This window comes from Chelon labrosus (genome assembly GCF_963514085.1).
Source record: "Chelon labrosus genome assembly, chromosome: 7".
NCBI classification, from domain to species: Eukaryota; Metazoa; Chordata; class Actinopteri; order Mugiliformes; family Mugilidae; genus Chelon; species Chelon labrosus.
In genome coordinates this window covers 17023855-17312212 of record NC_140343.1, presented here as the reverse complement: position 1 = coordinate 17312212, position 288358 = coordinate 17023855, and the positions used below count along the sequence as shown (strand labels likewise).

The window sequence follows — 288358 nt, the reverse complement described above, 5'->3', positions numbered from 1 at the left end:
CAGATTTGTGTTTGCCAGTGTGTAATATTATAGATGTGTAACTTGTAACGGCTCCAGAGAGATCCCAGAACTCTCCACTTTCACAAAAAGAGCTTATGACAATCAGTAACTGCAGTACTTAGGTGCTAATTTGGGGCCGTGACAGAGGCAAGGACAAATATCGTCTCCCTGTTGGTTTTCATGTGTGACCTTTGACACCGTCATGTCCCGGTGTCAGGTCAGGTCTCTTTGAAGAGCGGTCATTACAATTCCCAGAAGTGGCCACTTGAATTGGTCAGTTATTGGCAATTGAACCCAACAGGGCCCAGTGTGGCCACGCATGACGACTTAACAGCCATACAAATTAGACGCAAATAAATGTTTTAATGCAAGGCAACTGCAATTTGACTGAAGATGACGGCTCTCATGGATTTGAATTTTTCTGGATGTTTTCAGTAGTCTATTAACCTGCTGTATTTATTTAATAAAAAGACAAAAAGATGTAAACTATGTGTGAGAAGAAAAACAGATTGCACGTGGAAGCAAAACTCATTTAAAAATATTTTGTCACATTAATGGAAATGAAGTACTGTCCAACTATTGCTTTAGGAGTCTTTTAAGAAGCTATTATTTATGTATTTAAAAGTATATTTTTTTCACATTTTGTAAGACAAACAAAAGTAAAAGTCAAACAGTAGAAATCTAATTTAAAAACACAGTTAATGATGCTCTGTGTTCACTATAGCTAAACAATAGTTTGAAATGACGCCATTTACAGTATTTTACTGAAGTGTACATTTTACTGTGTTCAAAGACGAAACAAAGGCAGTCTTTTATATTTTTTTGTTTAACTGTAATATATTTTCTTTTTTTAACAATCTGTTCATTGAAAACTTGAATGTATTTTCGATGTAACAGTGTATTAATGTCACATTCACGTACGCAGAAGTGTTAAAGTTTTAACTTAAACGTGAAGAACATATATTTGTAGACACCACAAAAAAAAACAATTTGTTAATTTACCTTTCATTTAGAAATATGAATTCTCATATTAAAAGGCCAAACAAACGGCAAACTATGTTCAGATAAGGACGCAAAAACAGTCTTAATCCCGATTATTGTTATTATTATTAATTTGGGCGAATTGAGAATCCAACAAAAAAAAAAAAAGAAAAAAAAGGAAGTTTTACATTCACAAACATAACATAACAATACAGTTTAAGAGTTGTTTTTGGAGGAATGGCTTCAGCATCCATCCCTGCTTCCCTGTGACAGTATTTCTTATAAATAAAAACGCTCCTCTGCTGCAGACATAATAACTGTAGAGATACAACCAAATAAAAGGCACAACAGCTTCTATAAAACCTGACCGTTACGTAAAATTAGTAGACATTTTAGATTCGACTTTACAGCTTCGTTAAATACTGTAAACACAGATCTGGTATCTCACACAGTTTCGTGCTCTCTTGTTTTAGTGTGCAGTCTGTTTGTCAGTAGGTGTTTATAGATGGATATTTAACAGGGCCAGTCACGTTTTATTTCTGCAACGCTGGAAAGAATTAAAGGAAGAACATGTCTTTCATTCTGCACCATCATTTAGGCCTTTACCGTGGTTGTGGTTTAATTAAAGAATTGGACAAATAGGATTTGGACAATTTATTTTTTTATACACCTCCATTAGAGTGTGTCTCATAACCTTCATAAATGTGCCAGCTTCATCTGCATCTCCTACAGTTAGAATGCATTTAGAAAACATCAGGCCTGACACTTCCTCCATCAGATACAGATACGGTCACGTTATCTGCATCGCTGAAGAGTTTTAACACAGTCTGCTGCGCGCACTTAAAGGTTATATTTCCATCCCATTATTTTTGTGTGGTCACATGCCGTTTTACGCAGTTTGCAGTGTGCTGTGGATTGAGGCCACAGACGTTACGCACGCAGGCCCGAGCCCGAGTGCTGCTGTTCGGCCGATAGGTGTCGTTGTTTAGCTCCAGTGGTCTGAGCTCCTCCTTAAGGTGGACGTGCAGGCCTCACTCAGGCCCGCAGTTATGAGGCTGCGATTTGATTTGAATGAGCCCAGCTATATAATGTATACGGAAGTTCAAGATGAACCTCAGGAGTCTGACAATGTATTCAGAGCTCAACGAATTAGCACTGGATTGCTCACTGGAGTTTATTTAGATTAGATTCAACCTCATTGTCATTGTGCGGAGTGCAGGTACGGAGGCAAGGAAATACAGTTAGCATCTAACCAGAAGTGCAGTGGAGGTATTATTTATAGATGCAGATGTGCGGTGCATTTATATAAAGAGGTGACAGTACTAGATAAATAGACATTCTTGTGGGCTAGGAAAGAAAATATAAATGTTGGTCTGATCAGTACTCTGCTTTCTGAGCTCTATTTAATAGGAAAAGAGGGAAGAAACTGTTTTATGTTGTATATATCATCTTGAATTCGATAAATATGTAAATGTTGCCTAATTCTATATGTCTGATGTTGGACAGTAAAATCAGCCTACTGCTTTTTCTGCTGTTACTCCTACACTAATGGCGGTGGCGTGAGTAGTACGTCTACTACCGCTAATGAGTGACTTCTCTTGTTTTCTTGGTCTTAAAATTTGTTACCTATCTAGTCACTGATAGTCTCGTTTTGCAGTCATCATTTACACCAAACGGCTTTTTGGGCTTCCAGAGACTATCGTTCCATAGTCACGAAATTCTGAATTTTGCTCATTCGTACTGTGGAGAACATTTAATTGAGCATTTCAGTGTGAGAAATTAACTCATGATTTCCCCAGAATAATGTTGTAAAATGAAGATGCGCCTAAAGAAATGGTGTGACCTCGTGAACGAGCCCCTCCGTGTTATAAACCGGGGATAACACGCAGGCGTATTGGATAACACATTTGGAATAATCTATCCCGGCGCCTGACGTCAGCACGCAAACATTCGTTCCACTGCTCGGTTTGCCTTCACCCAGACCTGGCTCTCCTCTGTGCACTTGCAGAGTGAAGGTGTGATTTTGCAAACCAAGTGTCCGGTATATTTTGTTTCTGGCTCTAAGGTCGACATTTGAGTGTCCATCGTGCGCTCTGTTACGCACGGAGAGGAAGAGGACGCATCACCACGTAAAGCAACGTGACCCACGGGAGCTCTGGGGAAGCGTCAGCTTCTCCTGGTGCTGCTGGAGCTGCGGCAGCAGTACTGATCATACCGGTGCTGCTTCTGTGTGCTCTGCTTCGACCGTCTCTTACAGATCGTTCCTCTAAACGCACTTCCCCTGCAGTCGGTTTATAAACGCGTGGAAACTACAGCATTTGAATTTGCAGCCAGTGCTGATGCTTCGTGGCTCGGTCTTTCCGCAAGATGTTGTCACAGGTGCCTCAGTCGTGCAAAGTGCAGATTTGGAGATCACTGCTCATTCGAGGTACCTCTCCTCCCGGCTTCACTGCCAGAAACAGATGTTTCTGCCCAGGACGTCTTTGTGCGGCTGACTGCGAGGAGGCAGGAGGAGGATGGAGCAGGCATCTTCTCCACGCCACAAAAAGCAACCCATGCCAAGCAGGAGACCTCCTTCATTTGTCTCAACCCCCCGTGTAAATCTTTTTGATGCATTTCGTCCCCGCCCGGGGAACCCGGGTTTTTGGCAGTGCTGCATCTGTCTCCCAGAGGTCTTCTCTGGTTCCTTACTCCACCCCTTTCTGCGCTCTCCCACCACGCAGCCACGGAGGCTGGACGTGGCTCACCTCGTATCAAATGCTTAACTAGACTAAAGAGAGAGGGACTCGTCATTCAGACAGAACAATGGAGTTCACAATGGTCACTGACTAATGTTTGGGTTTCTGTACACGTCGTTCACAGCAGCCGGTTTGGATGGATGAGAGAGAGGAAGAGAGAGAGGGGATTGACAGAGAGAGAGAGAGGGAGGTGTGTGTGTGAGAGAGAGAGAGAAAGAGAGAGAGAGAGAGAGAGAGAGAGAGAGAGAGAGGGGACAGGACTGGCGACGCAGCAGTGCATACTATCCTCCGAGGCTGGTGAGGAGATGTTTGGAAGCAGGATGCTGACAGCAGTGTCTATCTCAGGAGGTCGCTGAAGCAAAAGTGGTACCGGTATTTTATTAAAAATACTTAAGCTCATCACTCGTCTCGCTTGGCCTTCTCCCTGGACTTTGGGCTCTTATAGTTCGGTAACACTTGAGAGAGATGACTTGGTAGAAACCTCCCTTAAAATACTGAATGGACCTGAACCGGAGAAGCAGGATTTACTCAAAGTTTTATGGCTCGTAAGTACAATGTTTTTATATTTAAGGTCAGTTGTTTTTAACCTTGAGACTGTGGAGAATGTGTCAATGAGCTCGGATATAATAGCAATAATAATAATAAAAATGATAATGATAATGATAATGATAAAACAGTATTAGTGGTTAAAGTGAAACAGAAATTGTCAATTACGGTGAAGCCTAAACTGATGAGTGGCAGCCGGCTGTTCCATCCCATATTAGCGGGAGCATCCATTGAGCGGTGATGAGGCGGGCTGAGTGGCCCCAGAGCTGGCGTTTATAAAGCAAACAGTTGTGTGATTGTTAGCAGAGCCTGGGAAAATGTCCCCTTGGCTGGGAGGTGGAGGGACTTGACGCCAGAGCCTCTTGTTAAGAAGACTTGTGTGCTCCCAGACAGCATTGTGATGCTAATGAGCACCAGCACGTTGTTGAACTTGATGTTGACTTTTTTTCTTTCTTTCTTTGGACGATCCCCCCACCTCCTCCCCTCCTTTTCTTTTCTCTTCTTTTTTTTTTTTTCCTCTCTCCTCGGTCACTTGTTTGTGGGAAAATCTTCTCTGGAGCTACAGTGTGAAATTAATTAATCAGGCCAATGCAGCTGACTACAATAGAGCCACCAAATTCTTAGGAACATACAAAGTCACTTTTATTCGTTTTCTTTTCTTTTCTTTTTTTTGGTTAAAACTTTGTTTTGCAAAACCCCTAACACACTAATTCACAGGATTTATTCTTTAAGAGAAATCCCCAAATAAATAGTAAATATGTTAAATGACTGCACATTTGAAAACAATTTATATATATGTATAAAGTACAATTTAAATATTAAATAACTTTAGCTATTTTTTTATAGTTGTTATTAATAATCAAAATAAATCACAAGAAGAATTTGAAAAAAATATTGCTATGTGCAATGACTTCCTTTCTTTCTTTCTTTCTTTCTTTCTTTCTTTCTTTCTTTCTTTCTTACACCATGCAACAGGTGTAGGCCTAATATAATTTGTCTCCTGCTTTCTTATCACCTACATATATTTCTATAAAAACAATACATTTTCTTATGTAACATAAAATCAAATAACCAATAAGCAACATATTTTTTATCCCATTTGATTTAAATGAACCTGAGTGTACACTTATTTACTCAATAAAAAAAAAATATATATATATATATATATATCTAATCTCGAGATTATATTATTATTTTAAAATGGAAAATTCAGCTGACAAATCTAGTGTATAAATATAATGTCAGAGTCAAAACATGCTTTTTTTTTTCTCTGCTCCATGTACACTTCAGAGCAAAAAGAAAAATAAATAAATTAGAGTTGCCTCTTGGAGTTTATCTGCAGATTTATTTTTATTGCTCACACTGAAATCTATTTCATTCTTCTTTTATGAAACACTTAAATCAGAGTACTAGAAGCGGTTAGGTTGTGAGACTTATTCAAGAATAAATTTAGATGAAAGATATTTTTGAACACATTTATACATATTTTAGCTTTAAATTCAAAATGCACATCTTCAAATTAGACAAGCGCTCACTGTGCTAAGGGTCTCCGGAACAAAACTAAACTATTCCAACATCGCTCGGAATACATTTTTTTTTTTTCTTTTCGTTTCAGCACCAAGGACAGAGACTGTACTCTTTACTAGCAGAGCTGGACATTGAGTCACCACAGATTAAAACTATTTATCTGATCGCTTCCTGGCACATGTTTAGTCACTGTACCCAGATTTGTTCTTTTAGATTTTTCTATATGGGAGACCTTTATTATTTCTCCTCTCGTTGATGTCGTCTGAGCCCGGTGTGAATTTAGCCAACAGCAACAAAACCCTGACACAGCAGCAGGAGTCACTGTGTTGTGAGGTTTGATATTTAAAATGTTTTAATTGTAAGATTTTAGGCGCAAAAAAAAAAAAAAAAAAAAAAGCTACGGAGAACAGAAATTGAACGTTTTCAACCTACGCACAGACTATAATAGAATCGAGTAGAATAGACCGGTAGCCGCCTCAGCTGGTCGCCTGAGCATCTTACTGTACTTTATGTCTGACAGGATGTGACGCAGTAAGGGGGCGTGCCCAGATGAATGCACGTGAGGCTGATGAAAGGGAGAATTGAGAGTCAATCAGTGTTAATGTACAGTACACACACACGGTACACACACACACACATAAACACACACCTGAACACACAATGAAGGTGTGACCTTACAGAAAGGCGGTTAAATCTAAATCACTGGCAAACTAGCATTAGCCTTTAATTGTATATTTAGGCATAAATGACGTGGTCTGTTGTTGAATGTAAATCTTTAGCAAGTCATTATTTTTTTAGAAACAAAAGCAATTACTTTTACATTCTCTATGGAATTAAATTAACGTTGTGTTAATGTGAAGTAAAGTGAGAATAAAATGTTCTATATTGTAGTTTCTTAAAAACAAAAAAAATTGCTCCAATTACGAATTTGTGGCGATTTTTTTTCTTAAATAAATGCACATTGAACTACTGTGCTTCATGACACCAGCTGTTAATTTTCATCACCCTGCTCTACCTAAAATCTTCGTCCATCACAGCCTTCCATGCACACCAACACACACACACAAAAATGATGATTTATTCATACAGACATGTATTTATTGTAGATGCATTCAAGGTAAAACTCTAAAAACAAAGAGGCTCGTTATTTTTTTGTGTAATTTTAAATAACATTTTAGCTTACAAGGTGAATTTTATAACCACAATTTAGCATGTGCAGCTAAACGTGACGCAGAGATAAAATATTCCCAAATGATGCTTTGTAGTAATCCTCTTCGTTTTTTTTTAAAAATAAATCCTCCAGATTATCATCTCCCACATTCAAACGCAAATTTGGAGCCCTATATATCAAACTGGTAAATTAAAATAGATATATACAAAATAAAAGAACAGATGTAGGGGGAAAAAATCTAGGATGATTTTGATCTTTAGTAAAAATCTGTATATCTGTGTATCTTAACGATTTGCCTCTGTAATCCTCCGACCTGTGACCCGTGTGGTTTGCCGCCTTCATAATTACACGTGACTCACCGCCTGTTCAGCGTTTCTTTATTAGAACTAACTTTCAGTCGCTGTGTGGCCCAGACTGGGTGTGGCTGAGAGATGGATGGTTTATTGTCAAGAAATCCTTAAACACGGCCAGTTGTGAGATATACTGTCCAAGGTCTTAGCCAGGTGCTTGTGCTGGCCTTACGCACTGTTGCACTCTGCTCCTCCATGTGGGACATATCTGTTCTGGTTATTTTTTAATTTGAACATTGCTAGTAGTGTCTGGAGTACAGTGCTGGGTACTGTAAGTGGATGTTCTAGAGAAATGATTCCTCATTTGCTGGTGGAGCTCTGGAGATCCCTCTGTGGATTTTGTTTTTGGGATGAGGGTGGGTACTCGAATCCTCGAATTTCACATTGAGATCCACCAACCACATCCGCAGCTTGTAGCTACCTATGACAGGTGATTATGGTGGCATTACGCGTGTCCATTCTGTCTCGACCTTGTGTTTACTCCTTGTGTCCGCTTTGTCCACTCCACATCTCCGACGCTCGCCCGTGTGTGTGTGCCAACTAGCATGCCTAATTCTGTGGACACCGCGCGTCTCCCTTGGCAGTCTGACCCCGAGGCCCCCTGGGCGGCCCTCCACCTCCTTTGCCCCCCACCCCACATCTGACTCTCTGATGCGCTTTCTCCTCGCTCTCATTCTCTCTTCTTCGGGGCCTTGTTGCAGTATCTTTTTTTTGTTTTTTGTTTTTTTGCCAACCGAGGCTGCGTGTTACTCCTCGTCTCTACCTCAAAGATACACAGGCTGGTGTAAACTGGGCTTTGTCTTCGCCATGTGCCGGTATCCCACATGGTGGAGGAAGGAGGAGGAGGAGGAGGAGGAGGTGGAGGACACGCAGCATCACGGCTGGAGAGAGCCGGATAGGGAGGCTTCAATTCCGGACTGAGGCTAAACGAATCTCGGCTCCAGACAGCCTGGTGGATTTTAATGATGGTGTTTTATTTAACAGCGGAGCACGTCATCGCTGTCCGATTATGGAACCTGCTCTGTCAGACAGACCGAATCTGTGAGTATGCTGCAGGTTCATTCTCAATGGAAGTCACAGAGGCTATTTTGTAAAACATTTATTTATTTATTTATTGGAAAAAAATATATATTGAAGGAAGAAATAATCTGCCTTAATTAAATATAGTTTGCTTGTAATATCAGCTTGGTTACACACTAGTAGCCTATTAGTCCACATAGATGAGAGAATGATGTCCTATTACCGTTTTTATCCTGACATTAATCCGGATGTTTATTTCACCTACATTTATTTCCTGCAGTGATATTCGGATTTCAAAGCCTATCATTAGACTCGTCCTTAAAATGCACATTTACGCACAATGGCCGTGTTTTGGGGTGACCATAGAGGCTTATGAAGGCTCGTTTGTCCTGCTTCCACTTGTCAGCATGTCACTAACTAATCCAAAGTGTGCAACAGCATCCGGTCAGGCAGGGCTTGTTCCACTAGATCATGCTGTTGACATTTAGCCGGCAGCCCTTCCACTGTAGGTTATATGGGCGTTTGGTAGTTTGTCATGCTTTCAGACAATTCATGGATTAATTCACTCTACGCGGAAACTATGGTGTATGGTCTGAAATGGGTCGATGTGAGCTGGCATTTAAAAACAACAATAAGCTGGTGGTTTGAGAGGGCCTGTAGCTGTTCTGTTGGGGGGGGAACAGCGGAAGTAACATTGTCTCTTAAATCGGCTTATGAGTTGTGTTATCTCTGCGGAAGCCCCAGCTGGGCATTTTTTTTTTTTTTTTTGTGGCGCTATTAACAGGTAAATTCGCGTTGTATTAAAGTGACAAAGGGGCATGGAGCCTATAGTTTGTGTCCTGCGGATGGATGACAGGTGGATGTGTCATCATGCTCCTGCAGCTGGATGACTTCACCCTGCAGATCCTCGTCAGGGCTCGTGTGGGAGGAAGTTCTGAAGAATGGAGGTGATAAATGTCACCACTATAATTGAAGGGGGTGAGCTTGGTTGGAAATAATAGCCCAGCCTGTATTGTAATACTGCTGCCTTCCTTGTGTTTCCCTCATGCTGATGGAGGCTACGGTTTACACATGTTTTTTTATTTTGATCCTCCCTCTGCCTCATTCCCCATGTATTGTTCTGGGCTGTGTCAAAGCAGTCTGAGGGCATGCTCGGTGTAAAGGACGCGGGGTTTGTGCTGTCGCTGACACCCTGTGCGTAAAGGAAGAAATGAAACAGGGCATTACCTTGACTGTAACCTGCTCCGTGCGTGTGCGCAGTTATGTGTGCACATTAGAGATAGTGAGTGAGAGAGAGAGAGAGAGAGAGAGAGAGAGAGAGAGAGAGAGAGAGAGAGAGGCGTGTGCAGGCAGGCTGAATGCAATGGCTCCATGTGACCACAACACAAGCAGCTCCGGCGGCGGTCCCTTTAAGAGACGTGGGTTAGTTTTTCTCTTTGGTTATCTAGCTGTATGAGTTTATGTAATATCATAAAGCTAGAGAACCGAATGTATAAACTAATTCTGCAGTCGTCACGGCGAAGCGAGCCGGAACCGGACCGACGAGGAGGAGGGGGTGCTGCCGGAGCGGATGGATGGATGCAGCCCGCACGGAGGACCTGGAGCCCGCGGCGGCGTTCGTGCATCGCGCCGAGAAACGCCTCCCGCTTCTCTGGACGTACGCCACCGGTGCGGAGGGGAACGGATTCGTGGCGCTAGATTTCTTTCACGAGGGATGCGTGGAGTGACAATAGTTAGCAGCCGGAGGCAGGCTCCATTCATAGAGTGAAGGTTGATGATGATGAGGAGGAGGAGGAGAAGGAGGAGGAGGAGGAGGAGGAAGGCGACTCGGCAGTGGTGCTGGTGCTGGTTCTCTTAACAGAACATGCTTGCTTGTTAGTCACTGCATAGCACCTTAAACAGATGCTTTAGATGCTTTTCTGTTCATTATGTAGTTACTTGATTAACCAGGAGAGAGGAGGTGAGGTGAAGGCTCAGAGGCACCTGATTGGAGGACTCCTGGGAGTCACGTGTTCAACCATACCCCCTTGCTGCTGCTGCCCTGTCTATGTAGTGATATGTAAAATGTTTTTTTAACTACCAAAGCTAATGCATCTATCCAGCTGGCTCTTGCTTGTGTAAGAAAGCTTCTGTGCTTCTACAAATGCATGTTGCTGTGTTTTTTTTTTTTTGTCTTTAAGAAGTTGATTGCAGGAGTTTCACTGTGTCACAGCATGCAGAGTTTGTGTTCCTAGCAGAGGAGGTATGAATTAATCCCACTCTTAGGTGTATCCTTGGTGCTTAATCTACGTGATGCAGAATCAGGAGAATGTCTGGCTGGTCGTCAAAGTCATGTTTAACGGGTTATGAAGAGGACAAGAAGACAATATTGTGGTTGGGTAGCTGTTTGTCAAAGGGATCATCTTATATCCCTGGATTTAGCTTGATTGATGCCCTTATTAACTGCACCTTCAGGCCTCATGCACAAGGAAGGCAGAAAGAAACAACAGCATGGTCTGCAGAAGAGGCTCATGGGATATCAGTGAGGCACTACACTGTATTTTTGTGTCATTTTAAAACAAAGGCATTTCCTGCTTTTGCTGATGAGCACTTTCCACAGATGCGGCGTATTCTTATAGCTCAGGATGAAAACGGCTTTGCCCTGACTAAACAGTATTTTGTCCAGTGCGAGATAATTTAAGATCAGGTGCTCTGCCTTGTCGACACACATGCATGTCAGAAATGACGGACAGCCTAAGCCGCGTTGGCACCGGCAGAGATTTTGGAGGCAGCATCGCAGGGAAGGCAGGGTCAGACGGGTCGTCCAGAGAGAGATCCAGCCGCTTTTAAGGCCTGTTTTATAATGCTGTTTGGGCTGCACATCATCTGTTCTTTCTCCACTCCATCCGAGTCAGAGAGGAGCAGCCTGAGTGATAGGATGTACTCTGTAGCAGAGCCTGTTGAATTTTAAACAGGCCAGTCCTGGCTGTGTGTTAGCTGCTAAAGCTGTTGCTGCTGGTGGCCGTGCACTGTGGAGAGCGTTTGAGTGTGTGGCAGCACGGAGCTACTGTTAGTGGGCCTCGGCTTATACTGCGTCACAGAGCAGAGCAGGTGCTAGCCGTGGAGCTAGCTAGAAAATAATGTGCGCTTTCTTCTGTGAGCTGTGTGTCGCTTGTGGTGCCATGCTGCTGTCTATGTGTGTGTGTGTATATGACTGTATGCGCATTCACTCTTTGGCTTGTCTGCAAATATAATTACAAAATTATTAATGATCATTTTAGACCATCAGTATGTGCTGTGCAGTTATACTTTTGTTAGTTTAATAGAGCGTTGCACAAATGAATGCTTTCATTAGGGAAAACACTATGAGTGCCAGGATACTCGTACCTCAAATTTAATGGAGCAATAAATGCTAATTTCCCAGTGAAACATTTTTTTTTTTAATACACAGACATAATGCAGCTGTTATTGAATTAATAAAACCTGAAAAACCTTGAAAAGATTTCACGACTACGTTTGCAGGCATTTTCAAATTTTTGCACCTGTCCTCTGTCCTTTTAATGGATAACGGCAATATTCAGCTATGGCATTTATAATACAGCGTGATCTGTGAACTGCGTTCTCTAGCTGCACCTCCCGCCCAGCTTTGGGTCAGTTGCAGCAGAAATAAATGCATTGCTGAGGGGGTAATAAAAAGAAGATATGGGGAGAGCCCTTTGAGATTGAAATGCAGTCTGGCGAGTGACTGAGAGGCAGGCTAGACGTCGGTTTTTCCCACATTAATATGTGTCTGTCTGGGCCCTCTCAGTCATCAGGAGGAGGCCCTCAGCACCAGATGGAGCCCAGTCTAGTCAAGGTCTAGCTTGCGAGCACCTGCCATAAGGCTGCATTAAACTGTCCCATTGTCTCAGTGGTTTTGCCATTTGTGTTTAGTCTGTTTGAATTTAGTGCGTCATTTCACCTGCTCGGGTTAATTCTGCGTGTGTTTTGGTGCTGAATTTAACACAGAAAAGAAAGACATTAAGTAGCAGTGAGACTGAGGAGGTGAGGAGACAGTAAGAGAGGAGGTGTTTTTATGCATCATGCATGCCGTGCATTTCTAACCAATCTGTCATGTGTTCTCTGCTGGAGCGTGAATAAGTCAGTGTGTCCCCCCCCCCATCTCTTCCTCTTTCTCTCTGCACTGTACTGGTAATATTTTCATACATTAGTACGGGATATTGCATGAAGCCGGGTCGCCTCTTGACGAAGATGTTTGGACGGTGCAGACATCCCATGCGTTGCCCTGTACACACCAGAGCCATTGTTTTAGGTTTACAACCCAGCTGCATTTCCAAGCCACCATCCTATAGATGTTATCTGGTTTGTGTCACACTTGGCCACTAGATTGCAGAGCAGCGGGTGTGTGAGTGTGCACACGCGCATGTTTCTGTACGATTTGTACATGCGCCTTCCACGTATGTGTTTATGAGCATGTTGCTGCACATTGCTACTCCACCCTCATTTTTCGTCTCTACAGAGTACAATAAACATGACAGGCTACTGTGGATTATAGAATAGGTCTTTTTACGATGTGGAATCGGGCCACACAGCTCTATTTTCTTTCTTCTTTTTTTTTACTGTGAGACTTTGTTTAATATCAGGCCATGTGGCTTGTATTTTGGGAAAAAAAGCAGCTCCTGTTTTTATGAGGAAAATTACTAAAGTATTTCCGAGAAAGCATTTTCCTACTTCTTGAAGAGCTTTCTCCTTTTAGCGTCGTTTCAAGTAACTATCAGGCTTTTACAAAAACAAATTCATTTTATTTATTATTATTATAGCAGATTTTTTTTTGGATTGTGAAATAAGTCACCATTTGTAGTCTATTTGCTTCCATATCATCTCAATCCATATTCCATTGTTATCGCTTCTCTATTATCGTTTTACCTTGAATTGCAGTGGCCTATATAAACCTTTTCTCTGAACTTATGAATTCTGGGTTTGGTAGCCTAGCAACAGCCTCTGACCCATGCAAGGGAGAGAGGAAAAAAAAAAAAATTGAAAGGCTGACATGCAGGCTTTAAACTCGCAAAGGACGTCAGATTTCAGTGGATGTAATCTTTGAGTATTTTGTGTAATCGCTTGTGAAGTGTGTTTGTTAGTGCGGGTGAGTGTGTGTGTGTGTGTGTGCACATGCGTGTGTGTGTGTGTGCGTTGAAGAGATTGGCATTGTCAAGGATTTACCACTGACAGCCGCAGTAGGAAATGTAAGAAACCGCATAAATCTAAAGTTAAAACTGCAGATTAAAAAACAAAAATAGTGTGTATTATGCTGCTTTATCCTTACTGTATTCATTGTTATTAATTACAGATAATTATTGAGGATTTATTCATTCCTCTTTTGCTTATTCCTCTTCCAGTACAATTTCAAAATTAAAATTTTTGTAACAAAGTTTGTGTTTAATATATATAATAGGAGGTCATATAATTGTAAAACATGTGTTTTGCCCTTCTTGATGAAGCTAATTCCGAATGATTTTTAATTTAATATTTTATCTATATCTTTCAGATAAAATAACTAAAATGTGTTAACTATTTTATTAATATACCAGAATTTAAAACTTAAATGTGAAGTCAGTGTAACATACCTCAATCATTTCCTATAATAACGCGAAAAGTCTCTGAAATGAACTGGTGCACCGCGTGTGTGGATTATGAATGTGTCCGACAGCAGGACTGGACCCTCTCTCAACTTAACTTTATTTTTTGCAGGAATCAGTGCGGTCGTACAGAAACACACACGCACACACACCCCGTCAGCAGGCCTGCGTCTGGACCTGCAGTGTAGCAAGGTCAGAAGAGAGTTGGCACCGAGGAGCAGAGGTCAGCCGCCGGGTCAAAACGAGGCTCGGTCTCTCCAGAATCACAGGTGAGACGCCCTCACAGTGCTATGCTAACCATCTGTTCTCTGCAAACACACTTGAACTTGAACATGCTGTGCGCCACTACTCTCAAATAATTACACTTGTTTGTTTTGAGGCTTGAAAGGGTTCCGGTGTAAAATTAAGACCGTGCGTTAAGTGTTCATTCCGTCGCACTCCACATTCGTCGCTTCTCATTCTTTACATGCACACTTTTTTGTTTGCTTTCCCGCCCCCCCAGCTCTACAACGTCTGATCCAATTTGTTAGATTCTTCGGTTTTGGCAGATAAGAGGTGGAGGCCACTTGTATAAGCTATATTTTAATTCATTTGTCCATGCTTTTTATCCTTTTAAAGATACCTAGGTGGGGGGGGGGGGGCTTGGCCTGCTGTGTGCACAAGGTGTACTCATGTGGAAAGACTGCCATGGTGGCTAAGTCCTTCACTTCACTAATTCCCTCTTTCCTCCCCTCTGTACTCCCCCCTTCATATAGCCCCTGTCCATGACTTGCACTTCAACGCTCACACTCAGAAAACGTCTGCTATTTTTTTCTATTTTAGCTACTTTCGTTTTTTTTTTTTTCAGCTCTTGAAAATAGAGGTGAATCACTCAGGAAAAAGTTTCAAGAAGCTCCTCAACTGTTCTCTGCAGTTTTCCAGGAACACTTGACAGACTTTAAAAGTCCATGCCCCCCACCCCCGACCCCAACTCGCAGAATTTTTCACTTCATCCTATTTCTCTCTCCGCAAAAGAGCACCATTAATTATTCATCCAGTGTCCTGCCTGATTATTTTGAAGGAAAATTGGTGTTTTTATATTTGGAATGTAGCAAATCTTCGGTCGTTGCTGCATGAGATGCTAGCCGACTTACCTCATGTGCTGCTTCAAACTTATATCCACAGACACTTCTGGCTTTAGCTGTCTGGTTGGCACAGCCTTGCAAGCTGTGTGATTTTTTATAACAGCGTATAATGTTGAAGATGATGGAAGGCTGAAACCAGAAGTAGGTGACTCACTCACTTTCCTCCCAGCTTCCTTCGCAGTGTTGAGTGACACGACTAAAGATTACCTTCGCTATCCTAACAGCTGCTGTAGCGGGCCATCAAGGCCGAGAACGCTGCTCAGCTCGTGCATGTTCAACCTCCTGCGCGGAACAAAGTAGACGGAGTGATGGAGGCGGTGCTGGAGAGAGGAGGAGAGGGTGATGGAGCCCCGTCCGCAGAGATTGAGGGCCGTCATCAGGGAGAAAGAGAAGAAGAGATTTTTTATTTCCCTTCAGGGTTAGATGAGCGTTCTGTGACATTGGCCTAGTTCTATATTGGTGTGCCCCCCCCCACCCCCCACCCCCCCGCCCCAGAGAAGAGGTTGCATTTGAGAATCAGACAAGAGAAGATCAGAGGAGATTTCACAGCCTGTGGCTATCCTCCTCCATAGCGTTCGACCACCTCTTAAACCTCCATCGCTTTGCTTCAACTCAATGAGGGCTGTCGGTCTACTTAGTCAATATCATATCCACAAACTACATGAATCAATGCAAACAAGCTTTGGTTGGACATGGGCTTTAGAAGTAGAGGCATAGCTACGGGCTAAATTTGCTTCGGAGATGCATCAATCCAGAAGTGACACCCTTTACATTCTCTTTGTATTCATAATGGCAATTAAGGTCTAGCATGTGCAGGTCTGCATTCATGCTGCGCTTCACGCTTCCAGGAGCCATGCTCAGTTTGTGCGTTTGTTACAGTTGTTCCTATAGTAAGCGTGGGCGGGAGGATGTGTGATTTCACACATAGCAGTGTTACTTCCACAGCTGAGCACTCTCATGTATATGGGAAGGCTTGAAGAGAGGGAGGCAGTAATCCGCTCATTTACAGTACCTCAGATCCGGTCTGCCATCTCGCTGGCTCTCGCTTTCTCTCTCAAACGCACAAACACACATACCTCAGTGTACCATATCTCCCTCCCTCCCCCAGACCACCTCCACCCCCTCCTCCATCCCCATTCGGGCTCATCTTGCCATCACCTCTCCAGCTCCGCCACCCAGAGAAACCAATTCAGACCGCTGCTCCACACCGTCATGGCATGTTGGCCAAGGGAGATGGAGTCCTTTCAGGTTCTCGGCTACAACCTCCCTCCCTCCTCCCCCCGCCGCTGCCCCCTCGCTGCTTCTCAACATTTCCTCAACACGCCTGGTGTATCAGCAGGGTAGCTAGACAGCACGACAGGACTGCTCCTGAGAGTCTGTTGGAGTTATTCGGCACATTATGTGACCTTTTAAAGTTTCTACAAAATTGCATGTGTGTGTGTGTGTGTGTGTGTGTGTGCGTTTCATGATTCCACCCTGAGCCTGCAGCGGCGTGGTTATACTGTCAGATTAGTGAGAGTGTCTGAAACAAATGAAGCCTGCATTATGCGTTTAAACAGACTGATTGTGAGGTTTACCAGTAATAGGTTATCTTTAATGGCAAAACCAAACACCCACCGCCCACCCATGGCTTCTTAAAGTTGCCAATCTGCTTTTAACAGCCTGCTGTTTGCCGGGATTTTTTTTTTTTCCCAGGCTTTTCTAGATTTGTATGCATAAACTGCGCTGCTCGGCTGTTCTTAAAAGTTGATTTAAATTATACCCTCTGCATTATGCGGCTTGATAGGAAATAAATCTCTTCAAATGAATACACTAGATGGAGGGAGGTGGTGAAAAGGGGCCCGATGTGTGTGTGTGAGTAGACGCACGGGTGCAGAGTGGCGGCGTATGTTAACATAAATTAAAGTCTATGTGGAGAAGGGCTCGGAGGAGAAAAGAGAGAGGAGAATGTGAGAGTGAGAAAAATACAATCGAGTCTGAAGAACAGAAAAAGAAATATTTTTAAAGTAGACTGGAAGATGAAGCATGAGGGAGATTAATGGGTTATGTTAGGTGTTGGGATACTATGGTAAATAGTTTGGCGTATTTAACGAATGATGTACACAGTTACCTATTTTGCACTGGTATTTGTTTCTTTATTTGTTTGTCTTTACCTCCTTGGAGCACAGGGGCCTCTGGCATCTCAATGCACACTGGCTGAATGGTGGCAGTATTAAAGATTGTTGGTGGCTGCGACGGTGGGGTGCAGCAGGGTGACGAACAGAGAGCAGGAGGGAGGGACAGGGGTCCGCTGAAAGGCAGCAGGCTGCAGACTGAATGGGAAAAGGGGAAGGGGCGGGTGGGGGCATTAGCGGCTGAGGCAAGTTGGGGGCGGTGGGGGTGAGGCGGGGGCCTCCATTGGTTCAATGCAACGGCCGAAGCAGCTGTGAAAAGAGGTCTCCCCTTTTTCCCACGCCCAGCGCGACGCAGAAACCCTGCTTCAGCCTGCCAGGGTCAAGTCACATTTCTAATATATACACCGGGCCTGCGGACCCTCACAATGCATACACACAGCTCATTTATTTTATGTATGCACACAGACAGACACACACTTGTATGCACACAGCGAGCCGGCAGCCTCTCAGACAGAGACGGAGGTGGGGGCCACCGCACGGCGTACTATGACACTGATTTCAGTCGCCATTGTTTCATCTTGGACGCCGCAAATTAACAGGTGCATTCACAGACGCACACATGCACCGCTACACTCGCCAACCCTGCAGTTTGAATTTTAATTTATTACTCGACATGACTTTACGTGACAGTAAAAAATTAAGAAGAAATTTTTTTTAATATCCCATAAATGCTGTTGCGGTTATTTCCTTACTTCAGAGTTGCTAAACTTCCATGAGCATCTCATACTCCTCCTCATACACTAACACATCTGTTTGTGCAGTCACTGTGTACACCCGCAAAGTGTCATGCGCACAGCAGCCACCATATTGCAGCCCCTTTCTTCTCACACGTTTATGTCTAGGCTGCCATTTACAAACTATAATCATATTCCAGGGAGGGGGATGTAAATGCTTTGTCCTGGCAGTTCACACCCCCCACCCACTCTTGCACCCCAATGCCAGATGCCCTGCTGCATTGTGAGGGTGCTGAGGGCAGACAGACAGGCAGCCTTCCTCTGTCTCTCTCTCTCTCGCTCTCTCTCGCTGCACCATGATGTCACCCTCCTTGTCTGTCTGTCTGTCTATCTGTCTGTCAGGGCCTGGACAGGAACTTGAGTGTGGGAAGGAACAACAAAGGGGTGGTGGTGGTGGTGGTGGTGGGGGAGAGGTTCAAGGAGGGGTTTGGGGTTGTGAGGGGATATTTTTTTTAAGGGGGACATTTTGGGGGTTTGATTTGTTGGGAAGACAGTGTCTGGCCTGAGAGGTCAGCGAGTGGACTTGAGCATGGAGCAAGTGTGTGTGTCTTTTGGGGGGGTCTCTCCTAGCAACACTAAAGCAAAGTGGAATTTAGATGAGTCTGTCGGTCTGTGTCGTCCAGTAATTCAGTCTGGAGTCCAAACACTTTGCTTAGTCTCACAAATGGCCTAAACAGAGAGGATATAAAAAAAGAAGAAAATTAAAGAAAGGAAAAGCAGCAGTTTTATTTAATATGAATTCTGTCCATTTCATCTAGATGTGGTGAAGTCTAGGCAGCGTGACCACTTAATGTTGCTCTCATTAAATGAATTTGATGAAAGTGCTTGGGATTTTATTTATTTTTTAATCCAGGATTACTTCTTGTTTTATTATATAAATATAATATATTATAGAACTGTTCTGTTACTGTTCTTTGAAGTCATACTTTTGTGCCTGATATGGTTTATCTAGAAAACAAAAAGCTAAATATTCTAATGGAAAATTTTCTAAAATAACATTTACCCCTCATTCTTCGCTGCAAAATTCAGAGTCCAGACTGTACAAATATTTAAAGACATTTATTAAGATGTCCGTTTGGTCTTTCAGGCCTTAAGGTGTCCTCATCACATATCATGCTGGAAACAAAATGTCTTACATTTTCTTCAGTGAATAAATACTGCTTTCCAGCATCACACGCTGCATACACACCATTCTGCAAGCTCCAAGTGAAGTAACATTTCAGAGTGGATGGGGGACTTTACACATTTCTAGGGCGCTCTGGTGTGAGTTTCTTCACTGCCTCTTTTTATAGCTCTGTCACAGTTATCAGGTGTACCTTTGATATTTCTTACGGTAACGTCTTAACATTTGTGAAATAGTTTAAATAAGGCCTATTTAAAACTTATAGTATGGTTTTGCATTACTGTCAATTTACACAATGAGTCCGTTCTCTTCCTGATTCCTAAAATGACTCTTGTGGAGAAAGAAGATCTTCATGTGACAGCAGTAATGTTCTCTTTACGGCCCACCAGCAAACCCAGACAACAAGCACCTTTTTCAGCTGGTAAACATTTACAAGGACACAGACACATGCCTTTGTCATTTATCCCCTCTCTGTTTGGACTCCTGCTTTTGTAGTTCTTCCACCTCTTTGCTCTTTCCGTACCTTACTTTTAATACACTCTCCCTCTGTGTCTTTCTCCTTCTGTCTGTCTCTCTCTCTCTCTCTCTCGCTCTCTCTCTGCCTCTCTGGCTGTGTGAAGAGGTGATAGCATTGGGAGACAATGGGGAAGACTCACTTAATTAGCCGGACGAGAAGATGCATTGTGGCAATTACAGAGCACAAAGGGAGGGGAAGGTATGGCTCTGTAATGTGCTGCTGTGTGTATTTGCCTGGCTGTTGTAGCCTGGAGTGCAGGCAGGCCTTTATAGGCAAGAGTGAAGGCAGCAACAATGGAAGACAGGATGTACTCCACATGTAGAGCCATTTCCAGTCCATTTACAAACCGGGACAGTAGCAGCTACGGTCTCTTAAAGGCTGGAAAAGTAGAGACTTTAAGCTCTTCACAGATGAATTATGAGGCCCAAAATGTACAGGACTAGTGCCTTTTAGAGAAATTGCTTTCCAGGCATACTTCTTTATTCAGTTCTGTTGTGCATGCTTTGGTAAAAATGATTACTATTATGTTATATATTTTTTTTCAATTAATTTATTAATCATTATTAGTGTGTCACTCTTTTAAAATTAGTCAGCTGCAAACATTGAAATACAGGGTAGGCTACAGCGTTATCAGCTAACTCATGAGCTAACACTAGCTTAATTAGCCATAATTATTTAGCTAACTACAGCTGTGTCAGACATATATATATATATTTTTTTAAAATCATTTTAGCCTATCAGAAATCCTCATTTCACTGACTGCAGGCTAAAATGCAGCCACTGACTGCATTGTCCTCCATCATAGTTTCGAAGAAGTGTCGAAGAACTGTAAGTTTGCTGCTTTAGGGTTAGCTAACAGCGGTAGCTTAAACACGCATAGCAACAGTAACTAGGGGGAGGTGGAACATAGCAAATACGCTGCTGCAGAAGACAGGAAGTGAAACAGGAAATATTCACGTTTGTCATTCATGCTGAAGAACTTATTTATTCAAATTTACTTCATGACAGTTTATTTAAGCTCCTGTTGCTTTAGCTCCAGAAACAACTTTTGTGTTCGTATGTGTTGACTGGTGTTTTAACTCCTCAAGCAGGACTTGGTTTTGTCATTAAAGTTGGACCACTTAAACTCTATAGGCAAGAACTGACTAATTTGCAAATTATTTATAAACCATTAAACTGTAAACATTAGTTACAGCTTGTAAGCTCTTTCAAGAAAGTGCATTTGTAGTTGGCCTCGCTGGGTAACTCAACATTGACTGACATTTTCAATTCCTCCTTTCCATCCCATCCATCTTCTTCATTTCTATTCCTGATTGTCCTGTTGCTGTGTACCAAACTGGACATGCTACTTTCTATTTCTGACTGCCTGTGAGTGGGCCGCTGCTTGGTGCCAGTGTGTGGTTTGTGTGTTTCTGCGCGTGTGTGCAGAGTTGGGTCTGGCGAAGAGCATCCTCCTTCTAGTGGAGTGGCCTAGGGGGATTTCTTTCATGAAGTCAGATAACATCCAGGCGACCCCCTCTTCCCTTTTTTATAAGAGTTCTTTAACCTTGATAAATGAAGTATGGGCGGGAAGGGAGTGAGGGAGGAAAAAGTTGCGGACTGTGTTGGGGGATGAGGCTGTGATGGAGAGAGGAGAGATGGAGCGAGGGAGAGGGAGAGACACCAACTCCCCGACCGGCTTGCTCTCAGGATCAATAACGTTCGGAGAGCTGCTGAGCGCTCTTGTCTGGCAGCTCTACCATAGGGGATGGAAGGAATGGGGGTGAACGGGGGAGGTTGTGAGGGAGGGAAAGCAAGAAAAGGAGAGTTGAGAAAGCCTCCCTATCTCCTTCTTGTCACCCATTTTTGCAAAGAGGTGGGATTGAGGTGGACGGCCATGTGAAGATGGAAGGATGGAGAGAAACATAGATGTAGGGCGGAGGGGAGCTAAGACCAACACACTTATGAAGCATCCCACCCACCTGCCTGCCTGCTTACCTGCCAGGAAAACACACACTCACGCACACACACTCACACACACACAAGGTCTCCTTTTGCGAAGCCACAAGGTTACAGAGTGTCGATACAAACGCACACAGCCCTCCGACAAATGGGATTTGGCATGTTCAATCAACAGTGCTGCCAAATCCCCGTTGTTAAGTGTTGCAGAGCCATATCTGTCTGCAGTGGACCTGAGCTATGCTACCTGAGCCCGCTAACTGTCCCCTAAATATCCTCTATTAAAGTCTTCACTAATAGAATCATCTGCTGTATTTGTCATTGCATTTGAATAGGTGTGTGTGCACTGGCATAAATAGCCAACACGGAGGGAGTTGTCACATTGTGCAGCTGTTATAGAAAAGCCTTAAGCGACTCCTCTACCAGTGCCTCGAGGTCATGGACACATGAGCTCCCGTCCTCTTTTCTTTCACCCTCTTCTACTTGATTTCCGTGCTCTGAGTTTAAGTCGCCGGTCTCCCTCCTCTGGCCATCTCTCCTGGACTTTTTCCTGTCCTCTGTTAGACCTGATCCTTTCATCTTCTCTGCCCTAATCCTGTGCTAGAGAAGCCCTTTCTTCACCCCTCCTCTGCTTCCCATTGCTCTCTTTTTAACACGGTGCCTCTTCTTATTTTAGCGTGTCCCTGTGCTCCTTGTGCTTCTTTCTTCTCCTCTGTTTTTCCTTCTCTGTGTCCCCCTTTCATCACCCCTGCCTCTACCTCTCCTCAGCTTCTTTCGATGCCTTCCGCATCACCCTTCTCTTACTTTCTCCTGCCCTTAATTAAGTTACTGATCACTTGACTGCCCCTATCATTGGTAGAGAGCAGGTTGGTCCTCCCATCCCAGGAGGGGGGTACATTGTATGTGCTGGTTGACCAGTGTAATCCCCCCACCAGGGACAAAGGCCTGTACCCTCGCTATCTCAGCCACCCCTGAAGGGCATTAGCCCCCTGACGAGAGCCATGCCCTGGCCTGCTCTAGCCTGACAGCCCAGCTGGCTCTCTGCTTATCTGAGGAAGCCAGTTTGACTTCACACTGCAGAGAGTGTAGATGAGACTAAGAACATATATGTGTGATAATATCTACAGTTTTGCGTGTTTAAAGCTCATTGCTTTAGCCGTCTCTGGATCAAGAATTCGTTCATCAAATCATTGCACGAGTGTTTATTCAGGTACGCATTGAGATGATCCCTTATTTTCCACACCTCCATCACTTACACACATATAGTACACTGGCACATCTGTTGTATTAAGATCATGGAGTCCTATTCTGAACCTCTACATTACCCCACATACCTCTCTCTCTCTTTTCGCTTCCACACACACACACACACACACTGGGAAACGAGTAGGTAAGGTTGCTATGGGAACGGTTGGTCAGAGTTTACCAGAGGGGAAACAAACAAAGTACTGTTCATGAGAGCAGGTTGTTGTGCGCTGGAACAGGAGTATGTGTGTGTGTGTGTGTGTGTGTGTGTGTGTGGGCAAATGCGGGTTGTGTGTCGTTTCTAGAGTGTGAGTGATTAGACATGTGAAACCATTCGTACTGCATCCTTTCACATCTTTGTCCTTTTCGCAACATTATACCTTCTCTGGTGGTATTGGTAAAATGGGAGGCAGATGAATTGGATGAAATGAGCCCACATGAGCATGCTGTAGTTTTTTAAAGTTCATTTAAATGAGGCTGATGCTCTTGTACAGAAAAGCAGAGCGTGATCGCGTTGCTTGTTTGTTTTTAAGGCTAAATTTAATCATTTTAAGATCATAAAACTCCTCTAGGAGTTTGAACAAATTAATGCTTGGATTTAAAAATGATAATTGATTAGCGAAAACATTATTTTGCTGTTCAGCTGGTGAACTAATTGACTGAAGGATTACAGGACGAAAATGTGCATCAGTTTGTGTCTTCTTGTCCAGTTTCTTTTTTAATTCAGTAAATATTTTCATTACATTTGAATGAAAAACCTGACTAGCGTCTGAGATACAGCACTGAATTGCTCTCTTTGCTGATGTAACTCTCAGTTTCCTTCCTCTTAGAATGATTTTTTACCTCTCCCCTCCTCTCCTCTCCCATCTGAGTCACAAACATATTTTTGCCCATCTCTCTCGGTGTCCCTCTATTAAAGCATGTGAACAAAATGCATCTAAACTCTGAAGCAGCATACGATCCCACTCCTGTAAAAAAAAGCCACCATGCCTTCCTCGCCCCATCTGTGTCTCCACCCTCTTTAACGCCTCTTTAGCCCAGCACTTGGCCATTTGAGTAATATTTATTGCACGCTCTTTTTTCCATCTCCTTTTATATATTTTTTTTCTCCTCGCGAAACAAACAGGTCCGATGCCGTGGGGCGAAAACACCCCTCAACGCCACCACCTCCACCTTCTCCGCCCCCTGTTCCCTCTGCCCTCTCTCCTTCAGCACTGACAGATAGACAGACGTACTGTTCTCTCTTTCTTTGCCTTTCACCTCTCAAACCTCCCTCCATCCATCCTGCCTTGACGGGCACAATGCAAGCGCTCTATCCTGCGGCAGGGAGAATGCAGCCCTGAACTAACAATATCACCAAGGCTGCCTGAATGCCGCCGAGTCCCATTGTGCTCTGTCAGAGGGGAGTTAACACCCATGTCTGAGCCCAATGAATAGTATTATTGTGTCTGAGACATACACCGCACCCCGGGTCCCCATCCATGTCCCCCCTAACTCAACTCGCCCTCCCCTCTCAAACTTGCTTCTCTTGTCCCAACTGTGTAACCCCCCTCACACAACGCTTAGCTCTTTCCTTAACAGACAGCTCTAACTTCCAAAGCCTTTGCCGGGCCACCAACTCTAAACCTCCGCACTTTACTTCTCTATTCCCCTGACAGTCGGCCCAAGGGTTTTAGTCTTGTCTTGAGGCCTGCGGAGGGGTGGAGGGAGGTGGACAGAAGGTGCTGTCGCAGTTCTGTAGTGACTGTGGCGAGGATATTTTGTGTGGCTGGTGCGGCGTGGTGCAGTGCGAGGGTGGTGGGGGTTGAATTTGGCCATGGCTCTTTCTCTGTTCAAGTGCACAATAGGACTCCTGAATCCTCAAAGAAATGTCCCCCCCAGCTGCTATTATCATAAGAAGAGGGCTGCTGAACCCATTTGAATAATTCTAGATGATACAAAAGCTGAGATGTTTTCTTTGACAAAGTTTCTATAGAGCACCACTGGTCTGGCCAAAACATTTCCATTCCTTCACACTCACTATGCCGCAAACAGAGAAGGGCGAGCGAAGTGCAGTTTGAAATACCCTGTCGGTTTTAAATGCTGTTTTTGTTATTTATAACCATCAAGGGAAAATAAATATAAAACTCGGCAGGCTTGTGCAATATAAGGGAGAGCATAAGAGGGTGGCTGTTGAAGAAAAACTTTTCCTGTAAATAATTTTAATGTATTCTATTGACGCAGTGGTGATTTTTATAATGGGCCCACTCTCGCTATATTTTGCTATCTGCAGCACATCACAATCTAATAGCTGAGAGTACCTTTGGCAGGCAGTATCGCACTGCCTGACACACTTAACTCTCAGGCCTCCAATCCCTGCAGTTTCTGCTCTCTAAGGTTAGCAGGTTCATATTACCAGCTGAGAGAGGATGCCAGAATCCTCACCCCGGCTTCTTGCTGATCAAAGACCAGGACTGACATTCAGAGTGGGTAAAATGCTAAAAGTTAAGATTAACTTGTTATTTTCTCTGTCTCTGTCTCTGTCTCTGGTTGTTTGTGTACAGCAGGAATAGGAGGAGGAGGAGGAGGAGGCAGTGGAGGAGGAAAAAGAGAAGCAGAGTGGGTGGAAGAATGGAACGGGAGATAGATAGAAGCAGTTCGAGGAGGTGGTTCGAAGCGGGTGAACCCAGAGCACGTGAACACAGCTGTGGATCGCCATGGGCTCTCTGGATCCTTCCTCCTGTGGCCCCGGTGCTGCGTACAGGGGTCCCGGGGAGCCAGCCGGGGCCAGCCAAAGCTGCGGCAGAGTGGGCAGGCTAGGCCAGCCAAGCCAGGAGAGAGGCAGGTGAAGCGGGTGAGCCGAGCTCCCGTTCCCGCTGGCTAGGAGCCTCCTCGGCAGAGTGCAGCAGCGCGGAGCAGCAGAAATCAATACAGAGGAGAGAGGCTAGCAGAGGTTGCCCAGCACCGCCTGCAGGCCTCGGAGCCCAGGGACCAACCACCACCAATGCTCCCAGCTCCTCTCTCCATCTCTCTTTCTATCTTTCTCCAGCAGTCCCAGCACCAGCGAGGGCCAGGGCCCTAACCTCGAAAGCGCCCCACACGCACTGTGTGTGTGTGTGTCAGTATATGCACATGTTTGTGTGGAACTGAGAAAAATGAGAAGGAAAAGTCTTTCTGTGTGGTTCAGCCAGAGGGTTTTTTTCTCGTCCAACACCACTTGATAAAACTTTGTCAGAGACATGGAGACAGCAAGGGAGGGAGAGAGAAAATTGACACAGGACGTCGAAGGTCTCTTTTCTTCCACCTCCCTCCCTCTTGTTATTCATTCCACCTTAACAGTTTGAATAAGGCTCCATCTGAAATGGTGCACAGGGCGTTTCTGCTCATCCCCTACTTTCATGCATGTAGCTCACAATATTCCTGAAATCTCATGAGCGGGGATGAAAGGACAGTTTGAACTTTTTCTCACATCCACTCTATCAGACACAACCTGTCTTTTCGCCTTAGATTTTCTTAGCCTCACTACAGCTGCTCCCATCAGAGGATATGGCAGCATAGTATTGATCTAGAAGGTGGAAAGGAGGAAGGCGGGCCTGGGCTTTCATACGTCTCTCTCAGTATGTGTGGGGAAATAGCACCTGAAGTCCACTTACTGCTGTGCAGCAGGGATCCCACGGCAGCGCTACTGAATGGTTACTAATTGAATGAGAGATGAAATGAAACGGACTGTAGTTCTACCTGTGCGGTGTTTCCTCCTCCCATCAGATTGCTACTTAGCTCTTCATCTGACTTTTTACTCTCCACCCATACAAAAGTCCTCCACGCACAAACAGGCTCACTCTTTTGATGTTCTTGCAAGACACTTTGGGGCCAAACCTAACTTCAGGTCTGAGAGCTCACGCCACAAAAGACACTGTACATACCTGACATCTGGAATGACACTGAAGAACAGACGGAGAGCTTCCCAAGAATGAAAACTCAGAGATTACGACAGGATTCCCTCTTGCCGGTAAGTACGTTGTCGTAATTTAATTGTTCATTCTTTAATCAGTGTAAACAGTGATTCTGAGAGCCGTACTGAACTAAGGAAGTAAAGTTCCTCTTCTTCTAACAGTGTCATGATAAGCTACCATCTCTGCTTAGAGGACCATGCGTGTTCTTAGAGTGAACACAGACACGTCGTGTTGTAGTTGATCTCCTCAGTCAGCCCTGAGCTGTGATCATACTGTCACTGACTGCTGGAGCTCGTTGTTGTTGCCTGTACGAGGGAGGGTATTAAAGCACAATTCCCCCTCGCCTGCCAATCTCCTGGCACACAGAGAGAGACTGGCGCCTCTCTACGCCTCCGCCTGGCAGCGACCCGTGCTTACAAAATGGCCGATTCCTGTCTGCCAGCTGTCTCCCTCAGCCAAGATGGCGCTCGGTCGCTTTTTAATGCCCGCTGTTTGCCATCTGCCCTTTAATTGTTAACGGCTATGCAAATATCTTATAATTGCCTTTGCATGTGCTTGATGCTTAACCCCTCCCCCTCGATTGTAAATAATGGTGCCAGCGTACGCGGCATAAAAGGAAACACAACCCTACGCGGTTGCTGATTGAATACACAGCAGGAACAATTAGCAAATGAATGTTGCCCGTTGTCGCTCTGCTCCTTCCCTCTCCTTAAGCTCACCTTATTCTGTATGCAAATCACTGATGCTGTTTTCTTGCTTTTGATGCTAGCTGGAAAATGGAGCGGCACATCTTATTTCTCTCAGCGGCTCACTCGGAGACGCTCATGTGTCTTCTCATTGTGCCATATGTGACATCTGTGGTTGGCTGCATTACCAGGGTTGCCTGCCTCCTCTGACAGGCAAAGCCCACACTGTAAAGGAGAGCAGGAGCGAGGGAGAGGCATAACATAATGACCTCATTAGCATGCTCAGCACTCCCTGCTATAGGCCCTGGTGCGCTGCTGCGCCGTGGGACCCACCGGTGTACGCCCTTCTCACAGCACTCAGCATGCAACATTGTGTTCTCCCCACACAATGCGGCGCTTCATACAGGCTTTATTACGCCTTGTCAAAGCGCTGGGGGATCAGGGGTATCAGTGCAGAAGCAGCAGGATACGCGCTGTGTACGTGGAACAGGAGATGTATTGGTGCTTTATGGTCTTAATGTGGTATTAGCTGTGCTGATAGATCCTCTGTTGCTGCTGTTGTGCAACGACATGTGCGTGTTTACGTTTGCGTGTGTGTGTGTCTCTTGCGCGCTGTAGTCGCGCGAGTTTGCGCAATTGTCCGTTTCATTGTCAGCTCCCGTGGCATTCGTGGCTGTTTTCACCTGCCACTGCTAATTACTGGAGAGAGTGATTTGGTGAATTGTCTATGTCCTGAAAATAGGCCGTCATCCACTCTGAGGATAGTGTAGCCTTAAACTTTGCAACAGGGACACAGCTTTTAAATCAGGGGTTTTTCTTGCTATTGTCATTATGTGCTTGTAATGATAATCGCCAAGTGTCGGTGAATGAGCATGTGTGAGGAGACAGAACTGTAAGACACACAGAGTAGGTTTGAAATAGTAACTAGCCTTGAAACACAGACTCAACCTAACCCTGACGGCAATAGTAAGGACTGTGATACCTTCTCTGCATAATGTTGTTGTTCACAGTAGGGTGAAACATACAGGTTATATTTTCTCATTTTTTCATGTCGTCCACAAAAGGCTGGTTCACCCCCGTTATCACCTCTTCTATCAGACTCAGGAGGTTTTAATCAGGCCTCTCTGTCTAATCAGCTCTGAGTGACACTGATGGGGCTGAGGTGGAAGCTGCTGAAGCAGGTTAGTATGAAGGGCCCACTGTAGTTAGCCTGGAGTGGCTGCAGGCTACTGTATCCCTTTGTGGGGGGGAAATGTCAGTCAAGAACACAGGTGGGCTCAAATCAGCTCTCACTGTGTGACTGGCAGTGAGGCAACAGCATCCACAGTAAGATAGATTAATCATGCTTAATTTATCCATTTATTTGCTGATATTAATCTTCCCAGATTAATGAAGCGGTACGGAAATGAGTGGAAACAGTGACTATATACCATACCATCTCTATATAATCATGTTGATGTGCATGACGTGAGTGCTAAGTCTTTTAAAGGAGAGCGTCATATGTTTGGATCAGGACGGAGCCATTAGAGTACGCGCATCTTCAAAATTAAAAGCGAGACCGTACATTATACAGTTCAGCGGATGAACACAACAATAGGCTAATCAGCTGCCAAAGCCGTAACATGCATGTCCTCATTGTATGAAGGCACACACTTGCATGTAGCCATTTGTGCTGCTTACTCAAAGGGAGAAAAAAAAAAGACACCATCTCCTGCAGAAAGCTTTTATGCTAATGACAGTTCTGGCCATGTGTGTTACTGCACAGCTGCAATTATGCATAATTCAATATCCAGACAACAAGCAGGATGGTATAGCAGCCCTGAGTTTAGGTGGACGCGCTGCATTTTATTTATTATTTTATTTTGTTTTGAACTGAGTAGTTTTTGAGTGAGTACATGTGAGTTTGAGGCAGAAGTCAAGTTATTCTTGCAAGATCCTTTACTAATAATTTGAAGGTTTTTTCTTTCTTACATAATCTGTGCATATTTGCATCATTTTAACTTTACAGTGTTGTCTAAATCATGAATATCACTAAAAGAATTACACTCCTGCTCTGGATTGAATTTTGTGGAAGTCATTCTCATTAAATGATGTGTGATTTTTGATCTTTTCAAATACATGAACCATGGGCACTAGAAAATAAAAACATAAAAAGTACCTGCACCGTTTTATTAAACCGAGGAATGTGGAGGTGTTTTTTTTCTTCATGGAGTGCCTTAAATGCGGTCTGTTCATTTGTGTGTGTGATCTACTCCACTGCAGCTTTTCTCATTCTGACTGCCCATTGCTTTTTATTTGCTTAGGTATTGATTGAATGTGGTCCACCCTCTGAAGTAATAGTTGCTGAAAGCATTTACAGCCATCGCTCAATTCATCCTGGCCTGTTTCGCATGTCTTTCTTTTCTGGTGTGGCCAAATGAATCAGCTTCTGTTTCGTGCCAGCGTATCATTCAAAATGTGGGATGTAAAAAAATAGGACGCGCTTTGATAGCACCACACAAGGTGAATTGGTCACCTTTTATTTACCCTTTTTGCTAATGAACACGCTATTAAAATCTAGTGGTATTTTATTTTGAAGAGATTGTTTACCTCAAATTATCACAAATGCCTCTAGTCATATTTTAATCCACATTTAAGCATTACAGTTACAGCAATTATTTTCTAAAAAACTGAACCTTTTGAAATGTTTTCAGTAATCATGATTTATTTTTATTTTTTTGTTGTTGTTGGACAGGACACATCTTTTTGTCAAAATTCAAACGTTAGACCAAACCAGATTCATTTCATTGACAGTCAGAAACTACACGTCTCTGCGAGTAATTCCTGAGTCAAGTGTTGCTGCTGTGGTTTCCTCAGAGCAGCAACTCTGAGCCCCAAGTCTGATTATAGACTCAAGGAAAAACAGTCAGGCATTTATCCAAGTCACTGATTATGTCATTTCAACAGGCTGCAAACACTCAGACGGGCTAGACAGCTCTGAGGGGAGAATTATGAAGCCGGAGTGGAATGGAGGCTGTATGAAAAGGAAATGAAAATGGAGTAGTGCCGTATGTGTGATTAAACTGCCTGCTCGCTGGCAAAAGGCCACGCTGGTGTAACACAGGCCTGAGATTTGGCCGTAATGAAAATGTGAGGGTGGTGGGGTTTGAACCCCCCGAATGACGCGTATGAGCACAAGCACACACATTTGCACCGCTGCACATACATTATGTGGTGTACGAGGGTGCTCGGGCTGAATGGTTTATTGGAGGGGCCATTGAGAGAGGCTGCAGACGGCAATTTGAGGCATGAAAGCAGCGAGGAAATAATATTCTGGAGTAAAACTGAGTGAATTAAAAATAAAACCTCATTAATGTTTGTGTAATTGATACGAGACAGGCCGTCCTGGAAATGCTGTTGCCCTTAGAAACAAGCAGACAAGACCGCGGCGGTTGCGTAAATGTTAAATTGAACCATTCAGATGCGGAGACAGCATCCCAGTCATCAGGCATGGGAACAGGCTAAATGATTAGGGGATGAGGGTCTGTGTCGCGGAGGGGGTTGCGGTTAGTTCATGGCCAGACACCCCAGCTGCACTGACTTCCATTCAGAAACCGGTTTAGAAGGACCTCAAGGGTCAAGGTTAGAAGGGGTGGGGGGAAGGATGGAGCAACGTGGGTGTGTGTGTGTGTGTGTGTGTGTGTGTGCGCCATTCGTCTGCTGTTCATCCCCGGCTGGCTGACTGGCTGGCTGGCTGGCTGGCTGGCTGGCTGACTGACTTGTCTGTAAGCTGGCTCTGTGTTTGCTTATTTTATAAGCTGCTTCTTATTGCCTCGCTCCAGGGACAACTTGAGCTGAGAAGCAGGGGAACCCAACCCCCTTCAGTCAGCCTCTGGCCAGTCTCCAGCCGGCCCTGAGCCAAATCGAGCCAGAAAACAGTCCCGCAGCCTCGTCAACCCCCTGGTCAAACAACCCCCAACCAAACACAGTCAAACCCAGTCAGACACTTTGACAGCCCTCCCTTGTCTGTCTCAGTCTGCTGCCTCCTGTAATTTAACATGTCGGCTCGAGGTTCATCGAATGTGCACGCCTCAATCAGACGTGCATGTCTTCCATCACATGACTTTTGAATGTTTCGTCTGGCTCCGTACAGGAATCCTTCTAAATCACCACGTTTTAATATTCAAATCTAATTCCTATTCTGACACGGCGAGTTTGCGCGACCTCAAGCTGAGCCATCTGTTAATTTCATACGCCGCGCCTCTCACATCTTCTTGATGGAGCCGGCCATCAATAGCAATCCTCCTTAGTGGTGAAATGCAGCGGGTCACTGTATCATTGCCATTTCATCAAATCACCCGAGAGGCGAGTCAGTGAGCTTGCGGCACATTACGCACGTTACGTTGGAAATAAACAGTGTAAGCCCTTTAAGAGGAGGGACTGCAGCAGTGCATGAGGAGAGGAGAAGGATGGCATGTGGAGGGAGATGAAAAAGAGAGGACAGAGGGAGAGAGGGCAGGAACGGAGAGGAGCGGAGGCGCAAGCGAAACCCACCCTGCGGTTGCCTGCCTCCATTCTTCTTTTGGGACTTATGCTTCATTAGACCGTCTGAAAGAAAGACCCGCTTTCCCTCATCACCTCAATAGACTAGTCCCCCTTCTCTTCCATCGCCTGGAGGGTTCTCCTACAAAAACCCGCCTCCTTTACCCCTGTTCTTCTCCTCATTTTTGCCTCCGTCTCCTAATCGTCTCAACTCGCGCTGAAATCAAGCTTAGTAACAGCAGTTTTGTTAGCCCCTCTAGTCTGGTCCGACACCCCCTCCCGCCTTCCACCTCCTATCATCCTACGATCCCCACCAGCTCCCCTTCTCTGCTCATTCACTCACCTTGGTCAGACACACCACCCACCCACTGCTTAAATCCCTATCAGCATGTCAAGTAAATGTCTGCCCAGCTGGGGTTGACACATACACATACACATACACACACACACACACACACACACACACACACACACACACACATGCATGCTGAAATATAAATGCGCTACACACACAATCTTTTGCTTGCTTCTGGGGTTTAGCTTTCCTCCCTGCTGACCCTTTTCACCCCTGTTTTGCTCTCTTCCCCTTCTCGCAGCTTCTCTTTCCCCCTCTGCCTCTCCTCAGGCACTGATCTGACAGGATGGTTTGGCTAGCTGACTATATCTGCAAGAGGTTTATCACTGAGCTCCGTCGCACTCCTTCAGTTACCGGGCTGTTTTTGTTTCCTGAATTAAAGCTCTTACTCCAAAAAGCCGCTCCGTACCATATAGGCTCACCTTTACATCCCGTTTATTTGATTAGAAGACCACGGGACTCCTGCACTTTCCGTATTTGTTGCGGTAAAATCTGCCCAGTTTATCTTCTAATACAATCTGCAGCTGAAATATCTAGTCCGTGTGCTTAGAAATAAGGTCCCATATCTGTCTTGAAATCGCTCTCCTACTTTTTATTCCCCACAAGTGGACGAAAAAAATAAATAAAAAATACCATGCAACATTTATAAAACAAGTTTTTCAAATTGTCCATGAAAGATTTTTTTAGACAAATTGTGTTTAATATATCATTGCATTATTTTGCACCATATCTATTGCAGTTCCAGTAATTTTTAACAAAAACAACCTTTCTCCAACGTGCTATTACTTTGAGATTACAAAGGAATAAATTGTACTTCTAGCTGAGGTCTCAATCTGTCTGCATTTGTTTCCGGTTCATATAAACCGCTGATACGTTGACAGAATAAAGCGATCATTTCCCATTTTAAGCCATACCCCCCCCCTTCGTAGCACATTTCAATCATTACTCAGATTTTTGGGGACAGTGACGAGCACAGTGCATTCTCAGCAGTGCCTCTGTCAACACACGCCAGCCTTTATGTAAATGTATTCAGATGCATTCCCAGCCAGACCATCATCCTGGCTGGGTGTTGGTGGTGGTGGTGGTGGTGGTGGAGGCTGTGCAGTCACATTCTGTCCTGTAGCAGGCTGAAAAACGTGCGGCACGGCTGGTGAAGCACATGGCGAGGTGGACCCCTGCCAACGCGCCCGAGAAACCCCTATTAAACCTTGTGTTTATATTGCTGCTGTGATTTACAAATGTGCGTTTTCTTGCCTTTAGGCATGTGCACCCCCTATGTCGCTTTGCTTTTTCATCAGGCGCACAGCAGACAGCGATGGAATAGCGAGGACGGGGTCCTCGCTGCGTGTGCATGGCGAGATGGGAAGGGGAGGGGGATGAGAGACGGAGAGAGAGAGAGAGAGTGGAGGAGAGGTGTGCATGTGTGCATTTTCATCTTAGTGGGTGCTCCTCTCTGGAGCCCAGGACTCGGCTCGTATTGAGATATTTCCTGAGCATTTTGACACAATTATGCACATGGCTGAGTACGGCTGTGCTCCTCAGCTCTGCTTCATCTCTAATGTTCTGAACTTGACTCTCAGCAAGTTCATTGTTATTCATTTCACTGTCATCCTGGGTGCCCTGTGAGACTGACTAAGCCCAGGTTTCCCAGGCAGGACTGTGTTTGTGATACACACACACACACACACACACAAACCTATTGTTTCGGGTGCAGGATGGCTGTCGTCTGCTGGCTGAGTGTGCATGCTGGCTGTATCAGAGGACACAGTGAGACGGTGCAGTTAGTCAATGACCCGGGATCGCTGCGTTCAACTGCAGCAAAGTTCAGTTCTCTGGTGGTTAGATGCAACCAGAGCAGATTATATTGTCTTTATTTCTGCAGAGTTTGGTGTTGAACTATTAAAATCTGATTCTAGCTCTGGCTATAAATATTTCTCAAATAAACCCAAATAAAAAACTGTTTTCTTCTATGATTGTTTTAAAGTTACTTACAATAAGCATCTTTTTTTTTTTATCTTTTCCTTTTTTCTTTTTTTTTTTTACTTGTCACTGTCACAAGAAAACCAGGCTCTGCAGTTTGCTTAGCTGAGTCCATAAAGAGGCTTTTTAAAAAGCTGTGTTAACAGACCAACAAAGCTTTAAATGTGCCCCCTTCTGTGAAGGGGTGGTTCCCATAGGGATGTGGCGTGGCGCTCCATTGGTAGGCCTCTATCCGGCCTCTCATTCAGCCCAACGCTCAGTCACGGTCACTTATGGTAGGAGGGAAAATCACACAATTCAGCCCGGGCCTGATCCAATGACATGTTTTTTTAATGAGGCGGCTCTATGTCTTTGTTTGGGCACCAAATTCAAGTCCAGACCTGAGCAAGTCCCACTGAATAAGATGCAAGGCCATGACCAGGCACAACTTGGCACACACAAAAAAAAAAGCACAAAGAGCCCAGCTTCTGTTGAACCAGTGAATAGCTAATAGCTTTCTATTTTTACGCTGCTTCTCTGTGCAGCCACGGCGACATTGACAATTAGTTTTAATATTTTGCCGCTAATGACATTTGTATGCAGCATTTGTTGTCATCTGTGCTGAAGGACAAGCTCAATTTATTTTTAACAGAATAAAGTGGCGTACAAAAGAAGTGCGTGGAAGCCATTTCCAAGCCCTCCGGTTATTTTTTCCAGGGTCATACACAGAGTCATTTCTTTCTCTTTCATTTTCGCCAGCCCTGGTGTCTTTTTCAGAAAAACGTCACGCCATATATCACACATATGTGTGCATGTGTCATACGCCGCGTGTACATCTGCGAGCGCACGCTGGTTTGTATGTTCAGAGGTGAGGACTGTCATTAAACTGTCCGCCTGCATCACCAGACTCAACCATCACCCGGCCTGGCTGTCCGTTCTGCTTCCCGCTTGGCCCTCGAACAACACACACACACAAACACACACGCACTGATTCACTTGGCTATCAGCCAGGATTCACATACACAAAGCATACAGTCCTCACACTCAATATAAAACTGATGCAAGATTTTAAAGACTGACATTAGCTGATATTGATATTTTTAGTCATATATATTTTTTGTTTCTTGAAAAAATTCTGCAAAATAAATCATAAATGCACACAATTTGTTCGGCTTGTAGACTCTCAAAATGAAAATTTAGCTGATAAGGCACTTTTGTTTTGTTATTGTCACCACTGAATGATTTTACAGCGGTAAAGACGCAAAACTTGTCAGTATATCTACATAATCTGTCTATAATATGTCATTCAGGCAGTGCGACCCCTGAGTGCATTCAAAGTCAGAAGGCAAGGTGGCTTCGCTTTCAGTTGCTGATGTTTTCAAAATAATAACAATAAAAGTCCGTTCGAGATATTAAACCTGAGTACAATATGCTGAAAATGTTAAGTATCGGGCCGCTGTACGGCAAACCACAGTGTGCCCACTGGACCCGTGTGTCTGACTGCTAAAGCGCTCTTACACCTACTCATACAGACAGCCCATCAGCTGCGGTACTTGTCTCTGATTTAATCCCACTCCGTTCTTTGCTCACGTTCAAGTCTGTGGTGATGGGGAATTAGTATGCAGAGACGGCCCTGTGGATCTAATAGGTAGCCAGACTGGAGAAGTAGACTGGAGTGGGTGGAGGGGGGCATCTCGTTCACTTCTCCTCCTCCTATCCTCCCGCTTCCCTTTATCGCCTCGTTCCCCATGCCTTGTCCCAAACCTTAATGGGAAGTCAGACGGACAGCCTCTCCTGAATTGAGCAGGGAGAGCAGCCTCCAACCCCCTTGTTGTCTCTCCAAAAAAAAAAAAAAAAAAAAAAAATGGCTCCCCCCCATCCCCCTTCTTTTCCCCCGTGCCCCACTTGCTCTCACACGGCTAGCACCCATAGCTGCTCCCCTCGGTTCTCAGGGCTATTGAAGGGGGTCCCAGACACCCTCCCACTCCGCAGCCTCTCAGTCTAACTCTGCATAAATTAGGCACGTCTCCCTGGTGTCTCGTCAGCCGGTCGGGGCACGCCTGGCCCCAGGTCTGCCATCTCCCAATCTGCTCCCCTAATTCTGTCACCTTCTGTCTCCCTCCACCTCCCCCATCTACTGTATTTTTATCAATCTCATCTCCTGCCTTGTGTTTCCAACTTCTCCCCAAATCACAGTCGCTACCCCTTATGCTTCTGCTTTTGTCAATCTTACACTTCCGTTTCTTCTTTCTTCCCTTAAATCCCTTGACACACTCCTTCCCACCTCTCTCGCTTTATATTCTCCACGTTCACTCTCTCTATCTGCTTTTCTTATCCTACCAGCAGTTTCTTACCCATATCTCTCCTCTCCTCTCCTCTCCTCTCCTCTCCTCTCCGCTCCTCTCCTCTCCTCTCCTCTTTTCAGCCAGGATATTGTTTACATCTGTCTTGGTAATCACTGGCAGAGCCTCTCTAGACCTCACAGATGTTGCAATAATACAGGGGATTAGCAGGCTTAACACTCGGGCTTATTTGGGGAGTTTTCCCGATGGCCTAGCAGTGAAGCCCGTCAGCTCCTCTGAATTTGACCTTTTTTTCAGTTTCACCCTGTGCTTAGATCCTGCAGCCCCACTCCTCTTTGATTTGTGATTTTTTTATTTATTTTTTTTCTTGCAAGCGCCTGGCACGCTGATGTTGTTTTATCCAGATTGGTGCTCTGGGCTCTCCCTTCCTGCAGCTACATCAGAGCTGAAATATTTGACATTTAACAGGGACTACATGGCTTTAACGGCATACTACGCTTGTTCACCTGGTGTAACATCCTTCACATTTTTAAATTATCATGGCTTCCTTACGGATTCTCCGGCCTCCTCTGCGCTCGCAAGAATAGCAAGCTAGCTAGCACCGTGTTAGCCTCGTCCTCTGCTTGCTGTGATGACGCTGCTCTCCTCTTTAGCTCTAAGATAATTAGATGGCCCTGTCAGACTCGGCATGTCTGCTGCTCCTCTCTGCATCACGTCGTACGGGAGAGTTCGTTTTATGACCAAGCAGATCCAGCGTCTGAGTGTGTGTGTGTATGTGTGTGTGTGCGTGCCTTTGGGGTCAATGTATTTCTGTCTGGATCCTAATCCCAGAGGTGATATTAGTCTGATAGGGGGCAGCCCATCCCCCCCTCTGAGTTTGTGTGTGTGTGTGTATGTGTTTGTGCTGCAGGCGTTGGGGTCAGCCAGGAAGCCCAGACAGGCTCTACCTTGACCTTTGACCCATGACTGTCTGCTAGCTCAGGGGTCATGCACACCATTGATGCAGACAGCTGATAGACGCACAAACAAACGCACAGGCACACACGCACATGCACATTAACCGCAGCTTCCCCCCTGTAGTAAACAGTAACAGTTTAGTGCGTCTGGGGGGGGGGGACAGTAACACAAGCAGCGTCATGCTTGCTAGACATATGCAGATATCACGGTACATGTGACTCAAACATAGACATCTCCAACATCTCCACCTGCTTACTCCTGCGTCTCCACAGGAAATCCCTGTGTAGGGTTTAATTAACATTTACTTAATGACACTCAGAGCTGGATGAATAATATCACCGGACTAATCGCACAATTTGCAGGATCTTCTTTTCACTAATTGCTCTGTTTTTTTGTTTTTTTTCATGTCTTCACAGATGCAGTCAAAAAAATAAAAGCGACCACGGAGATGAAAAGCAGCAATGGAGCTTCCAACATCGGGCCTGAATAACAAAGCACACACTCTGTCTGTAGCCAATTTCTTTAAACATGTACAGCCTTGGCCACATATGGAAAGTTCCACCTCTGCACCTGCAAGAACAGTCAGTTAGACGCACATCATTAGACTCCGATTGCTGGCTGTCTGGTCTGCAGTCTTTGTGGATGTGAACAGGTGAGTCTGAGCCGCTTCTAAAGGTAAGTTTAGAGGTTGGATCAATTTTAAGAGCTGTCTAGAGTGTAAAATGGAACCGCCGAATAATATTTTTCCCAAAATTAGTTTCATTAGATACGAATTACCATGTTTGAGACCAATTTTAGGTCGGAGATTGGGTGAGACCCCAAGGGGTCCTCCCTTTCTCTCTGTAAGCTACATTCAACTATTTGACTGGAAAATGGTTCAACAGGAGTTTGCTGCAGTTGATTTACTTTCCTCTTTACTTGGAACTTTATATACACATATACATATTTATATAATCTTTTCCAGAGTGTAATGAAGTCATTTATCGTAAAACAGTCAATGAGGTTGCCAGTATTGTTTTGATGTGATAAATATTTTTGAATAAAGCTGAATTTGTAAAATGAAAAACTAACGTCTCTGTTTCATTGATGTTTCTTTATACTGTACACTATATGTGAGGAGTCTTTATTTTTAATTGCTGGGATTAAAGCTGAAGCTACGGATAAGTCTAACTAGGTTGGAAACCAAGGTTGTTTCTTTTTCTTTAATTTGTGTATCCTCTTTCCTGTTTTGTTGACTGCGCCCTGGTGACACGTTCCTACATATCAATCCCACACATCTGTCCTGGTGTCGTATATTCTTACTCCAAACGTGTTTTAATTTGAAGCTGAGAATATTCTCCAAGAAATGTGCTGATGACCTGTTCAAAACAAATTGTCTTTGGCAAAGACCTGTAGGCTCAGAGCTGAGAACCTCAAACAGGATTATGAATTTGGAAAGTGTTGAGAAACAGTTGACACATTGCTGTTTGGTGGGATACAATGATAGTAACACAAAAATGTGAGTCTGATCCTTCAATAGAGTGCTGACACAGCTTTGGTGCATCATATTTCACGTCTAAGATGCGCTAGAAGAAGCCGTAGGAGCCCGTTCACTTCGATTACTCAGATTATTCCAGTGTTGTCTGAAGCGTTGGAAGGGGAACAGTTAAATTTAGTGGCCTAAATCTGTAGTGTCAATTAGGTGCCTTTGTGTGTTAGCAGCAGGGGTGTTGAAGCGAGTTGCTGGAGCTGAAGGAAACTCTGAACAATGATACACATTCATAACCACACGCACATCATCGCTCCTGCTTTTTTATGTGGGATTCACACCTCCTTTTGTTTTCCCCCCAACAGCCAGTAGAGGCGATGCCCCAGTGCCCCCAGTGTGCTCCACTGCTCTGGCTGAAATGGGCTCCCTGCTCCCCTCTAGCCCCCCCGCTTTCTACCCAACAGCACTGTCCCTTTGCTCACTCTGGGCTCCCCGGCCCTCGGCCTCCCTCTGACGGGCCCTGACCTGAAATTAGGACCAGGCAAGCCTCTATGGCCACACCGGCATAAAAGGAGATCTGTGTGTGTGTGCGTGTGTGTGTGTGTGTTCTCCATGGCCCTGAAAGAAAGTAGGAGATTATCCCTTTCTGTGTGTCCAGTCACCAGTGCAGTATTGACCATGGTGGGCCACCCAGGGAGCGTCCAGTCAGCCGTGAGATGGCCTGATATACATGCTTACTGGCCCTGCTAGATTCCCCCACTCTCACCGGGGAGAAGGCCAAACCCTACAGGCCGGTGGCTTTCTGAAGACACTGTATACGGAGTGACCAGCCCCACAAACGCACACACACACATTTCAGCGTGCCCTCTGTGCAGCGAAAGACATTGCCAGCAGGTCGTTTTCTGTGTCCTGTGAGGCGAGGCGGAGGTCATTGGGAAGGTGGAAAACCTCTTTAATGGTGGGAATGATACCATAACACCTATAGATAGAGTTACGGATCATGTCACATAAAGTCTGTATACGGCGTACAACTCTTGACAGCGAGGCCTGTTCCCTCCCGGTGGCAAATGTGAAGACAAGCGTAAAATAAAAAATAAATAAATAAAAAAAAGAATACATGTGTCGAAACAAAACTGTTTGCTTTTATTTTCTGCTCGCGTTACATATTTATTCCGTACACTTTATTTTCAGGTGTTCCTTTTTGATCACTATAAAATATTCTGACTCAGGCTTTTGCTGTTCTGAACATCCAAAGAAATACAGTGAATAAAACACACACACACACACACACACACACACACACACATATATATATATATATATATATACACACTTGTCTTGGTAAAAATAAATGCAACACTGACAATAAATATAACAATCCTGCACTAAATCTCTTCTGCATGACGGTTATATTTTTCAGTTCATGTTAAAACCGCATCACAAAGGCGGTAATTCAAAGATTATTTTGGAGGATGTGGTTTGTGTTGAATTAAAGTTATTATTTGAGTTATTTAAATCCATTTCCACAAGTGTACCTAATGAACTGGCAGGCGAGTCTATGCATTTCCTGTTGCTATGAAGTAAACACACTGACGGGCGCCGTCCTTCTAACCTGTCAGCTGCAGTGATTTGCAACAGCTCTCTCTGAGCTGTAAAAGCAGCCCATCACTGACCTGAATAAGGCCTCGGGGGTTCGGCTAATTGTCTTTTAATTATCCTGCTGTTTGTTTGTTTGTCGACGGAGGGTCCCTAACATCCTCGCCCTTTTGGCGGCACAAAGGCCTCCAGCAGCAGGACAGGACAGGGCTGCTCAAAGCTTCAGTGACCTCAAAGGCCATTAAGGCAATTAAAGGGATCGTATCTGTGAGTGTTTTCTCTGCACGTAAACAAGACAAAACGAGTGTCAGAGGAAAACAATCGCACAGTTTCACTCATTCGTTGATATTTAAATGACCAATGTGGCTGCAGTAAATTGTGGATTTTATATGCAATAATTGTATTTTCGCCACACACATTTTAATTCGCACCATTAAGCTCTAATAAATTATTATCATTATTATTATTATTATGAGCTTCCATTAAAAACAAAATAAACTCAGATTTTTTTTACATTTATTCACAAGGCCAACTACACGAGCAACACAGGAAGACACAAACAGCAGTGGGGATGTGATTAGTTACACAGAGAGGAAGAAAATAACAAATCAGCCGACACATTAAATTATTTTACCGTAATAACACAAATCATAAAAAAAAACTATCCTCCCCAAATTGCATTTAGATTACTCACAACAATAAGAGGCGCGTTTTAATGGTTTATTTTTGTTTTTCATCAATTTCATTTTCAGAAGGGATGCTTTTATGATATTTTTAATTCCACCGCTGCTGAATATTACCGCTTCCTATGATGTCTGCTATTAATGTCCTCAGAAATAGAGCAGGATTTAATTTTCCCCCAAACTGGCCTCATTAAGTAGCATCTCAATCGTCCTTCGTCAGGGTGGAGTTTTTTTATTTTTTTTTTCAGGGCCCTCAGGAGTGATGTGTATTATTTTTTTTGTTTTTTTTTTTATTGAGGCCGTTTGCACAAACGCAGCAGGAAATAAAAGAGTAATTCTTATTAACAAGGGTGCATTAAACCCACCGTGATGCAAAGCTAACAGTCACACAACTCAGTCCACTGTTAGCTGTGTTCACTTGTTTTACGCTGATACCACGGTGCGGATTAGAAATCTACGAGCAGTGAGATCAAATCACTGATGGACATTTCGAACGAGCAACAGAGCGAGTGTGTTTGCATTGCACGCCGTGTGCACGTTAATGTTTTTTTTGCTTCCTGTCAGTGCAGTAGCAGCCCAAAGAATCTGAGCTGGAGGAGTTCAGCTGTGGCCCCCTCATGCTCCACCCCAGCATGCACACAGACAAAATTAAATTCTTATGTAAGCGTTCTAATTTCAGACCCCAGTGACTGTTCTCACATTCACGTGTGGTGATTGAAGTAATATTAGAATGAACATTAAAACTGAAAGGGGGGAAAAATAATAAAGATTTATTATGTGATTGAGAATGGAGTGGATTTTGTTTGCAAACTTATTTTGATTAAGGTAAACTGAAAAAATTAAAACCCGTGACGGTGGCGTGATTTGAAACTTTCTCTCACCCCTTACAGGTTTATGCATCTAATTTGCGAGTGTGTGTGTGTTCACGGGCCATCCCCCTGCCTCCCCCCCTGAACTTGGTAGCCCCCCAGACACCTCATAAAATGTGTAGGCTCAGCCCACAGTGCTCACAGAGGAGCAAGTTGAGGGTAAGGGGGATTGTTATGGTGGGGCCAGGACATGGATGGGTGGGGTTGATGGGTGGGTGGTGGGGGAGGCAGGACGCATTAAGAAGTCCGAGAACTTGGAGCCCAGTTTGTCATGCTAACTGCAGCGATGCCATTGAATGTGGACGCAGGGAGCAGAAGGTTCACAGGACCCCGGCCATTCACATGCAAAGTCCGTCCGAGCCTTCTCCTTCGTCCGTCCACCCACTACACACACACACACACACACACACACACTCCACCCAGGCAGAAATACATACATGTTTATAAATGGGCACAGGCCCACTAAAGGCAGGGCAGGGTGCCCCTCTCTTTGTACAGACTAAGAGTGCAGAAATGGTAAATTACATAAAGAGACAAGGGATTGTAAAACCTTCTCACCGTAAAATAAAGAAATAAATCATGAATTAAATAATCTTACTGCTTAATTTTTGCAAGATGTCTCATTTTAGACAATACAAGCTTTAAATATGAAGGCTGTTAACGGCATTTTGAATCAAACCATGCATCGTTACAGACACCAGGAAGACAGCAGGAAGAATGGAAAACGACCGCTTTCTATATCATCATAATTGCTATTTATGAGAAATAAAAGCACTCTGGTTCACACTCACACACTCATCTTTAACTTCCTGTGACCTTGACACTACCTTGACAGGCAGTGGCATAAAATTGACCTCATTTCCTGGCTGACTGTGGAGAATAATTCTTTTTTCTGCATGTTCCGAAAAGCAGCCGCTCTTATTTAAATTTCTATTTTGGCATCTCTATTAAATTGGCCGCACGCCCCGATTCTTATTCCCGCTCTCTGCTGTGGGCTCTACCTCTCATCTGTTTCACCTGATCCAGAGATTGGGAGGGGGCGGGGGGGGGGGGGGGGGGGGGGGCTTGACTCATTTGGTGCCGAATCTGTTTAAATGCCAAGTGGTGGAAATGTCAGCGTTGGTACGAGCACATGCACCTATATACATTTACTCTCTTTAAATGCTCGATGCAAATGAATGTGTTAACCGCCTCCGGGATTGTGAGCGGCGGTGACAAGTGCATACTTTGTGTGTGTGTGTGTGTTTGTGTAGGTGCCCAGATTTATGCGCTCAGATTTATGCGTACTACGGTTTTACAACCAGGGATTGAAGCAGTCTTGGTGTGTATGAGTGTGTGTGGGTGTGTGTGTGTGTGTGTGTGTGCCCCCTCATCTGCACCTTGAGCAGCCGTTTGGAGGCTGGATTTGATTGAGTGAAGGCCAGCACAACCTGAACACTCCCTCTAATGGAAGAGCGGAGCCCAGCAGCTCAGTAATGCACTGACCCCAGAGCTTTTACAACGCTGCCAGCCGATAAGTGGCAATATGCTGGATCTTATAAAATTAACAAGACTGAGCTATGAGGAGAAGGAGCAGTGGGAGAGGATGACGATCCTATAGCACTTGTAAATATCAGCATGGAAGTGCATGGAGAGGCTGCAGCTGAGTTTTACAGTCGTGGCGGCGTGATTAGCTATTTTTCTTCGCCCGCTTCTTGGCTTTTTTTGAGGGAAGTTTACGGGGAAGCGTTTACGGGCCCGTTTATGTTAGATAAAACATCCCTCAAGGCATTTTAATGCCGGTGAATTTATGAAAGCTGCCGTCGGGAGTCGGGAGCTTGAGAAGCTAACGCAGGACGGGGGCCTTCAAAGTGATGGGGGCTGGATCCCGGCCAGCGTGGCTTCTGTGCGGCGCCACACGGGGTGTGAGCTTGTGTGGAGGATGTGTTTTACCATGCATCCTCTGCTGAGCCTGTGCACTGACATCCGCGATAGAATCTCAGAGTCAAAGAGCCTTTTTGTCTGGTTACACACCTCGTCCACGTAGAGCTGTGTTTGAGATTGACACATGCAGAATGATTTCATACTTTGCACACGCTGGAGTCCAACTGGATAAAGGCCTCAGTCCTAGCCGCCTCCCAGTACAACCTCTTCACCTTTCTCACACCCTTTCTAGCTGGGTGTGTGTGTTTGCCGAAATGCTGCATTTTTTTCTGCGCATTTCTCACCCTACATCACACATGTATGTGTGTGTGAGCGGCTATTGTCTGCCATTGCTCCAGCAGTGGCTTTAAAGTGAATTATTCATGCGAGATTTGAATACATGCAAATGGTTCACTCCCCTCGCCTGGCACAGATCCAGGTTACCTATGGCAACGGCGCCTTCAAGAAGCATATTTCCTCCCCTCCTCCTCCTCCCCGTCCTCCTCCTGCATCTCTCAGGCACCCGCCCTTCGACCATGTTATCCATCCAGTCGTATTGTTTGGACTGTTGCAATACCAGGCTGGGTGGCTGCACACTGTAGGGTGGCAGGATATCCCATAATTCACAGTCAAGGTCATATGAGCAGGGAGGATGGAGGACGGAGGGTGGGCAGATGGAAGGAGGGCATGCGTCCCTTCATCCCGCTGCTCGGATGGAAAGTTCAGGAGACGACACTCGGTAGAGAAAAAGAAGCTGTTATCACCAATGCGACAGACTGGGCGTGCGCGCACACACACACACACACACACACACACACACACACACACACACACACACACACACACACAATTCAGATTTATTCTCATCTTATGCACACTAACCAGTGCAGGAAAACAGGACAGGGTTTGAACGCAGCACCATTACACAACCATCTTGTCTGTTTTGATGTGTTTGAATCGGAAATATTAATACATTAATAAATGAAAAATACATTTTAAGCCTTTTAAAATAACAATAAAAATAAATATATAAAATATAGCTCATGATTAATCTACAATAAATACATTTTGATGTGGCTATTAGTTTGATTTAAAGTGTCAGCAGTACTATTTATTTTCTGAATGCATACTCTTCTTCAGAAATGTGTTTTTATTTTTAAATCTTCCTCTAAAATTGCTTGTTTCTGGATATTTTCATTGTGTGACTGTGTGATATTTTTAGTGACTATTTTACAGTTGAGTCCATATATAATATTATATATAAAAAAGTTCTATAAATGTAATATAAAATTAAAGTGGTGTAATTCATCCGTCACTCGCACTTTCACCGTAATGTTGGCGTAACAAAATGTGAATGAAAAAATATAATATATAAATTATCTACACAGTGTTTTTTGTGTGATTAGCCTGTGAGACATTTTGTAATAATTTAAATTAATTTTGCTTTAGAACATTTTGCCTTGAGACCGAAATCCCCATCGCACCTGCGCCACTCAGAGTAACAGAACTTGCACACAAAAAAATGCTTTAAAAAATACTTTAAAAAATTAAAAAGTTTTAGTTAAGTGAGTTAAATAACAGAAAAAGCATCTCAGGGGGCAGAGGGCAGGTCAAGTTCAGGCCGTGAGGTGATCACTGCCTAAATAACCTCCATGATGGGCCGGGATACACGAGGAAGAGAAGCTGCTCAATGCTGCCATCTACTGGAGGTAACGGGACACGCAGCCTCTCAGACACGTGGGTGAGAAATGATTGACAGAAATGAAATAGACCATGTTGTCATTTTACATGATTATACATGAGATATTGGATATTATTATTATTTCTTTACAGTTTATGTGCAGTTAAAATATTAGCACAACCGAGTCAACAAATCTCAAGTATCATGAGACTTATAATAGCAATTTTAACCACTTTTTGAAATCAATATAAAACAGACCAGCTTAGTCATTGCACCACTGGCTACTGAAGATCTTTGGTCTGCAAGAAAATAACCGGTCGCAATCAACCCGGTCCATTTCTAATTTCAAACTGAGGACCGCTTGTCAGTGCTGCGCATGGGGCCGTTAGTTCTTCTTGTGACACGGCCCCCTCAAGTGGACAAAAGGACTCATCGCTCAGTCGTGGATGGACACTTTATTGCACAGTCAGTTATGTATGTACACTTTACATCTTTGGATATACTCGTCTTAAATGTACATGATCAGAGAGTGTTTGATTTCTCCTTAGTTCACATGGAATTTTGGCCTATTTGGACGATTCATTTTGTGCGTGCGTAAACTCTGCCTTATGAGCGCGTAGATGCATAACTGCACACGGCTTGAAAAGAGAGATTAAATTTCAATAAGGCGCAAAAAGTACCTGTGATATATATAGATTTATTTTTAAAATATTCAATTAGGGTCCACTTATTAGACATTATAAACACGTCAGTGGTGGATGGACAGTGAAAGTGTGCAGTCCTGCTGACATCATCACCCTCCTACAATCATTCAACCCGTCATCAAATTCAATGCACAATGGTGCCCACATAAAAAAAAACATACTGTTTAGCCACCCTTTAAAAGCAATTATCACACAATCACAAGGAAAAAAAACTATTAAAATAAAGATTTCTCTCCAAATTAAAAGAATTAAAACTCATCACAGCCAGAGTGTTGATGCAGGATTAAACTGAAAGAACATTGCAGGTCTAATAAAGTGCAAGCATTATCTTATGAACACAAAGTCCTCCATATAGATCCGTTCAAAACAACACCGTCTCTCTCCGCTCTTTTCCGACAGTAGCAGGATTGTTCTGATTGTGCGAACGACAAATAAAAAAAAAACAAACACTTTATTGTCTCCACGCTTTTTTCTCTGCGAGGAGACATTTCTGCGTGCACAACAGCCTCCTGTCCACTCATCCACCCCTCTCATGTCCTGTTTGCATGGAACAGGAGTGTGTGTAGCAGCGGGACGGCCTTGCAGAGAGCAGAGACTGACCGCCTCCCTCGCGCCAGTCTCGAGTGTGCTTTTCCTGACCACTCCGTCGCTCCAGCGCAATTCAGTGGATGAAGTAGCCCATCTGATGTAATTTGAGCAGGAGGCTGTGCGTGATGTCGAACGTGGTGAAGCTAATCCCCACCGCGACCGGCCCTTTGAGCCAGTTCATGCTCAGTCCCTTGTACAGTCCACGCACAACTCCCTCGTGTTTTATGATCTCTCGCATGGTCCCCATGATCGTGCTGTAGCACGAGCCGGTGACGCCGGCGGTCTGCATGCGCCGACGCACCACGTCCAGAGGGTACGAAGCGGACTGTCCGATCAGGCCTGCACAGGCACCGAAGGCCAAGCGCTCATAAGGGTATGGCTGAGCTCGCTTTGTCTTTTCTGCAGGTAGAAAAAGGACAATAATAAAAACAAAATCTTTGTTTCACTTATTGCACTGAATGCAGACATTTAAAAGAAGAATAATAAAAAAAAGGTTAGTACCTGTGTGTAGTTTTTTGAGGGTCTCATAAGTGAAGAATGTGATCCCTGCGTACGGGATGACACCGAGGATAGTGGGGGTGAAGCCTTTGTAAAGCGTCTTGATACCTTCCTCCTGGGAGATCCGCACAAAGACATGCATGATGTTGCTGTACCTGTTGGGAGGAAAACAAAATGTTGGAGGTAAGGCATTATTTACCAAACCATTCACCGTTAATGTGATATCGTATGAAATGTATTGACTACAATCCAGTCATTTCACAGTAAAGGCAAGACAACAGTCGGATCAGTCCCTCAGTCCACATTAGGTGCTTACATTTCTCTGGCGGTGACTGCCATCCTGGCTCGCACCATGTCCAGAGGGTAGGTAAGCATGGCAGCGGTCGTGCCGGCCAGAGACCCAGCGAGGAAACGTGGGAAAGGAGGCAGAGATCTGAAACAAACAAGGCAAGAATCAGCAAATCTGGTAAAGTGCATGAAACAATCTTTTTTACTGAGGTGGAAAGTAGTTTCAGATTTCAGTGTGTTCATGCATTTCTTGCTGCAAATGTTTAAACAACACTGATGGCCGTTTTCAGGATATGTGGCATCATAACACGTGATTAATTTCAAATAAATGCACGTTTACCACGAAGGTCTCTGTATTTGCACAAAAGAATGGCGTAATACGCACTAGAGAGAGGTGGACACACAGCTAGAGAGTGATGAAACTGCAGCATTTACCAAGTTTGTAGGTTAAAGATTATTATCTGTCATGTGTATAACGTAGACGTACAGCAGCAGTGACAGGAAATAACTATTTGGTAGAGGCTGCAGTGCTTACTCTAATTCTTCCCACTTGGGAACTAATCTTTCCAGTTATTCAAACATCACGTGAACGCGCTGTGAGAAACACACTTGCAGCTCTCCGAGGCCGTACTTTGACTCGGTGGTGCTTTGACTCAGATGCGAATATTAGCATGCTAGCTAGCTCACAGTAACTATGCAAACATATAGATGTTGAGCAGGTATAATGTTTACGGCGTTATCCACCAGCGTAGCATGCAAACACTCAACACTGAACAGGTGACTGATGGGAATGTCATCGGTCGATCAGGTCGCAGATCAAAGTATTGTGGTGAAATCTTTACCTGATGCCAAGTCAGACTTCACGTTAACCCATCCAATGTTTTTCAAAAGATTCCAGTAACAATAAAACCGACCGACACGCCCAGAATCAAGGCTTAAAACTTACATACAGACGCTTTACTCACTTGCCCTGGTAGCCGTAGTAGCTCCCCAGCAGGGTTTTGTACTGTTCATGTGAGCAGAACTGGATGGCAGCGTAGGGCATGACCCTCACCATGGTGGCAGAGTTCCCCCTCCACAGACTGAACAGCCCATCCTTCATGTACGTGCAGTAGATGAGCCTGAACGCCTCCTGGAGACAGGGCATGCTGGGTTAGGAACAGAGGTAGAGGCCTGTCCTGTTTTCTGTATGCTATTCATGTTCAGCAATGTTAAATGTACAATAAAGACTGAATGTGTGTGTATCTAAATGTGCAAATGAGGGCATTCAGTTTAATATAAGTTTAATATGAAAAAAACCTAATGAATAAACTTTATATCTTAATGTGCCTGAGCCTAGCATGATAAATATGAGGTCAAATTAATAGTTTCTTTCTGACAAAATAAAATATTAGGTTGTTGTTGTTTCACAATGAAGAAAATCAAGTAAATACTCAGATGTTTTTATGATGTAAATTCTCCCTCTTATCACTGCAGTCACATGACACAAATTGCGCAAATCAAGAGATTATCAGCTCCTGATCTGGTGTCAGGGCACCGGAACTCACCTTAGCCGAGAATCTTTTCGAAGACACTGTGAAACAAAACAAGGGACACCATGAACCTCGTGGTTTAACAACAACACACTCGCCCATGAAGGCTAAACATCTACTAAGAGGATTAGCAATTAGCCAGGAACAGTTACAACAGCCGGAAAACTCTGGTGCAAACAGAAAAACGGTTGTTGCATTTGCTGTGATGCAATACGCACAACAGTTTAGTCGCTTACGCGTGGCCCTTTTTTGTCTGCTTATTATTATGTGCAGAGAAAGGGTTATTCTTGCCTTGGAAAATGATCTTGGTCCGATCCAGAGGTGCGATGACCGTTTTGGCCACAGCTCCAGCGAACGCACCACACAGCAGGGAGTCCAGAGCGGTCAATCTGGGCCTCAGGTCCTGTGTGGAGACATTTTGTCACATTATACTGACAGCAACATAAATATTTTGTCATGGCTTTACACTGGCTAATTTTAAGCACGGATTAAAAAAAAAAAAAAAGTTTCATCATTTATCTTCATGTGGTTGTGTGAGCCTCGCACATGTGGCACAAACACGCTTATCAGTAGATATGTTAACACGTCCATCCGTCAGCGCCGAAGGGGCAAAAGTCAGCACGTGGGTTTCAGCCACAGCGACTCGAATACATGACTGAATCTCACGAGATAACACCTCCGTGTTTGCGCGTTGGCATTTATTCTGGGGGACAGTTGAACCCAATAAACACTCCCACTGACTGATAAAAAGAACGGCTGGAAATGGAAACAAACATGTTTCGCAATTCAGGTCAGAGGAGAAAGGACGTGGTTCTGGATTTCATTCATTTACATTTGTGTTGCCATTTACCATTTACCATTAAACGCAAAACATGTGTTCAGTACTACCCGCTGCATTGCTTTGTAAACTTAGACCAGCTTTGGATTAGCTGGAACCTCCCTTCTATTTACAGCAGCGTACCAGTAGAGGCATGTCCTTCGAATGCATGTCTAATACCAGGAAGGCTGTGCTGGATATCACAGTAACAACAACAACAACCACCACTTAACACTGAATAAAGTCACACTGTTTAGTTTGTTCTGCAGTGTATCATAAATTTATCACAAATCAGGTGAAAATAATGGGAAGATTTGATTAGTGGTGCTTTTTAAAATGGCTCTATTTTCTTTTTAAATAATGCACACTACCTAAAAGTGTAATAATAAGATAGTTTTTTTTGCTTTAAAGCTCTGATCTACAACCAGATTTTGTCACAATTAATAATTTCTTCCTCTGTAAACAAGGAGCTTTAACTTCGCCCTAAATGCTTTAACGTGCCCAAACAGGTTTCCGATAATGAATCATCTGCACATCTAGCAGAACCAGTGAGGAGTAATAATAATAATAATAATAATAGTAACAGTAATAATAGGAATTCACCTTTGTTTGGCTGGAAGGTGGCAGAGTCAGCACAGTGGCCTGGGCCACGGGCAGACCCCTCTGGTGGTCGTGCACACGGTGGGCCATAGGTGCCCTTCACAGGTTACCAAGGCTGTCAGTCACCCGGTCACTCATTCACAGTGGCGGGGTGGGAAGAGACCCACTGCAGGATGAGAAGAAATGGATTACAAAAACACTTCTATCACAACAACAGGCCCTCGTGTCGCAGTGCCTCCTTCCCATAGAGCGGCTACGTGATTGAACGCACGCTCGCCTCCTGCAAAATCCAGCCTGGCTTGTAAACAGAAGCCTCGCTTTGCAGAAGATCAATCCGCCCGTATTTACCAGCGCAGAAAACAATTTCACAGTCGATATTAATGCACTGACCCACATGTCGCTCACCTCAAACTGACCACACCTCATGTAAATAAACTGCGAGTCATACTTCCACAAACGGTGAATAAACACTCATCTGCATGGCTACTGCGCTTCAGTGTAGTTGGAGGTCAGCTGTTACCTTCAGTAGTGTTTTAATGGACCTCGTGTTTACAAGCCTTCGTCGTGTTGAATCAGTCTTCTCTGCAGCCCCTTTGCACTCATTAGTTGTTTGCTCGCTGGAGGCTCGTCTCTCACTCGCCTTATAACTTCCCACACCATACGAGGTTGCCCGTGCGTCTTCACACGTTGTTGACGTTTTGTGAAAAATGAAATGAAAAGACAGGTGTCAAGCGGCGGCAGAGCGTGAAGTCTATTTATAAACGACGTGGCTCGAGAGAAGGAAAGTCGGAGCTGCTCCCTGCTTCCACGCGCAAGGTTATTTGGGCTTTTCTGTGTCTTAAAGAAACTGGGGCAGAGTGTGTCACTGTTTTGGACTACAGTACCCAAGAGCTAATCCCGTTGTTGTTGCGAAATCCCGCGAGATGATAAACAACAGTGGGTTGCCATGTCAGTGGGAAGAACCGTTTTGTGTTCTGTGTCGTTGTTAAAAGCACCAGGTACAAATGAAAGTGTTATTGAGAATGAAGAAACTGAGTTGAATTGAGTCTTTGCGAGTCACTTTATTTCTAACCTAAGTGTGCTAACAAGCTGCTGGAGATCTTAAATTTTATTTTTTAATGTTTTCAGCTTCTTCTCCACTTTGTTTTGTAGTAACTGTGACTTTAACTCTGAGCTCTGGGAGACAGCTTTTCTCTCGATTTGCTGAACTTTTACAAACAATTCAGATTAGATTTATTTAAATTTATTAAATGTATTTATTTAGATTAATTCATTGTCATTGCATATTGTCCAGGTACATACACAACAAAATGCAGAGTGACATCTAACCAAAAGTGCAAATAGCAAAAAGTGTTAAATTAACTTAATAACAGGGAAGAAGCTCCAACTGTTTTATTAGGTTAGTAAGTATTTTACAATAATAGACTATAAGAAGATGTGATACTAATATATAGATTGGTATATGCAGTATGCACAGTCTAATTTATATGTTAGTATTACATACTTTTAATATAGTATTATTGTGAAATAATACTACAACAGTCATAGCCTGTAGCAATTTTCTCCACTGAGTAACTATATTTCCCTGATTCAACTGTTTTACTGAAGTAACGGTGCAGGATTTAAAGGGTGTGTGTTCATCTTCCGCCACATCAGAAAATACTGCTTTTAACTCTCTGTCTCTGCATGTCCTCGTCCAGGTGCCGTCTCACTGACTGGACTCTACCTGATGTATGGATATGGTGCCGCCCTCCTCTGCAACCAGGGCCCGTATTCCTAAAGATTCTGGGAATCCTCTCAGAGAGCTCCTAACTTAGCCTAAAAATTCCCAGCAAGGAGTCGTAGCTTAGGAGTGATTCCAGAACATTCTCAGAGAACTCTGAGCAAGGAATGGACAGAAGCTCTTATAGTAGTGAGGAGGTGTGGTTGACCCCGTTGCTAGGTATGAGTCATCATTTCAAAAGTGTGTTGTGATTGGCTGACCCTAAAAGCTCGATAAAAATACACTTTTGGTGATAATGGGCATAGAATGGACATTCAAACCAATAGACTTAATTGAAAATCTCTGTTAAATAAATAGTAAGCTATACTTTAAAATTATCCTACAACATGTGTGATTAAACTCAGGCCCACTTGCACAGTATTCACATGCTGATAGTTCTGTTTATTTGTTTCCATTCATTTACCATGCTGGTCATTTTTGCCCTTCATCCATTTGGTATTAATGAGGGTGAAATGGTTCAGCTTTCATCAGTTTCTGTGATAGCTAACCAGCCTAGAAGAATCAGTGTTGGCTGGTGTTCAAACCTTCCACAAACGGAACAGCAATGGAGAAGAAGAGAAGTAGGAAACCCAACTGGACAGAGGAACAGCGTTTGCTTCTGGCTCAATTGGTCAATGAGAATAAAAGTGTTTAAGAGGTAGATTTGGTTCCAGTGTCGCACCACAAGCCAATGGGCAGGCATGGGAAAACATAGTACAACAGATAAATGCCTCCTTTCTGCCATTTTCTCCTCTACTTAAGAAACTCTTAAGCCTCTTAAAAGTCCTCCTCCCTGCTCTTAACAGATCTCACCTTAGGAGTTCTCATAAGAGCTAAGATTCTTTAGGAATATCTTTTATCTTTACCACGATCTACTCTTAATTTTGAGGGGAAATTCTTAGAAAACATCATGATTCTACGAATTTTCTTAGAATTTGACAACAAGGAGCAACTCTTTGCTCTAAGAATCTTTAGGAATATGGCCCCTGGATTGTTATTGATGCTTTAGAAATAAATTGGACTTGAATAAGTTTTTCTTCCATGTCTCTCCATCTTGCTTGGTAACGGGAGTCGCACCAGAAAAACTAGTTTCTCAGGGAGAGCTAGTCCTCCCTTGTTCTTTGTCAGATGAAGTTTGTTGTTTTATTCTTGGATTTCTCTCTTTGCCAGATGGACCTTGATAATAATTGATCCCAATGTGTTCATCAGTAATATTAATCATAGTCTGAATATAGTGTAACACCCCAGGGCAGGACATTCATTTTAACTGACTCCTTTATTTTCTGACTCAGGGTTAAATATATAAGTTCTTGAAATGTAAAGTTTGGGTCTTTGGATGTTTAATTTCTTTCCTGAAACATAAGCTAAAGTTTGTAAAACAGTTTCTGGGTTTGACAGGTAAATTAAAACATCACCTGTGAACATGAACAGAGCTGGTCCCTCTCTCTAACTCCAAGGAGTTTGATCTGGTTGAGTTATTATTCAATCCTAGAAAGGCTTTAATTGTTGCTTCTGGTTTATAACTGTTGGTTGTCTCTGTCATTTGTCTGCACATCAGGATGAACTCAGAGTAGACTGACGTTAAGTTCCTCCTGCTGATGAATAAAGAAAGTCAGAGGCCTCTTATCTCTTAAAAACTAAATCATTTAGGATGAAGATGTGGAAACTCAGTCAACACATGGTTCTAGTTTCCTGATCTGGACGTTGGTTTTCCTGAATCTACAACAGAGAGCAAAGTTAGCGTGACCCACACATTGATGGGAAATCACACTGGACCAGAACTGTACTTCCTGTTATTTAGTTCATTTAGATTTTAAAAGGAGAATTGTTGAGGTTCTGGTCTGTAACAAAGACAAATTAAAACATTAAGTAAATAAACACAGTTGCTTTGAAATTTGTCCAGCAACAGCTTTCAGTGCTCGACAAGATTCATCGTCTTTACAGAGAAATAGAAATATTACGTGTTAAACACTGTTTGTGAAATAATTATTTGAAGTGTCTAATATATCAGTTGGTGTTGTTTGCAGGAGACTGAAATCATAACTCTCATCACCTTGTGTTTCTATTCTACAGTCTGTCCGATAGCACCAGAGGAAGAGGAGGAGACTCGGTGAGGAAGAGGAGAGAGTGAAGGTTTCCCTCTTCATCCTGGAGGATCCTGTCAAAGAGACTGTTTCTGTTTCTTTTCTATCAGATGTGTTTTATATCTGTCTTGATTTAAAAATCCACCCTTGATCTAGTAGCTGTCACATTTCTGTCATAACATTATGACCACCTTCCTGACTCCTCTAGACCTCTGAAGGTGTTCCAGATCCTTTAAGTCCTGCAGGTTGAGAGGTGGAATCTCCGTGGATTAGACAAGTTTGTCCAGGACGTCCCACAGATGCCGGACTGGAATGAGATCTGGTTGAATCTGGAGTCAACACCTTGAACTCATTCCTGAAGCAGGACTCTTTCAGCTGGACTCATCCAGCTGAAAGAGATCATCCAGGGAATCCTGTCTCCACGAAAGGGTGGACATGATCTGCAGGGATGCTGAGGTAGGAGCTACGAGTCAAAGGAACGTGACTGAAAGAACCCAAGGTCTCCCATGGACCACACTGTTTCCACCGGCTGGTCTTCTTCACGCCACACTGGCCAGCCTTAGCACCACACCTGCATCAATGATCCTTGGTCCATGACCCTGTCTCTGGTTCTTCTTCTTCCTTGGACCACTGCTGATTGGTTCTGACCCCTGCAGAACAGTAACCTGGAGATGTTCTGACCCAGTTGTCTAGTCATCACAGACTTGTTTTTTTAAATGAGATTACACACTAAAAACCACAGAGTTAAAAATGGACCCAGCACTGATTTACTTTACAAATACTTTATTTTAATTCATTCATTTTCTGTAACTGTTTATTCCTGTGAAGGGTTGCGAGCCTATTGGAGCCTATCCCAGCTGTCATTGGGCGAGAGGTGGGGAACACCCTGGACAGTCTATCACAGGGCTAACACAGAGAGAGAGAGTCAACCATTCACACTCACGTGCACACCTACGGCCAATTTAGAACCAATTAACCTAATGAGCATGTCTTTGGATGTACCCGGAGAGAACGCACGCGGACACAGGGAGAACATGCAAACGCACGGAAAGGCCCAGTCGGCCCATGGATTCGAACCTGGGACCTTCTCGCTGTGAGGCATCAGTGCTAACCACCTCCCCACTGTGCCGCCCCCTTATTTTAATTTTGACCCAGAATTATTTTTAGATTATTGTTGATGGTTTTTACTGCTAAAATATCTTTATTTATATATGTGTCGCCATGGCTACTCTCTACTCCCACTATATTCAACAATGAGTTGTGCTGAATGAGCTCAGACTGGACCGGATTTGACCTGATGAGTTTTAGTGGCTGTGACATTATTGATATTAGACCATTGATAAGAAATAAAACCTGTTAATAAATCTAAACGTCTCAGATCACATCCATTTACATCTGCTGATCTGTAGTTGAGCTGCAGTGGCAACAGCCAGTGAATTCTGGACTTAGAGGAGCTAGCTAATGCTATTTACTGAATACAGACTAGAAGTTATCTAATCTAATGACCAATCTTTAAAGGACAAAAGACTACAAAAGACAAATCTTTTGGCTCGGAGAGGCCGCCGGTATAAGATAAAATTCAGTTTGGAGCTATTAACCTTACTCCTCTGAGTCTGGCTCCTGACAACACATCAAGATGACATGTTGATAACAGTAGCCTCATATTCTGCTCTGTGGTTCTATAGTTCCTGCCTCCAGCTGACCGCCGTGACGTAGCTGTGACGTAGGACAGGTCTATTGTGTAATACAACTGAGCCATGCAATCATCTTTAGTGTCTGTGCAAAGGTTTTTAATTTGATAGAAAAACTAAACGCCCCAAACAACGCAGTCTTTTCTACCAGAAGAAACAGAAATTTAGTTGAACTGTTGATTTGACAAAAAAAAAGAAGAGATAAGGAGGAACTCGAATGTTGTTTTTTTTTAATGGAATTTAAAACAGAATAAAAGGAAGTAAAACGGAATAAAAGGAAATGAAGTGCAATAAAAGGAAATGAAACAAAATGAAAGGAAATAAAATGAAAAATTAGGGAACAAACCGGAGTACCCGGGGAAAACCCTCTGTACCAAAGTAGACAGTAGCACAAGCTGACAAAAGCTGAGGACAGGGAATCAAACCCTTGTCTTGTAGCTGTCAGGTTGTACTACTGTCCAGTAAGATGAGTCTTAGAACTCTAAAACTAACCTGCACACGGGACTGACCTTAAAGGCTGAAGAGATTCCTGGTGGGTTGGCATGTAGATTTCATCAGATGTTCTTTGAAAGAAGCCACAATCACTCTGTCAATCACTGGTCGGCCAAGATCCATGAAAATCACAGCATTGTCTGCAGATTTCCACTTTTCGCAGAGGTCCTTCAAGACAGCCTTGTGGAGGTCATTGAACCTTTCCGGATGTATGTTAACATTGTCTCGCTTGAATTCATCCCAGATTTTGATGAACAGCCTGGAGCGGATGTCCTCAAACTTGTCCTTATCGCATTTTACCTTTGCTTTACTGAAGGCCCGTAAAATTAGGTTCACAACAAAAGCGCTGACACACAGTTTGCACCTTTCTTGATCATCTCTTGAGGCCTCATCAAGTTTTTCTTCTTCTCCAGTTGTTGTCAGACTCAGATCTTCATCTTCCTCTTCTATAGTCTCCAGAGAGAACGCTCTCATCTTGCCTCGGGCTGGTTTGCCTTCGGGTGACTGGTGACGTTCAGTGACCTCTGCGGTGGTGGTCTCTGGTGAGATGCGGGCAGGGGTAACGTCTGGTGATTGAGTTGATGCCACTCCAACGTGTCGTCTCATAAACAAGCCTCTAAATGCGGCCCTCAATCTTTTCAGAAACGATCTCCTTTCTGGAGCAGGTGTCTCCTCCGGATCCTGGACTTCTTCAACCTCAGACTGAGCACTCCTGCCCTCAACTACTCTATCCATCTGCTCACACCAGCCCAAGTCTTGGGCTAGTGTGTCTTCTGGTAACTGGTGTTGAGGCACAAGGACCTCCACAATGGTGGTCTCTGGTGAGATGCGGGCAGGGGTAACGTCTGGTGATTGAGTTGATGCCACTCCAACGCGTCGTCTCATAAACAAGCCTCTAAATGCGGCCCTCAATCTTTTCAGAAACGATCTCCTTTCTGGAGCAGGTGTCTCCTCCGGATCCTGAACTTCTTCAACCTCAGACTGAGCACTCCTGCCCTCAACTACTCCGTCCATCTGCTCACACCACCTCAAGTCTATCATGCCCCCCATTCTCTTCAGGGACAGTTTGCATGTCCCGCATTCAGGACTCTTGTCCTCTTCATCTTCAGAGGTAGCAGCATCATCCTCAACTACTCTGTCCATCTGCTCAAAGTCTTGGGCTGGTATGTCTTCTGGTAACTGGTGTTGAGGCACAAGGACCTCCACAATGGTGGTCTCTGGTGAGATGCGGGCAGGGGTAACAGCGGGTGGTTTCACAAACAAGCCACTAAATGCAGTACTCGCTCCTTTCAGAGACATTTTCTTCTTAGACTTTGGACATCTGGCTGGAGCAGGTCTTTCTCTCAGACCCTGGACTTCTTCATCCTCAGACTGAGCAGTGCTTCCTTCAACTACTCTGTCCAGAGAGGAGGTTTCCAGTTGCTCAAAGTCTTGGGCTGGTTTGTCTTCAGGGTCTATGAGCACCACAGCGGTGGGCTCTGGAAATTGCTCATCAGGAACAGTGACCACCATAGTAGTGACCTTAGTAGTGCCCTGCTGCTGAGGCCCAATGCTCTCTGCAGCACCAATGTCTGGTGACTTTATTGATGCTGATCTGACTACTGCAGGTCGCACCTTGAAAATCGTTTTAGCTAAAAAGCCTATAGTCTTGATTTTCACAGACAGTTTCTTCTTGGACTTTGGGTGAACAATTGAAGCCTTGCTCTCTGCCAAGCTCTTGGTCTCTTTATCAGACTGAGTGCTTTCTTTGTTCTCTACTACAATCTCCAGAGAGGAGGCTTCCATCTGCTCAAAGTCTTGGGCTGGTTTGTCGCCTGGTAAGTGATGCTCAGGTACAACCACCTCCACAGTAGCGCCTGCCTGAAACTGCTGCTCAGGTACAATGAGCACCACACCAGCAACATTTGGAAACTGCTGCTCAGGTACAATGACCTCTACAGAGGTCACCCGTGGGACGTCTGTTGACTGTGTTGATGCCACTGTGAATAAAGGTTTCACAAAGAACCCTTTAATCATGCCCCCCATTCTCTTCAGGGACAGTTTGCATGTCCCGCATTCAGGACTCTTGTCCTCTTCATCTTCAGAGGTAGCAGCATCATCCTCAACTACTCTGTCCATCTGCTCAAAATCTTGGGCTGGTATGTCTTCAGGTAACTGGTGTTGAGGCACAAGGACCTCCACAATGGTGGTCTCTGGTGAGATGCGGGCAGGGGTAACAGCGGGTGGTTTCACAAACAAGCCACTTAATGCAGTACTCGCTCCTTTCAGAGACATTTTCTTCTTAGACTTTGGACATCTGGCTGGAGCAGGCCTTTCTTCCAGACCCTGGACTTCTTCATCCTCAGACTGAGCAGTGCTTCCCTCAACTACTCTGTCCAGAGAGGAGGTTTCCAGTTGCTCAAAGTCTTGGGCTGGTTTGTCTTCAGGGTCTATGAGCACCACAGCGGTGGGCTCTGGAAATTGCTCATCAGGAACAGTGACCACCATAGTAGTGACCTTAGTAGTGCCCTGCTGCTGAGGCCCAATGCTCTCTGCAGCACCAATGTCAGGTGACTTTATTGATGCTGATCTGACTACTGCAGGTCGCACCTTGAAAATCGTTTTAGCTAAAAAGCCTATAGTCTTGATTTTCACAGACAGTTTCTTCTTGGACTTTGGGTGAACAATTGAAGCCTTGCTCTCTGCCAAGCTCTTGGTCTCTTTATCAGACTGAGTGCTTTCTTTGTCCTCTACTACAATCTCCAGAGAGGAGGCTTCCATCTGCTCAAAGTCTTGGGCTGGTTTGTCGCCTGGTAAGTGATGTTCAGGTACAACCACCTCCACAGTAGCGCCTGCCTGAAACTGCTGCTCAGGTACAATGAGCACCACACCAGCAACATTTGGAAACTGCTGCTCAGGTACAATGACCTCTACAGAGGTCACCCGTGGGACGTCTGTTGACTGTGTTGATGCCACTGTGAATGAAGGTTTCACAAAGAACCCTTTAATCATGCCCCCCATTCTCTTCAGGGACAGTTTGCATGTCCCGCATTCAGGACTCTTGTCCTCTTCATCTTCAGAGGTAGCAGCATCATCCTCAACTACTCTGTCCATTTGCTCAAAGTCTTGGGCTGGTATGTCTTCAGGTAACTGGTGTTGAGGCACAAGGACCTCCACAATGGTGGTCTCTGGTGAGATGCGGGCAGGGTTAACAGCAGGTGGTTTCACAAACAAGCCACTAAATACAGTACTCGCTCCTTTCAGAGACATTTTCTTCTTAGACTTTGGACGTCTGGCTGGAGCAGGTCTTTCTTCCAGACCCTGGACTTCTTCATCCTCAGACTGAGCAGTGCTCCCCTCAACTACTCTGTCCAGAGAGGAGGTTTCCAGTTGCTCAAAGTCTTGGGCTGGTTTGTCTTCAGGGTCTATGAGCACCACAGCGGTGGGCTCTGAAAATTGCTCATCGGGCACAGTGACCACTATAGTACTGACCTTAGTAGCGACCTGCTGCTGAGGCCCAATGCTCTCTGCAGCACCAATGTCTGATGACTTTATTGATGCTGATCTGACTACTGCAGATCGCACCTTGAAAATCCTTTTAGCTAAAAAGCCTATAGTCTTGATTTTCACAGACAGTTTCTTCTTGGACTTTGGGTGAACAATTGAAGCCTTGCTCTCTGCCAAGCTCTTGGTCTCTTTATCAGACTGAGTGCTTTCTTTGTCCACTACTACAATCTCCAGAGAGGAGGCTTCCATTTGCTCAAAGTCTTGGGCTGGTTTGTCACCTGGTAAGTGATGCTCAGGTACAACCACCTCCACAGTAGCGCCTGCCTGAAACTGCTGCTCAGGTACAATGAGCACCACACCAGCAACATTTGGAAACTGCTGCTCAGGTACAATGACCTCTACAGAGGTCACCCGTGGGACGTCTGTTGACTGTGTTGATGCCACTGTGAATGAAGGTTTCACAAAGTACCCTTTAATCATGCCCCCAATTCTCTTCAGGGACAGTTTGCATGTCCTGCATTCAGGACTCTTGTCCTCTTTACCTTCAGACTTAGCAGCGTCATCCTCAACTACTTTATCCTTGAGAGAGGAGGAGTCTGGGGTTGCTTCTTCTTGGATTTCCTCTTTCTCTGTGTCAGCTGTTTTTTTAGTCTTACGGCTCTCCTTGACTCCTGGGGAGGCTGTCTCCTGGATGTCTGTGTCTAAAGACTGAATGCAGCTATCAGTTTTTCTAGACTCCACATCTTCTGACTTTTTGTCAGCGTCTAAGTCTTCCAGGGGGGTGACCACACGTTTTTTCTTCTTAGGTGGTTTCGTAGGTTGGCGCCTCGCCTTCCCAATGAATTCTTCCAACATCTTGCTGATATAATGAACCATAGCTTTAATTCTGTATTTGGGAGGGATGTGCTGTTTAGCTTCAGGCTCTGAAGCGTCCTTGCCAGCAGAGAGGACAGAGTTGACGCTCTCAGCCACGTCTTGGGCAATTAAGCTGGTCAACACCTCTGAGCTCTCAGAGCTGACCACTTCTTTAACCTCCAGGACTTGAACAAAGGTTTGAAGAAGTGTGTCGCCCACACTGGACATGACAACCTCCTCAGAGACAAGACGTCTCTGTTTCTCCAGGAAGGAGTTAGAAATGTGCACTATCAAGTCTGTGACCAGCTGTGCCAGCATATATTTGGTATTATCGTCTGGTTTACCGGATCTCAAACATGCCCACTGGCCTGGTGTGATCATGCTAAAAAAGGATTCGATCGGTGGACGAACCATGTCCACTGTGATCTGTGGCATCTCCTCTGTCTGGGAATGACTCCTTCTGTCCATTGGAACTGTTGTTGGTGTCGTGTTACGATACATTGCCTTGGATGCGTTGGTTTACGGGTTTTAAAATCTGTCAACTTACCTGAATGTCGAAGATCAAGAGAATCTCTGATGAATCTGGTCCTATTTAAACTATTCATGAGATCAAAAGCAAACTCCTTTGATGTTTGCTAATTGTGGGCGGGGCTTAGGAGATCAAAGGAATTTGACCTCACCAGCGAGGTCACATGCCTCTGACATCACCAGTGTTACCATGGTAACATGGACCTGTCCATCCAGTGGCCCTCAACAATCAATCAAACTGCAGACAGAGGTTCCATCTTGTATTTGGTAGAAAGTAAAGAATTTATTACTAAATCAACTGTTTTCAGTTAATTTACCACGTTTCCATCAGTGTATTGCAAAATTTTACAAAAATGTTTTTCCACATGATAACAATGGACTTTTGTGTTAACAGTGAATTCAAAGAACACTGCAAGCTGTAGTGACATTTGTGTGGAGGTTTATGTCAGGATACGCCGTAGAGCGGCCAAAGAATCATACATCATTCTTAAGTCTTGGCATGAGGAACTACGGTCAGTCTGTTACGAACTAAAGGAACAAGCAAACCCTGCTGCTTTTATTTTTAACACTGTGATGACTGACTGTCACACAGACGAGTTCACATTAGTTTTAGTCTTTGTACAGCATTGCTCCAACAACTGTGGCTCGTCTCAGTTCACCATGTCAACGCTGTGATTTGTATTCTGACTTCTGCTGAATGCTAAACCCAGAGATTTAAAGAAATCATTGGCTCTTCGGACGTTAGTGGTAATAAACTGGCGGGATTGGTACTGATTTAGCAGCAGATATAAAACCAGCTTTAAACTTTTATCAGAGTCACACTGACACCTGCTGGTCGACTCCGACCAACACAACCTGACTCAGATCTGATTCTGTTTTACCCAAAAGCTTTCAATGACCAGTACCTCCTACTCCGGCACAGCAGGAAATGAGGGGTGCAGGGTTAGGAGTTAGGGTTATTAAATGTCATTTTGTTTCTTTTCTTTGCACGTAGGTTTTAGTTTGTAGTTTGGGAACAAGGTAGCTGGTGTTTTGTTTGCTGTTTTGGCCTGGGTTCACCCTGAAGCAGCACTTCACTTTGGATAGATTTATAACTCACTTGTAGCTAGTTGTTTGCACGAGGCTAAATAAAAATTGGTCACATTTTCCGCTCATCTCGTTTCTCGCCTTCTTTTTATATTATGTCCTCGAACCCCTAGACCGGGATGTAACATCTCTTTAGACCAGTTTAATGTGAATGGAGGCGGCATCAGTATCAGAGAAACACATTACACATGACAATACAACACACTGAGAACATCTGGAATTGTTACTGAGACTTTTGGGTCTGTGGATTTGTTTGGTATTGCCATGTTTATTCAATATATTCAAGATGGAGACTATGTTTATTAAATGTATGTTTCCGTTTTTATTTTTTCACTTTTAAATACACTGTAGCTAGTTGTTCCTTTCAGTTATTTTCATTATCGACTTTCGTCTACATTCTTTCTAACTAACTCGAGAAGGTGAAACATGTCACTTACATGACACTAAAATCCAAATACATACATAATATGAAACGTTCAAAAGCATCATCACATTTCAGAAGCAGGAATGACACATGTTTTTTTTTATGAAATGACTCAAACAATTAAGGAGTTATCAAAATTGTCGTCGATCAATTCATTTATCAACTGGCCAGTTTATGTCTAGATGCAAGAAAACTGCCACTGTTGTACATATTTATATTTTATTTTTCTTGAATGTTTAATATTTTATATTTTAAGGTGAGAGAGAAACGGCTTTTCAGTTCTTCTCTATGTCCTGAAAGCATAGAGAATAGACAATAAAAATCTTTGAATCTTCCCTTTCAATAATTCGTAGTGTTTAAGAAATACTTTTGATGTTGACATTGTGGGTGACCTACAGTAGTTCATATGGCTAGTACATATTTTGGGTTTGTTGTAGCTCATTTTCACATATAAAATCTTTGAAAAGTGAAAACAAAATACTTTTGTTTGACACCAAGTGTAATTTGCCAACACAGCTCAAGTATTGCTGCACAAGCTGTGAAAATGTGTACTAATTGGAACCTGTATTCGCTTTAATGCACATTTTATGTAAAACTATTTTGATTTGTAAAAAAAGGCCATGTTTTACCCCCACCGTGCAGAATCAAATACGATGAAAGGTTTGAACCGAGAGGACAGGCCACAAGGCTTCGGACGCTTTGATTGTGGGTTATTTGTGAACGAACCTGGCAACCCGCGAGTCTGGCCATAGTGCTGAAAAACTTGTTGTTGTCTGGCAAAATGGCGTCAAACGTAGAGGCCCCGGAGCGCTGGTACCTCGCCCTTCTCGGCTTTGCGGAGCATTTCCGAACCTCCAGTCCGCCCAAAATACGACTCTGTGTGCACTGTCTACAGGCCGTGTTTCAGTTCAAGCCTCCGCAGAGGATCGAGGCTCGGACGCATCTTCAGCTGGGCTCCGTTCTCTACCACCACACCAAGAACAGCGAGCTGGCCCGCAGCCACTTGGAGAAAGCGGTGAGGGACGATTGATCTGGGAAAGACCGGGGATGCTGGGGAGAAGGGGACGGGTGTAGGCCGCGGGCTTTGAAAACAGCGAACGGCGGAAGTCTTTAAATAGCTGTGTATTTAGGATGCTTACATGTATGTAATAGGTTATAAGGTAACATTTATTAACGTATTATTTGGTCAGCCGTTTGTTAGATATTAGTCCGGAGTCGGCGGCTTTCGTTTTTTTTTTTTTTTCTCCCTGTGGTGCTAGCCAAACAAGCTACTGCTGTAATAAGGATTATTACTGGCAGCAAATGAGACGGCGCCAACATTTTGTCTGTTTTGTTTTGCAGTGGTACATATCTCAACAAGTTCCTCAGTTTGAAGATGTCAAATTTGAAGCCGCCAGCATTTTGTCAGAACTCTTCTGCCAGCAGGTAAACCAGTCTTAATTAATATATATGTGGCCATCACGTACTCATTTAACAATTTAAGCACACGTTTGTTTACATGCATGTAACTCCATCACATTTTCTAAAAAATTTTAGAGTATGTTTAAATTCTATAAAAAAATATGTGACTTGCATGGTGGTTTGTGCTTGTATTATTTATTATTTATTATTGACTATTAATTATTGATCCTGTTTTTCAGAATTTGGTGGACTCTGCTAAACCCCTCCTGCGCAAAGCCATCCAGATCTCACAACAAACACCATACTGGCACTGCAGATTGTTGTTCCAGTTGGCGGTATGTAGTGATGCACTGACATACAGGTGTCCCTGCAGGGCTGCCATTGTTTCGTCAAAGTTATTTTCATATGCAGCTCAGACGGTGGTTGCGCACACATGGAAACTAAGCATTTCACTGATGATTACACTGACCACATCGGAAGGAATTGTCAATCTGATTTTGAGGAGTGCCGTAAACTTTTGAAAATCTGTTTAATAGGAAAATATTAGTGGGCAGTAAGCATTTCAGCATTTGATGTATTTGTTTCTCTATGGTTAGAATAACATGCATGCATGTTTTCCCACATGGGATGAACATCGTGACAAGTTTTTGAGAGGGACAGTTCTGTTCTGTTGTTGACAACTTTTCTTTTGATTGTTGAATGCCTGGATTGAAAAGCATTAAATTTTCAAACAAGTGCTTCATAGAACTGCCAGCACATGGGTCTATTTTGCTCATCATCATCTCCTATTTGATGAAGGTCTTCTGTTGCATTTCTAGCAGATTGAATGCACCGCAGTTGGCAGAACGGCTTCACACATAACCAAAAAAAAAGTAATTTTCTGCTTAACGTCTAATGGCGTGCAAATACGTATAGTATCATTTTATTTAAACAGTTAGATTGGAGACTCTAATCAAAGTGATTTTAGCTTGGTTGAAGAAATGTTGTCAGGTGATTGAGAATAGGTTGGTAGCTTTTCGGAGTATTGTTTGCCCACATTTGAGCGTAGCTTGTATCTGTGGCCATGCAAAAGTTCAGAAGAGTCTCAACTGACAAATTTTTGTTGTGTTTTTTCAGCAACTTCATACACTGGAGAAAGACTTGGTGTCAGCATGTGACCTTCTGGGTGTTGGAGCCGAGTATGCCCGAGTGGTGGGCTCAGAATATACCAGGTAAATATCACTCAGTCCTCAGTGGGATGCATATTTAGGCCTTTTAGTTTATAACATCAGACACCTTAATTATTATCCAAAACTTTTCTGTTAATCTGGGGTGTGCAAAAATCGATATATCAGCCTCTGTCTCTCTTGGGGTTTAATCCGGAAAAGCAGGCTTAACAAACTCTGATTTTGAACTGAATTGATGAACCCTGAGATGGGAAATGTTTGCTGTCAGGACAGCTTGTCAGAGTTAATTCAATCAACTTTTGAACCCATATACTCTGAGTTAAGCATATATGGATTAAAAGCCTGTGTTGGTAATTTAAAAAAAAACAAAAACACAATGACTCACCGTGGCAACCGGTAAATAAAGGGCTAATTTTCAGTTTTGATCCAGTGTAGTTAGAAATACGATTGTGTGCCAATGAGGCCCGTGACATTTATCTTAAGAAGCGGGAGTGGAGAAAGGAGTTGATAAGTTGCTTTTTACTTGGATGATAAAGCTGGAATCCTCCTGTATATTACATTTGATTTTATGTTTATTTATTCAGCTGTAACCTAATGGGGACACAATGCAGGTGACAGCAATTGAAGATGAAACTATGGATCAAACAGATAAGACATTGTTTATTTAAGGACTCATGGGTGTAAAGTCATAGTCCGACCCTGTAATAATGATTTTGGTGATTTGCAGTTAAAAAGCTGGCTTGTATAAAATGGAGTAAGGTTTTAGACATCTGTTATACAGTTTAAAATCCTCCTAAACGGCATTTATTGACTAGTAGTATTTCAAAATGTGTTAAGTATTTCAACATGAAATGCTGTTGGAACATGTTAAACAGCTTATATTAAAAGAAAACAACAACTACCCTTTAAACGGCATTTAGTTCAGATTTAGAATCAAAGTATTTTTAGCTGCACCACACAGCCTCAGAAATATTCACATAATGATACAAATATTTGTTCAGTGCAAACAAATCGCTACATGGCAAATGATCGTTCATTGATCAGTGTTTTATGTGGCTGAAGCTTCGTGCAGATTTGTTTTTATTGGAGCAGTTATTAAAAGACTAGTGTGCAGTAAATGATTCAGCATATATTGACCTGATGGCTATCTTAAGTCTAGTTTCACACTGTTATAAAAAAGGACAATTAATAGATTTTATTCTGAGCCAGCCGTGTCCAGAGATCACGGCCTGTCTTTACTCTGATGACTGATGATCAGTGATGACGAAAGCCACGATGTTAAAGTTAGTCATGAGTGCTCTGATATCGACTCAGTAAATGAGGAAATTAAACGTCATTCGGGTTCTGCAGTACGGGATGCATGAGGAAGGACAGCCTTTTTAGGGAGTAGGGTTAGGATTTAGTTACCATGGTAACTTCCTCTGCAACGGAAAACCCAGAGTTCCCATCGTGTGAGGTTTAGTTTTCACTAAACTCGCTTTCTGCTACACGATTCCGATCCACTCAACTTAACATGAGTGTGCGTGTTTTCATGGGAGGTTGCCAGATAAATAACAGGAAGTGGACTGTGAAACTCTTGACAGCAAGTCAGTTTTGTTGCCAACTTCTCAACTCCATTGTCCCTCTACAGAATACTAAAAACTTAACTTAGCAAGTGAATAATCTTAATCAGCTGCTTTTGTGTATTTTCTTTCTAAATCATAAAAGACCAATCACATAATATGCAGTTGAAGTAATGATCAAATCAAAATGTTCCCATTGTATAGAAAATGAATTTGTAATTTTTCATTGCATGCTAATGTTGCTGTTTTAAAGGAATTATTCACTGTACAAACAGGGATTAACTGACATGGTGTTTTTGCTTTTCAGGGCATTGTTTCTTCTCAGTAAAGGAATGGTGAGTCTTCTATTACACGTCTCTTTGTTTGTGCTGTCTGTACACCTTTGTATAAACAGGATCTATGCAAAAGCATAATGCCTAGATGTACAACAGGAGCAGTATTATCATGTGAGTTAAAGGCTTGGTAATTTGACTGTAATTGGCTGCGATAATGTGTTCTCTCCTACTAGCTGCTGCTAATGGAAAGGAAGCTTGGGGAGGTTCATCCTCTTCTCACACTGTGCGGAACCATAGTGGAAAACTGGCAGGGAAACCCAATCCAGAAGGAGTCTCTGAGAGTCTTCTTCCTAGTACTACAGGTCACACACTACCTGGATGCTGGACAGGTACGAAATACACTTGGATTTTAAGCATGCAGGAGGGATGTCCGTGTGTTAAAAGCTGTCAGGGAGGCTGATTATCCTGCTCGTGTCTGCTCAGGTGAAGAGCGTGAAGCCGTGTCTAAAGCAGCTGCAGCAGTGCATCCAGACCATCTCTACACTCCACGACGACGAGATTCTGCCCACCAACCCAGCTGACCTCTTCCACTGGCTGCCCAAGGAGCACATGTGTGTCCTCGTATACTTGGTAATGCCACATTTCTTTATGTGTCACTTAAAAGCCCCTAAAATTTGTATTAAAGCAGTTAACGGCCTTTTTAGCCCGTTATATTTTTCATTAAAGCAATGTCCAGTATTACGATCAGCACTAGACTTGTGATTTTTGCTAATAATGGCTACCATTATTAGCGTTTTATAAAATTTTTTGTAAGATTAAATAAAGTATCAGCCAATAAATCTCATTTATAGTAAACAGTTGACTTACTAATTTAACTTAGCTCGCTCTTTTAAAGTTTAGCATGTTACGTCTGGAGACGTTTCCTTCTCTTAAAATAATTTTAAATTAAGTCTACAAAATCAAGAGCACCAGCATCAGATTTTAAACAGTGGCAGTAATGTGTTATTAGTGGACAACACAACCAGCTTCACATTATGCGAGTCCCGTACGGTTTTCTCCGTCAAGTTAAATTCTGTACATATTGGGAGAGGGGCTGAGTTTTGGAGGGGAGTCTGGTGGGAGACGGCTTTGGGAAGGGGAGAGAGTGAGAGACCATCTGACTTACAGCCGGTTACAGCGACAACGCAGACCCCTACACAGACCCTAGCACCGTAACTGACGTGCACCTTCCCAGAAATTTAACTACGCCCTGTGGCGCCAACAATCGCCATTGTTGAAAGTGAAGCAGGAAGTAGAAACAAAAATTAACCTGACTGACAAAAAAAAAAAACGCAGTGCTGACTAGTGTTTGGGTGGCGTTGCTACAGAACGAGTGTGCAAATATTAATGGCTCGCACCGGTGTTGGCAACTTGCCTAAGTTATGCCATCTATGTCCCACAGTACTATAAAAGCGCCTTAAATGGGGAGAGATGATTTCGGGAGCAATAATAAAAACACAACACAAGAGCAATGTTGTTTGAGATGTGCAAAAATATTTCCGAGAAATTGGACCAACATTAAAACCACTGACAGGTGAAATAAATAACATAATACAGTGTTCTGCTGGGAAACCTTTGGACCTGGCATTCATGTGGTTGTTATTTAGACATGTACCACCCACCTAGACCAGACCAGACACACCCATCCCATAGCAATGACACAATGAACAACTAAAAAAACATGAAAAACAGCACAAGGTGTTGACCTGGCCTCCAAATTCACTAGATCCCAAACTGATCAAGTATCTGTGGGATGATCCACAGAGACCCCTCCCCTCAAAGGCCCCCCGCTAACAACATTCTGTTACCAGACACCACAGGACACCCTGTCCTGAGTCACAACTGTTTTGGAGGCACAAGGGAGACCTACACAATATTAGGAAGGTGGTCATAATGTTATGCCTGAGTGAAGTATAGCTCTCTATTTGAGTTAAGGCAGCAACTACTAAAAATGGCTTATCATTTAGTCACTGCTGTGAAAGATGGACATATATAATATCCATAATATGGCCGAACTATAACTGCCAGTTCATAACAGCGCACAGTTTTGTTAGAAATGGGTTCATTGTTTTAACTGTGCTTTGTGATTTTACAGGTGACAGTCATGCACTCCATGCAAGCAGGATATCTGGAAAAAGCCCAGAAGTACACAGACAAGGCTCTTATGCAACTAGAGAAACTAAAAAGTGAGTTCAAATAAGACACTGTGGCTGACTTTATAGTTGCTATACTGTGGCGCCACTTACCGTTCTACATTTTTAAATGTTATCTGTCATGTCTTTCAGTGTTGGACTGCAGCCCCATCCTCTCTACCTTTCAAGTCATTCTACTGGAGCACATCATCATGTGCAGACTCGTCACGGGCCACAAAGCCACTGCATTACAAGAGGTACATTGTTAACGCTTGCCGTTTTTATGAGTTCTGACGTATTTAAAATGTCACGAAAAAGGTAAAGCCATGTTTAAAAAAAAATTGTGTTGCGTCTCACAAATCTGAATCTGTTCCGTGTGTCCAGATCTCACAGGTGTGTCAGCTGTGCCAACAGTCCCCCAGGTTATTCACCAACCACGCTGCTCAGCTTCATACACTATTAGTAAGTCTTTTCAACCACACCTCACTTTAATGTAAGCAGTTTTCTTGATAGTAACCATGGTTGCTAATACCTGCTAACACAACAAACGCAAGTAATGTTAAAGTATTTGTTCTCAGAGTCTTGAATCATCCATTTATATTCATGGATTTATTATTGCAAAATCAATTTCTTACTGAAAACACAGTTACCTAACTAAATGTCAATGTCAGTTTATATATAAAGCATTACATAAAAAAATTAATGAAATGTGTGGAAAACTAAAATGCCACCACCTGCTAGAAATATAAAGCAATATATTATATTAATATTTTATATATATTGTATATAACATACTTCCAAATTAAAAAGTAAACTCAGGCAAACTGAAGTAAACTAGCTTGTTGACTTGACTAATTGTTGCTCTCATGTCCCAGGGTCTGTACTGTATCTCAGTCAACTGTATGGACAATGCAGAAGCCCAGTTTACTACAGCCCTGCGGGTAAGTACCTTCTTGAATTCGCTTCCTCTTGTCGCAGGTGCATCATGTCTGTTTACACATTTGTTCTTATTCTGTTACTCTTTCCTCTCGTCTTAAAACACTTTCTCATGACTGTTCCAGCTCACCACACACCAGGAACTGTGGACGTACATCGTGACCAACCTGGCCAGCGTCTACATAAGGGAAGGAAACCGACACCAGGAGGTGAGTAGAGCATTAAAGGGTCCCGTATTGTTTAATCTTTGTGCTTCACTTTATATTGTGCCTGATTTAGTGGTAATAAATCAGCACAGACAATGACTTATCAGTGAAGATTAATACATTTTAACAGCCCAGCACGAGCTCTTAACTTCACGAAAGTTATGGTTTTCAGCATTTGTTTAAAATAACTGAGAGCGCTGATGATTCAGCTGTGTTTTCATTTTGGAGGCTGTCGACACATGTTTCTATTATTTTGACAACCCCATTTTAGTCAGCGTGCCAGGCTAAATAACAAACATTTATGTGTTTAATTCATTCCAGTTGAACAGCACCACAAACAGATGGCTGAATTAGCACCGTTGTTACGCTGTTTCAACATAAACTGAACATTGTAACGGTCATGACAGAGGATTTAGTGCAGAACATTTATATTAGTAGACATTTGCCGTCAGTAGTGTACCTAATGAACTGGCAAGTGACTGTTGTGGTCATGTCAAAATCAATGTTTGTTTGCCTAAAAACAAGGCTGCCATTACATATTGTGTCCACCAGAGAGCACTGACGACATCATGTCTCACTGTAAAGTGTCCTACTCAGTACAGTACTCTAATACCAAACTGACAGTATGTGATAATTATATTAGTTTTAAGATGGTATTTTGCTTGTTTCCAAATAAAAGAAACACATTTAAAAAAAAAAAAATAATAACTTGGTAATAGGTGTACATCTTAACTTACTTGTTTTATTAATTCTCCAGCTGTACAGCCTCCTCGAGAGAATAAACCCAGACCATAACTTCCCCGTAAGGTAAGAGGCATAAGGATTTTAGTTTGTATCGATAACCCTCGACAGTACATGAAAGGAAAGTGTTTCGTTCAGATCATAAAATACACAACTGTTGCTTCTGATTCAGCTCCCACTGCCTCCGCGCTGCAGCCTTCTACATCAGGGGACTCCTGTCCTTCTTTCAGGGACGCTACAACGAGGCAAAGTAAGGCAAATCCTGAATTGTTTCATGCTAACACCCCCCACACAGCCACCCAGCCACTGATTACTTCATTATCGTTCTTTGTGCCGCAGACGTTTCCTGAGGGAAACCCTGAAGATGTCCAATGCCGAGGATCTGAACAGACTGACTGCCTGCTCCCTGGTTCTGCTCGGTCACATTTTCTACGTACTGGGCAACCACAGAGTAAGACTGAGTGTTTAATAGGGCTCATACTGACACTAAAGCTAACTCGATTTTCACGTGAAAACAAATGAACTGTAAGATTGAAGAAGAACGAAGTCATTAGAACGTAATGTATTCTCTAATTTTCTTTGAAACAACAGTTTCATTAATCCTCATTATGCGTCATATGGAATAGAGACCCCATTTATAAACTGTGTGCACAGACAGCCAAAAATATTTAGATTCATCAAACTGCCCTTATAACCATCTTTTATAATAAACTCAGTTGACCAGACTTGCATCAGCCTAAGCATAATATCCTGTTAGACTAGCCCTTACAATTAAAGTAAGGTATACACTGTACTGTACTTGGCTGTCCCAGACAAAGGTAACTAGCGCAGTTAAGTTTTGTGAATGGTGCTGATGTCTTTGGTCGTGGCTTTAAAACAGCGATCCTACATCGCACAGTGAGAGAGCGTCAAAGATGTCTGTTGTAACGTTGCAGGCAGCCTGGGACAAAATTCTGATGCCGTCAGAAATGTAGCGTGGTCGTATCACAATATGTCTGTGACTAAAGGCTCCTTTAGAGTACTGCGGCACCTAGATGCCTTAAGCTATGCACGCAGCCTGCACCGTTGTGAGCCATTTATACTTGTGCGCGCGTCAGTCTGACTCGCTCTGTAACAACGCTACCCAAACGCTAGTCGGTGCAGTGTCTCTTTTGCCTATCAGGTTAATTTTTGCTTCCACTTCCTGCTTCACTTTCAATGATGGCGAAATTTCGCCGAACAAGAGTCACACAAACGTTTGTATCTCCGAACCTCCTCAGTTTCCTCGATGTGTTCCATCTTTATTGATCCGAAACAAGTAGAAGCAGCCAGAAATACTAAAGCGGAAACACGCTACTGCCAAGTGGACTAATCACAGCTCTTGTGCTCTGTTGTCGCCACAGCGCATAGTTACATTTCTGGGGAGGTGCACGTCAGTTACTGTGCTATGGTCTGCACACTGTCGCTGTAGCTTCTGCATCAATTTAACGCGGAAGTCTAAACCTATAGCGCCTATGAACAAACCAATAAGAATGAGGCATGAAAAGATGCGCTGATCAATGCAAGATCACAAATTTTTATTTATTTTCAGTGTGTCAGTTATAAATGAACCACTCTTTAGTCGCTACAATGCACAAACCTATGTTTGTGTACGCTAAAAGAGGACTTACCTCAAGCTGTCTCAAGTTTCCACATACTCTTCCTTCTCCTCCTCTTTGGATTTATTTTTTTTTATATACATGAATACCACTGTTTCAAAGGCTTAATTCTTGCTTAGCTCCATGGCTTGTTCCTGTTTACTTGTTCTGGCTTGCCTCTTGGCCATAAAGCTATTGTCATCGTATAGTCTGCCCACATCAAACTTTATGTCGTACCCTAGTTTATTAGATTCCTGTTGCAGAGCGTGGCTTCCAATAAACTGAAGGTTCACAGTCTGTAGGCGCCTTTACTCATATTTAATGAGGCAGATGTTGCTCAATACAAAAATGCGTGACGCACATTTTGATAGTTGAGGTTACTCCAAAGCAGAAAAAAAGGAAAGACTGTAAGATACATGTTAAAAGAATTTGTGTGGGCATCTTCACACTGAAACCTCAGCCTCCCACAACTTATGATTGTAGCAACAACTCTTTTAAACTTTGGAATCTTTGTAATTTGTCTTAATGGCTTGGTCATTTGTGTTGATTGAGACGTTGAATTATATCTACAAATTAATGCTATTTACTCTAATTCACCCTACTGATGCAAAAATAAAAACCTTTCAGTGTTTACAGGTGAGGATCTGTGTTTCTGATGATCTGCACACATTCACTGAAAAGTTTCACTGTTCTTTTTAGGAAAGCAACAACATGGTTGTACCTGCCATGCAGCTGGCCAGCAAGATCCCTGACATGTCGGTCCAGCTCTGGTCTTCCGCACTGTTGAAAGGTACTGACCTTCTCTCTCTCTAAAGAGCCATCTATGTCCTCTTACATCTATTTGTAAAAGTAAAACTTTTGCAAACAATGTGTGTTAAGATTATCTTGGTGTTTTGACCATGCGTTGCGTTGGCAGATTTGAACAAGGCCCTTGGGAACACCATGGATGCCCATGAAGCAGCTCAGATGCACCAGAACTTCTCCCAGCAGCTGCTGCAGGACCACATCGCTGCCTGCAGCCTCCCTGAACATAACCTCATCAGTGTATGTGAAACAGCTCACTGTGCTTCTCCCACTTTACATATCATTACTTTCCATTATCACTTTTCACTCCAGTGCCCGATAGTATAGCGTCGATTTGTAGTTTTGCTAATACAGTGCATCTCTGTCTGTTTTTCAGTGGACTGATGGCCCTCCTCCTGTTCAGATCCAGGCCCAGAATGGTCCAACCACCAGCCTCGCTAGCCTGCTATGAGGAACCTCCTGAATTTCCTGTCTCACATATGACTGTAGCTGATAAATGATCACAAGCAGCAAGTAGATGCCTAACAGCCTGCTATCCAGACCACTGTAGCTTGAAAGGATTTTTAACAGGTGACAGCTCGGGCGTTTGCTTTATTAGCCTCTCAAGATTTCTTCCTGATTGTCCTCTATTACATTTTAAACGTAAAACAATGACAACTGCTGTTGTACATGTACTTCACGCTATCTGATGGCACGGACGCTTACGGGGCACGAGGGCACGGCTGGACTCTTGATAAGAGCAGTGAAGGACACGTGGCAATGTACAAAAGGGCTTCCTTGCCTCAGATATAGAGAGCCCTTCTACTTTTGCCAGGATTCTTTTCCATTTGGAAAAAAACAAGGGGTTAGATGCAGGGAGGGGGAGCAGTAAAGAAATGTAGAAGAAATTAATTTATTCATGTTGCTATTTTTGTAACTGTTGGTAAATATTTTACATCTTGCCTTTTTTTGTATGGATGCAGTTTTTTTTTTTTTTCTTTTTTTGTTAAATGCATGGAAGTTACTGAGGTGGACTCCCTGTACAATAGTATCTGACCCAGGTTGCTAACAATACATTTTTGGTAGATGTTTTTTTTTTTTTTTTTTTTTTTTTTGCACAAAATCCCTAGTAGACAAAATAGAGACCTCTTGTAAATTATTTTCACAAAAGACTCATTTGAATGAGTGTCCGTAACTCAAATGTTATTTGACAGATTGGCAGTGAGCGCTGTCGAGGGACAGTGGGTCTGTCAGTGATGGGGGTGTAGCAGTACACAGACCGTGTGAACCTTGGATTTGGAGTCGTCGAGGATTGATTTTTGGTAGAGCAAAGAAAACAAACCAGGAGCAAAATTATATCCGTGTGTACAGCGAAACGCAGAGGTTTACTTGGCAGTGATGGCAAGGTCTTGAATGTTGACCGTTTATAAAGGTGTAATGGTCTTGCTGTCCAACTTCTTTCAACAATAAAGCCAGCAGTGCAATTTCTATTTTAAGGATTGCGTTAGGTAACACTGCCTTTCTGTCTTCTTGGTGTCGCTAAGGGCACAGCCATCTTGTTTAAAACTTTATTAGAATTGTCATAGGACAAATGTAAGAAGAGGCTGGGTGTTAACGTTCGCTGTGACCTCCATACGGTGGACGGTAGGGTGAGTTATACTAAGCAGAAAGGCCGGTTAGAAATCAAACTCAATGTGTAATGTGAGTTAATACAACGTACATGTTTATAAATTTGGCACTGGCTCCAACCAAATTAAAAAAAACTTAGCCCAGCTATCATCCTATAGCCAACAACATATTGGGTGCAGCCTCAAAGTAATTGTTTGGCTCACAGGGCGGACCAAAAAGAAGAATTTTTCACACCGAATTGAATATTGTGCCCCACTCGGCTTGGGACGACACCGCGTACCGCTACACCCCCGATTAACAAGCAGTGTTTAAATACTCCTGGCATCATTTGGTGGCTGTGAGAAGTTCCCACATACCCTTTTAAGAAAAAACCCATTTAACTGATCTATTTTTTGAAGTTCCATAATATATAAATCCTGTTGGTGAATTACTTCTGGATCTCTCAACTATCTTCAGAAATCTTTTAAAGAATTTATTTTTATTTTGTTATATTTTAATTTTGTCTTGATAGGTCTACTAAATGGTTTCTTCACATTATGTTTGTATAGATTTGCCACTCGTTGAACCTTTATTGTACAGTGACATTTTATAAAGTCAATTTAGTAAAGTGTGATATGTATTATTTTAGCTATCCATGTAGGTATCTCAACGCTTGGTATTTAAAGCACTCTGTAAGGACAGTTTAAGCTTGAGTACTAGCCATATTCTATCCAATGCCTATGTTTTTAATTCTTTTCGACAATTTTCCAATAAAAAATATGATTGAAATGTTGTAATTCATTGATTTACTTCTCAGTTTGTGTATTCGTACACACAGTTTTCAGTGGATTGTGTTGTATTTAGTTCCAAGTTGGACTGAGGCCTGTGTGCACTGGAGATATGCTCAGTTAATCATGTTGACTAGTCATGCCCTGTCTGTATGCAGTCTGGGATTTCAGGCTCTGGGTTCTTTAAAGCATCTTGTGACCAATTTGGTTGTAACTGAGGCTATATGAATGCAATTGGATTTAATTATGAGCCTGGAGGTACACACATATGTCGCTCATTCTACATACATAATCAATTCAACACAGTAACTACTGTGGTACTAAGTTAGTGTTGAGCAAGTTTTATGAGTAACCCTTAGGTGGTGTTATGTAAGATAAGAATAATACATTTAAAATCAAAATGTCTATTTAATTTACATTTCTACAAGATCATATCTTAAGAAGAAAAATGGAACAAAGGCAGCTGGACTTGGGGTTAAGGGGAAGTTTTCATGAAGATGTTTTGCCACTCATCTGAGCAGCTTCTGTTGTTCATCTTTGGTGGGGGTGGTGGTGGGGGGGTAGCTTTATATTAGGAACAAACATCTGTGGGTGGTGCCCACCTGAAACTCGCATGACTTAAATCTTTTATTTTTACATTTTTTTAAGATGGCGCCTGACATGCCGGCAGCAAGTTACAGAAGCACTGAGATTTAATTTATTTATTAGTTTTTTTTCAAATTTCTTTTTTTTTTGTAATATTCCTGTCAAATTCGTTAGTGTTTTTTGTATATATTTTTGCCAAATTCTGCACTACTGTGACAAAGGGGATAAATAATGTCTCATGTCTCCTGTTGATCACAGGGGTTTTAGACTTTTAGAAGTGCCTTTAATGGGATATTTGAGGTCTGTGTGAGTCTGTGTTTGAGTATCAAACCATGGACTTGTAGTATACTGAGAGCCAGTATCTATCCAAGCAGCGAGGACGTGTGGACCTACATCCATACTTGGATCTGTTCAAAAGATTTAATGGTAAAAGTTGAGAGATGACAACAAGGATGCTTATACCAAGTCCCGGAGAGCAGATCGGGATAAACTTTTGATCACTCCTCCAGAAGTGACAGATGGCTTGCACCATTATCTCCCTGGCTTGAATCTCTATGGGTGGTAAACTGACATGCAGAGGTGATCATTATCAAGTAAGCCCGAGCAAGTGCAGCAACAAAGGGATGCTCTCTGTTAATGATTCCCAAACCAGCATCATAAACAGCCAGAATAGTAGGCTGGGTAGGCTCAGTCACATGAATAGCTTGTGTCTCTGGGTTTATATGTCAAGGGCAAAATATAACTCCAAAATAGTAGGTACTCTCGGGGAAAGTGGCAGGGACTACCTGGTGCGGTCGGTACACAGGACACGCTTCAAGTTTGGCACTCCTGACTGCATTGATCGTAGAGCTGCCACAGGGTCCTCTGTGGTCAGGAAGGCCCTGAGGGGATGGCTGAACTCCACATCCACTGTGATGCTGTCAGTGAAAGACCCATATCTGTTCAGATTGAGCATGAAACTTGACGGCACCCTCTCCTGAGGGTGACAGAAGGTGGCAAAACAACCAGTTTGACGCTTTAATTTCGTTACAAATCATATTTGACATGTACAGTACCCAAGAGAGGGCACTTGCACGTTATACAACATTCTACAAAGATAAATATAATGTGAAATTTTTGACATTCGTGATGACACTTTGCTGTGTAATTTAACCATATGGACTGTAGGCAGGGACAAAGAGGCACGATTGCATGATTTCAAAGAGAAAGCAAAACATAAAATACATTGCATGTGTTTGCCTATATTTCTGCATTGTAAGTAGCAGTGTCTCAGTAATGATGTAAGATACATAAATGGTAAAACAAAATCATGTATCAAAAGTGGTTTGTTATTTTTGCATAAGGTCTAAAAAAACATCAACAGACCAACCTGGAAATGTCTGGCACAAGCAAAAAAAATGCCACATTTAAATACAGTTCAGTCCAAGTTCAATAAGCAGATATCAACAAATTATTATATGTCTTCTGGTTCGTGTGTACTCATTAAAATAATTTCATGCGGGGGTGTAGGTTACTATTCAGTTGCTGCTCTGTCTTTGTTTTTAGTCTCTCTCCTTCGAGAGCGCTTCCGTCGAATTGTTCCAAACGCATCATTTCTCTTTTCTCTCAGCACTCGGAATCGTAGCATTTCCGAGGTGTGTATGAACGCAGCATGACGCCGCCTGTGGTGGCTCATTACATTATCTGGCAACTGGAGTGGCAGCGGACAGAAGAGAGGGGATCCCCGGGATTTTTACACCGAAGCCAGCTAAATACTAACATCAAACTGCTGAAAATCGCGTGGGAACTCGATCAAGCTCCGCACAGACTCTGTAAGTCCACCCAGCGTTATTTCAATGTAATAAAATCCTATCCAGCAATTTAGATTTCAATTAAAATATGACGACGACGGAAGTTTCTCTATCGGCGTTAGCACGGCTAACGCAAGTTAAGCTAGTTAGCTTAGCTTGAGCTCAGCTAACGTGCAAGGTAACAGTTTGTGTGTCGCTCAGCTACACACACACACACCTATCGAGTACGGACTGCCAGAACAGTCCTCAAAAGTAGAGGAATATTTTCTAAGTCACCCGGCAAAACTTGTGTTAGGATGCACCAGTGTTAGAATATAACGTGAAATAGTTTTATTTAGCCGCGATGAAACTGCAAAACTCTGGCACAACACTGCCGTGGTCTGTGTGTAATTAACGCTCGATTATCTGTGAATAATTTTAGCGACTGTCTGCCTGTGCAGACGGGTGACCAGGGAGTTAGCGTTAGCAGGCTAAATTAGCTCGCTAAGCTAGCCTTGTAACACTAGCTGCTCCGTGAGACGGGGTCGGTTTCATTGTCTGTCGTGTATCGCTATTTGGACGTGTGCAGACATCCGAGCCACCACTCTTCTATCAATATATTTAAAAGTGAATAGATCCCCCCCCCTCCCGTCCATTGACTTACTTCCCTGTAATCCCTGTAACCGCTCATAATTACAATGGGCTGTTAGCTCGCGTTAGTTAGCCGCTGGTTTTGTAGCCGGACAGATGGACAGGTTGTTGTTGGCAAGCCAAGTTAACGTTAGCATGCGATAGCTTGTTGTTGATGATGGGTTACTTGAAAATAGGCAGGCTATTCTTTTGGGCAAAGTTGGGTCACTAAAGTTTATGAACATTATAACCGACATTGCTACTGGATATTGCCAAGCTCGGCGTTGCTTTTAACCGCGGATGGGTATTTTATGGCTTTATGAGCCATTGATCTCAGAACTTTGTCAGATTAGCTCAACCGTGAAAAGCCTTTTTATGGAGGCGTAATGGTGGACGGTTGAGCCTCCGTCGGGGTGTGTGTCTGTGTGTCTACGACAGCTTAGTAGCTTTCACCCACGTAAGACCACAGAAAGCCTACTTTGTGCGTGAATCACAGTGTTATTGTTACTCGGATCAAATTCACCACTTAATCTTTGTGATCAGATGTCTTTACTGTCAAATCTAAAGACGTGTCCTATATAGATTATACATTTGAAGTCAAGTGCTTCAGTGCACCTCCTTTGATTTTAACATTTTAATTTCTTAATGATTTACCATATAGTAATTCTTTTGGCCCTTGGCGTCTCAAGATTTCCAAGAGATCACGTTGCCCACAGCAGGCTGCGAACCATGGGGTCATGCTGTGTGATCGGACGACTCAGTTTTTGTGTTCACCTGACGTGAAGGTGTGTTTCGTAAGATGAACAGCAGTGTGTGTATATCCCTACCTCCCTTTTAGAACAAGCAGACAGTTGGCACCCTTGGCCAGCGATGGGGGACACGTGTCGCTTTGCATTTTATGATGGGCCTTGAGTTTGCCCGAGGAGGGGCGCCTCTTATGAATATCCCTTCTGAGAGTGATGTAACCGGACAGCCATGACTCGAGATCCTCTGTTGCTTTGCTGCATCAGGATTGAAACTTTTAAATGTACATCTGTATTTTCCACCCTACGAAATGTATTTTTTTTTTTTTGTCAGTCTCAAGGCTCAAGGACACCTTGCTCGTCATTGTTAAATTTATTGTTATGTTAGCCCTAGAGTCAGCGTCTGGAATTTAATCTAAATTAAACTCTTTGTTTACTTTCACTTTACAGTTTTGTCCCATTTTAAAGTGTCCACACTGAAAAAACTAAATTTACTAGTACCATTGTTTTGTATTTTATTCTATAGTGGAATCATGGCGGTCTGTTTCATAACGAAAACGACAGCAGTGAATTGTGAAACATTTTCTATTATTGGTAGCAGTATGTGACCTTACACTAGTGATATTTCTCTGCATTGTTACATGGCAAGAACAAATATTGTTTCCGTCCGTCCGTCCACATCTGGCTGAGGTGTTATCGTTCTGGTTTCTCGGTAGCTCAGTGTGGGACGAAGGTTAGCACAGCAGCCTTGAGCTTGAGACCGGTTGCTCTGAAAAGGTTAACAGGAAATGTTGGTGAAACAGTGAAGTCTTGGTAAAACCGACCGACCGGCTGGCTGATGCTAAGCTGAGTGGATAAGAGATGAGGAACTAGTTATTAAGATTGTCACATTGCGAGTGCAGGATTCTTAGCCTCTTCTACAAAATACTCACTTACTGCATATCGGGTGAGATGCAAAGGTGATAGATGTTGTTGCAAGTGACTATTGATTTCTTTGGCTGTAGGACTAGTTTACTTTGTAATCTTGCTTTCTTGTAACTTATGATGGTTGATTAATATTTTGTTTGCCACTATAAGATTGTTGCGCTCTGCTACATGTTGTTTTGCTGCGTTTGTGGGGACTTTTGAACTCAATAGTAGAAACACAAGATATCCTGTGTTTGAACTGTATTTGTATGATCAGAATGCCTTTTACTCTATGTGCCTTTATTGTCTGCCTTTTTGACAGTTTACCCACTTGTTGCTCCGGATGCCAAAAGACAGGAGAAAACATATTATATCAGGGGTCCCGCCCAAAGGCCTTGGGCAAATCTTACAAATGGAGGAGAGGAATCTGAAGTTTGACTGACGCTATTATTTCTTGTTTACCCTGTTGGACTTCATCATGCGTGTCTGTAGAATATAACCAACCTGTCTTACAGGGGATGAATATTTTAGTATTCCTTTTCATGAAACATTAGTTCAGCTGCTAAAAAAAAAAAAAAATGGACCCAAATACCGCCCTCTCGTTCAGACTGGACAAGCATCAGATATTCCTCAGGTTAAGTGGCTCGCAACGAATTGTGAATAATGGTAAGAAGTGGTGTTTGTTGTTGGGAGACTGATCTGCGTAGAACCTGTAGACACAGTTTTATTGCTGCGGTTAAGAAAAGTCACAAATTAGTTCTTGCTTAGTGAAATAGTTTTTAACGTTGGTTTCGCTGTGGTTATTTTAATGAAGTAAAACATATACCAGACACAAACAAAACCACCTGGCTCGGCTATTTTAACAGGTATTTTCACAGGCACCAGTATTGCCTCAAGGGGTACGTCATACAGTGCAACCAAGACGGTTATGGAATACACATTTCTTCAAGTTGTTTGTCTGCCTGTAACAGTTGCTTCCACTGTGTGGCCAGTGCTGACATGGCAACTCTCAAACTCTAAGTGCTGCAAACAAGCGGACCTGCAACTTGGATACATATACCATCATGGCGTATGTCCAAGAGGGGACACACTGTCCTGGCTGATTTGTCATGCCTGACAAAACAAGGGGCAACTATGTTGCTATTGGTCACCAATTTATGATTAGTGCATGTGTTATTTTCTATAGTAGAGAGTGAATGCTGGTAGGCACAGAACGTGTTGCCTACAGATGAGGCGTTTAACAAAAAAAAAAAAAAAAAAAAAAGGAATAGGATGAAGAATCTGGAAATTTGTATTTTCAGGATTACCTTGATGATTCCAGAAATAAATTCTGTACAAGCTAGTCCTGGGTATGATGGTCCAAATGGTTTGTTTAAGTTCTAATTAACTTGGGAACATATTCAGAGTAGATGCAGTGACTGAAAGTATGTTTTTGTTTTTGGCGACTACATTCGTAGTTTCATTATCTACTTCTGCTTGAACTCTGTGGATTCCATTGACAGCGATAGCAGAAAAATGTGAAAATGCGAAAGGAACTTATCAGTCCTCTCTCGCAACATGATCCGCTTCTCCTTTGTCACAGCTCTGGCGAGGGCAGTGTCAAGTACAGCAGCAGTACAAACTTGTACTGCAGATTAATCTATTAATCTATAATTAATGAATCTGTTAATTAGTTGATTAATCTGGTAATTCTTTTTTTTTCTCAAAATTTATTTTCTGATTATTTAATTATTTGGTTAATTTGCGAATACATTCATAAATGCGATTCATCTTACAACATTTATTCAAATATTTTCTCATAAAAATACCCGTTTGACGAAGAAGAAAGAAGCGTCTCGTCGTTTCGTGGTTGGAGACACTGGTTGTGATGCTGTGGATGGTCAGCATTACCAACGGCGTGGAGCACCAGGCCTGTTTTTCTTTATCCCCACACACTTTTGACCACTGGGACCTGGCATTTTTGGATCAGGAGCCCCCTTAACTGGGGATGAACCTAAATGGTCTGAAGTATGTCACACAGATCATCATAAAAAATTATGTCGCCGTCATTCCAGCCATTAACACCAGCAGATGTTATTAGAATCCTGTGGGTTACACTTGCTAACCCGTGATGAAACTGTAGAGTCGTCTTTTCTTTCAAGCTCTGCAAAAAATTGCTGTGCTGACAGTTTATAAATCATAAGATGAAGCGGAGAAGGCAGGGGACGTAAGTGAAACAGAAAGTGCTGCTCAAATGTTTCTCAATATGAGTGGCAGATGCATGTCTGTGCGATAGACATGACTGTGTAACTTGTGCAAAGTTGAACTGGTAACATAAGTGTGCAAAAGGAAGGCCGTCCGTTGCGTCACCTCAAGTTCCAGGAAAACCGGAAGAGCTGGGGAGCTAAGAAGAGCCGAATGGCGTCGTACACGCCTGCCCTCGTGAATCATGCAGATCAGCTGGTCTACAGTTTGATTCTAGATGATCATGGCGTTGTGAAAGTATTTGTGTGTTTGATTAGATAAAGATGTAAAACAAGAAAAGCACATAGTCGCTGTCAGCCCGACACCAGAAAACAACAGGCCACCGGCCTGGCGTGTCACGGCCCCAAGTCTGTCCCTGCTAATTTCAACGGTGACGGGCATTACTAAGAATTTTTACATGTCGTTTCTTTCTTCAGAATAGAGACGGTGCCTCTAACAGTGCTCCCGGTGAAACTCATGTTGAAGCATTACCTGTGGGTTTGTGAGGAACTTGAGGAATATGTGTAATTGAAAATGCAACCAAATGTGAAGGGTGATGAGGTTGATATTCTACTTGAAGTTTGCTTTTGAAACCTTGTCTCCGACACTCAGAAGTGATGAGATTCATTATTGGGTCACAACATCATAGACGGGTGTGGTGAAATACTGAAACAGGCAATACTTTACACTTTTTGGGTGTGGTTAGTGGGAAAAAGACTCGCCCGAAGTTCAGTTTAAATCCTTGTGTTATTGTTCACTGCCATTTCTTTAACAGGGCATAGGCATCCTCTGGGAGGTGTAGCCTATAGGTGTGTAACATTCAACCTTTTAAACAGGTTCAACCAAACGCTCAAATGGTTGTGAGACTGAGAAAAAGAGACGTTCTAATTTGTAAAACGACCATGAAAGTGAACTTAATCTAGCTGAATACACTAACCTCTCTCTGCTTTTAAATTTAGATTTTGTGAACATTTCCAGCATCTAATTACAGCAGCAACATCTAATTAGCTCCTCGTGTACTAAACAAGTTACAGGGGAATATTGGGGGGGGGGGGAACACCGGCTATGAATGCTGCATTCTTGTTGGCGAACTTCTCCTTTATTTATATCAATCTGCTAAATAAGGCCAACAAGTTACGGCACATCATCCAATTTGACCAGCCATTTGTTTGATGTTACGCTTGTTAGGGATGATGACGGTTCCTCAGTTTCCTTATTCCTGGACTCATGGCGTTAACAATGTAGAATAGCTAGTTTTTCTCCGTGCGTGATCGTACAAGAGTCTTGTTGTAGTGGCCTCAGCCATCAGATATTCCGTTTCAGTCGATTTCAGCTGCCTTTCTTTCTTGTCTGCCGTGCTTCAGAATGTACTGTGGTCTAACTTCTATTAACCACAGCTGATGAAGATCTCCTGAAAGTCGTTATTCGCAGTCTTAACTCAGAAATATGAGGCAGCTGACCCAATTAACCTGGCCGGTTTGTTAAGCTACTGCATGTGCACGAATAATGTGCTGAGCTTGTACATACCACGTCTGGTATGCTGTTTTTTCTTTCACCCTTTAAGTTCTTTCTTTCCCTCTGCTCTGGTCACTTCCTGCTACCATCCATTTCTGAGAAATGTAATCTGATAGCAGTCTGCGTGTGTCCTGGCCCTCCAGCCTGTATGTGGGTATGTACTTCTGGTTTTTACGGGATTATGGAGTAACCATTTGGAAGCAATTTGGCTGCAACTGGAGAGGATCCCTTTCTAGGATTTTTTTTGAAAACATTTAGCTTGTCCTTTTTATTATTGCTAGTGATCATATGCGGTTGAAAATGTATCTTGTGACTTGATGTTGTGGGGTTTTTTGGGCTTCACAATTTACATATTTCATATGTCAGTTGTCATTGTTATGTCAGCAATGACCCAGGATACAACAGAGGGAGTTTATGTATTCCACTTGTAATCCAGATGAGATGTGAGGCTTGAGAATTTGTGCACTTTTTGTTGAGAGTGAGGGAGAGAGGGAGAGAGGGAGGGAGGAGGCTGCACTAACAAGTATCACAGTAAGCGTTATAATAAGAAGCATGGCCATATATGTTGTACTTGTGGCTATAGGCGTCTGCATTCTTGTGTGATCATGAGCAAAAAGTCTGGTTTCCACTTCCTGGACTTGCTGCTGTTGTCGTCGTCGTCACGTTGCTGAGGGAGAATCCAGGTGGAGACATGCGCACACATACGTACGCCGCTTGTGTCTCCGGCTCTCGGCCGCACACACACAACGCGCACACACAGAAGCAGTCTGGCAGATTCAGGGTTAAAGGCTTCCATTTTGTTAGGTAACACCCTAATGGTCTGATCTGTCAGTGGCGTTAAAATGGCAGGGGCTTAACCCTTGGCGTTCGGGACACAACCAGTAGGGGCACACATACACACATATACACACACAAACACACACACACACACACTTCTGGGCTGACCGAGCCTGCCACAGAACAACTGAGGAGGTGGGGTGTGTGTGTGTGTGTGCGAGGCAGGGAGGGGTAGAGGGAAGGACAGAGAGTGAGCAAGTGAGAAAGAGAAGACAAGGAAGAGTATTTTTCATTTGGGTACAGTTAGATTATGGCTCGGCTAACCACATGCGCTCTGCACCCTTCTCCCTCCCCCAACCATGGCACCACCTCAGCTGGGTCCCTGCCCCCACTCCTAGCCTGGTGCACAGATTTGCATAGGTAGTCTGATCTTTCTTTTTATTGTTAAGATGGCATCCTGATGGAAATAAGCAATGCTGTTTGATGAGCTAAAAATAATTTTCTAAGTTTGACATGGCAGCAGTAGGAGTAATGCCCATGGTGGTGAGTAGTATGTTGGCATCTTGATCCTCAGCTTGTCATATTTTCCAGTAAGTAAAAGGGCATTTTGGATGATTTAATTGACATTATAGGGACCAGGGAACCTTGGCTACCCAAGGAAAAGAGTTGTTGCTCTACTGTGTTTTATTGGGCAATAATAACCCATACTTGTATTGCTTTTATTGGACAGTATAATTGTTGTTTTCCTTGTATTGAACCCTAAGGACACCGCTGAAAAGCCTCTTGTTTTTTTAAAATGGCTGTTAATGTGTTGACTGGCTGGGTCCGGTCCCAGCGGGGAGATCATTACAGTGCTGGAGATGAGAGGCTAGCACCTGAGGGGACGAGCCTTGGCCATTGATCTGGTCTCTGTGAACTGCTGGACACAATAGGAGACCGACTGCAAACAAAACCTGGAGTGTCAGTTCAGGTCACAAGATTTCCATTTTCTTTCAAGCAAGGACATCTTATCCTGCCGCGATATGCCCGTGCATACGAGATTTAATGATAGCCTATACAGGAGGAATGAAATACATTAAATGTATTGATCCGAGCTAGTCTGCTTTGAGGCGACTGAGAAGCAAACACCTTGGTACAAACATTTTCCTGCGCGTTCGCCTTTTAGATCATTTTGAATCGATGGCAGAGATGCCCTGCCGCGCTCACAGCCCCTAACTCCGTCATCCTTTGTTTTTTTTCTGTCTAAGATCTGCGCTGCCCCCAGGCCTTATTATTCTGGGGGAAAACAAGAGAGACATGCATCTACTCCTCCTCCACCGTCTCCCGAGAGAAACAGGCACAGATAACTAATCACTGGCTGGTCCTCTGCTACCCTCTTCCTCATCATCTCTTCTTTTCCCGTTGCTGTTTGTGGTAGCGCATTAGGGTTTAAAGAGATGAATCTTCATCAGATAGTTACATTGGCATGCGAAGGGACGGGCATTGTTAGGATTTTAATTATACCGTTATCAAGACCAGCACTCTGTTCTTGCTTAATTTAATGGTATTTAAATTGGTCTTTGCTGCTTTAGGCTTTCTTATTGTCCATCATTTTGACAGACGTGGTCAAAACAATCTTCATAATCCTGTCATATTAATTGGCAAACACCAATCAGCCACAACATTAAAACCACTGACAGGACAAGTGAATAACACTGACCATCTTATTACAATGCCAAAGCAAAGCAGCCATCCTCCGCAGGGTGCAGCCTGACACAGGCACACACACAAAACGGTTTAGGAACGACTCAAAAAAAAAAGATGGAAAAACAGCACAAGGTCCTGTAACAAGCCTGATCCACAGAGGCCCCTCCCCTCAACCCACAGGACCCAAGACCCCCACTAACAACATTTTGTGTTGTCAGACACCACAGGACACCCTCAGAAGACCCATGTCCATTCTCTGATGCGTCATAACTGTGTCGGAGGCACAAGGAAGACCTACACAATATTAGGAAGGTGGTCATAATGTTATGCCTGATCAGTGTATACATCTATACATCTGTGGAAGAATGTAGATTTCTGCATAACTTGAGCCCTCAGTGCCAAAGAACACATGGCCTGTGGAGTTTTTTAATCTTTGTTTGTTTTTTTTAATACAAAAATTGGTTAGTGTTAAGTGATAATTATTGTGCCTCTTTGTAGTGCATGAGATCTGCCATAGACTTGTCTATCAAAATTGCAGGAAAAACAACTTCCTGAGAGGCTCATGTGTTAGGAGCTGTAAGTCAGATAATACACACAGGTAGTTGAGATGCTGCAGAACAGGTGACACATGGCATTTAAGAAAGCGTCTCAGATACGTCAGGCGTCTCAGAGCAGAGCGCTATTGAATGTACACATTAACAGGTAGATGGTCGGACTGCCACAGATATCCATCTTAAGTTAATGCTGCAGTTTGAACTCAAGGTAGATCTGCAACTTTGTAAAGTTAATAATTGTGCGGTTGTTTCATCCTTTTAGAAATACTGCATCATTAGTGTTAGGTTGTCTAAATTAAGTTTGAAAGAAATGGTTGCATGAAGACAAAAATGAGAGCTAAAAGAAAAGAGTTTAACACAAACAGGGCAGGTTCATCAGACCAAAGTACCAACTGTGAGTCATACGATTGATGTTCATATTTTATCTTCTTATGAGGGTGTGCCCATCTTCAACAACAAATAATTTATGAACTTGATTTATGATCTGCTGTAATGTGACACGGTTGGCACACTTGATAATTTGGAATGGAAAGTGGAATTCTTCTGATCAAGGTTTGTAGACCGTGATGGGCAGAGCTCAACGCAGGCAACGAGGTTTAGGCTACCGGTCCCCCCCCCCCCCCCCCTCCAGGCATTTCCCAGTGGACTTGCTGATGGACAAGTCAGACCTGTTTGTGAGATTGTAGTGTCGGTTTCAGTTGGTTTTACATGCTGGCGAGATGGAGCTGGGGAAGCACTGAAACTAGCAGGAGTGCTACTAGCGGATTGATTCAGGATCTTTTTTGAAAAACAAACTCGGAGATCCAGCGATCTTTACATGATGTAAATTTGATTGGCTTCACCTGGCCGGAGAAAGAGGAGCTCTGTCTTCATCATAATATGTTGTCTCTGAGGCTTTTTAGTCTGTGCTTGTTTTCCCAATCATCTCTGGGGTAGCTGTGAAGGGAATAGGTAGACTGTTTCCAGGTCCTGGCGCTAGTGAGGAGGTCCTATTTAGAATGTTTGGTGGCACCTGGAATTTGCTTGATGTCCTCCCGACTTTACAATGTATGCACTTACACTGTAAATAAAACATGGCATGTTCATCTTATTATTATTTTTTCTGTTTGAGTCAGCTGATGCTTCACTGAAGGCTTCGTTGGCTCGAGTGTGAGGCAACAGTGAGAACTAGTACACACATCACTCTCAGTCAGTCTCAGGTGCATACATAACACATCACAACAATTGCACGGACAACAATTTTATTAGCCACCCCCCTGTTGCTTAGCAGCAAAGCGTCCAGTACATTAAACATTGGATTCACGATGCCGTCTATCTCTCCCGGGACAAAGGTACCCACGTGTCTCTCGCCCTGAAACTAGCAGCCATGGGCCGTCCTAGCGATGTGAAGATTTGCCTGCACGGTCCCACAGGGTTACAGTCATCTTCTACCTGACACGGTTCACCGCCGCACTTTCACGCCGAGAGCAATGTGCCATTTCTACAGTCTTAGCGGGTTGAAGTATGATTTCTGAAGCGCTGCGTGTGGTATACGCGCACACCCACACGCAAGCTGTCATCTCTGGCAGATAGATCGCCTTTGTGTCCAGGGATGGTACAGGAGGGCACATCTGTCCTTGCTGTGTACCAGCGCAGGGTGCATTTAAGGCTTCACACTCTTCATGTGAAAACAGACCCGAATGTTTAGCTGCACCGCACTTGCTTTATTTTAGACGTGTTCCCTGCATCACTTATTGTTGCCATCTGAGCTCAAAGTGACTGGGTGGACTTGGGCTAAATTAACAGATGTGCATTGTTAGAACACACTGCAGCCTTAGTGGACACGGCACTTGGCTGAATATGCTGAAAAGCAGTTTTATTTTCCCACCTTACATTGCAGTTCCTTCGGTGCTTTGTTTCATAGACGGCAGACTCATAGGAGGGTTTGTGTACATTAGTGTTTTTTTTGGGTAAATTATGACCTTTTAATCTTCAGGTTGCACAGCTTGCAAAACAAGCAAAACTGAAATAGTGTTTATCTAATTTTGAGTGAGTCAGACAGCATGGATGACCTGTTTTTCTGTTGCCCCCCCCCCCCCTCCGCCACCCTAGTCTGGTAGACGTGGTTTGGAATGTCCAAAGACGACATTATTTTCTCCTCCTCCCTCCTTCCTTTGTCCCAGTGTGGGACGTGTCGGTAGCCTCCCTATCGCTCTCCCATTCTGCCACATTCTCTCTCTCTCGCTTTCTCTCTCTCTGTAGGTTAAACGTGCATCTTCTCTCATTCGCAGACTAGTTTGAACCGGTTTTCAGGGCAGAGATTTATTTTTCTTTCACAGAATCTTAAGAATATGGTAATGACCTGTGGTTATGTCACAGATTAGAAACGTCCCACGAAATGATGCCATAACATTATAACCAACTGCCTAATACTGTGGAGGTCCCCTTTTGCTGTCGAAACAGCGATCACGTATCGAGGCTTGGGCTCCACTAGACCTCTGAAGGCGTGTTGTGGTATCTAGCACTAAGATGTTAGTTGCAGATCTTTTAAATCCTGCAAGTTGCGAGGTGAGGTCTCCGTGGACTAGACATGTTTGTCCAGCACATATTACAGATTATTGGTTGGATTGAGATTTGGGGTATTCGGAGGTCAAATCAACGCTTTGAGCTTGTTGTTGTGTTCTTCAAACTATTCCTGAACAAGTTTTGCTTTGTGGTGTGTTTGCATTATCCTTTTGAAAGAGGCCACGGCCGCGTAGGGAAGGTGGTATGTGTCCAAGTGAACTGCAAGACCCAAATCATCACACCGTCTTTGCTGGCTTGCCTTCTTCCCAAAGTGGCGCACACGCACCCGGCCATCCACATGATGTAAAAGAAAACATGATTCTCTGGATCACTGTTCTCCACGGTCCAGTTCTGATCCTCACCTGCCTCTAACCACTGGTCTCGCAGCCTCATACAAAACTATCAGTGATGCATTGTGTGTTCTGACACCTTTCTATCAGAACCAGCATGGACCTTTTTCAGCAATACGAGAGCCAGAAGAATCCCCCATCACTCCTCATGTGCATCAGTGAGCCTTGAGCGCCCATGACCCTGTCACCAGTTCAGTTTTTTCCTTCTTTGGGCCACTTTTCATAGATGCACATAGCTGCAGTAGCATAGCTGGAGATGTTGTCACCCATTCACCCAGCCACCACAAACATCGATCAGTTCGACTATCATTAGAATCTTCAACTCTGATGTTGTGCTTCCTTGTACGAAGTGTTTATTAGCCTCATGTATATTTCTACTATTATAGATTGTTCATCCAAGAGATGTGAGTGCCAGTTCAGTAATGAGTAGATGGCCTACATTGGCGTGCTTGGTGTGAATGTTGCACAGTGGTGGTGCAATTTTTTTTCTGCTGTGTAATAGGTTTTTGCCCGCAATTTAAGTAGGTCTCTCGTCCTGTGCCATTACTGAGCAAGATTTGGGTCAGCATCTGGGGTACTGGCAGTAGGACAGGAGACGATTGTACACCTCAGGGTTGCCCCTTTTCATACAGCTGGAAATATCGGCTAAATCCAACCAATTGGTTAGACATTACAGCCATTTTCCAACCAAAAAAAGGAAGACAGGAACCATTCAAATGTGACAATGTAACTTTAGACACATCAGAATATGAAAATTGAGGTAATTATTAATTGAGGTAATAATTAGCATATTCTTCAGTGATGAAAGTAACTGTTGTAAAATGTAACTCGGCTTCATTGGCCATGTATATAGGTACGCCTACATAAGAATCAGTTCTCTGCATTTAACTCATCCAAGTGAACACACAAGGGTCCTGGGGAGCAGTTTTGGAGGGTTTAGGTCCAGGGACTTGGTCAAGGGTTTCAACCAGTGACCTTACTGTCCCAAATCCACTTCACTAACCACTAGACCACTGCTCCCCCAACAACCCTAAATTTAACATAGTGCTTTTTATGTCAGCGGCTCATTGACAAAGTACATAATCAATGTGTTTCTAAGGAATCTGCGGTTGTATACAGTAGAATAGGGGTTAGGACAAGACAAACACGTTTCAGTAGAAATGTCCCAGTCTTTTTTGCCCCCTACCCTAAGTATTTAATATTGAATGTTGGACTATCAGTGTTCAAACCTTTATTTTTCTTTTGCATGTTTTTTTAAATAAGGGAATTTCCTCCCTTATTGTATCGTGAAGGCTATTCTTATCTTTCTTGATGTCTCCAGTATTATATTAGTGGCAACTGTAAGTAAAATAAACTTCTTACTCAATCCAGGCCTGTATTCGTGACAGTTGAACAGTTCCCCTATGCCCTAAGTAAAACATAAACTAGTAATTTTCATTTTATTTTACAACAGTAGAGCCTTCTTCGTTGTGCAAAATAAACTTCAGTAAAGGAATCCCTGATACAGTCTCACATTTCGAGCTTTCTTATTTTCATTTTATACTTGATACTTCTCTGCACAGTCACATGATTACAGCTGCACGATGTCTTCTCATCTCTGGTGTAACATAATTGCTGACAGTGGAATAAAATGTAATTAAAAGTACTTTAACTGTTCGCATAACAAAGATGTGATTGATTGAGAGCCATTCGATTTAAGCATTTCTCATTAAACTTAATAAATGACATCCTCATCTGAGTGTAGATTCATATTAGTAGACTGGGTTTAGCACCGTTGTCGTACAGTTTTATTGTCTAGAACTTGGGTCCCAGTTGTGCTTATGATAAGGCGACTTCACAAGCGTTTGGACTTGTTATTTAACTCAATACTAATTTAAGAAAATCTTTGCCAATAGAGTGATTTGTGTCAAAATTGGAACAGAATTCAAACATTATTATGTTGCTTTTTCAGCAATGTTAGCACTTATTATATACTCAAGACTCATGGAGAGCTGCATGATGGTGTAAAGCAGACCTTCAGAAGAAGGGTATAATACAATAATGATTGAACTGTGCAAGATAATATTCACTTTGACAGTTGCTCTGAGAATGTTTTCGTCATCTAAGTGAAACGGTCTACCCTGTAAACTGTTTCCTACTCCAAACTACAACCAAACCCTGTTTGTCTGTTTTCTTTCAATAAGTGTGTTGCGACTGTTGGTAACTGTTTGCTCCATCTCTCTCTGTCTCCAGGGTGAGAGTAGCCATGTCAGAGGAGGCAGTGCGCCAAACGCGCAGCCAGAAGCGGGCTCTGGAGAGGGACCATGCATCTCCTGCCGGGCCCCAGGGGGACATAGACAGCAAACGGGTTAAGCTGGAGAAGGGTGATGCAGCTGGGACCCCACTGGCCCTGGTGGGTTCCGGAGCCGAGGGCGTCAAGCTGAAGAGCGAGCAGGCTGCTAAGGTAGCAGCCAGCATCCTAAAGACTGGGGAAGTAAAGGCCACCATCAAGGTGGAGGTGCAGACCGGAGATGAGCCGGTCGACATGAGCACATCCAAAAGGTGAGAATAGTAAAAAGATCACAGAGTTCAGTTTAGTCATGGGTTGTTGTGCGTATTGAACTGCTGAAGTAATATTAGCAGTGGTCATGAGGATCATATTGTTCAGTTTACATGATGCTGTCCCAGTCATGAGACTGTGATCAACACTGAAAAGAGTAGGAGACGCTTTACCGTGGACGACATGTTCCTTGATATCGCATTGTCTGCAAACTTTGTCCACTATAAGCAATTTTTAAGTATTTCCAGGTGCACGAAATCCATCTGCCAACACACTGGTGTGTCTCTGTGAAAGTATGAGACAAAGAATAGTTAACCCTTGCATTTCTATTTGGTTGTGTTTAACTGATGTTGAATCTTATGGATTAAAAGGACCACTAAGGCACACTAATCTGCATATTTGTGCGTGTTAGTTTGAAAACGTCTTAAGGATTATTTATTTAGTTACCCGAGGCCTTGGATTTCATGCATGCATGCACAGCGCGTGGTTTTGCGCATAGATGCGTCTATTGGAGTTTCGGGTTTCTCTCTAACTTCGCACTAGCAGTGGTCTGACAGGAGTCATACAGGAAGTCGCTGTGCGGTTGTCGGCAGCCTGCCCCCATTTTGAAAACTTTGAGGCTCCTGAGGCCCGGGCTCCATTTTCTCCCACAGCAGCACCTGAACTCTGCCTCACACTTCACACAAAATGAAGGCTATGTGTCACAAACTGGTTCCAACTGGCCGTTGCCATGGTTTCCACATTGGAAGGAGCAGTTGGAGGAAGGAGGGGCCAGGAGGAGGAGGGGGGGGGGAGTGGTGGTGGTGGTGGTGGTGGTGGGTGTGTCACATGACCACGGAGAGAAATGCATGATGTCATGTGACGTGGGTTTGGTAGAGAGATAAATACACACACTGATGTGATGGCAGTTAAAGTGGAACAGAGAGGTGATTCAGCTGCCTGCTGCCTCTGTCTGCTGCACACAAGTGTCACCTTTGGCCCCAGTTTAACCCTCAACGTGTGTTTTGCGTGCTTAGTCACTTTAGAGGAATTGATACATTGATTGATGTGTAGGGGATATAGTCTGCTTAGATCAACTCTGGGAAACTGTCAGTGCTGCGGAACACAAGCCAAATTTTGCCCGTCCTCACGTCTCTTCTTAAGTAGGCTTCATTCTATTCAATGCTTTGTATACTTTTCAATAATATGTCAATATTTGAACACATCTTTGCTAGTCCTGTTTGCAGCCCGGCGAGCTCATTAACTTAAAGAGGCTTACGTGGTTTAAAGTGGCACTTGGCCGCGTCGCAGTGCGCTCTGAATGGAGAATCCCGCTGCACCTCATGGCGACTGATTCAGCAATCCGATAGTGGGGTCAGTGTGAAGCCATGATTGGGGAAGCCGAGGCATGCAGAAACACTGGGCCTTACATAACCAGGCTGGTGTGTGTGTGTGTGTTGTGATGCTTGTGTAAGCTGCTCTCAATAGTTTGGTAGCAACCACCACAATCTAGTCCGTGTCGTTTTGTCGGGGAGGCCGAGGCGCGGAGTTGCTGTTAAGCGAGAGATGATGAAGCTCCCAGCTCCTCTCTGACGCTAGTTTTTATCTCTGTAGTGCTAGTTTTCTCATATTTGTACATGGAATGTAAACAGAAGTGGGGAGAAAAGCTGCTGCCTCTCATGGCTTCAGCCTCGCTTTAGCAGATTAATCTTTCTCAGAATAGCAGTATTCGGTAAAAGTCCCGGGACGTCGGGCATCAATCTAGATTCTAAGGAAAGACGGGAAAGTACTTTCCAGGAGAAGCAAAATAGTGCATTAAAGGGGTTTGATTATTTCCTTAGCAGTAGCTAAACTTTTATGATGACTCCAGGGCCTGGGGTGTGATTGCCTAGTGTGAGGAAATTCTGATCTCATGTCGTTCGTATAAACAACATGGAGATTGTCGTATGGGTGACCTCGTTGAACTGAGCGTGCAGTGTCTGTTGAGGAGAGCTGTTGAGACAGCTGCTGTGAAGCAAGTATAGCAGAGAAGGTGTCTGGAGAAATGAGTGCGCTAAACGAAGAAAAAAAAAATGTGAAGAACTGACTCGGTGAGTTGGAGTATAACAGATGAAGAAGTAAGGAGGTATGGGGGAGGGGTGCGTAAAGTAGTGACTGACTGAGTGAGAGAGTGTACACAATAGGTTGGCTCCTGGCCATGTATTCCCCTCCCCCTCACTGTCACCCTCTCCAGTGTCTCCAGCGGACCTCCGCTCTGCTCAGCTTGTGACTCTGATGTCGGCAGCTGGGAGGGAGGGGAGACCAGAGGCCCAGGCTGTGCCGATCCGGCTAGGCCATAGGCCTCGCCGCGGAGGTAGGGGAGGGGTGAGGCCCTGTCTGGGTGGTAAACTGGGTCTGAGCTTGAAGCCCTGAAGCCCCGAAGCCTCTCGCTTGACAACAACTGAACAATTATATAACTTAACTGCATGTGTGCGTGTGTAACTCCACAGTATGACACATACATCTACCACTGACATATACCACAGCTGCTAGCATACCTCATCCTCCAGTAGTTGTGCAGTGACTTTCAGGATCTCGCAGGATCCCCACTGTGATGGAGGCAGATTTATTCTTCCGCCATGTTTCGTGCGCCGTAGTTTTACAAACACCCCCTACTTCTTATCTCCACCCCTCTCCAGATTGATGCCTATGTCGCTCGCCACTCTCTTTGTTCTCCTTAGTCCTCAGGAAAAGCCACTTAATGTTTTATCAAACGTCCACAGCCTTCTCTTCAATAATGCAGTTAATTTGGCCTTTGTTTGCATGTTGTTTGTGAGTGAGTTTGCTGTTGGAAGGGAGGGAGCGGGAGGTCTGTCGATGTTACCTTTCGCTAGAGATAATGGGTTGTTGCGTTCTTCCCCTGCCGCCATTACTCCATTATTGATCTCTTGGTTCTTGCCTTCTTGTGTGTCCTGGCACACATTCACACTACAACAGGGAGGTTAGGATGGTGATTATATACTGCCATCTACTGGATGAAAGACAGAACTACAAGTTAGTTTTAATGAAGTTGAGGTTGAGTCTTTGTTGAATGATTTTGTTTTATTATTTCTCCCTCAGTGATATTAAGAAGGAGCGACAGCCTCCTTCGCCAGATGATGTGATCGTGCTATCGGACAATGAGCCATCCAGTCCTCTCATGAACGGCCACTGCTTCACAAAGACTGACACCGATAAGCTCATGGTAGGAAAACATTTATAAACATTTGTAGCAAAAGTTGTAGCACTGTTACTGAACTGTTAGGAGACATCTGCTGATTTACTTTGGCCTGATTAAGCTGTCACAAAACAAGAAAGCACTGTTCTTTGATTAACAACAACACGCTTCACTTGAAAATAAGTTCGGTTTCAAAAAGTGTTATCTTGTATGGTGTATACAGAAGAGTTCACCTGAGGAAAGGGAACGCATCATCAAGCAGCTGAAGGAGGAACTGAGACTCCAAGAGGCCAAACTGGTGCTGCTCAAGAAACTACGACAGAGCCAGATCCAGAAGGAGAGCACTGTACAGAAGGTATAAATTAGAAAATGGTGTTGAGTCCTTGTTAATTTTTTGTGTGTTACTCATCAGAACACTCCTAGCGCCATTGTTTTCCATATGACATGATTAACGTGGGCAGTTTATTGACGCTCTGTTCCTTTAATGTCCAGGCGGCTGGCTCTGTGGCTACTCCTCCTCCTCTTGTGAGAGGAAGCATGACCTCAAGCAAGGGAACCCTTCAGGTAGTTACACTCCTAACGGCCCTCACTTTTATTATCTTTTATTATGGAGCGCATATTGAGTTCAGTGTTTTGTCAGTTTAAAGTTAAACTGCATTGTTGGTGCGTTTACAGGTGACAGGTCGCAGCTCAGGCACGGTGATCCCCCCACCCTTGGTGCGGGGTGGGCAACATATCCCGTCCAAACACAACTCTCAAATTGTCATGCCACCCTTGGTCAGAGGAGCCCAGGTTCGTGTCCGGGGGGTAGGAAACCATTTAATAATCATCTTTTTAAGTGTGCACATTTGAAGGGCCTTTGACTAAACTGTCCCTTTATCTGGTCTTTGTCCTCTCCCATCCCCCCGTGCCTATGCATCCATGTCCTCTGTAATGCTTGTTTCTCTGTGTGTGCGGCTATCAGCCTATTGCAGTGACTCCTCAGCAGATTGCCAGTCTACGTCAGCAACAGCACCAGCATAGCGGTTCAGGTCCTCCTCCACTCTTGCTGGCTCCCAGGGCTTCTGTGCCCAATGTCCAGGTCCAGGGCCAGAGGATCATTCAGCAGGGACTTATTCGTGTGGCTAATGTGGCCAACAGTAATGTCATGGTCAATATCCCTCAGGTGAGGCCTCACCATGTGAGTCCTAATGCCATAAGACAAACGTAGCCTTTCTTCTTCTTGTTAGCTACACTTTTCATTGCTAGGCTGCACGGTTCTCCTGTATGTTGTTATCTGTTATTACATTATCAGGTGTGGCTGCTAAAGTGTGTTTTTGTCGTTTGCCCAGGCCTCTCCAACCGGCCTAAAGGGCTCTTCAGTGTCACCCAACTCTATGAATGACTCCCCTGCCAGCCGGCAGGCGGCTGCTAAACTTGCACTACGCAAGCAATTGGAGAAGACGCTGCTGGAGATCCCTCCGCCCAAACCGCCTGCACCTGAGTTCAACTTCCTGCCTTCTGCAGCCAATAATGAGTTTATCTACTTGTTGGGGTTGGAGGAAGTGGTGCAAAAACTTCTGGAGATGCATGGCAGGGGTAGGTAGAAGACGTGTGCACCCGAGTAGCTAACTTGAGGATCTCACAGGATGTAACTGCAGAATATAAAAGTAAAAACATGTAATGAAGAATTTGTCACGGTTCTCTTATATTCCACACAGGTAATCTAGGCCCAGCCGCTGCAATGGCCAGCTCTATTCCCAAAGAGCCGTACACGTGTGCTCAGTGCAAGACAGACTTTACCTCCCGCTGGAGAAAGGAGAAGGCCGGGACCATCCTCTGTGACCAATGCATGTCGTCCAATCAGAAGAAGGTTCTGAAGGCTGAGCACACCACCCGGCTGAAGGCAGCCTTTGTCAAGGCACTCCAACAGGAGCAGGAGATTGAACAGCGTATCCTCCAGCAGGCAGCCTCCTCTTCCTCCTCTGCATCCCCTCTTTCAAAAACCACCTCGTCCTCCTCTCCCTCGATGTCCAAAAACGATGTGCTGGTGTCCCAGCATTATAAGCAGGCCAGGGCTGCCATGCAGCACAGGGCTGTGTCTGCCCACCACTCCACCATTAAGCAGGTTAGCATGACATCTGATTGCATTTGCGATGTACCAGCACTGAGGTTTAGAAACATTTTCTTGTAGATTAGCAGCTCCGTTATCTGCATGTAGATTTACATCTGCACCGACACTCAGTATTTTGTACCTCTTTACAGAGTCAGCTGTCACACAGCATCCAGTCTGCAATGAGCTCTCGTGGCGTGGCCCACTCCTTCACCTCCTCTCAGCTGCAGAATGCGGTGACAGCAGCAGCGCTGGGCAGTAGGTCAGGTAAGCATGCTGCAGCACGCCAGCTGCAGCAAGGGGCAAAGGTCAGCGCCAGCAGCAGCAGCGGCGGTAACCAGGGCAACGTGGCTGCCTGGAGGAAGCAAAGCGGTGGCAACACAGGTAGATAACAGTGAGATGAGGTTAGGCAGAGAACGTGTTTCCCCTGTTCTCGCTTTCTGCCCGTCTTTCGGGTAATCACTCTCTTCTAAGGCAGATCCTTCTTCTCCGCTGTCACTCTTTGCTCTAACTTTGCGTTCCCTCAGGCTTTTTCATTTTAGTATTACTTTATACTCTTGTGTGAGTTTTTTAGTCTTTTGATATGCTTAGAAGTAAAATGTGCTACTTGAACTGGGGTAAAATGTATTTTACCTTCACTCAGTTTGCTTTTTGCCAAAATAACAGCACTACTGTGATGACGTGATGTAGAAGGGTCACCACTTACGTGTGTGTTTGTCTCCCGACAGGTGTGACCATGACCTATGTGAACCCCAGCTTGTCTGCTCATAAGGCCTCCTCTGCTGTGGAGCGTCAGCGAGAATACCTCCTGGACATGATTCCCTCCCGTTCGATCTCCCAAGCGGCAAACACATGGAAATAATGCAATCTTACTCCCTACTGACACCGTAACTGTTAGCCCTCTTAATATCAATAACAGCCATTCTCATTATCCTTCTAATCCTTTCTATGGACTGCGCCTCTGGCCAAAGTGGCGTGGGGGAGAATCGTCTCCTTTACTTGTCGGATAGAGGTTTTCTTGCGCCTCTTTCCCATTTTCATCTGCCACCGTCTTGCTTACCTGAATCCTTCCCAAAGCTGTGCTGTGACGGCTTCAGGGACAGAACAAACGCGACAAATAGAATTTTGGGTACATTTTATGAGGGGCGGGGTTGACATGGGCGTGTACAATTTTACAAACTTCTCCAGTGATGTTGCCTCTCCCTCCATCCCTCCTTCCCTCCCTGTATATTGATCGAACCTCCCGGTTTCACCAGAAGGATGTTGCCACAGAACGAGCTCCTTTGCCTCTGGATTAGGCAGGGAGAAGTAATAATCACTATTAAATACAATAAAATATTCGCCTTATGTCCTGCCCCTCTCCAGTCTGAGCCAGGCAGACTCAGGCCCTCGTGGTGGCCGAACAGAACTCATCGCAGGAATTGTTGTTGATCTTCGAGGACCATCCACAAAAAAACAAAAAAAACAAAAAGAAAAAAAAGAACTGCTTCAGCTTTGCAAAAATGAATAAAAGAAAAAAAAGGACTGTAAAAACGGATCTCTATCTGCACACAGACTGCCTCTTCTCTCCAACCTACAGTGTGTAGTGTACAGCAGAGAAGTCGATGTGTGTTGGATTATTTTGTATGGCTGAATGTTAGGATTTTGTCTTTTCATCTGTAAGTCATATACTGTGTTTGGAATATTGTGCTCCCTGATACTTTGGAAGTGGCCTCTTGTCGAGGTCTGAATTTACAGGCTAATGTTACTGTTGAGGTGGTTTTACATCTGCTGGGTTCCATGGTGTGGCCTACGTTGAAATGCTTTTTTCTAAGATGAAGAGGTAGAATAAAGATTAAAGTTTCACTGACTCATGTAAAAAACGCGGAGCATATGTTTGGGGGACTATTCTTATTGAATATTGTAAAATAAACCTTCCAAAGAACTAGTGGAGCCCAAATGGAATCCCTTCTGCTAGAAGGTTTCTTGTTTATATGAACCCTCTCTGGATATAAACATGAATTCATGGTAACTGAGGGGGTGTAAGGAATGTCATATTTTTGACATCGTTTTACTTTTAGTCATAGGTTGTGGTGCATTATTTTTCTCCTATAGACAAACTGTCTGAATTTATTTATAGGGTCATGTTAGTAAAGACATATGCGTATGCCCTACGTTTGAATGGATCTTAACATTTCTTTTCTCCTGTGTGTCAAGTGACTCCCACGCACCCTACGATTGGTCTGAGAGAAGCTGGACAGCTTTCAGAATGTAGTTATGCAAAAACCCCTATAGCAACAAATGACATGAACTTCTTAGTCTTTAACATTTAAGGTGTGTATGATTTCTGTCAGGTCATTGAATTGAGCTAACTCTGCCTTTCACATGAGCTATTGTGCATTTTTTATCAGGTTGCAGCAGCACAGGATAAGCTACAGTAAAGTACAATATGTCCCACATAAAACAGGGGAATTTCCACTGCTCATGGACTTATTTTACAACCATGTGTTGTGCATCCCTGGGGTGGTCCGGCTGCGTTGGCGCCACCGCTCAGCGTTTGCTTTACATTTATGCACCTGAATGGAAAATGTCACTAAATGGAAGTTATTGAGATACTAATGAGTGGAATTTAATCACAAAACATGCGAGCTGTTTTCTAAGCAGTCTTTTTAAAAATCTAACTTATAAAACGCTGACCACCCCAGTAGTTACTTTTGTCAATATCTTATATCTGTCTTTTTCCCCCCCTGTCCTTTTCACATTGAAACGATGTTGTACATTATTTCACTGATTACAAATCCAGTGTCTTGCTGCCCCGTAGCCTCACTCCAGATTTCACCAATACATCTGTGATGTGCTCTAATATGACATTGTATGACTTTGTGTCCTGTATCTCGAGTGCACTATTTAGATTACTGATTTTTGTCAGCCTCCATACTAAAAGATGGTGCACTGCATAAGGTAAATGGGCATCCCTTTGTCCTAGGGTATCATCACTGTACACCTGGGTTTCATTTAGGATGGTGCGGCAACACGTTAAGTACATTGCTGATAGAAATACGAGCAAACAAAGTTTAAATTGCTCCAGGTTTTTTTTGGTATTTCTGTCCCTTAAAGTAGCATCAGATTTATTCCAGGTTGTCTCTACATTCCTGACAGGCAGAAATTAGCAGCCCACATCTCGTGGATGCAAAATAAGCAATCTGGACTGAGCCCATCACTTTGTGCCCTGCTAAGTGTAACCCTGTGCTGTGCAGACTACTGCCTGCTGCTGCTGCTGCTGTTTGACAACGATATCACCATTCCGTTTGTTTGGGGTCGACGCGCTTCTAAATGCAGTGCAGCCCCAATGGAAAAGAAAACGATGTATGAGAAATATTTGTTTTGGTTTTTTGGATTTTTTTTTCTGCTCTATCAAATAATAATAAAACTAATTTTAACCCCTCTTTCATGACTGGTTTGGTTGTTTATTCAACGTGTTTGTAACATGTACACTGTATGTGCATGTAAACAGTTCATTTATTCAGGGTCATCGTGTTAACACAGCAAAAACGGTGTGAAACAAGTAGATAGGAAATAGTTTCTGCAAAGCGTGTAATATTCAATATTGAATCCATAATAATATGGTAAGCTCTTTGCTCTGGATGATGATGATGATAATTTGTATAGCACATTTAAAATCAACATTACAAACTGCTTCACAAAAACATCAAAAAGCAAATTTACAATGCCAGGAGGAAACACGACACCATACAGTAAAGAACATATTTATAACTCAAGTTAGACCAAGAAAGGCTCTCTGATAAAGGGATGTTTTAAGTAGCGATTTAAAAGTTCACAGAGTCAGCTGACCTGATTTCCTCAGGCAGATCATTCCACAGCCGTGGAGCCCTGACTGCGAACGCCCTGTCACATTTTGTTTTGAGCCGGGCCCCTGAAACAGACAGAAGAGCTCTGCCCGAGGATCTCAAGGTACGTGCTGGCCTGTATGGTGCTAAAAGGTCAGCGGTGCAGTCCGAGGCACAGCCATGACGAGCTTTAAAAGTGATCTTAAAATCGATTCTAAAACATACTGGCAACCAGTTGAGATCTGCTAAAACTGGAGGGATGTGATCCCTTTTTCTGGGGTTCTGGTCAAAAGTCACTGTTACCACTCAGCCACTGTATGGGGGAAAAAAAAAAACATTCAAGCAACACTATGCCAAAGGCAGCCTTCCTGGCCACAAATGGTAATTAGTGGATTCTTATGCATTAACTTCTGCTTCAGCAGTTTATTTTGAGTGGCAGCATTTTTGCCGCTACCCTTTAGCTGAGCTAGCTATTGAGTCAAATCAATTACACTTACACCAATTAGGCTTAATATTATGACCACTGACAGGAAAAGTGAATAACATTGACCATCTTATGACAATTCAGTGTTGCTGGAAAACCTTTGGAAAACCTTTGGACCTGGAATTCATGTGGATGTTACTTAGACATGTACCACCCACCTGTGGCTCAGTAGGTAGAGCGGGTTGTCCACGACCCAGAGGGTTAGCGGTTCGATCCCTGTAATGTGCCACATGCTGAAGTGTCCCTGAGCAAGACACTGAACCCCCAGTCGCTCCCAGTGCGTGGCACTGGTGTGTGAATGTGTGTGTGCTTGTGTGAGCGAATGGGTAGATGTGTCTGTGACTGTAAAGCACTTTGAGTGCCAATAGGTAGAAAAGCGCTATATAAAAGCAAGGCCATTTACCATTTACCTAGACAGACCAGGCACCCCCACCCCATAGCAATGACACTCCTTGATGGCAGCAGCCATCCCCAGCAGGGTGCAGCCTGATGCAGACACACACACTAAAATGGTTTAGGAACAACTAAATAAAACCATGAAAAACAGCACAAGGCGTTGACCTGGCGTCCAATTTCACTATATCCTGAACTGATCAAGTATCTGTGGGATGATCCACAGAGGCCCCTCCCCTCAACCCATAGGACCCAAAGGCCCCCACTAACAACATTATGTTTCCAGACACCACAGGACACCCTCAGAAGGCCCATGTCCATTCTCTGATGAGTCACAACTGTTTTGGAGGCACAAGGGAGACCTACACAATATTAGGAAGGTGGTCACAATGTTATGCATGATTGGTGTATATGGGCTGAATGATTCCTATCGTTTCTTAACACTGAATGTGTATCATACGCTACATTTTGTTTACACACCTGCATCGCATCGCATCGCATTGCATCGTATCGTATCGTATCGTATTTTGTAGCAAGTGTTTCACAGTAAAATAGTTGCATAACAATATGTTCACAGATTAGGTTAGGGATCGCTTCACAACCAAGACTTTCAGTTTGGTGACCAGTACTCCCAATACACACGTGGACATGTGAGTATGTCCAGATAAAAAAAAGAAAACTACTTAGCTTTCATGGAAGAAAAAAGTCCATTGTGCTATGTTGTCATGTGCACTTCTCTATCTCTTCTGTTGCTTTTATGTGCAGTTGCTGCAACGGTCATCTATAACCCATAGGTGGCAGAGTGTACCTACATTCCTTGCGCCTCTTGTATGTTTGCCTTCAGTTCTCCTGAGAGGATTTTAATCTAACAGGTACGTTTGTGTAGCCTGGAAGAAAAACAAGACAGCTTGTTTTTTTTCCACCTTAATGTGTAACAGAGGACCAAAGGTTTCCCTGGTTTAGCTGAGCAGTAAGGAGTGGCCAAAAGCTAAGTAGAGAGCAAAAATGAAAGAGAGACCTTTTAAGAAGAAAGTGGGCTATTGTTCGTAACCGTGACCCATTTATAAGCCTCATTCCTCTGCAGCCTCAGGTTCTCTTTGTGGAAACAGCTATACATATCCTCCCTGCGTGCTACTGCTTGTATATGTTTAGGTTTTAATGAGAGTTCTTTCATCCCATGTTTCCTCAGCTGCTCTAAATCCATATGATGAGCCTGTCATTTTAGGGCCACTTTAGATCTGCTCATATTATTTATCAATTGTGCCAGAGCTATGAATTGCTGCTACGTAGACATTCAAGTAATATAGTGGTATTATCTCAGTCGAGGTAATGGCCTTCCCATCTCATATGAAAGGTGTTAGTGTGTGTGATTCACCGAGCACTCAAGTGTTTCCTCACTCGCTCTAGATTCTACATCAAGGGATCCTTTTGCTACCAAGAATGAATGTGTGTGTGTGTGTGTGTGTGTGTGTGTGAATCTGGGGGAGGAGAGGGAGGTTGGTGCACCCTAGATGACTAAACAGCCACGGTCGCGGCAGCTTGAGCCAATCAGCTGGCGAGCACCATGCCTCCTGATTCTTAATTGGTTGGATTTCCCGGTGAGCGCAGCTGATACACTGAGCCAGCTGGTCTTACCAGAGAATGAGCCGGGGCCACAGTGGGAGAGAGGCAGAGAGGAGAGGCAGAGATATAGAGGGAAGATTCAGAGTGTGTGTAGCAGCCAGTAATTACCTTCCAGCGTCTGAGCCAATCAAGTGCTGTAGAGAGAAATACAGAGGGAGGAAGCCCGTTTAGATTCTCAGCCTAGAGGTAGACACAGTGTTTACTGAATCAGAGTCAGAGAGAAGAAGCGGAAGTGTTTCCTCAGAGCGGCACGGCTCATCCTTTCTTATATTTGACGACTCGTGCTGGGTGAAAACAGATGGACAAGATGAACCACAGCTCGGCTGAGGCAGAGGCTGAAACCATAGAACCACTGCGTTACCTCAGGTAGGCACCTGCCCTATTCTATTCTAGTCTATTGCTCTTTTCATCCTCCTCTGATTTGAACTGGTGTGATTTTTTTTCCTGTTCTCCCCTTCCATGCTGTATTACACTGCTCAGTTTAATGACTGCTTTTAAATCACTGCACAGAGTGAGAAAGAGACAGCGGCTGGCAGGTTTATAGCGTCAGAGAGGAACATCCAGATCTCCTTGCAGGACTAAAAAGAAGCCTCTATGGGAATTTTATAGTTTACATTCCTTTTACAGCCTGTTTCCGAAGAAGCTTTAAAAAGAGAATGAGGGAATGATGAGGGAAATCAATTATTTAAGTCACCAATACTGATGATGTTGCTGAAGGTAATTACTACGATGCCTGAGGAAATGCTCTACCTTAGTTCGCCCTAGGAAACTTCTACACTGCTTGGCCAGTCTGTCTCTTCATTGCTCCTATCCACTCCTCTGAAGCCTCAAATTGAATTCACAGATGCGGGCTATTACGGTATTAGGTGGCCCAAGTTTAATTTGCCATCGCCAGGCGTAGCACCAACCAGTGTTATGATTCCGTATCGTTGTAGATGAGTTGTGAAATCACCCCGTTATGCAGCCGAAGGTTGCCGTGGTGAGGCTGTCCCCCTGGCTGACTCCGTAGCACCGATTCGCGTGAATGTCAGGAGAATCTGAGACATGAAAAGAGAAATACTTACAATGCGCTTGACCTGAGGGCGCTGCTGTAGTCTGTGTTGAAATGCAGGCAAGCAGTTTTTTTCCAACCTTTGACACAGACACATACAAACAAAGTGGACACACATATATTAATTGCACTTTTTCAGATTCAAAATGACAGTCTGTGGTCATTCTGGGACACACTCCGAGAACTGTTTGTAACACGCACAGAAAATGCAGCTCAAATAAGATCACAAAGATCAAACCGCCAGAGCGAAACTACATGAAATGAAGGCTGCACGGACAACAACAAACCCATGAGATAAAGCTAAAAGATTTTGTTCTGTTCTGTTTTTCTTGTTTTGTGCTTCCCGAGCAAGATTTTTAACAGCTCAACGTTAGCAGGTGGATAACCGAGGCAGGGTTGTCTCTGAGTTTTTGTGGCTGAAGCACAGCCGCATGACGCAGACCGCCGTGAAGTACATTAAAGTGTTGTTTTGCCGCTGCAATCAAAGGGAAAGGCCAGCAAATTTTATCAAGGAAATTGTATAAAGCTCAGAGAAAATATAAACGCCGCCAAGGAATAAAAAAAAAAACAACAACCCCTGGTTGTCTTGCATCGCTAAATAAAAAAATAATTGTCCATCTGGAGTCCAGCGACATTATAGTGTGCATTACTAATTGGTGTTACTCTTCACTACAGTTTCATTTATTTATTTATTTTTGTGTTGCCATATGGGCTTTAATTAGTGTGCAGCACTTGACCGATACTATAGTAATAGCAAGATAAGGCGCGGACACACCCAAAAAGCACACATGAGCACAGCCACAGGGATAATGGTGCATGTCAAACCCCTTGAAGGGCTCTCAATTGTGTTAAATTCTAGGGTGTAGTAGCAGGATGAGTGTGTGAATGCCTGTGTGCTCTCTGCCTTTGCTGTTTTTGCTTCTGGCTAATTTACGGTATAATCCGAGTGTGTTGTCACTCAGGTGGAAACGTCACTTTCCTCTTCGGTACACTTTGAATTGGAGGATGGGCTTGACTTATCTTTAGCAGGCAGCTTCCTCATTTATAAACACAAATAACATATTATGTGTTGCATGCGGTTACCTAAAGTTAGCACTACGCTGTCCCTCGGCTGTGACTCATTGGTTTAACCGCTTGAAATTCCCAACACCCTTCTATTTCACCGTCTCCACGTTATTGCCGCATAATCAGTTCACGTACCTGCAAATTAAATCTATTCCAGGAGCTTATTTTACTCTCCTCAGTAACATATGTAATTGCACTCTTTTGCACCTTCATTTGCATTCTTCTCATGTGTTGACATCTGAGCGGCTGAGGCTGCCTGATTAACTATCACCCAAGAGGCTTTGTCCCAATCGTCAAGTTCCCAGATCTTGATTGGAGCTGCCTTGCACTCAATTACGGCAGTCAATTAAAGCTCCCATACGCTAATGCAAGGGTAACTTGATATGCAGCTTCCATCATCATATCAGCGTCCACATATGTGCATGTGTGCAGACATGTAACCATGTGCGGTTGTGGTTTCTTCCATCTTTTATTAATCCGTGGCTCATAATTAATTCCGAAATGATAAATGTTGCCAGCAGCTGTTGAAGTTTCAGCCGAATCAAAAGCTAGATGAGGATTTTATGAATGGATATTAGTTACATGGAGATAATCGCTGCCTGGCACCGCAAGCTCCATGATTCGTAAACTCCCAAGACAACTGTGTGATAAAGCTGTTCAATGATCTGATATAATTATAGAAAAATTGTACCTAATATATTTGCCAGAGGGGAGCAGAAACCCATTAGGTTAATGCATGAAATTCTCAACGTGCGACAGTCCTGCTGTTTTAATGCGATAATGGCGGCAGCAATGGAAGAAGCACGACTCATCTCGCACACCGCTGTTTTTGCGGAATAACAAACTCACAAACGAGGAAACGTCAGCTAAAAAAAAAAAAACTAATTGCAAAATAAGACGAAAGTTCCTGTAACCTGTAAATGTTGGCAGGGGTTCTGTGGTGACGGGCCCTCGGCGCAGTTGTTGCCTCTACAGCTTCTGAAAGTTCAGATGAGTACTTCGCAAAGGGTGAATTCTGGGCTTGTGTGTTTGTGTGATTTATTCAGCCAAGTAATGCCCTCCACGCAGAGAGAGTCGGGAGAGAGAACTGGAAATACCTAAGCACAAAAGCCTGCATGCTTTCAAAGCCACGCTGAATTTAGTCACTCTGTTCGGCGGCAATATTTTTCAGTGTTGACTCAACAGATTGTAACATCTGCCAGCACAATGTATACATTTATTTTTCAATTACGATGCGCCATTGAACGTAATTGGACACATCTCTCTTCATAGGTCTTTCTGAGTGTCCCCCCTCTTTGACCATCCCACCCCACAGAGAAATATTAGATGTTTTTGTCTATCTTTCCATTCACTGTCATGCCTACCTGTCTGTCTCAGCCGCTGTCTGAGTGTCAAGCTGTCTGAATCTACCTGCTTTGCCTTCACGTCCCTCCTACCTTGGCAACAATGAATATTGGGCTTATTGTTATTCCTTTCACTTGTCTTCCCCCTTTCAGCTCCCTGCCACCAATTCCCTTGCTGGCAGCTCCCTTTGCCTGTGTGACAGCTCAGGAATTTATTTATATATAGGCCAAATGTAATGATTGTGGGCAGAGATGTGGAGATGCACAGGGCTGAAGGGTGGAGATGAATTGCCACCAGTGCAGGGTTCGGCCATCATTTTCCTCCTCCATAAAGTCAGATAGTGGTAAGCGTTCTCCATTCACAGAAAGAGGAACATACGGTGGGTGGGAGGAATGAGGGGGTGACACAGAGGAAACAGGAGGACTGGTTTCAAGTGATTTCTAGGATCTATGTTAATCAATTTTTTTCTTCTCTTAGCGTCATGAGTAGCACCGTATAGTGGTAAAGTGTGAAATAACACAATTAAAGAAGTAACCAGACAGCTTTAGGTGCATTCGCACGAAATGATTACATTACCTTGAGTATACAGCTTGAGTTGGGAATTGGATAATGGCCTTTTTATGGTTCATAGCAAACACACAACTTCTGTAATAACAGAAGTCTGCAGCCAAGCCAGCAGCACCATAAATCATACCAAGAAAAATATATGATGTTTATCGTGAGTTTTAACGTGCAGGAGTGGCAGAAAAAGCAAACAAACATGGATGTCTCATGTCAGCCAGAGCCAGTTTTTAAAATGAATGCAGTGCTCTGTTGGACAAGGACTCTGTTTTAGCCCTCACACGTCAAACTCCGCAGCAAAACAACTGTCACTGTAAATTATACCCCAGTGTCAATTCGGTTTGCCAATTCTACACTTTCCCCCAAACAAATCTGACCAAATAAGAGAAGATCTCAAAGGAGGACAAACATCTGGTATCTTTCACAGCTTAGCAACAACATCAACAACACAGACGGCTCTGTGATCCCTGTTTCGCAAGTGCAAGTAATAACTAGCGGGGCGTAGACTCTGCAAGAGGCTGGAATACAGCACGAAAGACCCGTCCAAAATAACAAAACATCCTTCAGCTTCATACAGCAGCAGAAGCCATATGAACATAAAGACTAGCGCTCATTCACGCGCGTGGTTATTACCATACATTACTTTTCTCTAAATGGCAACACTACAAGTCTGTTGGGGTGGGATGGGAACGTCAGTAGTCTTTCCAGATTTGTACTGTTTATAATATGACTTGGTGGTACTTCGACACAACAATTAAAAAATGGCAGCATGCGTAGCCACTTCCAGTTTATTAGGAAATACGTATATGAAAGCAAATGAAGGGGCGTGCTAATTATACTGTAATTCCTCATGTTAATGAATTCACACAATACACCACTTCTCCAGTGAGGCTGAGGCTGTGTTTCCACCTGAGATTTAATAGCTCTTGTGTTCATCTGTCTGACTGCCCCAAAACACTGCAGATTCCCGTTTAAATTAGTCTCCAGGCAGCAGCCTTTGTAAATGAAGAACACAAGAGAGCCATCTGAGGAAGGCCGAGCCAAGACTCCTCATTATGTCCACACTGTGAATCCTGCAAGGGATTTCACTGGATATTAGGGGAGAGGAAGCAATGCTTCTCCCAAGGTGCCCCAATTTGTTTTGTAAAACACACAAAGACAAAATTTATTTGGAAGTGCTGGTATTGAAGAGAGTTGGAAGCAGAGTGAAAAAGGTGCACTGCAGATTGAAATGATGGGGGTCGTTTTGGTTTTCTCTGACAAGCTGAATGCAATAAATCGACCGGCAAACAGCCACAGTTGCATTAAGTTTGTCTCTGTGCACATGTAACGCAGAGCTATAAAGGGATAGAGACTTCCTGTAATTCCTTCTTTGCAGAAGTAATGGCATATCCTTTGTGCTTTTAATTGGAAAGATATAATGGGGTCAGAATGTCTTAATTATTTAAGCGCTTATGTCATCTGGGCGAACTTCGTACTGTGAATATGTAGAGTGTGCTTGTGTGTGTGTGTGTGTGTGTGTGTGCTATTGTAAGACACGTATGCAGGGACACAGCAGGATAATGAACTCTAAACTTTCTCACCTTCTTCCTACTTCTAATAACTGGAAGCCTTATACTGGCCCCAATAACTGTGACAGAAAGAGGCTGTGTGTGACACACTGGAGCAAGTTTTAATGGTTAGTTCCTCCAATATGTTTCACTAAATAAGAGACAGCTCGGTACACGTTGTCCTAAAAACTGGACCACTTCTGCCTCTCAGCCTTCCTCATCTCTCATATGGAAACACTGGACTCACGCGAATAAATAATGGTGGTGTCAGAGCAGAGCTGCTCATTGGTGTCAGTCCTTTAAGGCGTCTTCTAACGGACTTCACGTATTACTCTCTCCTTGCTATCATGATTAAGCACGCAATGTTTGAGAAATAACGCACCGAGCCACATAAAACCACAGAGCAAAACGTGAATGTGCTTTTAAAGTAAGTGTGTGAGAATTTGCATATGCACATTCATGCCTTAATGCATGTAAGATTGATTTGACAGGATCTAGTGTCTCTTTCGCGGCAGGCGAAAGCACTCAAGTGTAGCATCTGTTGAGAACCTTTCATGTAGCTGCCTCTGGGCGCCTCCCTGACAAATTCTCATCAAATCCTAACACCTACATAATGCGTGCTGAAAGGAAAGGCAGCCAATGGCTGCCTCAAAGGCAGGGAAGCAAAACTGTCAATATTTAGGTTTAGGGTTATAATTTGCTCACATGCTGAAACGGTTCTCTAATGATTTATTGAGGGTTTCACTCTCGGTTGAACAGTCTACAAATGTACTGCTCAGCTTAGCCTGAGGGCCATGACCCATCAAACCAGGAGTCTATTTCAGGCCATTGGTGAGCGCCCTGTGCTACACATCTTTGTCACTAGCATGTTGAATCAATGAACGAGAAAAGAAATCGAAGCAAGAAAATCAGAGGACACAAACAGAAGGCTCTTTTTTTCGTCTCACCTGAACAACATGGCCATCTGGAGTGAAGAGACTGAAGACCAACTGATGACCGTGATTCTGGAGAGGCTAGCTATGAGCTACAGTTAATATACCTGCGGCCCCAGCTCACAATCACCTGCTGGCGTGGAGAGTTTTTTCCTTTTAGTCTGCAGAACAGACTGTAGACACTACTTGGCCACTAGATGCGGCCTCTGCGGTGTGTTCAAGTGCGGCTTCCTGGCCCAGACACAGGTGACATAAGGCGACACTACATTTGGCATCCGTTGGTCTCTATCAGCAATTTGTACGTTAGTTTGCTGTGTCAGGACCTTATTATCTGCTTTGTTTGGCGTGTTTAGAGAGCACTCTAGTTTTCCATTTTTTGCCTTTATATATATATATATATATAAAAGAGCTCCAAACTTCCACTAATGACAGAGACGTTCATTTGACTCAGTGAAACAGAGCACCAAGCTATAATTAGAGGCAGCCCATTATTTCATTTGGCAGGTCTGCACTGTGCCTCAATTACCTGCTGTTAATTAAACTATTGTGCTGCTTAAATGTCATCATTTCATATGATGTTTTAGTAATTTAGACAATTTTGTAGGTGGCTCACATTGCAAGCCTTCTTTTGCTTTGTTCAACTTCAGTATATTTGCACCTATCTTTTATTTATGATTAGCATGTTCAGTTCTGTGTTTTGGTTGTTTTGACTGTACGCCTGTTATCTCTCAGGGTGCTTGTGTTTCCTGTCCTCGATGTTGTTTGTTCCCGAGATCTCAGCGATGCAATTAGTGAGGCAAGGTAATGACGAACGATACAAAACAAGATCCAGGTTAAAAAAAAAAGCAGCTGGAGATCGAAGAAAACATCTAGATGTCCGCCTTTCATGTGAAAAATATAAATCCAGAAGAATGCATCGTCAATGTGAACCATTATACAGTTATTTTCCAGTCACGTTAATTATGGTATGGCAGCTTCAGATGGAATACCTAGCTGAGAAACCACCTCATGTAAATCTGTGGGCTTTTCTTTTAAATGTGTTTATGTTCCTGGTTGATATTTCCACGGTCTTCAGTGTGTGTGTGTGTAGACAGGATGTATTGTCACAGCAAGTGAGAATTTCGTTGAATATTTTGTTCACCGGGCTAAATTTAGAAAGCTGACAGGCGTGAAAGAGAGCGAGAGAAAAGGAGGTGCAGATTACGTGTATATCACTCCGTGTTTGTGTGTAAATGAGGGTGGTGGCAGGTAGAAGAGGCTTTGAATAAGCTGTATTGTGTAGGATGACCTTGTCGCCTTGCTCTTCTGTTTGAACAGATTCCAACAAGAAACGTCCGTCAGTTGAATATAAGAAAAGAAGGTGGTTTCCTCACTAAAAATATCCTCATTTGAGTTACTGAAATATGTCATGGCAAGAGTGATTTAATAATGCTGCAATACATTGCACAGACGGTAGTGGTCATCTGTCAGTACACATTGCATAGATTGTGTTAGCCCTAGCCTGACTGGCCAATTCCAGGAGGTAAAATACTGTATTTATATTATTTATTGGTGGTTGTGTCTTTGAATTCTAGAAACAATACCAAGATATCAACTGATGGTAACTGTGTTTAGGACTCTGGCTAAATGCTTTCATTAGGATTTCAATGCGTTTGCATTTAAACCATGGTCTGCTTGCACCTGTTCTTTCCTCAGATCTTTGCTTATCTCAGGAATGGATGGAGTAGAGCTTTCCTGGGCTCCTCCGACTTAGAGGTAACATGGGTTTGAGTATTAATAACGATGCATAATGCAATGCTTGAATAAAACACTAAGTACAGTGAATGAATGAATGAGAAGTAAATAACATTGACCACCTTGTGACAATCCAGTGTTCTGCTGGGAAACCTTTGGGCCTGGCATTCATGTGGATGTTACTTAGACATGTACCACCCACCTAGACCAGACCAGGCACCCCCACCCCATAGCAATGACACTCCTTGATGGCAGCAGCCATTCCCAGCAGGATGCAGTCTGACACAGACACACACACAAAAACGCTTTAGGAACAACAAAAAAAAAAAAACATGAAAAATAGCACTAGATCCCAAACTGATCAAGTATCCCTTCACCTCCCCTCAATTCATAGGATCCAAAAGCCCCCACTAAGAACATTTTGTTGCATGACACCACAGGACACCCTCAGAAGGCCCATGTCCATTCTCTGATGAGTCACAACTGTTTTGGAGGCACAAGTGACACATCATTAGGAAGGTGGTCATAATGTTATGCCTGATCGGTACAATAAAATTGTGTTTGATTACCCTCTAAACATCGACAAAAGACACCGACTAGACAGCTAGCTAAAATAACCTAAAAGTAGAACAAATAAGCCCTGAATAAGTAAAATACTAGTGGCAGCACAGTGTAAGAAATGTAACATTCAAGTGGCAGCACATCAGAGCAGCAGCAGGATGAACAGTGTAAAAGTGGTAGCACGGCTGGATGCCACCAGATGTGCCAAAGTGCTGTTAGTACAGCCCCTGTTTGTGTTTGTGTGTGCTGTGTATGTTTCAGTCCTTCTGTGGAGCAGGAGGTTCGATGGAGGCCACAGCCCTGGGGTGAATGCTGTTTTTCAGCCTGTTTGTTCTGGCTTTTACCAGAGCGGACGGCAGCGGTTCAAACAGGGCGTGTGAGTCAGTGATGTAATGTGGGTCAAGAGGCACAGCATTACTCTAAGACTGGGCCAGCCACTAACTTTGCTCCCCCGTTGTTAATGAGACCTTTGCCTTGAAGGTTGCAGCAGTCAGTCAAGATCGTCTATCGAGCGTTTCAACCTGTTTCCGTTTTTGTTTTTTTGACCCTGGCCTGACTTTTTGGATTTTCCCCTGACATTCTCTGCCCCTCCAGACCCACCTGTTGCTGACCTTTTCTTGTCCCAGAAAACTTTGCCTTTACTTCTTTTGGCAAGTCTGTGAGTTTTCCTCTCTTGTCAAAATCCTGTTTTACTGCATCATCAGAGCATCCAATTTACATCCAACTACCTTTCAGCTATGCAATTGCAGGTTTTACAGTAGAGGCATGATACCACAATCTTATGCTGCTCCAGTGGCATTATGCCCCTTTGTACCCTTTTGACTTTAGCACTAGAGCTTTTGCACCTTGGTTTCCTCGTGGGGTAAACTTCCGCCTCCACCCAAGAACATAATCGGAGTGCTTTGTATCCACCTCTTAAAGAGGAATTACGATTTTTTACAACCTGGACCTTATTTCTGGCACAAAATACGATCATTTACTCAGGGTCATGAAAATCCCGTCATAATCTATTTTTACCCCTCACTTAGTTTTTTAAAAATTATAATATTGATATATTCAATAGCATTTAATTTTCATTCATTTTGAATCAATATTCATTCATTAAATGGTAATGGGCTGTCAACACGTCTTGTCCGTACTCGGACCGGGACTGTTAGCAGTTTCGGTGCTCACTGCAACATGCTTTGCATTTAGATGGCACGGTAGGGTTGAAGTGCTTCGGTGGTATGCAAACTCTTTTTTTTTGCACAATTTGCACAAAACTCCGCTTTTATCAAGGCTTCCATCAGGTAGTTTTTAAAAAAAAAAAAAAAGTCTGCCTTCCATCAGTTCCAGCAACTTGCTTTCATCCGATTCCTCCATTAGCCAAGCTCTGACGTGTGCATCAGTGTAATCGGTGTATCAGGAAATCGTGCACTGACAAAAGTTCCGCGATGTTTGAAATGCAAACTGTGGTTAGACAAGAGCCAATTAATAACCTCACTCGCCACCAAGTGGTCAGGGGTGTGCGGAGTTACCTGTTGTCTATTCGCGGACATGCAACGGTTTGTTGTTCTTTGGCCAGCTGTTCCTCTCTCTGCTTCCACATCCTCCTTTCACTAAGCTCCTCATCCGTATACTCTGGTTGAAAACGGTAAGGACGTCCATCATTAACAAAGTCGACGTCCACAACCTCAGAATCAGAAAAATATTCAGCCATTCAGCCATGACTCCAAATGACACCAAAGTTATATGGGTGAGTAAACGATCGTATTTTATGCCAGAAATAAGGTCCAGGTTGTAAAAAACAGTAATTCCCCTTTAACTGATTAAGGGTATTTTGATGCAGATTTTTTGCACAAACACTGCAGGACATCTCTCCTGTGTGTAGATGCTGCCATTGACTATTCTCCTCTCACCAGCGTCCTTCGCAGACACTTGTGTCTCACCTTTGATAAATGTAATTTCGGCAGCACCTTGAGATGAATATTGAGACGAATATTAACTCTCTACTCTCTCTTCTCTCTAAATCCAGTACTTTAAAATCTAGAAGGTATACAAAATATCTCCTTCAACAATAAACCTCTCCACTTTTAGTTTTTCACCCTCTCAGCTGTTTTTTTATCTTTCCGCCTGATCACTGTGGGAGACTCGCAGACAGGGGTCAGAGCTGTTCTGATGAATGTGACCAGAAAGAGAAGTGTTCTCATGGTGACAGAATGGGAGCGATGCCCACTAGCGACTCGCCTTATGTCTTCTCGCTGCAAAATCACTGTGGGGAGACAGAGAGAATGTGGAGAGGAGAGGAGAGGAGAGGAGAGGAGGTATTTGGATATAGAGGAAAAAAAAAAGAGTGGGCGAGGGCCAGTGAACTGATAATAAGATCCAGAGAGGGAATGGTGTCCTAGAACTTTCTCTCAGCTATTACCACTTGTCACTCACACTGGTTTTGTGCCAGTTGCCACGGAAACCGACCCCAAGCTACACCCAAGTGACAAATTGTTTTCTGGTTGACTGCGATGTGCGCAGGTGGCTGTTTCTTAATGGTCTTTACAGGGATGCCGGGTCAAGTTAAATCTGTAGACCTACTGAACAGGTGATCCTCACAAAAAGCTTTATTTATGTGTCTTTATAATAAAACTAGATCGCACCAGTCTGTCAAGTCTTTCCAGTAACACGTGATCGATAATGAAACCTAGCAGACAGTGGCTCCAGGAGTTGTTTTCTACATAAATTCTCAATCAGTGCCGTATCTTTTCTTTCCATAAACACATTTGTGTCCTGGTGAGTTGAAGACTGGAACGTTTCATACCTTTGTCGTCAGGTATTGTGTTTCTTGCCGTGCATGCCCTCATGTGTTTGTGAGCCACTGTTCGGAGCCGGGAAGGCTTTCCAAATTTTCACTAATTGGGTTCGCTGTCTCGCTCTGTCGAGTCCTGATTGTGGTTCTGTTTTTGTTTCCCATCGAAGGAACGCCGCCGCTGAATTTTGATTATGTAAATGACTAGTCTTTTATGTAGCGTTGTACTGTTGTTTGCTGCATCCTCTCCTTCTCGAAGCAGGTGGTTTATATAAATAGGAATTTAAGTTGGTTTTCGAAAGTCGACATAATAAACAGAAAACAATAATGTGCAAATTTAATTAGCCACACATTTTGCCTGTGCGCTGATTAAGTTGCATATGAATTAGAACATTATATCATCATAAACAGATTCCAGTATGTCTTTAAAGGCTTGATATTACCTACACTGGAATCCATTTATGATTATTACCATTTAAATATCTTTGTTATTGTAATTCTAATCACATGGAGATATAAGCAACACCTCTGAGCCCAGGCTATGAGCTATTATAATAAGGCAACCAGTGGAGGTGCAGAGGAATTCTTTCCTCCTCTGTGCTTTGATGGACAGTTGCTAAGGGCAGTCTCCCTGGTGACCTAGTGAGCGAGCAGGTTAATGATGATGCTGAGAGAGACATGAAGTCAAAAAGACAAGCAGCCCGGAGAGCCAGACAGAAGAATCAACAGACAATCAACTGAATGTTTACACAGAAGGAGCAGATAAAAAACCCCGGAGAGATGAGGAAATGAAGGAGAGAAAATGAGAAAAACACAGGTGGACAGGAGCTAGCTGTGGGTTAGCCTTTTGTTTTTATCTTCTTTTATTATTTCTTCATACGTTTCATTTTATGAACCCCCATCTATCTGTGTCTCGTTTCTCTTGCTTTAGTAGCCAACAATTTTATTTCAAAGTTTGCTTTTTTGTGATAATTACTGTAATGAGAAATAGTCAGACAGAGTGGGAGGAACGCAAGTTTCTATAGCTTTTTGGATTTCTGTCAACTCACTGTAATTAGTAAATATAAAGCGCGGGGTCTGCCATAGTTAAAAGACAGAGAGAGAGAGAGAGAGAGAGTGGGCGGCACCAAGATTGTCAACACCGGACATAATTTCTCAAGCGGCTATTTATGTAACACTGTGGAAGTGCCATTATTGTTGGAGCTTGGAGGAAGAGGATTTAAGAAACTGACGGGAAAGCCTAAATTAGTTGGTTAGTTAGTTCTGCTTCCAAACTTTACATCAACCTTACATGTCAGCAACAAGCAGAGGAACATGGTTGCAGCACAGTGGTATACAACAATTTGAGGTACAACATGGTGTGCAGCATAGCATGAAGTGGTTTGCTGCACTGGATGCTGGTACCAGGCTTTTGTCAAAGTGAGCTATTCTGCACGCTGAGGGTCCTGCCCCTGCACGCTGAGGGCAGGGCCATGAAGTGGTGATTCAATGGGTGTATTAATGTACTGCCCTATCGAGACTGAATATGATTGAGTTGTTAGTTTTGTGTGAGGAGACCTTATATTGTCAGAGTTATCTATAATATGCATGAGTTTGGCCATGTTAGTGATAGAGAGCTACTGTACGTTGAAGAAATAGAGCAAGATGGGTTGGACAATACGTTGGTATATTGGGACAAGGAGATGGAGCCATTATAAATTCCTTTAGGTTAACTGCTTTGATTACTCCTCTTTTGAATGTCCTCAACATGATGATATGATTGTCCAGTATGAGTCTGAGGTATTTGTAAGTGTCTGATGTGTTTAGGTTGCCTATTGTATCTTATAGCTCAATGGGTAAGAAGTACAGTCAGGTACAAGGCTGGCAGGGTCCTGCTTGTGCTTATAGAAGGGTACAATTTCTGTAATTTCCCAGCATTCATACCCACTCCAAGTCGTGACTGGCCAGCCGTGTGGAGGCGAGAAAACAGCCAGGGTTGGAAGTTTTCTCTCTGTCTCTCGCTCCCGTTTTTTTCCATTTCTGTCACTTTTTGTGTAGATAACTGAGTGCAACACTGTGAATGTCCTCCAGCAGACTGTTTGTATATGAGTGTTCTCAGATTTAAAGGACCAGTATGCCCGATTTAGATGGATTTACTGTATTAGCAGAAATGGAACATAGTATTCTTAATTATGTTTTACGCAGTGTATAATCACTAGTAACCATGATTTGGAAGGAGGCCTTCATATCTACACCAGGAGCTCATGTAGTGTCTCATGTTTCTACAGTAGCCCAGCATGGACCGACTTGCTGCCACAATGCAAAATAAGTAACAATAACATCACCCAGAAACTAAAACCTATAGCTTTACATACCACATAACAGAATACACTTTCTAAATATCTATCTGAAGTCACAACATCGCTGCTTCTAGCACCTGACAGCCACCCTAATCATCAGCAGGGAGACTATTCACCGAGTTGCAATCTACAACTTCGCCTCTAGATGTCACTAAGTCACACACATTGGTCCTTTAACTGGTGGTCCATCCTCCACTCTGAATGAGTAATGGATTTGTACTCTGCATTCCAGAGGGGCCGTTCCAGTGGGAATGGTGTGTTCTAGCGCTTTAATCAACCTAGCACTGATCGAGGATAACCCGACACTTACCCCGCATAATGAAGGTGGCTTCCTTAAGCTTCGGTCTAATCCCTGCTCAGTCAAACAGCACGTAACTCCCCCACACATATTATACATACATAATGAGGAACACACACTAATGCATGGATTTCCACCACTCCTACACAGGCCCTTTCTCACAAGGAATTCAAACTGTGTGCCTGGATCGGTAGCATGTGCATGTAGATGAGACATTTATTAGGAGTTTATACTTCTTTTGGCTTTCGGGCTGTTTAAATTTTTATGCTCTGCTCTGTTTTTTTGGCCTCAGAGTCTGTGTTTGTTTTGTCCAGGAGTTTGGCACAGTTTTGATGCAGAAACTGTAACTCTCCAGCTTGAACTTACATTGAATCATCCACTCGCACGGTAGCTTAGAGCAACAACAGTGGGAATAAATAAAATCACACGTAGCTCCAAGTATTGCCGTGGCCATCTAAGAAGGTGTACCTGCAAGGATGTATCAAGAGAGGAAATGAACCAATGAAGGACTGTGTGAAAAGAAATGGAAACGAGCGAGGAAGAACAGAGGTAGCTTTCAAACTAGTGATAGTTAAATAAAGTTCCTCTCTTGATTTATTTTCCCTCCACGGCACACTCAAGTTCGAGGTAATGAGATTAGTCAGCCTTGAGGGGATTGAATAACGATCGTCCAATTAGTTATGCATGTGAATATTAAAAATGCAATTGCAATTTGGGTCTGTAAATTTCGACTGTGCATAATTGCTTTGACCAGTGGTGACCACCGGGAGGGAGATGAGGGTTTTGTTTGTGGGACTGTGAAATAAGTGTGAACCTCCATGCCTGCTAAACTAAGTTTTATTGGCAATATACTTGAAACGTTTGTTAGTCTGCGGTGACATGAATGAAAGCCTCTGAATGAGGATTAATAGCAGTGACAATTGTCGGCTCAGGAGCTGTCGGCTGGCTGTGCTGGTACCAGAGTAATATGACAGATGAATCTGTTTGCGTAGGCTTTGCCGTGACTTTGCGTGGCGGCTCCTCTTCCTTATCACACCTTTGCAACGTGCAGCTCACACATCTGTACCTCCATCTCCCCCTGCTGCTATTGCTCTCCACCTCCTAAGTATCTTGGGGGGAGGTGAAGAAAATTGACTGATGCACGGATATACACACCCACAGAAGCGCGGCGTGTACATTGAGTGCATACTACACGTAGCGCACCCTGCCAGGCTCCCCTGGCTGCACAGCTTGTGTGACATTCTGTTCCTAATGTATGGGAAATGTCACACGTGCATACATAACAAAACTCAGCCTGTCACTACAAAAGCCAATGGTAGCCTCAGGTTAGAGCTGCACACGCGGACCTTTAACAGACAAACTTGTCTGTCAGTATAAGAGATGGTGCCAAGGGCGAGTCTGCAGCTTGGAGAGTGAGCAGCAGCTGGAATTTAGTATCCGTTTCTGAAGTTGTGAGGCTGTTACATGTGTTACAGTGTGGTTTCAGTAACACAACACCATGCCACAGAGGCTGGCAAATTGCTTGTGTAAAACAGCACTTGCCTGAGAGGAGCTTCGTGTTTGCACGATTGACTCACATCAGTCTCATCGTCTCAAGCAAACATAAATCTCTCCTGCTTTGTCCAAGTTTATCATAACGCCTCGCTGCTCTGCTCTGCTCTCGTCAGAGGCAGCTCACTAGAGTATTCCTCAGTCGCCCCTCGGCCTGCTTTTCAGCATCATTGTTTTTATTCAAGGCGTCTCTGAAGAATACTCTCTCTTTATCATCTCTGCCACCGGCCTTGTTCTCCTTACACCTCTCGCGCGCTTCTACACGCCACCTGCCACCCAGGCGCCGTCAACACCCTTACACATGCGCCCGTGTGCAAACACACATATGCATGCATGCACACGCCAGCCAGGCTGCGAAAGGTCGGCCGAATGCCAGTTTCAATACGATGGCTCTCGTGGTCCCTCTCATGGCTCCCCCTACTGCTGTGCTCATCAATTATAAACGGCGTGTGTGTGTGTGTGCACTTGTGCGGGGAGGCAGTTGTCAGAAACAAAACGTCGCTTGGTGTGAAGGCTCCTGGCCAAATGGGCGGGAGACGCTAAGAGACAGTGGCAGCGTGGGTTTGAGGCTTTCTCATTAATATGCTCTCTGGTGTTTATGTGCTGCATGTGTTCTGTATCTAATTGCCTTTCAGTTGACCCACCTGCCTTTCATTAATAAAAAAACAGCATCCGCAGTTTGCCCAGGAGAGAGGGAACCGAGTCACACGTTTACATATTTCTGGCGAATTCTCATGAACGCACACGCCCACTCACAAGATGATTAGGTATGAAGAAAGTGAACAATTTATGTGAAGGGAGTTCAAAGAAAAGCCTTGGAGAGTTTTCAGTAGCAGAAGAAGCATCATTCTCTTTTTTGTCCTCCCTGGCACAGCCTGGGGATTCTCTCTTCTTTGCCTTTTACTGGCAAAGCTACAAAATAGAGCCATAAAAAAATGCGAGCGGCAAGGAGATTAATCTCTTGTATCCAAACCAGCTGAGCGGGGATGAGGCTCTGTGTGCTCCTGCAGGGCCGCCAAAGTCTGCAATGGGGACACTTCATGAAAAAAATAAAATAAAAAGGAAATAGGCTGCCAAGTATTTTATCTTCAGTATCACCTACACTGCACCCTGAACATCAAACCATAAATTTCCCTCACTTGCTGCTCTTTGAGCTGTTGTTCTGGAGACTAATCTAATTACAGACATCACTTGAGCCTTCATTTTAACGCAAGCATATTTTCTAGATGTGTTTCTGAGTGACTACAATTAAGCCAGCAAGTCTGTAATCACTAACAGCTCTGACAGAAGGACATATGGCATTAAGACATCTTAGTGGGCCCATTGTGCATCCTTCCTTGACAGCTGAACCTGCCCTGTTGCCCTGCTGAGACATGAACTGGCAGGGGGATAAGATGCTGAGACGGTGAGAGGCAAGAGTTGCAACAGACATGCCCTGCAGGCTAGAGCATCTTCACCTCACTTTTTTATTTTTCAAAAAATGGCTTATTTTGCCACAGTAATACAATATGCAATACGCAAATGTCTGCTTCTGACATTAAACCCAACAAAAATATCTGGTCTCAAGTCACTTTAAGTCTGAAATGATCAACCAGGGGTCCCACTAATTATTTCCTCCTCATTCTGATGCTGAACGGGTTTACATTTAACTCAGGGTTGCACTGCTCTCAAGTGGTTCATTTCATTGAGAATAAAAGTGGGGTCTCTGCCCTTCAAAACTCTCCAGCAGCCTCCTTGAGCATGTTGTCACATCAGGGGCTGTTACTGAACCAGATGTACTGCGGAAGTGCCTGTTGTCTTTGATCCGTCTTTGACTGGTCTTAAACCCGCAGTAACTGAGCGTTTTTGCCTCTTCTCGGCTGTGGCGGCATGCTGTAAACGCCACTCTGACGTACTAGAGCACCTTTTAAGTGGTTAGCAAACATCAGACATAGTATGTGATGAATGTAAGTCAAATGTTCACTCATGCTAGCTCTCACAGGAGCATAACAACCTGATCTGTGTAAAAGAGCACTTGACATATTTAACACTGCGTTCCAATAAAATTATTAGGCTACATCTCCTGATTTTCTTTTTCATGTTTAGACTTAGTTCAGACTTAGAGAGAAAGTAAATATTTTTCTTCAAAAACATGACTTGAGACCATTTAGGAAACTTCACGCAGGTTTCTCTTGAACCAGAAAAAGGCTTCATTCAAATTCCCCGAGACGATTGAAGTTAACCTTGAACTAATTTACAAGGTTTAAACATCCTTGAGAAATTGAGACAGACAAAGAATACATCCTCTCTAGTTATTATGCGATCCCCGTACTGTAGCGCCCTTTTTTTTTTTTTGTGGCAGCCGACCAGAAAACCTATGCCATACTAATAAACCACAAGTGCTTCCATCTCTGGGAGAGCCATAATGAAATCCCTGAGCCGTTCTGCTCTCGAGGACTCTGGAAGACAGAGCACACGACTGATCAGCTGGATAGTGAATGTAAAAATTCAGCAAGTTGGTTTTAGCCACACAACACATTATTAAATATGTGGAAAAACTGTTTTGCTTCTTTTAATTTGAAGTTACAGTAATATATCTGGGAGGACACACATAGATTTGGAATTTGCATGTGATTTCTTCATCCTACTCTTAAGTTCTTCCTTTTCTAAGACGTTTCCCCCCATTCTTCGTCCTGTAGCTAACCAGCCATGACATCTGGAACCAAATGGGTGCAGACAAAAGCCTTGCGGGATTGTGAAGTTGCCTAAAATACAGCAAACAGCACACATTTCCTTTCCGGCTGGTTTCAGTGGTCTCATAAATTACCAGTCCACATTAACCACATAATGATAGAGCAATGACACTGATTAAACACTGTCTCGAAGAGTCGCAATGAGGCATTGTGCTCTCAGCTTGCAGCCTGGCACAAGTGTTTATTTAGCCCCTAAGAGCAGAGGAGACTGTAGGAAGATTGCCCACTTCATGGCAGGGCTTTATTAGCCTGCCTTTTATCTTTGCATTTAAAATCGCTGGCTGTTCTGATTATGCTGTGTCACTTTCTCCTCTCTTTCTCCCCCTGTCCGCTCCCTCTCCACTTTCTTATAGAAGCTTTTAATTGGACGCAATTAGAGATTTTTTTTTCCCCCTCTGTCGCAGATTTCAGTCCTCATTTCATTTAACAGCATCCCAAAAAATATAAGACCCATTGTCCACCCATTATTGTGAATGCTTTGAGTGCACACTAATGAAAATGTAATTTCTCTGCTAACCATGAAGAGCCAGCGCACATGAACGGTGCTCTTAATTGCAGTTAATAAATGCTGGACAAGAGTTACTTTTACTGAAATCACTGCAATGCCTAGAACAGACAAGCCGTCAGAGTCGACGGTGTGTGGGAGGCAGAAGGAGGATGGGTTTTCTGTGCTTGTCAGGCCGCTGAGAGACGTGGTTGAGGAAACGCATCTCAGACCAATCCCAGCTGTTGTGGTCTTTGTAGCCGAGGCATGTGGTGATGTTTTTTGGGAGGTGCATGTCAGGCTCAGAAGCATAAACCTGGCTTAAAGGCTCCAGTGTGGCACTGCATTGTTGCTATGCACAGCTCTGACCTTTGCAGATGCACCTATCCATTGTGGTAGCCCTCTGTCACTTTGTGGCACCATCGAAAAATATGTGAAATAGCTAAAAATGTTTGTGAGTTCAGTGAATTCTGGACAAAGAAGTTGTTTGTAGAGGATTTAAATAGAAGTTTTAACGTCATTATCTTGTGCCACTCTCATGTTTAGGATTCCTTATTCTGTGCCTTTTTTTGCTCGTACTGAACTCTGTTGTGGTCGTTATCTTTTCTGGTTTAAGCTTTCAAACAATCAGCACTGGACCTGCGCCTCATTACCTGTTATCTCTCACTCTGCCCAGAGCTACACGAACGAACACACATCACCTGTGTGATCACCAGCGAGCTTCAGCGAAAGCAGGAGTCAGGATGAACATATGAGAGCGTTGAGAGTGAACCAAAGCACTTTAGTGGTGGGCCAGAGAATCAGCAAACACACTGCAGAGATGAGTGGTATTGTGCGCGTGGGATGTGTGGGTTGATCAATGCAATCTGTTTCACATCACATGCAGTCTATTGTGAACATCAGTTTTACAAATTAAAATCTCTTAAAACCTGACTCCTCAACTCAGCTCAGACGAACAAGCAAGGCCCGACAGTAACAATGTGAACATGTACAAAAATGCTGAATCTCCTAAATCAAACCTAGAGGAGCTCAGGGAATGTACCCACATTGCTGATGTTAAAAATGCACTTAGAAGTGGAAAGCCCTGTTAAAATGTACCTTGGAGTAGCATGGGTCAGCTGCAATTTGCAACAGCTGTATATCGAAGGGGACATAGTGAACTATTTTTTCTTCTAGGCATGCTTATTGTGTGCAGTCACATGCTTCTGGCAACTCTGTTGCTATGGCACCAGGGCATCACATGGGAGGAAAATTAGGTCACCTTTTTCTTCTATAGATGAATCCATCATCAGCATCTCACACAAACATGATGGAACTGCACTTTATCTTTTGTGTTGAGCGAAAAAATGATTTCACACATATTTGTTGTGTATGAATGCGTTCAGTCTCATGTGGTCACGTGTAGATGTACAGTGCACAGTCAAGCTCAAACGGTGTCGCTGAGATAACACATTCACGTAGGACTGCAGCCAGACTGAACGCAAAGCCAAGCCATTCAACCTAAAGCTCAGGGCAGCTGATGCGTTGTTGTTATTAAACTTCGGGTCACTTAGTAACTCATATAGGTCATCAATCTGATGTGTCCCAGCCAGCAGCCTCATAAATTGTATTAGCCTTTCTGCTCTGCCTCCGCTACCTGGAGGACAAAACTCTACCTCGGTAGAAACGAATTAAATGTGACAACACACGCTTTGTAATTTATGATACTGCTGCCCCCCGGCCTCAGACTGAGGTAGCCGGGCTTAAATCAGAGGCAGAGGTCATTAATGGATATTCTGGATAAGGAGGAAAAAGGATTTAAGACCGCGGAAGGGGCCACAAGATGATGTAACCTGTGAGTGTATGACTCATGCACCTAATGTCAAGTTGTTCTTCGATACATCTGTTAGACCTGTGTGTGTGTGGGCAGGTGCTCATCTATCCAGATAACAGCCCTTCTCCTTTTGTGGTCACATGACATCTGAAAATGAATGATAAGTAGACCTGACTGACACGGATTGGACACGGTAGACATTTTTAGCTCAAGAGAGCACACTTGCTCAAGCCACACGCACACACGTGGGAAACGTAATGTAGTAATGAGCCTGCACCTGTGGCACAAAGTAAATATAGCCCGTGTTCATCTTTCATGTGTCTACAGGTGCATGGCTACGGGGGGATGAAATGAGTTATGAGAGCAAAAAGCAGGAGCCGCTGATTGTGATTATCTAAAGAATGTCTGTCTCGTTGTAGCGGATATGAGGAACATGAGCAGACAGCTAAACTGATTAAGCCTGATTTAAAAGAGTGATGGTACTGGAGACAGTCGTACGGATGCGATCTCGAGCCTCTCCCTCACATATGCAGACGCACACATAAACTACATGCAGTCGGCCCCCAAATTATTGCCCAAGGAGACTTGAAACAAAGTGGATCATGGCGTCCTGATCTGATAAGAATTGAGCAGCATGAAGCGGATCATGCTGGGAAGTTAGAATGGGACCATATGGAGGCACAGGGCCAGCTCCTATCTGCCAGCTGAGGCTGTTTATGAGGCACTCCCTCTGCTGCTGCACCTCGTCCGTCCAATTAAGCAGCGGTAAATGTTGTATGTATGCTTCCAGACATGTACAAATGTGAATTAGAATGTGGTCAGACACTGTTCATCAGATTATGGTGACCCTGCTCGCTTGAGTTTTCGGCCAGCTAGAATGTGATAGTGTTAATTATTCCAGGGACATTTGCATCAGATCCATCGTGTTATGTCTTCAGCCTGGGAACACGCATAGACTGTATGTAAAGATGAACATAGCGAGCAATGATTTAATCAGCTGAAATAAAGTGTAGCGTTGACACTCCTTGAAACCTGATTGAAACAGGCAGATAAACTTAGCACAGAATTAAGTATAGCAGGAATGTTAATATGTATGTTTGCTACAGTGCACTGATGTACTTTACCGTTAAACTACATATTAAAAGGAAATTACCGTTTTTGTACAATCTGGACCTTATTTCTGACATAAAATACGATTGTTTACTCACCCATATAACTTTTGTGTCATTTGGAGTCATTCGGACGATATTTAGATCCACGTATATCCATATAGTGGGAGTGAATGGGGCACCGAAACGCAGCCTCTAAATAACACATTATCTGCCACGAAACTCGTTCATTTCACCAATATTTTGTTATGATACGCTAGTGCTATTCCCCGTTGAGCCCGGAGTTACCTGTTATCATCATCCAGGGTCTGTAGATTGACCTACTAACCTCTGTCCTGGATGATGTCATCTCAGAGCGTCATCTCTTGTTTACCTGTAATTTGCTACTGCTATTTTTTTGCAACATGGCTGAATATTTTTCCGATTCTGAGGTTGTGGCACAGAAGATCAGAAGAAGCAAATTTAACTAAAGAAATCATCATGACTTGTGGAAAAACCTTCGTGATTTAGTGTTTCATGAATGAAGCTGACCCTCACACGTTGTCTTCAGTTTCAAGATGCATACCAACCTGCGCAATCATACATTCAGACATAGTACAGGGCATTGTTGTTTTTTTAGTATTGTTTTTTTTTTTTTTATTTAACAAATGCTTCTGTAATAAACGTATTTGTGTTGTTTTATTTGACACTGCAAAAGTACAAACAGGCATGTCATTACTTCCTTTCCTTTTCAGAACTTCCAGTTGTATGTCGTTCTCTGCTGGTGTTCGTATTGATGTTATTTAAAATGTACTTTCCACTTCATCTCTTTCTTTCTTTTCCTTATATAGTATCTTAATTTCGGACAGTTTGAATCGTTCCACATGTCTCTGTTGCTCTTCTGACTTTTCGCCTTTACATCGTCTCTTAGCTGGATGCTGCAGGACTTCCTGGAGGCACACTGCAGGGAGTGTGACTGATGATGAAAGGTGTCCTGAGATGACACATGTTAAATTAGATGCACACATACAGACATACGCCCGGGAAAGCCCACTGATAATCTGGTTGTAATTGCAGGGGAGCCATCATTTAGTAACATACTGTAGTGCAAGCTTCTCTAAAGCTCAGTAGGATATGAGCATGGTTGTCCATCATTGTGAAGCAGGAATAAGGTTGATAGTGAGATTATCAGCAAGGTTAAAATAAACGTGAGGTTTAAAATGAGAAACGATAACTCTGTTATAAGAATAGCTACAGTTCTATGGTATATAGCTGCAGTCTTCATGAGATCATAAACCTGTACGTAAAAACTAATAAAAAACACATGGATGGAATCAACCAGGTTGAGTCATCACCCTTGTGTCCTCAGGCTTTCTCTTCTTTCTTTGGCTTTTGCTCTCACCCTTTTCTCATCACTCTGGTTCAGTGAAGTGAGAGCCTTCATCAGCGCACCACAAATAGGCGGCAGAATGCAGAGAGGCAGAGGAAGGTAATGCAGAGAAAGAAAATGGAAAAGAGTAAACTAAGAGTGACTTATAAAGCAAGCTCAGCAACGATGGAGATGAAAGGACGGAGCAGTGGCAGGAAGGCAGAGTGGAGAAGCTTTTTTTGTTGAACTTTTATACAGGATGGAGTGCACATGGTTTTATGAAATGTATATATTTTTGAACTGGAGAGAGCATTTTTCATATGGCAGACGGATAATTGCAGGAGGAAAATAAAGGAAAACAAATGCAAAAACCCATACCATTCACCATCCCACGCAGTCTGACCACTCTGGCTGATTGCAGTCCACTTGATTTTCCAAATGCATGTCATGTGCTGTATATGTCTAGACTATTTACATTAGACACTACGGCGTGCTTACACGACATGTCAGTTGCAGTTGTTTCACAACAAAGGCGTCGCTCTGGAAAGGGCTACATCGGAGGGTTGGTCAGATCACCATGTTGGCCCTGACTAAAATGTTTCTCTCCATTAGGTGACTGTCTTTGAAGCTTCTCACTTATCCAAGTCACGACACGTCCAAAGAATTCAAGCTGAAAAAAGGTCAACTGGACCTGCAGAGTTTGTTTAATGATACCACACTCATCCAATTAGCTTCTTCAGTTGTAGGACTGAAGAAGAAGCTAAGGCCTCGCTCTGACCGTGCAATGGAAGAAGCTACGTTCCTAGAACTGAAGAAGCTTCTTGAACGAGTGGCAAAAAGTCTTCAAGTAACTTTTCAGGTCCAGTTTTTTTGGATTAGTTTATTTGTTTGTAAAATTCCCTCTAGCACCACTAGCAGCCTTTTTCTTGTGCCACCATGTGGGTGAAATTCATACAGACCCCAAGTCTCCATTCTGATATATTTGGTGATTCCTGAGTTTTAATGCAACACCTTCAACTCACTGTTGACATGGTCAACTATGATGGTGAACATGGTCTAAACATGACATCAGTATGTTATTATTGTCGATTTCAAACTGTTGTATATGAAGCTCATTGGCGATTCCAAGTGTTTTGGTCTGTGTGATGAAATATAGTCTGGTTTAAAGTAAAATATGCCTTTGTTCATATTTTTTAGAATATTTTAGAGTCACGGATGATTTTCCAGTGAGTGCTTCGTAATCACTCCACTGCACTGTTTCCTGGGTTTTTCCATGGATATTGCTCTTTATCAGGAGAACCCTACTGTGCACTACAATGGATAATTACAAGAAGCAATTGTGCAAAACACAAAAGCTTTCACGGCACCATGTTTAGGCTGAATCATCACCGTGTTCTTTTGACTGTGTCTGACGGCACCCAAAAAGTAAAAATTAGTACAGTAAAGAGGGCAGAAAAAGGAACTGAACAGTGGTTCCCTTCAACTCTGAATGTTTTTTTTTTTCATGTGGTACTTCATTTGTGTTTAAAAGGCCTGAAGTTTCATTAGCAGCTGTTGAGTATTAGATAGAGCAGGAGGTGGACAGATAATGGATGTGAGAGGAGGACTGTGGAACTGATGAATAGCATCTTTTTGTTCCTTTTCTAGAAGTCTAACTGTTACCTGCTCTTTAAGAGGACAGGACAGTTTCTCTGATGCACATGTCTTTCTCCTAGTTGGTAAGCAACAGTTTATTCGATTACACAACAGTAAATTTGGTACAGAGAGCAGCGGGGACAACACATAGGATGTGGCTGATAGATAAAAAAGCAATACTGAGAAAGATTTAAAATACTCCACTGTGTGATACCAACTCAAGAAAGTTGCGGCTCGTCAAACCATATACATATTCACCAGAATAACATCCCACGGGGTCCAGCTCAAGGGACACAATATCGCCTCTCTTATTTTAGTGCTTATTAGCGCCGGTCAGTCAGCTCCATCTGTAGCCCTTATTAAATCTATTCCTCTGTGTTGATGAATGTGGCCCAGTTGAGTGTTGAATGATACTATTCAATTTATTGCTTCTAATCAAGGTAATGCGTAAATCCAAAGTAGGTATACCGACATCTTTACTTGAAAAATGTGAAAGTGTTGCAAGTTACGACCCAAAAAGCTGGATATATACAGTTTTTTTTTTTTTGTCCAAAGCTTGCAATCTCACTCTAATGGATGTCCTGTCAAATATTTGTTAAGATCTTTGAGCCGTGCACTTAACGCGTTGCAACGTTGACGTGGCTAAAAGCAAGGGTGACCATCAGGGTACTGTTTTGCTTCGTGACACCGAGCTCTTCCCTGGAAGTAAATGGTGGTTTGCAGCCCCAGTCTTTCACATTCAGTCATTTGAATCACGCTCCTTATCTCACCAGCAGATCGCTCTGGAAAGGTGGCAATTAGACAAACTGAGAGGAACGAGGAGGAGTAGGAGGAGGTGAAATGAGGCTATTTCAGTCCTCCTGTGTAAGAAAAATAGAAGCCCTTCTGATAGTACGGCGAGTGTTCGTCTCTCATGTGACACGAGGATGCTTCGCAGCTGAGGAACACATACAGAGACATATTGTTTATGAGGCTTTTCTGGGCTGGTGTTACAGGATAGATTTAGTGGGCCGCGTGGTGCGGCTGACACTTTCACTTTCACTCGGCGGGACTGATGAATTGGCCTGTTTCATATTTAACAGTGGTTGTACTTCTGTTCATACTATATCTTTTATGTATCTGCTTCTGTCCCATATCCCCCAGAGGCTCTATTAAAGTTTCATTTTGCCTTATCTCATGTGTAAGGTAAACAGACTTATTAAGGAGGTTGAGATCATAGTTGAGCAGTGCCACACTGAAGGTGACACACTGCAGGAGCACATCGCACGCAGCATGGGGAAATCAACTCTCCCTCCGGGGAGAGGCTGTTGGCTGTTTAATGACTGTGGCTACAGGTGCAACAGAAGCTAATACTCACAAGGATCCAAATTCACTCTGCAGCTCCACTGCACACACACACAACCGCAAATCTGTTTATTTTTGCCAATCAGACCTGGCTTAGGCTTGCATGCCTACTTTTCTTTTGAAGCAATTTGATGTTGAAACTTTCTGACTTAAAAAGAATAAAAAAATGAAGCGGTTGTTCTGAATTTTCAAATGTATTTCAGTGAGTTTGGATAAATAAATACTTGATTAAGAATTATGAGCATGGTCAGAGCTGGTAATCGAAGAGACCTGGAATTATGAAGTAGCCATTTGTCTTTAGTGTATCCTGAATGTCGTGTGCTGCTTCCTTGCGGCTAAAACTAGCAGCTGTTGAGCTTCACACCCACAACACTTGTCACTAGTGTTAAGGATCGATAGTAATTGCCCGTCAAGCAGCAGCGGTGCCATGATATCAGTCCACTGCTGAGATTTTCCCCACCCACCGGGACACGCACCTATTTTTACACAGATCGGATTGTTTCCCTCCTCTCTGTTTTAAAGACAAACACACAAACCGGCCTGTGTTAGAGCTGAATCAATTTGGCTCCGCCGCTGACACAAACAGCAGCAAAACACACGGCGAACCCTGTGGACTGAGGTGAACTTTCCAAAGATCAACTTGTCGCTGCGACTCAGGAAACATCCCTGAGGTGAGCCGTGGGTGACAGCTGCTGCCGCTCCACTGGCACAGGTAAATGCCAGGAGCCCCACTTGGATGCGCTGGCTTGCCGTCACACAAACACACATTCACACACACGCTTGCACAAGGATGTGCCTCATGCCTAAAAGGAGCACAAGCAGGCCTTGAAGCGCTTCGGCCACAGAACATGTGTGCGCATATTATTTGCTTTAATAGATGTGCTTGCTCTTTTGCAAGCACTGCAGGCACTGAAAACAAGCCAGACATTGTGACACAGTCCTCCACTGTGATTGTTCCGCATAAACAGAACAATAAGCTAATAAGCTTTTGAGGCTTTGTGGAAAACGGGTAGAACTTGTTATTGTGTGGCAGTGAAATAATACAGCATTATTACTGCACGCACACACACACACAAAAAAAACATTGTTCCATCATGGTGACAATGATGGATTTAACTATTTCTAAAAATGCAGAGATCTAAGTACAGTACAGTAGATGTCAGTATCTCGTGCTCTACATTTTCTTCTGAAGGGTTCCTCATTGCGCGTGTGTGTGTGTGTGTGTGTGTTTTTTTGTGATGGCATATAGTGTAACAAGAAAGAGCACAAATGATGTAACACAATGAAATGCACACACATATACGTACATCCCCTCGCACAAAGAGCTCTTAAACCCCTCTGAGAGGTGAAGATGTGAAGAGGAGTGGAGCGCCCTTGTTGAATCGGGGCTGATTAGATGCACATTATAGATTTTTTTTTTGTATCCACCCCCATCTCGCCTTCTCCAATCGGTCTCCTGAACTCAAACGTGACGAATGTTTTCTAATAGGCCAGGAGCGAACATTTAATCTAATCTGAATAATAATCCTCATGCAGCTGCATCTGTTGCAGAGCTGACTCACATTTCATTTTCTGGATGTGACTGTTTCATCAACCAGGCTTTATTTTTATTATTATTATTATTATTATGAGCTGCAGTACTGAAGAAGGCCACCAGGTGTCTGTAGAGTAATAGGAATGCTTCCTATTTTACAGACCCACAGCTCAGACGTAGAAGGCAGAATGTATTGATTTCACCCAGTTTATTCCTGCTCTTCATACTCTGAATAACAGGTGACAGCACCGTGGCTGTGGCCATGTCGCCTGCCCCCACTGCTGTGCATTTGTCACACTTTTGCACACATACACACACACACACACACACACACACACGGACATAGACACAAACCTCCATGCTAAAAGCAGCACCAGAAGGCTCCAGCAAAGTGGCATTAGTCACACTGTCACCATGCAGCGAGCAGCCGCAGGAAGCAAAGTAGCAATCAGTCCAGAAAGAATATGTGTGAATGTAAGATCACAAATGTATAGACACATACATAAACGTCAGCTTGTGCTCAGTTCACAGTTACACAGGTGCCTACTAGCATGTCTAAGCTAATAGTTAAGATTTGTTTTTATGAGAAAACCTTGACGTCTGAACCTGTTTGTGTAACTCTTAGAAACTCATACTCGTTGCTATAGCAAATAGTCTATATGACAACCACTTAAGTACATACTGTATGCATATAAATAGACCATTTTAGCTGTGTGGCAGATGCCTTTCTGGCACATTATGCTGTGTGTCATTGTCTTTTCAATAATTAGTAATATACACAGATCAGGCATAACATTATGACTACTTTTCCAAAGTTCTCATTTGTACCTCCAAAACAGTTGTGACTCATCAGAGAATGGACATGGGCCTTCTGAGGGTGTCCTGTGGCGTCTTGCAACAAGATGTTGTTAGTGGGGGCCTTTGGGTCCTATGGATTGAGAGGGGAGGGGCCTCTGTGGATCATCCCACAGACACTTGATCAGTTTGGGATCTAGTGAATTTGGAGGTCAGGTCAACACCTTGTGCTGTTTTTCATGTTTTTTTTTTTTTTGAGTTGTTCCTAAACTGTTCTTGTGTGTGCCTGAGTCAGGCTGCATCCTGCTGGGGATCAAGGTACATCATTGCTATGGGGTGGGGGGTGCATGGTCTGGTCTAGGTGGGGGGTACCTGTCTAAACAGTATCCACACGAATGCCAGGTCCAAAAGTTTCCCAGCAGAACATTGTATTGTCACAAGATGGTCAATGTTATTCTCTTCTCCTGTCATAATCTTTTGCCTGATCAGTGTAAGCCTATTTTGTTGCGTCAGCCGGCGCATTGCATGTGTAATATACAATATTCACAGTGGCAAAGCAGCAAGACACATGATGTAGTTTCTTTGGTGATTCTTAAAAAAGAAGAGTTCTTTTCTGAACTCAATAAATTATATAAACAAAGGTTGCTGACTAATTTGAGTTGAATCAAAGAGAGATGAACTCAAAGTGACTCATTCCAACCTGACCTCATTAAGGCGTATGAGAGGAGCGTACTGTACACAGTTCAGTGTATTTGAGCTGATGAGCTAAATCTTTCATAGAGCTCAGAGTATTTCTAGAAGCACAACGGCGACATGGTATAATACTTAATAATTTTCTTCCAGAACAGCTTTGCGTACTGAAGATGGTTTTATTAATGAAAATGGTGATTTATAACCACAGGATGTTTCTTACTAACAGCGTGTGTTTCCCTGTGTCCGTCAGTAAAGGGGAGGTGACCGCTATCGAGACAGAACTACTGAAGGACTACAGGTTTGGACAGCAGCAGCTGATAGAGATTTGGGGACAAGCATGCGCCATGGCCATCACTAAGGTCTGTACACCTTTTATTTTCCACCCTCTGTCTTTTACCTTGTCTGTTTGTTACCCACACTTTGTTCCAAATGAATCACCACGGCATGAGGTCAACCACTCTCCATCCATGGATCCATCTCCATTCATCTTGCCTTCCATTGTCGTGCAGTCATGGGTTTGTCTGTTCATTATTCCTGCTATAAATAAAAGCTGTAACAAATACAATATGTCCAGTATGTTGTTGTTGCAGTTTTGTTTTAACTGGCAAATGGGGCTTTCTAGAATGTGCAGTTATGATTTCAAAAGCTTGTTTCTCTGTATCATTAAACCTGAGGGCCCAAGTCTCAGCAGCGGTTACCATAAACCGTGATGTGTGTTTGTGTTATCGCTGTACTCTGACTGGGTTTAGTGCGTAACTAGCAGTTCAGTCTTGTTTTTCAGATGTTACCCTTATTTTTCCCGTCTTCTTAATCTACTGTAAAGAAACTGCTACAAAGTTCGACACTACAAACATTTAATAACCATTTGAAAATGTCAAAGTTGTTTTTAAGTCCTTACATCAGCCTTGCGGGGATTAACATGAAACCGATCAAAAAGTTTCCAAATGTTTTTGTAAAAATGTTCAAATCAAAGGATGTCATGCAAATTTTTCCAATTACAGAACTTTTCTGACATCCAGCTCAGAAACACAGTTAAATGCTCGAGTCAGATATTTAACAGACTGTGGCCTCGGCAAACCCACTCCTAAGCAAATCTGTTTAATAGCCTCCAGTGTGTATCGCTCAGCAAACCAATTCTAAAGGTCACAGATTTCACCCCATCCCCTTTATCGTCCCCTGACTTCGAGCCTCGGTAATCAAACGGTTCCTGGTGTGACCGTTTGATTGTACGAGAGGGCAAAAAAGTCGCAGCTGTTGCCATTCGCACTTATCTGATTTGCATTAACTTCCATACAAAATGCCCAATTATGGTGGGGAGGAAATGTTCTAACTTTCTGTGACATTCACTTATAAACATTTGAGAGGCTCACCTCGGGGCACGGCACCTGAGCTCACTCAGTGGCAGCGCTCCTTAACCGAACCTCACTCGTCCAGCTCTTCTTTTCTGGTGTGGCCGCAGTTTCGCTGTGATCTGGACTTTGTCAAGTCGTGTATATGTGTGTGTGTGTGTCAGAGGGCTGTTAGGAACACATGTGGTTCCCTTCTGACCAGACCACTGACTTGGTTTAACGCCACACTGGTTTCCTCAGTGGGCTCTTCAGCAGGCTGTGATGAATAAGAATCTGAGCTACAAGACACGTGAAACCCCGCTTTTCTGTCAAGAGGAGGGGTGAAGGGAAAAAGAGGGGTGAAGACAAAAGAAATGACGGAAGAGCAGACGCACAAATGAGAAGTTTAACGGGTAAAGTTACAAAAAGAAGTGGCAATGACGGCTTAATGAGAAGCCTTTAAAGATTCTCTGAAAAAAAGAAAAAATAGACGGGAGAAGAAGTGGCAGCATCAGTCAGAAGAAGAGAATTTATGTTCTCCCCCCAGAGTGTATGATTTAACCCACCGCATCCACTTCCCCTCTATTATCATCAGCCGCCGCTGGCCCCCTGCCTGACCCTCCACCACCAGCCCCTACAGCATAGCCTTACTACACAAACACGGCCTGGATGCTGTGGATCAGAGCTGCCCACAGCCGCCAGCAGCACGCTACCGCTTACATGACATCACTGCTATTTAAGGAAAATTACAGTAGAAGGAGATGCAGACAGTCTGATTTCACTGATTTCATTGCTGGCCTACGGCTCTTGGCCACCACACAAACAGCATGTGCTCAGCCACACACACACACCTACACCTCTGCTTGCCAGATAGATTATAGGTTTTCTGTAAGTAATCCCTTCACTGTTCCAAAAGCAGCGGCCGCAACCACCAGGTCCAGACGGGTTGTGTGTGTGTGTGTGTATCTGTATCAGTCTGAGGCTTTTCAGCACCTGAGTGCAGACAGGAGACGTTTTTGTTACCGCGCAGCAATAAATTAGTCTATAGATTTTACAGGAGCCCCTTGACTTTAGCTTGGTCTCCTGGTGCAAATATTAAAGGCTCTATTTTTCCTGCGTATGTGACTTTATTTGTGTTTTTAGGGCCGTGCAAATGTTTTCTCAGGCTCACAATGTGTTTTCTAGTTGATTGGAGGTGAAGGATCATGTGCCTTTAACATTTATTTTCAAAGAGGTGCTCCCTTAGAGACGTTATTATAATCAAGACAGACATATTTTCTCCTAGGTGTATGTGAGGGTGGTCACAGCAGTGCTCCGCTTCTCATAACCTCTCATCTACACGGGACCCTTCCCGAAGTTTGCTCTCGCGCCCCTAAAAAGATTAGTAATATGAGTGACTGATAAATGTTCCAAGCATTTGCATTTGTATAAATATAGAATATAAAGAAGTAATAGGCCTACCAGCTGCCATGGAAACAGTTAAAAAAGAAGCAACCAGGTCAGAAACCTGCTGAGCAGATGCAACAAACCGCCTGTCTGCGCTCACACAAACCTGACACACATCAGAAATATCATAAATATCTCACACGCTGGAAAACTTCTAGACAAATTTATTACCTTAAAACTCAAACATAAAACCCTGTTTTCTCTAAAACAGATTTGTTGCAGGCATAGTTCAAGCTGTCTGAAACAAGTGACGTGAGATTGGAATAAAGAGTATGATACTTGTAGTAGTAATACTTTTACCAAGATATTTCACTTCATAAAGGGAAAAAAGAAGGTTTCATCACTGCTCACTATAAATCCGCGCAAACCCAAATCCAAAAACACTAAGGAATTAGGTCATATTTTTGAGTTGTATTTAATACGACGATTAAAGTGGCTGTGAAATTTAAGATTTATGGGAAACCTATCCCCCATTTTTCAATAAAAACAAACAAAAAAGCACAATCAGCGGCGCTGACACCAGCTAAGACCCCATTAGGAAGACTCTTTATCTCGATCTATTGCTAATTACTTTCGCTTCTTCAGTGATGCATTTGAAAACTCAATATCGGAATATATGACTAGCTTCAATAGATATACGGCACGTCAAGAGCCTCTCCTCCCGGCGAGTTTACGCGAGTGCTTCATTATGCATCAGCACGAATTGATCCAGCCAGTTCCCTTTATAGACGCTCACCTCCAACAGTGTGCGGCTCTAATGGTTTCTCCAGCAGCATGAAATGGCTCCAGCACTGATATCACTGATCCTCCCGATGGTCCTCAAGATTTACTGTAACGGTCATTAGCCTTCTCATGCATATGTTGAAAAAAAGAGACAGAAAAAACAATGAGAGAGAGAGTCATAAAGGAGGCACAAGGCAGCTAAACTAATATAGGCTAGGCTAGTTTTTGTTCCACATGAGGAACTTGTTTGAATTAAATCTGCATATCTGGGTTTTTTTTCAGTTATTTTGGGGGCCAGCAAAACAACAACATACTACTATCTAATTATGCTGATAAGGTGAAAGAGTTTAAGAGTTTGTACGACCAAAATAGGCGCACATTTAAAAAGATATATGTCCTCATGGCGTGTCAGTCATTTTTACACACCAGCTCTGACGATTTTTTCATCACTGACGTTTTTGGAATAGATTTGAATTCCTGTTTATTACACTCAAAAGCCTTTTTGACCAATCGGAGCCATAGTAGAAAGATCAAGACTCCGGCAGCCACTTGTAGTAAACGGAACAACTTTATTAGACCGGCGAGTTTTCGACTCGTGGCCTTCATCAGTCAGAGCCACGGCGCATGCAGTCGATCATCCAAAATGGCTTTTGAAAAACTGCATGCCACAAAATTATTAGACGTCGCTGAGAGTACTGTCGAAGCTGGCGTTCTTATTTTTAATATGTCCCATTAGCGTCACCAGCAGCTTATGAAACTGGACCATGGGATGATCCCTCAGCTCCTTTATTAGCTTGTGAAACTGTTTTTGCTCTTGATGTCTTCTCAGGATTGAATGGGCGCAATATTTTCTGTACAAAGCCCTTGTACCTTTATATTATAGAAGTGAGAGGACCACAATATCAATCTCACTGCTCGATGACTCCATTCTGTGTCTCGTATTGCAACAAATACAACACTAAAACGCGCCTGACTGTCTGCAAGATTTCTGTGCCACTGTGCATCTCACTGCCGTCACTCGCTTTTTACAAACTCCAAAGAAAAACATTTTTACCATCATAAATGAGGCACCAAGTTAACAAGCTAACTGCTAATTTTTTCTGTCTGACAGTCTGCAGTGAAGTATTGAAGGCCAGGTTTACGAGAGGAGTTTGTCTGAAAATAGCGACCTGCAGCCACTGGAAAAATGTGCCCCCCTCCCAAAACTCAAAACAACGATCCAAGCGATCTTCTGGTACATCTAAAAGTAACTGCAGAGAGGGTTTGTAACTCTCTGCGGGTTCATCCCTAGAGGCAACCCCTTTCATATTACACAGAAAATATTGATCGCCGCAGCTTTAGGTCTGCCATTTCTCCGCTTCTTTAATCTTTCGATTTTTTCTTTTCGTTTAGTTCAATGACACCTACTGTGCATGGGTGAGTTGGTAGCAGGGCACGGCACTTTTAAAGATATGTTTGATGCTGAGGTAATTGCAGATAGGTTCTCTCTCTAGGGAGCAGGTCAGAGGAGAAAGTTAGACATTTGCCACACACACACACATATATATACAGAGGGTGCAAACGAGCATATGAGAAACTCTGAAAGTCTTCAACTCCTCAGTCCTTTCCTGTGAATCCCTACCTTACTCCTTTCTTAATATGACCATCAGCCCCATGGCCCTCGGCGGCCATAACAGCCTCTCCTCCATCTCATTGAGCCGGCGTGATGATTTCTCAGCCGAGCTGTTACAATAGAGATAACTGTCTCCTCTCCTGGATTCATCGCTCCCGTTAATGTGCTCTGAGTCTTGTTATGTCTCTGTATGAACTTGCCGTGCTGAATACATTAGTGAAAGTGGTTTCATGCAAAGTGGGAGAATTCATCTCCCACATATGGAAGCCCACAATCGACAGTAATTATTTTATCATAATATATCCTCAGTTTAGTTTAGTTTTGTTATTTTAATGCAATATTCTTCCTTTTATGTGTGCCCTGTAATTACAAAATGCTTGGGCTGCAATCTGTTGTGAACAAAGGCATTACTGTGAGCTGCTATTTAAGACGGTGACAAAATTGGCCTAATTGGTCTCACAGTTTGTGTTCTGACACACATTTATTGGGTTCTAATAGGAAGAGCTTTCTGGATGAGGTCAGTTCTCCCTCGAGTTTTTCTTCTAATTGATAAAATCACGCTGAACAGCATTTTTGTCTAATGCAATGATGATACAAGTGTAAATTAAAACCAACAAACCTCCCAAAAGTATCACCTAACAGTCACAATGTGGCAATGAATCTGCTGCTTTGGGTAATCTGTGGAAAACGAATTCAGGCACACAGCACTTTGGATGGGGTGCTTGAGATGGAGGCTCAACCACTCAGGATGACAGTTCCGCAGTCGAATACTTGTCTTGTTTAAGAAGGTGCACGGTGATTTACAAGGGAATGTGCGGCCAGTAAAGGATGCAGATGCCAGCAGCTCGTTGCAGTCGGGACGCAGATGGAAAGTGTGTGATATTTACAGAAGCATCCCATGGCGAGGACACTGGTATTTTTTCCACTGCTGCCAGGGTTATTTTAATGAGATTGGACCATTTCTCGCGGACGGAAGAGACACTGGTGGTGCCATTTCCTCCCTCGTCTGGCATCCCCGGCATGCTGCAGTCAGGCACTCAGAGTATGACGGGGAGGCTGAAGTATGGGAGCAGTGACCTGTGCTGAACAAGAAGCCCGAGTTGGAGGATAAAACCTAATATTGCAAACAATCTATTTCCGTCTTGGTCTCACCATCATTTTCTATCATTGAACCCATCTAGTTTCTTTCTGATTGTTTGCTCTAATGCTTTTGCTTTCCCTCTGCCATGCCTTCGTTTCTAACTATTTGCCTCTCTTATTTTTATTTGTCTCTACACCAGGCCTACCCTCTCAGCTCTCTAGCAAAGAAGCAGCCCACAGTTCTGGTGATCTGTGGCCCAGATCAGAACGGCTCCATTGGCCTGGTGTGCGCCCGACACCTGCGCATGTTTGTAAGTAACCTAGAAATTACGTAAGTGTCAGATTGAATGCCGCTATCAAACATAAAACACCGTCTGGGAGTTCAGACATTACAACAACAAAAAAAAATCATGCAATCTTGCATCATGATTAACAAGGGATCCCTTATACAGACCCCCGGTGCTTTACAGAATTTCATTTGAGCTCCTGTAAATGGCTCGGAGCAGTTATCCCATTACCCTCTCTGCAAGGCCACTCAGACAGCCATGATATCATGCCATTGTTACTCTCGTTAAAGCCCTCTTACGCCTTGCTCTCTGTAGCTGCGATGTGACCACGATGTCTGCAGCTCAGGCCGCACGCTGACTGACAATTCATGACAAATAGCTCTTAGAGCAGGGATCCGTCCTCACCAAAAACGCGCTACGGACCGCAGTGTTGTGTATCTCTTCATTCGGGTTACACGGTGCTGCGGTCCTGCAGCAGTGCACGACTTTATTGGAAGGGAAATATTAGATGTGTTTTGGGATCTTCGGCTTTGAATGGAATGTATCTATACACTTTACCATATGTGTCTGACATGTAAGATTTACAGCGCTTGATAGTTTTGATTAAAGCCATGTCAGGCAGACTTTGTTTAAGAAGCCTGATAGTTCTCTGTGGAGTTTCTCTCTCTTCTCTCGCCTTCCACTTTCATCCTCAAGGCCAAAAACAAGGTCAGAGGTCAGCTTTGACTTCTGTTTGTGTCGTTCCTTGTGTATTTCCACCCATTCGCGAAACATTTTCATTTACATTTTCATATTGAAATGTGCTCCATAGATAAAGTTTTACTGCTATTATTTTTAAAGTGACTGCGCGGGCCGACTGGGACCACACTCATCTGAATTCACTCTAACTCGAGGAACTTGAATACTTACTTTGGACTGTAAATCGCTGTCTTGCTATAAAAGTGTATGTTTTTCACGGTGCGATGTGATGCCTGTCAGCAGAACGCCATGCAAGGATACACGTAAGGCGCACACACACACACACACACACACAGATGTGCAGGATGAAGCCTCTGAGGCAGAGCTGTGAATGTGATTAGACAGAGCATAGAGATGAATGATCAGCTGCAGGCGAAGGGTCCGACTCACTTCTCACGTCACTCCAAGATGTCCATGTTCACAAGAGCAGGCTGAGTCCGAGTCTGTCGTGCACCTTTGAATACTTCCTCTCTTAGGTAACAGGGAGAAGACCATGCTGCATACCGCACCACGTTAATACTTGATCAAAGCGTATATCCCTTGTTCATTAGTTCCGGTGTGTTGTTCTTATTAAAACAGGTGGGCCTGATGTTGGATTTGGCTCACTACATGTCCTCCGTAGACAATCGCTGCTTTGAAACTTGATGATGTTGGCCATGTTACATATTCTATGAACCACTACTATCATCATTTAAAAGAAAAAAACAACAAAAAAGCTGAAACATCTGTGAATGTTCCCAGTTATACATGTCATGGTATATCTGAAAAACAAATTAAGTAAGTAGTAACAGGACTGAAGAAGTCTCCTTGATGAGTAGTGGAACGACTTCAAATCTTGTTGCCTTTGTTTCAGCTTTATTTTTAAAATAACTTGTGGGTGCTGCAGACCTCATCCATCCATTCTTAATGGCCTGTGTACATGAACAGACCGCTACAAGTCACCATCATTCCTCAGGGAGAGGAAGTGTAACCCTGTTAGCTGTGAGCATTAGCTAGAAAAAGGACCCTCTCTGAGCCCTGTGTTTGTTTCTTCCTCATGACTCACTGCTGTTCATGCTCCGTGACGCTGACAGTCATTTTCAGCTCCTCCTCAGCTTCACACATTTTCATGGCGTAAGTGCTGATGAGGTCAGGGGCATTGGACACGCTGGAGAGACACACACCACACACAGTGGATTGTATTCGGCTTGGATCTTGATGGAGGTGAAGTCAGTGATTGGCGGACGTGGCAACATGATTGATTTAGGATCCCAGAGGAGGCCGCTGACGTGACAGATCACTTCCTTTGTGAGGAAGCCTGAGCTGAGGCACATTTGAAAAGACATGTGTGTTTAAGTATGTATTCCTTTGTATGATATTTGCAGTATAGGTGTTTGAGTTGAGAAGGAAATCCCTTTTAAACAGAAAAGAAGTACAAGTACATCACTGTAAACATCCACAAAATCCTGCTTAAAGAGCTAACTAATCAAAATCTGCAAAGTAAAATGAGTCATACTGTAGAATAATGGTCACTGGGAGTAAAATATTATCATACATATGTGACATATTAGAGTGCAACAATACATAACGCAATTTTTTACCCTATTGGGCAAATCAGAAATAATGACACTGTTATTTTGGTACTGTAGTATGTATTATATTTATATGCTTTGTGCACTACAAACAAAGTCCTTTAAACCTCCCCTATATTGGGATAGATATGTGTTGAACCGAAGAACATCAAGGAATATGTTTTTGAAAGAAATGCGGACCTAAATGAAAATAACAGAAACTTATACGATCAAACATGCAAACACTCAGACACCTCTGAGTGGGTTTTAAGATTTATCTTAGCGCCTGTGTGAAGTTCCTGGATCGCAGGTGCTTCCTGCTGAGCATCACAGGCCTCTCAGGCTGCAGGGGTCTGGATTTCCACTCTTCTCAGCTTCCAGTTTACAAGGGAAGTATTCATACGGGAAGCAGACGGTGGAAACCACAACTTCTGATCACCGTTTAACTGTATTTTCACTTGTCATGATCCGCGAGCCAAATGTACCCTGAAGCATCATCCACACTTAATCATGTCAGTGCTGGCTAAAACCACTGGCTGGAGTCTTGGTGTTAGGTAACACTTTCTCTATTTTTGTGCTTTCCTCTCCTCCTTTGTGTCCTCTTTTGTTTTCCCCCGTTGCCTCGTCTGATGCAGGAATATGAGCCCACAATCTACCACCCCAAACGCTCCTCTCACAGTCTACACCAGGATTTCACAGTTCAGTGCGAGAAGATGGACATTCCTTTCCTCTCGTATCTCCCAACAGAGGTTAGCAACATTATTCCATAGTGACGCAAGTTCCAGCCGTGTGGTGTTAAGTTTGATAAAGAAAGTTTGACAGCGCACACAGTGCCTGGATTAAAGGAATAGTCTTGGGAGAGTGTATACATGTGTGCAGTTGTCAGTGCTTGCAGCCAGTTAGCTTGGCTCGGTTTGGAGGTAACACAAATCATCTTTCAGCAGCTCTAAAGCTCACTGATTAGATCTTGTTCGTTTAATTTGTACATTTCAGTTTATTGCTGTAATATTGCTTTGTCTAAAATTCCATATTTGTGCTATTTATACAATCTAACAATATGGGATGTGTGCATATGTGTGCATAATATTTCCTGGTAAATATTAAAATATTAAAGCACTGGTCACTACACTGGCATAAATATCCTACAATGCATTTGCAAAACAGATGAGGATGATGGGTTACCACGGTCAAGAACTTTAAAGGTGCAAAGGCACTTTCAGGAAGTGACGTGCAGTGCGTCCAAAAAAGTACACACTATTGTCTCATAGAAGCACGTTGAACGAGCACACACGTGGAGTATGTTGTCATTTAGCCTATTTTGTGGCTTGGACCTCTGACTTTGTCCCTGCTGGTTGCCTGGCAACTGCTCAGAGACATCCACATGTTAATTAGTGTGCTTCAGAGGTGCCAGCGTTTTGTTTTTCTTACCTTTGGACAGAGTCAAGCTAATTGCTTCCGCTTGTTTCCAGCTGTTGTGCCAAGATAAGCTAATAGGCCGCTGGTTGCAGCCTAATACTAAGCGGACAGGTGTGAGACATTTCTCCAAATGGGGAACTATTGTGCCGCTTGAAATAAATTAGTGTGTATTTATGAACCGTGCCGTAACCTTTTAGATGCGGTTAGTTAAAATAAGCACAAAGTCTTTCCTATGCTTCGTGTAAAGTGTACACACACACGGAATAAGGATTTAAGCAATGAGGGGGTTGTATGCTGCACGGGGAAAAATACAAAAATGTAAATAAAAATTGATGAGTACCCATTTCCAGGTTGGAAACCACAGATTCCAGTCAGTTGTGTTAGAAGTAAAGATTGATTTTATTCATACTGAATTGCGTTCTGTTCAGGTGCAGCTCATAAACGACGCCTACAACCTAGTGATTGATGCCATGCTGGGCCCGGAGGCAGACCTTGCCAACATAAAGGAACCATACTCTGGTATTCTTGTCACCCTGAAGCAAGTCAAGATTCCCATTGCCAGTGTGGATATACCCTCAGGTAAGAGTTCCTACAGCGTGTAACTATGAGACCTGAGGCCGAGATGCACGGCGTGATAAATGAGCTTCCAGGCAGCTCCCTGTGAGCCTTGGCTCCCACAGAGGAGTTTTCCAAATCTGGAGCCACACGTTGAGGATAAATCTTGCCGTACAGACAGCTCGCTGTGCGTTCATCATAATCCAAATGCCCTACCTGCGGATAACAGCGCAAAAGCACCGCGATGCTCCTCTCCTTTTTTTTTTCTTCTCTTCAACAGGTTGGGATGTAGAAGAGCCAAGTCAGGATGGGATCAACCCAGACGTTCTCGTCTCCCTTACAGCACCAAAGAAGTGCGCCATGAGTTTCTCGGGGAAGCATTTCTTGGCCGGACGCTTCCTGCCCTATGACATCCAGAAAAAATATGAGCTTAACCTCCCTGACTACCCTGGAACAGACAGTCTCATAGAATTGTAACACACGGGAACACGAGTCCACTCATGTCCACTCCTCATTTTGAAAACGTTAATGGTTAATCTATTCTCTTGGTTTGTATTTTATAGGTTGTTAATGTGATTTAATGTTAACATCTCAGTTGTGTAGATGAGGATACACATTAGCCAAATGTGCTGTCGAGCCGCAGTAGAAGGATAATATTTAGAAGCTGTGGTCAAAGTCGTGTCTTTTTAGGGAACGGCATGAGGAGCTTTGTGTCAGTCTACTCGTAAAAGCTGTAGCATTACACTGTTTTATGATTACTTTGCAAAAGAAACGCCTTTTCCCAGAGTCGGCAAAGAAGGATGAATTCTCTGTGAAGACGGTCGGTGGAATGTTTTTCTCTTTCTGAACTTTTTTTTTTCAACGTTTGGATGCTTTTAAGTTCTTATGTTAATACAGAAGTGTGCCGTTGCTGCTGAGATGAGTTGGTGTGGGCTGGCCATTTAAAATCTTATGTTAATGTGTATTTTTTTTGTTTGTTTTGTTTGGTTTGGTTGGCCTGCACTTCTGCAGTTCTTTTATTTCAGTTACCTCATTAGCTTTTACAATGCAGCTCTTGTTGTTCAATAAAAAAAATGTCCAGTTTCAAAGAAGTGTCCAGTTTTGTGTGTTTTATAGTTCCTCACTCAAATCAGATCAAATATCTATGTCAACAATCCACAGTGAACTCTCTGGTGAAGACCAAAAACTGAGGTAAACTTGAGCCAAAAATGAATTCAAGTTGCTTTGAGTCATTTTTTTGTGATTTAAACACACACGTACTCACTGACATGTTCATTCAATTAAAGTAGCTTTAAAAAACCAGGTCAATATGGACGTTTATCTCTCACCCTTTATTAAAGTTTAAATAAATGTAGCTCATAATACATTCACATGGCAATGTTCTGATAAATAACTGCATTTTATGGATAATTTCTTTCATCTTGATCAGTAAAAATGGCCTCTTTGAGAGCCAGGATAACTGTTTGCCAAAGCATGTTGCGAACACACTCTGCTCTGTTAAATCATGGTCAGAAATTACCCAGCCGCCTAGCTGTGTAATGGGCACATCAGAAGCAATTAGGGCTGGACTTCTCAGACGAGCACCCAGTGTTACATCTGTTTATCGTTTCCCAACTGGATTTGATAATGAAAGCTGTAAACAGGTGTGATCAGGGTATAATCAGCTGAAGAGAATGGCCTCTCATTACGGAGCTCAGGGCTGCAGACTTTACTGAGAATGACTAAGACTGCTGTGATCTTTATGGATGAGGTAATGTGTATTTATACGAAGCACGGGAGCTTCTTCTGCATACTAATGCACTAATGCCCGGCGTGTGCGCACATATGTGAGTGGGTGTAGAAAGTCAGTGAAAAGGAATGTTGGTCCATTTTTCGCTCGGCGGTATTAAATCCAGTCAGCAGCAAACCTGACATGAGTTGTGGAAATATGTGTGAGCCCTCGGTGGCCCTGTCCTCCATGCCTGTCCAATCTCCGTCAGGAAACAACCCGTTGTCGCCACTCTGTCATTTGTGCTTTTCATAGAAGCGGCGGAGTAATGAGCTTTGGAGTTAGCACACAATCACAAGTGACAGCAGATCTGCTTCGTAATGTGCAGAGAGAGATAGTCCTACACTGAAAAGAAATGAGGTCAAAAGATTAAGCGAAGTTCACAACAGAGAGCAGGAGTTAAGACGAAAGAAGTTACATGAAAGGGAAGGGTCGCGTTGGAGCCTATCCCAGCTGTCATCGGGCGAGAGGCGGGGTACACCCTGGACAGGTCGCCAGTCTATCGCAGGGCTAACACAGAGAGACAGACAACCATTCACACTCACACGCACTCCTACGGCCAATTTAGAATCACCAATTAACCTAACAAGCATGTCTTTGGACGGTGGGAGGAAGCTGGAGTACCCGGAGGGAACCCACGCAGACACAGGGAGAACATGCAAACTCTACACAGAAAGGCCCCAGTCGGCCCATGGATTCGAACCCTGAACATTCTTGCTGTGAGGCATCAGTGCTAACCACCACGCCGCCCGTCCTACAAATGTAACCAAATTCAACCCTACGGCACGTAGATGATGTGTTTGACTACGTCGCTGTAACCACATAAAGCACTGGTGCATAATTAGTTCTCAATGGAGCAACTTTAACCCAACTTTTCAGAACAATAAACTGTGGACAAGTAAGTTTGTCTGGCTCCCAGGTTAGGATAAGTGGATAAATACATTATCTCTGACAGTTAGTTAGAGGCTCGATTAGTTGAAGCCTCTGGTGAATCTTAATGGTGTTGGATATATTGTCTCTTTTAGAAGGAGCTGGTAATATATATGCAGTCTGTGGGTAGTTTAGGCCCCCGCTGGTCCTGGGTTGAGTCCAGCTACGATTATAATAAATTTGAGTGTGGTGAGTATGGGCTGAGTATTGTCCACAAAATGAATAATGAAAAATGAAATGAACACAAATCTGTTTTCATTCTGTGGACTTGTTTATTTGAAGGAGCTGCTAAACGCTCATCTGACATCTGTGTCTCCAGGCAAACACTGGCCCGTTTTAAATAAAGATCACACGACACTGTTGTTCAGAAGACCCCCCCATAATGTCGGCTTTGACGGTTTACAGTGAACCAAACAAAGTTTGCATCATGCCGCCCCCGGTGTGTGACTTTAAATAGCATGCCGGGTCACAGGGCAGAAACACTGAGAACAACTGGTTTAACCTTCAGCAATGTGTAACGTACACTCACGTGCGTCGTCTAAACTTCTCAGTCAGAATAAAAACATTGTAGTTTAAACCTTTTCATAAAAGAAAAATGGTGGGATGTACGTTTCTCTACTTCTGAACTGTGCACTGTGGTCCTCTGTGGAGAAAGGTGAACGTTACTGGACACCTATATAGCAGACACGTGCTGATGGGATAAGTTAACCACTGAGGAAAGCAAATGCACAATGTATATTGGGGGATATATGGATACTGGGAGACAACAACCTTGCATTGCACTGCATCTATAGGTTTTCTATTGTAAAATCTTAATCTTAAAAGTAAGTTGTAAGTTTTAAGAGAATAGAGGATTATGTAGGGTAACATATAAAAATAGGATAAAAATTAAAACACAATGGAAATACAAGCATCTCAAAAGCTAAAACCCTCATCATGACGGAGACAGGAAATCCTTTAAAAGGAGCCCTTGGAGGCATTCTTTCTTTTTAATATATACATTTTGAACCTAAAGGGAATTATAAAAGAGTTAAAAGCAATTAGTGTTCTTAATTTCCACAGCTTTTACAAGCATCATTGCTAAATAGCAACAATTCACATGCTGCAAATGAGCTCAAGTACATTGCACCTCATAAGCGCGTCTCGTGTCTGCGCTCCGAGGACCTTTTTCCTGAATGGCATGCCATATGACGCCACTTCCACTCTTTGGCAGCGCATCGCGCTGCAATCAGCAACTGTTAAAAAGTTACACAACTGAACCAGAAGTTGAACCAGAAGGAGAACAGCATCTGGCACTGTCCCGTGTCTGCGGGGGAGACAGAAACAGAGAGCGAGACAGAGAGAGACGGACCGGGGACCAGAGAAGGACGTGACATTTTACAGAAGATGAATAGAGCGGTCCTCGCACATTCAACACAAAATAAACAGAAAAGATTTATGAATTGCAGGAAAATATGAGTTTCTGGTTGCTGAATGTTAAAAAAAAAGCATCAAACTAAACATCAAAATAACATTTGTTTTTCAAGCTTTCAAAAGGACAGTACACCAGTTTGGTATGTTACTCTGTATTTGACAAGAGGCACACAGAAACAAGAATAGAGATTTAAAAATGGAAACACACCTGCTATGTGGATAAGTATAACTCCACTGGAGAGGAGGGGGTTACAAAGCAGAATAAACAGCAAATAAGTGAGAAATGATGAAATCTAATTTGGAAGAACGGGGAAAAAAACAAAGTTTTCAGAAAGTACAGCCACATACTTTACACACACTCCCTCTCTCTTTCTCCCTCTCTGCCCCCACCATACCCTCACCTTTTTTTTTTGTTTTTTTTTTGTTTTTGGATGATGATATGGGGGACCCAGATGTTGCGTTTCACTGGCCAATGGTGAGGAGAGAGGGGCCGGATTGGTGTGCACTCCTGATGCCCCTTCTTTTAAAAACGCCTCAGCTCCTGTCTCCAACTCAGCAACTCAACTCACATGAGAAGGAGCGGCGGCGAGACTCAGCAGCATCACTCACACCTGAGGGAAGGGAAGAGTCCGATTCGCTGAAGAACCAGCTGTTTATTCTTTCTTCAGTTTGCGTCAATGCTGTAGAAGAGTTTAAAAAATCGTCTGAACGCGCCAGCACGATGTTGGAATTAAATAAGGCGGCTCTCCTGCTGTGCTTCCTGGCCTCGGTGGCTCTGGTCCAAGGTAAGAGAAGACCGATGATTCAACATCACAGTCACATTCAGATGCTGTTAATACAGTCCTCCTAACAAAACCGTACCTGAAAACATTTAACATGGATCTTGCATCGAGGGGAACTATTTCTCATTTTCTGCAATCCCGTAAGAACAGAGGGCCAGCATGAGTGCTCACACATGTGCAATGCGACTGACAGCAACCGCAGAGTTTTCTAAGTTGACGGCATCTCCCTGAGGATGTCAGCAGGATTGCTTGAGGACTGTAGACAAATGCCTGGAGGTGAGCTCATAAGATAAGAACGGTAGCGTGCGTATTACTCATGCCGTGGGGAAATAAATCTGTTTACACAGTCACACTGTGAGCACCCACCTCCCTTCATAGACAAAAACTTAAAACATTAAGTCACAGGGTGAGGACTTAAGGTTAGATTAAGGTTAGGTTTAAGCAAGTAGGGTTTATGGATAAGTAATGCATGTGACAGAAAGCGATGGATCACATCTCTGTGTGTGTTTGTGTGCTGAAAGACCACTTCATTAGCTCTCAGTCTCTAAACAGCTAAAGCTACGCCTGCAACAAGTTTCACGGCCGTGATGATGAACAACACGTTGGGACAGAAAACTGTTGTAGTTCACAGGAAAGCCTCTGTTGATGACAGAGTGACAAAGGGTTCTGGTGGCACATACTTTGTTTTCATAACCACTAGCTGCAGTGCAGTAGCTGCTGCTGCTATCTGCAAACAGAGGGACTACTTTGTGAAGAATGTGTCTCAGCACACATACCGACTTTTAGGTTTGTCTTAAAACATAGATTTTTTTTTTTTTCAACACTAGATAATCATCATCGGTCATCTGCAGACATGATCACCGTTTCTTCCGCATCCCACATGCTTCCCCTTAAGTCTCCCTCTTTTCACCCTTTCAGAGGTTGCCACTCTCCCTGAATGACACCGGTAGCAGCTATTTTCCAAAGCTGTCACTCTCCGCCTCCCGTACAGCTGCTCCACATTAACTTAAGTAAAGGAGCTGGCAGTTCATAAAAGCAAACGAGTGTGAATTCACCTTAATAGTCTCCATATCTTGTTGGGCTTTAAGGCCTCGCAGTCGTAAATGTCTTGCAGAAGGCCGTCCACGGATGAGTATATCATAAGATGAGAGGACAGCGAACGCATAAACCAACAGACTCTGACCGGGCAGTAAAACTTTTACCTTTAATTCCACGCTTCTTTAGCAGTACACCCACATCTTACAGTAAAGTGGGGACACTTTTGTCCTTATTTCACCGTCGGTGCCAGCGGCGTCTAAAGATCTAAACCCCGTCACCTTGGAAACGAGGTGCAATAATCATAAACTGAGTAACCCTCTTTTCCACCTGCTGGGTTTGCGCTTGGCTGAATGAGAAAATGGAATAAAAGGAGGGATAAAGAGCACAGGTAAAATGACTTTACCGTCCTCTTTTTCCTCTGTCAAATTGGCCAGCATGTCACTCTTTCCTTCTCTCTTCTGTGATGACCATCTCAGCCTCCCTCGGTGCACTCGGTTCACCACTAAAGCAAATGCGCCTCCATCTGTCCATGTCGTATTCATCTGGTCTCCTTTTGTTTCTAATCGCTCTCTCTCCATCAGGTATTTTCTCACAAATACTTTCCCCACATTTCTTCCTTCTGTGTCTCCCTCGCCCCACCAAACTCCCTCCCTCACCTTTCACCACCAATTTCTCCCTGTTTCTCCCCTTCAATTGCTCTCTTCTCACCCTGTTCCCTGTCACTCCCTCCACACACACCTCAGATTTACGAGCCGTTTGCCTATTTGAAGGTGGCAGCTGCTGCTGAACGTCCACTGTAGCTCGGAACGGTGGAGCGGCGTTGTGAGTCACACTCAGGGGCTAGTTCTCCAGATGCTGACCACTGTCTGCTCCACACATAGAGATGTCTGGCCAGCTGACTTTAATGACTCAGACGGAGATTTCAATGGATCAAAGGAAAAGGAGCAATTTCCCATTAGCGACAGCCTCCAAGCAATTTCCCGACTTTTCTTTCTTTACTCTTTGTATTAAGGTGTACACACATACGCGTCTGTTCCAAGAAGTTATTTATTGCAGGGCTAATCAGCTGCTTTCCGGCTCTGTACCTGCACACGGGCTCAGATGTCCGAGCGAGGCCTTCCAGATATTTTAAAGGCGGAAAATCAGCACGGCCCAACTGGGAGACAAAGCTGTGTTCCTCAGATACTTTATATTAAGAACACAAATCCTCTGTTAGCCTTTTATAAACCTTTAAGTCGTGCGGTTGAGTTGCATCATTAGTTAATGTCGGAGACAAAACTTTTAAGGAGCTACAGATGTTTTAGAGCTCAGACAGGTTTTTGAGGATAAGGAACGTTGCGGCAAAGCGAGAGATAAACACTGAGAGAAAGAGCAGATTCCTCCAAAACCGCACACACCTCAGCTATGAGGCTAGCCAAACACATAAACAGCTTCCATATGACATGGCAAATGGATCATCACATACACAGGGCCACACACACACATTAATATCCCCTCGGTTCATACATGAAAGACATCTGTTTTAGGTGAATTAAAGTGCTTCGGTGACACATACTTCAGCGCACACTCCTGGTCTTGGTCTTCCGCAGAGGGCTCAGACATGCTACATCGACAAATACTGTACAACCTCATTCTCTTATTGGCTTTGCTTTGTCCAACAGGTTACATAACACGGAGAGGGAGGGGGGTTGGTGTTTTCACATCTTCTCCTTCTTGTAAGGATTTGGAATATTATAAACAGGATCCAGACCATCTATTTAAGTCTGTCTGCCAGTGTACATCTGGCACAACTGCACCGCCCTATTATGACTGAAACCATTCTGGGTGCAACTTCATAAAGCCCCGCATTTTCCCTCCATTCCTCTCTTCAGCAGCTTTTTTTTTTTATTAGATCCTGGCAAAAGCACAAAACTCCCACTCAGAAAGTTAAATAGAGCGAGGCTGTCCTTTACAAAGACGCTGTTGCTTATTAATAGAAGGTTTGCCTTTGTGCAGCCATGCTCTAAGCACACGGGCAGCGTTTCAGAATGAACCGCCGTGACGTAAATCATTAAATCCGATGCTAGTTCGCTAAACTAAGGCCGTGCAGTTGTCACAACAGTCTCCCGCCGGGTGAAGACGACAATGGGCACAGTGTGCGATGAAAAGTAATCCAGTAGCTGTGTTTCAGACCTGAGCTTGCTTGACATTAGGGAGCTTGCCATGTGGCTATGTGTGGAACAAAATACCCGTCTATCCTAATATATTGGGGCCGCTATAATATATCTTGTTACCTTGTCCGTGGTTTATGAGGGTCACAGAGAGGTTGGCTGAGGATATATTCTGGATGGGGTTGGCACTTGGAAGTAAACATATGTCATTCTGAAATGATGGATGGTGGTGTTTTAAGAAAAATGATAATTCCCTAACTTAACCAAGTAATCTAAACCCACGGTCCCACTAAGGAGGATTCTGAACCCTTAATTCTCTAGATTTATGTTTCTTTTATTTGAAATTGGATATGGACGTGTTAAACTCATAAGGACACACTTAACTAGGTAATCAAAAGTATGTGCTGTATATAGAAATATGTGAAAAAAAGACACTAAAAGCTAGTAGACTACTCCGTAGGCCAGCCCTCTGTGGCAGTGGCAGTTTTGTCAGGTCAGCTGAAAAGCTCATCTCGGCTCATTTTCCCTTCAGTCTGCAGTCCCTTCAGTCAACTTTGGTTTAACTAAAGGCCTGGAGAAGACTTGACCTGAATGTGTCACTTATTGTGAGAACGCTAGATAATGAGCTAATTAGCTAATGACATTTTTGGATCAGTGCGCAGATGGAAACATCCTGCTGTACAAAGACGCTCTCGATGCTTTTGTGCTTAACTGGAGTACAGATCTGTGCGTGTGTGCTCAGAGGGGGCTTAGCTTTTCTCAGATATAACCAGGAAAAATGATTCATGAACCACTGTTCTGAACCATAACCACATCACTGTCATGTCCTAAAAGAGAATTATTTTTCAGCAATGATTTGCAGTGGTTTGGGAAATCTCAGACAAAGGATCTGCCAACGGGGCCGTCAAATCAGAAATTGCTTCGATGTGTTGTTTGATGGCACGCATGAAGAACATACAGAACTTTTCAGTTCTGTTAAAAAAGCTGTTCAACAGAAGCAGAATGGTAGAGATTTCTGCCTGCAAGCAAAAACAAGAGAGAGGAAATCGTAAGTTCTAACCTTGGTACCTTTGGCTTGAAAACGTGTGTTCCTCGCTCCTTGATGAGGTAAATTCGCCCACATACCAGCCGCATGAAGCAGTGCCCCAGTAAAATCCCCCAGCTTTTAAAATTCATAAAGTGTTAACTTGCCACTCAAAGGCACAATAAGCTCTGTGAGGCTGCCACGGGAGTCGGGCCAGTTCATACCTGCCACAACCGAGGTCTCAACCCCAAGGTTTGCCTTGTGCTCTAGCTAATAAGGGTTTCCTCTTTTAACTTTCTAAAGCCATTAGCCACCTCGTAAAACTCCTGCTATTTTGTTTTCGTCATCGGACATCTTGAAATGATAATCGGGAGCCGAACACTCGTGAATTCCCTTTGTTTTGGTGCGAGAAGGAGAAAAAAAGGTTATGTAACGAGAGCAGAGATACCGCTGGAGAATTTTCCTTTGAAATAAATAGATGCACTTCAAAGCGGGAAAGATTAATAAAAGCCACACGTTTTAAAAAACAGTGCACCGCAGTGCTTCTTTGTTTACCTGCAAGTTTACAGTGCGCTAACTGCTTTTAAAATGCAATCAGGAAAGACGTAATCTGGTAGGCAAAAAGGCAACCGTGGAAAAAACTGTTAGATATTACTAAACAAAATCTGCAGGCAGAGCCACATCTGCTCAGCAGATCAGGGTTGAAGCATTTGCTTCTATTTATCAATTCATTCCAGAGTATCATAGAGACAAAGCCGATATGGAAACGTATCAATGGTTTTTAAAGGCCGGGGAATAAAACATCACCAGTCATGAAGGTGAGCTGCTCCTCCATGTTACCTTAAAACTTATGTAATACATCTTTGGACAGTCAATATTTGTTCTGCTGAGCTACTATCCCTCTCTTGCTAAATCAATCAAAAAACTTTAAGAGTGGAAAAGAAATGTGCTGGCATGACAATAAAGAACTGAAGTGAGCCGTAAAACCAGCAGGGACTGAGATGGATACTGGTCTCTGTGGTGGAGTGGTGGGAGTCTGCTCATAAACTCAGCAACGTCTGTCCGAAAGTCCTGAATGCTGTGTGTATTACGTACACACACACACGCACAGTCACACACTGCAGCTGCATGAGCTACTTCTTTTCTTTTTTTTTGTTTCTGTCGGGGACCATGACATTTATTTTTTCCGTGCGGCCCGACTGAAACTCCGAGATGAAATGTCAAGCAAACAACTGACGTTTTTGAAAACATGAAAAATTTGCGGTGAAGGAAAATGAATCATTACGCTTCAAAGCACGAGCGAAAATGTCACGGAGCGCGTTTAATAAATCAAAGGGCCAGAATTAGCTGACAGTGAATACCAAGTTTAATATCGTTCTGCCTCTAATAAGGCGACGCTGCACTCATCTTTTACACAGTGTTGTGTTGTCGTGTGGGAGAACGCCTGAAAAATGACTATGATTTAAGGACGACCTAGTGGTACAGGAATGCAGTGTGTGCGCAAGACATGTGTATAGTACATTAGTGTATAATCATACATCATCATAATAAAAAATGGCATTAAATTGCTGCTTATGCGGATGTGTGTGTGTGTGTGTGTGGGGGGGGGGTGATGAAGCAAGTTACAGTGAAGTTTTCTGGCTTGGTCGCTGCTTAGCAGATGACGCCGCATGCACTGATTTGTCTCAGCTGGAGCTTGATTAGAATCCTCAACAGCGGCTGCTTGTTGATGGATTGAGGGGACAGGGGAGGACGGAGGAGGACGGAGGAGGACAATAGGAGCTGAAGAATGAGAAGGCGCGTGACAAGATGATAGATGGGGAGGATGTTGGAAGGAAGGGGCTGGAGGCCTGCGAAGCAGAGAAGCGGAAATGAGAAGGAGGGAGATAAAAATTAAAGAGAGGAACATACAGGGGTAAATAATAGAGATAAGTTTTTTTCAACCCTTAAAAATGGAAGAAAATGTGTGACTAAATGGAATGAAGTGAAAAACATGAAATAATAAGTAAATTGGCGCTCCAGCAACTGTTCAGCATCAGAAACTAAACTTGATGACTCCATGTATTAACTGCACTAGTTAACCACGTTTTAAATGATCCTACATTTTTTCCTGTATGCTCACAAAACCGTACTTCTTACTCACACAATCCAGAAAATCATACATTTAGTCAGATCGGTTAAACTTCAATTCATGCCTCTTGACGAATGAGGATGGAAATTCAGAAAATGACCTCGACTGAAGGATGCATCATTTGTTGCTTTATTCATTTTTCTTTCTCTGTGCAGGATCTGTGAGGGCCAGGAGCCAGACCGACAGGAGCAGGAGAGTGGCCCCCAACACGGTCACTGACACGCACACAACAGGTACTGAATCCAGCACTGACGTTCAGATCTGATTCTGCGGCAGAGGTTTTCAAACATTGAGAGTTTAAGCGGCGTGCTGTGTGGCGGCGCTGTCGGGGGTTGTGAAAACTAATCACAAGTTAGTTGTTGCAGTTTGATTTGGAGATAAAGCGGTCTTATCTGCGTACTCAGCAGTCACGGCAGCGATAGCATCTGTGGCGGAGACGGTTTATGGAGACAGTTAAGGTTAAATCTTTAAGTGCCTGACAGCAGCAATTTGCTTTTAATACTGAACTCCAGCTCAGAGTCATAACTCAGCGAACTCTAAAAAACGCAGACAGGTTGGCGTACGCATAATTTTAAATCCAGTGTGTCTTATCTCCATCTGCTTGGAGGTAATGGAAAAAATAAGTTCTTTAGAGCTACAGAGGTTTTCCAGGAGTTTCTCCTTTGTCAGGGTAAGACAGATACAGTTGTCTTAATATCCCTGGCCACACTGCAAACAGGAAATGGTATCAGTTAGACAGTTTTTGGCAAACCTTTAATGAAGACAATGTGTGAGGGGGGAAAAACAGACTTAAAACAGTGTTCAAGTTAAAGTTATCTAAATCCCTCCATGGCAACATAATACTCGCTGTTTGCATCGCCTGAAGCCTTACCTCGCGATGCAGTTGGATTCTCGCAAGATTTGTGAGATCAGCATCTCGCCAGGCTTCAGGGTAAGTGCTCGTGGCCGATCCACAGAGGTGCGCACCGGTCAGTGAGGATCAACTGGCAGCCATGGGCATGTTTTAGGTGTGACAGCAGTTAAGCTTAAGAGAGACTATTATGCTCGTTCGCTTCCTTCCAAAGACTGAAAGAAGCATTTAAGTGCCAACAACATAGCTAGTTACACTTTAACTACACTTTTGTGTAACAAACCACCACATTATGGAAACCATAGTTGAGTCAGTTGAAATGAGCCAAAGAGTGTCATTGATTAGTATGTCCTATAGATTATACTACCCTTAATTAACATCATGGTCAATTTCTGTTCAGTTGTTTGGCCTACTGACAACAGATAGAGGTACGCAGACTACAAATCCAAGACAGCTATACTACAAAGATCTTCTTGTACGAGGGATATACAGCTGAGATTTTGAGGTTTATGGCCAGTGACGGAAGCGTTAAATCTAACCTCAAAGACATCTTCGTGTCTGTCCAAGCCAGATTCTTGTTTGAACCGACAAAGAAGATTAGACAAGACAAAGCCTCAGGTTTGGTCCAAACAACCAGTTTCACTTTCATTGCACTGAAAGCACTCGTCTTTTCTGCAACCAGATTACTCTCTATAGTATATGCTCCTTGCACTCATGAGTGTGGAGCAGTGCATTAATTCTAGGTGGAAAAACACCCTGTCATGAGTTGCTAATGATTTCTTTTATTTGTAATTCCTCGTATTTCTTCTGAAGAAATTGCTCAGGTTTCAGAACAAGACAATATTCCTCATCAGTCGAGCCAGAGTGTTTGGAAAGAACCTGGACAGTGCAGAGCTCCCTGGGGTGTATGAAGTCATGTTAAAATGGCTGTTGCAGAGCTCCTCTTAACGCTTGTAGGCCATCCCTGCTGTTTTGTTCCTTCTTTCCTTTTCTTGGTTCTGAACCATACGCCTTCCTTCCATGTAAAATCAGCTACGGCCTCTACCCACCCTCAACATGTCTGGATCCTGAGCTGAATTGTTTCCTTTCTTTCAACTCCTCCAACTCCATTCTAACGTTATGTTTGTTTGATTTTCCTTCTTGTCTCCCCCTCCGTGTGCCTCCAGGCGTGACTGAGTGGACGTCCTGGTTCAACATTGACCACCCAGGGGGGAACGGAGATTATGAGCGCTTGGAGGCGATACGCTTCTATTACCGAGAGAGAGTTTGTGCACGGCCCACAGCCATGGAGGCTCGCACTACAGACTGGGTGGCGGCGGCAGACACTGGGGAAGTGGTCCACTCCAGTCTGGAGAAGGGCTTCTGGTGCATCAACAAGGAACAACCGCACGGCCGCATTTGTTCCAACTATCACGTGCGCTTTCAGTGTCCTCCAGGTAGCTCTGATGGCAGCAGCTCAGTGCTGTGCAAGCTGTCACTTAACAGACATGGACATTTAGGCAAACATTTTCTACAGTGCTGTTTACTGTCATGTCTATTCCAATTCCCAAGATAAGGATGTGACACTCTTCTTTTGGTTTCAGTGCAGAGCTATTGGTCTGACTGGAGTGAGTGGGGTCCCTGTTCAACCACGGTCTGCGACGATGTGGGCGTCCAGGTCCGCCAGAGAAAATGTATGAGCAGTCAGCCCATGCCTCTTCTGTTGGTGCCAGCATGTCAGGGACACCATTCAGAGAGGAAGGAGTGCTCCAACCCTCCATGCATAGGTGACCGACACCAGTTTCCATCAGCACACACACTTTCAGACCAAAGAGTCCTGTCGACTCCCTAATGCTAATTTCCACTGGAGAGCTGTGTCGAGTACTACATACAGGTCTTTTAAAGAGCTTTTTGTTCTATTAGCATTTGCACTGAAAACTGAAGTGATTTAACAGCTGGCTGGTTGTTGGTGTAGCCATGTCACATAGTTCTGTGTGACTTTATGTTAGTCCATATCTCTGCATTTTGTTTATTTTATTTTGTTAAGGCTAATGGTGAGAGCTATTGTGACAGTTATTGTGGGGCATAAGAAGAATACTTTTTAATTTTTTCATGTCAAAAATCAGTCAGTGAATTTACCACTTGCCCTTAAGTGGTAAACAAATGTAAACATGTATTTAGACCATTAGAACATAAATCCTGATTCAGACACTTGTCAACATTAGGCCACTTCTTCATGGAAAGCCATAAACGCTCAGCGTTCATTCAACCCACATTTGACCTGAGAAGTTCCCAAATATGGCTCATCACCCCATAAAGTGTTATATATATTTTTTAAACATCTTGTTACCAATCACCGTACACTTAAATGTGCACTTCCTGTTGTGCAAAGACACAACACTGTGGTATTTTCTCCAGCATATTCATAAACACCAACTATGACTTCTACTTATTGGCCATGGATCTTTGATGAGTTGAAATTTAAGCTGAAATCAGATTCCTCTGTACCATTTTGAAGCTTGGCTGGAGTTTAACTCTGTAAATGACTATATGTCATTTTTCTGCATGGTTTCAGACACTTATTGTGTTGAAAGGAGCCTTGCAACCATTATTTCAAGTGGTCTTGATTGAACCACTAGTCATCATGTTTTAATTGAAGCAATAATCAGCTTTCTATGCCTTCGTGCTCACAGTACATCATAATTGCCATTTTATTGTCACCGCTTTCTCATTGCTCCCATGCACAAGAGAGTTAATAATCACCTCTCATTAAATCTCTGTATGAAGTTTGAAAAGATTTATTAATGATGAAAAGGCTAACCTTGAATTAACAGAAAGTAATCATACGCTGTTAAAAGTCATGTTCCTCGTGTGTTTTCATGTGATTAGCCAAGTGGAGTCCATGGAGTCATTGGGGCACGTGTTCAGTGACCTGCGGTGGAGGTCGCAGGATAAGAAGAAGGACCTGTGTGAGGACCTCGGGGACAGTGCACTGTGCAGGACGGCCCGTTGAAATAAAGAAGTGTGGGAAGAATCCATGCCCAGGTCTGCGAGTTATACTGTCTGTAAGTAATTCATACCAGTGTGTTTATCATCCTGTGCTCACGTCTCTTCGCTTCCTCCCAACAGCCAAATGCCAGAGAGTGTGCACAGAAGGCCGTCCCAGTGACGACTGCAGCCACTGTGTGTGCGAAGGCCACGTGCTGCACGGAGACGTCCACAGCGTGATGGGCGTACCTGTGGCTGGAGCCTTGGTGGCTCTGGCAAGCCATCCTAAGGTCATCCGTGCCCGTACGGATGCCAAAGGCCATTTCAGGCTCAAAGGAGTCTGCTCATCCACCTCAAAGCAGATCATCATCAGGAAGGAGAAGTTTGCCCCAGTCACTGTCTCCACCTCCAGCAACACCACAGGGTTGTCCTGGTTACATGCTGTCCTAAGATCAGCAGGTGAGTGCAGATAAATGAACAAATTGTAATTATATGTGGTTGTGTCATTCCTGGATATGGTACTATTTAAGTGCATCCTGATCCTAATTCCCTTCATTATTAGTCCACCGAGGCAGTAAATCCTCCACTCATAGTCACAGACAAAAAACAGGAAATTGACAACATTACAACATAAACAGTCTGGACCATTATAAGACTTTCTTGAGCACTTACTTGGTTGCGTGGAAACCAAATAAAAATAGACCTGTGCTGCTTTCGAAAGCGGAATTCCCTTACCAATAATTTTTTATAAGCACAGAGACCAGTGTGAGAATGAAGTGTAATGCCTGACTGAGCTTTATGAGCTCTCTATGCCCTGCGGCGCCGTTCGCGACTATCAGAGCAAAGTCTTGATGATTTGCTGCTCCCCACAGAAAAGCCATACATTGTGAAGCACCCAGAGGACAAAGTGCGTTTTGAGGGAGGACGGGTGCTGTTCTGCTGCAAGGCAACAGGCTCACCAACACCTGACAAATACTATTGGTGAGATGAACACCAGTCTTGGCACCTTATGAATCACTGTGTGTTGCTTTTAATATATCATGACCAACTGTTTTCTATTTGTTTCTTGATTTTTTTTCAAACTGTTAATCAAGGTACCACAATGGGACCCTGTTGGACAAGAAGGTGTACAAGTATGAAGAGGATCTTGTACTGCGAGATCTGAAGCCAGAGCAGTCGGGGCAGTATTACTGCAAAACCAGTAGCCCTGCGGGCAGCATCAAGTCCTCTCCAGCCTTCCTTACTGTGATTGGTACGTGCAGTTTTCTTTTTAGGTCTTCAGTTTGTTCTCACGGTCAAAACGTGAAGTTGCAGCAAACTGTAATTCATCTTCATCAACCTCAAGCGAAAATAATTTACTATGATGGCGGCAAGTGGCACACAGGGATTATAGCTTTGGATGGCATCTATCCCAGTGCATTTGACAATGACGTATTTATTCAAAGTCTTCCACACGTTCAACTATAACCACTGACAAAAAGCAAACAACCGCAGTTCATTTTACCGTACAGAGAGCAGCTGCCTCGGAGATTGAATACACACTTTAAGAGGAATGTCAGCGTTGAGCTTCAAGCAAGTCATCCATGAGCCTTGTCCATGCATCACGAAGAATCAAACTAAACCACAGAGAGAGAAAGTCAGTGAATAGACTGAATTGGGAACAAAAACAAGGGGAAATGAAAATATCAGTACTCTAATAATCTGGCTGCGTCTGGAGAATACGTTTTTATTATGTTTACATTGGTTCAAACTACCGTTTTCTAAACAGGGATTCTTTAGTGTGTGAGACGGCTCTGGACAATGTAAAACCTCAAACACAGTTTCTCCAGAACACCTAGTGTCAATAAATTCTAGTTTCTTTTCTCTCTCAGATTTAGACAAGTATGTGTTTCCACATTTGCGTGGGAGAGCTGCACATCGCTTATATTCTCCAGGTGCTTGTTAGTTAAGACGCAGATTAACAAACAGGGTTTTCATGGAATGGTGTTAAAGCAATCTATTCCAGGCCACAGACAAATCCCTGTACTCCATAAGTCATTTGGCAGGAGACAGGAGTGTATGTGTGTGCATAACAACACCTGCACCTCAGAGCAGAACGACAAACATTTCTTGATCCTTCAGACCAACAGTTTCTTTATTTTTTTCACTTAACGTAAAGCCCAAGTTTAATTAGACTTGTAAAATGTGTTAACAACAGCGACTAGAGGTTATATAATTTATTACCAAAGAAAACACATATCAAGTTTTTAAAGCCATCTGCAAAACGGGTAGTTTACACAAATCACACCATGTGTCTGCAATCATTGACTTACTCTAGAGATGGGATACTCGACTACAAGCTCAACCATGATATCATGCACATTAATTGTCCTGCCAATGTCTGGGTGAACAATCACTCCTTCTTTCCAGTTTGCCGTTGGATGGTTGGTAAATAAATGTTCCCTTTTACTTGTGTAATTACCATTTTATGCAAAATTCAGGCTCCAGCTTGGCCACATAGGTAATTTCAGGCCGTTCAGACATTGCGCGTGTGTGTGTATGCTTGCATCCACGTGTGAAAAATAAAGGCATAAAGGCATACATGTGCTTTAAACTTTTGAAAGTTCCAGTTTATTCACCATACACCTGATCCACTTATAAGTCAATATAAAAACAGTTATATTTTACAGTTTTTCAAGTGTAGACATCTTGGAGAAAGTAAAACTTAAACAGACTACTCTTCATGTAGTTGGTCTGTGCAGGGTCTCAATGACATTTGTTTTTTATGTACATGGGGACAATATGTTTTTTCCATCTGTCATGTATCACCACAACTTTATCGTAATTATCTAATCCACAGCAAAGGGAACACCAGCATGCAATTCTACGCCCGAGGCACATCTCATCAGACTACCAATGGACTGTATTCAACCTGGGACCAACTCCAAGCACTACAATGCTGGCCGCTGCCCTCACAACAAATGCGCTGGTTCCCTAGACTTTGACATGCGTTGCAGAGATGGAGCTGGATTCTGCTGCGGGGTTCAAAGCATGGAAAGTCGAGTCATTAACTGTGGAAGCTACAGCCTCCCTATTCGCGCCGTGACACAGTGCGGCTGTCGGAAGTGCGTGCAGCCAACTCTGCTGGTCCGCGGCAGAGTGGTCACAGCTGATAATGGTGAGCCTCTGCGTTTTGGACACATCTACATTGGCAAAGAGAGAGTGGGCACAACTGGATACCAAGGAGGTTTCACGTTACAAATTACTCCAGATACACAGAGATTAGTGGTGAATTTTGTTGACCCCACTCAGAAGTTGCTTGACACTCCTAAGGTGTTCATCTTTGATAAGAAAGGTGGATCCATATATCACGATGTGAAAGTAATGAGAAAGCAAACGCCAATTGACATCAATGCAGGCGAAACCAATTCTATTAATCTAGGAGAAATCAAAGATGAAGACCCCATAGGGCAGTTAGTCATTCCTCCTAATTCCTTCCATAAGGACAATGGAGAAATCTATGAGGGGACTGTGAAAGCCAGCGTCACATTCATTGACCCAAGAAACATCACTACAGCGGCTGCATCCCCTGGGGACCTCAACTTTGTGGACGATGAGGGTGACATGCTTCCTTTGAGGACGTATGGCATGTTCTCTGTGGACTTCAGAGATGAGACCAACAATGAGGTACTTGGAGCTGGAGCAGTGCAAGTCCTCCTTGACACGCAGCATGTCAAAATGCAAGAGCACATTCCCAAAATGAAACTGTGGTCTTTGAACCCAGACACAGGAGTCTGGGAGGAGGAGAGTGACTTCTCCTACAGCACAACAACTACTGGAGGTCACGGACGAAGCAAACGTGAAGAGCGCACGTTCCTCATTGGCAACATGGAGATCAGAGAACGCAGACTGTTCAATTTAGACGTGCCTGAAAACAGACGCTGCTATGTCAAAGTCCGTGCCTACATGAGCGACAAGTTCCTTCCTAATGAACAGCTGGAGGGTGTTGTAATCAGTTTGATAAATTTGGAGCCCAAGCCTGGTTATTCCTCTAATCCCAGGGCTTGGGGGCGCTTTGACAGTGTCCTAACTGGACCAAATGGGGCCTGTTTACCAGCTTTCTGTGATGCACAGAGGCCCGATGCTTACACAGCTTATGTCACAGCAATGATGGGTGGGGAAGAACTCGAAGCAGCCCCTTCCTCCCCAAAGATGAATCCAAACATCATTGGAGTGTCTCAGCCGTATCTAGATAAAATAGACTACCAGCGTTCGGACCATGAAGATCCAGCTCTGAAGAAAACAGCCTTCAGAATCAACTTGGCAAAGCCTAACCAAAACAATCTGGATGAAACCAATGGGCCAATATATCCATATCAGAATTTAATAGCATGTGAAAATGCCCCCGTTGATGCAAATCATTTCAGATTTTTCAGAGTGGAAAAGGACAAATATGAATACAACGTTGTTCCCTTCGAGGAGAATGATTTGACTACCTGGACAGGAGACTACCTCTCCTGGTGGCCTAACCCCCAGGAGTTCAGAGCATGCTTCATCAAGGTCAAGATTCTAGGACAGAAGGAACTGATGATCAGGTCAAGGAATCTGGGAGGAACCCACCGAGCGACAAAGGGCCAACTTTATGGCATTAGAGACATTCGCAGCACCCGGGACATGCGAGAGGCCAACACCTCAGCGGCATGTGTGGAGTTTAAATGCAGTGGCATGTTATTTGATCAAGCTGAGGTGGACAGATCCCTCATATCAATCCTTCCGCAGGGGAACTGTCGCAAAATCAACACCAACAACCTCCTACAAGAGTATCTCATCAAACATCCACCAGTCGCTCAAAACAACGAGTCCCATGCTTTCACCATGCTGGCACCTGTTGATCCTTTGGGACACAACTATGGCATTTACACAGTCACGGACCAGAACCCCAGAGTGGCCAAAGAGATCGCAATTGGACGCTGCTTTGATGGCACCTCAGATGGTTTCTCCAGAGAGATGAAGTCAGATTCGGGAGTGGCACTGACCTTCAGTTGTCCAGAGAGGAAACTTAACAGGGAAAGCCTCTTCCAGCGTCTGCAGACCAACCCAGGTCAGACATTGTCTCAGATGGCGAGGGACATGAGGGAGTTGGAGGGTGTGCAGGTGCGGAGATCATCCAGCCAGGTGGTGGCTTATCCTTCAGAGCAGCGAGGTCGCAGAGTCAGCTCCACGACCAGGAGGAGAGTGTCCACGCGCACGCAGCAACGCCAATAGAAATGCTGAGAAGTAGGTTTAGATAAGATAATTAGATTCATGTTTACATTGACAGTAATATCCAAGTAATTTATGTATTCTTTCTTTTTCATTTCTAGGTTTTCATTTGAAACTGATATGATGGCGTGTGTGAATTCCACCCAGACTATGAAAAACCGAGACAGACAGCAATTTAGTAAAATCATCAAGCATGATGGCAGATAGTCATTGGTCTGATACTTACTTGAAGGGTTTGGTATATTAATGTCTTCCTTTCCTCCTAAAAAGACAAGCATCATTTGTGTATGTGTAACTCACTGTCTGACATTTATTTAATTGGCTTTGGTTTTAATTTTCTGAGTGAATACACATTGGCAGTTTTACAACTTTTATAGATCAAATTTGTGGCATTCCCCATGGTGGGTGTTTTTGCTGAAATTTCTCAATGCTGGAGGTGAAACTAAACCTTCAAATACTGTAAATACTACGGCAGGCTCTTAACACTTTGTAACCAACAGTTGCTTTCCACTGAACTCATACTTTTCTTCAAGATCAGAAAGAAACCAACATGAGGTCCTTGTTGTCTGCAGCAGACACTGAGCCCTTTTTCTACAAACTGGGAAAAATCTCCCTCCACCAAGGGGAGGCACACTCAGCAGAGACAGTGGGGGTGAGGCATGCCACACAGGGAACAGAGGATGTTTTCAGTCAAGTTTCTCAATGTTTTTCATTAGCGTGCCATATTGCTGACTGTGATTCAAACAAATGTCCTTCCACACCTACTTAAAATGTGCAAGACCAAGGTTGTCGCCAAGACAAGCAACAAGCAGACTGTAGGCAGGCAGTCTAAAATAAAGAATAGATTGCAAGGTACATATGGCATTATTTCCCGTTTTACCTCTTCACCAAACAAAAAGTTACTAAAAACACTGCATTCCTCAATATTTCATTTTTGCAGAAGGTAGAAAATTCAAGGTTCAAATTGATTTTGTTTTTGGTGTTGTTGGAGCATTTGTGAGCTGCCTTTGTATCCTGAAGTGCAGTAACTATAGTTAAACTTGCTTCTTCCAAACTCTAAAAAACATCTTTGAGTATTTGTGGCGGGTACGATGGCCAAGGGATCTTGCACAGGACTTACTTTGTATGACTTTTAGCAAATGACTCTGCCATGTAATCATTGTTTGACTCTGAATTTACTCTTTGGCGCATGACTCTCATCTTACTCAGAGTTAAAAACTCCAAACTTGTACACAAAAGTAATCTAAAAAGATTATTGCTGCGTACAACACAACAATAATCTTTTTGAGAGTGCATTCCTATTAGTTGGACTTAAATCTCTGAGCAGAGGCATTTGTTCATGAAACACATTAAATGGTTCTTGCAACTGAGAACTATGCAACTTTATTATTTAACTTTTAGGCTATTTAACTGAAGTCAGTCATAGGCATGAAGTTTACGCAGAGTTAAAACCTCCAAACTTGTTTATCTGCACCACTGGACGTTGCAGACCCATGGGAGAAGCTCTTCAAGCTGAACTAATCCAAACATAAATAAGGGGCACTGCGGTCCTTGGAGGAAACAGGGAAGGCTGATGCGTAAACATAAGTCTGCTGCTAATTAGAAAATAAATTGCATAATCTCATGAGGACTGTAAAAAAACAGTTTGACCGTGACTTTTACAAGCAGCTAAACATGTTAATTCTCCAGGAGAACCTGACTGAACTTAAGTAATCAACAATATCCTGGGCCCAAGGGTAATAATGTAAAACGTATTTACAGTCAAATTGCCACCAGCCATCTGCACAGTTAACTTCTTAATATGTTGTCATAAGTGTCAGCGAAATTGATGTTCATTTTTATTTCTAAAGTGCAACAGATTTGTCATGTAAGGTGTTCCTTTTAGCACCTTTTAAGGTGCCAAAAGGTGCATCTGCAAAGTTGTGTAAATGAAAGTCATATATTGGAACCCCGCCCTTGTGCCTGGCCCCACAGAAATCTTTTTTTCCATTACTTGCTAAGAGCAACCCAGTTCAGAAAAAAACACACTCAGAAAAGAGGAATGAAGAATGACAGCTTATGTCTCCGTTCTCATTATCACAGACCTCTCTAATCATAGGCCTGTGGGCCGATGGAACACTTCAGATCTCCAGATGAAAACAAACATCTCACAGCAACAGATGCCGCATCCTCCCTGTGAGGAAGATGATGATTGAATCCAGGTGTAGGAAGCGATAAGTCCCATAAAAATGCGGTGGTGTGTGAGGTCAGCTGAGGGGGCCCAACAGATGTAGAGCAGCTAAAGGAAATGTTAGAACGAAGACATCAGGAGAAAAGAGAGGCAAGATTATGGATTTAATCAGTTCGGGGTACTGTTTGGTAAAAAAAGAAGGGAAAATATTCGTGGTCTTTGGCCTCACAGTCCATCACTTACAGAATCTTGGGCTTTGAAAGTGGTTGCACATGGAAGAATGCAGATTTTCTTCAGAGCATGCTTTGACAGGAGAATTGGCTTATTCATGAGAAGTTATCAGGGCAGCTTGAAGGACAAGGTAACAATAATAGCCTGAGTAAGCCGTTATGTAACGCTTTGCATGGGAAAGTAAGCTGTTTTCTCCAAACTATTATTTTGTCTTTGGGGAACTTCAAACGAGATTAGGGAATCTCTGCAAAGTTTGGTTTAATGACGTAAGCAAAAGTTTCCAAAGTCTTTAAAATCAAATAAATGTAGTTTAAGTCAGAATCCAACAGATAAAACACATTGCAAAAATTCATTTTTAATAAGGAGAAAATGTTCATCATCGTTAACCTGACGCGCCAGATGGTTTCTGGGAACACATCCTTGGAAACAGTTTGGAAAGAGTATACTTGGTTAAAACTACAGGCTAACTTCACCCAATTATATCGACAGATTTTACGACATAGTAGGAGAGCACCAAAGAGCAGACACAGGTTGCATTCTGAGGAGCTTTGGCTGGCGAGCAGTCATTGTAGCTCGCTAAGTAGTTAGCATGTGCACAGACAATACTTGCAAAAAGAAATTTGCTCTTAACAGGGAGTCTTATGTGACCATGCTCACAACGAAAATATGCCCAGAACTGCCTCATAGGACTCCGATTGGGATGATCGGGACGAAATTTGAAGCCTGGCACGATGGTTTGGGATTGTTTAATCTTGTGATGTTGCAAGAATCTAGGTAAACTAGTAACCATTGGATCTTACATTGAGTCATTCAAATAATAGTATGTATTTATGCTTTACACATGACAGCTTGACATTTTGGAAAATAAGCCAAAACATTCCTTGTTGCCGGGTGAAAAGTTCAGTGGTCCTTCATTTCTGTCAGTCAAGTATGAGGCTACACTTTACTGCCTGCACAGATGAAATGTATATTAACATTACAGATGCAAGGAAAGCATCATAATTCCGATCTTGCAACTCTTGGCATGAAGGAGAACAGGCGGACTTCCCAAAATGTGCACCTATTCATTTGGTGAGAAAGTACTATCGAGATTTGGTGGTTGAAAATAGTTTATTTTCTAGGGTGTTTCATGCAAACCTTTTGCCTACATTTGGGGCCGTTTTGTGACAACTCAAATCTTTTTTTAAATACTTAACTTGGTTTTGCCTCTCTGTCACAGTAATGCTAACCAGGGCAAGCACACGTCTCTGACTCCACCAGGAAGCTGTAACAATTAATCATCAGTTTAACCGTGACCAGATTCATCCATTTCCTCTTCTGTGCAATCTAGCTGATCTCAGGGAGATCATAATTTATTCAGAAGGTCATCCTCGAACCTTTCCATCACTTTTTGGAATTTACTGTATGGAAAGAACTGTATATTTGCCTCTGTTCCCTTGGAAGCAACCCTGAGCAGTAAATGGATTACATAAGTGAGCAATACTCTTAGCTGCTTAGTTTCGCTTTTGCATGGTGATGCCAGTCGCTTTGTTTCTCTCTGAATTAAGTTTTCATGTGTAAATTGAGTATTGTATTTAATCTGCAATAATTGTTTGGACAAGAACCTGTAAATAAATGATTTTGTGTAAACTTTTTGATTGATATTCTTCTGTGGGTTGTGTATTATGGAAAAAATGAAATGACATATAAAGGTTAAACAGATTCACATTTTTCAAAATAAGAAAAATGTTGGACTGTTTTATAATGAAACTGTGCTTCCAAACTGTAGTGGTAAGAATAATTTAATTTGTAAAAGGTAATATAACAGATAAACGGAAATGCAGCTTCGTCAAAGTCACAACAATAAGCATGGTTTACAACAAACAAAGCAATATCAGTTTACAACGGATAGTGAAGAAGCCAGCATATGCAAACATGTGACATAGTGGCCAACACAAAATACATGAGGATTACTGGAACATACAGAATACCGTTTAGAAAAGACTATAACGCTGGTGTTTGGATACTCCACATAAAAATGTTTACTTTACCACTAACACAAATTAGCTGCATCTCCACCGTGTGTGCACATTACCCTCCAGGCGATGAGTTATAGCGCGGCACAGCAAGACCTCTTATGCACATAACAGACGTTTTTAGCCAGTGAAATTATTATTGTAATAAAGTTGCACAACAGGCAGCACAGCAGGGAGAAAAACCAGCGTTGGAGAACCACACTGTCATTGACGCCCTGTCTGCCAGCGAAACCGAGCCGACTGAAAATGCAGTGAGTGACTGCCCTCGCCGCGAAAGAAGTAAAGAAAACACGCTCGCACCGGTGCCCAGACACACACACAGCTAGAAAAACCCATTTTTCTTGAGTCAATGGTGCATTTCAGGTCATGAACCTTCCTCCGGCGCCTGACTAACCGTTCCGCTTAAATTCCTATGCGTCAGTAACAGACAAACCTGTCTGTGGAAAAGCCAGGGACGGAGAGAAACACTGATGGAGACGTCTTAGCTCTGGAACTGCCTCCAATCGTGACTGCAATGTCCTTCATGTTTGTTGTTTTCCATTTGCTTGAGCTTTAATTGGGCTAAAAACAACAGTAACTCTGGAAGGGAGTTTCTGCTGCGTGACATCAGTGTTCAGCTGACACGTAGTCAGTTTGAGACTACATGTAATGTTTGTTGAGGACAAGGAAACCCCTCTTAGGGGGTCAGAGATCAGTACATGAGCATGAGAGAGTTTCATTTAATTATTAGCGGTCGAAAGAAGTTGTCACACACTTTACTGCTTTAGAAAACAAGACCTGCATAATTCCACTCCCCCCGGCTGTCCATTTGAACCTCAAAATGACAAACATAACACATAACAAAATAAGCATCTGTTCATTTTGTCAAGACATCGAGATGATGGTGTATATATTGTAATTACCCTTTTTAGCTCTGCTGTAACTCCAAACTACAACTGTTTCATGACTGGCAACATAAATACCAATTTTGGTTTGAGTTTGACAAATAGTCCTCTTATTTTTGAATTAGAGAAAACATCCTGGAGCGCTTTTAGTGTGTTTAAACTGAAATTACTGACTGAAATGAGTAAAATGTGATTTCCTTTTGCTTAGATTAGCTCAGTTTGACAGATTTGCATTATTATCTATGCAGGATCTTTGTCAAAGTTAGTAAAAACGTAAAACTGAAACACCAAAGAAGTAATTTCTTATTGCCTGTGCGTGCATCCAAGTGCAAAACGATGGACGGACAGGACACAATGTCATAGATGGCACGAATGAGAAAAGACAAAAGAAAAATATAGACAATAAATAGCAACAATACTTTCTTAATGACAGCTTACGAACAGAAAATTGCTTTTGTGCTGTCACATTTCCTGCTTTTCTGCTGCATATTTGCTACTGTCGCTATGCTAGCAGGCCAGCACAAAGCTCTTCATGTTCAGTGTCTGCGATGAGTCCCTGATGTCAGCAAGAAAACCTCAAGACAAGCTCTTTACATGATGTAATGTCCTCTTCGCGCGTTCTCCTTGATATGGTGTTCACAGCGATCAAAGGAGAAAACTGTGAGAGAATGAACGATAAGGCTCAGGAATGTTTTCCAGCGGCTCGGGTTCGTGGAACTAGTCTTGGGCCTGGAGGAGGCTGCTCAGCTTTTCTGATCGGCCGGAAAGGGCTGTAAGGAGAGACGGCTTGTGTGCTTCACGTACACGTTGCCCTCTTCCAGCTTGACTTCATACACTTGTTGCTGTTAATATGAAAGCAGAGGATAGGAAGACATAAGAGCTGGAAGAAACCTCAGCTACTGTGGAAGCAATCACATCTTAATGTGCCAAAGTACAAATAAATCACGCTGCACTTAATGTCACCATCCAAGTAAAACAAACTGAATATTTGTAGTTCTATATTTCTTTAATTGTTTAATAATTACACTATGGTACTTTAAAGGAAATAAAGGAGAGGGGACATGTTTTATTAATACTGAAGTTCTTGTTTAGAACAGAGGAATAAAGGATGTTTAACAGAACTAAAGCAGAGCCTCCTCTTAACTCTGAATGATGAGGTTTCTCATGTTGCGTCAATCAGAAGAACTTCCTGTATCTGAGCAGTGGATTACTCTGCTTCAGTGTGAATATTCACGCCTCAGTTCACAAGGTAGGCACTGAAGAACTGATTCCTAGCTAAATGCCTGAAATGCCCCATGGCATATAATGATTAATTCAGTCAGTTACAGAATACGTGCCGGAGAAGTGTATATCGCATCCTTTCTCCTCGCGTGTTTCACTGAATGCAGCATTATGAACCAGGGAGGACACGCTCCCTCACTGACCTGTAATGACGTCCCTGACTTCCCAGTCCTGAGGTCAAAGTCGTAGTCATGCCAGGGGCAGAACACCTGCAGGACTCCGTCGGCCTCCTCGATGTCCCCCTCACACAGAGGTCCACCTGTGCAAAGGAAATTGTCAATTTACAGTTTATTCTCAAAAGCATTACCTTTAAGCCTTCCTTCTAGAAAATATTTTGGTTAGGCTTTCACAACACTGGCAAAGACAGCAGGGGACAGCAGGGGACAGCAGGGGGCATGGTGCTGTTTTTATTTTTTATTTTTAATTCAACCAAGAGAGTATCCCACAGCTGACCACCCACAGAGGCATTTTATAATTTGCTACACATTTGCTATTAAAGTCAATAGGCAGCTGCGCGCACTTCGGCTTTACAATTGTGGTTTCCTCTCCTCGTAAAGGTATATAAAAGGTTAATCTAGGCGAGAAGGAATTTGGGTTTTTACCGGAGTGTGCGCAGCGGGCGTCCATGGCAAAGAACTCCCCTTTCACGTAGTAGAGGCAGACGTCAGAGTCGTAGCCGAGAGAGGAGTACATTAGACGGCAGCGCTTCTTGGAAAGCTCGGAGGCCGGGCCTATGAGTCTCCACGAAGCGCCCTCTGTGTTTCCCTCTTCATCGCCGAGGCCAGAAGCCATGGAGACCGGCGAAACGACCTGGTTTTCTAATTTGCGCAGCTATATGGTTCTTTTTTTCCGCCGGTGCATCTGGATCTGGCCGTTCGCTTTGTGCAAATATTCCATACTAACCAGCGGGCCGGCTGGTCCGATGCTCATCCGTGAGGACTCAGCCGCTGCCTCCATCCGAGCTGCAGCCTGCCAGCAAGCCGGGCAGTGTCACACCGAGGCAGCGCCGTGCGCAAGCAACACAGCTGTTTAATAGGGCCACGCGTCTGAATGTTTGACACAGATAATCAAACGAGCAGCACAGATATTACTCAAAGATCTGCAGAAATGCATGCTGAAGGAGCAGATGCACACATTCTGCTGCTCTAAAAATAAACCCCGGAGCTAAACAAGCAGCAGCTGCAGTCACAAATAGTTTTGCATACATTGGCCCTTGAACCTCAGGAAAGAGCTTGACTTGGGGACCAGCATAACTGCAGGTTCTTTCTGAATGAACCCAGACAGACCACCCATCCTGCTCCTCAGTTAGGGTCATTTTGTGACATTATTCTTTGCTGTTTTACATTAAAACAATGTAAATGTGCAGCATGGCCATGCAGTATGCTTTCATGGAGGCATTGAGAACACTTAAATGAGTACCGGACATTTTCCCAAGCAGTGCAATAAATGCGGAACGTTGCTTTTTATTTACTGTGGAAATAGTTCAAAGTGGTTTCTCAATTATCAGTAACAAAGCCTGTTTGTTCTTTCATGGCAGATTGCGTTGACTGATTTCTTTAGATGGAGTATTTTCGCTCCACTAACTGGACGTGAAGTTTAATCTGTGTGGCATGTTTGATGCTGTCAATTGCAGCAAAAATCTTATTTAGTCAGCACTTCTGAGTCAAATAAAAGATGATTAACCTAACCATGGGCAGATTCATCTCAAATAGATAAAAGACTTATGTCAGTGTTTTTATTGCCCTTTACATGTTTGCAAGCGAGCCATCTGTCTATAGCCACAGATTAATGACTCATAATGATCAGTAGTGCATAAAACTAACCTTTACAGCAACACTTGCAGTTGGGCTTTCTCCCGCCGTTTACTAATTTGTCCAATTGGCCATTTGCAAAAGCAAAAATACATAATAAATGACCTGCATTCCATCAAGTATTATTAACATTGTCTCCATCGCTTTATTGAGCCAGCAATAATGCAGCTGGCAGCTTAGCCCGCAAGTAATGTGAGTTAGCGTCTAGACTGGTGTGATGCATAACAGAGGCCGCTTGTTCTGATTTCGTGACTCTGAGAAATGGACTAATGCACGCGTTCAGAGCGAGCACAGGGGAGAGCAAGCGCTGCCGTGAAAACGTGTCAGGGGCAGGAAGAAAGAATGCTACTGCATCTTGTCAGGAGCTGGGTCTCAGCAAAAGTAACTGGGAAGAAATGAGTAAAGAAATATGAGCTAAGTGGCCAAATTCTTAGATATGTTGGCTTAGTCTGAACTAGTTTCCAGCATTGAAAAGACTTGTATTTGCCATTTGGAATAAAATCATTTAGTGGCTTTTAAAATTATCATACTATGGTGATCTTACTTTTTTTGTATTTTCTTCTCCTTGTCAACATCACTCTGGTTCTGCCTTTTACAAGTAAAATAAGTTATTACTACAACCTACAGTTTGCTTCAAAGTTGCAAACACAGCCCACTAAGGAAGTAAAATGTCCACATAAAAATATATTACTTTTACAAATCAGCTTTATTTTATTTCCCAAGATATGCACTGTGTGTATACTGTATGTACTATACTGGTGCTCTGCATTCAACCCATCCACGTGAGCACCCTTGACAACTACTATACATACAGAGCAAAATTAGCATACCCAAATCAACGCCATCAGAGTTAATCTCAACACAGGCCCACACCCACACACCCACAGTGTTAATTTGACTCTTTTTGAAGTGATGGTATGTTAACACTCCCAAAGAGTTATTATTAGCTCTTCTTAAACACAAGACATAAGGCATGTTTATTAATGGGAATTTATTAATGGGAAATTACCTTGTCATAGTAGCGCGGAATTTGGCAAAATAAACATACAAAAACAATAACGACTTCGACAGGGGAATTACCAAAAAACACAATACAGATTTGAAAAATATATACAAAAAATAACAACACTCTGAAAAATAGAAGTATAAAGACATTCTGTATATACAGCATGGTGGTGGAAAAAACGACAAATAAATAATTGCCAAAACTTTAAAAACTATAAGATGGTGAGGTAGTGGGTCGTGCATAATAAGGCAGTGCAAAAAAAGCAGATTTATTTGTGAAAAAATGACAGTAAAAACCAAAACCAAGTCTAGTCTAACATGTGGGTTACTGTTGACTCAGGCTGGTGTTGTACAGCCTGATGGCAGTTGGGATGAAGGACCTGCGGTAGAGTTCCTTCTTGCAGCGTGGATGCAGCAGTCTGCTGCTGAAGGAGCTGCTTAAGTCCCCTACAGTCTGATGCAGTGGGTGAGAGGGGTTGTCCATGATTGATGTCAGCTTGGCTAACATCCTCCTCTCACCCACCTCCTCGATGGAGTCCAGGACAGAGCCGGCCCGTCTGACCAGCTTGTCTTCCTGTCCCTCTCTGAGCTCCCACTGCTGCAGCAGACCACTGCGTAAAAGATGGCAGAAGACACCACAGAGTCATAAAAAGTCCTTAGCAGTGTCCTGCACACCCCAAAGGACCTCAGTTGTCTCAGCAGGTGGAGACGACTTTGGCCCTTCTTGTACAGGGCGTTTGTGTTGTGTGTCCAGTCCAGTTTATTGTTGAGGTGAACACCCAGGTACTTGTATTCCTCCACGACCTCGATGTCCAAGCCCTGGATGTTCACCGGTACAGTGTGAAGTGGTCAATCACCACTTCCTTTGTCTTGCTGGCATTTATTTGCAGGTGGTTTAGAGCACACCAGTCCACAAAGTTGGCGATGACCTCCCGGTACTCCAGATCATTTCCCTGAGATACACGCCCAACAATGGCTGTATCGTCAGAGAATTTCTGGAGGTGGCAGCTGTCAGTGTTGTGTTTGAAGTCCGAAGTGTACAGGGTGAAAAGGAAGGGAGAGAGCACAGTACCCTGCGGCGCCCCAGTGCTGCAGACTACCACATCAGACACACAGTCGTGAAGCCTCGCAAAGTGCGACCTGTTGGAGAGGTAGTCGGTGCTCCATGCAGCCAGGCTACTGTCAGCTCCAGCTCTTTCCAGCTTCCCCTTGAGCAGTGATGGTTGTGTGTAAACTCGAATGTTAGCGTTAGCTTGTTGTTCGGACACAGCGCTGTACGGGGCATGAAGCATGCAAGATTAACAGTCAACATTTACGTCAAACATAATTTTATACACAAAGTGAAGCACAATTTACTCACCAAACAATGTTTTCTCATCAGTGAAAATCAGTCGGTAGTTGTTGGGTTGACTGTCCAGGTGCGGGTATAATAAATGGGTGGGGCTAATAAATTAACACCTTAGGTGTTATATCCATGTTCAGAGCTCGTCATAGAAATTAAGAGAGTTAAATGTGTTGTACTGACACAGAGTTAATTCACAAACACTCCATTCAGACACCAACTAGTTGTCCTCAGAGAGTTATATATAATACATTTAACTTTACAAAGTATAGAATTAACTCTTGCTAAAATTTCGCCAACACCAGAATTTTAACTCCACAGCATTTGCTGTGTGGGAAGTGATATATTCCTACTCATTCAACTTTAGTGTTTTACAGTGTATCACAAAAGCATCTCAGTGGAAATACAACCCAAATAACCAGCAGTAAAACACAGCTGGGAATAATTTGTCAGGCTGATTACAGGTAGGCTTGAATCCTGCAGAGGGTGGGGTCTTGATGTTGTGAAACGGACCAAAAAAAAAAAAAGAAAAAAGCTGCACAGTGAAAGTTTTTAAGTGGCATTGACAAACTCACAGTCATTACCAACAGCTCTGCTTTAGCATGCCGAAAGGTGACAAAACATGTTGCTCATCTCGGTGGGGAATCCATTTAAATAAGCTCCAAGTGATTTGAGGTTTTGCAGAGAAGAAAAATAATTACAGAAATGAAAATGATGTATTGTGGAAAGTCTGAATCAGGGGGCTGGATGGGATTAATAAACAAAGCTGCAGACAGTGAGAAACGAGCCAAAATGATCACAGGAGCATTGCACTGTCCATAAATTTCTTTGACTTCTCATTTCACTGTTGTGACCGCTGGACAGTGTAACTATTTGCATGGGGCAAAATTTGGTGTGGAGAAAACCTGGCCCAGATGAGACATTAGACGGAGAGCGGAGCCAAAACTCATCCATCATTAGCCTCATCTTGTCTACAGCCCAGCAACCACCCTCAAAAGTCTCTTAACTCATACGCCAAGGATGGATGGAAGACCCGCTCTCCAGCCAATGTGGTTTTCATTAGCTAAGCAAACGCTTAGGCCAAACTCAAAACACCAGTCCCTGCTCGCCTCGCTCGCGCTTGTCATTCAGCGGCTTCTAGTTTCATTTACAGATACGAGGACAGCATGATTTAAAAGTCTCATAAGGGGCTCATATAATGATAACACTAGTATTTACTTGGTATTTGACATCCTCTGTGACTGTGAAACATGAACAGAGTGTCATTATGTCACTTCAATTGCAAACCCAGACTCAACTTTGATGTTTAGTCGACAGGACACCGAAGCCACAACTGTCTGCTCGGCTCAGTCCCAATGTCTGCCCTCACAGACCTGCATTCCATCAAATGCAATTTCCTCATGAGGCATTTTGAGCCCTTTTTGCAGTTAGATGAGACAATCAGCTCATGTCTGTAGCTTATATATATGAACCCACGGCTAGCAAGTTAGCTTAGCACAATGTGGTATAAGATATATGCCAGGATATATTGTGTTTATTAGCAATCTTTAAAAATAGTTGGTGAGTGTCGTTGTCTTCACACTGAGTGAGACCAGCTGTTTTCACCCATGCCCAGCCTTTATGCTAAGCTAACCAGCTGCTTTTTGTGGCTCCATTCATATTTTCTATGGTGCTTTCCCTTCATTCACAGAAACAAACACAACCCGGCATCCAGTGTCATGCCCAAGGCCACTTTTGTGTCCCATGTGGTCCATGGTACTGGGGACTGATCCGCTAAACCTGTGGTTTGTGGACAACCTGCTCTACCTGACTTAACATATTACCATTTACTCTGATCAACAAAGACAATAAGAATAGTTTTGGATGTATTCCTTCAATCAAACCTTCAAATTTTAGTGCTTATGCCTGAGAATGACATTACCCACACGGAAAGAACCTATATGAGGATATATGCGCATACATTTTGGGTTTTTATTTGTTTGTGTAGGCCATGTAGCTATGGATTTGAATAATTTTATGAATATATAGGTGAACATATAGGTGCATATATAGGTGAACATATAGGTGAACATATAGGTGAACATATAGGTGCATATATAGGTGAACGCATATATATGTGAAATATAGGTGTACATATATGGAGTACATATATAAGTGAACATATAGGTACATATATGTAACTATATATGTGCATATATGTACATATAATATATGAAAACGGCCAATTTCATGTATGTCACATATATTCAAAACCTATATTAGAACCTATATTAAACCTTATGTTTATAGGTTCTTTCCATGTGGGTAGGACTGGGCTTCACGTGCTGGAGTGTAGCTCCCATCCTGCAAAATAATACCAGATTCTAAAGGACAGAGAGAAAAGACATCTCTACCAAGTCCAGCAGGTGCACAATACAATAAAATGCAAATAATGAGAAAACCTAAACACAACTTGGAAAGTAGCCAGTGGAGGAGTTAGATGGGAGTCATCTCCACACTCCCTGTTGCAGGTCTCATAAAGGTTCAAGGATGTTTAAATCAGGTTACTGTGGGAGTGCACATTCTCGTTCTCAGTACTGTTCATGAGACCAGTCTTTGATTTATTTGGCAGTGTTTATGGGCACACGAGGATCCTGGAAAATAGAATCATGCTTAGGACACAGTGTTTGCACCACCTGTAAAATAGGCTCATTCTTTTGGTATTATATGACCACGCAGGGCAATAATCTGACCTAATGACACAGCATGGCCACTCACACCATTACTGATCCCCAGTATTAAACTCTTGGCAGCAGCTGATGCAGACTGAAGGCATCCCTTGGCTTTTTCCAGACATAAAGCTGCCTGAGTGAAGGAAAAATGGTGAAAAGCAAGATTACCCAGACCAAACTTTGGTCTGAATTGTGGAAATTTGTAGAAAACAGGACAATGAGCAGACCTCTTTCTGCAAATGGGCAATCATCTTACTTCACTGGATTGAAAGTCAAACAGAAACAAAGAACTCTGAGCTGGAAATATTGTTTAATGTTGTACATTTTACTTTCTGTCTGTTTACTCAACTTGTCAACATACATTTCTCTGCAACATTTGAGATCTTGTGTTACTTAACCATGTAATTTCTCATATTCACTGGTTCTTACATTTTCGATGGAGGACATGCAGTTCTGCTGGAGACAAAGCAGATCTAATGAAGCATAATGTTCCCGGTTTACTACTATGAAACAGTCCGACATTTTTGCGTGGGCCAGAGAGCAAGATTCAGATCAGCTTACAAATGGTGTTGCTTAGAAAAGTGCACCCTACTTGACTTGCATACATCTTAAATCATAGAATGTTTTTCTCCAGCCAGTTTGTAGAGGAAAGACATCATTTAATTGTGCCCATGAGACAGCAAAGGCCTGACATCGAGCCGCTGAGTCATTCTGTGTAAAGTCTACCCCCCTCTTCACCTCCACAGAATACATGTCTGCAGGAGAGATCAGACTGTGCTACATTCCTTCCTTCATGTCCTCAGTCCTGATTATATCCAGACACAATACGTCTTGTTCTTCAAGGTTCCCAGCTTAGCAGACGAATTGTCAGGGGAGGCAGCGTCTGAGAAGACAGGAGTTCACCATCTGAAAATGTAGACATGTTGTTGTCATGACGTCCCTCTATGATGATAGTTTTATTGTGTGCCATATGGTTTATGTTGGATTGTGTGGATACTGTATATTGTGCTGATTGGAGGAAACTAAATCTGGTATATGCAGTATACTGCTGGTGAGCAATTATGTTTGAAGGAGGCCTGGATTTAATTAGTCCGAGATGTATGCCAAAATTGGTAAAATGCACATTTTTATATATGATACTTAATTGCATGATTGCCCGCAGCCGGCAAATTATTTGTGGTTATACGACCTTTACCTTCACATTGATGACAACTCATGAACGTAACAAGCTACATATGCAGTATGAGTATCTTGGCTATGGATATGTGGCAGTATTTAAGATCCAGGATCTATCTATCTATCTATCTATCTATCTATCTATCTATCTAACTATCTATCTATCTATCTATCTATCTATCTATCTATCTATCTATCTATCTATCTGTGTGTGTTCAGATCAGACTTGTATCAGTCCTTCTTCTAATAGTTAAACCCACGCATTTCAATCTCAAGGGAGGTTAGAGAAAGTTAATTTCCCGGAGACTATGAATGTCGGTACAAAACTTCTTAAAAGTCAGGCATGTGATTTTAAAGACATGTTGATCTGGACCGAAGCGCAGGTTAATACTGCGGTCCAGGTCACCAGGCCACCAGCAATGCGGCTGAAAAAATTGACAGCCAACTTGACTATGTGACAGCGACTTGCATTTCTGCTACAACAGAGTATTTTCAGAAGCATTCATCATCACAACTATTTACACATTAACACTAATAATTATGTCATACAAACAGTGCTGTCCATGGTTCTGAAACAACAGCGGCAAAGTCAGACAAGCGGAATATGTATCCCTTCGTCCTCCTGAACAGACCGTGCTACGCTGGGGGAAAATGGGGCTGGCCAAATTTAGATCCACCCTGCTGCCATTCCAAGAGCCACGCTACAAGCAATTGTGAAAACTCTGAGAAACAAGGGGTGTGCTGTTGTTCTAGGGCTGTGGGTATTAACTGCCAAGCATAATATCCCTGGGATTAGTCTGAGCACTGAACAGGTTTCCAGTCTTTTTCTCGTTCACTTACAGTAATCTACACGTGGTAGTTATTTCAATACAGTTCATTGCTTGTATATAACTCTTTTTTGTTTTGGTTATTCACCTTACCTCTTGCCACTACACTCTATACTCTACATACATTTACATGTACAGTTGAAACCAGATGTTTACATACACTGTGTTAAAAGATATTTTTTCCTCACTGTCTGAAGTTAAATCAGACTAAACCTCTCCTGTTTTAGGTCAGTTAGGATTACGAAAATTATTTCTATTTGCTAAATGCCACAATAATGAGAGAGAGAATTTCTTAGAGAATTTTTTATTACTTTCTTCAAAGTCAGAAGTTTACATACACAGAGATTACTATGTCTTTAAACAATGAAGGAAATCCCTGATGATGTTGTCATGGCTTTGGAAGCTTCTGATAGGTTAACAAACAACATTTGAGTTAATTGGAGGCACACCTGTGGATGTATTTTAAGGCTACACCTCAAACACACTGCTTCTTTGTTTGACATCATGGGAAAATCAAAAGAAATCAGCCAAGATATCAGGAAGAGAATTGTGGAGCTCCACAAGTCTGGTTCGTCCTTGGGTACAATTTCCAGATGCTTGAAGGTGCCACGTTCATCTGTTCAAACAATTATACGCAAGTATAGACACCATGGGAATGTCCAGCCATCATACCGCTCAGGAAGGAGACGGGTTCTATGTCCCAGAGATGAACGTGTTTTGGTCTGAAATGTGCGAATCAACCCCAGAACAAAAGCTAAAGACCTGTCAAGATGATGGCTGAAGCTGGTAAGAGAGTGTCATTCTCTACAGTGAAATGAGTCTTGTACCAACGTGGACTGAAAGGCCACTCAGCGAGGAAGAAGCCATTACTCCAAAAGCAACATAAAAAAGCCAGATTACAGTTTGCAAATACACACAGGGACAAAGACCTTCATTTTTGAAAACATGTCTTGTGATCTGATGAAACTAAAGTGGAACTGTTTGGCCATAATGACCATCGTCACATTTGGAGGAAAAAGGGGGAAGCTTGTAAGCCTGAGAACACCATCCCAACTGTGAAGTATGGGGGTGGTAGCATCATGTTGTGGGGCTGTTTTGCCGCAGGAGGAACTGGTGCACTTCATAAAAGAGTGGAATGAGAGAGGAATCATGAGGAAAGAACATTCATTCATTCATTCATTCATTTTCTATACCCGGTTATTCCTGTTAAGGGTTGCGGGGGTCTGCTGGAGCCTATCCCAGCTGTCATCGGGCGAGAGGCAGGGGTACACCCTGGACAGGTCGCCAGTCCATCGCAGGGCTGGAAAGAACATTATGTGGAAATATTGAAGCAAGACATCAGCCAGGAAGTTAAAGCTTGGGCGCAAATGGGTCGTCCAAATGGACAATGACCCTAAGCATACTGCCAAAGTAGTCACAAAGTGGCTTAAGGACAACAAAATCAATATTTTGGAGTGGCCATCACAAAGCCCCGATTTCATTCCCATAGAAAATTTGTGGGCAGATCTGAAAAGGCGTGTGCGAGTGAGGCGGCCTACAACCCTGACTCAGTTACACAAGTTCTGTCAGGAGGAATGGACCAGAATTCCAGCAGACTATTGCGAGAAGCTTGTGGAAGGATACCCAAAATGTTTGACCCAAGTCATACAGTTTAAAGGCAATGCTACCAAATACTAAGGAAATGTATGTAAACGTCTGACTTTGAAGAAAGTAATAAAAAATTCTCTAAGAAATTCTCTCTCTCATTATTGTGGCATTTAGCAAATAGAAATAATTTTAGTAATCCTAACTGACCTAAAACAGGAGAGGTTTAGTCTGATTTAACTTCAGACAGTGAGGAAAAAATGTTTATGTGTCTTTTAACACAGTGTATGTAAACATCTGGTTTCAACTGTATATTTTTGAACACATTGTCAGAAAATATATTAATTGAACCTCAACCTTTTGAATGTGAAAATAACTTTTTCAGTCTACAGCTTGCAGGGAAGAAAACTGAGTCACACTTTGTGCACGTTCATGCACAGTCTACACGCCCACAGAAACAGATGGTAGCGATAGGGACAGGAAGTTCACAAACATGTGAACGACACTATCATAAAACACGCCAACCACACCTATAAAACTACTGCCATAGCTCTCCGTAAGCAGATTGTCCACTACGCAGGACACGGTGTTCCCTTCACAGGCCTGTAATCACTTGACCCTCTTTCATACTGCAGACGTCTGCGCCACTAGACCCTCTGAACTACATCAGGTTTTATCACATCAACAAATTATTCATATCCAGCCTTGAGGCCCCCAGAGGCCAGTAAATTTGACAATATCTTTGACTCAACAACGCCAACAACCTGTCATTTGTTCGGGTTGTGATCCACGGGGGCCATTTGCCAATTTAGCCTCAGCTGTTTTTACCTTTGAGTGCAGGGGACATGGGCCCAGTCAACACAGATCTTCTGTCTTACTACTTGAGTCAGTCACCTGACACACTGATTCGGGTATGTCGCAAACACATTTAGATCAAGCTTTGTACAAATATACCAGTAGCCAAGGCCCCATGTGGGAATAAATGAAAGAAACTTGTGTTGGAACGTTGCATTTAAAAGTGGCCCATGGAGACGTGTTAAGCCTGTTCCCGTCTGCAGGACTGACTGTGGCTGCTGTTGCAGATTCCATCTCCGACTCTAAATCTAAGCTAAATCTTCGGTTTCCCCTCAAGGACACGTCAAGCCTCGGTGATGTGCATGTGTCCCATAACAGCCCTCGTATGGGTACATATTGTACTTCCTGGCCCTCAAATACAGAGAAGACATTTTATGAAGTATATCACAGTCTGGAACAAGACAGATCGTGATTAGATAATGGAGGCCAATAGCTTTCTCACAAAGTAAACAAAAATTAAATCTGTGTGTGTGTGTGTGGGTGTATGTGTGTGTGTGTGTGGGTGCATGCGTGTGTGTGCGAACTTTGTTTTATTACTGAAAGATTATAAAACAGTCCATTTGGTAAGAACTGTTTCCCAGGATGTAAGGTTGTGAGACTTATACTACTTTATAGTTGCTCAAGCGATTAACAGAAGCACTTCACAATAAATCACAACTCAATTACATTCCAGCATCAATAGATCTAACATGTTCCCCAGTTTCCTTCAGAGAAGTCGACATAATGGCCGTAGGGCATATAAAAGATTACTAAAACAACACCAAACTGGACATGTCCATCAATCGTGTGTTTAACCTATTCACAATGGCTTTAGGAAGAGAAGGCTCAGCTCTATGAACAGCCATTTGATGGACCATGAAAGGAAAAATGAAATCTGAGTTGGCCCACATCTCATAACCACATCACAGCACTCGGTCAAACACTCTCTGCATCAAGGCGGTCTCACTGGGAATTAGAGCACTTATAGTAGAGGGTTAGATTTGTAAAGGGGGACCCTCCATCTGGGAAAGTGAGCATTCAGAAACAAAAGACCCATGTAGTGAAACTTAGCCCGATGAGCTGATTGTGTAGCATCTTCAGCGAGACTCACGCTAAGTTTGTGTCAAATGTGGCTCCATCCACCATAGACTACATTCCACCATCAAATGCGAAACGATACGAAAAAGTGTCACGTTTCACCCACTTGCCTTTTAGTTGGCCATGAGCAGAAATGGTTGGACTTTCATGCAGAGTTGGGGGAACATGCTCGCCTTATGTTTGTCTATGTTACTAAGTACTCTGTGTGTCCCTCTCAGTTTTACGTTTTCAGTTTGAAAACATTCATTATCAAAGTTCAGATTTGATTAAAATGTTAAATGTACTCTCTGCAAACAGTGTTTAGGACTCATAAGCATCTGTTAGCACAAATGAAATAAAATGTTCTACATAGGGAGCCAGTCCTCTCCCACAGAGTCAGACATGTACCTTCCCAGTCCTGAGTTGTTCATAAGCAGAAGAGCATTAGCAAGGTTGATTGTTGCCCCAGGTTTTACCCGTACTATCTGTCCTACTTTCATGGCGAATATTTCTGGGGCTGTGTGCAGCTTGAAAAGACTACAGACAATACCAAATGCTGTAACAAAGTCCCCTATCATATCTTACTTTTTGGGTAATTATTTACCTGTGTTTATTTCAGAGCTAATTTTCATGAGGGCACTGGAACTGACATGCAACATAGTGTTTTAACAATATTTGCTGCCAGTCACATGTAATCAGTAGTTTCTTTGGTTTCATCAGGTAAATCCTCCCATTGTGCTCGCTATTTTATTTTTTAGCAATACTTAACCTGTATTATCAAGGGTCATATGTACGTGTTTTGAAAAAAGTTTTATGCATTGGTGCAGGCTTGGCTAAAAAGGTGGTAAACTTTCCACACTGTTATAGCTTTCTAAAGCACCAGTAACCCTATCTTGAATCAGCAGTCAGACTTGCATGCTTGTTGGTGTGTTTGCTTTTCCATGCATCTCAAAATGTATCTGCATCTTGACACTGTAATCACTCTGCGAGGTATGTTATCGTTGCAGAATGCACATTTCGCTCATTCACTTCCCACAGCCCCTATCACCCACATCTTGGTGTGGTGATGTTGTAGTAACAACAGTGTGTAGCTGCAAACAAAGATATGCTGACACTGCTGATACCCCAGTCTTTCCATTGCAAGCACCTTCACCTGAATCTGGCAAAGCACACAGAAGCCTGGTAGCTTCGTCTATATTGCCTCAAGCCCCATCCAGCAGTAGTGATTTGTTTTTACTTAATGTGCACCTCTAGTACATTTTCTCATACATGTACAAGGCAAAGTCAAAAGAAGATTGGTGTGTATATGCTGTCTAGAGGCCCCTGTTGTTTCATCTGATACTGTGATTAAGTGGCACATAAAGCACAAACCAATTACCACAAAACAACTCACATGATGAATTTAGGGTTTTCATTGGTATCTGGAAATCACAGGCCTCTCACGATGCATCCTGAATCGCGTTGCGTTCACACTATCAGTTGGTTGCGGACACATGCAGACACATGCGAGCCTGACCACCTCCAAAGGTGTTTAGAGATTGGACCTCTCAAATGTGGTCTCAATGCGTCCTGTGGGTGTTCACAGCTGTCTTTTATCAGATTTGATCGGATCGCCCAGAGTAGATCTTAATGCATGATTTGAACAAAAACAAAAGACCAAGAGGGCGGCACAGTGGAGAGGTGGTTAGCACTGATGCCTCACAGCCAGAAGGTCCCGGGTTCGAATCCAAACTTTCTGTGTGGAGTTTGCATGTGTCTGCGTGGGTTGTCTCCGGGTACTCCGGCTTCCTCCCACTGTCCAAAGACAGTTCGGTTAATTGGTGATTCTAAATTGTCCGTGAGTGTGAATGGTTACCTGTCTCTCTGTGTTAGCCCTGCGATAGTCTCGGGCTCCAGCAGACCCCGAGACCCTTCACAGGACATGAATGAATGAATGAAAAGACCAAGAATGAGATTTGAACAGGCCCGAAGGCCCCTCAACAGGGGTGCTCCTGCACCAGCAGAGTTTTGCCTCATTCACTAAGAAAAAGGCACTGAGGGCCTTTTAAAATATTCTGTCCTTGTAGCTGAATTTCCAAATGAAAGTATTTAATATGAATACATAAGTGTGATTCTGTTAATTAATGAATCAGTCATGTTGCTGTATGAGGAGGCGCATGTTGTTAAGTTACATAGTTCCTCAATCACCGATGTCTTTATTTCCCTTTATTACGAGAGATTACGGTGCAGTTCTAACTAAAGCCAGGGTGGAGATCAGTAAATAACAACTTAGCGTGTGTACCAAAGTCATGACCCACACACATAAAACAGCACTGTTTCTGAACCAGTGGTAGAGCTCCATTAGAGACAGCAGCTGTTAAAATATTCTACTGTTGAGGTTTATTTGCATACAGCAAAAGTGAGATAGGATCTGGAGACATATGTTCACTCCAGGTCTGAAAAACGTACCTAAAGCTAGTAACTTTCCATCGGACAGCTCAGATCGGATCTTGATGCAAGGTCTGAAGAAGCACTTTGTCTTACTGGTAATTTGAATGCAGTGGTATCTTTCAGTTCTTTTGCAACACAATGGTATTACAGCTTCATGCCTTTGCAGCCACCCTAGGAAAGTCATAAATATTCTTTGCTTCACTTCAGTTGGGGGCAGTATTGCTCTTGCCCTCTCCTGAGACAGAAGCAATGGCTGGCCAAGTAGATGAGTCAAAGCCAAATAACTTGATTCAGCTTTGTAATGCAGCCATTGTCCAAATACAGTTTTCCACACACTCTCTTTCTCATCACGTTCAGATGAAAAGTCAATTTCTCTATGGCTTGTACAAATGGTCTTTATTCGCTGAATAAACCAACACTGGTGGAACAGGGGGGGGAGTTGCAGTTTTGTGTTTTACCACAATGAACTCAACATGTGGAGAGAAAAAAAATAGGCCAAAACTTCAAACACCTCTTGTCTTCCACATGTTCCTACGTTTCACTTCAGATCTGGAAATTATAATAAGTTGCACTTGCTGAAAAGTAGGTCAGGGTACGAGCTACCTTGTTGAAATAAGCTGAGTCTTGCTTGGGGAATCCTCCCAGTGGAACACTTAATGAGCTGCTGAGTGTCTTTGCAGTCTCAGATACTTTCAAAAGAAAAGTGAGGGTGATTTTGACCCTTGAGCATAAAATAAGCCCTCAATGAATGAATAGGACAACCAAGGGTCAATATTCAGTTGCTTCACAACTCAGAGGAAGCGGAGGAAGTTGTTTGTGATATTAATCTGTGCCTCTTACGACAACGAAGTAGGGTTTTGTGAACTAGTTTCTGTTGCAGCTAGAGCTTCAGATCAAACCATAGATTACAGCGGCAGCTGCTGAGAAATAATGCTGGATTATACCACAGAAGAAGCAGCCCCTTCAACGTGTTGCATGCAGAAAGGTTTCTGATGAAGCAGCACCAGCTCTTTTAAAATGACCTCATTAGATGACCTCTATAATACTTTTACTCTTAAGTTTTTCTTGTGCAAAGGGCTGGGAAGGGAAAAGTGGGAAGGAATGGAACAAATGACTTCAACAAATGTGGGTAATATGAAATTTCCACTTCCTCCAGGTAAAAGTGAATTCCTGCACGTGTTCGCTGAATGTGAACTTCCAGTGTTATCCATCGTTGTTTGAAATTGCAGTTATGTATAGTTTTTTTGAAGATGTGAATTGAGGGCCTCTCTTTTGCTGTGAATACCTTCCCTCAATCCTGACAGCTCACTCATATTTTCCACTGGTTATATTGCTAGTGGTGCTTAAAACCCCTGCAGAAATGGGACGTTAAAGTCTTTTTCAATCCACACGTTGACCGCGTTTTGTTTTTCAGAATATGCAAGAGCGTTTTAGCAGCCCCTCACAATGAATTGGATGGGTTACAGATTGCAGGAAAAGCCAACATAAGTATCTTTGTAAGGTGTTTGGCTGAAAGAACAGCTTCAGGTGTACACTGGCGTTGATTGTGCACGGCACAAAATCATCTATAGCTGTTCAACTGATTTAAAATCTTTTGACTGTGACAGCCATAGCCTATGACTCACATCGTAATCATTGACGTGGGCATTGTCTTCCAGGAAGTTACTGTGTACAATATATGCCACATATGACTGGATGCCATTTCTTTTATTGTACCATGCGGTGCACCTGTTTGGAACCATCTGCATGCATCGTGTTTCTCCTCACATTTAGACACCCGTTTCCTTCAATTTGCCGCCAATTACAGCTGTGTGATAATCTCTCATAGTGAGATATTATCTTCACTTCATATGTTGAAAATTTATGAAAGGAGCGCAGAAAGATGAACTAGAAAATTCTTACACAATTGTTCTTGCGTGTGACCTCAGCTATGTCCTGCATTATTTCGCAACTTGTTTTGCCAGATCACGAGTCGCTTGTAATGTGAGATCTCTGAGACCCTGAAAGGAGAATCATACTGGGACTGCAGCTGAACGCCAGACGTCCGAGACATGAGTCAGTTAGAAAACAAGTGATTGTTAATTTTTTAAGCATTTGAAACCAAGAAGCACAAGGTGAAGCACTGTTTCCTTTCCAGAGGTCGTAGTTCTCTTGCGGATCAGGCTTTTCCATACAAATAATATGAACATGTGTCTGTACTTCACCAAGCAAACACTGTGAGTTTATATGTATCTTTTAAGGTAGCCAAGTGGTTACTCATAAAATGAGAATATTTATGGTGTTTCATTTTCAACAGTCTCCACACTGTCACCAGGCTATATATATGTTTCCTAAAGCCTTCTCCTGTTTATTCATCTGTACTTTCTGGTTTCTTTTTGTACTTTTATTCTAAATTGGTTTGAGATACCAAGTCTGATGGAATCAGGGCTAGGTCAGTAAACAGCAGGTGTGACATTGATATATACCAGCAATTAAGTGAGTGACTGAACTGTTGATGCCATACCGCACAAACACTAAATCATAAAGAAAAAATATGACAGGTTTGGTGTACAGCAACATAACAAAAAAAACCCCACAGTGATTCTGGCATGAAGTCATGAAGATTATTCTCAGGTCAGAAGTGAAATGGCTTAAATGTTGCAAAGTGTTTTTACGATGCTGAAAGTCCAGCATTGTAGAGAGGGTCTCAGTAGAGTTCTATTGTTGTAACTCTGTTCAGTCAAAAGTGCGCGACTGGTCTTTAAGAGAAAACGAGACATGTTGCATTTTTAGTGTCAAAACCAAAGTCACTCACAAAGCGTGTCCCCAGATACACTCGTACAGTTAGGCACAAATGGACGCACGCAAACACTCTCAGCCCCCTCGTGTCTGATCACAGCTGTCAGGAATCATCAGATAAGAAGTGCCTGTCTGTTTTCTCCATCGAAAAATTCTCCTTTAATGACAAACACAGACTGTCTGACTCTTATTCCACCTCGAGGCAGGTCAGTCTAAAGATACACACTCTATTGTTCACACTCTCGTCCTCTCTATCCGGCTCCTGTCTGTCCACCGTGTGTCCAAATACCTCCAAATACCTGCCTTTTCTTCTCCCTGCTTGCTGCCAAATTCTCAGAATACCAGTGTCCTTTCCCATCTGGTGGGACCAATCTAGTCAAGGCTTCCTGTATAAAAATGTACTCTGGGGGAATTGGGCACATGAGAAGCTTGGCCCCGATAAAAATCATTCACAGTGCAGGTATTTCAGATTTGTAAAAACAGATAAAGTGCACATTTTTTGATTTATCATAACTATCTTTATAAAATGCTCACATAGCAAAACAAACGGTCGGCACGTTGAGCAGAAGAGGAGTTCAAGAATGTGATGTTTGCATGATTGTCTTTGTGAGGACATTCGCTAACACTCTAACCCTAACTTCTGCCACCTGCAGAAGTTCTCTGATGACTCTGCAGTGGTTGGGTGTGTTAGAGATGGACAGGAGGTGGATTACAGGACACTGATCGGAGACTTTGTAGAGGGGTCCCAGGCAAACCACCTACTCCTGAATGTGGACAAGACCAATGAGCTGGTCTGACTTAGCCCGTCACCGTCCAGGGCCTGGAGGTGGAAGCAGTGGACCACTATAGGTACCTGGGAGTCCACATGAACAGCAGACTGGACTGGAGGGACAAGAAGGGCCTGAGTAGACTCTACTTCCTGAGGACGCTCAGATCTTTGCTGTGGTTTGTTGGGGGAGCATCACCAGCAAAAAAGGACATAAGTACGATCAAAAAAATTGATCCGAAAGGCTGGTCATGTAATTGGCATTGAGTTAGAGACGTTTGTCTCAGTGAAGGACAGGAGGACACTGGTCAAACTGCTCTCCATCATGGACAATCCGTCACATCCACTACACCAGACAATAGAGGGGCAGCGGAGCTCATTCTCAAACGGACTGATCCAGCCCTGCTCCCACAGTGAACGCTATAGGGCTTCATTCATACCATTCTCAGTCCAGCTGTACAACAACTCACCTTTCTGTAACAGATAACTCCATACTATTCATGTTAATGGCCACTATTGCACCTTACTATCATCCTCTTCCGTATCTTTTTCTTGTACATTTGTTCATATGCTAATTCGATACATTTTTGCTTATAATGTTTTTATTTTATTTTACTATATTTTACTTATATTTAGTTTTATTTAATCTTTCTTTGACTTGTGGTTCTTAAGAGTGTTTTTTTATGTGCTACTAAGCTACTATGACCAAGCAATTTCCCTTGTGTATCAATGAAGTTTATCTAAGTCTACGTCTAACCCTGATGCATTACCTTTACCCTAACCATAACCAACACTAATAAAACCACAACCGAATTGCTAACCCCAATCTTTATGGTAACACTAGCCTAGGCCTAATCCTAAACGTAATCCTAAAGCCAACTGTTAACCCCTTAAAAAAGGCCAAGATAATTTCCCATTTTAACATGCCCTAACTCTGATGGTCTAAAACTAAACTAATAAAGGTAGAGGTACAAGTAGACACACACTGAGGCGGAAGCAGCTGTCGAGAGAAGGTGTGAGATGAGTGTGATGAGATTCATTTTGAACACCCGAAAGCAGACGGGTCTCACAACAACGGTAAAAATCAAAGAGGCTACTGACGCCGTGTGAACCCTTCGGCGAGCCTGCCCTTGTTAGTAATAATGACTTTTCCAATTTTCCCTTAAAAAAAGCTGAACTCAGAAAACAAAAGACCAAGTGAAAATCTACTTATGAGCCATCACGAAAATACAACTGGACCTGAGAATCACAGGCTATACGGTGAATACCGTGACCCAGTGTGACATTGTCAGGCCTGACCAGTTCTAACTAACACATCTGGCTCTTCAATCACTTTTTTCAGCTATACCGGGGTAACAGAAATGCTTAAATATCAGCTTACCATTCCTAATAATTACACCTATCCTTACCCTCTGTAAAAGGGGCTGATGTATTAGTCTTGTGTTGCCTACTTAGAGACTTATTCTGCACCACACTGAAAACCTATACAGCATCCTTTCGTAAGTCTGTTTTTGTTTCCGTGCCATTTGACCGACACGCTCTTCTTTCGGAGGCGCTCTTGGTGGTCAGAGCACTGAATCTGTGGTCTCAGACAGGCCGACCGACACATGCTGTGTGTATGCATATATCGCTATGTGTGAGAAATGAATGGGCAGTTGTCGGCCTGTGTCATATTTCTGGTACCCTGAGGCTCTACATGTCTCAGTCTAAATCTGTACACTGTTAGAAAGACACTGTGTCTTTGTTGAAGTGGAAATTTATTTTTTTATAAAAAATAAGCCAGCTGTCTAAATTGTATAATTAACTGTTCTCAAAACTCACACAGCCATTGTAATTAGGAAAGCACTGGCTTTTTCTGCGGGAGTGATGGGTCTCTTGTTATTTTATAACCCCTCTCCCAATCCAATAATGCAAGCCCAACATGTTAAGAACCAGGAGGTCACCCACTTTTGTGAATGCCTTTCTGAGGCCTCCAGCTTTTAGACATTTTAGCTGTCGCGTCTTGACTCGGTACCTAGAGGTGACCATATTTGAGCGTGAAGGTGGAGCTTAGAACACTTGGAACCCTATAGGTAGCCATCATCACAACGTAGTCTTGCCCTAAAGCATACCCCATGTATTTTACCATTAATGGACCCACAATGCTGTCATTAACATTCTGCTGCACTGAAGAAGACTCGGAAATAGCAAAAGTTCACTGAGGAAATGAATCAAGTGAGAAGCACAGTCATTTTATCACTGACTTCTACAAAACAAGTGGAATCACACCCTGCTTTCCATTAGAAAGAACGCTGAGCAAATGTTTACGTTTACATGTAAAGATGGATGAAGCGGTTTGCTGAAGAGCGGTTTTGAAGTGCTTATCTCCGCCTAATGCCTGGCTAATTCAAAATGGGCAAAGAGGTGGAACGTGAGTGGGGTGGGTCGGGTGGGGGATGACTAGGTGGGCAACTAGCGACCCGTGAAAGCAGCCATCTGTCAGTCAAGCGGTCAGATAACTTTAATCTCACAATGATTTTTATGGTGTGCCTCAAGTAGTCAGTCAAGAAAGTGCAGGTTTTTGCAGTCTATGTTGGCTTCGTATTGCGGACCCGGAAGTTACCACCATAATTCCACATTGCCTTCACATTTAAACTCAGACACTACATTTGATTAGTGAACAAGACAGCTAGCTAATTAGAAGGCCACATTTGTTAAAATCAAGATCCAAATTACAAAGAACCTCATCTGGTACATACACATGTGCCATGGCAACACTGAATATGTGCAGTGTGAGAAGACAGATTAGATCTGCATGCCATATTGAAGAACTCCTGATCAAATCAGGGCAGCACTCACTTCTTAGAAGAACATGATGTTTACTTTAGTGTTGAAAAAAAAAAAGGTTCATACTGTTTCATCACTTTTGACAGGTTTTCTACAAAGGGCTGATAAATACTTAAGAAGACATGGAAGCTTTTTGCTACCGGTATCACTTTTCTTGCAAAAAATGTGGCCTAGCTGTTTTATTGGAATTCCCATCTCCTCATTATACAAGTTTAAATCTGATACACCTAAATATGAATTCCATGTCCAAAGTGGATCGACAGCATATGTTTTTTTGGATTCAAATGGTTTAAGCAGAACAGAAAAACACCCCGAGAGCTGATATAATTTATGCCGTTCAAGGCTCAGTCAAATGCTCCGTCTCTTTTCTTTCTTCTTTTTGCTGGCCGTGTTACTTGAGTCGAAGCCCGATTCCAGAAAGAAGTCACCTGTGTTTGTCTTATATAATTACATCGCATATCATCACTAATTAGACATATTCTGCCCAATCACACTTCTATTGTTGAGGTCATTGTTGCAGCTTCATTGACCAGCTGTGTTTACATGAACAAAACTGCATATAAGAATGGATGTGGCCCTGATTTAACATGTTTGTGGTTGAGACCCACAACAAGCCCGAAATTAAACAAAGCACAGTCATTACAGCAGTAGAGCAAAGGGCAAGCCAATGTGCTGATATCTGATGCGTGGGTATTATGGGCGCATTCTTTACAGAAAGCTGCCAAACAAGCCGAGGCAAGATAAATCAGCCGCAACATCAACTGAGTTTGAATCATATGCCCTAATATCTTGAAGCTTTTGGTCCATCCATCCAACTCCCAGATGGGAAGCCAAAGGATTGCATCAGAAAAATGTTGGTGAATGGTGAGAAAGCGACTGTTCTTAGATTCCCTTTGGTCATCTGATATATCCAGAAAAGTCACACACACACAAACAAATTATTTCAAATGCTGTACTCATGAAAGTGTTTTGTTTGCTCTGGAGATCGTAGAAGCATGAGTCCTCCCATGTTTTACCACAGTATTATCACACACGCAGATGATATGTGAATATTTACTTTAAAGTGACATATTTGTAAATCTCTCATATCTATGCCACTTATGCCAGTTATCATTTCCTGAACTTCCTTCTTGCTGTGCACGGCCATAAACAATCATAGCTTGACAGCGAAAGACTTCTTGTAGAAATCAGAGGTTCTTCTGCGAATGCTTTCTATTCTCTCTCTTTAGGAGATTCTACTGTAAAGCAAACTGCTTGGCTAACGTTTCCGCGCTAAGGTCACCTCACCTTTTTTTTAAAAATTTTTAAGTTACTGTAATACCCCAGCATTTCTTTCGTATATTATCAAGCATAACAATCTCGGAACGCTTCACATGGAAAATAATGTGCGTTCTTTCATCTGTCAAAACCGGACTATCCAGTCATTTCATCTTCAGAAAGGAAATCTATGTTACTGATTTCATCATCACACGAGTAACCACATGTCTACGTGTCTTGTTTGTTTGCCGGTTTCCTCTTCATTAAATGAGTGTCAAAACTAAAAGACTGAAAAGTTACTGCAACCTAATGATCCCTGATAGGGAAACTGCATGAGAAATTTCAGCATGGATTAAGGAAATTGTCGTTCAGTTAGGAAATGAAACTGTTTCTGCTTCTACTGTTACAACCACAGCATTAGATTTCAAAAACTACTTAGTAGCCTGTAAATACCAATACAGTTAATATGAGCTGTTTTGATTCTTTGATATCACTTTCCTTATTTTATTCACACGTAGAAGTTCAGAGTATTGGTTTCATTTATTATTGTACAGTATTGGTATAGTATTGAGACAACAGAATGCTCAGGAAACATTACAAAGACTCTGCAACGTCTGCAGAGTCTTTGTAATGACGGGAAATTATTTGATATGGGAGCTTATGAAAACAGTATACATATCAAAGATGCTCTTAAAGATGATTATCATAAAGACACATCAAGGTTCTAAAATATTGCCGTTGCATGAAAAGTCCCTAATATGAATAAACAATCACACCTCTTCTAAAAATTACTTTTCAAATGACAGTCATCTCTTTTCAGTTATGCCGCAATCGCAAAACTGATAAAAGTACAAATAAATCCATGTGTCATCATTGTTCTGATGGTATCATTTGAAGAAAGGGGGATTGATAGTGTCATTCAACTCAGGTTTTCCACTTTATGAAGTCAGCAACACTTTCGCTCCATTGTTTGAGCAGTCCAGCTAAAGGTAGGTTGAACGCGTGTTTGCCATGGCCACAGGCCACTCAGTGAACTTTACAGAAACAATTCTGTTTCCATGGTGAGTGTGTTACCTACAGACAAAGACACATTACCGACAGGTGGTCACCACACCGTTTGGAGAAGCACACGGTGGTACTGGCACGACAACCAAGCGATGAGCCACTGTGCACAGGTTCAGCAACAAAACAGATTTTCTGCTTTCTTGAGAAACAGTCACCGTGAGTTTATATTAAGAACATCCTCACTGCTTTTCTTTCCGACAGGCCGCCTGTTCTGACAGGGAAGTGAAGCTGTGTTATCATTCTGTGCTCTCTTCAAAACCACCAGACACCACTGGCGAAAACAGTCATTTTACCTTGCAGAACGTGGGAGATGCCGCTCTACTGCTTCCTCCAGAGGTGATAATATTTTAAATATGGTGTTTAAAAATATATCAAAACAGTGCGTCTTGTTTTACATGGATACAGTAAGTTTTTCTCGTTGACCTCGTCCACTTCTATTCATTGCTTAGCCTAAATGCTGGTGCTCCATTCCACATCATTCTTCAGTCAAAACTGCGCTCACCACCGTGTAGTGTAGGGAATACACCGACTATTCATAAATACCTCACACAATCCTACTTCAAAAGAACCAAATGATCTCTTCAATCCCCTGCAGATCAAGAGCATAAGCAATGAACACTTATTGCAAATACATTTGTACACATCTTCATGAATTCTACAAAAGGTATTTAAAAAATATACACGTTCCTTGCAAGTTGGTGCAGTTTGAGCCGTTTAAATTGGGCCGTCATATTGTTATACTCTACAAACAACATCAATTATTCTCATCCGATTTTGGAACACATTTCAAGTCAGTGGGAACAACTTGAAGTAACAGAGACAATCGTTGTAAGGAAGTGCAATGTAAAATCTAAAGTTAACAATATCTGTATAAAAGGATCATTTGTAAGCACCGTCATCAGTTTGCTAATATCAGGATAAGTCAGAACCTTCACTTCTGCTTTCAGGTCATAAACGTCCACTCCCACATGTGATTTCAGTTAAACTCACCATCTAATCTGTTGTGACTGTTCTAGGAATGTCTGTTTCTCTGTCTCTCGGTTTTATTGTTGTCATTTCCCTTTCTTCTTAATAAACATGTAATTTGCTCTGTGATTGATGGTCGCTATTATATTCCCTGTTTCCTTGTTGCCGCGTCCAATGGCTAAACCAGGCCGTCCTCTCAGCCCCGTGGTCCCTGTAAAAGTGACAGGATAACGGTAAGGGCCCTGTTCAGCCATGCAAGCTGCTCCCTCTGCATCTCCTCCTGTAATTCCCATTACTGCCCTGGACTCCAGGAGCTCACATCCCGAAACCTGTTCACTCGCTTCCTTCCCATCCTCCCCCATCCCCTCTTTTCTTCCTTCTTCGACACATTAAAGCTCCACCGTGCATCATTCAAAACAATTACAATAACGTTTGTGAAGATATAAGAGGGACATACTTCAGTCTAGACTGAGGAAGTGATGTAACAGACATATCGGTACACTGTGGTCAGTAAGCTGCATACTTTTAGGCTTGACTAAACTGTGAAAAAAGAGGTTATAACCACCACTCTTTTCACTGCTGAAAAATCTCTTCAGTTCCTTTTGTTGCCGAGCTTTGTTCACATTTTTTGATCCTCAGCCATTGTTCGCTGCAGACGTCCAAGTCTCTCACTGATAGCTGAAGTACAGCAGTGTATTTAACACAGCAGTCGTTACCGTGTATTATCCTGTGTTTTTTGTCAAACAGAAATGTCTGTTGAGCCCACGAGCTGTAAACAGACCTTATGAACTGCATTTGATTTATGTCACAAATCCATTTTTCTAATAAAGAAGTTATTCAAGTTCGGCTCCCGGCTTAAAACAGACAAACTGAAATATGCAGTACTTTTACTCTAATGCTGGTTTATAAAAACACAGTCTGCCGACGGATCGCCTTTTCCCTCCCACAGAATGCTAATGACTCTTTCATTCCTCTGGTAGCTTAAGTATCGCATTTCGCTTCAGGTTCACAAACCACGCTTTTAAACAAATCCTATTTTTATGCACTTTCTTATGACGTGACAACATCAGAATGATGATAGGTTTGGGGCTATGTGACAGACGCAGAGGCTCCTCTGAGAAACCCACGGCTTTGAACATGAAATGGCGATTTAGATTTCCGAAGCTGAGTGTTAAATTGTCACCAGTTATTTTACATCTCCCCACACCGATCGTCTGAATTATGCTCAGGTTGACACCACTCGACTTGACTATAAGTTGATCTGTGGTCTTGCACGGTACATACTGGAGAGGCGGTTTTATATGTGATGTAAATTCACTGGAATGAGAATATGGACCAAATCATTTATGATTCAAAGAGTGTTCAGAAAAAAGCATTAAAAGCATTATATAGCTAAAAAAATAAAGACCTGAAAAACCTGCAAAATACATCTACAACTATACATAGTGCACGGCCATATATGAAGTTATATATAACACTGCATATGTAAATAGACACACAAAATAAATTACTTAATTACACACAGTATAAATATGCAATTCTTGTTCTGTAAGAATCTCAGTTTTTATCATGATCTGACAGCGGCGGACATGCCCTCCTTATTGGTGTGCTTTGAAGCCACGTCATTTGCATATGCAGGCTACACTTCCTTCTCTCACTAAGACAAGGAAGCATTTAAATTTAGATGCGTGTCACTGCTCTTCAGTAGATCAGCCTGGCTGTGATCTCACCATGTTCATCCACTCTAAACTGGTAGCCCTTGTGCTTGTGCTGACTCTTGGTCAAGGTAAGTTGAGGAGCATTTTGCTTTTCATATATGCTGAGTACTGCACATGGGACAAACAAGGAATTAGGATGGATTGGTTGATTTGAAATATCTGGACATATACTGTTTACACGTTCCGTCTTTTGTTTTCCAAGTTCATACGGGTACTATCATCGGAGGCCATGAGGCTCAGCCACACAGCAGGCCGTACATGGTGATTGTAGAGAGGTTGGTGAATGGTAAAGGGAAACTATTCTGTGATGGCTTTCTGCTGAACGAGGATTTTGTGATGTCTGCAGCCCACTGCCAAGCCGAGTAAGTTTAACACACTTTATTATTGCCTACAGTTTGTTGATATAGTTGATGCCTCTGACAGAACTTCTAATCCCAGCTACATCCTAGGTTCATGCACTGTGACTTCAGTTTAATGCATGAATAAATACTTGTAACTGCCAAATACGGACCATGATGTTTTCATTAGTTGTAATAACTAATAATTTTGTTTTATTAACGTAATATTCACACAGAAACACAAATTACTTTGTTTATGTATTTATTTGTACACAATGTTGTCATTTCAGCGTATACACCGTCTTACTAGGAGTTCATGATGTGCGTAACAATCGTGAAACACAGCATATTAAAGTGGACCAATCATTTCCACATAAAGGCTACAATTCAACTGTTTTCACAAATGATGTTATGCTTCTTAAGGTAAGAATGTTACTAGACCCTTTTCCAGTTTTCATTTTTCTTTTGGAGATGCTACATAGAAGGCATTCATCAGAATGTGGCCTAAAATATGGAGTACATGTTACTGACCAAAAGCTAAGCATGACATGTATGAGACAGCTGTTGAATATTTCAACTTCATATTTGTGTATATACATATATTTTGCACCCTGAGATAGACTGGCAACCTGTCCAGGGTGTACCCCGCCTCTCACCTGATGAGAGCTGGGATAGCCCCCCCCCGCAACCCTTCACAGGACAAGCGGTTACAGAAGATGAATGAATGAATGAATGCATAAATATATTTTGATTTCTTTCTCCTTGTTTTTCAAGTTGAGCTCCAAGGCAAAATTCAGCAAAAACGTGAGTCCCATTGATCTCGCAGGTCAAGATGATGGCTCTCTACCGAAGTCTTGTATCGTCTCCGGCTGGGGAAGAACAAGCATTAACGACTTATATATGTCTCCTAAACTCATGGAAGTCAATGTAACACTGATCAACAGCTCTGAGTGTCATCAAGAGGACTCTTACTGCTCAAAGGGAGATGTTGGCCCAGATAAAGTACGTAGACTACATTTTTATAACTTAACTAGGACTAAATTTGGTCATTAATAATAATGACTTAAATATTCAGTGGAAGAAATGACTGCATGCTGTTTCCATATTTTCAGGGAGATTCTGGTGGTCCATTGGTCTGTGAAGATGGAAAAGCATATGGGGTCGTGTCTTCCATCTTAAACTCTAGTGGCCCAAAAATCCACAGATACACTAAGATTCCTGACAAGAGAACCTGGATCACTTCCACCATGAAAAATGCTCTTCTTTAATGCAACTGGTTGATCAGGTCACGAGATCTGATTTGAGTGTCTGTGTTGCTGATAACTCAGATGCTAATGTCAAGTTGTTCCATATCACTAGGTCTGCGCTTGCTGGCTTTAGATAGATTTAATCACACTATGCTTTACAGACATGCCACACAAATTAAATATGGTTCAAACCAGAAGGCTGCACTGTTTAAAAGTTGTATTATCTATTGATATTACACACTGCTACTTCATTCTGATGCTGCAATTAGAGATATTACGTGTATATCCTGTATTGTGCTTAATTAGAACAAATGAGATCAAACACGTTATGCTCTAAGCTGGTTTTGCGCTGTACTTTTATACAATAAACTGTTATATTCACTCAGTTGGAGTCTAATTTTGTTCTGAAAAGGCAGCACTGCCTCCTTGTGATAAATGTGTACGGATGCATCAAAGAGACTAGTCACAATATAAGGTTGCAAACAACTATCTTCTCATTTATGAGCTTTAAACATATTCAAGTGCATTTTAACGATAACTGGTATAGCAACTAATAGTTTCAGACTTTTAAGCGTGCAATATTTAGGCATTAGTAATCTAGAGCAATACATGAGGCCATGTTCTTAGTTATCGCTCCACATGTTGACTAAATTTAATCTACAACATTAAGCAGCTGATTTTATATTATTTTTTTGTTCAAACAACAACTCTTCTGAACTTCTTTAGAACGCTTCAAATAATACAAAACTGCGAAATGTGGAGAAAAAAAAAGATAAAGACAGTGTCTAATAAGTAAAGGAATCCCAGTCTTTCTGTGTGCAAGTGTGCTTCTGTTTTTTACAATGTAATGGACAATCTGCATAAGACACAAAACTTTATAAACACACACAAAACAAAGAAAGGCATGTGTGAAAAACCATACAGTGTTCTAAACCAATGAATGATTTGTTTCCTTGTAGCGTAGCTTTCTTTCCAGCTGCCGTTTGCCTCAATCATATCCAATCAGGCTGAGAGTTCAACAAAACACTGTTCAATATTCACTATTAATATTTACTATACACATACTCATCCTTGTGCATGGGGGCATTAACTACATTTTACCTCTGCTCACCTTATTCTCATCATAAATATCCTCATAAAGTTTACTCATGTGCAAAAAATGAAGAGGAAATTTCACGCTGCCAACCAACCTCTGACACAGGGTGAGTAAGCCTGTGTAAACCTCCTACAACATGGAAATACGCAGGTAAAAGTAAAAGTAATTAAAAACTTACTCATAAATGAGTGGAGTGCACAGATGACTGTGGTTTTGCATGAAGATGCTCAGAGGGAAAGATCTATAGTTCAGAGTCGGAACAGTGATGGCAGACGCTTCGGTCAAAAAGAAAAAGTAGACACGCTAGTAGTTAGGTTAACATCCTGATCATATGATTCCTCATGTCTTTTTTAGCTCGTTAATTCAAGTTTAAAGTGACAACATACACCGAGTGACAGCATTAATAGTATTTAAACATTTATTGGGACTCTCTTCAACACTTTTTGGAATGGAAATGGAAACTGGAGATATTTCCATCATAGTTCGTGCTACTTGCATTGTTTTAATGTAATTGCTGGTGTTGTGAGTACTTGGACTGCATTTCTGTATTTAGTAGTTTGTATTTGCAGCACACGGGTTATCGTATTGACACGGTCGCATGCTTTAGTTGCACATGTTTTGTCTCTTTGCATGAATTTGAAAAGATGCAGTGAGTTGCAGTGAGTTGAGCTTTCTCAGCCGCCGTAATAAAAGAACATACCAACTCTTCCTCAGCTGTCTGTGCAGGATCAGACTGACAGTGAGAACCTACATTGAGGGGCCTATGAGGGGCGTTTTGATAGCACGGTTTGGATCCACTTCCCCCCTCAGAGAGAAGGCTCACTGTCAGTCAATTAAAAAGCTGTTCATCGTCTGAATTATGCTCAGGTTGACATCACTCAACTTGACTATAAGTTGATCTGTGGTCTTGTACGGTACTGGAGAGGCATTTTTATATGTGATGTAAGTTTATTGTAATGACAATACAAACCAAATCATTTATGGTCAGAAAAAAAGCATTACACAGCTTAAAAAAAAAATATTAAAAAATAGACAATAAAGACTTGAAAAATCTGCAAAATACATCTACAACTATACATAGTGCACGGCCATATATGAAGTTATATATAACACTGCATATGTAAATAGACACACAAAATAAATTACTTAATTACACACAGTATAAATATGCAATTCTTGTTCTATAAGAATCTCATTTTTTATCATGATCTGACAGCGGCAGACATGCCCTCCTCATCGGTGTGCTTTGAAGCCACCTCATTTGCATATGCAGGCTACACTTCCTTCTCTCACTAAGACAAGGAAGCATTTAAATTCAGATGCATGTCACTGCTCTTCAGTAGATCAGCCTGACTGTGATCTCACCATGTTCATCCACTCTAAACTGGTAGCCCTTGTGCTTGTGCTGACTCTTGGTCAAGGTAAGTTGAGGAGCATTTTGCTTTTCATATATGCTGAGTACTGCACATGGGACAAACAAGGAATTAGGATGGATTGGTTGATTTGAAATATCTGGACATATACTGTTTACACGGTCCGTCTTTTGTTTTCCAAGTTCATACGGGTACTATCATCGGAGGCCATGAGGCTCAGCCACACAGCAGGCCGTACATGGTGATTGTAGAGAGGTTGGTGAATGGTAAAGGGAAACTATTCTGTGATGGCTTCCTGCTGAACGAGGATTTTGTGATGTCTGCAGCCCACTGCCAAGCCGAGTAAGTTTAACACACTTTATAATTGCCTACAGTTTGTTGATATAGTTGATGGGGCCTCTGACAGAACGTCTAATCCCAGCTACATCCTAGGTTCATGCACTGTGACTTCAGTTTAATGCATGAATAAATATTTGTAACTGCCAAATACGGACCATGATGTTTTCATTAGTTGTAATAACTAATATTTTTGTTTTATTAATGTAATATTCACACAGAAACACAAATTACTTTGTTTATGTATTTATTTGCACACAATGTTGTCATTTCAGCGTATCCACCGTCTTACTAGGAGTTCATGATACACGTAACAGTCCTGAAGAACAGCATATTCAAGTGAGCAAGTCATTTCCACATAAAGACTACGATCCAACTGGTTACACAAATGATGTTATGCTTCTTAAGGTAAGAATTTTATTAGACCCTTTTCCAGTTTTCATTTTTCATCATGTTTTTCTTTTGGAGATGCTACATAGAAGGCATTCATCAGAATGTGGCCTAAAATATGGAGTACATGTTACTGACCAAAAGCTAAACAGGACTAGAGGTTGACACGAGAATCAATTGTCGCTCCCATCCAATCCAGAGGCCACAAAAATACTCCCGTCATCCCGATCACGTGACTCCCCCCCCCCCCCCCCCCCCCCCCCCCAAAAAAAAAAATAAAAAAATCCTGTCCTGCAAAATCCTGAGAGAAAGACTCCCAAATCCCGTCCCGCTCCCTACGTTGTCTCACTGAAGCTGATTATTTGCTCTATCCTGTCCCTATCACGTTACCAACAGTGAAATTGACTCCCGGAGAAATACCGCGACCCGCGGGAGTCCCAAAAAATTGTCACCCTCTAAACAGGACATGTATGAGACAACTGGTGAATATTTCCACTTTATATTTGTGTATATACATATATTTTGCACCTTGGGATAGACTGGCAAACTGTCCAGGGTGTACCCCGCTTCTCACCCGATGACAGCTGGGATAGGCACCCCGCAACCCTTCACGGGACTAGCGGTTACAGAAGATGAATGAATGAATGATTTTTTTCTCCTGTTTTTCAAGTTGAGCTCCAAGGCAAAATTCAACAAAAACGTGAGTCCCATTGATCTCGCAGGGCAAGATGATGGCTCTCTACCGAAGTCTTGTATCGTCTCCGGCTGGGGAACAACAAACATTAACAATGCCCATATTTCTCCTATACTCATGGAAGTCAATGTAACACTGATCGACAGCTCTGAGTGTGGTCAAGAGAACTCTTACTGCTCAAAGGGAGATGTTGGCCCAAATAGAGTACGTAGACTGCATTTTTATAACTTAACTAGGACTAACTTTGGTCATTAATAATAATGACTTAAATATTCAGTGGAAGAAATGACTGCATGCTGTTTCCATATTTTCAGGGAGATTCTGGTGGTCCATTGGTCTGTGAAGATGGAAAAGCATATGGGGTCGTCTCCACCATGTTAAAACACTCGAGTGGTCTTCTAATCCACAGATACGCTAAGATTTCTGACAAGAGAACCTGGATCACTTCCACCATGAAAAATGCTCTTCTTTAATGCAACTGGTTGATCAGGTCACGAGATCTGATTTGAGTGTCTGTGTTGCTGATAACTCAGATGCTAATGTCAAGTTGTTACATATCATTAGGTCTGCGCTTGCTGGCTTCAGATAGATTTAATCACACGATGCTTTACAGACATGCCACACAAATTAAATATGGTTTAAACCAGAAGGCTGCGCTGTTTAAGAGTTGTATTATCTATTGATATTACACACTGCTACTTCATTCTGATGCTGCAATTAGAGATATTATGTGTATATCCTGTATTGTGCTTAATTAGAACAAATGAGATCAAACACATTATGTTGTAAGCTGGTTTTGTGCTGTACTTTTATACAATAAACTGTTGCATTCACTCAGTTGGAGTCTGCAGTTTTGTTCGTCAGCATGAACTGAGTCGACAAAAAAGGCAGCACTGCCTCCTTGTGATGAATGTGTATGGATGCATCAAAGAGACTAGTCACAATATAAGGTTGCAACCAACTATCTTCTCATTTATGAGCTTTAAACATATTCAAGTGCATTTAAACGATAACTGGTATGGCAACTAAATAAATAGTTTCACAGACTTTTAAGCGTGCAATATTTAGGCATTAGTAATCTAGAGCAATACATGAGGCCATGTTCATTAGTTATCGCTCCACATGTTGACTAAATTTAATCTACAACATTAAGCAGCTGATTTTTTATTATTTTTTGTTCAAACAACAACTCTTCTGAACTTCTTTAGACTGCTTCAAATAATACAAAACTGTGAAATGTGGAAAAAAAAAAACAGATAAAGACAGTGTCTAATAAGTAAAGGAATCCCAGTCTTTCTGTGTGCAAGTGTGCTTCTGTTTTTTACGATGTAATGGACAATCTGCATAAGACACAAAACTTTATAAACACACCCAAAACAAAGAAAGGCATGTACGTATGTGTCAGAAACCATACAGTGTTCTAAACCAATGAATGATTTGTTTCCTTGTAGCGTAGCTTTCTTTCCAGCTGCTGTTTGCCTCAATCATATCCAATCAGGCTGAGAGTTCAACAAAACACTGTTTAATATTCACTATTAATATTTACTATACACGTTCTCAACCTTATGCGTGGGGGCATTAACCACATTTTACCTCTGCTCACCTTATTCTCATCATAAATATCCTCATAAAGTTTACTCATGTGCAAAAAGTGAAGAGGAAATTTCATGTTGCCAACCAACCTCTGACACAGGGTGACTAAGCCTGTGTAAACCTCCTACAACATGGAAATACACATGTAAAAGTAAATTAAAAACTCAATTAGAAATGAGTGGAGTGCATAGATGACTGTGGTTTTGCATGAAGATGCTCAGAGGGAAAGATCTATAGTTCAGAGTCGGAACACAGATGGCAGACGCTTCGGTCAAAAAGAAAAAGTAGACTCGCTAGTAATCACTAATGTAAGTTATCTGGATATTTTTTAGGTTAACATCCTGATCATATATTTCCTCATGTCTTTCTTAGCTCGTCAATTCAAGTTTAAAGTGACAACATACACCGAGTGACAGCATTAATGGTATTTAAACATTTATTGGGACTCTCTTCAACACTTTTTGGAATGGAAATGGAAACTGGAGATATTTCCATCATAGTTTGTGCTTCTTGCTTTGTTTTAATGTAATTGCTGGTGTTGCGAGTACTTGGACTGCCTTTCTGTATTTACTTGTGTTATATTTGCAGCACACGTATTGTCGTATTGTCACGGTCGCATGCTTTCGTTGCACGTGTTTTGTCTCTTTGCATGAATTTGAAAAGATGCAGTGAGCTGCAGTGAGTTGAGCTCTCTCAGCTGCCGTAGTAAAAGAACATACCAACTCTTCCTCAGCTTTCTGTGCAGGATCAGACTGTCAGTGAGAACCTACATTGAGGGGCCCTATGAGGGGCATTTTGATGGCACAGTTTGGATCCACTTCCCCCCTCAGAGAGAAGGCTCAGTGTCAGTCAATTAAAAAGCTGTTCATCGTCTGAATTATGCTCAGGTTGGAGTCACTCGACTTGACTATAAGTTGATCTGTGGTCTTGTACTGTACTGGAGAGGCATTTTTATATGTGATGTAAGTTTATTGTAATGACAATACAAACCAAATCATTTATGGTCAGAAAAAAAAGCATTGCACAGCTTAAAAAAAATAAAAAATAATTAAAAAATAACAGACAATAAAGACTTGAAAAATCTCCAAAATACATCTACAAATATACATAGTGCACGGCCATATATGAAGTTATATATAACACTGCATATGTAAATAGACACACAAAATAAATTACTTAATTACACACAGTATAAATATGCAATTCTTGTTCTGTAAGAATCTCATTTTTTATCATGATCTGACAGCGGCGGACATGCCCTCCTTATCAGTGTGCTTTGAAGCCACCTCATTTGCATATGCAGGCTACACTTCCTTCTCTCACTAAGACAAGGAAGCATTTAAATTCAGATGCGTGTCACTGCTCTTCAGTAGATCAGCCTGACTGTGATCTCACCATGTTCATCCACTCTAAACTGGTAGCCCTTGTGCTTGTGCTGACTCTTGGTCAAGGTAAGTTGAGGAGCATTTTGCTTTTCATATATGCTGAGTACTGCACACGGGACAAACAATGAATAAGAATGGATTGGTTGATTTGAAATATCTGGACATATACTGTTTACACGGTCCGTCTTTTGTTTTCCAAGTTCATACGGGTACTATCATCGGAGGCCATGAGGCTCTGCCACACAGCAGGCCGTACATGGTGATTGTAGAGAGGTTGGTGAATGGTAAAGGGAAACTATTCTGTGATGGTTTCCTGCTGAACGAGGATTTTGTGATGTCTGCAGCCCACTGCCAAGCCGAGTAAGTTTAACACACTTTATAACTGCCTACAGTTTGTTGATATAGTTGATGCCTCTGACAGAACTTCTAATCCCAGCTACATCCTAGGTTCATGCACTGTGACTTCAGTTTAATGCATGAATAAATACTTGTAACTGCCAAATACGGACCATGATGTTTTCATTAGTTGTAATAACTAATAATTTTGTTTTATTAACGTAATATTCACACAGAAACACAAATTACTTTGTTTATGTATTTATTTGCACACAATGTTGTCATTTCAGCGTATCCACCGTCTTACTTGGAGTTCATGATACGCGTAACAGTCCTGAAGAACAGCGTATTCAAGTGAGCAAGTCATTTCCACATAAAGACTACGATCCAACTGGTTACACAAATGATGTTATGCTTCTTAAGGTAAGAATTTTATTAGACCCTTTTCCAGTTTTCATTTTTCATCATGTTTTTCTTTTGGAGATGCTACATAGAAGGCATTCATCAGAATGAGGCCTAAAATATGGAGTACATGTTACTGACCAAAAGCTAAACAGGACTAGAGGGTGACACAGGAATCAATTGTCGCTCCCATCCCATCCCGAGCCCACAATACTCCCGTCACATCACGAACACGTGACTGCCCCTCCAAAAAAAATCCCGTCCTGCAAAATCCCGAGAGAAAGACTCCCAAATCCCGTCCCGCTGCCTGTGTTGTCTCGCTGAAGCTGACTGATTGACTTGTGAACAGGGCAGCTGCTTTGTCTTGCTCTGATAGGCTACCAATCAACAGCAAACGTATTGTGGGTTGTAATTGGTTCTCTTTTCTAAAACGAAACGCCTCACAATCTTTGGGCGCACTCACCGCATTGCAGCGTCACTTTCTCCGGCTCCGTTCTGCTCCCGCCCGCACCCGTTGATTATTTGCTCTATCCTGTCCCTATCACGTTACCAACAGTGAAATTGACTCGCGTGGAAATACCCGCGGGAGTCCCGAAAAATTGTCACCCTCTAAACAGGACATGTATGAGACAGCTGATGAATGTTTCAACTTCATATTTGTGTATATACATATATTTTGCACCTTGGGATAGACTGTCAACCTGTCCAGGGTGTAGGCTACCCCGCCTCTCACCCGATGACAGCTGGGATAGGCACTCCGCAACCCTTCACAGGACTAGCGGTTACAGAAGATGAATGAATGAATGAATGATTTTTTTTTTTTTCTCTTGTTTTTCAAGTTGAGCTCCAAGGCAAAATTAAACGACAAAGTGAGTCCCATTGATCTCGCAGGGCAAGATGATGGCTCTCTACCGAAGTCTTGTATTGTCTCCGGCTGGGGAAGTACAAACATAAACAACCCACGTATTTCTCCTGTACTCATGGAAGTCAATGTAACACTGATCGACAGCTCTGAGTGTGGTCAAGAGAAGTCTTACTGCTCAAAGGGAGGGCCTGGCCCATTTACCGTAAGTAGACTACATTTTTATAAATTAATTTGGACTAACTTTGGTCATTAATAATAATGACTTAAAAATTCACTAGAAGAAATGACTGCGTGCTGTTTCCATATTTTCAGGGAGATTCTGGTGGTCCATTGGTCTGTGAAGATGGAAAAGCATATGGGGTTGTGTCCTCCATCTTAAAATACTCGAGTGGTCTGCTAATCCACAGATACGCTAAGATTTCTGACAAGAGAGCCTGGATCACTTCCACCATGAAAAATGCTCTTCTTTAGTGCAACTGGTTGATCAGGTCACGAGATCTGATTTGAGTGTCTGTGTTGCTGATAACTCAGATGCTAATGTCAAGTTGTTCCATATCACTAGGTCTGGGCTTGCTGGCTTCAGATAGATTTAATCACACAATGCTTTACACACATGCCACACAAATTAAATATGGTTTAAACCAGAAGGCTGCGCTGTTTATGAGTTGTATTATCTATTGATATTACGCACTGCTACTTCATTCTGATGCTGCAATTAGAGATATTACGTGTATATCCTGTATTGTGCTTAATTAGAACAAATGAGATCAAACACATTATGTTCTAAGCTGGCTCTGCGCTGTACTTTTATACAATAAACTGTTGCATTCACTCAGTTGGAGTCTGTGCAGTTTTGTTCTTCAGCATGAACTGAGTCAACAGAAAAGGCAGCACTGCCTCCTTGTGATGAATGTGTATGGATGCATCAAAGAGATTAGTCACAATATAAGGTTGCAACAAACTATCTTCTTATTTATGAGCTTTAAACATATTCAAGTTCATTATCACTCCACATGTTGACTAAATTTAATCTACAACATTAAACAGCTGATTTTTATTATTTTTTGTTCAAACAACAAGTCTTCTAAACTTCTTTTGACAGCTTCAAATAACACAAAAAAAGAAAAACAGGTAAAGACAGTGTCTAATAAGTAAAGGAATCCCAGTCTTTTTGTGTGCAAGTGTGCTTCTGTTTTTTTTTTTTTTGCAGTAATATACAAATGTTTGTTCAGTCTTTGTCCAGTTTGTCCAGAATTAACCGATGCAGTGAAAGCTAAATGAACGCTGGAAACCAAGTTACCAGAACCGGAGACGAGCCTGTCTTCCAGGCGGCTGACGCCCTGTTGTGCTCCTTCTTCTATAAACACAATCACCCTTTGTCCTCTTCTCTGTTCCCTCATTCCTTCGCTCCCACGCAAGCAAGCTGCGTGGTTCCATGGTTTTATGAAGCAGTTGTATGCGGAAAATGTTTTGCGATGTAATGGATAATCTGCATAAGACACTTTAAAAGCTTTAAAAACACACACACAAAACAAAACCATATAGAGTTGTCAAAAACCATACAGTGTTCTAAACCGATGAATGATTTGTTTTCTTGTAGTGTAGCTTTCTTTCATTAGCTACATTTTACCTCTGCTCACCTTATTCTCATCATAAATATCCTCATAAAGTTTACTCGTGCAAAAAGTGAAGAGGAAATTTCATGTTGCCAACCTCTGACACAGGGTGACTAAGCCTGTGTAAACCTCCTACAACATGGAAAGACACATGTAAAAGTAAATTAAAAACTTACTCATAAATGAGTGGAGTGCGCAGGTGACTGTGGTTTTGCATGAAGATGCTCAGAGGGAAAGATCTATAGTTCAGAGTCAGAACACAGATGGCAGGCGCTTCAGTCAAAAAGAAAAACTAGACTTGCTAGTAATCACTAATGTAAGTTATCTGTTGTTTTTTTTTAGGTTAACATCCTGATCATGTGATTCCTCATGTCTTTTTTAGCTCGTCAATTCAAGTTTAAAGTGACAACATACACCGAGTGACAGCATTAATGGTATTTAAACATTGATTGGGTCTCTCTTCAACACTTTTTGGAACGGAAATGGAAACTGGAGATATTTCCATCATAGTTTGTGCTACTTGCATTGTTTTAATGTAATTGCTGGTGTTGCGAGTACTTGGACTGCGTTTCTGTATTTAGTTGTGTTGTATTTGCAGCACACGTGTTGTCGTATTGACATGGTCGCATGCTTTAGTTGCACGTGTTTTGTCTCTTTGCATGAATTTGAAAATATGCAGTGAGTTGCAGTGAGTTGAGCTCTCTCAGCCGCCGTAATAAAAGAACATACCAACTCTTCCTCAGCTTTCTGTGCAGGATCAGACTGTCAGTGAGAACCTACAGTGAGGGGCCTATGAGGGGCATTTTGATGGCACGGTTTGGATCCATTTGTCCCCTCAGAGAGAAGGCTCACTGTCAGTCAATTAAAAAGCTGTTCATAATGATCAGGTCTATCTTTTGGTAAATATTTTCTATTGTGACGAGACTGGTCTGTTCTGGGATGACAATGCCCCAATCCAGACATCATGAGAAGTCACTGAAGGGTTTAAAGAGTATGAAAAATCTTTGGCAACACCCGGTGACGCTAAACTTTAGGTTGGCTTTCGATTTAGTATGTTTATATGTACAGTTTTTATGTTTTGGACCCTCTTTGAGACAGATATATATTAAAATAGCAACATCTGCCGTATGGCTATTTCCACATTTATTTGAACCTGAAATTAACTGAGACACACTTTTCACGCAAACATTATTTCATCTAAATTAAATGTGTCAAGGCACAGAGACTGAAAATGGCATGCAGCTGTCCAAACATCTATCTCATCTCACTCAGCAATCGAATGATAGCGTGGTATTTCAGAGAATCGGGCAGGCGATATGGTTCAAGATAGGAGTTCACTTCTTATCAGCTATCAACAGGATAAGAGGTGCAAAGATAACTTTGAACATAACTATAACCCATGTGTTCTATGACACATACATTTATTTTTTTTTTTTTAATTTCACTTGAGTATGCACGGTTAGCACTGACGCCAAGGCAGTTATGGGCTCTATACTGCCAGCAGAGATTGTATATTCTCCCTATGCCTGTGTGGGTTTTCTCTGGGTGCCGTGGCTTCCTCCTTCAGTCCAAACACACGGCCCTGGAGTTAACTGACGATTATAAATTAGTCGTAGATGTGCATGTGAATAGTTGTGTTTTTCTTTCTATGTCGCCTGCCGCCCGGTGATTGCTAGACAGCCCCTCACAATCCTCTAGAACAGGGATTCCCAAACTTTTCTATGCCAAGGCCCCCCAAACAGCATTAGCTTCTGGCCGAGGACCCCCTTTGCAAACACACAGACAATGCTACAAAATATGCGAAGAAACATCAACTTTTAGAATGTTTTTCTTACTTTTATTCTCTATTCAATAACTATTACATTTGTTTAGCATAAGTGCTGCCTCATATTTTCTGATTTTAGTTGGCCTGGAGTTCTTAGGCTTTTTTTTGCAGCAGCAGCAGTGTTCTCCACAGCAGGGCTGTTGGTCTGTTCCTTTGGTCTCTTTCTTGTGAAAAACCTGTCCATTTTGCGCCAGCTACACACTAGCTTGAGGAGCAAAGCAGCTTGATAAATGGTGAAAACCGCCAGGTCTACACAGGTTATGAGGTCATGAACGATGTTTTGACTGGCAGGGAATCAGAAAGATGAGCAAATAACATTTCAATATGATATATTATTAATAATTATATTTTATGATAATGATTTAAAAAATAATTAGATTATATTTTTGCAATTTTTGCAATTTTTTTCTTGTCTTCCCTCCAATTGTCTGTGGCCCCCCTAGTCCCCACGGCCCCCACTTTGAAAACCCCTGCTCTAGAAGATAAGCTCTAATATACAATGAATGAATGACTTAATTATGTGTACCGAAGTATAAACAGTATTTCTCTTAAAATGAAGTAATTGTACGTATGTATAATTACAACTGAATAACAGACTGATGCCGCAATAAAAATGTTTTTATGTATTATGAACTAAAATGGAGGAAAACTAGATTAGAAAGTTCCAAGAAGCTGCAGGTTTATCCAGGCCAAAGAATGGGGTCACATTGAAGTCTGACAGTACAGTAACAAAAAAACTACGCACTGTGGGGTTAGACTGGATCCCCAGACTAGCTTCTGTAACTGTAACAGAAAGCGGCAAGTTAATGAATACAGTGTCACAACACAGATGTTACCTCAATATGACAGTCATTACATGTCTCTTCCCAGTGGAACACTGTAAACAGGACTCCTATCACGACACAATATCTTAAGAAACAAGCATGGCTTTTTTATTCACTTGCAGGACAGGGACATGGGAATTGGCACAGATCATCTACACAACATATTCGGTTATGTACTACTACTACTACTACTAATACTAATAATGAGCTTAAAAATGGGATCAGTACGCCATGGATTCCACAACCTGGTTCATACCTGATAACCCATGTTATGGGGTTGTATGGTGGACGTGTATTGTATAGAAAATTCTCTCTTCTTTTTAAACTTAAAACTTTCGGACACTGTTGTTATATGCTATTAGGCAGTAGTTATTTAGCAGTGCATTATCAACAAACTGCAACCTGTTTCCCAATTTGGGAATATTTTTTGTTTTGAGTTTAGAAAAGGCAAATTTGTTAACAGTAAAAGACGGAGAAAAGACTAAAATGCTACTTCCTACTTCCTTCTCTCTAAAAGAAGGAAGCATTTAAAGGCTGACACGATCAGTGATGTGTGTCACTGCCCTTCAGAAGCTCTTCCAGACTGTTATGTCACTATGTTCAGCCACTGTCAACTGGTAGTACTGATACTCTCGCTGACTCTTGATGGCCAAGGTAAGTTGAGTTAAACAATGAACAAGTATGGATCGGTTGATTTTCCACATTTGAGCATATATTTTTTCGTCTTTTTCCCAGTTCAAGCAGTCATCGGCGGTCATGAGTCTGTGCCACACAGCAGGCCATACATGGTACATATAGAGAGGTCGGTGAATGGTAAAGGGAAATTATACTGTGATGGCTTCCTGCTGAATGAGGATTTTGTGATGTCTGCAGCCTTCTGCAAAGCTGAGTAAGTTTAACACACTTTATAATTACCTATGGTCAGAAATGTAACCAGAAAGTACAAGGCCCTGAATAGAATTTCTAAACCCAACCACATCATAGGCTGAAGAATTGTGACTTCAGCTGAATCCGTAAATGTTTAACATGCATAGTGTTTGCCATAAAGCCTGCATGATGCTTTTATAAAGTGTGGCAAGCTGTTTTGTGTTTAGCCAATGTTCACCCCAAAAACATATCTTTATTATTTTTTTCATGATATTTATATATTTTTTTAGCGTATACACCGTCTTACTAGGAGTTCACGATGTGTATAACAGTCATACAGTGCAACGTCTACAAGTGAACCAAACATTTGTACGTGAGGACTACGATCCAACGTCCTACAACAATGATCTAATGCTTCTAAAGGTAGGACCATTAGTGCACAGATTTTTTGACTTTTGTCTGTTTGTCATTACCATTTTTTTTCATCATGTTGTATGGAAATGAAATAATCAAAATGAAGACTAAAATACCGCATGTATGTTCCTGACCAACAGCTATATCTATATATATATGTGTGTGTGGGTGGGTGTGCGTGTGTGTGGGCGGGTGGGTAGGGGTGTGTGTGTGTGTGTGTGTGTGTGTGTGTTTGTGTGTGTGTGTGTGTGTGTGCGTGTGCGCGTGTGTGTGGGCGGGTGGGTGGATGTGCGTGTGTGTGTGTACTGGAACATGAATATCTGAATATTGCATGAATATATCTTATGAATATTTCTCTCCCCTTGTTCTACAAGTTGAGCTCCAAGGTAAAGTTCAACAAGAATGTGAGACCCATTCGTCTTGCATGCCGAGATAGTAGCTCTGTACCGAAGTCTTGTATAGTCTCTGGCTGGGGAACAACAGACATGAACAACAAATATATGTCTACTAAACTCATGGAAGTCAATGTAACACTGATCGACAGCTCTGAGTGTGGTCAAGAGAACTCTTACTGCTCTGAGGGAGAGGTTGGCCCATTTACCGTAAGTAGACTACATTTTTATAACTTAACTAGGACTAACTTTGGTCATTAATAATAATGACTTAAATATTCACTGGAAGAAATAAATGCATTTTGTCTTCATATTTCCAGGGAAATGGTGGTGGTCCATTGGTCTGTGAAGATGGAAAAGCATATGGGGTCGTCTCCTCCATCTTAAAACACTCGAGTGGTCGACTAATCTACAGGTACACTAAGATTCCTGACAAGAGAGCCTGGATCACTTCCACCATTTGCAATGCTCTTCTTTAATGCAACTGGTTGATCAGGTCACAACATCTGATTTGAGTGTCTGTGTTGCTGATAACTCAGACGTTAATGTCAAGTTGTTCCATATCACTAGGTCTGGGCTTGCTGGCTTTAGATAGATTTAATCACACTATGCTTTACAGACAAGCCACACAAATTAAATATGGTTTAAACCAGAAGGCTGCGCTGTTTAAAAGTTGTATTATCTATTGATATTACACACTGCCACTGCATTCTTCTGCTGCAATTAAAGATATTACGTGTATATCCTGTATTGTGCTTAATTAGAAGAAATGAGATCAAACACATTATGCTCTAAGCTGGTTTTGTGCTGTACTTTTATACAATAAACTGTTGTATTCACTCAGTTGGAGTCTGTACAGTTTTGTTCTTCAGCATGAACTGAGTTGACAGAAAAGGCAGCACTGCCTCCTTGTGATGAACGTGTATGGATGCATCAGAGAGACTATCACAATATAAGGTTGCAACCAACTACTTTCTCATTTATGAGCTTTAAACACAGTCAGCTATATTTTAACCATAAATAACAGAGCCACCAAAACCCACAAACAGCATCTGCACTTTCAAATTACTCTTTTATTTATTCAAACAACTTATTTCCTTTGATTGTTTCAAATACAGTAATAACATGAGAAAATGTGAAATATTTTCATGGGGTATATGAAGAACATGATAATGGAGAAAGACACTTATTATTAAAGGGATCTGTGTGTGTGTGTGTGTGTCTTTACCTCACAGTACTCCAAGACTTTTTAATCAAACAGAAACAGATGAAGTTAACAGATGCTAAGTTACATTCATTTCCAAACTTAGAGGCGACCACAAAATGGATTTAACAAATGTTATATACATTTTCTAAGTGTGTCAAGACGTAGTAGCTGTGATGTTTGCATGGTCACAACCAGTCTGGTTCTCTGCAGTGAGACTTAAATCATTCCTTGTTCCAACTGGATTGGTAAACTTGTTATATTTTAATATTAAAAATGAGCCATCATCTTGATGGAATAGGAATGTGATGATTTGACCTGAGACACTGCATACTGCTGTTTCACAACTCAGGAAGAGAAATAGTTTATGATATAAACAGATGCAAGGGGGTTTTGCAAGCTTGTGATCAATAACCTGATACTCAGGATTCAACCTGGCTTTGAACACTGATGAAAAATAATGATAATATAATAATAATTGATTTGTTAATTAATTGATTAATAATTCATCAATTAATGACTTTGTTTATTTTTAATTAGTAATTAGCAGCAGAAAAATGTATGTCTCTTCTTTTTAAACTTTAAATTTCCGGACACCGTTGTTATATGCTATTTGGCAGTAGTTATTTAGCAGTGCATTATCAACAAACTGCAACTTGTTTCCCAATCTGGGAATATTTTTTTTCGAGTTTAGATAAGGCAAATTTATTAAAGTAAAAAAGACTAAAATGCTACTTCCTACTTCCTTTGCATTTGCAATGCTCTTTTTTAATGCAACTGGTTGATCAGGTCACGACATCTGATTTGAGTGTCTGTGTTGCTGATAACTCAGATGCTTCAGATCAGACAACAAATCACACAATGCTTTACAGACATGCCACACAAATTAAATATGGTTTAAACCAGAAGGCTGCGCTGTTTAAAAGTTGTATTATGTATTGATATTACACACTGCTACTTCATTCTGCTGTTGCAATTAAAGATATTACATGTATATCCTGTATTGTGCTTAATTAGAACAAATGAGATCAAACACATTATGTTCTAAGCTGGTTTTGTGCTGTACTTTTATACAATAAACTGTTGTATTCACTCAGTTGGAGTCTATACAGTTTTGTTCTTCAGCATGAACTGAGTTGACAGAAAAGGCAGCACTGCCTCCTTGTGATGAACGTGTATGGATGCATCAGAGAGACTAGTCACAATATAAGGTTGCAACCAACTATCTATCATTTATGAGCTTTAAACATAGTCAGCTATATTTTAACCGTAAATAACAGAGCCACCAAAACCCACAAACAGCATCTGCACTTTCAAATTACTCTTTTATTTATTCAAACAACTTATTTCCTTTGATTGTTTCAAATACAGTATTAACATGAGAAAATGTGAAATATTTTCATGGGGCATATGAAGAACATGATAATGGAAAAAGACACTTATTATTAAAGGGATCTCTCTCTCTTTGTGTGTGTGTGTGTGTGTGTGTGTGTGTGTGTGTGTGTGTGTGTGTGTGTCTTTACCTCACAGTACTCCAAGACTTTTTAATCAAACAGAAACAGATGAAGTTAACAGACGCATTCATTTCCAAACTTAGAGGCGACAACAAAATGGATTTAACAAATGTTATATACATTTTCTAAGTGTGTCAAGACGTAGTAGCTGTGATGTTTGCATGGTCACAACCAGTCTAGTTCTCTACAGTGAGACTTAAATCATTCCTTGTTCCAACTGGATTGGTAAACTTGTTATATTTTCATATTAAAAGTGAGCCATTATTTTGATAGAATAGGAATGTGATGATTAGACCTGAGACACTGCATACTGCTGTTTCACAACTCAGGAAGAGGAATAGCTTATGATAATAATCGATACTTCCTGTTATAAACAGATGCAAGGGGGTTTTGCAAGTTTGTGGTAAATAATCTGATACTCATGACTCGACCTGACTTTGAACACTGATGAAAAATAATAATATAATAATATTATACTAATTAGTAGCAGGAAAATAATCAAGTTACTTATAAAACATCACCATCTGGTGGCCTCTCTGTGTTACTGTAACTCTCAACAATTCAATACTGTTCTCAGCTTTGTGGAATTTATTTATTTATTTATTTATTTTTGTCAGTCTCTCTGTCTGTAGTTTCATTTTATTTACATAAAATGAATAATGCTGTGGTATCTATGCAAAGTGTTGTGTCTCCGGGTTCGTCACCTATACATGATCAAGCTTAGTTTTCACTGATTTCTCACAGTGACTTTCTTAGAAACAGACAACCTCCCAGAGCAGTTTTAACCCTGATAATAGACTGATGACCCACTAACAGTAGAGCAAAGCTTGTTCTGCAGGTACATTAAAATGTAGTTAGTTTTACCGTTTATTTTACCGTTGAGACCCCTAATATAAACTGATGATTTAACAATGTGCCCTGTTACAAAAACAAGGCTTCGAGGGAAGCTGATCCAAATCAACAGATTTTGGAGCAAAGTAATGCTTTAAACTAAATGTTGAACTCGACTCTTTTTTCAGTCGAGTTAAATAAAATCACCTTCTTGCTCAACAGCTGTACAAATAACTCAATATGAGTAATAAGTCATTTTAAGTCATGAACAAACCTGATATCATCAAAGCAAGCTAAAGTCAGTAATCAAGTGCAATGCCAACGTTGATTGCATAGTGTAACTTCAGATGCTGAGTTTAAGTGTAGGCCTTTAAAGAGGACGTCAACAGAAGATAGGAGATGTGAGTCGTCCCCAACATTCATACAAAGCTGAGTGAAAAAAAAAAGCTCAGGATTCAAGAGAAGCGAGAAGCATAATGACATCGCAGCAACACGACATGACACGGCAAGGTGAGACTCAGTGGTAACGTAACGGCATTGTGTTTTAAAGAGCAACTAAAGAAACAAAACTGACACATAAGTTGATTTGTGTGTCTTTTTTTTTTTCACAAGGTGTAAAAAGATTAAGAAATAGATGAAGAGAACCACAAGAGATGAGAATCAGACCCAAAAAGGGAAGAAGCAAAGGCTTTCACGTTTCATATTTGCATGCTCAGAGCATAAGATAATCTCTGAAGGTTCCCACACTTGTACCTGCCTCTTAGACCAGTACTATCTGACACGATCAGACTATTCTACACTCAGAGGGTGCAGACGGTGACATGCTATTAAGTACAACGGCCGAATAAATACATAGCTAGGCCCTATATACAATAAAGAAATATGTTTGCATTGTTACAAACTGTCTCTAATTTCTAGATTTTCTAATTTAGGCCAATGGGAAGTTTTCTCATAATTGTGTTGACTGATGTGTATCAGAATGTACAGGTCACAGTATTATAGTGATAAAAAAAATACCTTCTAGGGTCAGATATTGTAGTAGTACACATCTGATTGAACTGGTCTGTTGTCTGTGAAGGTTCTCAGTCATCCAGGTCATGTTATATCCAAAAAAGGTTCAAAAAAGGCAGCTGGACTTGTAGATTTTTTTAGAGAAGACGTTTCACCACTCATCCGAGTAGCTTCTTCAGTTCTAGGGGACTGGTGGGAAGTCTGAGGTTTAAATAGGAAGTCCTCCTGAAAAACGTGCTTGTTATGCTAATAACCAGACACTGGTGCAGCTAATTTCCATTAACAACTGGGTACTTACCTGTTGTTGAGGGGGGACTGTTTTTGTCCCTGTCCTCTTCCCTATGAATGGTTCTCTAGCGACTCTTGTCCATCTGAGGCTCCAGTGTCAAGGTGTGAATGAGATTGAAACTTCTTGGGGACAGAAGTTAAAATTGTATTGTAAATAGATGGCAGATTAAATCTCAGTCCACCTCCTCTGTTTAGTGAAGGTTTTTCCAGTCTGACATGGATGGCTTCCTTTACTCCTCTTTCAAACCATCGGTCTTCTCTGGCTAAGATTTGGACGTTGTTATCTTCAAAGGAGTGTCCTTTGTCCTTCAGGTGTAGGTGGACCGCTGAATCGTTTCCTGACGAGCTGGCTCTCCTGTGCTGGTACATGCGTTTATGGATGGGTTGTTTAGTTTCCCCAATGTATAAGTCTGTACACTCCTCACTGCACTGAACAGCATACACCACATTACTCTGTTTTTGCCTGGGTGTTTTGTCTTTTGGGTGGACCAGTCTTTGCCTAAGTGTGTTTCCTGGTTTGAAATAAACTGGAATACGTTGATTTCTGAAAATTCTCCTGAGTTTCTCGGACACTCCTGGTCTGTTGTGTAAGGACAAAACAGAAAAGAGGAACAAATCTGTGGACATTTTTATCCTCCTGCTGTGCATGTTTATCTGGGACACTGAATTTAGTTAACACATGCTTTAGAGAATAATCTAATTACTGTCTTCAGAGAAAAAGTTATGCAAGTACACAAAACACAAATGTGGAGCGTTTTGTCCTGCAACTGATACTATTAAAAGAAAAATTGGCATCCAAGAGTTAATAGTCTTCAATTTCCTTTACCTTTATTAATTTCCCCAGCTCACAAATGCGGGAAATTAAAGTGCAACACGGCTGCTTTAACAAGCAGGTGCATCATAAAGCAAAAACATGCTTTCAATGTGCATGAAATAAAAATTGCAAATGGCATTGAGAACAATACAGGGTGCAATCTTAACAAATGCACTTCGTGAACTCACAGCAAACACGTTATGCATGGTCAAAAGGTGATGCTTTGTCGATGCGCTGCATCAGAGTCTTCCTGCACATTGGCGTTTTCCCATCACTGATTCCTTCTATCAGCTTACGGAAGTAAGGTTGTGCACTGCCAGTCACAAGTCAAAAATCAGATTAACTTTGCTCTGGGTAGCAGTGGCAGGTGCTGCGATGAGCTTTGCTCGTTTCTGATGAGGTCCAAAAGTTGTACTGGTAGTGGCGCTGCATTTCTCACTGTCATCAGCAGTCATCATTTTCTCAGTCCTTTTAGCTGCTGTCCTCTGCATGGGGTGCTTTCTCTGAATAAAAATAAAGATAAATAAATAAATGCGAATAGAGTGGGGGGAAAAAACAACCATAATCAGTTGTTATTGCTGTATGCCAGTTATTGCAGGCATGTACAGCAATAACTGGCAATATTTAAATGATTTAAAAAAAAATCGCTAAGCACATAAAAGAAGCTTCCTCTGCTCTGTATGCAGAACGCCCTTGTATAAATACACAATTTGAAATAGGCCTTGTTTGTAAGTGTAGGAAGCAACGTGGACATTAACCCTCCTTTCTTTCCCCACACGCGAGGAGCTCGATTAATAGTTGCCGGGGTCATTTCTCCGTTAACACTAATTAGCCAATTTACGTGATGCTTTTTCAACTTCGACGATGCTGAAAGCAGCTTCATTGATGGTAAGCAGAACTTGTACTGCACTGTGATGTTGCGACCTTCTTGACCAGGTTTGCAGGTTCTCTAAATCGCCACGCCAAAAATGCATTTGTGTCCTCCTCCAGGTCGTTTTTCTCATCCTCTGCCATTGTCATTCGGTTGTGTGTGTGTGTGGAGAGTCCTCTCGCGCATTGACTTGCAGCGTAATTGCGACCATAATGCCACCTGCACCCGCACAGTGCAACCTGTGTGTAGTGCTGTAAAGTAATCCCTAAGTAATCAATTTTTTGAGAAAGTAACTGTATTCAGAACACAGCAAATTAAACTGTAACTATAATGGAATACAGTTAATCATGCATTTTAAATACGTAACGCTGTTACATGTAATCCGTTACTCCCCAACCCTGGTTGTATGGTGGAAGTGTATTGTACAGAAAATTCTCTCTTCTTTTTAAACTTAAAAATTTCGGACACCGTTATATGCTATTAGGCATACGCTCCCACACTGAACGCTACAGGACTACTTTCATACCATTCTCTGTCCAGCTGTACAACAACTCACCTTTCTGTGACAGATAACTCAATGTTATTAATGTTAATGGACACTATTGCACCTTACACCTTACCCTGTGTATATAATTTATATTCTTATATATTCTATTTCTTGTACATTTGTTCAAATGCCAATATGAACATTTGTACATTTTTGCTTATACTATTCTATTTTATCTTACTAGATTTTATTCTACTTATTTTTTTATTTCTGTTTTATTTAATTTAATTTTTTCTTTTTATCTGAGGTTCTTAAGAGTGTGTTTTTTATGTACAACTAAGCTACTGTGACCAAGCAATTTCCCTTGTGGATCAATAAAGTTTATCTAAGTCTAAGTCTAGGCAGTAGTTATTTAGCAGTGCATTATCAACAAACTGCAATATTTTTTTTCCGAGTTTAGATAAGGAAAATTTATTAAAAGTAAAAGATGGAGAAAAGACTAAAATACTACTTCCTACTTCCTTCTCTCTAAAACAAGGAAGCATTTAAAGGCTGACACGATCAGTGATGTGTGTCACTGCCCTTCAGAAGCTCTTCCAGACTGTTATGTCACTATGTTCAGCCACTGTCAACTGGTAATATTGATGCTCGCGCTGACTCTTGATGGCCAAGGTAAGTTGGGTTAAACAATGAGCAAGTATGGATCAGTTGATTTTCCATATCTGAACATAAATAGTTTTTCCTCTTTTTCCCAGTTCAAGCAGTCATCGGCGGTCATGAGTCTGTGCCACACAGCAGGCCATACATGGTGCTTTTAGAGAGGTCAGGTCATGGTGGGAGAGGTTACTGTGATGGCTTCCTGCTGAATGAGGATTTTGTGATGTCTGCAGCCCACTGCAAAGCTGAGTAAGTTTAACAGACTTTATAATTACCTATGGTCAGAAATGTAACCAGAAAGTATAAGGCTGAATAGAATTTTTAAACCCAACCACATCATAGGCTGAAGAATTGTGACTTCAACTGAATCCGTGAATGTATAACATGCATAGTGTTTGCCATAAAGCCTGCATGATGCTTTTACAAGTGTGGCACGCTGTTTTGTGTGTAGACAATGTTCACGCAGAAAACATATATATATATTTTTTTTCACGTTATTTATATATATATATATTTTAGATCATACACTGTCTTACTAGGACTTCACGATGTGCGTAACAGTCTTACAGTGCAACGTATAGAAGTGGACCAAATGTTTGTATATGATGACTACGATGAAACATCCTACAATAATGATGTAATGCTTCTTAAGGTAGGAACATTAGTGCACAAACAAAAAGTCGGTGTTTGTCATTACCATTTTTTTTCATCATGTTGTATGGAAATGAAAAAATCTAAGTAAAGACTAAAATACCACATGTATGTTCCTGACCAAGAGCTGGACATATATATTCAGCTATATGTGTGTGTGTGTGTGTGTGTGTGTGTGTGTGCGCACTACAACATGAATATCTCTGAATATTTCTCATGAATATTTCTCTCCCCTTGTTCTTCAAGTTGAGCTCCAAGGTAAAATTCAACAAGAATGTGAGACCCATTCGTCTTGCATGCCGAGATAGTAGCTCTGTACCGAAGTCTTGTATAGTCTCTGGCTGGGGAAGTACAAGCAATAACAACAGATATATGTCTCATAAACTCATGGAAGTCAATGTAACACTGATCAACAGTTCTGAGTGTCATCAAGAGGACTCTTACTGCTCAAAGGGAGATGTTGGCCCAAATAGAGTACGTAGACTACATTTTTATAACTTAACTAGGACTAACTTTGGTCATTAATAATAATGACTTAAATATTCACTAGAAGAAATGACTGCATTTTGTCTTCATATTTTCAGGGAGATGGTGGTGGTCCATTGGTCTGTGAAGATGGAAAAGCATATGGGGTCGTCTCCTCTTTCTTACCAACAAACTCGGGTGGCCCGCTAATCCAGACATACACTAAGATTCCTGACAAGAGAGCCTGGATCACTTTCATCATTTGCAATGCTCTTCTTTAATGCAACTGGTTGATCAGGTCAGGACATCTGATTTGAGTGTCTGTGTTGCTGATAACTCAGATGCTAATGTCAAGTTGTTCCATATCACTAGGTCTGGGCTTGCTGGCTTTAGATAGATTTAATCACACAATGCTTTACAGACATGCCACACAAATTAAATATGGTTTAAATCAGAAGACTGCACTTTTTAAAAGTTATATTAGCTATTGATATTACACACTGCTACTTCATTCTGCTGTTGCAATTTTATTAAATTTATTACGTGTATATCCTGTATTGTGCTTAATTAGAACAAATGAGATCAAACACATTATGCTCTAAGCTGGTTTTGTGCTGTACTTTTATACAATAAACTGTTGTATTCACTCAGTTGGAGTCTGTACAGTTTTGTTCTTCAGCATGAACTGAGTTGACAGAAAAGGCAGCACTGCCTCCTTGTGATGAACGTGTATGGATGCATCAGAGAGACTAGTCACAATATAAGGTTGCAACCAACTATCTATCATTTATGAGCTTTAAACACAGTCAGCTATATTTTAACCGTAAATAACAGAGCCACCAAAACCCACAAACAGCATCTGCACTTTCAAATTACTCTTTTATTTATTCAAACAACTTATTTCCTTTGATTGTTACAAATACAGTAATGACGAGAAAATGTGAAATATTTTCATGGGGCATATGAAGAACATGATAATGGAAAAAGACACTTATTATTAAAGGGATCTGTGTGTGTGTGTGTGTCTTTACCTCACAGTACTCCAAGACTTTTTAATCAAACAGGAACAGATGAAGTTAACAGATGCTAAGTTACATTCATTTCCAAACTTGGGGGCGACAACAAAATGGATTTAACAAATGTTATATACATTTTCTAAGTGTGTCAAGACGTAGTAGCTGTGATGTTTGCATGGTCACAACCAGTCTGGTTCTCTGCAGTGAGACTTAAATCATTCCTTGTTCCAACTGGATTGGTAAACTTGTTATATTTTAATATTAAAAGTGAGCCATCATCTTGATAGAATAGGAATGTGATGATTTGACCTGAGACACTGCATACTGCTATTTCACAACTCAGGAAGAGAAATAGTTTATGATAATGATCGATACTTCCTGTTATAAACAGATGCAAGGGGGTTTTGCAAGCTAGTGGTAAATAATCTGATACTCATGACTCGACCTGACTTTGAACACTGATAAAAAATAATAATATAATAATAATCGATTAATGAATTAATTGATTAATTCATTAATCAGTTAATTATTTTTTGATTAGTAATTAGTAGCAGGAAAATAATCACTGTGTTATTAGACCGGATCAAGTTAATTACTTATAAAACATCACCATCTGGTGGCCTCTCTGTGTTACTGTAACTCTCAACAATTCAATACTGTTCTCAGCTTTGTGGAATTTATTTATTTATTTATTTTTGTCAGTCTCTCTGTCTGTATTTTCATTTTATTTATATAAAATGAATAATCCTGTGTTGTGTCTCCAGGTTCGTCACCCATACATGATCAAGCTCAGTTTTCACTGATTTCTCGCAGTGACTTTCTTAGAAACAGACAACCTCCCAGAGCACCGCTTTAACCCTGACATTGACCGATGACCCACTAACAGTGGAGCAAAGCTTGTTCTGCAGGTACATTAAAATGTAGTTAGTTTTACCGTTTATTTTACCGTTGAGACCCCTAATATAAACTGATGATTTAACAATGTGCCCTGTTACAAAAAAAAAATGCTTTGAGGGAAGCTGATCCAAATCAACAGATTTTTTAACAAAGTAATGCTTTAAACTAAATGTTGAACTCGACTCTTTTTTCAGTCGAGTTAAATAAAATCACCTTCTTGCTCAACAGCTGTACAAATAACTCAATATGAGTAATAAGTCATTTTAAATCTGAAATCATCAAAGCAAGCTAAAGTCAGTAATCAAGTGCAATGCCAACGTTGATTGCATAGTGTAACCTCAGATGCTGAGTTTAAGTGAAGGCCTTTAAAGAGGACGTCAACAGAAGATAGGAGATGTGAGTCGTCCCCAACATTCAAACAAAGCTGAGTGAAAAAAAATGAGATATAGATATTCTGCACTCGGAAAAACAAAACAAAACTGATATTAATGGGCCCTGTAAAGAAGAAGTGTCCCAAGATGATAGATGAGACAAGTGAAGCAACATTTTTACAGTCGACATGTCAATCACTGGTATTCTAAATGTACAGTATTGTCTGACATAAGGTTGGTGATCAGCTGTACTATAACAAGCAGACGCCAGCAGCTCCGTTTGCAGCAGCTCTGCTGTTTGAAAATGTGACTGATCAAACTATTAATGTATAACTGAACTAATTTAAGATGACTCAGGATTCAAGAGAAGCGAGAAGCATAATGACATCACAGCAACACGACACGGCAAGGTGAGACTCAGTGGTAACGTAACGCCGTTGTGTTTTAAAGAGCAACTAAAGAAACAAAACTGACACATAAGTTGATTTGTGTGTCCTTTTTTTTCACAAGGTGTAAAAAGATTAAGAAATAGATGAAGAGAACCACAAGAGATGAGAATCAGACCCAAAAAGGGAAGGGCTTTCACGTTTCATATTTGCATGCTCAGAGCAGAAGATAATCTCTGAAGGTTCCCACACTTGTACCTGCCTCTTAGACCAGTACTATCTGACACGATCAGGCTATTCTACACTCAGAGGGTGCAGACGGTGACATGCTATTAAGGACAACAGCCGAATACATACATAGCTAGGCCCTATATACAATAAAGAAATATGTTTGCATTGTTACAAACTGTCTCTAATTTCTAGATTTCCTAATTTAGGCCAGTGGGAAGTTTTCTCATAATTATGTCTGACCTTCTAGGGTCAGATATTGTAGTAGTGCACATTTGATTGCACTGGTCCGATATGTAAGGACAAAACATAAAAGTGGAACAAATCTGTGGACATTTTTATTTTTTTTATTTTACAGATATTACCTAAACCCCTGAAAACAAATATGAACAGACATTTGATAATTCAGGCTCTGCTCCATAAAGGTGTGAAAAAGTGATGTGACCAAATGAGTTTTCCCTCACCACATTCTTGTATGTGTTGTCCACCAAGAGAAGAGTACAGGCCTGAATGCTTGACTCCTGCAATGAGGAGATCCATCAGCTCTGGTGATGCTATATCCACAGATCATGATGGGTCACAAGATAAAAGAACATGATCTCAGTCAAATGCTATGGCCTCTGCCGTCACCAGATCTGACTCACCTGAATGGAACGGGAGAGTTTTAGCTAGGTTTCAGATAATCAGTGCTAAGTGAGGTAGATGTGCTTGTAGTCCAACACCTTATAGGAATTTCTCTTCGTGTATTTCATTTGCCTTTATGCAGAATATGTGATTTGCCTCAACTAATGGTGAAAGGAATCTGTCTGGGTTTTAGATTTATGGTTCATTCTTTATCAATCTAATCAAAATTAGTTGAGACTTTGCATGTAATGCATTGGTTGTTGCATTGGTTATTTTTCTGAACCTGACGTAGAAAAAGTTCAGCAGTTTAAACACTAATGGTGTGAGATTACATATCAATAGCCACTGGTTGACGCACTGGTATTTCAGAGAATTATTCAGAGGAAATGGTTTTAGATCGTAATCTGTGCTTCCTGTCAGTTACAGACAGAGAAAGATGCAAGAGCATCTGAATGCTCACTTCAAACACACTTGAACCACACTTCAGACATACACGTAGGAGTGTTGTATGATGTATTTTTAAGTTCATTAACAAAAGGAGCATGAGTAACATGAGCCAGTTCCCCATCTGCAATCGATACAGCATTTCCTTTTCGGATTCCAAAGCTCATCACGCTGATCAAGAAATACTGTGACACACTACACTGCACCTCGACTAGAGCTGAGCCAAATAAGCACGATGCGTTAAAGGCTTGCAATGAAGACGAATCAGCAGTTATGAAAAAACACTGGTGCTAGACTGGGCCCTTAGGAGTAGTTGGTGTAGACATGTATTACAACTCTTCCCTCAAACACTGCTGGTGCAACTTATCTTAACAAACAAAGTTACATTTCTCTACCCAGTTCAAGCATTTTACGTGGGGCCTCCTGAAAGAGGCTTTAAAGGTATTCTTTTTTAGATCACCTTCCCAAAACCAAAAAGACTATCGGTTTCAGGCGTCACATTGTCCCATTCAATATTCATGAATACCTTTTAATAATACTGATAAGATATTCATTAATCTTGTAAATCACACATGCTATCATGCCATGATCCTGTTCTTTCCATTAGCTAACTAATCAACAATAGTGCCCGGCATAATTTTCAAAGGCAAGGAGCATGTCCTTAGCAGTACGTTATGTTACAGTCCATATTAATGTGCGGTGTTGCAGATACCGTGATCAAACACCATGTGAAACAAGCGCTAAAAAAAATATATAAAGAAAGAGGATGTTGTCAGCCTTAAACAGCCAAGGTGTTTTGTTTTAACAGTTTGAAACTGATATAAAGGGGCGGCACAGTGGCTTGGTGGTTAGCACTGATGCCTCACAGCAAGAAGGTTCCGGATTTGAACCCATGGGCCGACTGGGGCCTTCCTGTGTGGAGTCTGCATGTTCTCCCTGTGTCTGCGTAGGTTCTCTAGGGGTACTCCAGCTTCCTCACACCGTCCAAAGACATGCTGGTAAGGTTAACTGGTGATTCTAAATAGGCAGGTATGCATGTGAGTGTGAATGGTTGTCTGTCTCTCTGTGTCAGCCCCGCGATAGACTGGCGACCTGTCCAGGGTGTACCCCACCTCTCGCCCGATGACAGTTGGGATAGGTGAACACCCCCCCGCGACGCTTCACAGGACAAACGGTTACAGAAGATGAACAAATGAACTGTTAAAGAGTGTACTGATTAATATTACCTTATGCTAATCAGAACAGTAGATCACCAGCAGCATGATCAGCTATAATCCTTTCTGTCATTGTTCATAGGTGAAGAACTGAGTGGACGCTCTGATCTAGGTCTGTTAAATTTCTGATGGTACTGTTTTAGATGAACCCTTTAAGGCGCAGTGAATACATTTTCAACCAACACCTGGATCTATATAACTATGTCTTCCTGTTGTTCTCTGTTCACGTAATTTGGTCTGTTGTCGACCACAGAAGTATTGCTGCATGTCTGACACAGATTTATTGATGTCAGTCATTTGCACGGCTTGTTTCAGCATAAACGTGTTTATTAATCCGCACTTCCTCTCCTGTCTGGATATGCATGCAGGCTGTTTCTGACTTGCTGGATACTGCAACTAGTCTCTGCACTTACCAGACGTACTACAAGGAAGTAAAGAGTTCGGCTGCCTGCTGTTCAGTAGTGTCAGTCAGGCTTATGAATTTCTTGTGAATTTTTTTCTCTTGCACTTTGGTAGGAGGAGTTGGGCCGTAATCTGTACAAACAGTGGAAACCAAAATCTGAGACACCTTTAAAAAACACTCTAATCTAACCTCGAAAAATTGTACATTGACATTAGAACATGTCCACTTTAATTTCAGTAGCACTCAATTTTCATATCATAGTTTTAACCCGGTAATCCGGGATAAAATCCAGGATATTACAAATGGTTCTTCATCCTTCTACATTAGTAATTTGTCAGTATGGCAAGGCAATAGCTATTTAGCTCCGTCCACATTAATATGTTGAAAAGCTCAGAAATAATTCAGCTGAACAGAAAAAAATAAACTGTTTTAGATGAGCCCACTGATTAAAAAAGAAACCTTAAAATTTGTGTGAATGTGAACAAAATGCTAAAAGTTAAGACTTGTGCTACCAAAATTTTATCATGCTCTCGAGGTGACAGTGGTGTCCCAGTTTGATTACACAAAGCCACAACATTTGCATGTGCAGCACAATCACTTCCTTCTCTGACGAAGACACGGGCGCATTTAAAAGCTGATTGCCAGTTGTGCGTGCCACAGCTCTTCGGAGGCTCAGCCCGACCGCGATCTCACCATGTTTACCCGCTTTGATCTGGTAGCACTGATGCTCGTGCTGACCCTTGGTGGCCAAGGTGAGTCTCTTTTCATTGCACAAGTGTATTATAGCAGAGCTTTTGATTGTGTGGCATGTGACAGTTTTTCTTTTCCCAGTTCATTCAGGTGAAATCATTGGAGGCAAAGAGGCTGTGCCGCACAGCAGGCCGTACATGGTGCTTTTAGAAAGGCACAAGCCTAATGGACACTGTGGTGGCTTCTTGCTGAATGAACATTTTGTGATGACTGCAGCCCACTGCAAAGCCGGGTAAGTAACATAGTCTTTAAATCTGAGCATGATGATGCCAGAAAATCCTTTAACATTTCTCATCTCAACAACAGACTTGATTCATACACTGACAGTGCCAAAGAGGCCGTGACATAGATGTGTTTTGTTGCTTTCATTCTGTGAATACAGTGAAAGATTAGCCTTGCCTTGCCCACATAATGGTTTTGTACCTGTTTCTTTCCTTTCAGGTCCTACAATGTCTTACTAGGACTTCACAATATCAATAACCATTGTGACACGCAAAATGTGTCTGTCAAAAAAGATTTTCCACATGCTGACTACAATGATGAGAATTATACAAATGACATAATGCTTCTCAAGGTAAATATAGCAATAATATGATCATAGCAAAAATGTTGTCCTTTTTCATCTGTTCCATCACTGTTTCTCAATTTCGCAGAAGCTCTGCAGAGTAAAATGAGGAGTTGATGTGCATACATTTTTCAAATAAATATCATTTTTTTCTCTCCCTCTCTCTTTGTTTGTTAAGTTGAGCTCCAAGGTGAAAATCAACTGCAATGTGAGACCCATTAATCTCACATGTCAGGACGATGCCGCTCCAAAATCGTGTCTAGTCTGCGGTTGGGGGACAACAGTCAGAAACGGATATATGTCTTGTAAACTCATGGAAGTTAACGTAACACTGACTGAGACTCCAGAATGTGCAAGTCAACATGTCTACTGCTCTAAGGGAGAGGCCGGACCTGCTACTGTAAGTACATTTTTGTAACGTGCAGTGTTAAACAGTTCAGCGCTCAATTTAAGTATTCACTACATTATGTGCATGTACTTCCAGGGGGACTCTGGTGGTCCATTGGTCTGCGATGGAAAGGCATATGGGGTGGTGTCTGCCAACATGCGCACACAGTCGGACGAAATAATCAATAAGTATACCAAGATATCTGACTATAGAGAGTGGATCGACAGCATTATGGAACCTAAGAGAAAAGCCCCGATACATGTAACACTTGACTAATAAAAAAAAATCAAGCTGAGCTCTTTGTATTGAGACTGATTCCATAGAACTGACACCTCCGGATAAAGGTCTGAGTGCTGTGGAGCTAGTCTTAATATGAAGAGCACTGAGTATAAACATGAAGGTGACCTGGTTAAGAAAGTGACATGGTTTGACATTTGAGGATTTATATATCATGCTACAAGCTAGAAGTTTCAAGTTTATTAAGAGTTGGCTCAAAGCTGAGTCATAGATGTGATAAGTGCTGATATTATATACTGCATGTCCCGCTTATAGAAATGTCTTTAAATAAGTAAATTGCTGCATTGTGCAACTTCTTTTAGATTACGCATGAATCCACCAAGTCACATTTGTATCATGTTTTAATCAATAAACGCCTGCTCCCTCACTGCGTTCTCTCTGTACCTGTCTACGTGATGTTTAATGCATTGCTGTTTTTTAAAAGGTGACCTTGAGTGCTTTGAAAGGTACCCACGAATCAAATCTATTACTATTATTATTACTCTCTTCTCTTCTTCTCAGCATGACTTATAAATGAGATACCGATCTTTTACATGTGTTAGTGTATATACTAAATGCATCCTACAGGGTCAAGAAGACTATTTATATTATTTTGATAGTTCAGAATGATACTGTACTCTGTACACAGTGCTCTGTGTTCAGAAAGTGAATACAAATGGGGCCAAACATTTGTGTAGACATTTTATTTAAAAAATGCAAGCTAAAGCTAACAGCTAAAGCTTAAAAATCATGACACTATAACGGATAATGATTGACGATGTTAATCGTGTGTTGCAGGATTTGTCAAAAGTATGTTTAAATACTGTTACTGTTTTTATAGGTTGACAATTCTACTAGGAAGTGTGACATCTTGTCCTCATTCATTATATACAATGATATATGTATCATTCATTATATACTTGGTTCAGCTACATCCAGTTAAGTTTACTGCTAAGACCTGATAGAGCAGACAGTGTTCATTTACATACATTTTCATATCTTGGTAGTCATCTGTGCATGCAATAGTATTTTATGGGCTTCAAAGCTTCATGTTTATCAGTGCAGAATGAGTTAATGCATCATCTGGTTTAATATGTAACAATAAGGCGCTGAAGCCTTTTAGTTAAATACATTAAACCTCTTATTTAAACGTCCACTAAGTGGCTCAGGCATGTCTGTTTGCATAACTGGAGTAGTTATTCTGAATTTCTCAGCTTGTCTTTAGCACCACCATGAGGTGGTCTCCTATTTTACATCAGTGTGACAATCTCAGTAGTACATGCATGGACTCTATTTTACACATGCTTTGTGCCAAAAACCCGTTTGGAATTAATATTTCTAATTTCACAAACCTTGCTTATAGAAACATGGCCCATTTATGTGTGAGTTATACTCTTCCTGCTCCGAATACTTCAGGTGCTCAGAGCTGCAGAGCCCCTTACAGAAAATATGCTTACCAAACTCTGGTGAGTTGAACCTGAACATTTTTTATTTAGAATTTCATACAATGCATATTTATATTTAAAAATGTACAGTAATAACGGTGAAAGAGAAGAAAACAGTCATACAAATTTAACATTGCTAATTTTTTTCTCAGCACACATTTCATCCATGCATCATATTGCAAACTTGAATTCTCTTAACAGATGATGGACCGTGGAATCGGACTGTATGCGTGAAGCATTAAATGGATTTGTTCAGCTGTAACTGCAATTAAAAATGAGTTTTATAAACATAAACTCAAACATGTGTCCTACTTTTACTCAGAACACTGATCAGACTGATCAATGCAGACTCTCCCAACCTGGTTATACTGTAAATGAATGAGTGACTTAATTGTAACTTTGGAGCTTGGAGAGGAAGTCATCCTCATCCAATCTTTGGTTTTCTACCATTAGAATGTTACCTAGAAGAACAATATAAGCTCACTTCTTTCCTTCCTAAGAGTTATTTCAGACATTGTACTACAAAAAAAATTCACAGTGCAAAACTCTCTCTATAACAAAAATCCTGATCCTTCTTTATTGTGTAATGGATACTGTGGTGTCTATAACGGGGCACTGAGCAAATTTATTATAATTCCAGTCGAGGGTCAGAGCTTTTAAACAGTTGGAAAAAGGCTTTTATCAACACATTAACGTAACATATTGTAATACCAGAGACGGGAAAACACAACACAGTCATCTTAATTATATACAATGAGATATAAGCCAACAACGGATGCTAACAGAGGACGCAAAGTGGCTTCCAATAAGTTATAAACACTAGTGCATACACAAGCACAAAATAAGACTGCTATTTTAAAGCAAAAGACTATTTTAGGGAAACACCACCCTCTTCTGGAGGAACTACAATCACACAATCTGGCACTGCAATTAACACATGCTAGATTACATGACATCAGTCGTGTAATATATCAATACAAATAATTATTCCTTTGACATTTCTGACAAATGCCCTGCTCTTTTCAGGACTTGCACTTACAAACTGGTTGTTGTCGGACAAAGCGGTGGCTATTATTACATGGATGATAACTCTTCGTTCAAAATGACATAATTCTGATTAGGGACTCCAACTGTTTATTTGAATGCTAATTAAAATGATCTGACAAGGTATAGTTACGTACATATACAACAATCCCAACTGAACATATTTGTTGTGAACAGCGGTTCTACTGTGTGTCATCTAATTCACTATGTTAGTAAAGGAAGTAAGCAAGCAATTTACTGAAATATGGCAAAGGAGGACTTGATTTCAACAAGATGTACTTTCTCAAAACCGAATTCAATCAACAGAAGAAGATGAACAAGAGAGACCTACATTTACATGTAGTTTTCTGGTGTAAGTTAATTATAGAAGAAGAAGGGGGGCACTGTCAGGACAGGCAAACCAAGTCATAGTTTGGAGTCCTGTGACAAAAATGTGAAAGAGGGCCTCCAGACGACCACCATTTGGCATACTTTGCATGTAATAATAAACCCCCTTAAACCTCTGAAGGTCTGCAGTGCACTGACAATAGTCCACAACCCCACCTAGGGTTCACCTCTGTCTATCCTATGATTCTTCTACTTTAGACTGCAGACAAAATTAGACAGCACCTTCTGTAAAGTGAGGCCCTCACAAGAAAAAGCATAGTTTAGGAGTTAAAGGTGTGAGGTCAGAGCTTAATAAATCTGTCCTAACTCTAACTACCAAGACCAAGAAGCATTTAGGTCTAATATAACTAGATTTTCTGCAATCTAGAGTCAACCTTTTCTTTCCAGGAGATTTAATCAGACACATCTAGTTGAGAATGATGCTAAAATGGCTCTTGATCCGTGGCAGAGGCCTCGGAGGCTTCAACAAACTGATGCTGTTCGACCTTAGTGCACTAGGTGACAGTACATGACAGTAGATCCTTCACAGGAAACCGCTGCAGCAAACAATTTGCAACATGGTGTAGGTCTTGGCTTAGGCTGAGGAACACCTTACACACTGAGCCTTGTGCGGCACAGATTATAAATCAGTGATGATCAGAATGTAAAAGAGCACAGCAGGAAAGTATTCAAGCAAACAGAATGAGTTTTAATGATTGGCCAGATTTGTAAGTAACGTAAGCCGTCGACAGGTTACACAAGCTGACACTATATGGATAAAAATAATACAAAGAAAAAAATGTATAAAGTAGAAAGATGATGAAAAAGGACGATTAAGTTTGATTGTTAACTAGGGTTATAACTGCAGACCACTGTGCAGAAATTCAAGCGTACCAAATGAGCTGTTCTGAAAGTGAGTTCCTGCAGGGCCTCTAAACAAAACACGGTTGGTGCAGGCAATTAAGATTAGAAAGTTAAGACCACAGTCTGGTTAAAAATAGCAGTTGATAGTGCTGCAGTAAGCACTCTAACTCTAACCCTTCTACCTCATCACCTCCTACACAAGCGCACCTCATGGCTTCCTGTGCAACACCACAGTTTTCCATTGTGGTACGCTGACGCCTGTCAAGCTTCACTGACAACTTTAGTCAGGTGAGAAGCTGCAAAACAGACCTGCCCGAGATACTTGAAGACAATGTATCTAGAGGCACGGCATTGGAAACAGTTGGAAATATGCTTTTATAATTGTTTTTCTGGCGCATGCTTGAAGAATTAACACGTCATAAAATATCTTTCATTCATTCAACCGGACGAGTAAAAACTGATCAAACAGGCAATCACCTGTTTACTTAAGGAGCAGTAATAGTGTGTGAGAGTGTGTGAGTCAGTGTCTCTTGGCAAGTCCCAAACTGTAAGTGTTTTTGCAATTTTTGCAATGTCATTTCTAATTTTCACTGATCCGACAGAAGGGGGCACTCTAAACAAACCTACTGTGCGCCTTCTCATGCACGCTGGAGTCTGGACCAGTCCCTTCTCTGAGAGGTTCATTGACTGCAGCCTTCAAGTGCTGTGTCCTGCACTTGACTCCCTGCTTGATGTTGATTGCTGTTCTGGAGCCGCAGCTTTGCCGCGGCTTGGTGTCTCGATTCTTGAGTGCTCAAATGCCACTGTGACGCCTGCTTTGTTTGTCCCGGACGATATTTTACTTTGGATTACTGATTTTACTGCATATCACAAATCAGTGCACATTAGAATGCATGCTCTAAAAGAGATGCCAATCCTGTCCACGTGGAATGAACGTGTGAGTTGCTGGTTTTTAATTGCTCTGCCCAACATCACTGTTATAAGGAGTAGTGTACGAACATGGTCTTGAACAAAAAGATAATGATAATGGGGGGGAAAAAAATGTGCCTGTGTGCCTTTAAGAGGCAAGATCACATTGTTATTCTGGGTTTGTCCACAAGCCGACTGTGGAGGTGGACAGATAGTGGTTCTGAGGGTGTTGTGTGGAGGAGGGAGAAGGTGTGGGAGGGGCGAGTGTAGGAGTCTCCTAATATGAGTCTCTAGGGGTCGGTATGGATTAGAGAGAGAGAGAGAGAGAGAGAGAGAAAAGCAGAGAGCGTGAGTGTGATGTGGATAAGATGTCCTTTAGATGCATCCCATGTTTTACAGCACGTCCAAGGAGGCTGAGATTGATCCCGTGTTCCCCTCTCCTCCAGAATGGTGTTGCAGCCTGAACACTCAAGGCTAAGCTGCCCATTAACGAGCCAATAATTTGTGTCATTATGTGAAGACTGCAGCTGGTGCTACTGATGCACAGCTTCTCACATGTCAGAGCTGAAAAGTGAAAGGAGTCTTTGCGCCGCTCATTATAAAGCTGGCCTCTCATCCCAGTTTCCATCCTTTGTCTTGGAAGCATGCGTGGCAAAAAAAAAAAAAAAAAAAGAAAAGAAAAAAAGAAAAAAGGCCTTGGTCTGGATTAGCTTATTTATTTCTTCCCCGGCTCCCTTTTTGAAACCCAGCATGCTCAATATAAAATCAATGTATTAAGTGTTCTCAAGTATTCAGAGTGACATGCTGCCATTCCCACTCTATGCCTTTGGCTGTGATTACAGCTAATTTGAATGATTGAAATGCTTCCATAGTGGAGCCGGAGTGAGTGAAGTGAAGGGCTCACACAGATGAAGGGGGAGGAGGCGAGCAAGGCTTGGCTCTACTCCAGGTGGAGGAGGTGAGTCATTCCCCGCACAGATAGACAGTCTATCGGTGTGTGTGTGTGCATGTGTATGCCCAAATTGTTGTTAAGAGAATGAAATAGAGCTGTGAGCAAGAGAGTAATGAAGAATGTACGCCACCGTAGGCACTGTGTGTCTTTGTGATTTTGTGTTCCGGCTGCAGCGGGTATCTCTGGTTAATCTGTAAATTTCGCACATGAATAGTTGTGGTCGTTAGGCCGGCTGACTTCAATTTCCAAGGTGGGCGTAAGATTCGTGCGGCTCAGCATAACGGATAAGCGCAAACAGACAAAGTGCAAAAGAACGACTTGACAGGTAAAAGGAGCTGGTAACGTAACAGGTGCATGTGCTGCAGCTTGGGTGTGCGAAAACACAAAACAGAAGATGTCTTTACTGAAAGAGACCTTGCCGCAGCTGCAGCACCTTCAGCACTTAATAATGCATCGTTATATATTGGATTAAAATGGTGTGCAGCGTCTAACTTTAAAATCCTGTGCATGTTGCTGGTTTGTTTGTTGATGTTGCAGATGCACGGGGTGTTTTTGGGGCCAACGGATTCCATCTCCTCAAGGTGGGCGTCAGATTCATGTGGCCTCGGCGTCAAACTAAACAAGAGCAGCGAGAAGTTTCAGAAGCAGGTCTCTCAGCGTTCTCCTCTTGCTGCCCCCTCTGTCACTTTTATCTCACCTCATCAGGATCGTGTCTTGAGGTCGAGACCTATTTTTATAGAGTGGTGAATTATGTATATATATACACACAGTATTTCAACCATGTCAGCATACAGAAACACTCCGAAAGGAAAACAAAAAGACACCCACGGTAATTGTTCAGGCATGCAAGCTTGCTTCTTATCAGAGACGCCTATCTCACTGTACCCATAAGGTATTTAAGAATGACTGCAAGCAAGTTTCTGGTTACTGGTCTCCCAACAAGGGAGGGGTGTATACAAAGAGACATTCTGTTCTAGACAAAGCAAGCAAGCAGGAATACAACTCTGCTGCCTACTTCCACCCCCGCCTGCCCATGCACCCAAACCCACTGGCCTGTCTCCTCCTAATAACTCAACAAGACTAATCTATCTATCTATCTATCTATCTATCTGCCTGTCTGTCTGTCTCCTCCACTGAAGCCACTGAGGAAGCGCAAATAAAAAGTTGTTGTCATGGAAACCTGCTGTGCCTTTCCTCCTCTCCCCTCGTCAACCCCTCAGCAACTCAAACTTGTAGAGACACACACGTGCGCGCACCGCTGCCTCATTCTGGAAGCACTCAGGAGACACGCGGGACTTCAACAGGGAATGCAGAAAAACAAGAGGCTCCTACCTCCAAGGAAACGCGGGGAAAATAAAAGGAATAATAAGCCTCGCAAGTCACTACAATTCCGCCGCGCACACACGGCGCATGGCTTAATTCCCTGTACACTGTACCCGTACACTTGTTTTTAATGCGAGGTGGAAGGCGGCCCTGCTAACGCGGTGACATTTTGCATCCTCATTGAGCCATATGATCGGTGGTGCTATGTGGAGTAAAACAAACAAAAACATGCTGAAGAAATACTTAATTGTGCTATTATCAATGATCTGTTAATAATAAACCTATTTTTTTTCAAATTATATTAAAAGATTGTTTACAATTCCAATAAAATTTATGTTAGCTGTCAGTTTTTTGGCCTATAAACCAGAGACATGATCTGTATAACTATCACATAAAAGTAATCCTAAGACTCTTCAGCATCCAGACTTTCAGGCTTTTCACATTTTCACATCTTTTCTTGTGAATATGTGTTTCTTTCATCAGACACAATGGTTTTGCTGCAGTGTGCATGTAACATCCAGTACTGCCGTGGCTCATGAGAATCATTCAGAGGCTGAAATGTCTCTTTGATAAGACCAGAAATAAGAGTAGCCGTCCTTACTGAGCCACTAAGAAAATTGGTATTCTCAGATGATGGAGCAGCTGGTCGACTGATGCTGCTGCTGCTGATGCTGCTTTGTGGCTACGTGGACCCGAGGAAGCGAGCTTCCCTTGTCATCTCCCACGAACGCAAACGCATACGCATTCACACGCATGCACCACAAACAGTAACGCAGGTTGCCGTGGGTGTGTCCCCAGCTGCTCGTATAGGGCTGACGCACTTCCACTGCGACCCCCCCCACCCCCCCCTTGCATCCTCCCAGTGGAGGGCACATGTCCCGCAGGTCTCCATTCATTCAAGGTGAGACACAGATGACATGACAAGTTGCTGCCATGACAACGCTTGGTTGGGTAAAGCCATGCAGCATGAGCCTACATGTTGGCTGATAATGAAATGGCCCCTCCTTTTTTTCTGCTCTCCCTCTTTCACCAGAGTAGACGACAGACAGGCTCACTGTCCTCTACCATTATTTTGTTGTTGGCCCATGCTGATTTGTAACGTGGGTGTGGAGGATCTGCAAATTCTGGTCAGGTGTCTGACTCCCCCTCAATCAATATCTAATCAATCCACCAGATGTAATTGTTCAGGCGCTGATTGCTTCTCGAAGCCGTTTCTCCTGAAAATGTGTTTTCTGCCTCGCTATTTGGCCGTCTTGCAGGGGGTTGGGTTCAGCTCATTGTCGCTTGCAAGATCAGTGTAATTTCAATGTTAGCTTGGCAAGGATTGATGAGACTGCACTTCCCAACTGTGTCCTGATGCGATGCATTGAGCATGATTGGCGTGTGGGGAGAGAAAAATAAGCCAAAAGAAAACAGAAGAACAAAGTGTTTGTCAAATTAGTCTATCATCGAACACCCAACAGCTAATGTATTTGATATGATAATTATGTATGTTTCTTTTCCTGCTACTTGCCACACTAATTACACTTTAACAAGCTTATTAGGCAGCGGTCTGCATGGAAGTTCGACTTTGTTGTCATGTTCATGTTGTAAAAAGTTTGTCTTTGATCAGAATCTAATTACCAATCATAAATTATGAATAAAGAGGTCCCACAGTCATTGTTTGAATCAGTATTTTTGCATTAATCACATTGGTGGACTTGACTCTAAGAGGGTGAAACGACTGACTAAATCCAGACAAATCAATTTTCTTATGTGTACGGGTATCCACACATCTGCAAATCACTGTGTCCTACAGAAGACCTTTTCTCCCCTCCAATCCAGTTCATCCCCCCCCCCCCAAATATTGTATGCAGACGGACTGCGGCCTCAAGAGCCTGTAGATCGGGAGATACATTGCTGGTGACATTTAAAAGGAGTCACTGCCTCACTAACCCCTCATCTGCCTGTCCATTGTCAGCATCCTCCGTGGCCTATAATGAGACTGTGCACGCCCAGGCCATTATAAATAGTCGGTGTCCTGGTTAAATGCAACACCTCTCTTTGGGTGCTATTTGGGCTGTGTGATTCACTGTGATTCATGCCAGTGTGTGTTCTCTCTGTTCTCACACATGAGCTGGATGACCGCGGGGGGAGGAGATAAGGACTGCAATGGATCATGCGTGTGTGTGTACGTACGTGTGTGCATGCGTGTGTGTGTAGGCTGAGGCACGTGTGAAAGTGGCAAATTGGACAAAGAGAGAAAGAGACGGAGAGACTTAAAGCGCACGGCTCAAGCGCCACATTTGCCGGCCCACTTTTTGAGCCCACTTTCAGGGGCATCGGGGATGCACTTGAAGGAGGGAGTCAAAAATAGCGAGCGAAATTTTTCCTCATCATTTCCTCCGCCGCTGCATTGAACTGTAAGGGTCTGTCTGTAATGTGCGTGGCTTTGAGTGTGCGTGTGGCGTGCACGTGTTTGTGTGCGGGGTGGGGGAGGTGCAGCTGCTTAAAGAACGGGAAAAGAAGTTATCACGTTGCTGGTATTTTCCCACTGTGCATACTGTACATCACCTCCTCCTTGGCTGTGATAGACTCAGTGACTGAGTGATGAACACCTATTTAATTGCACCCCGTGGCCTGTTGTGTATGCAGCAACAAGGTAAGAAAGAGCGGCATGATGAACTGACACGAGGCTCCAGCTATGAAGGCACATGCTGTTCTGTACACTTTGCAACCTAATATGTTGCCTGATTGTTTAGATGCTGGTTATTTACCCTGATACCACTTGGCATCTGCTGCCTGGATTGTATGCTTATTTGTGTTTTGTGCACTTATGTGTGTGTGTCCATGTACGTCTGAGATCTCTGGAGCACAAATGCTCCCAATGGCCATGTGGGTGTGTGGTGGGTAGCTCAGAGTTACATTAATAGCCAAAGGGCAGGCAGGCAGGCAAGCAGGCAGGGAGGGAGGACATAGACAGGAAATACAGTTTGCTGGTCGCCCACCACTTCCTGTGTGTCTCCTACACTCGCAGCCCACGGACCAGAGCTGCTTCTAAAACCAGTTTGTTTGCATGCAGCGCAACAGATAAGACCAGAACCAAAAGTAAACAGTGTGACAAGAGTGTGAGGAATGCCAATAACGAAACAGCCATGGGTTAGTCACTATAGGAAGGTTATGCAAGTTGCCGGAGATGACTTACTGCCCTACCCTCTGCTTTTCCACTTGCCAAGTGTGTTAGGCAAGTCAGCAAAGTGTTACAGTGATAAAAGCAACAGATAACAAATCTCTCTTGAGTTGATGAGCGACCTGTCAGCTTCATCCAACCCCTGCAGGATCAAAGTCCAGTGGCAATATTCACAGCAGACATTTTTTCAGCAAGACCCAGAGTGCAGTCAACAGAGACGACTCTTAGAGATAACCGAAGTATTGCAGTACCGAGACATATCCAGCAGAGGTCCTTCTCTCATTAACTGTGGTAAGTTTCTGAACTGAGAACAGCAGCAGAAAGGCCATGAAGGTGAAACACCACAGTTCCAGTATTACAGCTGCAACAGAGGACAGCTGATCACACGATAACACAAGTTTCATCTGTCGTAAGTGTTAAAAATCCTCTCAGTCTGACTAAATTAGGCATGTTTTGGCTTCTTTCGACCTTCGCAGGCACTGCTCTGAAGCGGAAGGCTGCCTCGAGGAAGATTGGACTGGTGGATAGGAAGCCCCTGATTTGCACTCACACTGTGCTCTAGTTAGAGGCAAACCCGCTACCCTTCTGGGATCCCACATCACCATTGAACTTTCCACCCACTCACCAAGGAATGTGGAGAGAGGGAGGGGAAGGAGGGGACCATGAGAGGCAGGGAATGGGGGATATGTGAAGGGAGGGGAGGGGGAAAGAAGCTGACAAAAGGCCGTGTAAAACAAAATCTGAAACACGGTAATAACAAACGGCCCCCATGACACTCGGAGTCTTCTTATCCGACCGTCCACCCGGTAATTACAGAACGCAGACAGGACAAAGCCCAAAGCGATGACACATGGTGCGGGTTCATGGTGCAGTGGTGGCTGTTGAAGGGGTATTGCATACTTGAGGGGTTTCCACTCTGTCTTCTCCAGATCAGTTGGGGAATGACACATAGAGCTACATGGGAACAAAGCAATGACACATATGGACACGCACTTGCGCACAGACTGTACATGCACTTAAATGTGATGTGACTTAATTATGTAATGGAGCAGTGTCCTTCCTGAGTAGAGTCTGATATCACTCCTGATAATACACAGTATCGTGTGTGTGCGCGCCTGTATCTGCGTTTAGCTGTTGCCCCAACAGTAAAAGCCTGTTTGTGCCACATGACATCGCGGGCCCTTAGGCGCTTGTTTCATTTCGTTTTTGACACCCCGGTCTTGTCAACAAGTTGCAAATGCACGACTCCGTCGCTTTTCTCTCTTTCCGCAGACTTCCTCCGAGGACCTGAGCGCTGATGAAAGCAGGTGCCTTGGTACGCCTCTCATTGAATTAGAAATTCCACAGCGTAAAGTGGCAGCATTGTTGATGAAAGGTTAGAGCTGTTTCAAATTCTCCCCCTAAATGAAAAGGCCCTCTCTCCGGCGGTTGTACAAAAAGAGGGATGACATTTTGGTTGCATCAGCTGTATATCTAAAGTGTCTGCAGCAAAATGCCAAAACGATCAAAGCCAAATAGGGAGGATAATACACAAAGAGAGCACCTAGGCACTCTTTGTTAGGTTATCTACCCACAGACCTTAGTCAGACCTCATAAAAAGTCATTACGCCCCTCAGTGATAATTCTATGAATACCACCATTTAATGATAAACATTTACATGGTGGCAGTGAAAGGAATTTATCAGGTCTTTACATTAGGGATTAGATTCGGTGGTTAAATTAGTGTCTGTTCAGGGGCAGAATGGAGGATTGGAAACTCAGTGGGTGGAACATGAAGAGATTTCATAAGAGGAGGCAGGTGGTGGTGACACAAGACATTAAAGCTCTCTCCCTCTCTTCCTCAGGATCGGTCGCTGCATCTTTCTCATTCTGTCTTTTCTTCCTGTACCTACCTCCGAACACACCTTCGTGACATATCGCAGATGTGAGTGGACACGTTGCCTTTGAAGTGTGGGCTGGAGGACTGAGAAGGAAAATGTAAAGATCAGAATGTAAGAGGCTGGATCCTTGACCTTCCTTGTCATTGCCCTCGTTCGGGTCAACCAGTTACGCGGCACTACCTCTATGTATTGTTCATTGTTTTAACTGCAGACACGCTATCTGCTAACCTTGCCAATGTGCCGCTGTTCTGGCAACACAGGTTCTCTGTATCCTACAATGACTCACTTAGGATCAAGCGCTTCGTGTTTGCTCCAGATCTCAGCCACTGACACCCCGCAAAAGGGAGTCATCAGGCTCCAGGTTCAGCCATATAGAAGGATTATCAAAGGAACATGATGTTGAAAGGTAAACTTAAACTCTGCGCCCGCCCAACAGGCAGACTGAACTGGGAGGCAGCGCAAACAGAATGGATGTATTTGCTTTTCATGTGAAAATCAATGGGCCCAGACAGATGGCGGTTTGTTTACTCACTATTTACTCCCCGGCTTCATGACAAATGTCCTTGCTGCCCCTCCTGGGCTGACCGTGCACAGGTAAGCAGAAAGCCATCCCTTCCCTCCCCACTCCAAATTGATGACAGATGTCCCACCTACCGCCCTGTTTCCCCTTTTCTTTCTTTCTTTCTTTCTTTCTCCCACTGAACCCCCTCCTCATCTATTCCTCTGCTGTTGACCTAGCAACAGCAAATAGCCTTTGACTTGTCTCAAAGGCAAAAATTTCCTATTAAGCTTTTCTTTATTAAGCCACTACATCAGATAAACTTCTTTATCTTTATTTTTATCAGAAACTTTGACCACGGAGCTCTTTTGAAAGCCAGCTGGGAATGTTCTGCTATCAAGACTGTTCTGCTTACACAAGGCTTTTATTCATACAATATGGTTTGGTGACTCATATCGTGGAACGGGAGACAGACAGCGTCTACGGTCCGTTAACACCAAAGATAGATAGTGACAGATACGTTGATGAGTGCTTCATTCCGGCCAAGTCTTAAGTGTCTGAACTCACGGGGAAGGTTAACTTGACCTAAACTTGGCTAATAAAAGAGGCTGAGGTGTTAAGAGGAACAGATAACTGAAAGATGTGCTGTCATTCTTTTATGAACTGAGGACGACGTGCCTTCCCTATGACTCAGACTTTACAACAAGTTGGCTGTGTGAGCCATGATATCTGAATATTCATTCAAAGCTAAAAAGTATATATATATTTTATTTTATTATTTTTATTTTTTTTGATCAGCACGCCTACTCTGGAACCGTTTTCCCTGGACACAAATTTACACAAATTGCTTTTACTGGAATCAGCCCCACTTGAGACTGTGTGTGAATATTTTTCCTTGTCTCAGTCAGTACAAACTTCAGCTCCAGAGGCAAGAATGATCCTCGCTGGAATCAGACTGAGGCCCTGCACTGCTGAATCTGTGGGTTTTAATAGAGCCTCGTGTGGAATCAGACTTTCCTTGTGCTGCTCTGAGAGATATTTTTAGTCAGGCAGTGGCACTTCTGCTCAAGTACAAGACAGCGCAGAGGGAAAATTCTCTGATTTAGAAGTTTTTTTTCTCTCGCTGTGACTTTTGAGAGACATGTGATTCACGTTCACAGACAGACTGCTGGCCACATAAAGCTGCAGCTTGTAACAGGGGACGCTGCTTCCCCTTTATTTCTCCCGGTTTCGCACAAGAAGCAGGGGTGAGAATCACTGAGGGGGTGGGTGGGGGCTGAAAGTCAGCATTCCAGCTGGACCGGAGTGGAGTAGAGGTTGTACGGGTAAAGAGCATGGGTGGAGGTGTGGGTGTTGCGGTGGCGGTAGTGCAGAGGCGTTGCAGAGTAAAGAGCAAAGAGCAGTTCCTGATTCCACAGCCCTGAGCTCACCACCTTTGCGCCTGCAACCAGCCACTCCTTTTCTCCTTCACACCATCCTTTTCCTTCTCCTCCCACTCCTCCCTCCACTCTGTCTCTCCATCTGAGGTGTTAACTCCTTGTTGGGCAGATCCGGAGCTGCTGGCAGTGGTGTTAGTTTTTTAAGGAAGCTTGGGGAAGAGGCGGGCGTGCAGCTATGGAGCTTTACTGGAAATGAAAGCGTGTGTGCCATTAAGGTCAAAATGATTCACTCAACAAATGTTTGTTTCCATTTGCAACACCTTATAATCTGCCTCGCAATTAACTGTGACCTAGCATGACAGACATGTCAGCGCACACACGTTTACTGTACTGGATCACTCCGTGAGGCAAGGAGCAACACAAGATGAAACAGGGATGATTGAGGAGGAACTCGGGATTGGTCACGCATGTGTTTAACCCATTATCACTGGGTTTAGTCAAGCTACACTGAATCATGAATGTTGGTTAGTCAAGCATTAAAAACAATAGCAGATTAGCGATAAAGCCAACTGTTACAGTGCTGTTCCATTTAATATCTAAGACTTGTCCACAAAAGAGCATTATTTCAGCGAACAATACTCATTAAGCCAGACTGACAGGTGAATACAGCAATAGCACAGGACAGGAAATAGTGACACACATACAGTACAGTATGTCACAGAGGAGAATTAACATCCTAATTTGGATGTGTTTAGAGGACGGGGTGGATGAGCTGGGAGCATATTGCACAACACAGTACCTGGTATGTACTGGGTAGGGCTTGGCAGATACGCGAAATCACTCTACGATCCACTTTTTTTTTTTTTTTTTTCACACGACTCACGTGTATGTGTGTGTGGTCGGATGAACACGGCATTACACAATGCGAGCAGCAGACAGTGGCATTTGACTGTGCTGACTGTCCTCTGGTAGGCGACGCATGGCTGACGTGCAGGTGTCGGAAAAAGATGACCTTATGATAGATAGAACGATTAATGCTCCCTCTTCACTTCTCCCTCGCTCTCCTGTCACCCGTCCTTTGTTTTGTCCCCCCCCCCACCACTCCCACGCTGTGCAACCTTGTTCTGTCTCTTGGTCCCTTTAATAAAATAAACATAGCTCACATGGCTGCATATTGTCCTCTGGCTGCTGGGGCTCTAAAAATATCCACTTGGCTGCATTTATTTATCAATGAATCTGGGCTGTGCCTGCCCTGCTTCCACACTGCCAGATCAGGTGGTATATGATTAAGGGTGCTATTACAATTTGGCAGCTCTTGACTTTACTCTGTAACCTCTGCTGGCATAATGCACTCTAATGTGTTTGAGTTCCATTTGAACTTCTAGCTATCCTCCTGTCCCTAGCAAGCTGATGAAAAATGTCCAGCTTCAGAGAGCACGCTACGTGTCCAAGTGTAATTAATCGAAAAGTGTGTACGACGTCAAGGGACAGCAGAACATTTAAATATAGAGAACACCGTTTATATGGAAACATTACTTTCTGTTTCCGATTCCTCGTCATGTTGTTTACTCTCACTTTCATTTATTGTCTCTGGAGAGGGGGAGAGGAGGGTTAATGAACTTGGGGTTTGTGCATCTGTGTGTGCTTCTGTGCCGTTGGGTTCGTGCAGCGCTGCGGTCCACAAAGAGGATGTCAATGTAAACACAGCCAGTCAGCGCAAAGGAATGTGTGAGGCACGCAAAAAACCCTGGGGACAGGGTCCAAAGGAGGATGGGGGGGGGGGGGGGGGGGCTGAAGGGAGGAAGGAGGAAAAGAAGAAGAGAGTGGGTAAAAAGAAAAGAATTTAAGATGAGATGAAGGAAATACAAGATGTTGTGGGAAAAAGAGTGGGAGAGGAAAGTAGATTTTGAAGTCTGGGTAGAGAAAAGAGGGGTGGATGTGAAAAGGGTAGGAAAGGGAGAAGAAAAGGGCTGCAGCAGAAAAAGATGGATACGGAGACAGGGGGCGTTTGGGAGAAGGCAGTGGAGGTGCCTTCAGGGCACAGGGAGAGGAGGAATAAGGACCAAAGTAAGAGAGAGGGATAGAGGCCAGAGGAGTAGGAGGGGTTTGAGGAAGGGAGCAAAGCAGGAATGGTACCTCATCCTGGAGGCAGACAAATGGAAAGGGGGAGGACGAGAAGTGGCGAGATAGCAGGAAAAACAGGGTGAGGGCGGGTCGGTGAAGGGCAGAGGTGGGGGTAGATCATTCAATTCAGAGTGGCGTGAGGAAGGAAAAGCCATGAGGAACTTCAAAGGCCTTGGGAGTACTTGACAGAGAGACGAGTTAGAGTTTTGTAATCCAAAGAGAGGTTAGGGGCCTGCAACTCCCGTTCCTGGTGCTGCTGAAACTAATTTAGCCAGCGGGCCCCAGTGGCCCCCGAGAGGGGCCAGGTCGTAACCGGAGGAGCTGTGAGTGATGAAGTGCAGGGGACTGCCGGCAGAGAAAGGCTTAACCATACGCACACAACAGGGAAGAATATTTTTCCTGGTCTTCGGTGGCCTACAGCACATGTACTTACAAGTTTATCATGCACTACACATGCTTTTATTAAAAGATGAGTATGTTTTCATAAACTGAACAATTTGTAGGGAGATTATAATCAAGATGGCCTTTTGCTGACATTATATGAAACATTACCTTAGTGTCTGAAAGAAACAAAATATCTGTGTACATTACACACTATTAGGCTACAGAAGAGATCCAAACAGATGAGTCTGTCTGACACAAGGGGGAAAAGGAGGGGCCGCTCACGTGTCAGATGGTCTCGTAACACACTATTCAGGAAAAGTTGAGTTTTTTTAGTTTAAGCAATTATGTTTTACAATCACCCACACTGAATTCCTTCTGTGCTGACACATACGGAATCACTGTACTGGCTCCGAACCACCCAAAATGACAGAAAACCGTAAAACGCTGGGAGGCTCTGTGGAATGAGACACTCTTGTGACGAGGCTTCAGCGCCCGGCTCTTGCCTTTGAATGGACTGAATGTCAACTGCAGAGTCCAAGTGTAATCAAAATGAATAAGGACATCAACAGCCGCAGCCTACATATTAAATGTACAAAAAGCATTTGACATCTGGCGAGAACTCTATGAGTACTGAAACGTGTGTGGGTGTGCACGATGAATGCATATATATTCTCCCTTTATGTATGTAATGATGTCAATGTTTTGTGCTGCCCGTGCACATATGTATCTGTGTGTGTGGGTGTGTGGGTGTGTGTGTGTGTGTGTGTGTGTGTGTGAGTGTGTGTGTATGACGGGAAGCCATGGCGAATGAGTCACCCTGTATTAATCATACAGAAATGCCTGGCTCTCATTCACATTCTTCCCTGACCGCCCATATGAAAGTGACCGTGTACTGTGTGAATGTAAACAGGCTGGAGATAGGGCACGCTGTGTTGAGATAATAAAACCAAGACAAAGGGGGGTATAATGGGATGACTCACTTGCTCATGCAAAAAAAAAAAAAAAAGAAAAGAAAGAAAGAAAAAAGCACGGTGTCTTAAAGAAAAGAAAACGGATTATCAACAAGGTAGACACCAAAGAAGCTGCGGTTGTCTGGAGTTTTGTGGGATAAGAACACTGGAAGTGCAATTAAAAGCTGCAGGTAAGTGCTTCAGGCTATCTGAGGTCGTGGGTGTGCCTGTATCAGCAGGAGAGTGTTTATGTAAGTTTCAGCTGTGCATGGGCGTGCACATGTGGGCTGCTGTCGCCTCTGTAAGGAGTTTGGGTGACTGGTAACAACAGTCATGATTCAAATGGGTCATTATACATACATGTAAAGATGGACGAATCCTCTGTGTTGTCACCAAAGGTTTTTCCCAAAGCAGCTCAGTGAGGAGGCTCCAGGCCTAACTCCCAGCTAAAATAAAGCTAAAGCTAATAAAGTTAGCTTCAAGCCTTAAAGGGGAATTACCGTTTTTTTACAACCTGGACCTTATTTCTGGCATAAAATACGATCGTTTACTCGCCCATATAACTTTGGTGTCATTTGGAGTCGTTCGGAAGATATTTAGATCCAGCAGAGCACCGCCTATATCCATATGGTGAAAATGACTGGGGCACCGAAACGCAGACTCTAAATAATGCATTATCTGCCATGAAACTCGTTCGTTTCACCAATATTGGCGGTAAAAAACGGTAATTCCCCTTTAACACAATCTTAATGGGTGGCAGTTGATGAATGCAGATCAGGTTGTACCAGCAGGCAAATGTTCATCTCTGCTGCAAAGTCTGTGAGTCTCGAGTCGCTTTCGGAGCACGCCCCAAGTGGTCGTTCAAAGAATTGCAGTTTTGGCACTTCAACAGCAGATTAATTTTTCCCTGGACGTTGTTGCATGAGGCTCAGTTCACAACAGTGATTTGTTAATATTGTTGTTTATTTGTATATACTGTATAGACTGTATACCTTGGTCAAGTCCCTAACTTGACTATAGAAGCTACTGCCAAAATGCCAAAAGCCATGATGTACTCTAGTTCACAAAGTTCATTTGCTAAGTTGATTATTGCACTGAATTACCTATTATTGAATCACATGCATTACACATGATTTCAAATGCGTAATGACGTACAAATATTTCCTTGACATTCTGCAAAAAGGTTGAAGCAAATATGCATCTGCTAAATATGTGTCTTCTTGTGTCCAGTATGCCCTATGCGTCTCCATCCAAACACAACATGCACGCAGTAAAGAGAATCTAAGCTAAAAATGGACTCTAATGGACTTCATTTAACAGATACAGACATAATCATGTGATCAAAATGTTAGATCGCGGCGGAAAGGTCCTAATTTTATTCAATCTAAGACTGTCATCACCATTTAACCAGTTCTTTCACAACATTCACCCAGCTGTATGTTTTTTGATTTCTTTTGACCAAGGTCATAATTAGCATTTGAGTTGCGTTGGACTGCATTGTGTTGGGAGGTTAAGTGCAGTAACTGGTTGATAAAATCAACAATTCAATAAAATCCTTAAAACCCCTACGAGAAATCACGTCTCTGCTCAGATTCCCAGAGAACGCGTGCAAATTTAATAAAGCATCTGAATGTCTGGCTAGCAAAAGCAGGGATATTAAAATGAAATGGCGTTCAAGGAATTCTCTTGGGGTGAGCTGGTTGTGATAACTCAGGCCTTGTATTGTTATAAGTCTTTAGAAAGCAATTTGTTTTATTCATGTGGATTTTAATGATGCCAAAGGGGAGGCTATAGTAAAATGATCTATTTTGTGAAATACGATAAATGTTGTTTCTAACATCAAACAGAATGCTGTTGGACATGCCAGCAAGCAACATGGCTATTACTTTCGGTGAGCACAGATTAGCTTTAATCACTGGCCTGTTCTACAAAGCAACATCCAATTATCACAAAAAAAAGAAAGAAAATAAGAGATTTAAGGCAATTTACCGAGGCCACACAGGGTTCATTTAACTAAATCAATAATCTTCTATTATGAGGTACTCCTTTAATGCCAGGAAGCGATTCATGAGTCGTTGATACATTTTATTTTTCCAAGGGAGGTTACCCAGCCTGCTTAAAATGAAACATCTGTGAATGTGCCATGTTGTTGCATGTGTGGATGCTGGATTGATGGCTTACTGCACACTTCCACCACTGCAGGCTGTTTCAGTTTAAGCACACCTAGGGTGAAGCACTCTAATGAATTTCACGAAGTACTCCTTTGAAAGGAATCAATATGGATACGTCGACCTCATTTTAGTGATGCGCATGCAGCACAAAAGACCTGAGGTGAAAATAAGTGTTGACCTAGGGAAATGGAAATGCTAAAAAAAAAAAAAATGATCACGGTGGTAGATAGGGCATAATGAGCATTCCCTTGGTGGAGATTAGGGTGGACATGATAGATCCAAAACTCTGCTGCTCCACCTTAATGGAGAGAAGTTGGCCTATCTTTGAAAAGTGCAGAGCTCACTCAGACCCAAAGGTCCTGGGTGACCTAGTTAGTAAGTCCCTGTGGTGGGTTTTAGTAGTTCTTCTGACAGGCTCGCCTCGCATGTGAGCTCTGTTTTTAGCTACTTCACTTCCTATCTGACTCTCACACGGCTCTCCACTTTGTATCTCTGGCCTTTGCCTCCTACTCCTGCATGATCTGTCCGGCTACACTGCACAGGTGACAGTGGTTGCATGAACAACAATCACCTTGCGGCCGTGCTCTTTGCATGTGTGGGGGCATACATGCTTGCAAAATGCATGCGTTTGTGTGGGCTCCTCATGCGCGCCAGGTTTCTGTTTAAAGAGAGCAGAATTCTAAGAATCGTCTGTTCAGGAAGAGCATTGAGGTCATAACTGGGCAGGTGAGTGTGCGTTTGTGTTTGTGTGTGAGTGTCACCAGTGAGCTCATCGGATGACAAGCTGTGGGGGCTTGAATGTCACCACGGGGAGAACTGTCACGAAGAAGGAACACCGTCTCTTGCAATAAAACGTGACAAGTTTGTTATCTCTCTCTCTCTCTTTCTCTCTCTCTCTTTGCTCTGTCTCTTGTTGTGTTGCTGCATGATTATGAAGACTCACACTGTCCTCACAATTCACAAAGCACTGTTCAGATTCACAGCAAGACAGTGTAATAGTCTTTCTTTCTTTCTTTCTTTCTTTCTTTCTTTCTCAGCAGCTCCCCTCAACCTCCTGCTGGTCTAATTAACAGTATAAACTTGCTATTGTACGTGTTTGTGTCTCTCTTTTTCTCTTCTTACATACGTACTCTTTGACACACTCGCAGACACCAATATCACAATCTAATTTAAGCTTTCATCTAACCTGCTCCACACAGTTACAGCTCAAACACATTTTATTTCACAAACCAAATCTCTGACTATCTACGGAGGAATTATCCGCGGCTTTTATCCTCGCGGGTGGAACATTATTAATGCACAGGCGACGTGTTTGCAGTGACTATAGCAAGCTTTTAAAAGAATATTGGCACATCACACCGCATGCAACTCATTGTTTTCCATGAGAAATGCAGAGGTGAAAGTGAGAGTGGGTAGAGGCAGCTGTCAATTGTGGGATGTGATGAATGACAGATAGTGCACGTGTGGGGGAGGGGGTCATCCCAGAGCCTGTCGTGACTCCCATCCTGACCCTTACAAAGACCAGCAGAGTGGGAAGAAGACAGAAAGAAAAAGGAACCTGATGTGGACGAAGGAGGAAAAAGGGATATGAGGGAAGAAGAGGACAAAAAAAAAAAAAAAAAAACGTGGGTCGACCTGTTTTAATTTTTTCTCTGCAGCGAAGCGAAGGACACCGCAGGAGGGGTAGGTGGGTGTCAGAGCGGGAGGGGAGCATCATCTATTTGTCATCTATCTGTCTCACTCTCATCCCACTTTCTTTTTTCCCTCCATTTCCCTCTTTCCACGCCTCTGTCCTGCTGTTTCTGGCTTCTCGTGGGAGTATAGCGAAGGCAAATAAACAGAGGAGATTGTTTATTTCTGCCAGTGGGGAATAACAGTGCATTATTAACCTTGTATTACCTTGCCTTGGGTTACCTCAACCCACTAATTTATTACGGAGAACATAGTGTAATGATTTCTTCGACTCTGGATGTGTCTGCATGACACAGTGGCTGTGTCAGAGGAGCAGAACCTCCTCCATCTCTCACAACACACCAAACACACTTGGAGCGAATGTACACACACATATACGCGCGCACAAACTTTCTGGGCTGTGCGTGCGTGGGCACATCCACATTTATGTACATCAGAGAGCAGACATCGACAAATACAAATTCAATCACTTAGATGCACAGAAGGGAGGCACACACATACACACAGATTATTAGCTTCCACTGCCAGATGTGCCACCCACGCGCAAACACACGAGGCCTACTCGTTTGTCCTCAACAATCACGGGAAGTTAGTCAGTGTTGCTTCTAATCTCCCCATGCAGGATGTGTTCCACGAAATGGGAACACCTTACAGAGAACATACAGAACATTAAAAAAAAAAAACCTTTACATGTCACTGTATTTTTGTTGTTGGTTCAAACGCCTTCCTTTGTCACTGCTTTATTCATTCATTTGAATAAAACAAAAGGTTCTTCCTGAAGTACATGAAGTACTAGGAGCTGTTGGTTCCCGTCAGGTTTGCTAGTTTCAACAGTTTCGGCCTTCTGTTTTGCCGGGTGGATGGCTCTAAAACACGTCAACACCCATGCGCCTCAGCTGCTATTGATCCGGAGAGAATTCACAATGCTTTGTTCTTCAGTTAGTGAGCAAAACACACTGCACCATAGTCACATGATTCATATGTATGTGTGAAAGTAAGACAACTTGCAGATTGTATGTAGGAGGATGTAGGTATGTATGACTTTTGCTGATAGCATTCATTCATTCATTCATCTTTTGTAACCACTTGTTCCTGTGAAGGGTCGCGAGGGGCTGGAGCCTATCCCAGCCGTCATCGGGCGAGAGGCGGGGTACACCCTGGACAGGTCGCCAGTCCATCGCAGGGCTCAAACAGAGAGACAAACAACCATTCACACTCACATGCACACCTACGGCCAGTTTAGAATCACCAATTAACCAAACCAGCATGTCTTTGGATGTAGGGAGGAAGCTGGAGTACCTGGAGAGAACCCACGCAGACACAGGGAGAACATGCAAACTCCACACAGAAAGGCCCAGTCGGCCCATGGATTAACTGATAGCTTAATCTTTTATTTTCACAAGTTAGTATATTCAACTTTTCATAAAATAACTAAATCATTTCTAACTCAGTTATTCTTTTGCATTGGTGAGTCACACTGGGGTGTTTCACGGCCACCTAAGATGTACAGTAGCCCTCCGAGTAACAACCCCTTTAAGAAATATTGATGAGATATTTAGCAAGGGGTGATGAAGGCTCCCGTTACTTTAGATAAAACTAAACAAAAAAACAAAACCACCATATCAAAGCAGTTTCTGTTATACAAAAATGTAGTAAAATAACTGCATGTAAGGTCCAAAAATCTCCATAAACATATAACAGAAGAATACATACAGCACGTGTTGTCCCTTTATTTGTCAGGGAGAAAGGTGGCAGTGTAACATGCAGTAAAGACGACACGCTAGCCAGGAGCTGCACAGTGTAAATTTCAGATATGTGGCATGAGCCTTAAGCATTAGACTACCAGGTTACCCTGAAAATACATGCACACATTTGTGTGGCAAAGATAACCATCAGGGATTTTTTTATTTAACATGAGAACACCTGAACAGCCTGCTTTAACTTATTGCAAGTGGGAACGAGGCGTCATAGTCTAGGTACTGAGTGCTAAAGCATGACACCTCTCTGACTCACTCTGGAGCTAAAATGTATCATTAGTTTCAGCATTGTTATGTCCAATCTGTGCATCTTTCAATAAGAATGTATTTATATTTAGGGAACAACTTAACAAACCGTCCTCCTCGAATTTACATGTCCTCCTCCTCAGCATGTCAGCGCCAAAAATGTCCCAACCAGCTAACCCTGAGAGTCAAGTGTTTCTAAAAACACAAGTACACCACCCTGCCCACACGGTCTTGCAGCAAATTCCCCAATTTAAAGAAAAATCTGACAAGCCATCCGTGCCACCGCTGAGCAAAAGATGACGCGAGACGTGACCAATTTCAGTATTATTTTCACATACGGGTCTCGGCGGGTTAAGTGGGAGAGGCAGCACATTGCGACAGGTCGGTGTTTTGGAGACATTAAAAAAAATGTCAACACCGAGCAGAGACACTGTGGTGTGTCTGACATTCTGACACGGAGACACAGAGGCACAGACACGCATGCATGCACTGGGTGTGTACCTGCTCCTCTTCAGACAGCTTCATACAGAGGTGATAATTAGCTCATGCTGTATGCCGGTTGACGCAACGCATCAACCTCACAATGGACACACACGACCACGTCAGCGGAACGGCTTTGTTCGAAGGCATGAGCAGCCTGTTTGTCTCACAGCCAGGGCTTTTGTCAGGTGCGTACTATGACGGGTGTACGCTTACACGGCCTTGCACTTGTGTGCCTGTTTTTCCTCTAGCCCCGCTGAGATTTGCACCTCCCTCCACGTGGTGTCTCCTCTTCTCTGACCCAGTCTGGAGGTGGCGAGGCTACAGCAGCGCTCCTGCCTCCAGGGGATTCACTGAGTAACAGCGCAGGCTGCCGGGCACGAAGCTGATGTCCGCCGTGCAGGAACACGTACAGAAGCGCACTGACAGAAGCTCCCACACATGGGACACAAACAAAGAGGCATGCAGCCACATACCCTGATCCTCTCCTCTTTTCTCCTCTCCACCCCCTCTTCCTCTCTCCCCCATGCATGCACGAAGAGATGGGGAGTGAGAAAGAGCGCGAGAGGGGAGGCAGCATTGATTTTTGCTTTATCGTTTGAGAAAACCTGTTTTCTTGGTGAAATCTGATGCTGAATTATTAATATCATCATTCAATTTTGATGCCTTTCTCTTGACTAGAAGTTCCTGAGTTAGGAGGCCCCGCGTAACCTCCTGAACACACTGTGATGCTCCTGCAGCTCCACCACCTCCACTCGCATCTACACACACGTCTGTCTGTCTTTCACCTCCTGGCACTCCCGCCATCCTCTCTGGCCTGTGTGGGAGTGTGGGAGTGTGTGTATGTGTGCGTGTGTGTGCGTGCTGGAGAAATAGGAGGGGAAGAGTGATGGAGAGGGAGAATTAGATCATGTAATGAGAGCTACTGGCAGTGTGACTGCATTGGCTAACTATAGCTAACAACATTACACACTGTCCATCTGGGGCCTAGCCTGTCCTCCCTCTGCTTTTCTTTGTATAGCCTACTAGTAAAATCAGGCCTGTAAAGGATTCCCATGGCTAAGTCCTCCTCCTGAGAATAAAATGTTGAGCAGGGAGCAATTACTTGAGTGTAAGTTTTGAGTGTTCGACGGAAATTTGGCAAGCACGAATAGAAAAGGAATGCTAAATGCTTTTGAGATTTGCATGTTCACTGCCCCCGTCAATATCTCCACAGTAGCTAAATTGTCAAATATATACTTAAATAACTTCGGCGAATGACTCTAATTCGCTACACATTTACCAGTTACCGACCATGTATAGCTTGGCATCTGTCAGTTCATCTCTAGGTGCTTTTCCATGTTTTTGATTAGTGATTAGAAAACGGATCCAGCACACTGTGCAGCGTGGAGTCTGTTACCCTCTGTAGCTCCTCCCGGCTGTCTCTGTGTCCACAACTGGCAGTTAGCCTGAGTAGGAGGCCAGCGCCAGGCAATCTGTGCTCCAGCACCTATGCTGACCTGGCAGCTGCTGGACACCATGTGTGCCCAAGAATGTGGGCTCTGGGCAGATGCTATGAAGGAGGTGAGGATGGCTGCAGGAAAAGGAAGACAGAAGAAGAAACTGGAACAGAAGAAGAAACGCTACTGGACTTGAGAGTCACGACGTTGCTCATCCCAAAAGCTGCTTAAAAACTACATCACTGAAGACCCTGGTTTGGTAGCTGAATTTGAGTGTTGCTTGCTTGTAGTGAAGTTATTTTTGACTGTAGACAGTGAGTAGTGACTGGCTGCAATGCTATAAAAACTGTAGGAGGATGTTTTTCTGTTGGGTGATTTGGAAGATCAGTTGATAGATGACAGACGCAGGATCAACATAAGCATGGGTGGAAAGCAGAGGTGAGTACAGAGGCAGAAAGCAAGAGAAGAGAAAGAATGAAAGTGAGGGGATAATGGTCAAGGAGTAATAGCACGAGGCTCCCAGGCAAAGATGAAATATTTGCAATTCCACTGGGTCCCTGGGCTGCAGGCTTTCACTCCATTTGTATGGAAATGAGTTTGTCTTTCCTTTTCTGAGCTCTGAAGAGACCAACGGGAGGGAGAGAAGGATAGAGACAGAAGGAAGGTGGGCAAACCGACTGACTGTCAAGGATATTGTGATTCCTGCCAATGCTGTTGGAAGGCTGGGGGCCTGGTTGTTTCTCTGCGGCACATATGGATAAAATAAATCTATGTGTTTATGACAGACTGATCTATGCGCCCGTCGCACTGGGAGCCAGTTTGCTTGTTGTAAAGCCCTTTGTCTGTTATTGACAATTTTTCTCACCGAGTTTTCTCTCTCCTCTCACCTTCTATTTCTATCAGTGCCATCCTCCAGTCCAGGCCCACAGCTGGGACTACTCTGATCCGGAGCCCAGGTCTGCTTTCTGCCAGATAATTAGCAGATGTTGTGGAAGGCCTCTGTTTTGCTATTTTCAGCTGCTCCTGTGTGTCTGCATGTATCAGTGGCATGTGTGCACACTGTGTGCGCTGACTGATGCTGCCACTCACGTATTCATGGCCAGCTGCTCATCTCCGCGACCCTGGGTGAAGGGGAGAAGACATTCCATCTCTGACACCCTTCACTTCGCTCGGTTTCTGTTCCCCCCTTCACTCCCTTCCCCTTCCCTCTCCTCCTCCTTTCCCTTCCTTTCTGAGTCACAGCCGCCAGCCACAAGTCTGCATAGGTCTGAGTCATGCCTCAGCTCTCGTGAGATGGGCCCTGCAGTCTGTGAAACCACAGACATGAGATGAGAAATGGGAAATGAGAGAACAAACAGACATACACACTGACTTGCACAAACACACGGCTACACACACACACACACACTCAGATATAATTTATGTACCAGCAACATTCTGGGATGAATAAGCCTAAAGCCAAACTGGAGCACCTGTCTCTCACAATGACTGTTGGCTGCTCTAGTGAACAGACAGAAGTTTTGTGGGGCGGGCATCTGAAGGCATTTCAGTGGCACATTTAAGTTTTCTTTTCACAGTTAATGGTAATCTGTAAAACTGTTTCTACAGAAACAAGTCTCCACAGACGTTATACTTAAAGGGGAACTACTGTTTTTTACAACCAGGACCTTATTTCTATCATAAAATACGGTCGTTTACTCACCCAAATAACTTCGGTGTCATTACCACTCGTTTAGGAAATAATTAGATCAACGTATATCCATATAGCAGGAGTGACAGGGCACCGAGATGCAGCCTCTAGATAACGCATTATCTGCCGCGAAACTCGTTCATTTCGACAATATTTTATTATGATACGCTAGTGCTATTCCCCGCTGAGTCTAGCGTTACCTGTTATCATCATCCAGGATCTGTAGATTGACCTACAGACCCCGGATGATGTCACATTTCTTTCTATATGATGGTCATGACAGCTCAACGCATGCCAACACACAAATTCACATTTTCACTGCAAATAACCAGTTTTCTGCACATAGACAGCAACAAGAGTGTGCAAAAATGCAAGCTAATAGTCAATAGTCATTTCTAGCATGATCATCTGTTTTTAGTGTCCCCCAGTGTCTTGTTAGTACCCACTCTATGTCTTGTACTTTTCAGGTTTGTACCTAATATTCTAGTGGTGTAAGATGTCGTCAATACCTCCATGTAGGCATGCATCAGTACGCCTGTGATGGTTCTTAGTTGTCCAGGTCATTGCATATCCAAAAAACAGGCTGAAAGCTGAAACCAGGGCCACCAGACTCGTAGGGTTTAGCTTCTGCATTTCTAAAGACCCCCAACTCCCCAGAACTGAAACAGCTACTTGAATGAGTGGCGAAACACCCACGCCCTTGTTTCAGCTTTTGGGTTGGCACTCCCTTTCTTGTTAACCCACATGTAACCTGTGCCCGTTCCCAACTACAACTAACAAGAGGTCAACATTTTTGAAAGGTGGTGTTGGGGACAGTTGCATGATAACTGTTTTACTATATGTGATTGCACGAGCACATGGTAGCGGTGTCATCGTATCCCTGTTGTCTGTTGTGATGTGTTGGAATTTGTATTATTTCCTTCAATTTTCTGTTCAATTTTCTGAAAGTTTCCTTAGGCTCCATATATGTTTGCAAGTGAAGTAGTTGCTCACCTATTTAGCTGTACCCTGAGCGACTAATCGCACCAGACCGAATAAGGCTGAAATGTTTAAAGAAAGGGTGACTGTCGATTCATCTTAGCGAGAAGGAAGAATGTGTCGCTTGTTCTTTCAAAGCGACATAGTCTCACTTTAAGGGTACAGTATGTTGCCTGCAGTATGTCTGAGGAGTTCTTCTGCTTTTTTCATATTGTCTAGCTCATGTATAGTCTCACAGACCAGAACACATTCGGTGCTCTGTTGTGTTGCTGATGATTCACTACTGTTATAACACCCTCAGCATATCTCTCTGACACCCACTGAGACCAGCTATGCATTTGTTTGTCTGCGCTTTTCTGCCGTTGTTGTGTTACTATGTGTGTGTCGAGAATCTAGAGCTTCCAGGCTAACCTCAGTATAAAAAGCTGGAAATCGTCACACGGGAATAAGGATTGAAGCGGCTGTTTTTGTAAGCAGCCTAATACCGGAGTCTGTGGCAACAGCAAAGGAAATGCTAGAAGGGTTTTAGACCATTAAGCTGCTACTATGCACAGTATCATCTCCAAAGCAGAAACTGACGAAGCTTTTCCAACTCGAGATCAAAGAACTTTACCTTGCTGATTAGAATGCAGGGCAGCTCAACTTTCCGATGCCGCTGCTACACCATTCTGGCATAAGAGGATTAGTGCTCTGACTTGTTAAACTTCACAACAAAACCACAATAACTAAGGATCAGAATGCGGAAACCTAGTTTGAAATGTGGAGAGAGGTATCCATGTATGACACAAATAGATTGGGAGAACTTGAAAGGATTCTTCTCTTTGACTTCAAGTTTCTAGCTGGAGGTTTTGAAGTCTACATTTCACATTTGTAGTTTGAATATTTAGAGGTGGATTAAGTCGCTTTGATGTGCTCTAAATTTACATACCCATATAGTGCCCCTCTCCCGTCATCAGATCGAATATCAATATAAATCTCCCACATCATCATTGGTCTGTGACCCTGCCCTCTGAGGTCAGCTGCTTCTGCCAGCCTGCACCCCGGTTCCACGGTCTCTGCTGTCCATCCATCGCCCCGAGCATTCTAGCCAGAGGCCTGTGGCGACGGTCAAGAGCTATTGATCCCTGGAGGTGATAGTTCACACGGGGGTAGCATTGCCGGGGATCAAGGGTCAAAGCTGAGTGGGTCAAGTGAGATTGAATGTGCCCGCCTGGTTGCCAGGAGCCAGGGAGGTCAGCTCAGCCCAGTTCATTCCGTGACCCCGGCTGGTCGATAGCACCTAGCATCCATCAATTGAACTCTGATTCGTCATTACATTTTTTTAACTCGCAGCCTGCACATATTATTCCCTTGAAGACAGAGGAATGGTCATACAGATGCGCATGATACTCCCCTGGATTGATTTTGGATGGCAATCATCTTGACCTGCAGGCCGGGGGGCCCAGCAAGAGATTGGTCCTCGTCAATAGTGAACAATAGTGGCTGATTTGGTGTTGTTTCAGTGTGTACTCCATGCGGCTAAACTACATAGCTCATCAGCTGGGTCAGGAGGCCAGTTTCAGATTTGCATAGATAGACACTTTTCATCCTATCTTGTGGCTTTTCAACCTACGTAAAGGCAGAACAAAACATTTCTTGTTTTGATTTTTCTCTCTTTGACCAACTCTGATCAGCTTTTGATTCAGGCCTACATTTTGGCATCTATTCTCCGGACCATCACAAGCAGCAGCCCAGAACTTCTCAGAGAAACCTGAAGGTTGTTTGCACTCCGTGGGAATTCTCTGTCTGTCCCGGAGACTCACCTGCGCACACACCCACAGATGCACACAGACTCACACACACACGGCAGTGAAGGGTGCTCGCGTAAGGCTGTCAGCTCTGGCTCAGACGAGGGAAGGGAAGAGAGAGGTGGAAATGTGGGAGAGTAAATTTGTGAACAACTAGAAAATATACACAGAAAATAAGTCACAGCAGACTGTGCGCACAAAGAATAAAAAAAAGGAACACACTGGATACAAAGTGGTCTGCCTCTGATTTGGTAAAAGCAAAAAGAGAAACTGTTCCTGGTAATTGTTTATTTCAGCTCTGAGTCACTGAAGACGGCGTGGCAGTAATGAAAAGTCTATTTTCTTCAGCGTTACCAATAATAAAAGCATTATAACATGTTGTACTTTTGCCTTGTACTTTCAGACACACATTAAGCTGTGGACATTTCCCCTCCTTTCCCTTTCCACCATTCTTTCCGTTAAATCTTCGTTCATTTATACTCGTGGCCCCCCTCTTTTCTCTCTCTCTCTCCCTCCCGCTCTGCCTGTCACTGCGAGGTGTGTGTAGGCAGCATTGTGATAGGAATAGATGTTCCCCCTAAGCGAGACCTGCAAGAGCCATTTGAAAAAATCAGCTTAATGGAGAACAGTAGGTAAGGAGTGGGCAGCTTGTACTTTTTTTTTCTCTGAGCCTTTTTCTTCTATTCTTTCTCTGCTGCTCCCACTGTCTGTCATTTTCTCCAGATCTCTGTCTTTTGAGCTCTCCTCTCCCTCTCCCTGTGTTTTGTTTCCCTCTCCGTGCCCCCGTTCTCACCCCCGTCTTTCGACTTGAGCTTGTCTTCCCCCACTCCAAACGTTTCTCTCTCGGGTGGCAACCCCACCCCCCTCCGTGCGCCATCTTCCCTCCACCACCTCTCCTTCACCTGCCACATTCTCAGTGCCTGCCCTCCCTCTGTCTATATCAGCGTCTATCTCTCACACTCGCCACCCCCTCTCTTTGCTCTGTTTTTCTTTCACTTTTCTTTCTTTTATCTGGGCGCACATTCCTCTCCTCCCACTCTCGAAATTCTCACTAAATGATTCCAAGTGTCTGGGCCCCGTGCCTCCCTGAGCAGGCAGCACAGCCACCACTTACACACATACGCACGGTTACGCCCACAAAAAAAAGATACGTAAGCACACGCAAGTATCCTTCTGATTGCTGCAGAAAGGGGCTAACAAAATGAACAAAAGATGTGGAGAGACGGGAGGTCTCTTGGCATTCTGAAGTGGGAACATGTTTTAGTAAAGCCCGGTCGTCCATTTATCAATCCCTGCGCCCACCTAACTCTTTATATGCTGTTGTTGGGTCTCAATTCCACGCTGCACGATAGTTCCAGTGTTTTGAGGCTGCAGTCTACTCAAGGTGGAAAGACGACGCTGAAAAGAGAAAATGCGTACAGTGGTGGTGTACACTTTTGAGTTATACTGAACAAAAATGAACAAAAATACACGTGCTAGTTTCACATGTCTAAAAAGTGGCTCATCACAAGTCGCCTGCCTTCACACAATCACACTGGATGTGAGAATTAGATGGCCTGTTTCAAAAGGTTACAGAAATCGCAGCACGTGACATCAGGAAAATTTGAGCGAGGGGGTTTCCTGAACTTTTTGACTGGAGCATTAAATGTCTACAGTCATGTGCAGTTCCCAGCAGTTCTTTAGGCTAAATGTTAACGGGCATCGTGCTAACTTACTCACAGTTACAGTAAAACATGCCAAAGCTGTGTGGGTATAGTGTTTACAGTGTTCGTCATGTTAGTTTGCCTCTTGCATGCTCACATCAGTTAATTAGGATGCAACCCAAGGAACAGCTGGGTGACGAGGTCTTTGGTTCCTAACCCAACAGATTGGGCCAAATTGAAATGTGGACCTAATTAAAAGCCAGAAGTTAAAGAAAGTTTCTACCATTCATCCTGTGGGGAACACGGAGATCTGCATTTTACAGAAAGAGCTGTCAGAGCATTTGACTCCAAACCACAAAGGTCAACAACTGAAACCGCTGAAGCTGAAAGGATTTGTCCTCTGGGGACCATGAATGTCTGGGCAAAATTTCACAAAGTTCCATCAAGAAAAATGTTGCCGAGATGAAACCAACAAATTACGAATTATCGAGTCTATACCGTGCATGGTGAGGATGCAGTACGAAGACAGTTTGTGTCTGCTGTACCAGAGCCAGCATCTCTTTCTGCTTTCCCAGACCAGACACACAAGCTCCTCCAGCATGTGCCACACATTTTCATGTTTTTTAAGATCACTTATATTATTTGAAATGTTATTGTTTTGTAAATTAGAGACAGCCAATTAAAAAAAAAAAAAACATTTAAACGGAAGTTTTATTTTCATGCCAGGAATTTTAATTTTTTTTTTTTTATCAGATTAAATGTCGCATTTTTCATTTGGTGAAAAACAGTCATTTTGGGATGGAACCATAAATAATGACGAAATCATAATTCTTTTCTCCTTCTTGCATCATGCCGCCTCCCTCCAGACTTGTGTTTTCTGCTGCCTGTTTCTGTAATCTTTAAGATATCAATAATTCAGGCATGAAGTTGAGAATGAATTATTCACACGCTGATGTCAAACATAAATGCACTGTGCTCATGCTATGGGCCTGCAACCCACTTTTGGGGGGGGGGGGTTTACCTGTGTACCCGAGAGTCTGCTCCCATTCATGCCACACTCCCACCTTCTCTTCCACCCAAGTTACCTCGCTGCATTCTTCTTCCCCGTCAACCATTCCCATTTTCACTCCCTTCGCTTCTCAGACATTCAATTCTCTTTTCATTCTTTCTTGTCACCTAGATTATATGCATGTAGAGCAAGGCGCTTCTGTTTGAAAGAGACAACACAGGGACAAGGATAAGTAGTGGTGGCTGAAAAAGGGATTTCACTGCCTATCCTCTCAGCACACAAAGCAAGCCAACAATCCTACAAACTAATCCCATCGCTGCTTAAAACTCGAGGTGTAAAAACATTGGGGGGAGCCAAGCAGGAAGGCAGGCGCACAAGACCAGAGCTGCACAAAACGCTGTCATTCCACTCTATTTTCTCTTTGCCTTCTTCCTTTACTTTGTGTTTTCCTGACATTTTCTTTTCTCTGCCTCTCCTACTCTTTGTCCTTTCCTGTGTGTTTCTCATTAAAACGATGCAAGTGTGAGTCATAGGCTATTACAGTATTATCTAGCCTCTGGGTCTATTTAGACACACACTGCCTCCTTAACAACTGTTCACATTAATCATTTGATTCAGCGTGACGCTAATTAGGATTTGTCAATACTATTAATCTGCTCATCCAGACCTCATGTGGATCGGAATATCTCGGCGGTTATTGTACAGTGGACGAGGTTTTGATGAAGCAATATACCTGTCTCCAGGCTAACGCGAGCCAGTGAGGAGCAGTGAGGAGCAGCGAGGAGGGACAGCACCATTCAGACAGTAAATCCCGTGCTGGCAAGCATTCACCAAGAGGAAGTATTCTAGTGTGAGACTTTGAGTGTGTTTACATGCCAGACAGGAGATATTTTAACCAGAGTAGACAGTGATTACTGGAGGTGCAACGCAAACACCCTAGCACAATAACTTTTCCGGCATTGAAGTGGTTCCTAAGAGTGCTAGCAGCGGTGATAAAGTAGCAGGGCAGAGACAAAGAACGCGCTTTCATTTCACAACTTAAAACGCATGTGTTTGCGAGCACTTGTATGAATATTTTTTGCATTTTTACTTTACTTGTGGACATTAACTCTGCAGCCGAACAGCTCAGACTTATTGGGTTACCGTCTTGGGATAGTTGGGACAAAACTTTTGTGCCAATTTGGGATTTATTTATTAAACAAGAGCATAAGTGCACGTTGAGTTAAATACACACCTTTGCAAATGCTGCTTGTGTATTTTCCTACATGTTTCGAGAAGATACTGTTCACCTTGCAAGACAGCTGGATTCTTGTGAGATCATGAGAGAATCCATCTTGTTGACAGCTACGGGTAAGTTTTAGGAGCGACAACAGCCAGAGGGGACTACAGTTAGCATAGACGCTAATATAGAATCCGTTATATCACAACTGGAGAGTTTTTCTTCACTGAAAGAATAGCAAAGAACGACACTGAATGCTTCTCTCAGTGGAACCATTTCTTTTTGGATCAAAATTTTTGCTCCTCTCCTCTCTCAGCCTGTGATCAGCGGTGACAGACAGATGAGCGCCTGCCCAGTTTCTACTCGACTTCAGATGGTTCTGTGCAACAAAACATCTGGAACATCAGGTTAGATGCTGATAGAGATCATTAGGAAAGTTGGAAAATCTCCAAAATATGTAGGTTTTTGTAATCAAGTGACTAGCAAAGCTGTCTGCACTGTAAACCTTCTGCTTCCCACCATCTCCACCCTATATCACAGAGAATACAAGAACTTTGACTTGGATATGTCCCAGAGCGGTAGTGCCTCCGTATATGTAACTTTGCATACATTTATGTGAAAAACAAATAAATAAAAGAATGCTAGTAGAGGATGTAGTTTTGGGGGAGCTTGCTATACGATGACGTTATTAGGTGCTGCAAAAAGTAGAGGCGAGAAGAGTTTAGGAGCGGCAGAGAAATGGAGTCAGAAATGTAGCCAAGCAGAAACTGCCTGAAAGATGAAAGACCTAAAAAAAAAACAAAAAAAACCCCACAGTGAGGTCTTCTCTAACGTCATTTTTTATTTATTTTTTCCCTTTAGACAGCTAGTTTGAAATGTACTTTACTCCACAGACATTCAAATCTCTAGGGAGTGGGCCGAGGTGTGACGGAGCCAGACATTAAACAGAAGCTAGGCCAGGTTAGAGGGGCCAGGCGTGGGAGACAGGAGAGAGCCTGTGGGATAGAGCCATGTGTAGGCACCAACTTAACCTGCCCCCTCCCCCTCATCTCCAGTCCTATCTGCTCACCCACGCACTCTCCTCCATCCCCACTCCCCCTCTCTCCTCTCCTCTATTTTCTCTCCATTGTATTCATCACCCTCTGCCCACACTGCAAACTGCGTGCGGAGACAGAGAATAAGAGCTCGGCTTGTGTGTTTTGCTAAAAAGTGACATATAAGAATGTGCTGCTGTACTCCCCCTGATTGCCGGCGTTTCCATTCCACGCTGAGGACAATTTGAAGTGGTCTGTACTCCTCTAAACAACATCAGCAGACATATACAGAGACAGCCAGAGCGGAGGGAGGGATGTAATCAGTCCCAGGCTAGTGTTTAGTAAATGCACACAGTCAGAGGTGAGATGAGGCAGCTCTGTCAAAGCCAGCGGTATGATAAAACTCCTCAGAAAGACAATTTGTACTGCGGGAGTGACAGGACGGCCTGAAATATTTTAATGTGAACCACTGCATCCAGAGCGAGCAGGGATAATTTATATTGCCCTTTTCTGAATTTTGATCACCATGCCGGGAGCCATTTCCATGTTTTATTTATTTGTGCTGAAACGACCAGCTTGCTTTGTGGTGATCATTAAAGATTTATACTTATTGAATGCATACCTTCAGTCCGTGACACAGTTAATTGTAATTAAAACAACAAGAAATCCGATTAACAAAAATCCCCAGTTAAACTGATGAGAAAACTGAATAAAATCTCAATGTCTGAATAAAATAAAGTGGGTATGATTTGTCTTTGGTTAATCTGGCTTGACCGTATACAACTTCTCATCTGTGATGGTGCACATATGGCTTCTTTAATCTCCGCTACTAAAGAATCTAAAGACAGATGAGCGTGGACTTTGAGCTTGAACTTTAATAGCTAGGCAAACACATGTTTTTGAGCACTAAACAAAACAGGCTAGGGCATGCTTTTGAAGCAGTTTAGTACATAGTCCAGTTTAGATGCGTAGATCGACATCTCTTGCATATCTGTATGGTAAATATAAAGCTATCATCTGTAGTAGGGATGTCCCGATCCGATCACGTGATCGGAAATCGGGGTCGATCACGTGGTTTCAGACTCGATCGGAATCGGACGTCACATCCCGATCAGGGATCGAATATATATATATATATTTATATTTATTCTCATTATTTTTTTTATCAGATCTATAATATTTCAAAACAAATGGGAAAAATAACAGCTTAGTATTTGCTGTTATGTGGTGGTACAGAGTCAGACCGTCTCAACTCCACACAGAAACAACGTATGCGGCATGACGTCACTTTGCTGCGTGCTGTAAAGGAAGCAGAACACGGCAGCAACTTCAAGCTAGTGGCGCGAATATGTCTGCGGTGTGGAGATATTTTAAAGTTGATGAAAAAATTTTAATTTTAATTTTTTTATTTTTTTTATAAAATAAAAAATCAGGGATATCCTGGATCTGTTTCTTCGCTGTTCTTCATTTTTTTTAATGTACTGTAGAAGTATCGGATCGGGACTCGGTATCGGCAGATACTCAAAATCAAATGACTCGGACTCGGACTCGGGGGCAAAAAAACCTGATCGGGACATCCCTAATCTGTAGGTTGTTAACTTTGATTTCTATAATGTCTTAACATGTGGAAAAGGTTAACCTGGATCTTCACAGAAGAAATTAACTCCAGCAAATAGTATCTCTAAACAAAACTATTATACACATAATAATTTGTTTATTCAAAAGCAATAGTGCAAAAACTAAATTTCACCACTCTTAAGCACGGTTTACACCTCTGTGGGACATGGATGCCGTAACCCACGCATGTAACCTTCGCCAGTGCGAGTCATTTATACTTGTACGCTCATCAGTCTGGCTCTCTAATGGTAGTCGGCGCCAGGGGTCGCGTTAACTGAATATTTTCCGTCATTGACCGTTTGGAAAAATCTGAAGACCATCCGTCATTTTGACAGATTGCAATTCACACCCCTGACCACTTGGTGGCGAGTGACCTTATTAATAGGCTCTTGTCTCTAATCGCAGTTTGCGTTCCAAACATCACGGAACTTTTGTCAGTGCACAATTTCCTGGTACACCGATTACACTGATGCACACGTCAGAGCTCGGCTAACTATAGACCATAGACATATAGACAATATGTCTATATGTCTATGCAGCTAACGGCTAGCAAAATGGAATTTGCATACCACCGAATCACTTCAACCCTACGGTACCGTTTTTTTTTGTTTTGTTTTTTTGTTACCATTTAAAGTCAATATCGTTCTGAAAAAAGTACTTAAAGTTAATGAAACTTTAATGAAAATTAAATGCTACTGAATATGTCTTTATTATCATTTTAAAAAATTAAAGTAAAAATAGATCAGGATGGGATTTTTATGACCCTGTCAGTCAAAATGACGGGCAGCGAAAAAGTCTAGCGCAACCTCTGGTCAGCGCTGTGTCTTTTTTGCCCGGTTAATTTTTGCTTCTACTTCCTGCTTCATTTTCTACTTCCTGCTTCACTTTCGACAGTGGCGACTCAAACTTTCTCCTAACCTCATCAGTTAACCTTTCCTCGATGTGTTCCATCTTTATTGACCCAAAACAATTTGGAGCTGGAGAAGCAGTCGGAAATACTAAAGCAGAAATACGCTACTACCAAGTGGACCGATCACAGCTCTTGCGGTCTGCGTCACTGTGATGCATAGTCGCATTTCTGGGGCGGTGCACGTCAGGCTATGACGTTAGGGGTCTGCATAGGGTTTGTGCTTGTCAACTTGGTTCAGAGGTGTAAACCACGCATTACACCTCATCGTTCCTTTCAAACAGTTTTGTTTAAACATACAGTAATTTTCTTTTTGAAAGAACAAAATGAGGTGGCAGAAAACAGCTTTGTAAGAAAGGGTACTGAATTGCACGTTAATAGGGTTCTGCCCCAGTGTCAATTTTTTTGTTCTCTGAAAGGTACAATTCTAGTAGACCCTTTTTTTTTTTCTCAGCGTCCCTCATGTGAAGGTCATGCAGAAAGTGCTTGCGCCGAGTTAAAGGCCTGTGGTTGATGTGGTCAGCAGTTACTCCTCCTCTCCTAAACCAAATACAAAGGGCAGTGAGAGCTCTTTACCAGTGGGGACAGTACCTCTCTTCTCTTTCTGCTCTGCTGCTTTTACAACACCGCCGTTGACCTCAAAAGAGCATTGTTCAGGTCTGCCTTCCCCTTTCCGTTGTTGTTTTCACCCTTGATCTTTTCAGCTGCAGACTTTCTATGCATGCACGTGCACAGTCATCGGACTGTGATTAATATGTTCTTGCTCTGTCTGCCTTTACTATACGCATGTGTCAGCATAATATCTGTGTATTGTAGGTGATCATATCTGTTGGAGAGATAGAGAGAAAAGGTCAGGGCCAATAGGAAATGGCCTTAAGCCACAGGTGGGTCAGGTTGGATGATAGGCAGCTCGCCTGTCACCAAGTCTAAATTTAGCACAAAGCTCAGGAAATAACCTGAAGAGCAAATGTTTATTTAAAATTATCCCTGACCAGCTCCTCTGTCGTGTGTGATTGCGTACTGGATTCTCAACAGTACGTCACATCTGCCCCCAGCGCCCTTTGCCTCGACGGGCAGCCAACCATGTGTGGTGTAATCGCAAGTCTAGTGGCCCGAGGCTGTTCAGGTTGTCTGCAGGTTGTTTCTGCTTGGTCTAAATGTGGCTATGTGTGTGTGTGTGTGTGTTCCTCCTGTGCAGCTAAATGGCATTGCGCTTCACCTCCTCAATCCCTGACAAATTCCCAAAGGAAGAAACTGGAGTACCAAACATGTGATTGACATTTCTTACCAGGCATATTTACTCCATTGCGTGTGTGTATTTACAGTATCCACTGGTGTCATGTGTGCCGTAGTGTGAGTGCTGCTATGCCACTCTGATCCCTGTCAGGGCCTTAAGCCAAGCCCGCGGCAGGTCCAGCAGCAAAACTCGCAGAACTCTAGAAGCCCTTCCCAGCAATCAGACATGGACTGACACAGAGAGGAAGGCTGTGCTGGCAGTGTTCCTGCTCGCTGGTACATTAATATTTTTCTAAAGTCGGGAGGCAGCAGGCTGGCTGTCAGCACAGGACCACCCTCCCCTTGCAATCTGTGTCCATGAAGATATATTCCAACAATATGCAGCATGATGCAGCTTGTTTAATGCGCAAACTTGCAGACCTGCATCACCAGAAATATGCAGCCGACGTCACATAGCTAGCCCGCACCTCTCCTGGCATACTTTCTGAAACCAGCCTTGTGCCAAAACCACACACATACCCAAGCCCACATCACAGAGAGTTGAAAAGCAGGCCCCGTCCCATCTCTGCTCCGTAGGAGTGGTGAAGAAAGATGGAGTGGAAACATAAACAGCAAAATCAACCATAAGCAGAAAGGATGAGAAAACTGTTGGAGGAGGGAATAGAAGTCACTTTGTTATGACACAAAACAACGGGCGGAGTGAAGAGAAAACATACAAAACTTAGGAATGAGAGACAGGAAAATGTTCAAATGAAAGGTAAATAAAGCCTGACAGCTAGAATAACATCCACAGCGGTTCTTTGACCGTACATACACTCACCCGGGCAAGGGCCTGCAATATCAATTTACGTTTGCAATCAAAAGCTCATAGGTGGAAAAGGAAGTGGTGTTTCCTGAAAAATTACCAAAATAACGTCTAAAAGAGGACACTGACCTTTTTTTTGGGGGGGGGAGCTTGTTGGTGATGAAAAAGATGCTATTGTTGTATCGCTCCTTTAAAAGACACAGGACATGATTAGCTTGGCAAAACAGCATAACCCCAACCACAGACTATCCCTAAATCCAAGTCTTCAACACTCAGAGGCTCACATTTGGGAAATTTGGCTTAGGGGAAAACAAAACTCATTGCAAATGACCCAAACATTTGCAGTAAATACACTTCTTATGAGTCTGCCATATTTACGTAGAAAAGGATTCATTTATCCACCTTCTGTCATCTCCCTTCAGTCGTGCAGCATCAAACTGGTGCAACAACCCCGCCAAATGGCCTAAGGGGTTCTTCCCAGACAAATATCTTTATCTTATTGTATCTCCAGGTAACCAAATTACAGGTGAAATGTTTTACTTTTCAGTCCTGTTCTACTCATAATATCCTGTTGTACACAACCTATAGCCTATAACCAACCTCCAATTGTTATTAGCCTACAAAGAAGCCCAGTCCCACTACAACCTTTTGTGCAATTATTAGCTAACTTGACTCTGCAAAGGAGATGAGTGGTGCATAAATTCTCACTGCTATTGTGTTGCAGCTGACAAACATACGTGTTGTGAGATACGTGAGATGTTAATGTTAAATTCGTGGTTACATATGTACCCCGAATAGCTGACCAGGTAACATAACACAAGTTACTCATTTCACACACTGGCAAATGTGGCAAAACTCACCTTTACAGAGCTCTTCTCTGCTTTCTTGTCAATGCGTACGAAGACAGAAGCTCATTATCCGCGATCAGCATCTTTCAAATGTCTTCTCAGTACAAACACAGACAGCTACTCACCATTGGAGCTTTATTCATTTAAACTGGTTTGTTTAAAATATTTATGCATCTTTGAAGTACACAGGAATGTTTTCCACACTCTGGATGACGTACTGCTGGTATTATGTATTCAGGAGTGGTATCAACCTTCCCATCTAATTCTCAATCTGCACGTGAATAAGAAATTTTCTTTAAACCTATGAATGTATGAAGATTAAATAGTTGAACAGATGTTTTCCACGATCACATAAACTTAGTAAGAAGAGAATTTAAAATAAATTGCTGCTGAGTGCTGCGTTGGGAAAAATGGAGACGGCCTTTTTATTCTTGAGCGGGGATCAAGTTTATCCGGTCGGAGTTGAGATATGGGTGACAGCTGGCCCTCCCACAGAGCCCCAGCTAACAGCATGCTGATGTTTCCCACTGTCGTAAACACTCGCGGGACCAACCCGCTGTTTGACCGACCGAGTCTGCCCAGCAACAATTAATGCTGAAATGTATGCTATGGCACATAGGCTGTGTCATTTGCCATGCGTTGCAATCTCTCCAGATTGATTGGAACAAAATCAATGTTGTTCTGGGACCGACTGCCAGCATTTATAGAGTTGTCAGCGCAGCCTTCCCGTAGCTGCACAAGGGAGTGGCACGGCACACAATGGCTGCGCGGAAAATTTGTTTGAGGCCTAGAGGCCAGAGGGTGTTGACACAGCTGCCAAGCGAGCACAGATGAGAAGATGGAGACGGAAAAATTTGGGTAAAACTACTTTTTTTGTCTGGGTCAAGGGTAATGACTTCGATGAGCGGAGAGGGGAAGTGAACATGTGTGTATTTTTCAAACTGTGACATTTGACTCTCAGAACATGATTTTGGTTCCTAAAAATGCAACAACCACAATTTATGTGCTAATCAAGACTTCTCATGTGTGGCAGAAAGCACATCTTTTATAATATTTATCAGGAACTGTTTTGGGGAAGAGCTGTTTTTAACGTTATCAGCAGTTGTTCCTCAGGGTGACCCCTGGCTCTCTCATCAGCGTACTCTGTGTTTTTGTGAGGATGTGTGTGTTACTAAATGAGCATGTGTGTGTCAGCAAGTTGTTTGTCCTCATCGAGATTAAAGAGCTTTTCAGTGAGTAGTAGTTTAAACGCTACTTAACCCGTATTGCCTTAACCCTGCAGGCAACGACCTTTGTCTGTTCTCTGATTCTTGCACTTCCGGTCTCACACAACTCTTCCCAGAAAATATGACAATGTACCAGGAAAAAAATACTTGGATGACATTTTACTTTTTCGCGCGCGTGCATGTGTGTGTATGACAACGACCTAACAGTGCAAATGCGACCACTCTTTTAATAGGAAACACATTGAGTTTTACATGAATGCTGATGTGCGGACAGAGCGGTCCTTGTTTTGACCGAGAGACTGAGGACAAAGAGGGAAGGATTCTGTCTTTTTTCTTAGATGATGTAACTGTTTTTTATTATGCCGTTGGGTCACACACACACCCACACACACACACGTCCACACACACAACAAAGAGAATGCAGTCTTGTAGTCACAGGAGTCGGGCGTTTGTTGTTCCAAGTACCACGGGGCAGAAGCTCCAGGAGTGGAAAGACCAGTCAGACCCAACACTCTTACGTAACATCACTCCCAGACAACAACACATCTTCAATCAAAACACATAAGCCCGTCTTAGGAAACTGTAGCCAAACAGTCTCATTGAGCTGTAGCCTGGAAACATGCGTCAAAGCGTTTGTCAGCGATAAACATGCATCATTCATTCATTCATTCATTCATTCATCTTGTGTAACCGCTTGCCCTGTGAAGGGTCACGGGGGGGCTAGAGCCTATCCCAGCTGTCATACAGCTTATTATATCTCTAAAGGCAATGTCATCAGACAGTCATGTGAGATGTGACAAAGTCATAAAGTACAATGTTTTTGTATCTCTGTTCGTAAAGAAACAAACAGTAACTATTAGATGCTCACAGTATGTCATTAAAAAGACATAAAAGTCTTATCAGCCTCATAGGTTCAAGTTATTTCTGAAGACAGATCATAGTGAAGTAAGAGTCAGATAAGACATCACACATGAAGAAACCACAAACCAGAGACTAGCTTTAAGAATTGGGTATAGCCTTGAATGCTTTCCAAATGGCTGTGTGCAATATTGCCTTTGCTTTATTGCTTCAAATTAAAGCTGTTATATTGTTTTATGTATTATCTTCTTTATATGTTTGACTTTACATCTCTGAACTACATTTCCCATGCATGTGAAAGCACAGATGTGGTGCATTTGATGCTAGAATAAACACATTTGCCATGATCAAAATGTATTAATTTTGCACTTTGCTTTAATATCTTTACGAGGTCGGAGTTTTTTTCAGCCTTTGCAAGTTACTAATCACGATTTTCCGAGATAGTTTTCCCTGTGAAGTACCATGGCGCCTAGATAATTATTAATATTGGCTGATGACAGACGTCATACCGTCATTAACCCTGCAGGTATACACCACAGTCCAAAGTCTTGATTACGTCCATGTACTTCTGAACAGTAACCTGAGGTTCATTTTCATTTACCAATACTGATTTTAAATATATGAAAACAGCAATGGTGAAGTGGGACCAGAATTACTGCTCTCAGTCAAATTAGCCTCTGGAAACTAATGTAATTATTTAGCACTTCAGTGGGTCATAGAGGTGTGGGGAGAAGGGGGGGTGTAGGCGGGTGGGGCTGACATGATTTCATGCAGAAAATTTATTCGGCTGTCAATATCATTTAGATCTGTTCGGGTGAGCACTGGAGGCTGCGCAGAGGAGGTCACTGATTGCAGCTCAATCATAATGACGTCTTCAGTCCTCACCTCTCGATGCCGAGGCCGTGTCTGTATCTATTCTGCATGTGTGAGTTCATGTGTCTGTGTTTCCAGAAGCCGCTGCCTTCCTAGACGGGTGAGCAGGAAGGGACATGAATTTAACATTGACTGTACGCCACATCTCAACAAATCTATTGTTCTTTATCAGGTCCTCTGGAGGCTGTACTCATCCTTTTCCTGAATCAATCATCTCACCACTTCATCTCTGAGCAGTCGGTGCCACTCCTACCATCCCACCCAAGATATCATCCCTCCAGATCTTTTCCATTCCAGCCTCGAACTCTGTTTGAACCCAGAAACAAAGATATGACATCAGATAGAAAGAAAAAAAAAAAAAAGTAGGACAAAAGACTTTTACTGTGAGTGGTTAGTGACAGCAATAGCGCCTATTTTTAAAATGAAGTGTAAGACAAGCTTTGACAGAAGTTGGGGGAAACAGCAGGAAATCTCTTAGAAACACTATAGTATAGATGCTGGGCCTCTAGATTTAAAAAAAAAAAAAAACAACAACAACAAAAAACAAAGAGAGGAAGAGTCAGTGTACAGACAGCGAATGGAACAGTCAATAACGTAACACCCTGCAGGAGAATGGATCCTATCTATCATTTGCATGCTTAAGCTCGAAGCGTTAAAACCTACAAAGAGATATTTGCATTCTCTTTACAGTCGTTTGCAAAGGCAATTCAGGAATGACGAGAGAGACTACTGTTCAATAGGATTTTTCTGAAAGCGGTCTCATAATTGGACTGGTGGAGTCGCATGTCATGTGTCAGTTTTCCCCTCATCGTGCGTTCCACTAACTTAAAGTAGACGTTTGAGAGTTACATAAGCCAGTAATGAATGTGTCTACAAGTTTGTGCGTTAGTTAGTTCCCTCAGGCTCCGCGAGTCTCCTGATCATTAGATCTATCAGCGCAGAGAACGCGAAAGGGAAGTGACTCACATGAGAAGACAGAGAAAGAAAGAAAAAAGCAAATGGAGGTGAAGATAAGAAACTGTTGAAAGAGTGGACGTGACCGGTCCCCAGGATGCTCCATAAACAGGCAGGACTCGGCATGTTACATGACTGCGAGACCCGCTGTTGCATTAAGCGGAAACATTGTCAAACTCCAAGAAGTTCTTTCAAATTTCAGAGGAAGACAGACCTGTGGTTTATACCCTGGGGCAAAAATGCAATGAGGTTAACACAATAAAACACGTTTGAATACTTCTAGACCAACAAGGCGATCACTTCCCGAACCCAAAAAAAATATACTCTACGTGTAAGTCGTCTATTATTGATATTCCAGTATTCATAATGAGGCCCAGTCTGCAGTTAAGTACTCCAAACTAAATTCGGTAACACTGGAGCAGTGTCTGCTGTCGCAGTCATGCTTCCATTAGTCAGTGGATAAACTCATGATGTCTGTGACTCGTGACAAAATTCTACAAGCTGGCCTTTCAGAAGAAAATAGAGGGTCCGTCTCCTTTCAGTGAACCACAGTGGGATCTTAATAAAAAATAAATACGTACGTCAGTCAGAGTGGAGAAACAAACAAATGTTTTGATCATGTTTGAATTGACGTCCGTAAATTAAAAAATGGATATTTTGCAGGTCAAGAAAGCCACCGTTTATTTTAATATGGTGTAAAAAAAATCTGTCTACTCACCCTAAAGTTGTGGGATCATAACTTTCTCTGTCCACAAGGTGCCAATAGACAGATAGACAGATAGATAGATGAGGCCCTCTTGTTCGATGACTTGAAATACATCCGCTGAATTTGGAGCAGATCGGCCTTAACGGGGAACTACTGTTTTTTACGACCTGGAACTTATTTCTAGCATAAAATATGGTCGTTTACTCACCCATATAACTTTTGTGTCACTTGCACTCGTTTAGGAAATAATTAGATCAGCATGTATCCATATAGCGGGAAGTGACATGGCACAGAGACACAGCCTCTAAATAACACATTATCTGCTGCGAAACTTGTTCATTTCACCAATATTTTGTTATGATATGCTAGTGCTATTCCCCGTTGAGTCTGGAGTTACTTGTTATCGTCATCCAGGGTCTGTAGATTGACCTACAGACACCGGATGATGTCTTCTGACCTGGATGATGTCATTTCTGAGCGGCGCGGCGGTCGGCTTGTTTACCTGTAATTTGCTACTGCTAGTTTTTTGCAACATGGCTGATTATTTTTCCGATTCTGAGGTTGTGGACGAACCATAGCAGTGGCAAATTACAGGTAAACAAGCCGACCGTCGCGGGTGCCCACGTCTCTCAGAGATGACATCGTCCAGGTCAGAACGTCAGATCTTATTATTTCCTAAACGAGTGCAAATGACACAAAAGTTATATGGGTGAGTAAACGATCGTGTTTTGTGCTAGAAATAAGGTCCAGGTTGTAAAAAAACAGTAGTTCCCCTTTAAGAAACGTGAATGCTCAGACACCCACATACAGGTATTCATTCTTAGCATCATCAGTGAGAACGACTTCATCGATTTAACTCTGTATGTAGAATTTCATTTGGGCCATGTTCAGATTTTATCCCACACTTGCGCGATACCTACTTGAACTTTTCGGTTTGTTTTACAGTTTGTTGTTTCACACTGCAAACCCCACGGTGAATGTTTTATTCATATTTCAATGCAAGTTTAAAAAGATCTGTCAGAGTGTTTCCCTTCACCTTTATTTACATTCCAACCGTGCCGAAAACACAAGGCTGTAATTTATCGTCTGCGTTGTTGTTCTAATGCCTGCGTTCTAAAATATGTGTTCCAACCTTGACATTAGCCGGGTGTTGGAATTACAGCAACACAAGCAGGATGCATGATGCAAATGTAAGCTCACTTTGTCTTTGAGCTGAAGCTGAAGTACGTGCGGTATGGCAGCTGAAATGTTCATTTATAAAAGTAAAGCATCTGAATGATTTTTTCTTTATTATAAATGTATCGTCTCATTTGACCAAATGACTCCTGAGAGTGTTTCAATTTAAACATCGCACAGTAGCAGGAGACAGCAGTTATGTGAAGTGAACAAACCCCTGTAGCCTTTATGAAAGTATTTCTCAAAGGTCCTAAGTGATTCATGGAGTCTGTGCTTTGCAAACCAAGCGCACACTTTGCACGAAAGAAAGAAAAAACACTATCAATTTCCCATTTCTTCCCTCCTTCTCTTCCTCTCCATCCATTTCTTTTCCTCCGCACAGTTATCATCTTTTATTTTCCCACCCACACTAATCCTATTTCATTCAACACATACTGTATAATACAACACAATATGCAGGACCTTGGCTCGGAGAGTGTTTCTAAGGGTCCTCTCATTTGCTCGTCCCCAGTTAGGCCTGAGCAGTCTGCTCTGCGCCGTCCACCATCTCTCATCCACCTGAGGCCATTGTGGGTGCTGACAATGACTGCGGCCAGGCTTGCGTCACCCGAGGGCTGAGAAAGCTACGTAAATGTCAGAGGAATTAGCTGCATTGCCGGCGCCCACGGAGCCTGGCATGACAATGGGTGGGAGAGGAGAGAGGACAGTGGCTCCAGTAGCTGTTGAGCATCAGTAAGCCGTACGAATCCACTCTGCTCTCAACTCACCTCTTCTCCTTCCTCCCTCTCTTCTTGCTTTTTCCTGCCATTCTGTACTTCTTCTCTCTTGCCAACTCATTTCTTCCTTGCGTGTCCTCAACCCCCACCCTCCCCTGGCTCCCTCCTTCCCTTGCTCTCTTTCTGTATCACTGTCTCGCCCACCTCGCCTCTGCCCGCAAGCAGTTTGGAGCAGATTATAGCCCTGCCACCCCCACTCGCCCATATACACAAACATTCACTCCGGCTCTGACGCACACACACGTACACGCACACACACATAAGCGAATGTAAACACACTTTGAGACTTTGTGTATCTCTGCCACCTACAGTGGCACTACATCATCCTCTCCCAGAGGCACTCAAGCATGAACTTGTTTAGCACATCCTGTCCAGTCCAAATGTGGTCAGACATGTGACAAAATGCCCCCGCAAGCCAAATAACCAAACATGCCCATTATCAAAGTCAAACACACACCTCCTCTGACAGTTAAGATTAAGGAAAGTGATATCAGGGTGAACCGCAAAGCAACCAGTGATTAGATGTCCAACAGAATCAAGCTGTTTTTGTAATCACATGTTTACTGTGTGTAGTGGTAAAGCAAACCCACAATTAAGACCCATGGATTCTCATGTAATTGTAGCTGGACATTTTGTCACATGACAATGAAAGTAAAAATGGTCTTAAAACAATACTTTTTCTTCTGCTTAATGCACAAATTCTAATCCAAGATAGCCTTTGGTAAAAGATGTAGTATTGCATGTGCATCATTATGTTCTGTGCTTATATTGACCAGCCTTTCCTGATCGTGCAGCAATCATCATGGCTGTGACTGAGAGGGGGCAGCAGCGCAGAGGAGATGCAGCCGCAGGAGCCTCGTTGCGTGTGCACCTGCGCGTGTACTAGTGTTGTCTTCGTCTTTTTGTGTGCGCATGCATGGGCTGTTGTGTGTTCGGGCTGCCATTCTGGCCTCCGTGCAGCCCGTGCATGCAGCACATGGCACAGCTGAATGGGGACTGCGTGGGCCTGACCTGCGATCTCACCACCCACCACTCACATACAAACAGAGCCCATGCAGATGCCTCTGTTTTAGCCTGCAAGACAGAGAGTGTGCCTGTGCGTGCGTGTGTGTGTGAGAGAGTGTGTAAGTGTGTGTAAGTGTGTGCTGGATAAATACAAATCATCCTTTCCTTTTTCACGGTCTCCCTCTTCCCCTCTCTCTGTGTGTGTGTGTGTGTGTGTCTTTCCCTTATTATTAGTGTTTCTACAGCCTCCTCAGGGGACAGCGAGGACTGCAGCTGTCCCTATGACAACCTCAGTGCTACTGTCAATCACGAAGCATGTCTTATCCTCCCTGGCTTATATTCTATACATGCAGCTTCCTCAGCTTTGACAGGTGTGCAGATGGCTTGTCACACAACTGTGTGGCTCGATTCAGCAAATTCACGCCACGTTATTGCCGCACTGATATTAACCTATTCAAGCTGTGCATCTGCAACAGTGTTGCTGTCATCTGCTTGCCACTTTTGATCTAATTACTCAGTATCCGTTTTGAATGTTTGTATGTGCAGCATTAAGTGCACAATGATAGATTCAATGGTCCGATGCACTTAAATAAACAAAGTGTAAAAGAAATAACGAAACACACCACCTCTTTATTGTGAAGAAGCAATTGTGTGCACTTGTTTTTGTACATGTGTGCGCATCCCAAACTCTACAGTCTGTTGGTAATGAGTGCCCTGAGCGCTCCCTACTACACCTAACTGATCCAGTAATTGCTTTTCCTCCTCTGCATTTATCATCATCTGCCCGGCCTGTCATGTTAGCTGAGCAGAGCTGAGGTGGACAGAGAGGGGTGTCGGACTACAAGGTGGCGGAGGTGGAGATGGTGGTGTGCTTGTCGGAATGCAGCGAAGGTAACGGTCCGCCGCCTCGGGGCGGAGGGACGGGGAGGCTGTGGGAAGGAGGGAACAGAGGAAGGAGGCAGAAGACGAGTGAGGAACGGGGCAGAGAGGGCAACGATGTGATGAGTAATAGAAAGTAGGACCACCAGCTGTTCATCTCCACAAAGCAAAATAAAGTTTTCCTTCTTTCTCATGTGATACATGCAACTAAAATGCACATTAAAGCACTGAATACTAAGCACTTTCTTTCGTGCATACTGTATAGACAATAACCAGCACAGAAATGTTGTTGGTAGTTTTGAGTTAATATACACAAATGCATGTATGCAGTGTATAAACTCTCGCAACCACACACCGAGACTGCCAAGAAGATTTAAACAAATAGCCTCCCATTTGCAAGCCCTGCAAACGTACGTGTGTGTGTTTGCATCCACGCGAACGAGGGAGCATACTGTATGTGGGGGAGGGCGTGCCGCTGCTGCTGCTAGTGGGGATTTGATGCTGATGAGGTCTGTAATGGGAGTGAACAGAGAGCGTGAGGGGAATAGATTGGGACTTCATTGGCAGGCCCACTCTCCCTATGCACTGCAGTATGCTCGCCTATTTATTCCCCCATTTCTATGCGCCTTTGCTTTGACCTTTCTCCAGCCAATGACAGTAAAATCACATTGCCACTAGAGAGCTACACATCAGCTACTGAGCACCCAGATATGATTTCCTCATTTATTCCCCCCCCCCCCCCCCGTATCGTTCCCCACAGACACACAGACCTGGACCTGCAGTGCTTTATCCAGTGGAGGGAGTGACTCTAAGCCATCATGTAAATGATCACTGCTTTGACTATGCAAATTCAGGGGTAGAGCGAATGAGAAGCAGTTGGATGAGGGTGATTAAGAGAGGGCATTCATTCATATACAGTCACGTTCATGTACAGCGTATGATGATGACGGTCCATACATGACAGAGAGGAACATGTGATGGTGAGTAATTGAGTCTCAAGTAAATACATAATTTGTGTTGCACAAGAACTTACATAAAAAGCTTTGTTGTTCCATTGTTGACTTTATTTTCTTCATGTGACCGTTGCTGGGTTACAGTTATGTGATTGCTGGATTTTGATATATTAAAGTGTCTTGTAGTCAACATTAAAGCGTGATATGTTTCTGTATTTTTCTTACTGCCCACAGATCTGCACTGAAAAACCAAAAACAACAATCACGAGTGCTGATCACATTATATTCCCTCGCAGGATCAAATAAAAAAGTCACACTGCTGCACTGGATGACACGTTTCTGCAATAAAACACAGATCTCGTAGTTCATTTTGTGAAATCACTAAATACGCTGCGCTACCTCACCAAATCAGCAATCACTAACCATCTGAGCTTATCTTTAATGCACACCGTAAAATGCTCCACAGGAAAAGTTGCATTGGTCTGATGACTAGCAGATAGCTGTACCCTGCTCCTGACATCTGTTTAAGGCTAGCGGAATGAGGCTACATTAGCTCTCAACCATCAGGGTATAGCGCTGGGCTGTGTGGTAATTTTGGCATCGTGGCCAAACCCGCATTACTTCATCTTCCTCATTCATCACGTGATGCTCTCTGACCCAAAAAGTCTGTTCCACACAACTGGAAAAGAAAATCTGTTAAGCTGTGACTTTTTAGCATCGCATCACAAGCCATGCGAAAAGACTATTTTCACGATCAGAAGTCCCTTGGGAATCTTAGTCGAGGAATATCCAGAAACATCATGAAGGACCAAGCTTGGAAAACTTGACAGCAGCCTGATCCACGAAACGTATCAAATACAAGCAAAGTATTCACACAGAATTAGCTACATTAGCACAAGCCACAAGAAATGAATAACTTTATTTAACAGTTACATCAATCAATCAATCAATCAATCAGACAGACTTTATTTGTATAGCACTTTTCATACAAACAAAATGTAGCACTAAGTGTCCCCCAACACAGATACACATTCACACAGACACAAACACAACTTAATAAACCATGAAGCACTACAAATAAGAACAGCATACACTAAAACAAGAGCAAGAACTGCTCTTTCAAGATCGAATTAGAAAACATCCTTCACCTGCTCCTTTATCAAACACTCCTTTAAATTACGTTCCGGCCCCCTTAGAGAATGTTTTGGCCTGAACGCTTTGGAAATAAGGCTCAAGAACAGACACAAGACACCGTATCCAAGTTAATAATTTCAGCAGATATTGTGCAATCGGAAATGTCGCCATGTCCAAACCTGCTAAAACAATGCGTGCTTATTTAAAGACAGGTCTTCGTCAGTGTCAGCAGAGAGGCAGCTATGAATAAAGTGACTAATAATAGAAAAATAGCAACAATCAATGAAATACGTTCACTCTCAGTGTTTGTGGGTGTACTTCTTATGTTCTGCCATTACCAAACGGCTAATCTACTGTATGTGCTGTGTTTGCCTCATGTGAGCCATAAAGAAGACCTTCATCTCACTCACACAAATATAGCATAAACACGGACAAAGGAAGCATTCTGTTATAGGTAATGGCCCAGATGGTGAAACAACCATATTCAGAAACAAAACATGTTGCCCGGCATAATGGCCTCAAACAAAAAGAACACATTCAGCTAAAAAAAAAAAAACAGATGGAAAACACTCCCTCTGTCTCTTCTCCTCCCTCCTTCTCTTTCCTCTCGTCCCTCCTCCCCTCTTCCTGAGCCGTCTCTCTCACACGCAGACACACACACATTGCCACCATCCTCCTCCTTTTGGTTCTCCCATGCGGTTCTGTGGAACAGATGCAGGCGGCACAGCAGAAATAGAAGAAGGTTAAGCAGTGCTCACCCACTACGAAAAGACAGGAAGAGTGAGATGACGCTAAAAATAAATGAATCCCCGGGTGAGAGAGAACTACCCAAAGGTCTTAAAATAGCTGGTCAAACAAAGGCACGAATAAACTAGAATGAGTGCGAGGGGTTTTTGTTTATTTTTTTTCTCTCAAGAGGAAGCCCCTCTCCTCTCTCGCTTTCTCACTCCGTGCTCCCTCGCGCAGCGACTTCCTGGTTGCTAGGTTACGACACTTGTGGCCGCCATCCATAGTCTGAAGGTGCTTTTCGCATTGGCACAAGGCAGCCTTCTTTTTCATCTGGCATTTGAAATTTAAAAGAGTAGAGACGGAGACATGTGCATTGTCAATTAGGGGAACACCAGGCGCAGCGTGAGGGACATCCGACGGATCAATTTGTACAAAGACGGCTTGTATTTCAGATGTACCATGGAAACAGAGACGACTCCAAATTACCTCAGCTAACAGCCACAGCGGGAGGAATTGGAGGGAAGTGGAAAATCTGCAATCCCACTTGTGCGCTTCTGTGTTGTCTTTTATTAATAGTGACTATCAGCACAAATTTGACCTGCTATCCTTCACCGAGACAACACCAGTGTTAGCATATATTACAATATGAATCCATTCCACAATAAGTTAACACCAGTTGTGTACTTGAAACAACATGTTTTCCTGAAGCGAACGCACAGAAAGCATGTATCCATCTTCTGCTGTGTTTTGCTATTACCGCAAACTGGCAGCCTATTTTACAGAACACACTCACGGAAATAGAGATAAATGAAACGAGGGCTGACTTCGACATGTGATCTTGTTGGACAAACTCGTGTGTGTGAAATGTCACAGTTCAAGTCCGTATACGGCTGTTTCACAAGTCATACAAAAAAAAAAGAGTGAAACGCTGCTCTTCAGTTTGGTAAAGGTCGTTGTGCTTTGCTGATGGATCATGTGCCAAGTATCATACTGAATATGAATGAACAGACTAACCGGTATTACGCACAGGTCACTCCCGAGCGCATTTATCAAAGCACCAGCGAGGCCTGTGCAAACATTTCTCTTAGCACCTCTCAACCTCTGCTCGCTCATTCATCCCGATGCTTTTCTCGTAGGCCCGTAGACGGCATAAATTCATAATTAACACATCGGAAAACAAAAGTAACATACGTTCCGTGAAATTCAATTATGTTCCTTTGCTTCCAAAAACATGAAAGCTAAACCATTTGAACGCCATTATTTCAAATGATGCAGAACCACTATCTGCTGTGTCTTTCTCTCACCAGACACGTTATTCAGTAATTCACAGAGTCATTACTGTGAGTTATTTGCAATCATGTAACTGTATTCCGTAACTCCCCAATGCACACACGCAAAAAGGCACAATAAAAACTGTACACCCACCCACCCACACACACACACACACACACACACACACACACACACACACACTCTTGCCCATTAGAGACTTGAGTTCAAACAAGTCTGCACCACAGGGCAGGGTCCATATTTCATCAGGGAGGAGGGGTCAAAGTTGAAGCCCCAAGGACATGCCGTTTCCTCTCCCTCCCAGGGTTGCAGAGGGTGAGGCGGACATTGTTTACTAGACGCCAAGTCCCCCGGGTCTCCCTCTGGACAGGGGGGGAGTTGGCTCTCCTTTTTAGAGCTCAGCTGGTCAAGGTGATTTAAACCACCTAAAACCCAAGCATTATGAAGCAGGCCTGGCTCCCCATTCCTTCAGTTCCTGCCTTTCATTCATCCCCCAGTAAAAAAGATCACAGTCCTTGTGTTTCTGTGTTTTTCGGGAGGTTGTTATCGTGTCCTTGGGATCTGATTTACAGGGTAACCTTGTGTGCGGGGAGGCAGTTTTCTTTGGTTTGCTCTTCTGTCTTAAATTGAGGGCTGAAGTATGGCAGCCCTGAGATGCAAAGCACATTTCAGGGGGTAAAGAATGGAAAACACATTACTTCTCAACTTATTCCTTTTGATTCCAAACCCTACAGTACATAATAATTCACAGCGATTTTTCTTTTCTTTTTTTTGAACAAGGCGAGAACCTTTTGGAGTTTGGAGGCTGAGGCTGAGGAGGCAGGAGTTTTGTCGCAATAACATTCGGCTTTTTATTACCTGCGACCTTGTGATTCCCTAACATTTAAGAAACACCTAGGACTGCTATATGTTACTTGGAACTTCATACTGTAGTTTCCATTCACCAATGTTGTAGAAAGCTCCCACAACATTAAGCGTCATGTGACACTGATATTAATAAAACAGGGCAATTCAATTTATTGCAGCACATTTCACTTCCTTGTTTAGTACTGCAGCCTCCAGTTGCGTTGTAGCGTACAGTAAGAGGTACTGTAACCCCTTGTTCGCACATTCGGACTTGATGTAACTTCCTGTTGTCTCTCGTGAGCCATCACCCCGTGGGCACGAGTGGAGAGTTGCTACGCAGGGCAGTTATTTCTTTCCACTGTACCAGTGCGTGACAAAGTAGTTCATTTCCCCAGCAACGTGATACCATGCATGGTTTCTACCATTCAAGTAGCTTGTTTAAGTTATATCAAAAAGAATCTGTGAGAAAACAAACGTCTGCACCTTATTTTTGTGTGTTAGAATTAGCAGGGCGTTGTGTATTGCTGCAAAGGTTTTGCGATCCGTGCGGGGACGCGGTGCCGTTTGGCCATTTAAATGATCGTTTAAATAACTACACATCTGAAACACTGCTCATCTGAAGTCTTTTTCTTTAGCTTTGTGTGCGTGGTTGGTTGTGTTTTGCATTTGGAGGCCGAGACCAAAGCACACACACATACACACACACATGCAGGGCTCAGTGCCGCTGGCGTGTAGGCAGGTAATGCGGGAGATGAAATGTCTTATTAGGGAGAGAATGGGAACCAGGCGGGCCTGAGCTGAGCCAGGTCCTCTATTAACCTGTCCTTCCAGGGGAGAGGCTCGTAAACAAGGCCGAGATGGCAGGAAGTGCTGAGGGAGCAGGGGAGGAGGTGGAGGGAGATGGGGAGGTAAAGCAGAGGCCTTTATGCTGAGGGGGGAGGGAGGGCTGCGGGGACAGCACTTGTCCCTTCAAAGGAAAGAGAAGAGAGCATTGATCTGTTTGATCCCTCTGATGTTAAGGACATGAACACAAAAAGGTACTAACACACAGAGCCACTCTGGATGAGAAGCTGTCATACTCCTTTGTAAGTTTCCACATTCAGAGATGTATTGTTTGAGGGAGTGGAGATGAATCTAACCCATTAGCCTGTGGCTAGGACTTTTTAGGGCCAATAAAAATCACTCGAACAAACCTGTGATTGATTTCAAGCGAGTGGAAACGGCAGCCTGGCAGTTCTGCTCGTCTGTTTTGTCTGACTTCTTCTGCTCTGAAATGCCAAAACACGGACGTAAAAGCGCACTCACTTCTGCAACATGCGACGTAGCCTCGAGGAACTGGGTTAATATGTGGCCCAGACAAAGAAGGAGGACATTTTAGTCTGCATTGTTTGACTTGACTCACAAAGGCAGAGGCAAACACTTCTAAAAAAACCAAAAAAAAAACACGTGTAAATAATGTCAAGGCTGTTGAACGCTAAACCGAGGCTTTTGTTTCTTTTGTTGTACTTTTGCAGATGAAGAAAACAAACACGGCAGAGCCAGGAAATCTGGATGGGATGGATATACAACGAGCCGGGAAGACTCGGGACGTTGATGGAGATGAGGAGCAAAATGGAAAACAAAGGTCCTCTCCTCTCCTCTCTCCTCTTTTCTCTCGCCCCCGCAGCCTCCTGAGCACAGCTGTCTACATGGCTGGGCTGTTTTCACTGACAGGCTGTGAGAGCCATGAAACAGGAGGGCACCAGGGACCTGGGCCACCTCGACAACATGCGCCCCCACAATCTGCTGTTCACAGCATACCCCAACCCTCTCTCTTTCTTTCCCTCCATGCTAACAATCTCCCTGACTATTTCAACTATTTCATCCCTCAGGCTCCCTCTCTTTCCCTCCTGCACATTATTTTTTTGTCTCGTCTTAGTTCTATCAGATTTTCTGTTTGTGCCTGTCATTTTCTCTCCCTTATACTCCCCCCTTTTCTTTCTGCCCTCCAGTGGCCCTCTCACACTGTCACATCTGCATGTTTTCATCGGTTTGGCTGTCATGTCCCGTGCTTTCGCCTCAGCCACACATCATTTCTCACAAACCGAAAGATGAAAGGAGGGAAGGGAGGAGGAAGAAATGGAGAAAACAGAAAGTCCAGGCCGATTCGGAGGAGGTTAAGAAAGCATGCGGAATAAGAGGGAGGCAGGGTGAATAAACCAACAACAAACAATTTCTTATTTTGACTGGCTGCACAGCGCAATTGCGAGGCTGCCTGGGATTTAATAAGCACTTCTTTGGCATAAGGAGTCTGCTTGTTTTCCTTGGTGCCGAGGCGCTGCGTGGTTTCCCCCATTTTCAGCTCCAGACGGGGGTAGAAAAGAACACGGCCAAGGGCTATAGGAGGAGAGTCACTCTCTTTTTTTTTTTTTTCTCTCCTCCACGCTGTCTTCTCCGGCTGGGTGGAGCTTAACTGGGACATTTAGCTGGAGGGTAGGCGCAGGAGCCGAGGTAGTGATGGGGACAAACTCCCCTGGAAAGCCCTGGAGGGAGACATCTTCTTTGCAGTAAATAAACAGCCCACTCTTCCCACATGGAGCAACTCCTCCCTTCATGCATGTCAGAGCCTCAAGGACAGCGACACATCACTGTACCCCATCCTCCCTCCAGTTCTTTCTGTCGCTGTCCCTTTCTCTCATATCCTTTACACGCACACACACACACCAACTCTACTTCCCATAACACACCAGATCAAAGAAAATGAAAATGTGATCTTTGTAATTCCATTTTCCCCCCCGATCCCGGCCCACACCATTGTGATGTGTTTTTGCTTTTTTTTTTTTTTTCAAGGAGAAGCAAACAACAATGAACAATGTGGGATCTGTCGCATTCTTCCCATGGGAGACGACTTCTAACGGCATCTTCTATTAGGGAAGCAGAGGAAAGAAGAGAAGAAAAGAGGAACACCCCCACTGTGCAAACAAAATCAAAGTGAGAGCCATAACTCAGAACTTAACATCACTGCAGTATCAGATTTGCTCAGTATTTACTGTATGTGAAACTCATTCTGTATCCAGTACAAAGCAACAATAAAAAAGAAAGAAGAAGAATGTATGCACTTTGTAGCCACAATAAGTCAGTGCAGGCTCTGTTATTTGAGTGTGAAGCGGGTAAACAGATTCAATTGCCACGCGATGGACTTTTGTTGCTTCATGAAACGTCTCTCAGTTTGATACATCACAGTCTGTTGATTTGAAGGGTTCTTTCACTCTCCACCCTATGACTTGTCCTTCAAAACATGTCTAAATCAAACCACATGTGACAAGTCGTCAAGTGCTGCAGCATGAAAGCGAGAGTCAAGGTCAAAGGCAGATTTCTCACATATTCCGTAAGCAGCCTCGCTTTCACTCGATACACATAACACATCTGATTAGCTCGCCGCTCAGTCCACCCACATAGGCAGCACGCGGCGTGTACGGCGCACACGCTGTATATGTTCCTAGCCGCCGCCTTGAACGCTACGTGCGATTCAGCCTCTGATTCACACAGGCCTCTGCTCCTCCTCCGCCTTCTCCTCGCTTCTCACAGACCTGTCACTGCTCGACTCTCGGCACAGTGGGATTGACCCATTTCTTACACCGGTGGGCTCAAGTGAAAGCCCTCAGGAGGGCCGGAGCGACGCACGCACACACACATTCACACACTGGCATAAACACATCACATTATACATGTATGCATACAAAAGATCACATACGGCGATGAATACCTTGTAATTCTGTCGGTGAAGGGTGGCATCTGCTGCTGGCCTGGATCATTCATGTCTACAGAAGCTGAAAGGGATTTGCACACATGTAAACACACACATACAGTACACTTCTACTCAAAGGGAAGCAAGAGTCAGGTTAAAGGATAATTCATATCTATTATAGCTGTCATCCCTGATAATTTAAACATCATAATTTTGTCTAATTGAAGACTAATTTATTTATTTAATTTGAACAGTAGTTCAAAGATTTAATAAAAAATCTCACACCTCCACTATTAATTTATTCCACATAGTGTTTTCTTAACTGATAAAAATAAAAATAAGACCAAGGCATATTGACTGGTTTACAACCTAATGTGTATTATAGCAGTATATCTGGAAGAGTGTGAATCTAAGCACAACAGACCGCATTTCTGATCCAGATTGTGTAAAAACATATTGTTTTCTGGATATTTGTTTGCTGAACAAATAGTCCATTGTATACATGTGTTGCGCCTCCACCCTGTTTCTAGCCAACTGTTGTGTTTAAAGCGCGCCACGGATCCATTAGCTTAATGACACGGAGCTCTGGCTGGACGAGATTAGAACGGGACCCAAACTATTTCCTGTCCAGCGTCTACTACATCTCCAGCTCCTATACAAAGACCAAAAGGGGATGTTGGTCAAGGCGCGGACAAGCCGAACTGACATGAAAAGGACAACCGGCAACAAAGGACAACGGTGACGTCGCGAGTGTCGACTACGTCTGGACCTAAAAGTTGCCCTTGAATACACCCAAAAGACTACAGCCAGCTAACTTTCAGTACCAGGTGGCAGTAATCTTTATTCCTTATTGAAAAATGAAAACAGGAAGAGCTAGGATAGAGCTGGCCTCTCCTGAATCACGCTGATCAGTTGGCCTACAGTATATTCATTCCAGATGACCATGGCTTTGAGAAATATTTGTGTATTCAACATGCTGAATTGATTGTACGGCCACCTCCAAATGTCCAGCTAGTGACAATGGTGCAAAACACACCGTCAAAACTAGGATCAGTTATCACTTATGGACCGTCGGGCTAGGGGGTTTTATGGCCCTTACACGTCTGCACCCATGTATCATGACCTGAATGTATGCATGGGGAGCACGAAGGTTACCTCCAGCTACCCTACACGTGA

At 42.8% G+C, this 288358-nt stretch overlaps 10 protein-coding genes across 13 annotated transcripts; 8 read left to right on the top strand and 2 right to left on the bottom strand.

Moving 5' to 3' along the window:
• Window positions 1-46399: 46399 nt before the first annotated feature.
• LOC311490598 (mitochondrial coenzyme A transporter SLC25A42-like) lies at window positions 46400-51570 on the bottom strand. Its single transcript, XM_084548177.1, has 8 exons — window positions 51266-51570; window positions 50749-50911; window positions 49620-49731; window positions 49344-49369; window positions 48762-48928; window positions 47825-47941; window positions 47512-47663; window positions 46400-47409 (listed from the first exon to the last, which is right to left on the bottom strand). Exons 2-8 carry the CDS (start codon window positions 50833-50835, stop codon window positions 47084-47086), a joined length of 987 nt encoding a protein of 328 aa, XP_084404303.1. The 5' UTR covers window positions 50836-50911; window positions 51266-51570; the 3' UTR covers window positions 46400-47083.
• A 12364-nt stretch (window positions 51571-63934) lies between these two features.
• Window positions 63935-76400, top strand: LOC311490193 (MAU2 chromatid cohesion factor homolog; the record flags this gene model as incomplete). 2 transcript variants are annotated; one of them, XM_084547569.1, is made up of 19 exons in its annotated part: window positions 63935-64168; window positions 64495-64578; window positions 64794-64889; window positions 65671-65765; window positions 66305-66331; window positions 67590-67617; window positions 67791-67946; window positions 68041-68187; window positions 69692-69782; window positions 69882-69985; window positions 70113-70190; window positions 70604-70669; window positions 70790-70873; window positions 71628-71677; window positions 71784-71861; window positions 71951-72062; window positions 73927-74017; window positions 74144-74271; window positions 74408-76400. In XM_084547569.1, the coding sequence occupies 19 exons, from the start codon at window positions 63935-63937 to the stop codon at window positions 74480-74482; spliced, it is 1824 nt and encodes a 607-aa protein (XP_084403695.1). In that variant the 3' UTR covers window positions 74483-76400. The 2 variants fall into 2 exon arrangements, with proteins under 2 accessions (XP_084403695.1, XP_084403696.1); XM_084547570.1 differs by lacking the exon at window positions 66305-66331.
• Window positions 76401-78676: 2276 nt separating this feature from the next.
• Window positions 78677-101919, top strand: gatad2ab (GATA zinc finger domain containing 2Ab). 2 transcript variants are annotated; one of them, XM_084548118.1, is made up of 11 exons: window positions 78677-78802; window positions 92921-93229; window positions 96306-96429; window positions 96626-96757; window positions 96895-96966; window positions 97078-97209; window positions 97367-97567; window positions 97734-97980; window positions 98103-98509; window positions 98647-98878; window positions 99223-101919. In XM_084548118.1, exons 2-11 carry the CDS (start codon window positions 92934-92936, stop codon window positions 99354-99356), a joined length of 1977 nt encoding a protein of 658 aa, XP_084404244.1. In that variant the 5' UTR covers window positions 78677-78802; window positions 92921-92933; the 3' UTR covers window positions 99357-101919. The 2 variants fall into 2 exon arrangements, with proteins under 2 accessions (XP_084404244.1, XP_084404243.1); XM_084548117.1 differs by having other exon boundaries at window positions 97367-97582.
• Window positions 101920-104903: 2984 nt separating this feature from the next.
• Window positions 104904-145892, top strand: yjefn3 (YjeF N-terminal domain containing 3). The gene is made up of 6 exons (XM_084547626.1): window positions 104904-105187; window positions 134324-134432; window positions 140463-140573; window positions 143473-143586; window positions 144682-144832; window positions 145089-145892. The coding sequence occupies exons 1-6, from the start codon at window positions 105120-105122 to the stop codon at window positions 145283-145285; spliced, it is 750 nt and encodes a 249-aa protein (XP_084403752.1). The 5' UTR covers window positions 104904-105119; the 3' UTR covers window positions 145286-145892.
• Window positions 145893-149326: 3434 nt separating this feature from the next.
• cilp2 (cartilage intermediate layer protein 2) lies at window positions 149327-169081 on the top strand. The gene is made up of 9 exons (XM_084547846.1): window positions 149327-149704; window positions 156200-156277; window positions 158061-158330; window positions 158478-158660; window positions 159763-160320; window positions 160734-160842; window positions 160956-161113; window positions 162701-165117; window positions 165204-169081. The coding sequence occupies exons 1-8, from the start codon at window positions 149359-149361 to the stop codon at window positions 165103-165105; spliced, it is 4107 nt and encodes a 1368-aa protein (XP_084403972.1). The 5' UTR covers window positions 149327-149358; the 3' UTR covers window positions 165106-165117; window positions 165204-169081.
• Window positions 169082-169277: 196 nt separating this feature from the next.
• LOC311491032 (Rieske domain-containing protein) lies at window positions 169278-172750 on the bottom strand. 2 transcript variants are annotated; one of them, XM_084548867.1, is made up of 3 exons: window positions 172286-172750; window positions 171827-171942; window positions 169278-171244 (listed from the first exon to the last, which is right to left on the bottom strand). In XM_084548867.1, exons 1-3 carry the CDS (start codon window positions 172473-172475, stop codon window positions 171146-171148), a joined length of 405 nt encoding a protein of 134 aa, XP_084404993.1. In that variant the 5' UTR covers window positions 172476-172750; the 3' UTR covers window positions 169278-171145. The 2 variants fall into 2 exon arrangements, with proteins under 2 accessions (XP_084404993.1, XP_084404992.1); XM_084548866.1 differs by lacking the exon at window positions 169278-171244 and having other exon boundaries at window positions 171694-171942.
• Window positions 172751-197466: 24716 nt separating this feature from the next.
• On the top strand, window positions 197467-201394 carry LOC311490153 (granzyme E-like). Its single transcript, XM_084547511.1, has 5 exons — window positions 197467-197924; window positions 198059-198218; window positions 198485-198617; window positions 198969-199196; window positions 199307-201394. Exons 1-5 carry the CDS (start codon window positions 197771-197773, stop codon window positions 199460-199462), a joined length of 831 nt encoding a protein of 276 aa, XP_084403637.1. The 5' UTR covers window positions 197467-197770; the 3' UTR covers window positions 199463-201394.
• A 296-nt stretch (window positions 201395-201690) lies between these two features.
• Window positions 201691-204591, top strand: LOC311490137 (granzyme E-like). The gene is made up of 5 exons (XM_084547494.1): window positions 201691-201958; window positions 202093-202252; window positions 202522-202654; window positions 203307-203534; window positions 203645-204591. The coding sequence occupies exons 1-5, from the start codon at window positions 201805-201807 to the stop codon at window positions 203801-203803; spliced, it is 834 nt and encodes a 277-aa protein (XP_084403620.1). The 5' UTR covers window positions 201691-201804; the 3' UTR covers window positions 203804-204591.
• A 1728-nt stretch (window positions 204592-206319) lies between these two features.
• LOC311491162 (granzyme E-like) lies at window positions 206320-208855 on the top strand (the record flags this gene model as incomplete). Its single annotated transcript, XM_084549020.1, has 5 exons — window positions 206320-206374; window positions 206509-206668; window positions 206881-207067; window positions 207886-208113; window positions 208224-208855. 5 exons carry the CDS (start codon window positions 206320-206322, stop codon window positions 208380-208382), a joined length of 789 nt encoding a protein of 262 aa, XP_084405146.1. The 3' UTR covers window positions 208383-208855.
• A 20039-nt stretch (window positions 208856-228894) lies between these two features.
• Window positions 228895-230597, top strand: LOC311491031 (granzyme B(G,H)-like). Its single transcript, XM_084548865.1, has 5 exons — window positions 228895-228977; window positions 229057-229207; window positions 229417-229549; window positions 229719-229940; window positions 230025-230597. Exons 1-5 carry the CDS (start codon window positions 228920-228922, stop codon window positions 230202-230204), a joined length of 744 nt encoding a protein of 247 aa, XP_084404991.1. The 5' UTR covers window positions 228895-228919; the 3' UTR covers window positions 230205-230597.
• Window positions 230598-288358: the final 57761 nt, after the last annotated feature.

What these genes read in the sequence shown, in the direction of transcription:
- LOC311490598 (XM_084548177.1), bottom strand. Translation starts at nt 50,835, where the DNA reads ATGGCCCACCGTGTGCACGACCACCAGAGGGGTCTGCCCGTGGCCCAG. An exon ending in TACTACGGCTACCAGGGCAA is followed by an intron (nt 47,942 to 48,761) that starts GTGAGTAAAGCG and finishes TGTTTGTTTCAG; the next exon opens with ATCTCTGCCTCCTTTCCCAC. An exon ending in GCAGTCACCGCCAGAGAAAT is followed by an intron (nt 47,664 to 47,824) that starts GTAAGCACCTAA and finishes TCCTCCCAACAG; the next exon opens with GTACAGCAACATCATGCATG.
- gatad2ab (XM_084548117.1), top strand. Translation starts at nt 92,934, where the DNA reads ATGTCAGAGGAGGCAGTGCGCCAAACGCGCAGCCAGAAGCGGGCTCTG. An exon ending in CAAGCAAGGGAACCCTTCAG is followed by an intron (nt 96,967 to 97,077) that starts GTAGTTACACTC and finishes GTGCGTTTACAG; the next exon opens with GTGACAGGTCGCAGCTCAGG. An exon ending in ACCACTCCACCATTAAGCAG is followed by an intron (nt 98,510 to 98,646) that starts GTTAGCATGACA and finishes ACCTCTTTACAG; the next exon opens with AGTCAGCTGTCACACAGCAT.
- yjefn3 (XM_084547626.1), top strand. Translation starts at nt 105,120, where the DNA reads ATGGACAAGATGAACCACAGCTCGGCTGAGGCAGAGGCTGAAACCATA. An exon ending in GAACCACTGCGTTACCTCAG is followed by an intron (nt 105,188 to 134,323) that starts GTAGGCACCTGC and finishes TGTGTCCGTCAG; the next exon opens with TAAAGGGGAGGTGACCGCTA. An exon ending in TCTCGTATCTCCCAACAGAG is followed by an intron (nt 143,587 to 144,681) that starts GTTAGCAACATT and finishes CGTTCTGTTCAG; the next exon opens with GTGCAGCTCATAAACGACGC.
- cilp2 (XM_084547846.1), top strand. Translation starts at nt 149,359, where the DNA reads ATGGGGGACCCAGATGTTGCGTTTCACTGGCCAATGGTGAGGAGAGAG. An exon ending in CTCGGTGGCTCTGGTCCAAG is followed by an intron (nt 149,705 to 156,199) that starts GTAAGAGAAGAC and finishes TTCTCTGTGCAG; the next exon opens with GATCTGTGAGGGCCAGGAGC. An exon ending in ACACCTGACAAATACTATTG is followed by an intron (nt 160,843 to 160,955) that starts GTGAGATGAACA and finishes CTGTTAATCAAG; the next exon opens with GTACCACAATGGGACCCTGT.
- LOC311491032 (XM_084548866.1), bottom strand. Translation starts at nt 172,475, where the DNA reads ATGGCTTCTGGCCTCGGCGATGAAGAGGGAAACACAGAGGGCGCTTCG. An exon ending in CGCCCGCTGCGCACACTCCG is followed by an intron (nt 171,943 to 172,285) that starts GTAAAAACCCAA and finishes TCCTTTGCACAG; the next exon opens with GTGGACCTCTGTGTGAGGGG.
- LOC311490153 (XM_084547511.1), top strand. Translation starts at nt 197,771, where the DNA reads ATGCAGGCTACACTTCCTTCTCTCACTAAGACAAGGAAGCATTTAAAT. An exon ending in TGTGCTGACTCTTGGTCAAG is followed by an intron (nt 197,925 to 198,058) that starts GTAAGTTGAGGA and finishes TTGTTTTCCAAG; the next exon opens with TTCATACGGGTACTATCATC. An exon ending in GCAGCCCACTGCCAAGCCGA is followed by an intron (nt 198,219 to 198,484) that starts GTAAGTTTAACA and finishes TTGTCATTTCAG; the next exon opens with CGTATACACCGTCTTACTAG.
- LOC311490137 (XM_084547494.1), top strand. Translation starts at nt 201,805, where the DNA reads ATGCAGGCTACACTTCCTTCTCTCACTAAGACAAGGAAGCATTTAAAT. An exon ending in TGTGCTGACTCTTGGTCAAG is followed by an intron (nt 201,959 to 202,092) that starts GTAAGTTGAGGA and finishes TTGTTTTCCAAG; the next exon opens with TTCATACGGGTACTATCATC. An exon ending in ATGATGTTATGCTTCTTAAG is followed by an intron (nt 202,655 to 203,306) that starts GTAAGAATTTTA and finishes CTGTTTTTCAAG; the next exon opens with TTGAGCTCCAAGGCAAAATT.
- LOC311491031 (XM_084548865.1), top strand. Translation starts at nt 228,920, where the DNA reads ATGTTTACCCGCTTTGATCTGGTAGCACTGATGCTCGTGCTGACCCTT. An exon ending in GCAGCCCACTGCAAAGCCGG is followed by an intron (nt 229,208 to 229,416) that starts GTAAGTAACATA and finishes CTTTCCTTTCAG; the next exon opens with GTCCTACAATGTCTTACTAG. An exon ending in GAGAGGCCGGACCTGCTACT is followed by an intron (nt 229,941 to 230,024) that starts GTAAGTACATTT and finishes ATGTACTTCCAG; the next exon opens with GGGGACTCTGGTGGTCCATT.